Below are 205,557 nucleotides of genomic sequence, written 5' to 3'. Positions count from 1 at the left end.
TGTGGTCTACTTCGTTCTTTTTTATTATTTGAGATGCTTTGCTTTCATCCTTACTTCTCCAGCTTGCATATTTTCTCTTCAAGTTCCCAAACTGTTTTCCAGATTTTGGAGGAGAGTTATGCCTGTGGCTTTTTTTTGCTTTTTGCTAAGTCAGCTTCCAAGACAGCGGTCCTAGCCTCAACCCCATCCCCAGCACTGGCTACACTGTTCTTGCAACAGCTGCATTACCTGTTGCTACGGTGTCCCTAGCCCTTGCGCTCCTGTCCATTGACTGCATTCTCCCCAGATTGTAGGACTAGCTCCAGATTTCTGAGCCATGGGGCCTTTAGACCTGCAAGTAGGCCTCCCCTTTCTGCCAAACCCAGTCAACAAACTGCTTCTTTTCTTCTCCATCACTGTCCATGAGAGGCTGAGCAGGTGTCAGCTGCTCCTGTTCCTCCTTATTGCCAATGATTGTTCGCTCATCTGCTCACATGGTCTGACTCAGTATATTGCCTACTGTGACCAGAAGCCCCTCTCTAGGGTCCCAGGCAGAGGTCTTACATATCACCTAGTATCTAATCCTTTTTAACTGGACATGTCAGGTATTGAACCTGGGACCTTGTGCGTGCCAGGCAGATGCTTTACCACAGAGCCACAGCCCCTCCCCTCCCCCTCTGATCTCATTCCTTGATGGTTATGGCAGTGAAGAGGGGGAGCTGCAGCTGCCATCGCCACCTGGTACTATCCTTTGATAGGGATTGGGCAGATGACAGAAGCACAGCATCATTATCACCACCATTGGGGGGGTGCCCCATCAGATTCCAACTCTACCAGCCCCTCATATTGAGTCTGCTGGAAGGTCATTGGGAGAGCATTAGTTTTCCCCTGTACCAGTTCTTGAGGAAGCTGTGGGAGGGAGAAACAGAGCAGATTGCTTGCTGGAATTGTATGTTTGGGGCTGTGTATATATCTAATGTTTGAACTGCAGACATTGGCTTTTGACAAATAAAATCATGCTTGTTGTTTTTACATGACAATTATATACAATTATATAAAATATCCTACCACACACAAAATAATACATTCTTCTGAGGATCTTTACAAGGATTGTTCCAGTACTGTATACCAAAAAAGGGACCTACCCATACAGGTATTAACCAATTTCTGGTTCTGTTCCAGAGTAATACCTGTACCATTAGTTGGTCTCTTTCTGCTGCTGAGAGTGCTTTCTTCAGTAACTTGATGAATGGACCATTAGTTTTGAATGTCTTGCAACTACAGCCTTTGCAGTCAGTAACGTTTTTTTATGAGCGGTTCATGGCCAGCGCCTGTCCTGTCCTTGGCCGAGGCTCCTGTGGCAAAGTCAGGGACTTCCCCAACTCTGCAGGAGCCAGAAAGGACCCACACACCTTCATACCTTGGGCAGCCGCCATTGACTCAGCTAGAGCTCCCAGGATAAGTCCCTGGGTGGCAGATAGCCACAGCTATTGGATATGGCCTCGCCACCATCCTCCTGGGCCCCAGAGCTTTGGGTGCAGGTTGATTATGTCATCTCTTGGCACCGGGACAACAAAGATGATGCTGGTGCAGAGCGAGCCTCAAAGGCCATTGGGCCAGTAAGCAAGCATGGAGACAGCCAGCAGAAGCCCAGCTGTTATGGCCTGGGTGGAGCACAGCCATGAGGGTCTGGCTGGAGGCCTCCTGGGAATTAGCCAATGAGAGGAAGGGGGAGGGCCAGGAAGGATGGAGCAGGAGACTGAGAGAGTGGTCTTCCAACCCCTGGTCCAGATAATGGCTCATGCTATAGGGCAGGGCTGGGTAGGTGGGGCTGGGGCTGATTTGTAAGGAAGAAGCAGAAATGGTGGCTCCACAACAATGAGATTTTTTTTTAAGTAACTTAAGCCTGACACTGATAATAAATGTATGGGTGGGGAGCAGAGTATTCCTTCCACATAAGTATAAAACCAACTTCTTTCATGTTATACTATCAACATTTCAATCAATTGTTTTTATAGATTCTGTTAAGTCCTTGGGATACAAAACCTCTTGAATTTCATACTGTGCTTCTCTCAGATTCAACAACAGAAGTAAATAATTATACACTCCCAATATTCTTCCATATTTCTAATGCTTAAATTAGATAACCACTTTTGACACGTATCTTTCCTTAGAACAACATCAAACTATATATTGTTAACAGTAATCTTTTGTTCTTGTTCCAGTTTTAATAGCAGTCAAATCTTTAATTGACATTACCAGGAAATCAAATCTGCAAATATTGATGGGGAAATACTGACAGCCTACCAAGCTTTTGCTTTGGCTTATTTTGTACTGGTCCAAGAACTTCACCTGCAGCATTTGGCACTGGAACCTTGTCTTCATTTGATCCTCAGGGCCACTGTACATGTTTCATTAAAGCAGGGTGCATCATCTGATCACTCATCTGGCAAAATAAGTAGCACTTTTTGTGGATATGTGCAGGTGTTCTAACCTGCAACATGCATATAGCTAGCTTAGCAGTGCCCTGTGTTAAATACAGGGCAGTGCTTAGCCAAATGAATGCACTACTGTTCTTGCCCTTGTCAAATTAAAGGAAATATTTTTTTTTGCCATCAAGTCACAACTGATTTATGGCGACCCCACCGGGTTTTCAAAGCAAGAGGTGGTTTACCATTGCCTGCCTCTGCCTCATGGCCCTGAAACTCCTCGGTGATCTCCCATCCAAATACTAACCAGGGCTGACCCTGCTTAGCTTCCATGATTTGATAAGGTCAGCCTATCGTGGGCTATCCAGGTTAGTGAAAATTCAAAACATGGCTTCTATTTTTTAAAAGTTGCTGACCAGCTTAAGGGCTAACTCGAGAAGAACAAATATTGGCATGTCTTGACAACAACACAGCACTTATTACCATTGTTGCCCTCAAATGATGGCAGAGGAAAAGGAGGAAAAGGCCTTTTAGTAAAGAGATGCAAGGCTGAACAGAATTCTTTAAGCCAGGGTAAATTGGGCTATACTTGTAAAAGATCTGGCTCTTCTATACATGAGTATAAAAGTGCAAGTGCTCCAGACATCGCTGATGCACATTACAATTCCTGTGCCTTTACCCAATTTTGTGGCACATTGGTTAGATCAGTGATCTTCAGCCTTTGCAAAAAGGGAAGTTGTCACACTGTATTTACATGTTTCCCATGTATTTAGCATGTTTATAGTCTGCCTTTGTGACTGTGACTCAAAGCAGATTACGCTGTGTGAGTCAATACAATCAACACAAAGACACATCTAATAAGCAGTCAACTAGGACAACAGAAATCTGAATAAGCATAGAATATTAAATATGATAGAGTGCAGATACAGTGCAGCAAAATAGTTTTACATCAGTAGATAATGCAGCAACAAAAGTGCACTACATGCAGTAGTGCATCATCTGATCAACATCTGATCAACATCTACAGTCCCTTTCCCTTATCAAGCGCCATCTGTTATAGCATAGCCCTATTGCCTTTATAGAAAAGCCCTCCTGAACAAGGGGAAGTGGAGGGGATGCCATTCTGATTCACTGTGGAGAGGAATGCGCAACATGCACACAACATTGAAGAACCAACTATAAGAGGGGCAGGCCAAGCCAGAGGAAAAGAGAGCAAGCAATGGAGAGTGTTGGTAGGAGGTGATCCTTTCTAGCATAGGCAAGGAAGAGACCATCTCTACTGTTGAATTACCTTCCCTCACTGCCCTACTGGTTTCAATGTATGTAAGGAGTGGTAGATGGCATGGTACACTTTCTATATGCACTAGCATCAGGTCCTTCCAAAAAGAAGCAGAAAAAAGGGTATCTGTACACATGCAGCTGCCTTATACGGAATCAGACCCTTGGTCCATTTAAGTCAGTATTGTCTACTCAGACCAGCAGCGGCTCTCCAGGGTCTCGGATAGAGGTCTTTGACTTCACCTACTTGCCTAGTCCCTTTAACTGAAGATGCCAGGGATTGAATTTGGGATTTTTTGCATGCCGAGCAGATGCTCTACCACTGAGCTACAGCCCCTCCCCTTAGGCAGCTGCATACCAATGTTGCTTCCCATGAAAAGGCAGGAGAGAAGGCTTGTGAAAAACCTGAAGGGCAGGTGAAAGACTTTGCTGTCTTCAGAGACACTGGGCCTCCAAAGGGAGCGGCAGGAAAATCTGTAGGTGCCTGTGACTCAGACAGGGAGACTCCGCAACCCACCTGAGGGTCCTGAGACTTATGGGTTGAAGAGCATGGAGCTAAACTATCAAATCGTTTTAGTAACGTGTATCCATCTCCCAGTGGGTGCTGTGCTATTATGAATTTTTGAAATGTACACGACTTTTGCAGGTAATAAAGCACGGTGGCCAGAGTTCTCCCCTTGTATACTGTGCCCGCCTGCCATTCAGGTTCTTTATCGGTTCACAGTAACCTGCTCTCTATTCAGAGAGCTTGACATGGCCCATTTTTCTCCTGCCCCCCCCCCCTTTTCCAACAAAGAAAAACAGAGCATTGTACCATCTGAATGAACTTCAAAGTGGCTGGAAGGGGCACCAAGGGTTCCTGGCACTTGTCATTGTCTCCCAGACTGGCCAACATTTCCCTTCAGGTCTAATTACTTCCAAATGCTCCCAACTGCTGTGAAGAAAATCACAGGAGATGTGGGAAGAAAAAGGTAGAGGAAGCTGCTGAATGCGGCAAGCAGAAAGCAGTTAAAACGCCAAGAGAAGAGATCTTTAATGTCACCCAAAAACTAGCAACCAAAGGAGAGTATAAGACAACAGCTGCTGAAGCTGAGATCATTGCACACACAGTGCTGCCATCTGGTAGTGGGACGGGGTGGTTGCTACAAAAACCAAGGTAGAAACTAAATCCTGATTATGCTAGACCATATCCATTCTAATCTTACAATCCTCACCTAGCAGAATGTGATCTGTATAATTCTTTGATGAGTCCATGGGGTCTTACATACAGGTTGTTTGCCCTGGCTTGGATGCTGTTGAGAATCAGTTTCCTGCTTCCCCACAGTATGATGGTGCTCTTCATGCACCACTTTGGTTTTTGTCTGCATTCTTTTTCAAAACCTGCTATACACATCTTTTTTGGAGAGATCACAACAAAGCTGGGGTAACAGCCATTATAATGCTAGGTCAATCTGTTGCATCAATGTACTAGTGCCCAGCTTACATTTCAAAAAATCAGTAAGTCTCTAGCCCTTTTCATTGTGGAGTTAGAATGGGAAATGTACAGCTCGCACTTTTTCTGCCATAACTGCAGAGGGCTTACCTTTTTTAAAAATGAAAGTTGTGAATTAGTATATTGTTGCAATAGATCATTATAATGCTGTAGTGATCTAGCATTAAAAAAGGTAAAGGTCCCCTGTGCAAGCACTGGGTCATTCCTGACCCATGGAGTGATGTCACATCCCGACGTTTACTAGGCAGACTTTGTTTGCGGGGTGGTTTGCCAGTGCCTTCCCCAGTCATCTTCCTTTTACCCCCAGCAAGCTGGGTACTCATTTTACCGACCTCGTAAGGATGGAAGGCTGAGTCAACCTTGAGCCGGCTACCTGAAACCGACTTCCGTCGGGATCGAACTCAGGTCATGAGCAGAGCTTTTGACTGCAGTACTGCAGCTTACCATTCTGCACCATGGGGCCAACCTCTGCAATCCCAAAAAGTCACTCGCTCAGACAGGCAGGTCTAAAGCAGGTAAACATTTATTCAGGAGCCGCAGATACAGCATAAGCAATCCACAGGTTCAAAGCTGCTAATGACAAACCAAACTACAAAGCATAACTTTAAGCACAGAGTCATCCCAGGTGCAAAACCAAGTGGCCTGGGAATTAGGAGATAACGGTGCCTGGTAGGCAGTAGGGAGTGAGCAAGCCATAATACTGAAGTTGCCTGCTAGAGACTCAAGGTCAGAGCAGGGGGGCCGAGCAGGGGGGGAGGAAAGGAGCGGGGACAGCTTGAACGGTTCAGAGAAACGAAACCAAAGGTTAACACTTGAACAGAAATGGGCCTAACTCATGTCAAGAGCCATGGACAGCATGACTCCTGACAGCTTGAACATCTCAGAGAAACAAAACCACTCAATACACTTGAACAGTAAAACCAATAGGTACACTTGAACAGAAATAAGCATGAATAAGCATGACTCTTGACAAGCATGACTCTTGGCATGACTCTTGACAGGGGCTTCTAGCATTACCCATTAAAAAAACTGGGGAGGCATGGCAGCTGTGGTGGGCTGGGGAAGAGAAAATGTGGGGAAACCCACCATTTGGAAGCCCCATTGCCTCTGCGCTGAATTGGCAACTACAGTAGTAATGGGGAAACCACAGGAAATCCTGTGTGGAAAACCTCCATGTCTCTGTCTAGGAGCTTGGCAAATGTCTTCTTACTCCACATTCTGTGCCAGTAGTTTGCAATGGTTTCCTCTGGACCCTTTACCATTGACACTGAAGCTGCTTTTTGGTTTTTCCCTGTGATCTTTTATGTCTTTATATTGTAAAATTAGGCACCATAAGTTGCCACTGAAATGCTGTTCATATGGAACATGCACACTGCTGTTAGGAAGAATCATATACACGAGTCTCTTGTTGAAAGGGATGTGTGTTTAAACAACTTAGAATTTTGTTTTATGGCTTTATTTTTATTTCAAGTGGTGGAGGGAAGCAGGATGGAGTGGGTTCCCATGGTCTTCGTGGCAGCATGGGCCCCACACTAAAAATTCCAAACTCTGTCTGGGTTTTGAACATAGCATTTCAAAGACAGAGGAATGGCTTTTATTTTAAGCACAACTTATATTTGTTAGAAGCTATTCCTTTAAAAATGAAAACAAATCTTTGCACTTCTACAATTTGCGCACCATAGGCACACCTACCCTATTTCCAATTTTGAATGATCACTTAATTATTTAGTCATGTTTTCCTAGAGGCAGCTGTTCTGATGTATTAACATACATGTATTAACAGATGCTGGACTTGCATTGAGTTGCTTGGCTTCACCTGGGGTTTCTCTCAAGTTACATGTCAACCTTGGTTCAAGAGCTTTTCTACTCCTCTTTCTTATCAAACTGATTCATACTCATGTACAGTCAGTAAATTATTCTTCTTTTTTAAAGCTGCAGATGACAGTAGCCTGCCTTCTTCCTGACCAACAGTTGCTTCAGCGCCTTTACACTTGCATTTGCAATGCCTCCTGTTGGTTCTTCCAGGGAAAAAGGTGAATTACACTTTAGATAGACTACTTTGAATTTCTGGCCTAGTAGAGAATAATGGGACCTGTGTGCCAATGCGGAAGCTCAACTCTGCCTTTCTTCCAGACTGGGGATATTAATAGATCTTGTAACAGTTTCTGTTTAACCACAGATGGGGGTAAAGAGGAAGCCTGCTGAGTTTAGTGAGACTGTGGTAGACTCACAGGATCACTGCTTAGATTCCCAGAATGAGAATCCTAATTGTTTTCAAATGAAGGTTTAGCTTGACTAACTTGTATGCAGTATGGCTAGAATGCTATGCTGGAGGAGATTGCTGATAAGCAGGTGGCAATCTACCTCTCAGCAACCTGCCTTCAAGCTTCCAATTACCTCATTCATTGTGTTCTTATCCGACCAAGCTCATTTCCTCCAAGCTTATCTGACTCCAAGCTCATGGAGTACATGCACCAGAACTCAGTGTGGCTTGTTCACTCACAGCCAAATTATGAAATATGACTTCTAACAAGGTGGCCCTGGGTTCCTGACTTGCGAGGATGATATTTTAAAAGTCTGCAGGAGCCTGATTCAACTTGGAACTGTGGTGCTAAGGGAGGAGGGGCTGCTGCCCCCTGGTGCCATTTCCCGTGCCTTCGTCCCAAGCCAAATCAACCCCCCACAGACCCTTAAAAATGTTTCCCAAAGCTGCTATGGGGGAAGTGAGTCAGATCTGGGGAATCTGGACCCAACTTAGAAATCATATTGTGTAGTTTAGAGGACAAGACTGCTACTAGGTGAACCAGATGTGCACACTCCTCTGCCATTCAGGGAACTCAGAACATTTAGGTCTGTTCAACTTTGAAAGATAGCAATACCCCAATGTCTCTCTCTTTCTCAACACCAAGCTTGGACAGCCATTTGGATTTGCCCAAGAAAAACTTAAATCAAAACACAGAAACCTCATTTAAAAATCAAGGGTGCAAGTATATTAAAACAGAAGCCCCGTATGTTTTTAATTCAACTTTGTTATGAATGCCTGGGTGCCTATATCTGTATTCACTGTTCCATAGTACATTCCTAGTACCTGTTTAACAGGGATCAAGTTAACTGTGTGCATGTGTGCAAATATGTAGCCAGAGCTCTTTAATGCTGGTAGCTTTTAGCCTATTTTATACGAAGCACCTGCCTGATCAATATGCTGTTCTAACTGGAAGCTCAAGGAGACCACATTGTTTTTTTACACCTATGGATTAGGAGGAGACACTTGGATGTGTCAGTATAACAGGCAAAGCGTCTAGGGCTACTATATGTACTTCTGTAGGTCAAACATCTTTTAAATAGAAGCAAGCTTTTAGTGCAGTAGTTGTGAAGGGCTGTCAGTAACTAGTTCTGTACCTATGCTGAGGAAGACAGCCTTAACAGAGGGCTGTTAAAACTTTTCAATTACACTTTTTGTTTACTGCTATCGTAATTCTAACCTAGGTCCTGCAAATCTAATTATTACATGTGGTTTTAAGGTTCCAATCCTTATCCTGCGCAACCCATACTTTGAGCTGCATCCTATTAAATGCAGCAGGAATTCCCAGTAAGTGTGCATAGGGTTGGGCTGTGTGTTAGTGGTATGCAGCATTGTTTTCAGGATGCTTTGTCTTCCATGGGGGGGGGGGGAAGGACTCCTGCTGATGACACACTTGTCCATTGCAGATGTAATAAGGAGCCCATGGTTTGCAAGTAAGGATGCAGCCTCAGGAACATGTTTCCTACCTTTTCAGTGCCAACTCCCTCCATCTGCCCTTCTTTACAATAATTTACCATTAATCTGCAGCAATGCTAACCAAGATTTGCAACCCCCTCCCCAGCCTCTAGTTTCATATCTTGGTTTGTAGCAATATAGATATGACATCTCTGTGTTGGAGAACAGACGCTTGCAAGGCGATATGATCGCCACCTTCTGATACCTAAAGGGATGCCATGCGAAGGATGGGATGGATATGTTTTCAGTTGTGTTGTGGATAACAGGACTCGGACTAATGGATATAGACAGTAAAGAATTTCCTGATGGTGAGGTGTGTTTGACACTGGAACAATCTCTCTCATGAGGTGATAGACTCTTCACCATTGGAGGTTTGTAAGTATTGGGGATAGCTGGATGGTCCGGGCTAGCCTGATCTCATCAGATCTGAGATGCTAAGCAGGGTTAGCTCTGGTTACTACTTGGATGGGAGGCTACCAAGGAAGTCCATGGTCCCTATGCAGAGGCAGGCAATGGCAAGCCACCTCTGAACGTCTCTTGCCTTGAAAACCTCATGAGGGGTTGCTATAAGTTGGCTGCGACTTGACGGCACTTTATACACACACACAGTTTCTGCGTTGGCAGGGGGTTCGACTAGATGACCCTGGTGGTCCCTTCCAACTCTGTGATTAAATAAAACATTAAGCCAGCGTTGACTATCCATCCTAAGCTGAGTTACACCCTTCTAAGTCTGTTGGAGTCAATGAGCTCAGAAGAATGTAGCTCTGCCTAGGATGGCGCTCTGGGGCTGTCAAAGGAGCAGATGAAACCCACTACACAAGAGGAGGAAACCGGCCTTTCTGAGGGTGGATATCCCAGTTTGCGGGCAACCAGAACCGCGTCTGCACTGAAAAACAGCATCCCAGCCTCTACTGGATGTATCGGGGATCCTTTGTCCCTGCTCACTGCAACCATGCAGGAGCTAGCCTCTTAAAGAGACTTAATTGGCAAGCTCATATCAACCACCACCCGAGGGTATTGTTGCTTTCTTGGATTTGATGTGACATCCAGTAGTGCCACAGGCAGCTGCTTCTCCCTCACTGGGCCTCGGTTTTATTTCTCAGTGGAACCAGACTCATTAGGCTACGCCCTGCCCTCCATGTGTAAGGTTTACTATTTCACAGCTCTCTCCCCACCCCACTCCCCTGCTGACAGAGGGGCTGGGCCTTGCGTGATGTGGGATCCTCACACATGCTGTTTGTTATTCTGCCCCTTTTTTTGAAAGTTTTTCTTTCGCCCTACAAAGAGGGGGTGGGGAGAGGCCAAACAAGTCTTTGAAGCTACTTGACTTTCTATGATTAATTGCAACAAGAAGCCCGCACGAGGGAGGGAGACTATTTTTGATTTATTGAAGTTTCTTTGTGAGAACAAATTTATAGCAGAGGGAAGCAGCTTCTGAGAGGAATATCAAATGGTTAAAAGGTTCCAAGCACTCTTTGATGTCATGGCCTCAGTGGAATGCTGGAAAGGATTGAGGGACAGGCACTGTTTATTTATAAAATAAAGATCAGGTACCTGCTGTTGGCATAGACCTGGGGCTAGCTCCTGTTTAAGAGCTCAGACAGCAGAGAGGCCCGGAGTTGGCCTTTAAACGCCTGCTGAGGTGATGAGAGCCCACGGTGTGGGGAAGTCTTCCAGGCGTACTCACTCTTTCCACACACCCCTACAGAAAGGCACCTGTTTTTCCCATCGGAAAAGAAAGTATAGACTCTGCCTGGCTGTGAATAGGAAGCGGCAGGATGGGCCAGGTGCCCTCTGCTGCCGACCTCCTGTTGTGAAAAGACAGATGGACTTTAAGCCCTTTCAAGCACCGCTCTAAAATTACTGGGCACCTAGGAAAAATGATGGAAAGAGAGCATCAGCTTCAAAACAGGGAAGAAGAGCTGCCAAAACTCTACCGGCCAGCAACTAAAGTCTCTTTACAACAGATGCCATGTTTTTTTTAAAAAAACACCTCTGTGATCCACTCCATCCTGAATTCAGGCGATATTTCGGTGCTAACAAGAATGCTTGTGCTGCGTTGTTCACTCTCTAGAAGTCCAGAAGCTGTGGAAATGGAGTATGATTTTTAGTTCAATGGGGCACTCTCTCCAAATTGCGTAATATATTTTCTTGACTTCCACTTGCCCGATAGGGATATTACTAACCAACCAACCATCCCCTAGAAGGAAGGGGATTAAGATGGCTTTGCCCACATCCTTATCCTGTTAATTGAGAAATCTGAACTGTGCTTTACATACCAGCTGGGGCAGCACTTTTTCCACGTGTTCAATATCCACTCTGGCCAGGTCCTCTGCCTGAGCCTGGCGTACTCCTCGTGCTGCGGCCTCTAAAAGACAGAGACAGACATGGGTGGGAAATGCAACCGGTAAGGGACAGGAAGGAAAAATGGCCTTTAGGAAACACTGATAACTTTCGACTAACAGGAAGGACAGTTATTTCTATAGAGATTTTTGCTTGCCTGTTGAGAGAGAGAGAGAGAGAGAGAAAGAGAGAAAGAAAGAGAGAAAGAAAGAAAGAGAGAAAGAAAGAAAGAGAGAAAGAAAGAGAGAGAGAAAGAAAGAGAGAAAGAAAGAGAGAAAGAAAGAGAGAAAGAAAGAAAGAAAGAAAGAAATATTACTTTCTGCAAAATACTGAAAAAAAGCAATTACTTTCTGCAAAATATTGGAGCTTCACTTTGGTAAGGATTGCTGGATTCTCACCAGATTGATGGATTCTCACCAGTTACTACTCCTCACATAAAATGATGATAATTTACATCATGATAAAATGATGAGTGAGTAGTAGTAACTGGTGAGAATCTAGCTATCTATCAGAAGAAGAAGAATGCCAAACTAAGTACAATGCCCCTTTATAAAGTGCAATCCTACCCAAGTCAATTGAAGTCAATAAGCTTACAAGAGTGTAACTCAATTTAGGATTGCACTGGTGACCATCTAGCACTAAAAGCCCCAGAGATTTCATAGTGATTCTATGACCTTAGGCAGATCATGAGAGGGAGGGCATCTTGGCCATCTTCTGGGCATGGATTAGGGGTCACTGGAGGTTTGGGGGGGAGGTAGTTGTGAATTTCCTGCATTGTGCAGGGGGTTGGACTAGATGACCCTGGTGGTACCTTCCAGCTCTATGATTCTATGAAAGTGGGTGTAAAAAACATAAAAACATAAAAAGTATAATTAAAAACCCACTTCCTGCATTTCACTTAAACTGTGCAAATTCTGCACCAAGAACAGAAAGCAAATTCTGCAATCAGAATATAATGGTAGTACAAACATACTGTTTTATTACTGATAATATCTGAACCTAATGTTATTTCTTCAGAGTCTGGGATGGGAAGGTCTATGTAAGCCAAAGGATGCATGGCAAAGGAACAGAAAAGAAAAATAGTTTTGGAAGGCTTGGAAGCTATGACTAGTCCTCTCCGATTTCAACATTTAGCTGGTATGGCCTTTTAGATGACTGAGCAGGCTACAAAATATAAAAGAAAAATCCCATAGAACACCAAGTTCTGCACTAAAGTCCACGCTTCTGTGGGCTACAGATCATCCATCTAATGAAGGCCAGTCTACAGAACAACAACAACAAAATGTTCTCTTAACAACTCACCTCGAACAAACACTTTGAGAAATTCTGCCATCAGCCACAGAGCATCATCACTGACTGGAAGAGGAAAACACAGAGTCACCAGGAGACACGCACCCACGAGCACCTCTCACCGCAGCACGGTTGTCTGCCCCACCTGAGGAATCGGCAGGCGGCTGCCATGGATCTTGATTACCTCTGATATTCCAGAGAGCGCGATCTCTCTCTGCTGAGGAGTCTGGCAAGACCTCTAGCAGGAATTGGCCTCTTTATTGAGACAGAAGGGAAAGCCATTACCTTGTGTTTTGTCATCTTTGAAGTGGCGCTGGAGCAGCTTGTTCACAGTCTCCTGCACAGAAAAGGGAACCGAGTCAAGGGGTGTTAATGGATAAAAAGTGAATCTCCCTGTCCTCCCATTTCAAAGAGATATAAAATAGGTAAAGCGATCTCTTTTATGAGATCAACTTCTGCTGGGGTAGGAATGCATCAAAAGAAACGGACCTAATAAAACATATTGCCTTACGCATTTTGCGCCTCGTTTGCTAGGAGCGACGAGGACAACTCATGCCAGCCGTCCTTCCATTCCCACAGAGAGACCACATCACTGCCCTGGTTCTCCACCCCTCCTTTTCCTGTTTCTGAGATCTGAAAGCTTGTGAATCAGCGGCACTTCCTCCTCCCCACCAACAGTCTTGTCTGCTGAAGGCCATGCTGGGAAATTCCAGAGGGGTAACCATGGTTTTGGGGAAGGCAGTGGCAAACCACCCCGTAAGCATAGTCTGCCTAGTAAACGTCGGGATGTGACGTCACCCCATGGGTCAGGAATGACCCGGTGCTTGCATCTTTACCCTAACCATGGTTTAGTCTGCTGCAGCCGAAGAGTCTCGTGGCACCTTGGAGACTGGCAGATTTATTGTGGCATCAGCTTTTGTGAGACAGTGTTCCCCCATCTCACCCCACACTCTTCTTACAGTTTGTGTGTGCGTCTATACATACAGAGAGAACCATCTGAATGTAGGATTACATGAATCTAAAAAAAGTGGGTGCTGGCTCATGAAAGTTAGGGCGAAGCCCTCTTTAATACTCTGTTTTTTAAAAACTCCCTGTTATAACAGTGAACCAGGACCAAAATACCCACAAAAATTAAAGCATGCCCTTAGTTCACCTCCCCACTAATTAGAATTGGCACCCTTCAATTAATCAACTATTTCTAGGTTCCCATTTCTCATGAAGGCACCGCCTACACCCTTATGAAGCTACCTGACTGCTACATTTCCCGAGACCCTGCTGTGGCTGCCCTGCTTTCTGAGATTAGGCAGGCGGCAACCTGGGAGAGGGCCATCTTGGTTGTGGCACCAAAATTCTGGAACTCTCTCCTCTAGCCTGCCCCTTCTGTTCCCATCTTCTGCCCATGGGTAAAGACTTGTTGTTTCATCTGGAGTTCCTTCAGTGATCCAGCCTTCCTGCTCTGTTTTGTTATTTTTGTATGGGGAATTTAGCTTGGTTTTAATTATGTGCTTTTTTAAAATGGCTTTTAAGACGTGTTTTTATTATGTATGTTTTTAATTCATTAGCTGCCTTTGTGGTCCTGATGAGGGCAGAAAGGCAGGGATAAATTTTGTAAATAAATAAGTGAATATGAATTCCCTTATTACAAATTTGGACAATCCTAAGTGATGCTAGTTATAGATGCTTTGGAGAGAAGAGAATCCAGTGAAGTGAGATGTAGAAATTCTAGCACAAGCTTTGTAGATAGGTATAAAACTAAAAGTATTACATACTTGAGAGAAGCAAAATGTATTTAAAAAAATTAAAGACTGGAGGGGAAAAACCAGAAGTCCTCACAAATGACCACTTACGTATTAGCAAATGTCAATTCGAAAAGGATCAGAATGCATGTAATAAGCTGCATCTCCTAAGCCTAAATCACTGAAGGTGGGGGAACTTCCACTTATATTATTGAATACATGAGCCAGAACGCTGCAGTATCAAACTAACAATCTAACAGTTGGCCAAAGAAGGCAGGACGCGCATTGTGTACTGTATAAATAATGGCCAGTATCCTACCATTCCACTCAACCAAGTCTGATGCCTTCTTCAAGCTTAAGAAAACTTTCTCCAATTTCAGTGGCTCTTCCTCTAGAAGAAGAACCACTGAAGTTGAAGGAAGGATCCTTAAATTAGATGAAGGCTTCGGACTTTGTTAAGTGGAATGGTAGGATACAGGCCAATGCATTTGAAAGGAAAATGCAGCTTTGTGTTGTGTTACCATAAATGCTATATGCAAGAAAAAAGCAAGAACAGCATCACTTCATTTAGTACTCACTAGCCTTCAGCCAGTGTGGTGTAGTGGTTAAGAGTGTCAGACTAGTATCTGGAAGACCCAGGTTCGAGTCCCCGCTCATGCCACTGAAGCTTGCTGGGTGACCTTGGGCCAGTCACCCCTCTTTGGAGAGACAGACGGGCAGCTATCGGATATCTAAGGGATTGTCACAAGAGTGATCTAGACAACCCACAACATGTTCCAAGTTCCAGAAAAATAGGTTAACTCTTAGGAAAAAGCTTCCTAAGAACAGCTGCCTAATAGAACAAGTTACTCAGTAAATCTTTGGAGGCTTTAAAAAAATGATGTGCGTCAAGGGAGTCGTGCTTCTGGGAGAGATTGAACTGGATGGCCTGAATGATCCTTTCCAACTCAAATCATTAAACTGTACTTTAAATGTCATAAACCATCTCTCTTTTTCCCAACAGGTGTTTGAGCTCTATCCAGATGGAATATATTAGCTTGGGTAGATCAACTGACCCAACAGTATCGAAAGAAATTAGCTGCAGGGGGTCTTGGCAGTACATAAATTGCTGTAATCAGCATGTTTGGTAGGAACCAAAGAGTAATTATGCAAAACAAAAGGTTTTCATGGAGGATCTCTAACTGTACTAAGCTCATAGGATTATTTTATTTAAAAGATGACTACAGGCAGTTTGAACCCAACCCAGTGCACAGTAAAATGTGTGCCTTCAAAATCAATGGCCATAGGAGACATGCCTTATTTTACTCAAGATCAGGCTAGCTTGAAATGCATTCCCCCGTGATTCAGAAAATATCACTTTTAAAAATACAGTCTTTGCGCAGGAAGGCAGTTGTGTGGCTTTTATCCGGTGTACTTGCTGGCAAGAGATAAATACAAGATTAATTAGGCACTAGCGCTACCTACTGCATATTTCTAGAAGTGCTCTGAAGAATTTTGCTACTTTGGCAGCTAAATTTCACTTGAAGGGTTTGCTTCTGAAGAGTGCAAAGTTCAGTTTTATACAAAGGGATCATGAAGTGGGCAATCTTATTCTTATTCTCGAGTCCCCTTCCAGTGCGCCTTTCACCATATACAGGGCTGTCTGTCATTTTAACTCCTTTGCTATATAATTGTCCAGACTGCCTCCTTCGTCAGTATCTTGCTTCTAATGAATTTAAATGTAGTAAATTTTCTAGCAGTATTCTTCTCAGGTTTTGCTTGGTGGTTTGCTGAGGTTTTTTCTTTAGCTTGCTTTATCATTAATTTGCCCTAATTTTGCCCTAGTGCTTCTTTTTATTTCCTTCATTTGAGCAAAACTTCAGTTTTTTAGGAAAGCCTTCCTGCATTTTATAGCTGCCTTGATTTAACCATGCTGACATATTCTTGGCCCTGCTTATACCTTTCCAAATCTGTGATGTACATTCATCAGAGCTTCTATTATCATTCTTGAGCTCTCCTGAGGAATTTCAATTTTCTGATTCTTCCTTTTAACTAATCCCCTCACTTAATTTTTTAAAAAAAGGATGTTTGTCTAAAGTGTTAACATGTACAGCCTTCAGTGCAACTTCCTACTTACACATATGTTGAATTTAGTAACCACCTAACTCCAGATCAGCTCTGCAGTACTAACTTCTCACAGGAGGTCCTGGCCACCAGTCAGGATGAACAGTGGCTTCAGTGGGCTTAAACTAGAGTAAGTCTGCATAGGGTTGCACTGAAAGTCTAGGACTACCTCCCCCTCATCAGTCCCATGACCAGCTGTTCCACAGCATAATCATATACCATATCTACATTTGTCTTTCCATCTGGACCAGAGGATACATTTACCCAGTCAATATGAGGGCAACTGAATTCATTCATTACATGCAGTTTATTACAAGTTCACAGAAATTACTGGCCTTCAAATTTCTATAGCAAATAAAAAACCTCTGATTGCAAATAAAGTTGTATTAGATAAGCAATGCTAGCAGAGGACAGACAAAACAGTCCCAAAAGCAGGGGATTGAGCTGAGGGAGCCTAACAAGTCAGATCTCTCTCCACAGATTCTATTAGGACCCTTTGATTCATTCCCTACTCCACAGTTCCACAGCCCCATAAGGAACTACTCCTCTATCCCAACTACTCTCCATAAGGAACTACTCCTCTATCCCTAAGTACCTTTATCTCTTGCTGGGGCATGTGTTGGGGGAGCCACTTCTCCAGAGTCTTCTGCCCCAGTACATCTGTGAGCTTTAGCTCACAAAAAATCTGCTGGAAAAAATGTTTGTTAGCCTTTAAGGTGCCATTGGACTCCTGTTTTATTTTGCTTCTACAGGCTAACATAGCTACACATCTGGAATTCTGTCCCCAAAACTCTCCTATTGCATAACTGTCATAACCGATTCATGGGTTACTGGAGCACACAAGAGAATTTCAGAAGAAAATCAGCTTGTGTTTCACAGAAAACAGCAAAGATTTGACTGTGTGGATCATGAAAAGCTATGGTGGTTTCTTCTTAAAAAAAAAAGTGTGCCCCAGCATTTGGTTGTTTTGATGTGCTACAATTAGGACAGAATATGGAAAAACAGAATTGTTTTCAACTAGCAAACGTTTCAGACAAGAATGCATTTTATCTCCCTATCTCTTCAATCAATATGCAGATCATAAGGAAAGATGGATTAGAATTAGATGGATGCGGAGTGAAAATTAGTGGAAGGAATATTACCGTAACAATTTGAGATATACAGATGACAGCACATTACTGGCAGAAAATAGCGAAGACTTGAAACTACTCCTGATGAAGGTTAAAGCAGAAAGTGCCAAAGAAGGATTACAGCTGAACATCAAGAAGACAAAAGTAATGACTACAGGGGAATTACATAACTTTAAAGTTAATGATGAGGAAATTGAAATTGTTCAAGATGTTCTGTTCCTTGGCTCCATCATTAACCAAAAGGGAGACTGCAACCAAGAAATCAGGAGATTGAAACTGGGAAGGGCAGCCATGAAGAAGCTAGAAAACACACTTAAGTGTAAGGATGTGTCACTGGTGGTCAAGATCAAGTTAATTCATGCCATAATTTCCCCCATTACTATGTATGGGTGTGAAAGTTGGACAACGAAGAAAGCTGACAGGAAGAAAGTAAATTCCTTTGAAATGTGGTGTTGGAGGAGAGTTTTACAGGTACCGTGGACTGCCAAAAAGACAGGTGTGGGTTCTGGAGGAAATCAAGCCTGAACTGTCCCTAGAAACTAAAATGACTAAACTGGGGCAATTGTACTTTGGTCACATTATAAGAAGACAAGAGTCGCTGGAAAAGATAATGATAGGAAAAGTTGAAGGTGGTAGGAAAAGAGGAAGACCCAGCATGAGCTGGATTGACTCTATAAAGGAAGCCATGTCCTCCAGTCTGCAGGACATGAGCAAGGCCGTTAACGAAAGGATGTTTTGGAGGTCATTAATTCATATGGTTGCCATAGGTCGGAAGTGACTTGACGGCACTTAACACACACCCACATCTAATGAAGGGAGCTTTGACTCTGGAAAGCTTACATCCTAAAAATCTTGTTGGTCTCTAAGGTGCTACTGGACTCGATTCTAGCTCTCAAAACCTGTTATGGCCATTGTCATAACATATTCTGGCACATTAAAGGGAATGACATAAATATAGACAGCCTAAGGCAGGAACCTCATGGGATTGAATCAAGCACCCTGTTAGCAACATTTACATAACCTGATACGCTAATGAAATATCTTCATTCAAGCCAGGTCCCTCTTTGCTACTGGCGGGTGGCTTTAGGGGTGGAGCCTGAGGGGGGAGGGGTTTGGGGAGGGGAGGGACTTCAATGCCATAGAGTCCAGTTGCCAAAGTGGCCATTTTCTCCAGGTGATCTGATCTCTATCGACTGGAGATCCGTTGCAATAGCAGGAGATCTCCAGCTAGTACCTGGAGGTTGGCAGCCCTATTCAAGCAGATTCTAACGGTTGCCTACCAGAACCTTTCCAAAGTTTTTAGTTGGACTGAAGACCATCAAAACTGCGAACTTCTAGGAAGGCCGCCTCTTCCCACCTTTCCTCCCTCGCCCATAATTCCTTTCCCGGGTCTCCCTTTCCCCCGACCTTTTTGAAGCCGCAGCTGTTTCCATCCCGCTTCTCCATTTCACAACGGCGCCTCCCCCTGTCTGCCTTCCAATCCCCGACCGGCTCAGGGGCTTGAACCGCCAAAGCCCAGTGCATGCTGGGAGTTGTAGTCTCCCTCGTTTGCCCGCCCACCATCTGCTTCTATTTCCGGTCGGGGGCGAAGACGTCCTCTTCACCAGGTATTCTGGGAGTTGTGGTTCCTTTGCCTCCCAGTGTAAAATTTCCTCAGGCGGTCTGCCTCAGTCAATCATCGAGGGCGGGGCGGCTGGTCAGGGTAGGAACTCGGAAGGCTAAAAAAAAGGACAGTCAGAGTCTGGGAACAGAGCATGCCGGCGGGCTCGGAGCCACGTGGGGACAGAATAAAAGGAGAGAGTCGCTGAGGGGCCTTGCAGCTTCTTTGCTGGTTTGCCGGCAGTGTTTTTGCATTTCTTCATTACCGGTGTACCTGCGAGTTGTGTTGGTGATACTAAGCGCCAGTTCGGTTGTTATCAGCATTTTCCAGTTCCTTCTATGACGTGAGAAGCTTACAACGCTTCTGCAGAAGCCCCATTGATTTAAACGGGAATCCTACTGCTTGGGCTGCTACTATGTTTTTCATCATTCCCAATTAATCATGGTCTGAAAGCTCTTAATTTTCCCATTCATACGTTATATTTCTATTACTGGGACCTGCTTCTAAGAAAATGTGCCTAACTGCGCAGTCCTATGTTTCTTTATTCAGGAATAATCCTATTTAAGTTTAATGCCACTTACTCCAGTGTAAGTGTGCATAGAATTGTAGCTGAAGGTTGCAGTCCCAAACCTAGGCGCATGCACTTCGGAGTTAGTCATACCGAACTCACTGGAACTTTTTTCCACCATCAAGTTATTAAGCTTGGAAGTAGACAAACCTCCCGTAGATGTCAGAACTTTTTTGCGGGCTGACTCATATATGTGTGCAAGGCTGGGTTTCGGGGCAGGTGACCCGGTTAACTGCCTAGGGTGCCAAGGTGTGTGTGTGTGGGGGTGAATTTAGGGGTGGACCTCACAGGCTATCTACTATCCACTCAGCTTTAGAAACAATTACAGCAATAATTAATGAGGCCATTGTTGCATTTTTAAAATTAGTATGTATTATTAACAGGAAAAAAGTACAAGTGCCCATTCAACAAATGGTGTACATCTGAGTGATTGAAGTAGCATTGTAAAAGTAACTAAGTATCATAGGGTTAGTAAATAGCCATCCCAAGCAAATGTATTTTGACTTGCTCATAAATGGTATGAAGAAATACAGATTTACTGATCTTAGTGTGCAAATTGATCATCTCGCATGACAAGGTTAAATTGGGCATTGAAGTAATGAAATACACTACAGATGACAAAGGGTTTGAAAAGTTGAACAAATGGATATCATTCATCTAGTTTAGGGATGGCTAAACAGGAATGGAATGCATGTGCTTCACTTTGTCTCTTCAGCTGATGACTTGTCACAGTATGATTTGTAGACGAAAGCATGACTCGCCTCCGTTAAAGAGAATGGTATTTGGTGGTTTGAGATGGGGAAAAATTTTAATTTTTGATCTGTAATGACTGTTTCACACATCCTGAAATCACTGAATGATGAACGTATTTAGGTGAACTGACCCTAAAAGCGAATTGTTAGTCTGAACTGACTAACAGGAGGTAGATTGCATTTCTGGCATACAGAAAGTCTTGAGTGTCTCGTTCTATTCCTTGATAGCATATTGAGGCATTATAGTGATTTCATGGACAGCAGTATGATTCCAGAACAAACAGCAAGGCAGAATCACAGCAACGAGGTGTTAATGACTGGCTTCCCCCCTCCAGCTTAAATCAATAATGTATTGAATTGCACACAAGTAGAGAATGGAGAAAGTTCTAGATATCTATATTTTATAGAATGTACAAGCAGCAACATTCATTTAAAGGGCTGTCTTGTTATTCTGCCAGAGCATGTCTGAACATCATGGTCTCATAAAAACAGAAATCAATTGTAACCATGACATCCCATAGTTTCAACACTTTTGATATGGCTACTCTTAAATCCCTTTCTTGTGCTCTTTTTAGAAATAAAACAGGTAAATGTTAAGTAAAACTAGCTTAGTCTCTTGTTGGAGAGATAAATCTGTAGTTCTAGTTCATTGTATATCCATATACTTCAGGAAGACTTCTATTTCCTTACAACATAATATTTTAATACACCTGTGTATGGGTGTGTGTCACATGTACAGAGCTGAAGAAAGGAATGTCTTAAGAGATGTCAAATGCACCCTGAACTACAACTCCCAGCGTGCCTTCCTTTCCCGGTAATAGGGTTTGGGAGGGGAAGAGTGTAACTACAACTCCCATCATACACAGTTTTTCCTTAGTTACATAGGCTGGAGTTGGCAGTTGAAGGGTGAGGCTGTATTTCTAGCAATGTTCAATGGCTGTTTGGAAATGGGTCTTACTGTTGCTTTGGTGTTCCTGCAAGGGTGAAGTTGGGGAAACTGGCATTTCTGGGGCCCTTATTTGGGGTTTAGAATCTTGAAGCGTAGTGGCTGGAGAGAGAGAACTTTGCGTTGTGTGCCAGGGAGATAACCTATAACAATTGCTGTCTGCCCAGGCTACCCCCACTGCCTTTCCCTGGCAAGAGCTACCCTCACCCCTCATCTGCACCGTGGGGCAGGGGGATGAGTTACACCAATGCCTGCTGCAGAGATGGATGACTTCCGAAGGTCCTTCACTCGGCTGTGCAAGGAGAGCGGGGCTGAGCCACAGGAGAGCGTCCTGCAGCTCTTACAGGAGGCGAAAGGGAGAAGCCGCTTGGATTTTGCTGCACAGAGCCTTTCTGTGGACACGTGTGGGGCCTTGGGCAAGCTCTTGCAGGATGAGCTCCAGTTCACCGACATTGTGCTGAGTGACTGCATGCTGAGTGAAGAAGGTGGGGCTCTCGTCCGCAAGGCGGTCCTTGGTTTTTGTTCTGTCCTGGAAGCAGCGAGCCAAAGTCTGTGGCCATTTATCCCCTGGTTTGCTTTCTCAATTTAACTTCACTCGGTTGTCATGCTTAGTATAAATAAATGGGCTGCCTGAGTGGATTTCTCTGCACCTCTGAACTTGCAGATTTTGACTGTATTGGGCCAATCACCATGAAGCATATTAGGAATAAAGGTATAATCCATCATGGATAAAAAGTGGCTTCCTAACATTCCCTTTCCCTAAAAATGTGGCTCTACACCAGGCACAGTTCTGCACTGTGAGATATTAAAAGGATTCATAAAGCAGCCACATTGATAAATGAAGTAATTTTATTTACTTCATTTATATCTCGCCTTTCTTCCCACGGGGACCAAAAGCAGTTTACATCCTTCTCCTCTCCCCTGTGAGGTAGGTTAGGCTGAGAGTGTGCGACTAGCCCAAGGTCACCCAGTGAGCTTCCGTGGCAGAGTGGGGATTTGAACCTGGGTCTCCCAGATCCGAGTCTGACATTGTACCACACTGGTGTGTAGAAGTGAGGCAGAAGAAGAAGAATCCTTAACCCTGGTATAGTTCTTGTAATGTTCAAATCACTTTGCATATATTGTCACAGTAATCCTCCCCACTCCTACACATGAAGCAAGCTGGGTGACCTTGGGCTAGTCACAGCTCTCTTAGAGCTCTCTCAGCCACACCTACCTCTCAGGGTGTCTGTTGTGGGGAGGGAAAAGGAAGGTGATTGTAAGCTGATTTGATCCTTAAGTAGTAGAGAAAGTTGGCATATAAAAACCTACTCTTTTTCTAATCCTTACAACAGCCTTGCAAGGTAGGCCAAAATCATTATCCCCATATTGCAAATGGGATGATGGGATGAGAGTATGTGTTTGTGACTGAAAATAAATTTGAACCTCAGCTCCCCAGATCACAACTCATTCTCTTCAGTGTTCTGCAGGCATTTGGGGTAAAGACTGTTCATAGGGAAAGAACAATTAACTTCTTGTTCTGAGACCAGTAGCAGAATTTTGTAAGGGTAAGGGCTGATTATAATGGGACTTTTCTTTTGCTGTGGAAAGGGATGAACCGAAGTATGATGAGGTGCAATGTAAGACCTAGGAAAAATGGCTAGGAATTCTTGCAGATGGGAATGACAACAAAGGGACAAAGTGAAAGGACATGGACATTCAGAATGATGATAGATGTGTGAGTGGCATTTGAAATCCTGTTAACTCCATCCTGACATTTAGACTAAGCCCCAGAGAAAATTAGATGGGAACCCTCCCATTGGTCCAAACATGTGCTGTCCAGTTTCTTAAGCAGGGCTGAGCAGACTCCGCAACTCTTTGACTGTACTATGTGAATGGGAAATTTAGCACTGGGTGTGAGAACCAGCTTTTAACATGAGTTTCTAGCCTCAGGGTCTGCAAGGATGATGTCTAGTGAAATCTCAGATGCTGGAGTGGTAGGCTGAGGAGGCCAGTCATTCCCTTAAGAGGAGGTGGGGCAATGGCGACCCCCCCACTCCCTGCAGTTCTAAGCAGAGTGATACCCTTCTAAGTGATACCTATGGACTTCAGTGGCCTGTAAATGAGCTATGCAGAGCCCAGGCTTCTCGAGGGTCAGGGCGATAGGTGGCCAATCAATCCCTTAAGGCTGACATCGCCATGCTGCCATTCTGAATTGGTGCCTTCTATCAGTGCGGGGAGACGAGAGGCCAGAGTTGGAATGAACTTACCCTTCCTTCTCCTTTTCAGGGGCTAAGCTACTACTTCATGGACTTTGCACTAACTCAGTTGTGAAATCCTTGGACCTGAAGGTGAGTCTGTTCAGCCTCAAGCATTAGGGCCTGGCCCTCTCTAAGGTCAAACCTTGATCTTTGGCAACAGCTAGTAGAGAGAAGAGAGGGCTACCAAGCAGAAAACACCTCTTGAGTTCCTTTCCCATCTGTTGTATGGTTCCAGGGGAAAATAATTTCCCACAGTCACAGCTGCTGTGCAACTTTTAGGCCAAGTAAGACTTGAAACTCTTTATGCACCCTTTTCATTCCTGTTAGAATTTGGATAATCTCACTTGTGGTTTTTTTTGGTAGGTTTCTGGTTCTTGTTGTCCCAGGGATGTTTTAAAATACAAAAAGTAGCAGAACCAGGGGACAAGAACAAATAATCCCAAATGAATTGCTTTTCAGTTCTTCCCATTTCTGTGTATATGACTTGCACCCTGACTCTGAATACATAATGCGGAACTGTCCACCATTAAGAAGGGCTCAACTGTTCACTACCCCACCTGGGTTGGGAGAGGCATATATTTGTGTTAGTAGAAGTGTATTAGTAGTACGGACCCCACAAGCTCAGTCTTATGTAGTTTGTGTCTGTGTTACAGTTTTTTGCCATTTTAAAGGCCATGACTTCCTTCCCAGAGGAATCCTGGGGATTCATTTTGTTACTTTCTATCCTACATTTCTGTTCAGAGAGTATGCAAAGCAGTATAGAACTGAGCAGCTCAAAACCATTTAAAACACATTAATAGGGTTGCCAGCTCTGGGTTGGGAAATACCTGGAGATTTTTGGGGCAGAGTGTGAGGAGGGTGGGATTTGGGGAGAGGAGGGACTTAAATGTCATAGAGTCTAATTGCTAAAGCCGCCATTTTCTCCAGGTGAACTGATCTGTATTTGGCTGGAGATCAGTTGTAATAGCAGGAGATCTCCAGCTACGACCTGGAGGTTTATTCAAAAAATCGCAGCTACTATGGCTATATAAATTTCAATATTAAGATTTTGAACTTATGTATGTATGCCTGGATGGCAATCTAATGTTGTTTTTGCGGCAATAGTGCAAAATTATATATTTTTGTTAGCATATCAGAATATGTTTGCAGCCTTGTAATGAATTATATAAATTAGGAAATCAACCAAAAGCGTTTTGTTTTGTGAACTGATGTATATGACTTCGGAGTAGGTTAGACAACGTGAAAATTATATAGCCATAGTAGCTGCAATTTTATGAATAAGCTTGCTTTAAGCAGCTCAGTAATATTTCTTTTACATTGACTACCTGGAGATTAGCAACCCTACACATTAAGCTGAACATAAACTGTAGTTCCATGGAGGTGTAGGAAAAAATCGGCAGTTCCCCCAAAAGCTATGAAGCTGTGAAATCCTGACTTGTTTAAGACAGGCATTTGTAGAGTAGGTGATCTTCCTGGCTAAGTGGGCATGCAGTGGGTCACTGACAAGAATCTGTTTGTTTCAGGGCAATAACCTGCGAGCTGTGGGAGCTGAAGCCCTGGGGAAACTGCTCAGGCAAAACAAGTCTATCAGGAGGTGAGCAGGATGGGGAATGGACAGAAGAGCTGAGACTCTTTGGGGGGGGGGGGGCTGGCAGTGATGGGAGAAGTTAAGCTAAACAAGAATGGCATCCTTTGTTGCTGTTTGCCGGGGCAGAGAAGGATTCTTCATGTTTTGTGTGCTGAGAAGGGAAAGTCAGGGTTCTATTCTTGATTATGTATTCATTGTGTTTTTATCCTACTTTGGATCAGCAGCCTCTCACCTGGTGACTTGCTGGGAGATTCCAGCAAGGAGAAATTGTGTCTGTATTGAAGAGTATAACAAAGGGGTGGGGGTGCCACTGGGGCCTTGAGTTCAGTTTGCCAGAGACGGAGCCACGGAAGGGAACGGTGCTGGTGATGACGAAACTACCCTGTGGAGGTTCTGTTGTCCATTCAGTATCTGTGAACCGGCATGGTGCTGCTGGTGCCACTATGTTGCCTCCGTCGCCACCTCCTGGTGCCCTTCAGTAAGGGCACCACATCTCCATTCAGTGGTGGGAGCGGCAGTCTTCCAAGCAACCCACCTCATGAGCTGCTGCTTTTCAGATGCAAATTGGCTCCCAAAATGGCTCAGGAATCAAAATGTGATACACATGGTAATTAAAGTTCAATACAACATGTATCTTGGGGCAGGGTTTCTCAGGCAAGCTGAGTGTAAGCAAGATGGAGAGGTGCCTTACTGCTCCCTGTCCTCCCTCTGATGGAATGGCAGTTTGAAGCCGGAGTGAGGGGGTTCTCAGCTGGGGCTGGATCCAGGCAGGATCCCCGGTTGCTTCCTGGCCTCCCTCTGACAGTCCATTTAACTGTAGTTGGAAACTGGAGAGAAGGGGCTCTTATCTGAATGTGTGTCCAGGCGTGACAGAGGGGTGGTTCAGGCCCTCCTTGATTATAGCTTGGGGCTGGCTGTGTTCTGAGACCTGAAGTCTCTTTCTGATTTGCCTTTGATTCTGACTTTCCCCTTGCAGCCTCACTTTAGAATGGAACAACTTGGGTATCTGGGAGGAAAGTTTTGCTTTGTTCTGCGAAGGGCTTGGAGCAAACGGTACTCTGCAACGCCTGGATCTGCGCAATAATCAGATCAACCACCAGGGGGCAGGAGAGCTCTCCATGGCGCTGAAAAACAATTCCACTCTGCAGGAAATTGGTAAGGGCTTGAGTAGATTCTCTCTCTCTTCCCCCCCCCCCCCCCGTTCATGCTCTGCATCCACCAGGTGCCATAGAGCAGCAGTGTAGGACTGAGCAGGGTGATGGGGCAGTCGTGGTTTCTTTGCAGGTAATCATGTGTCACACTGGAGTGATTCCAAAGGATACAAACTGACCCACCGTCAGTTGCACCAAGTAAGCGCAAGTGAAGCACAGGAACATGCAACTATATACCAAGCCTAAGCGGCCAGCTTTTTTGGCCCAAGTCCTTTATTTTATTTAGACTATTTATCAGCTACCTTTCCACCCAAAAATCTTCAACGCAGTTTGCAATATATTTAAGCGTAGAGCAATTGCACTCTAAAATTTACATAAAACCATCTGAAAACAAGTTCAGGGGGCAAACAACAGGCACCATCTCTCCTCTAACTACTTCAAACACTGCTTGACTCAATGGAGGTCATCCCAGGTAAGACTGTTAGGATTGCTTTAGCATCCTGCCTCCTCTCTAAAACGAAGAACCTCCATGAAATGCACTTACATTTAACCTCTCCAGAAAGGATCCAGTTTCATTTCCAGTGTCCAGAAATCTAGAAAAGAGATATCAAATGTATGACTGATGGCTGTATGTGGTACTTTGCTTCTTGTCTAGATCTTCGTTGGAATAACGTTGGGCTTCTAGGGGGGCGTGCGCTCTTGAATTGCCTGCATAGCAACCGGGTGCTACGACAGCTTGAGTTGGCCGGGAACAATGTGCCCAGTGACATCCTGAAGGCTGTGGGTGAGCAACCATGCAACTCCCCCTTAAATGCTTAGAGTTCTAGATTCCAGGCTGTCCCATACCCACTTGGGACCCAGCATGGTGTAGTGGTTAAGAGCGGTGGTTTGGAGCAGTGGACTCTGATCTGGAGAACCGGGTTTGATTCCCCACTCCTCCACATAAGCGGCAGAGGCTAATCTGGTGAACTGGATTTGTTTCCCCACTCCTACACATGAAGCCAGCTGGGTGACGTTGGGCTAGTCACAGCTCTCTCAGCCCCACCTACCTCACGGGGTGTCTGTTGTGGGGAGGGGAAGGTGATTATAAGCCAGTTTGATTCTTCCTTAAGTGATAGAGAAAGTCGGCATATCAAAACTGACTCTTGTCGTCTTCATCTGAGGTCATTAGTAAGTGTGTGGGCAAGAGGTTGCCATCCAGTGTTGAGACAAAGTAGAATGCAAAGCTGGGATCCTGTCCCAAAGTTCTCTCTCTTTTTGGTTCCTGGGGACCATGGTAATGTTAACTGTTAAGTTTCCCCCTGCATGACTCTGGGCCACCCATTTGTCACTGCCGCCTCATGAAGCTTAGGAAACTTATTGGAAAGGATTTCACTTTTTGCTTCTTTCTGGCCAAGATCAAGCTATGGAGCACAACCAAGAGCGTCAGAACATTCTCTGCAAGAGTCATAACATGAAACGTGTGCTCAGTAAAGAGGTGCTGTGCTTGAAGGAGGAGAAAGCAAAACAGGTTAGTTAGTCTGACAGCACTCGGGCTGGCAAGACTTGTAGAGTATATACCAATAAAAGCACTGGGGAGTGGTGGAGCTGCCCTGTCTTCTTCATCCAGGCAGACTTTGGGAGTGGCACCAGGAGACAACTTTCATCACTCAGGTGTTCCTGGTAGTAGGATTTATATACCATTGTGCTTGAGGGAATGCTGCATCCCTTGCCCCTTACTCAGTGCACCGTCATGAGCTGCCAGAGAAAGCCATCCTGACATACAGGGTTGCGGGGTGTTTATATCTCCTTTAAACTAGAAACTGGAGAAAGGCTGAACTACTTACAGAAACATAGAGTCATAGAATCATAGGGTTGGATGGGACCACCTGGGTCATCTATCCAACCCCTTGCACAATGCAGGAAATTCACAACTACCCCCCACCCCCAGTGACCCCCCCAATCCATGCCCAGAAGATGGCCCAGATGCCCTCCCTCTCATGATCTGCCTAAGGTTATAGAATCAGCATTGCTGACAGATGGCCATCTAGCCTCTGCTTAAAAACCTCCAGGGAAGGAGAGCTTGCCACCTCCCGAGGAAGCCTGTTCCACAGAGGAACCGCTCTAACTGTTAGAAAATTCTTCCTAATTTCTAGACAGACACTTTTTAAATTTAATTTCAACCCAATGGTTCTGGTCCGACGCTCTGGGGCAACAGAAAACAACTCAGCACCATCCTCTACATGACAGCCCTTCAAGTACTTGAAGATGGTTATCATATCACCTCTCAGTCATCTCCTCTTCAGGCTGAAAGAGGAAGAGACCACTTTGTTCTGGACTGAGCCGGTTCCTTAAACACTCCTCTCCCCAGCCTATTTAATTGAAAGACTCCTGTGTCTTTCCACACAGGACAAGATGCTTTTGGAGCATACAGGTTGCTGTGCAGCGTCTTGGAGTTCACCCTTGTCTTTTCTGACTGATAAAACGTTTCCTTTACAAACAAAGTAGTGCATTGTAGTGGAAAGTGTATGAGACTTGGACCGTGGGGACCCAAGTTGAAATCTCTGCTCAGCCATGAGGCACACTGGATAACCTTGGTCCAGTCACTTTGTCTCCACCAAGCCTTCCTCAAAGGGTTGTTGTGAATTAAAAATGTAGAAGAGAGCCATGTAACCTTTGCCAGAAGAAGGGCAAGAGAAAAACTTAACAGCTTTGTAAACAAATATCCTTATTTACTGACTGAAAAATGGAGCAGGGTATAAATTGAATTTTAAAAGTTCTGGGAGGAAGGGTAGGTTATGGTCTTCCCTGCTGTGGCTTGGAGAATTACTTCTCACCTGTGTAGAAATTGCCCTGGTGCACTGCTGGAGTAGATTTGACTGCTGGTGGCACCCATCTCAAACTCTTGGTGTTCATTTTATGCCTGTGCTTCTCAGTTCCTGGATCTGATGGACACTATTGACAGACAGAGAGAGGAGATAACCCGCAGCAACAGGTGAGTGAGGTATAGACAACATGCTCCCCCCCCCCATCTAGTTTGTGCTGTCCAGAGGCTGCCTTTGAATGCCTCTAGCCACTGCTGTGGGCAGTAAAGGAAAAGCACAATGGGAAGTAACTCAAAAAATAACTCCTGTTGCAAGGGTTTAAAGCTTTTTGGTATGACATATGGTTGCCTTTTGGTATGACATATGCCTGCCATTGGTACAGATCCTGCTTGGTCTTCTGGACCAGTAGCAATCCTGAACCCTGATCACCTGCGAACTGCTATGTCTGGAAGTGCCTCTTGTCTCAGAGGGACTGCCTCTAATGTGTGTCATGCTTTTTTGAGGCCTTTCTAAGCCCCCTCTCTGTCCCGTTTTAACCAGGTCTCAAACTTGCTTCTCCCTCTCCTGCTCTTGATGTGAGATATACTTTCTGGGTGGTCCCATCTCTGCATATTGCCTCTGTTCTCCATGCAGGGTCTCAGCGGCACGAGTCGGGCAGCTGCAGGAAGCCCTGACTGAACGTCATTCTGTGCTGAACTCACTAAAAGCAAAGTAAGGAGGAACAAGTCTCTGTGAGACAGGCTGAGCAGGCATTGGAGAGTCATGGGAGTGAGCAGGGGGGAACTTGTAGACAGGGTGGAGATGGCACATAGATGCAAGCACTCAAACACACCTCGATATGGAATAAAACGTTCACAAGTGAGGTTGCAATAATGTAAACTAGCTTCAGAAGAGCAGGGAGAGGTTTGTCCCTTTGCCATTGTTTATCACTCTGATCATGCAAACAAGATGCTTTGACAACTTGCATTAAGGCATGGGTGCCACAAGCAGCGGAGGCGGCAGGGCTGTCCTGGACAGGATCTGTTTGTGGGTCTTGCTTTGGCGTAGGATCAGATCTGTGCTCCTGCCAGCTGCTCCTGTGTTACATTGCTGCCTGCTCAGCTTAGTTGGCCACAGGCAAAACCACACCAAGGCATTGGAGGATTTATGTACTGTTGTACTCACCATCTTGCATACTTGGGGTTTGAAGTGGGCCACACTTACTGAAAAGGGCAAGCGCTTGCAGTAAGTGATTTTGAAACGGGAAGGGCCATGGCTCAGTGGTAGGGCATCTGCTTGGCATGCTGAAGGTCCCAGGTTCAATCCTCAGCATCTCCAGGTAACGGGACTAGGCAAGTAGGTGATGTGAAAGACCTCAGCCTGAGACCCTGGAGAGCCACTGCCGGTCTGAGTAGACAATACAGACTTTGATGGACCAAGATTAAGTAGAAAGCAGCTTCATGTGTTCACCCACATATATACAATGGTGCTGCAGCTGCAGGCTCGGGGTTCTTAATACCAACGTTTGGATTGGCCAGAGTGACTCATGCAACACTTTGTGCTTTGCAGGCTCCAGATGATGGAGGCCGCCCTGGCCCTGTCAGAGCAGAAGGTGCACAGTCTTGGGGAGCTGCTGAGTACGGCGAAGGAGGAGGAGGCAAGACTGGAGGAGAGCCAGGCCAAGCAGTTGCAGCAGCTCAAGAAGGTAGGTTTGGTGGCTCTGGTTGGGCAGAAAAGTGGGGTGTACATTTTGTAAATAAATAGCTTGGGGTAACCTGGGGTGGGAGGAGCTTTGTGGCGCAGAGTGATAAGCTGCAGTACTGCAGTCAAAAGCTCTGCTCATGACCTGAGTTTGATCCCAACAGAAGTCGGTTTCAGGTAGCCGGCTCAAGGTTGGCACAACTTCATCCTGGAGAGGAGTGACCAGTGGGGTGCCACGGGTCTGTCGTGGGACTGGTACTATTTAATATTTTTATAAATGACTTGGATGATGGAATAGAGGATATGCTAATCAAATTTGCAGATGACACCAAGTTGGGAGGGGTAGTTAATACCCCAGAGGACAGGGTCAGAGTTCAGAATGACCTTGATAGACTGGAGAGCTGAGCCATAAGCAATAAAATAGATTTCAATAGGGAGAAGTGTAAAGTACTTCCCCTAGGCAGGAACAACATAAGGCACAGGTACAGGATGGGAGAGAGTTGGCTTGACAACAGTACATGTAAAAGAGATCTGGGAGTCTTAGGGGACCACAAATTGAACATGAGTCAACAGTGTGATATGGCAGCTAAGAAGGCCAATGCAATTCTGGGCTGCATCAATAGGAGTATTGTGTCTAGATCAAAGGAAGTAATACTACCACTGTATTCTGCATTGGTCAGACCTCACTTGGAATACTATGTCCAGTTTTGGGCTCCACATTTTAAGAAGAATGTTGACATTCTGGAGCGTGTCCAGAGGAGGGCGACCAGAATGGTCAAAGGTCTGGAATCCATGCCCTATGAGGAGAGACTTAAGGAGCTGGGTTTGTTTAGTCTGGAAAATAGAAGGTTAAGGGGTGACATGATAGCCATGTTTAAATATTTGAAGGGATGTCATGTTGATGAGGGAGCTAGCTTGTTCTCTGTTGCTACAGAGACTAGGACACGGAGTACTGGATTTAAACTAAGAGAAAAGGGATTCCACCTAAACATTAGGAAGAACTTTCTGACGGTGAGGGCTGTTCGACGGTGGAATGCACTGCCTCGGAGGGTGGTGGAGTCCCCGTCTTTGGAGGTCTTTAAGCAGAGGCTGGATGGCCATCTGTCGGGAGTGCTTTGATTGTGGGATCCTGCATGGCTGGGGGTTGGACTAGATGGCCCTTGTGGTCTCTTCCAACCTTGTGAACTTGTGTGAGTCACACACACTTGTGTGTAACTCAGCCTTCCATCCTTATGAGGTCGGTAAAATGAGTACCCAGCTTAATGAGTACCCAGCTTGCTGGGGGTCAAGTGTAGATGACTGCGGAAGGCACTGGCAAACCACCCTGTAAACATAGTCGGCCTAGTAAAAGTCGAGATGTGACGTCACCCCATGGGTCAGTAATGAACCGGTGCGTGCACAGGGGACGTGCTCACCTAACCTGGGGTGACATTGCCATTGAGTAGATCTGTGGCAATGCATGAAGTCCAGGAATGGAAGCTTTTGGTTGGGAAAGGTGTTGGTTGAGTGGCAGCATGGAAAGTGATGCCTGACCAACACCCAAGACGTGGAGGAAGGCTGGGGGAGCTACAGGAAGGAAACTGATGAACTGATTTCTTCTACTGGCTGGGTTGGTAGGATGCTGCAGATCGAGAAGCAAAGCTTCAGCGTGACCTTTCAGCTGCCAACGACAAAAATCTCCTGCTCAGGAATGAGGTATGGAAGTAGCCTTGAGTATCCTCCTGTGGTGCTTTTCCATGAGACTCCCTTCTAGGGACTTCCCAGGCCTGGTCCCAACCAACTTGTGCCATGTCCCAGCAGCCCACTGTCCTGTACGGATGTTGGGCTTGCCCTCATTTCATGGGAGCGGCTTGCACCTAGGTGGATGAACTGGAAAGGAAGTGCCAAGGGCAGAAGGAGCAGCTGTTTCATGTGAAGGAGACCCTGACCCACACGACGGCAGAGCTGAAGCTGCGGGCTGCACAGGCTGAAGGTGAGCATGGTTTTGGTGCATGAGTTGTCAAAGGCAGGCCAGAGCCTGGATTGCCTGGGGAAAGGACGGGATGCGCAAGCAGCCGGAGCTGTATAGGTAGTCTTCCCTGTTTATCCCCAGAGCGCTTGGAGATGGAGAAGAGGAGGTTCAAGCAGGGCCTTGAGGATGCAGAATCCCTTCGGCTGAAAGAGGTGAGGAGGGGACTGGTGGGACATCAAACAGATCAGGGGTGGAAAGGACCATACTAGGAAGCTGCAATTCTGTTCTGTTTTCATGGGCATAGAAGAAGCTGGTAGAAGCAGAGCTGCCTCAGTCTATTCTGATGACCCTCTCCCTCCACCATCTTGTGATGTGCAATGACCGTGTTTCCTCTGCCTTCTTAGCTGCAGCCTTTTTTCTCTGTTATGGAGTGGAGGAAGTGGTTGTTCCAAGGAAGCTCCTTGGGACAGCAGGATGCTTGAAGGGGGGTACCTTTGGCGATTTCCCCAATTACAGCCCTCATTTTCCTGCTCCATTGATACTTTCACAATTGTACCCACATGGAGACCCTACTGCTGTGTCTCCTGCTTGAGGGATTCCCTCATTAGTCTGGAGTCCCTGGAACACTGATGCCCGAGGCAGCTGCTTGCCCATCTTTCAAATCCAAGCCCTTCTCTTGCATTAGAAAATCAACTGTTTTATTGGTCTTGTTCTGCTAAATCTTGGACCTCTTTCCCCCCCTCCTTTTCTCTGCCCCAAGACTGGTGTTTGCTCTAAGCAGACCCATATCCTGCCTTCAAGCATCTTTGGTTTGAGCTGAGGTGGCTCCCATTTACTGAAGAGAGAGGCAGATTATAGCAGGTTGTGTGTGGGTGATGCTGGGTACTCTCCTGATCCAAGCTGTTTGAATGCAGGTAGATCAAATGACGCGTCACCTGGAGGCAACCGAGCGTTCCCTGCAGGAGCGAACCCAGAAGCTGGCAAATATCCGCATAGGGCTGGAGGAGGTGAGCGGAGGAGAAATATGTGATTATGTCTTTTGCAGAAGCCTGCTAAGCATCCAGTACATGAGATGTCTGGGGCTTCTACAGGTGGCTGCTTAATTCCCCATCTGATCCAGTCACAAAGCTGTGCCAAGATAAGCAAATGATCCTGCATTTTCTGTGGCCCCACAGAAGCAAATGGCAGGAGAGCCTGCCAAGGTTTCCTGTTAGCTCCTTCCAGAGTTATGGGTAGCACCAATGGCTGAAGGCTAACACTCCACATGGGGTGAATTGTCGTGCTCTTGGACTTCAAAACCCCACGGCTTATTTTTGTTCTGCCGTCAACAAGCGGTCCTGCCTTAGCTTACCAGACATGAACTGCTTCCTGTCACGGCCAAACACAACGTTAAATTCCCATCCTCTTTTGCCTTGACATCCTCTAGAATGCTGCATCCAGATGCAGCCTGTTGTGTGAGAAATCTCTTACTCCCTTCTCTGGCGCCTTCCCTTTTCTAAGGCCTGAAGTTGCCATGAGATGGTCTTCTTGTGTTGTAAGCAGGAGCTGAGCCAAGTGAAGGCTGCTGCAGTTGTGGAACGGGGCCATATTGAGCAGGAGCTCATCAAAGCCAGAAACCAAGCCAGGTTGGAAGAGGTGAGTGTGGCTGGGCATCTCAAAGGGACTGGCCGCCTTGGACAGAATGACATGTAAGAAACAGCGAGGCCCCCCCAGAAATGCATGGCATTCTCTCCTGTCCCTCCCCAGCTTACCACATGGCATCCTGACTGCACGGCATGTAGTACATTTCTGTCGCACCCTTCTACCCTTCTATCTATCCTTCTACACACATCGTGGTGTACATGGTTCTCCTGTCCTTCATTTCATTCTCATAACAACCCTTTGGGCTAAAAGGGAGTGACTGGCCTCACTGATCAGGCTTCATGGCAGAGCAAGGATTTGAACCCAGGTCTCCCCTGTCCTCATTTGACCCTGTAACCGCTGCACCCCACTGGCTCTCCCTATCCAGACTATTAGCAAGTAAGGATTTGGAGGAGGGACAAGAAAACACAAAATGTAATGGCAGTGGGATGTGTGGTTGGACATACTACACATTATCAGAAAAAAGAGGATAGCTCCAGCACGGAACTGACATTTTACTTTTCTCTGCCCTCCTCCACATTTAACATAGCAGACCTATTAAAAATGCAAGACTAAATATTGTTCAGCTTAAGAAAACAGCATAAGGCTTCCACTGTGCTTTCTGTAGTGTGTAGTCCTGCCCTTGGAGTTCAGCAGTATTTCTGTTGCAGAATCGCAGACCTGTACAGTTGGAAGGGAACTGTTATGTTAGCTGTCTATCACATTTTTGTCATGTCCTTCCTCCAAGAAGCTCCAGGTATTTCTCCCATCCCCCATTTTGCCATCATTATTAATTCTGTTGGGTAGGTTAGGCTGAGAGAGTGAGTGGGGCTGACTCAAACGGGCTGCAGGGTCAAGTGGGGCTTGGAGCCTCTGGCTTTCCCAGGTTCTAATCTGACACATTAGCAGTCATACCTCGCTGGTCCTGTTAGCGTGGGAAGACTATAACTGCACCCCCTCAGCCTCTTTTCTGTTTTAGTGAAACATGGATAGCTGTTTCAGCTTGTTCTCTTAAGTCAGTCACTTCATTCCTATAGATTAGTGAAGCATGTTGTTTTCAAGTCCTTGTTTCAGGTATTATGTTGCGGTGTATTTTGCCTTTTCTCCCCTTTCCCCTCCCATAAAAGTGGGTTTGAGAATCGAGCTGTGGTTTGAATGGAAAATGGAAAATTATACCATCATTCTCAAATTTCTTGGCATTCAAGGGAGATATTGCATTACAGGGCATCTTGTGCTTTCCTTGGCTTTTTTGACCATGGATATGCAGTTTGAGCTGTGGTTCAACCTTCAAGTAGAGAATTGTGTCATAAGGATATGCTCCAGATTTCACTATTGTATCTCAGTGCTCAAGGGAGATATTGCATAACAATGTTTCTAGACCCCTTTGGGGGATCAAGCTCTAATTGGAACATGAAGTGTTCAGAATGCACACGAGCACTTTCTAGATTTCCATCTTCAAGGCAGACTTTGCACTATCCTCCTCCTTTTGAAACTGGATGCACAGGTTGAACTGGTAGTTGAACCTGAAACACAGAACTGTGTCTTGAGTATGTGCCAGATTTCACTCCAGTATCTCAATGTTCAGGGGAGATTTATTCATCTTCAAATCCCACCTTTCCAGTAAGGCTGAAGGCAGCTATCGTAAAAAATTAAAATACACACCAATGAGACTTTTTAAAAGCAGGATACACATCTCTAAATAAACTCAGTCTTTTCATACAATAATACTGAGTAGTTAGATATGCACACTATCAGTCATGAAAATTGATGTCACCTGCAGAATTTGTACCAAATGTCTTCTGAAACAACAAAGGTATAAAGGCTCTTCTAAGAGTGAACAGGGGAGAGGTTTTGGCACACAGGCTCTGGAATGGCTGTCCCAGGAGTGGCTGCCCCAGACTGATAGTGAAGCTACTGATCCCTCCTAACAGAGGCCTTTTGTGCCAGCCACAAAGATGAGACAGTTTGCGGTGATTTGGGGGCAGATCTAAGAGGATGCACAGATTCACACTGGGAGAGGCGCTCATGAGTTTCGTGGGCCTCATCTTGTTAAGGGCTTTAAAGGTAATAACCAGCTCTTTAAATTGAAGTCTGCAGCAAATCTGTAGCCGGTATCCTGGTTTCAACACGGGTATAATATGGTCATGTCAGCTTGCCCCTGGCCTAGAAATTCTGGTTTGTGTAGGGAAAATTAACTTGCATTAGCTCACACCATCTACATCTGTATGGCACAGGTAACCACACTTCGCATTTAAATGCAATTCTGTTTACTGTACTGTGTTCTGAAAATACAGCCATTATGGAGCATGCTGCATTTCTAAAGCCAAATGCTGAGAACATTCCCCAAATCTTCACTGGTGGCTCAGGGTCAGGAAAGGTGCTGTAACACAGGGGAAACAAAATCTCCCAAAATGAAATTGAAGCATGGCCTGAAAGGTGCCCTTCTTCCCCTTCCTATCACAAATGTCCATGATGCCCATGTTTGTTTGAGAAAAGTTGAAGCGTTGTGGGTTTGGGTTTTGTTTTTCCTCTTTGTAAATCACAGCAACAGCGGTTGGAGCACCTGGAGGACAAGCTGCGTCTGATGGCGCAGTCCCGTGATGAGGCACAGAATTACTGCCTGCAGCAAAAACAAGCGGTGGCTGAGGCACTCGGAAAGGAGAGCCAGCTGAGCATGCAGGTGGAAGGACTCAAGAGGCGTGTGGAAGAACTTCAGCAGGTGAGTGGAGAGCATGGCTTGAATGTGTATGTGTGTGCATGCATATGGGCAATGCGCATATTCCATAGCCAGCAAACTCAACTTGGATGACAACTTTTCAAATGCATACAATTTCTGCTCATTATAGTATTTTAGAAAAAAAGATTTTTGGGAGGGTTTTTGTTGTTGCAAGAACAGTGTAGAGAAATTAAAAAGCTCAGGACAAGAAAGGCAGCTTCTCTGACTGTTATCCTGGACCATGCCTCAAATTCCCTATATAATCATAAGAGCCAGCAACTTTTTAAACACTTTTAAATGTGGCATGTTTGTTTATTTGTTATATATCTTCAAAATGTTTAACCTTCCTCCAAGAAACTCCGGTCAATGCCTCCCTCTCACCCCTTTTATCCTCAGAGCACCCATATAATGTAGGTTAGACTGGGAAGTAGTAATTGATTTTATCTGGTTATCCCCAGTCTGAGTCCCACACTCTAATCCCCACTTCATAACAACAACAGTTGGTACAGGGTCCCAGATTTTGTGGCATACAATACACATCCAAATACATTCCACCTCAGTAATGCCAATGTGCACATGGACTTCAGCATGGACCAGTGTTATGGCTACACAAATAGTTTCTGTTCATCAACTTCCCATCATAACTATCATACTTATATTTCATTGGGTTGTGCATAGCATATACCAATAAAGCTGAAGGAAGTGCAATAGAAATTAGGAGAATAAGGATTCCATCCTTGGTGACTGGGTAGTGTCTATGGCAGATGTTGTGGCCTTGCCCGGGAGAAGAAGAAGAGTTGGTTTTTAAATGCCAACTTTCTCTACCACTTAAGGGAGAACCAAACTGGCTTACAATTACCTTCCCTTCCCCTCCCCACAACAGACACCCTGTGAGGTAGGTGGGGCTGAGAGAGTGTGACTAGCCCAAGGCACCCTGTGAGGTAGGTGGGGCTGAGAGAGTGTGACTAGCCCAAGGTCACCCAGCTGGCTTCATGTGGAGGAGTGGGGTGAATCAAACCCAGTTCTCCAGATCAGAGTCCACTGCTCCAAACCACCACTCTTAACCACTACACCACACTGGCTCCGCACGTTCAGACTGTAGGCTTCTCTGACTGCTTTGCCCCATGTACTTGGATGGCAGGAACTGAGTGGCAAGGAACAGGAGAAGGTGGCCGAGATCAACAAAGTGCGAGTGGAGCTGCAGGAGCAGATTGGACACCTGGAAGCCGAGAGGACGGCGCAGGAAGGGCTGCGGGAGAAAATTGCAGCCCTGGAGCGGCAACTGAAAGGTACTTGGTTAGGAAGGATATGCTTCTGCTTCCCAGAGAGGACAGGAAACAGAGACACACAGTCAAGCAGGACCTTGGAGCCCATAGTTTTTTGCTGCTCACTTTTCGAAGTGCTGTTTACTTTATAGCCCACCTTTCTCACTGAGACTCAAGGTGGATTACATAGTGTAAGCTCATTTCCTTTTTGACCGTCTCAGAGGACGAACAGTTAGCCATAACCAAAAGGCTGGAATGCTTAGGGCAGGGGTCGCAAAAGTGCGGCTCCCGAGCCGCATGCGGCTCTTTGAGCCCTTGAGTGCGGCTCTTTCCATGTCTGGGCCCGGCTGAGTAGCGAAAGGGGCGGGGGGCAGGAGAGAGTCTGCGCAGGAGGCGCTTGGGTTACGTAGGAGTGACCACGTGCCGCTGCTGCTGGCGGGCCTGCTGTGGGGAGAAGTCTGCGCAGGAGGCACTCGAATTACAAAGGAGCGACCACGTGCTGCTGCTGCTGGCTGGCCTGCTGTGGGGATTGGGGGTTTCTTAAGCAGCAGAGGGAGCAGCTGCCGTTTCGATATTTGCATGGTAAGCCCACCCAATGCCTCTTGGCTTCTGCTGTTGGCTCCTCAAGTCCCTCTTCAGAAAGGCTCGAGAGAAATTCTCATTGCTTTGGATGCGCTTCGCCCGGACGAGGAAGCCCCGCGCAGCGCCTTTCTCGCTTGAGGCCGCCCGCAGCCCGGAGAGGAGGGGGAGGCAGAGAGCGAGCTGCCCCGGCGGCCGCCACCTCCCCCTCCCTGCCGCGTGGGCCTCTCTTTCGGTACGGCCGCTCTCGCTCCCAGGGCTGCAGAGCGGGGCCAAGGCCGTGCTCAGGCCGCCCCTGGGAGGGGGGAGGGGGCTGGCACCGTGGCCTCGAGGGAGGGAGGGAGGAAGGGGCAGTTGGGGGACTCCTTTCTCCCCCCGTGGAAGCCACCTGGGCGCGCAGCCCTGCCTGCCTTCCCCCCAGCTGGGGCGGGAGCTCCTCCAGCCAAGCCACCTTGCCCGGGCACCTGCCTGCCTGCCCGCCCTGAATCTGGAGCCCGTCGGTCCCAGAATGGTGTGGGGGGGTGAGCACCTGCCCCTCCCTCTGGGAACTGGCATGTCCGTGGCGGGGGGAAGGAAGGATGGACTGTGCATCTCCCCCTTGTTTGTTTGCATGGAACACACACAGACCGAGGACCTGCTGGCCTCTTCCTCTGTGCCTGGGATCCCTGGACATCTGGACCCTCGCTGGGTGATGGTGGGGGGGGGGGAGAAAACAGTGGGCCTTTTTGTCTGGCAATTGTTAGCCCTCCCCTGGCCTATTACTACAGGTTTCCCCTCTTCCTGCTACTTTGTGCCTCTTTCAAAAGGAACCGGGGGGGGGGGGTGGTTTACACTCTCCCCACAGCCATTCACCACCCCACTGTGCAGTAGGTGCTCTACTGGTTTCCACTTCTGCTAAATTTTAATTAAAGTTTATTAATAAACAGTGTACCTACCTATATAGTTTGAGTTTAAAAAATTTGGCTCTCAAAAGAAATCTCAATCGTTGTACTGTTGATATTTGGCTCTCTTGACTAACGAGTTTGCCGACCCCTGGCTTAGGGCATAAACTCTTGGCGATCAAGGAAACTCCAACAATGTAGACCCTGCCCATACTTTTGAAACAGGACACTAAAGCAACGAATCCATCTGATCCAGCTATAAATTCATTCCTTGGCTCAGCTCTAATTAAATTTAGGTCCCATAAGGAGTTACCTAACGGTTATTCGATGGAGCATAAGCTGGGCACACACCCTTCTGAACCAGCTCATCTTGTTCACGCAAACTCCACTAGGAACGGTTGTGTTTATCACGATCCAAGAGGAGAATAAAATCTCGGAAGACTGACTATTAAAGAAGTTACCTTGGAATCTAGGAGGGTGGCACATAGTGTAAGGCAACGCAGTCAGGTGGCATGAGGCATCCAACAAACAATGCAATAGGGTGAAGATGTCAAAAATTAGAAACAGTGTAAAAAGAAAAACAGGTGTGATGAGTCATAATATAAAAATTGGAATTACTAAAGTAGAAAAATGCAGTGATAGTAAGGTAAATGCATACAATCAACAGTGGAATAGACTAAAATCCTGTTCCCTATAAAAGCACCCTCCATTCCATTATGCCACAGCCGTATTCCTTTTATAGAAATGTCCTCATGAACAATTCTGTTTAAAGTTCATGGAATGACAGAAGTGTGTGTGGGGGGAGGCATCCTGAGCTCTTTGGGCAGGCCATTCCACAATGTGGGGAAAGCATGTGTACTGGCAGCTGTTAGTCTTACCCATTTGTAGAATGGCCCCCTCAGAAGGCTTTGCTCAGATGAGTGAAGCTGTCATGGTGGAGCATAGCAGGAGAGGCGGTCCTGTAGTTACGTGGGCCGAAGACCATTAAAGTCTTTGTAGGAAATAAGCAATACCTGAATTGAACTCAGTAACTGATAGCGGAAGGACCTGCTTCAGTTGATGGCCAAAGCATGACTGACTCTCTGTTCTGTAGGAGGGGCCAGCAGCATCTTGCAGGGATAGGAGGGATTTGTCACAGTTGGGATCAAATCCTGACTTTTTCACTATGCCATTCACAGCTTTAGGCTGTGGTATCATCTCTGCAAATCAACCTTGTTTTCTGCACAGCCGTATGAGCAAGTGGTTGTCTGTTGCTGCTCCGTAGAACTTACTTTGTCTCAAGAGCATTTTCCCTGGGTGAACCAGAAAGCCTGTGTATGCTAATACTTCATTCCTCCTCATGCAGTGCTGTCCAGTAATCACCGGGAGGCGCTGTTGGACAAAGACGGTGAAATCGCAAGCCTAATGGAGAAGCTGAGAGTTCGAGAGGCCGAGATCTCCAGGATGAGGGAAGAGGAAGCTCAACGAGCCAGTTTTCTTCAGAACGCCATAATGACCTATGTTCAGGGTTCCCCCCTGAGTTCTTTCATCCCCAAGAAATGAGCAATAAGTCTTAAAGGATCTTGTCCCAACTTTCAAAAATTAGGAGTCCCAGAATGAGAATTGTGGTCAATTTATGAGGCATGTGGGATATCCCAGATTTTGACTTCCTGTTTCATGAATACCTTGCAACATTGCATTGGAGATTACCTGGACTTGGGCTGTCATTCAGGGACTTGCAGTTGCCTTAGAAACCATTTTCATGGCCTAGCCTTGTTCAAACCTACAAGCCATGTTTTAAGGCCCAAGCCACAGCCGTTCATTCCAGGATCTAATCTGTAGCCCATTAGGAAAGGCAAGTTTGCATGAAGTAGGGGCAAAAATGCCTTCCTCTGCATACTGGGAAGAGCTTACACATTATCCTAGTGCTAGGATTGTGCCTGGAAAAACTACATTGGAGTAGCAAGTGAAATCTCCACTGTCACAAATCACCGCTACCATGAAGGACTTTTTGGGCCCCTGTTTCACTTCCATGGCAGTCATGTATGTCGACATCAGGAAAAACCCTGATCCATACAACCTGCATGATCATGAGTTTGAGGCAGGAGTTGCTCGATATAAATCACTGTCCTGTTTCACCGCCGTTTTTAGGTGCATATATCATTTATACTCTGTGCCTGGGCATATCACTATTGCCAAATCTTTCTGAAGTATAAGTACAGAGATCAAGATACTGGCACCAGTGTGTGATTTCTTTGGCCTTCGTACGACAGATCGAGTACCCCAATAGGTATATAAGACTACTTGGCTTATTGTTATTGAGAAGAATCACTCCTCTTCCCCTTTACACACGACAGGATTTTAATAAGTAGAATGGGGGTTTAAGGGACTGTTTTGACTCCTACAGTTTGCTGTGTTCCTTCCATTCTGGAGGAGATGAGCTCAGGGATGGGCAACCTTTCTGTTAAATTCTAACTCCAACTTTTAAATCAGGAAGACAAAGAAATGCTTATTTCTGCCTAACTTCGAGGGCCAGTTTGTATATGTGTGTGTGTGTGTGTATATATGTATTATGCCCTTTGTATATTTTATCATGTATACAAAGCTCCCTTATATTTCCATGCGATGATACATTTTTATCGTCAGTTGGCAATAGTGATCACAATGGCATCAAATTTAATTTATATGCAAGTGGGAAAGTGACTGGGAACTCTCACACAATTACCTTTGACTTTAGAAGAGGGAACTTCTCTAAAATGAGAAAACTGGTAAAGAGGAAGTTGAAAGGAACAGTTAGGAGGGTTAAATCTCTTGAAAAGGCTTGGGGGTTACTCAAGTCCACATTACTAGAGGCTCAGCTAGCTTGTACACCACAGGTCAGGAAAGGTAGTAATAAGTCCAAGAGGTCACCACCGTGGCTAACGGGTAAGGTGAAGGAAGCAATTAGAGGAAAAAAGTCTTCCTTCAGAGACTGGAAGGTTTGCCCAAACGAGGCGAACAGAAGCAAACACAAACTTGCACAAACGAAATGCAAGCAGATAATTAGAGATGCAAAAAAAGATTTTGAGGGGCATATTGCTAAACACATCAAAACAAACAATAAGAAATTCTTTAAGTATATTAGGAGTAGGAAACCAGCTAGGGAAGCTGTTGGACCATTGGATGACAATGGGAGTAAAGGAACTCTTAAGGGAGGATAAAGCGATTGCTGAAAAACTAAATGAATTCTTCTCATCTGTCTTCACTGTTGAAGATACAGGGCAGATTCCTTCTCCTGAACAGAGATTTTGGAGAGGGGAGAATGAGGAACTGAGGCAAATAGTGGTAACAAGGCAGGAAGTCCTAGACCGTCTAGACAAACTGCAAACTAACAAGTCACAGGGACCAGACAGTATTCATCCTAGAGTTCTTCAAGAACTCAAATGGGAAATTGCTGGACTTCTAACAAAGATATGTAATATGTCCCTTCGATCAGCCTCTGTACCAGAGGACTGGAGAATGGCCAATGTAACACCCATTTATAAAAAAGGTTCCGGGGGGGGGGGACCCAGGAAATTACAGGCCAGTTAGCTTAACGTCTGTTTCGGGTAAATTAGTGGAAAGCATTATTAAAGATAAAATTGTCAAGCATATAGAAGGGCAAGGTCTGCTGGGCAAAACCCAACATCGCTTCTGTAAGGGTAGGTCCTGTCTCACTAACCTATTAGTTTTTTGAAAGCGTCAATAAGCATGGGGGCAGGAATGAGCCTGTGGATATTGTGTATTTGGATTTCCAAAAAGCTTCTGACAAAGTCCCCCACCAAAGACTGCTAAGCAAACTTCATAGTCACAGGATAAGAGGACAAGTCCTCTTATGGATTGAGAGCTGGCTGAAAAATAGGAAGCAGAGAGTAGGAATCAATGGTCAGTTCTCTCAATGGCGGGATGTGAGCAGTGGGGTGCCTCAGGGATCTGTGTTGGGACTGGTGCTTTTCAACCTGTTCATCAATGACCTGGAGTTGGGGTTAAACAGTGAAGTAGCCAAGTTTGCAGATGACACCAAATTATTTAGGGTGGTTAAAACAAAATCGGACTGTGAAGAGCTCCAGAAGGATCTCTGCGTACTGGAAGAATGGGCATTAAAATGGCAAATGAGATTCAATGTGAGCAAGTGTAAAGTGATGCATATTGGGGCAAAAAATCCCAACTTCACACATACACTGATGTGATCTGTGCTGGCAGCGACAGACCAAGAAAGGGATCTTGGGGTTGTAGTGGATAGCTCAATGAATATGTCAACCCAGTGTGCGGCTGCTGTAAAAAAGGCAAATTCCATGCTGGCCATAATTAGACGAGGAATAGAGAATAAAACTACTGATATCATACTGCCCTTGTACAAATCTATGGTGAGACCACACTTGGAATACTGTGTACAGTTCTGGTCACCACATCTAAAAAAGGATAGTGCAGAGCTTGAGAAGGTGCAGAAAAGAGCAACCAAAATGATTAGGGGACTAGAGCAACTGTCCTATGGAGAGCGGTTAAGACACTTAGGGCTGTTTAGCTTGGAAAGAAGGTGGCTGAGGGGAGACCTGATAGAGGTCTATAAAATGATTCATGGTTTGGAGAGAGTGGACAGGGAGAAGTTTTCCCCCCTCTCCCATAATACTAGAACCACGGGGTCATCTGCTAAAGCTGGAGGGTGAGAGATTCAAAACAGATAAAAGAAAGTATTTTTTCACACAACGCGTAGTTAAATTGTGGAACTCCCTGCCCCAGGATGTGGTGATGGCTGCCAGCTTGGAGGGCTTTAAGAGGGGAGTGGACATATTCATGGAGGAGGGGGGTATTCATGGCTGTTAGTTAGAATGGATACTAGTCATGCTGCATAACTATTCTCTCTAGTGTCAGAGGAGCATGCCTATTATTTTGGGTGCTGTGAAACACAGGCAGGAGGGTGCTGCTGCACTTGTGTTGTTTGTGGCTTCCTAGAGGCACCTGCTTGGCCACTCTGTGAACAGACAGCTGGACTTGATGGGCCTTGGTCTGATCCAGCAGGGCCTTTCTTATGTTCTTATATGAATTAGAAACATACATTGGCAAATTCACATTTTTGTTTGCAGATATTAATGGAAAATATCTAAAACCCTTTAGCTTTTTCTCCTAAGTGCATTTCGATTTCAAGGAACGTGAATCTAAAAGAGTGTGGAATTTTAATGTTTTTTAAATACGTTGCCCTTGCCCCTCAGATTTCGGGAAATGATTTCTTCACAAATTTTTCATGGTAGAGCAATGCATCATCAGTTTTTCAGACATTTGGACTATTTTGCGCAAAGCAATTCTAACTCGCTTTCCAACAGAAGACAGAAGGGTTAAAAAAAAATCTCTAAAGCAAGTAAGGGTAGTGGAACCAGAGACCTGTGACTGGAATGACACACATGTAATTTGGCCATAAAAGCAGCCACAAGGGAGGGGCTGGTCGGGGTCATGGTACTGGAGAAGGGGCAGGGACTTTAACTCTTCTCCAGTCGGAAGTGTAGTGGTAAGATTAGGATCTGGGAGACAGCTTGAAATCTCTATTTCGGCATGAAGATTGCTTGGTGGCCTGGGACCAGTCCCACTCATTTTCTTTCAGCCTCAACTTACTTCACAGGGTTGTTGGGAGGATAAAATGGGAAGGACCCTGCACTCCTTGGAGGAAAGGCGAGGTAAAACTAATATTTGAAGTAAAACTCCAAATCTTTGCCATCTTCAGTAATGTGGGGGTCCTGCCCATAAAGAGCAGTAGCAGAGCCTGTGGTAGAAACCAGACAGCAGAGTTGAGGGCTGAGCAGGATTGTTTGCAAAGGCAGTGCAGTGAGGAAAAGGGTGACGCTAGGCCCTGGTTCCCTTTGCTCTTTTCAGAGCTTGCTTTAAGTGGTTCTGGAAGGAATGGGAGTGGGGATCATTCACGCCTGTCTGGAACAATCAGCACCTAGCAGCCCACTGGCCAGTGGCAAAGACATTTCCTCTTGCATGTGTATTCAGACAGTGCCCCCGAGGCCCTCATTTTATCAGAGTGTTAAAAAAATCCCACTTGGTTGTTTAATGAGATTTGACTGCTTCTGTAGGAAGGCAGAAATTTGTTCCCTCTTGGGCTTGTCCTGCATTTTAGGGAGTTGATATGAAAGGGCAGCAAATCAGCATCTGTCAGCAAATCAGCAGATTTGAGGTTTCTGTAATGTGTGTTAGGGAAGTGGGGAATTTTCACGCATGACACTTTGAGCCGCTGATGCGCTTTGCACTTGTGTGTGGTGGTACTGCACGATGAAGGGTGGGGGAGCCATTTTTAATGTAAGATAACCTCCTAGCCAATGTGTGCCTTTTGAGCTATTGATGTGGGAAATGCAAAACCTGGATCTATGAATCACATGGAAATTCCCTCAATGTTGGTATGCTGGAAACGGAACTGTTTTGAAGCGGGTCTGCCGCAGGTGGCAAGGCAAGCTTGTCCCTTACAACAATGTGATCAGATCAATTATTCCCTGGAGAAAGGAGCAAAATTTCAGATTTCACCACAGAAAGATTCTCAGCCAGTTGTAAAGGCTCAGTCTTTGCTATATTCAAGGTTAAACTGCAAACAGCTATCGCTAAATGTATGCCGGTACTTTGAAGAAAATATTTTATGACAACTGCACCAATGATACCACAGGTCAGAATCACTGTTCCTTTTTTCTTCTTTTTTGAAAGCAAAGCTCGTTTAATTGTTCAGAATAGGTAGTTGGTACATAGGACCAGTGAATTCACTAGAAATACAATTACAGGGATGCAGAGGGTTGATGAACCTGTGAAGTTTGAGTTCAGTGACTGGAATTCTGGACATATTGTCTGGACTTATTTCTGGCAGTTCTCCAGCCAGATTGGTAAGGCTGACAAATTCATCCTTGAGAGATGGCAGTTCTGTGGCTCCTATGTCCCTTCTTGCCAAGATGGGGAGATGGAAATTTGGGTTCAGTTTGTGAGGATGAATTGGCGGTCTGACACCTGCCTCAACCACAGAATTGCTTATGGTTCAGATTTCTGTATTGGCTTGTAAACAGCATCCTGTATGGGTGGAAATTGTACATAGGGTGGAAATTGTAACCTCATAGGTTAAGAGCAACCACCGGAGGCTTCAGACGCAAATCTGGCCCCGCTAGCTGCTAGCCAAGCACAAGGGGTGTGTGGACAGAGTGGTGGTGGCCCTGGCAATTGGGTTTGCTGACAGTCTACTTCAGAGGGAAGAGATGGGGGCTGACCTATCAGCTTCAAGTCCTCTTTACAGAAGATTTCCTCCACTGTGTAAAACTAATTGTCATGCACAGGGTTAGTCGAGCAGTGGGTAGTGTTGCCACCCCCCACCACCACCACTCCCACCAGCAGGGCTCCTGCACTAAGGGCAGAAACTCAATGGATGAAGCATCCTCCTGCCAAGAAAAGGTGCACTCTGTAGGCAGAAGAGTCGTCACTGTGGATATAGATAAAACATGGGGTTTAAACCTACTGGGAAGAGGAAGCTCCTCATGCCCGGGTCCTAAAAAGAAGCTGAGGCCTCGTGCCGCAACCCTGCCCAGCGTAAAGATGCTTCTGGGGGCCTGAATGTCTCCTTGCTGCCCCTTGACCGTTGGCAGCAGCTCTGCAAGGTGCCGGGGCGCAAGTTAGTTGCTAAGATACGGGGGGCTGCTCCAAACTCCAACGCACCCTGTCGGGTCCTTTTTTTTTTTTTAATGGTTTTTTTATTATTTTTCAAACTAGTTCACATTCTATTATATCATTCCATTCATATAGTATATACTATAAACAATTTCTATCTTATCACTAAACAAATATATAAAGTTGACTTCCCCTCTCCCCCCCTGTCCATTTGATATTATTTCTCTCTTTGTATTTAATGTCTAATTCATTATAATAAACCACGTTTATCATTATCTTAAAATCTACTCTTTAACTTTGGTATCTTAATTACTTCAAAAAATTTGAATTAGATCAAAACATATCCCTTAATATTGTCGAAGGCTTTCAAGGTCAGAGTTCATTGGTTCTTGTAGGTTATCCGGGCTGTGTAACCGTGGTCCTGGTATTTTCTTTCCTGACGTTTCACCAGCAGCTGTGGCAGGCATCTTCAGAGGAGTAACACTGAAGGACAGTGTCTCTCAGTGTCAAGTGTGTAGGAAGAGTAATATATAGTCAGAAAGGGGTTGGGTTGAGCTGAATTAATAATTGATTAACCAGATTTTTCCAGAAGATAGAACAGCCTTATTTCACCATTGTTTGACAACAAGTTATTTCCTATGGGATAAAGAATTTTATGAACAGATTGATGGAGTAGCTATGGGAAGTCCACTCAGTCCAGTAATAGCAAACTTTTACATGGAATATTTTGAAAAGACAGCATTAGAATCGGCACCTTACAAACCTACAGTCTGGTTCAGGTTCGTAGATGATACATTTACTATTTGGAGCCATGGTGAAGAAAAAGTAATGGACTTTCTAAACCATCCTAATAATATCCATCCAAACATTCAGTTTATCATGGAAAAGGAAATTGAGGGTAAACTCCCATTTCTTGATACCTTTGTCATCCGTAAAACAAACTTTCAGTTAGGTCACAAGGTCTACCGGAAACCAACTCACACAGATCGCTACTTAACAAAAACTCCAACCACCACCCCCGACAGAAAAGAGGAATAATCAAAACATTAATGGACCGTGCAAGACGGATCTGTGAACCACAGTTTCTCAAGGAAGAAACTAATCATCTAAATCACGCACTGCTAGCAAACGGCTATTCCAGAAATGAAATCAGCAGGGCCATTAAACCAAACAAAAATCAGAAAACTCAGGAAAAACAGTCTCCCATAGGAAAGGTATTCTTGCCATTTATTAAAGGAGTCACTGATAGGATGGAGAAACTTTTGAAAAAACATAACCTACAAACTGTTTAAACCCACCAAGAAAATACAACAGATGCTACAATCAGCAAAAGACAAAAGAGACCCCCTCACCTCTGCAGGAGTATATCGTATACCTTGCAGCTGTGGAGAAGTTTACATCGGGACCACAAAACGCAGCATACAAACAAGGATAAAAGAACATGAAAGATACTGCAGACTTGGCCAACCTGAGAAATCAGCAGTGGCTGAACATGGACTGACACAAACAGGACACAGGGTCTTATTCCAAGACACTGAAAGACTGGGCAATTCTACCAACTATTTTGTCAGATTGCACAGAGAAGCCATTGAAATTCATAAACATCAGCACAACTTTAACAGAAAAGAAGAGAGTTTAAGAATGAATAAGGCTTGGCTTCCTGCCCTGAAAACCTCCAGACTAACAAAGACTACGGTCCACAATAGCCATGCGGATTAGCTTTGGATTTCACACATTAACAGATCACTTCAGGATACAATGGTTCCATATTAACACACCACACCCTCATTAGCACATTATCTTGATACTTACCGGACAAAGATTAGCACATTACCTTGTATACTTTTTGCAGGACAATGATTCCGCTCAAACCCAACCCCCTTCTGACTATATATTATTCTTCCTACACACTTGACACTGAGAGACACTGTCCTTCAGCGTGAATTATCCTCTGAAGATGCCTGCCACAGCTGCGGGCGAAACGTCAAGAAAGAAAAGACCAAGACCCCGGTCACACAGCCCGGATAACCTACAAGAACCAATATCCCTTGATGTCCCCCAAATTAATTTTATTTACACAGTACGTTGTCCACGCCTCCCACTCTCCCACAAATCCAGTATTTTCTTCTCGATTGATTCGCGCGGGTAAGTTTTGCCATTTCAGCCCGCTCCATCATTTGACCGATGCAAGCGGCCTCATCCGGTCCTTGGGATGTTTCCCATTTCACTGCACGGACCAGTCTTGCAGCAATAGCGGCGTGTGTCAAAAAACGACCTCTGAGTCACTACCGAGCCGGGCATCATACCGCACAACATCATGTCAGGGGTTTTAGGGACATTGCACCCTGTCGGGTCCTAAACCGCGGGGCGCTCCACGATCGTGCCGGCTGCCCGGGAGATGCCCCCCGCCCCCTTTGCTGGGCTTCCTTTCGCGCGAGGGTGGAGGGCTGGCGGGGAGGGGCCGCCGGGCTCCCTCCCTCCCTCCTCCCCCCCTCCTCTCCCGGCTGCGGGCGTGTGCCTCCGCGCGTCTGGCTCTGTGTCTCCGGCGCGCTCACTGCGGCTGCGGGCTGCATCCCTCGCGCAGCGAGCCCAGCAAGGCCGGCCCGCGCCGCCATCCAGCCCAGCGCAGCGCAGCGCAGCGCAGCGCAGCCCGCCGCGGGGGCAGATGCAGGCCATCAAGTGTGTGGTCGTGGGGGACGGGTGAGCGCCGGGCGAGGGCCGCGGGGCGGGGGGGGGGCGAGGCTGGCGCTCGGCCAGGCGGACCATGTGCCGTCGGGGCCGGGGCAGGGCGGGGTCGGCGGGGAAGGAGACGGCGCGTCCCTGCTCTCCCTCCCTCCCTCCCTCCCTCCCTCCGACCCACCCACCCGTCTCCCTCCCTGGGACCCCCGAGGGCCCTTCCGCGCGGACGATCCGGTGCAGAACGCGCGCCCACCTGGCTCGCGGCAGGCGTCGGGGTGCCTTCCCCTCCAACCCCCCCCCCCGCACACACCCCCTATTGTTGCCCCGGCAAATCTCTGCCGCCCCGCCCACTCCCATTTCAGCCCCGGTAGTAGCTGCCTCCCCCCCCTCCCCGCTGTCATCCCCCCCACCTCTGTTCCCCCACCCTCCCGTCTGCTGCAGTCTCCGGGGGGGGGGGCTTTCATCCCCCTGGCGCTGGATCTGCCCCTCTGGAGCCTTGTAGCTTCGCCATATGTGTGGGGTGGGGGGAGGCCAGGGCAGGAGCCGCGCCTTTTATGCAACGGGTCGGCGTCTCAGACAGGGCGGGGCTCTTCCCTCCCCCCCCCCGCGGTCCCCTTTTGGGATCCGATTCCATCACAGCCGGCACGAGAGCCGGCGGGCTTGTGTTGTGCGGCGGGCTTTGGGGAAACCTGCGCCGCCCAGGTCCACGGCCATTGTCCTCGGAGGCTTCCTCCTTGGAGCGTGAAGGTTGTGCCTCCTCCTTTCTTCCAGAGGAGCAGGGAAGAAAACCAGGCTGGCAGAGTTGGCCAGCGCTGGGAACCCGCGGAGACCCATGCTGGTCTCTAGCAGCTGGATGAAACAGGAGTCTAGTGGCACCTTACAGGCTAACACAATTGATTCCACAGTGGGACGCCGTGTTAGTCTGTCTGCAGCAGTAGAAAAGAGCAAGAGTCCAGGAGCACCTTAAAGACTAACACAAATATTTTCTGGCAGGGTGTAGGAGCTTTCGTGAGCCGTGGCTCACGAAAGCTCCTCCCCTGCCAGAAAATATTTGTGTTAGTCTTTAAGGTGCTCCTGGACTCTGGCCCTTTTCTAAAATTGATTCCACTATGAGCTTCCTTGAACCAGCGCACATTTACACTCCCTGACCATTTATGCACGGGAGGTTTTGCCTTGGATTTTGCTGTTCTCTAGATGCACGTTTCCCCCCCCCCATCTGAATTAGCAAAACTCTGCAAGGGGGCTTATTGTTGAGTTTTGAGAATATGGCTAGGGAAAACGTGCATCTAGAGAGCGGCAAATCCAAGGCAAAACCTCACGTGCATAAATGGCCACTGATTAAGCCCTCCCAAAAACGTACGCCTGAATAAATGTTGTTGGCACTGGACTCTTGTTTTAAATCCTGATCAAGTGTCCTGCTGACTGGCCCACGGCAGAGATCTGGTTCTACCAAGAAGGCAAATGTTGTAAGAACATGTTGAGGTGCTCACAGCAGTGGGCATTGAGGGACAGAGGATACAAGATTAAACCAGGGAGTGACCACTTTCCAATCAGAAATTGTAAGACCAGAAAATGAATCCTGTTGATGGATGAACTTGATGAAGGGACCTGCTGGAGTGTCCCCAGAGAGAGGTGCAGCAGAAGAGCCCATAGACATGGAGAGGACAGAGTGTTGTTCTGGGACCAGATTCCATCCTTGTGAAACTCTCTGGGTGACACTGACTTTAGGCCTAACCTGCTTCACAGAGCTTCTGTGAGGTTAGAAACAGACAAGCATCATACAGGTAGGTGGTGAATCCCTGGTTCAAATGTCATGTTAGCTATGTGACTTTAGGCTGGAAGAACATTTTCCCTATTTTTACACCTTCCCCAATAACACTGACCTTCCTTACAGGAGTCGTAAGAATTATTGAACTAGTTTCAGTACTCAGTACTGAAATACACACCTCCCCAAAAAGTGCTAATCTGGATGGCCCAAGGTAGCCTGATCTTGTGATCCCAGGGCTAGGGTCGGCCCTGATTACTACTTGGATGGGAGACCACCAAGGGAGTCCAGGGTTGCTACACAGAGGCAGGCAATACAAAGGATCTCTGTCTCTTACCTTGAAAACCCTACAGGGTCACCACAGGTCAGCTGCGACTCAATGCCGCAGCCACCACGGCATATAAAAAATACATATAAATGACAGCTGGCCATTTGGGCCTCTCCCAGTGCTCGGTTGTTTTGGATATTCATTTCCAAGTTTCTGGAAACCATTTGCTCCATTGTGTGTTATGAAAGAACCCCCTTCCTATCCACTTACGAAGAAGCCTTGAGACTTTCTATTACAGTATACAGAATTCTAAAAAGATGAGACTTGACCTGTTGTCACAGAAGGGAAAAAATTACAGAAGCCTTATCTACAGAAGTGGTAAAACAGAGTGAGGAATGGACAATGAATGCATACCATTAAATATTCCAGCATTTAGCAAGGAAATGCTATGAGGAAGTTTCATAGTTACACCCCATCTAGATAAGTAGCAAGGGTGATCCAGCTCTTTGTAATTTACCTCGGTGATAAGATGCTGGTTCTGATCTAGAGAGCTCCATCTGTGAAGGATCCTCTGGCTATATGCCACATTGGAAGTGCAGCAGAGACGTATATTTGCCACTTACTCAACAGTAGTCTCAAGTGTTTTAATCTAGAGCATCACTACATCTAATTCCAAAGAGTGGTAGCCAGATCTTTGTATTGAGGCCAACCAGTGGGAATTCTGCAAACCCATGGAAAATCTAATTATTTTAAAGGGCAGATGACCCTTAGAACCCTATTTGTAATACCTGTGCACATGCAGACATCACAAAGGTCTCCACAAGAAATTCTGGCTATGAATAAAGTTAATAAATATGAAGCAAAATGCCAGCATTCAAGTGGCATCTAGGGTTAAATCCAAAACAATATGTGAAAACTACTACTGGCCAGGAAGTGATGGCATAGAGGACGGGATGGAAATCAGCAAGCAGCTGGTGGCAGGGGAAAGTAAAGCCAGAGTAAGTGGTGGAAGGAGGGATAGGGGGAGATGAGATTTCAAGTTCTCACAATCTCCCCTTGTTTAAGCACACATGATCCTGCTGGATCAGACCAAAGGTATAACTAGTCCAGTATCCTTTTGCCTACAGTGACCATCAGATGCCCCCAGGAAGCCCATAAGGCAGGGTAAAATATGCAAATAGCCCCTTTGTTGCCTTCTCTTGACATTGGTATCCAGGGGCATATGGCCTCTAAACATGTCTAATGGCTAATTTGCCTAACTCCCTTTTTAAAACCATCTAAGCAATTGCTTGGGGAAGGCACTGGCAAACCACCCCGTAAACAAAGTCTGCCTATGAAACATCTGGATGTGACATCACCCCATGGGTCAGGAATGACTCGGTGCTTGCACAGGGGAACTTTACCTTTTAAGCAATTGCTACTTCTTATGGCACCAGATTCTACACAATAATTATATGTTGGGTAAAGAAATACTTTCTTTTACATTAATATTCTGCCTATCAACTTTATTGGGTGATCTCAAGTTCTTGTATAATGAAAGAGAGAGAAAAAATTCTATCCACTGACTCAATACCAAACAAAATTTTGTGAACCTCTATCATATTCCCTTAGTCCTCTTCTTTCTAAACTAAAATGTTCCAACTTCTTTGTGTGTGTAAAGTGCCATCAAGTAGCAGCTGAGTTATGGCAACCCAAGCAAAGGTGTTTTCAAGGCAAGTGAGAAACAGAGGTGGTTTGCTATTGCCTTCCTCTGTAGTCTTCATTGGTGGTCTCCCTTCCAAGTACCAACCTTGCTTATCTTCCAAGATCTGACAAGATTGGACTATACCATGTCACCTTTCCTCAAAAAGAAGAAGCTCATACCCTTTGATCATTTTGCTTGTCCAGCTCTGTGATACCCTTTTTGAGATGGGCAATGAGAAATATGCATGTATGATTCTCAACATGATCCAAGAGTGCAGCTCAATCTGCATGATGGAGCCATGGACCAATAGGGTCGTTTTTTTCAACAATCCTGATGGAACCCTTTAGGTTTTCAGAAAAATCCCAAAAGTTAGAAAGAGGCTTTTGTTCATTCCAAACTCACAATGTAAAGGGGGAAAATATCTGAGATCTTGGGGTGCAACATCACTACCTCAGTCATCATTTTGTGGGTTCCTTAGCAATCCTGTAAACCACGTTGAAGGGGGACATAGCTGCTCTGCTGGGAGAAGGGTACTTAAGGCAGTGGTGACTAAGGGAGGCCAAGGGGGAGAAATACAGTGGAAATATTGAAGGAAGGAGGAAGTGATGGGGAGTGAGGTGGGGAGGCAGAAAAAAAAACTGGAGAAAGAAATGGGGCCAGCCTGGATGGGTAGAATTTCCCCTACTTGCCCGTTCTCACATTCCCCTGCCTGTGGTATAGTAAAAGTGACTACACCATAGATTTATATAAAGTCATTATGATGTTGGCTGTTTTATTATCAATCCCTCTGTTAACAATCCCTGATGGGGAATTTGCCTTTTTCACAGCCACCATGCACTGAGTTGACAATTAAGTTGATAGACACCAAGAGCTCAGACCTTGTTAATATCTTTGCCCTGAAGTGCATCATTTTACATTTACTTACACTGAGCTTAATTTACCATTCTGCTGCCCACTCCCAAATTTAGAAAGATCCTTTTGGAATGCTTCACAATCTGCTTGGATTTCCACCATCCTGAATAATGTGGTGTTATGTGCAAAGTTGGCCATTTCATTGCTCATCCCTAATTCAAGATCATTTATGATCATGTAGTAAGCATAACACTCAATCACTTTTCTGCCCTGGTGATGTCAGTCCCAAAAAACACCTTTCATAGAGGTGAAAAGGCCGCTAACAGAGCCACTGGCACATGCTGGGCATACTGAAAGGACACCTGCACACAACAGAAAGGCACAAAGCAATGCAATGAATGCAAATATGTTTGCATGACAAGTAATCAGACACTGAATCAATACCACTTGATTATTCCTCAATTCACACTTTCACAATCTGGATTATTAACCTAGGTCTGGTTTTGGTAGCTTCACTAATACATTTTTACTTACTTTCCACTTGCATTATAAGGCTGAATTAAGATTTGTGGAAACCATACATTTGCACAGTGTCTGTTCCCCTTGCAACAGAACAGCAGAACAATTTATAAACTAAGCAAACTATTTTAGGGCCTCAGATTATGAAGGGCCTCTAAATACAATTCCCCCCAAACCACTAATTTACCATTTATTTTATTTATTTATTTTTGGTAATGCTATGGAGCCTCTTAAAATTGACATGGATAAAGGCCCCAGCCCTAAATGTATGATATTTGGCTACACTAGGCACCTAACATGTACACAGAAATTTAGGCTTGAATCAGTGACTTGAAATTTGGAGCAACATAGCATGTCCAAGCCCCTCATCCCAGTCCCACAATCTCTGATTTTATGACTCTGCTTTCCTTTTCCTAGGGCTGTGGGGAAGACCTGTCTGCTAATCAGCTACACGACCAATGCCTTCCCCGGAGAGTATATCCCCACTGTGTGAGTATTTGGAAACTAAGCCATAGGTTCCACTACATACTTGTGGTATAAGATGCATTCTAAGCTGTGGTTTGTAAGTCTCACATTCTCGGATTTTTAATTTTCTGGATGTTGGAAATGTTGGACTCCTTAGGACCACTTCAAGCATGACAAAGATAGCACTTGTAAGAAACTGGGTGTTTGCCCATGTGAAAATCATAAATTATGACACGTACATGGTTGTACACACAGCAAAAATAAGCACTTACATGACCATCACGCAAGATCATGTACTTGGGAACTGCATGAATTAACGCTGACATATGAAAAAGTCCCAGTTGTGTTATAGATATTATATAACCATCGTAGATTGTATTCTAGGCCAACCACAATTTTACTGTGAATACAATATCAGTTAACTCTCTCCAGTTACTTCTTAAAATGTGCTTTAACTGTCCTTCCTGCTCACACAATTAGAATGGCAAATGTGTAGGGAAAGAGTGAGTTTTGAATTTCATGTGTTTGTGTCTACCCATGTGCATGCTGTTGTGTAATTTAGTGAAATGGAATTCACAGATTAAAAAATATGGTGTGCACATTTTGAATGAATGTGGAAGGAGGAGGTCCATTTTACTATTCTTCAGCCTGTCCATACAACAAAAGTGGTTCGTGTTAGGGATTAAATCAGAAAAATGATCAAGAACTTTCAAGGCAGCACTTACTGACTAAGAGAACAGAACTGGAGGGTGGGAATTATTCAGGAATAGTCAAATCTAGAATGAAGTGACCCTGAGAATACAGCATGGAGGTGGGATGGAATGTCTGTTTCTGACAGGAGCAATTTCCCACCAGGTTTGATAATTATTCTGCCAACGTCATGGTGGATGGAAAGCCAGTAAATCTGGGGCTGTGGGACACAGCGGGACAAGAAGACTATGACAGACTGCGCCCTCTTTCCTACCCACAGACAGTAAGTGCTGATACTGTCCCCTTTGTATCCCCTTTCAGACAAGGTCCCCCAAGCTCCTGTCTACTGAAACAGACAGCGGCTCTGTATATTCTGCTCTGTGTATTTTTCATTTCTGCAAAGAGGATGCCTGAATAAGAAATGTAAGAGAGGTTTGTTACATCTAAGTCCATCTAGTCTAGCATCCTGTGGCAAGCATTATTCCCCTGAACACACACACACGCACGCACACTACTGCTCCAAAAATAACTGGTACTCATGGCCTTTAAACATTCCCCTTTAAAGCCATCCATCTAAAGGCCATCACATTTTATGAGCAAATTATGAGTTGCATGAAGAAGTACTTTCTTCTCTGTTCTGAATTTACGACCAGTTGATTTCACTGACCCTAAGATCATGGAAGAGAGATGTGGCCATGTTGCAATCTAAGCCTATATCATATGTTTTTTTGTGTGGAATCTGGTATTTATGGCAGGGCTGGGGTGGAGGTAAATGTTGGGGTATAAAAGGGAGAGACTGGTGGGTGGGATGATTCTAGGGGGAGCAGTGGTCAGCAACAGCATAAGATGGTTCCCTATACTATTACATGCAGAGGTATATACCGCCCCACCTTACCCTTCCCATGTAATGAATATTATTATCTCCACAGGATGTTTTCCTGATCTGCTTCTCACTAGTGAGCCCAGCCTCTTTTGAAAATGTCCGAGCCAAGGTAACACATTTTCTCATTAGCATAAGAAAAATATCATGGCTACTACACATTGGCAGAGTGGCTGTTCTGGTAGCCAGCATTATGCCTTCTGTGGTCACTAAAGCATACCTGTAATGCTTCTAGTACAAGATGAAAATCAGTGGGGAGCATGCACTGTAGCCGAATTAGGGCCTCTCTGAAGCCTTCTCTTAACTTGGGTTAGGCTAAGGGCTAGAAATGGCCCCTGACCCAGATACCTTTTTCTTCCATTGTGCTCAGTGTCACCATACAAGAAAGTTCACTTTCCTCTCCCATTTTAGTGGTACCCAGAAGTTCGGCATCACTGCCCCAACACCCCAATCATCTTGGTGGGCACCAAGCTGGACCTGAGGGATGACAAGGACACCATCGAGAGACTGCGTGACAAGAAATTGGCTCCCATCACCTACCCTCAAGGCTTAGCTATGGCCCGGGAGATTGGTGAGTTTTGGAAATAGGGCTGCAGGAAGGGGTGGGGCGATATAAAGGGCACGACATTTCCTCCTGTGTTTTAAATCACTCCCTTGTTTTCTCTATGAGGATCAGAAACTGGCTTTGGGGGGGGGGGGAGAAACAGTGCTCCTGGTTCTGATGGTAGCTGAGGGTGAAGAATTGTGGAACTCCCTGGCCCAGGATGTGGTGATGGCTGCCAACTTGGAAGGCTTTAAGAGGGGAGTGGACATGTTCATGGAAGAGAGGGCTATTCATGGCTACTAGTCATGATGCATACCTATTCTCTCCAGGATCAGAGGAGCATGCCTGTTATATTAGGTGCTGTGGAACACAGGCAGGATAATGCTGCTGCAGCCGTCCTGTTTGTGGGCTTCCTAGAGGCACCTGATTGGCCACTGTGTGAACAGACTGTTGGACTTGATAGACCTTGGTCTGATCCAGCATGGCCTTTCTTATCTCTCCACGATCAGCTATGCTCTCCACTCCTTCTGTAGGTTCAGTGAAATACCTTGAATGCTCAGCCCTTACACAGCGAGGCCTCAAGACGGTCTTTGACGAAGCCATCCGCGCTGTTCTGTGCCCCCCACCCGTGAAGAAGCCTGGCAAGAAGTGCACCGTGTTTTAAGGGCACCTGAGTTCAGCATGTTACGAGTGTCTTCTCCTCGTGCGCTCGAGGAGGGAGCGTTCTCTGGGTGTTCCCGCAGCAGGAGAGGCGGGGCCCTTCATCATGTACGAAGTCAGTGTTTTTTTAAATGTCTCTTTGATTTAACGTCTGTGTCGATGTAAAAAGGGCCGCATGGGAGGAAGAGGAGCTCGACGCTGTCCCAACCCCAGGGCGGAGGAGTGGGACGAGCGTGCTTTCCATGACTCCATGCCAGGGGGTAGTGCGTGAATAGAAAGAGCAGCCCTTTATACTACTTCAATTGGTGCTACAGTGCTGTGGTGGGAGCAGGTAACCACCCCAGTGAGGGGTGGAAAGACAAACGAGACACAGGTAGAAGAAACAGCCATTAGTGCTTTATTATTATGTGAGACACTTGCTAAGCAGCTCTGTGCCATCTAACGCTGTCTTTGCCTTCCTGGGCGTCAGCCTGTGTGCTGCTCTGGAGCTGGTTTACTGACCATCAGCCCTCCTGAAGATGGGGAGGAGGAAGAAGGTCGCTTTACCTTGTACAGTCTGGGCAGGGCTGTGCTGTGTGGCAGGAGCCTAAGATGAAAAAGGATGCAGGTGGGAGGGTGATGGCCGACCCCTTCCTTTGGTCGGTTGTGATGGATTGGGGATGGAGCAGGGAGAGCTTTGGAGGGGTTGGGATGGAGACAGGTCCAGTTTTTAATCATCGTGTAGAGTGATGAGCTGAACACCTCTTATTTTATACAATAAACATTTCTCCATAAGTAAGGAGTCGTGATTTGTTCAGGTCCGGTAGGGGAAGAAGGGGTGTCTGTATTCTATACTCATTTCACACGTCCTAGTAGTTGATCATTCTCTTCAGCCCCTTCAGGTTCATGAACTGAGGTTCATGTCCATAGGGAATGGAGCACACGCTGTGCTTTAACTGACAAGGAATCCCCCATCAACTGGCAGTACGACACCTGTTGACATGTTGCTTTGGTCACTCAGCAGGAAGAGGACGCTGTTCACCACATCAGCCACCTCTGTAAAGACAGATGCACCAATGGCAACTCAAAGGGAGCCTGAAGACAATCATGGTAGCTTAATTCTCTTGACCTTGGAAGAAAGTCCTCCTCTCTTTAACAGGACAGCATTTCCCCATGCTCACTTGCCCTGGCCCATCACCTCTCCCACATCAGTTTGTGCTTTCTTTGGTAGCCAGCGGGCGCTTTCACACATGCCAAATAATGCACTTTCAATCCACTTTCAATGCACTTCGAAGTTGGATTTTACTGTGAAATGGCAAAATCCACTTGAAAACTATTGTTGAAGTGGATTGAAAGTGGATTATTCGGCATGTGTGAAAGCACAAGTCTCCAGGCTAATTCAAACATGTAAATGAAAAAATAGTAGTACCTAGAATAAAATATGTATGTGTATATATTCAAAACATAAATAACGGTTTACACAGTATATATATTTTTAATGTTTAACACAATTTCCACTAGTATCCACTGTTCAAAAAAAAAAATAACAGTTGATTTTTACAGTATATTTTATTATAGGTACTACTATTTTGTCATTTTCCTTCAGTGTATTTGGTACCTATACTCCCTATTATTACACTTGTTCATTCAGACATGTAACCCGAAGGTAATGCAGCCCTAACATAACAAATCACCCCTATGTGATATTTTTTCCATGTCAAAGATTTGTTTGTTTTTCACACAAAAAGTGATTTTCACGGGAGAGAGCTCTCACAAAAACTACTTGCTGTGCAGAGATGGTGCTGCCCTCCAGTGTGAGAACTGCACCTCCTGACTAGTGCATATGCACACAGGGACACACACAGGAAGAAAAAGGTCCCTTTCCATTTCAGAGATGTATATTAGAGTTCTTCAGCCTCTGTCATCCCAGGCAAAAAATATGTCTGGGAAAGCACAGCTTTGGTGTGAGAGTCCCACACATTCCTGGTGCCACAGACACCAAGCACAGCAACAATCTTGCACCTCCCCCAGCTCTGCAGCACATTATTTAAAGAGGACTGCTGTGCAGCAGGCAAGTCCTTTCTTTTTACCAGGCCTTTCTTTTACAACTACACAGGCCCACCTCACTCATTCACAAACAGGAGCTAGCTGGCGCTCCAACTGACCTGCGAACTTCCCCAATGGGATACGGCTTGTCATAGTTGCAGCCTTCTGGGGATCACTCCAATTGCGGCGTCCCATCTCAGTCAGGACGACAGTGGGGTTCACACTGTTAACCCGGATCTTGAAGCGAGCACAAGGCAAGGGACAGTGAATGCAGATTTAGCCCATGCATGCAATCTGATCGTATGTTTTGGAGATTTCACTCTGTTCTTCCCATGCTTGGGCCACAAATGGGATCTTAGTCCGACACTAATCTCTCCAGTGTCAGGGTTTTACCCTCCAATTGGCCCATGAGGCTATGTGTGGCTCTGAATTTCATTATGCTGTCTCCAGAGACAGATTCCTACTCAGTTTGCCCCTTCAGTCTAGACACAGATATATATCTTGTTTCAACCATGACCCTATTCTGACTGCCCTCATCACTGACCAGCCATTGCTGGCTCTGCATATCTACCTTGTCCTGTTTATTAGGATTAAGATCTTACCTTGTGAGGCCCCAGCTCCAGCGCCATTGTTTTGGTCAGCATGTCCAAAGCACTCTTGGTGGAACCTTCAATAAAGAGGAGATTTTAGTGCATCAGGCCTCTGCGGGCTCCTTCCTTCCCCTTCCCATATACTCTGCTTGCAAATCTGGGATTGTCTTGAATAAGCATAGCTTGAGTCCAGGTTCTCATTGCAGTTGATCTGAAAACCGCTCGCAGTTTCTACCTGTGTTTCAGTGGGAAGGACAACGCAGGACATCTTGGGAGTTATACTCACAGTATACTGTGTGATCCAGCACAGCCCGCTGCGAGGCCTGGCTCGAGACATTCACTATTGCACCCGGAGCTCCTCGAGCAATCAGCTTCTGAGCAACAATCTGAAATTGCAAAATGGGAGGGAGCATGGTAGCTTGTAAGTTTGGGCTAGGCTGGCAGCACTATGTCAGAGTATATTCTAGCCCACAGAGGAACAGTGAAATGGAAGACTTCCAATTAACCCCAGCCCTGAGTACGCAAGGAACAGGTTGGTCTAAACTACACACACACTTTATCACATCCATAAGTCTTTCATAGAGGCCAGAATACCACACAAACCACTTGACAAAATCACCCTTGCTCGGTTGCCTACATGCTCCTTAGGGATTAGCATTGCCCTCCCAATACCACTTCTCACCTGGGAGATCTGCAGCGCAGCTCGAAGGTTGACATTGAAAGACCTGTATAAAATCCAAGTCAGATTAAATAGGCAAAGTAAAGAATGCCCAGAGAGCAACAGTTCACCAGTGGCTGCCAAGGTCCAAAGACTTCCTGCACAACAGCGATAATCTATAAATTCACCTCCCCCACCCCCATATATCAGGCGTATCTGATGTGGTAATAATCAAGCAGATAAAACAAAATGAGTTTGCCCCTTCTATTCTCATGAGAGAGGATGGTTTATGCCTCAGTGAGCCCGTTTTCCTTTGGCAGGCTCAGAGAGACCAAAGTTTAAACATCAATCTAGGACAAAGGTTTTATTACACTTCTCTTTCAAGACAAGATGCAAAAGGTTTCAGGGGCTGAGAGTTAAAATCAACAAGCTATATTAGAGTCTACCTGCCTTCAGTGAAGAACTGGTCACGTGCTGCCACCACCACCCCACAACTGGAAAGGGATTCCACACTTCATGACTGCTTCCGCATAAATGATTCTCTGTCTAGCAGTTGTTGCTGCTGTGAATGCAGAGACATTTGCAGTGGCAACAAAGCATCACACACCAGTATTCCCTGCACTTTCCCTGCCTCAGCCCCCAATGACCACCATTTCCCCTCCTCTACCAGAGGGCTTTTTAAAAAGTTGGGAATTACTAGATTGCTATTATAATCTATTGCCACAATCTACTAGTTTCCGGCTTTCATTTTTTTAAAAAAGGTATTACTCCTTTTCATTGCAGAGTTGTATAGTGAAATGTGCAGCCTGTGCTTTTAAAAATGAAAATTAGGAACCAGCAGATTATGGCAATAGATTGTTCTCATGTTCTAGGAATTCCCAACTTGTTTAAAAAAACAAAAACTCTCCCAAGGCCTCTCCTATGTGTGTAGGAGAAACGGCAGCCATGGGGACTCAGGCAAGAAAAATTGCACCAATATGTTTGGGATCCCAAAAATGCATACCATCTTGTCCACATAGCATCCAAAGGGCCACAGTCTTTCCCAAAAGTTTGTACCAAACCAGGTTTGAGAAACATCACAGCAAAAGGAAGGGAAACACTGAAGCATGATGAGTAGAGGACTATGTCTTGTATGTGGTCCCCAAACCAGCGCGGCTTCAAGGCAGCCAAGGAGTAGTGAACTACTGGTGCAGTGGAAACAGCCTGACTCAGGGATTACCTGTCAAAGGCCTCCTTGGTCACGTCAAGAAATGGCTGCAGCAATGCTATCCCAGCATTATTCACCAGTAGATCGATATCATCCACTCTGTTCAGTGCTGCCTCTGTGGCCTCCCAATCTCCTACATCAACACACAGTGTCTGGATTCCAGGGCACTGGGGGCAGAACAGAGAAATCCTAAGAACAGTGGCAGAAAAACGGGTTGGTTGGTGCCGAGGTGGCTGTCCAAACCACGCAGGATCAGGTTGGAGACACCTGGTTCCTACAGACTGGGGACTGAGGAGTATAGGCTAGCGTTATGGGACTTTGACCTTTGCCCTGACCTGGATGGCCCAGGCTAGCCTGATCTTGTCAGACCTCAGAAGCTAAGCAGGGTCAGCCCTGGTTAGTATTTGGATGGGAGACCCCCAAGGAACACCAGGGTTGCTGTGCAGAGGAAGGCACTCGCAAACCACCTGTTAGTCTCTTGCCTTGGAAACCCCAAAAACGGGTTGCCATAAGTCGGCTGTGACTTGATGGCACTACACACACACACACACACACACGTGTGTGCTTTGCAACTGTAATGAGAACATACCAGGAATGTACACTTCTAATGGTGTGCGAGGAAGTGGTTCCCAACCTTTTTTTGACCAGGGACCTCTAGGAATTTTTTGTTCGGTGCAGGGACCCCAAGGTTCAAAATAAAAATTCCGAGAATTTGAAAATAAACTTTAATCAGAACTGTTAGTTAAACATTAAACTTAGAATAACATTTGAACATATTTTTTTATTAGAGAACTTTTAATTGAAAATCAATGCGATTTTTGAGCTTGCATCCTTTTGACACGCCGCCTGCATAAATATTAATTTATTACGGGTTTATAACTTTAGTTCTCGGGGTCCGCGGACCACCAGTTGGGAACCAGTGATAAGAAACAACTGCCCAGCATCCAGCTTCTCTTGTCGTGGCAATTGCTGTGATAAGAGCCACATTAAAGGTTGCCAGCTGTGTCCCCCCCCCCTGCCCCGGGGAAAAAGCTTGCTGAGTTTTGCCCTTGCCGAGCTCCGTGGGACCTGGCAAGTGACGTAGGCCTAGAGGCGGGGGTGCTTTGGAGGGCCCAAGACAGGGGCGGGGGGGAAGGGCTGCCTGTAGGCCCGAGGCCGCGTCTGGGTCCCGAGGGGCCAGTCGGAAGGGGAGAGGCGGCGGGGCGATACCTCCTTCCGCAGGCACTCGAGGTCCGCCTGGGTCCGGCTCAGCGCCACCACCTGGGCCCCGGCCCGACTCAAGGCCACGGCCACCGCTCGGCCGATCCCTGCAAAGGAGGGAGGGAGGGAGGAAGCGGCTGGAAGGGGCCCCAAAACGGGCACCCCTGGCCTTCACCCCCCACACACACACACACACGCACGCATCCCTCCCCCTCCCCCGATACCTTTGCCCGCCCCCGTCACCAGAGCCCGACGGCCCGCAAAACGCTCCATCCCGGAGGAGGGCCGGCCCCACTCCCAGCGACCCCTGGGGTTCCGGGGGCGGAAGTGAGCGCGCGGCCAATGAGGCCGCCCGCCGGAAACGCCCCCGTCTGGCCCCTCCCCAAACGGCCGCTCAGCCCGCCTCGCGGTGCGAGGGGAGCCGCCCCAGGCGGAGGGGCTTGCCCTGCTGTCGCCGCCGCCATCGCCCCCCGGGAAAGCGTTGGGATCCGGCCCTCGGAAAGAGGCAGGCCCCACCAGAGATGGATCGACTCTTGTCAAGGAAGCCGCGGGGGCCCCCCTCCGTTTGCAGGAGCTGAGCAAGGCGGCCCAAGATGGGACGCTGGGGAGGACTATTGAAACGGCTGACTTACAGTTGATATTCCAACTAAAGTCAGTGCCTTTACCTGGGCTGAATGAAGCCCTTGCGTTCATGGCTCATGACCAGCGCTGATTTCGCCACCCCCATCTCTCCCCCGGACATCACAGACTCTTCTGCAGACCACACCTCATCCCAGCACGCCGGCTAGTCACATTGACACACTGTTAGCATTTACATACTAATGCTGGTCTGAATTCCCTCTCCTCTACTGAAAGACAGATGGATTCACATCCTAGCTGTATCTGAAGAAGTGAGCTGTGGCTCACGAAAGCTCACACACCCTGCCAGAAAATACATTTTTGTTAGTCTTTAAGGTGCTCCGGGACTCTTGCCCTTTTCTACTACTGCAGACAGACTAACATGGCTACCCACTGTGAATTATATTGATTCATAGGGTCGCCATGAGTCGGAAGGGACATTTTGGAGGACTATTGATTCATAGGGTCGCCATGAGTCGGAAGTGACTTGACGGCACTTCACGCACACACGGATCTTGCACCCAAAGAGCCTTCCTCGTTCTACCCTGTCCCCTGTTGCTATTGGACATCCCCCCTCCCCGCTGACCTAATTTCAGAATATATCCCTTCTATCCCTACGGAATCGCCATAAATCGGCTGTCACCTGACGGCACACACACACACTGGGTCAGATCCCATCAACTCATCATTTATCATGTCCCTGGATAGATGGGCAGCACAGCGTTGCCAACTCCAGCTTGTGAAATTCCCAGAGAATTGGGGACGATGCCTGGGGAGGGTAGAGTTTGGGGAAGGGAGAGAACTAAATGGTGAGGTGGTGCCCCACAGGCAGAGCTCGCCCTCCGAAGCTGTTATTTCCTTCAGGGGAACTGAGCTCTGTAGCCTGGAGATAACAGGTGAGTTGTAACTGGGAGTACTAAAGGCCCCACCTGGAGGCCGGTGTTAATCCTATGCAGTGTCCTAATGATTGGACACCGTTTTGGGTCCCTGTTGGGGAGACAGGTGATGTATGCATGAAATAAATCACAGGTGAAGTCTACTGCCAGGGATGAAACTAACTTAAATATCTGACGTGTACTGCTTGCCTGCCCTGCTCCACCTCCCTCTCTCCCCCTTTCACCCCTTGCCACTTGGTCCACTTTCCTACCAATATGCAATGTCAGCTCATAACAGCTTATGTATTTGGTCACCCCATATACATAGTTCTCTTAACCCACTGTGGATGGGATGCCCCAATGTTGTTTTTTTAATCTGGTTTGGTATTTTTTTTTACTGCCATGTATATTTTACATGTATATTTCATAGCTATTTCGCCACTTTAAAACTTGGGGGCGGGGAAGGGGGCAGTAGGTTATAAATCTCTACATATCAGTAAGTGTGGGTCACTTGTTCAATTTTTAAATAAGTTGTGGCCTCACCTTGCATCTTTTGTAGAGGTACCAACTAATGATTTGGGGTGTTGTGGCTTCTTATACTGTCATTGCATAGTATCTGCAGCATTGTGGGAATTCTGTCATCTGTTGTGTCCAGCTATATCACATCTCGCTAATCCACATTTCCATGTGATTGCCCTAACCAGCATGGTGTAGTGGTTAAGAGTGGTGGTTTGGAGCGGTAAACTCTGGAGAACTGGGTTTGGTTCCCCACTCCTCCACATGAGCAGCAGAGGCTAATCTGTTGAACTGGGTTGGTTTCCCCACTCCTCCACATGAAGCCAGCTGGGTGACCTTGGGCTAGTCACACTCTGTCAGCTCCACCTACCCCACAGGGTGTCTGTTGTGGGGAGGGGAAGGGAAGGTCATTGTAAGCAGGTTTGAATCTCCCTTAAGTGGTAGAGAAAGCATATAAAAACTCTTCTTCTAACACTCACCTCCCCTGTTCAGGTTCTACAGATGGCATCTGCCCTAGAAGATGGCTAAGTCATTCATTTAGCAGAATTTCGTAAATTCAGCATGACAAGAAGAGTACGCCACATGGCTTGTGTGGAATAGGTTGGCTGTTCCAGAACTTTCCTGTCCCTATGACAACATTTGTTACCTATACTATTCAGTACAACCCATCCCCTGGTCCATACAGGCCACTCTGAAACCTTCAGTCTCTCCCTGTCAATGTTGAGTCGCAAGCAGCTGGTGCAGGCAGCACAGCTAGCAGAACAATGTGGCAGATACACAGATATGGCTGCTGCCATGAAGCAGCTTGTGATGGAAGGGAAGGATCCATTAACCCATGAGGAAAGGACCTTGCTTTCTGAGGCCTATACATTCCTAATACGAGAACGCTGCTCCTCTTGGCGTCAGCTAAGGTACCCTGTGGAGCAGGGTGTTGGAAAGCAGAAAGAGCAAGCTGAAGCCTATCGTGAGACCATCAGGAAGGAGCTGGAAGCTCAGTGCTGGGAGAGTCTTAGCCTGTTAGATAATGTCCTATTGAAACATTGCAGTGAGACAGATTATGAAAGCCGAGCCTTTTACCTGAAAATGAAAGGAGACAACTATCGCTACTTAGCTGAGGTAGCCTCGCCTGATGCCAAAGAGACTTTAGTGAAGTCTGCAGAGACAGCCTACGGGGAGGCTCAGGAAATCACTCAATGGTGCATGGAACCTACTCATCCCTTGGCCTTGGCCCTGGCCCTGAATTACTCTACCTTTTATTATGAGGTTGTCAACAACCCTCAACAGGCAACTAGACTCGCACGGTCGGCCTTCGATATGGCCATCGCTGGCTTGGAGACCCTCAGTCTAGAGTACTACAAGGAATCCACCGTTATCATGCAGCACCTAAGGGACAACATTCTGCAGTGGACCGGTGACCTACAACCACAGCAGGAGGACAGTGATGAGGAAGAGTTTGAAGGCTAATAGAGTCCTGAACCAGCAATTAACCACAGTGAACGGAACCATGGGAGCCAATGATGGGTAGCTGTATGACAGATTCCTGGTACTTGTATTCATCCAGGTACCACATCCATCCCCTAAGTGACTAAGATAGGTGCAGGTATATTCCGTTATTTAATGCCCTACTAGAAATAAAAGTCCATTCCTCACGCCCTTTGCCTCAACTCCTGTCAAGGTTTAGATCTTTCAAATCATTACCGGATACTGGGGACTAACAAGGCATGAACATTGCCATCATGCCCTACCTGTTAACTGTCAAGTGCCATGCATCTAGACAGATCACTGTCAAAACACAGAATGCAATTAAACCATAAGAATTCCCATGCTGGATGGCCAGAGTCAGCATGACAATTTAAATAGGGATTTAGCAGGGGCGGGAGTTACTAGAAGGAGCCTCGTGGCACAGAGCGGTAAGCTGCAGTACTGCAGTCCAAAGTTCTGCTCGTGACCTGAGTTCGATCCCGACGGAAGTCGGTTTCAGGTAGCCTGCTCAAGGTTGACTTAGCCTTCCATCCTTCTGAGGTCGGTTAAATGAGTACCCAGCTTGCTGGGGGTAAAGGGAAGATGACTGGGGAAGGTACTGGCAAACCACCCTGCAAACAAAGTCTGCCTAGAAAATGTTGGGATGTGACATCACCCCATGGGTCAAGAATGACCCGGTGCTTGCACAGGGGACCTTTACCTTTTTTTTTTTTACTAGAAGATGTTACTGGGAGAAAGATAGGAATTAATATTCTACAGCCCAATCCCATGGGTGTCTGTCAAGGACTGCTGCTGCACCAGTACTTCCAACAGTCCACAGTAGGTGCCATTCTATTCCCAGGTTGGCATTAGGTTTCCTGCAAGGCTTGGGCCTGGAGTTAATACTCATGCATTGGTACAGAAAGACTGTATGGGTCACTGGTTCTGTTCATGAATAGGATGCCACGTACATAACTCATGAGATTGCTCTGGTCCTTACATCAAATGCTATCTGTTTTTTTTTTTTAACTTGCATAGCAGACCACAGGATCATACTGTAATGTGTCCAGTTGACTGTTAGGTGGGGCTGTTTCTGTGACTGTACTCACCAGTACTACCAGCACCTTTTTTGGGAGCTCTCCCAAGTCCTGAGGGGGAAAATTGGTGGAAATCGGCATAACCTCATGTATCAGCACTGGCACCTTTAAAAAAGAGAGAAAGAATACTGCTCTTGGGGGAGTGGGAATTGGTAAAATATCACAGCTGTGTGTAGCTTGAGATCTGGAAAGGCACTATAGCTGAGAAGCCAGCAACATGTCTCCCAGTGCACACATGGTACATACAGTGACAGCGTTACTTGGGGGTGGGGGAGAGAAATCTCACCTGAACATACCATGGTTCAGCAGAATGCACCACAGATCTCTCTGATCCTAACAATTCATCTATGGACACTGCACCACCCCCAATAACGAGCAGACTTGTTCTGTTATGTTTCTATCATGTGTAGAACAATTTTAGTGCAGAAAATGTTTACAATCCTTACTTGCTCTCACACCAGTGTTGTGAGACAGAATATTATAATTCCCAATTAAAGCTGAGATTTATCCAAGACCTCCACTGTATGTTTAGGTTCTTCTCTTTCTACTTCTGAATAGGGGGAAAAAAGATGTGCTTCAGCTAAGCTTCAGACAATAACTGGAAGTAGCAGAAGCTTGCAGTTTATGTATGTTCTAACATAGTATGTACAACAATGCCCCTAGTAGTGTTCAAACTTGACACTGGTAAACTAAATATTGGTTCAATTTACTTAGTGAATGCTTTGAGGATCCATGGTAACAAGGTACTTAATGCAAAATGCTTGAGTGGATCCTAAGAGTTTAATGATCTTTCTGAGAAAATTTGGAAACAAATTTCCTCTGTGACATGACAATGCTATTAACACGTTGTCAGGGTGGATGACTCACGGCTAAAAGCTGTTGTTTGTTTCCAAATGACACATCTCCCATTAAAGATTAAGCACTAGAAAGTTAATTTTCATATATATTAAAGAGTGTTATTTGAAATACAATATATTTGATTATCAACATTTAGGATATATTCTAGTGAACAGCTTTTAATAAGGAATTTGGGAAGGTTATTAGCAAAGGCCCAAATTAATTGGGACTCTTGTACCTTAGTCAGGCGTTTGAAAGCACTAGGTCAGGTCAGCGGATGAGGAGAGTAGGCAAAACAGACTCCCTTCTAGAAAAGCTTAATTAACATTCTCTAGGGGAGAACTGAGATAGTTGTTAAGATATAAACTATAAACAGATAAGAGGCAATTTAGTTAACATAAAAATAGATGCAGGAACAGACTGAAGGTTGCTTTGTTGACAAATTGGGGTATGCGAACAATGTAATAGTTTCAGTGCCCTTATCGCATAGGAAAAGCTGTCAATCATCCATTACTGACTGTAGGACATATCAGTTTATTTTTTCTGTGCCATAAAATCATTCTCAGTCTTCTACTGATACCAATCAAACATCACAATCTGTTAAAGGCTCAGTTCTTTATTGTATTCTGCTAGGGCTTTAAAGGCCATTATGTTTTTTAAAAAGCTTGTATTTAAGAAATTATACCCTGATATTATTGCTAGACTCATAAAATACTACTGCAGTGTTGGGTATATACAGCTGGCTTTCTCAAATATAATAAGAAAAATTATGTACTTCTTCAAAATATTTATTTGCAGAAAGGAGGATGGGTAACTTTCATGGGGAATACTCCTGTATTCCATTAGGGCAGCTAAGGCTGCAACAGTCTCATCAGATACAAATGAACATAATTCAGCAGTCCAAAATCACTTGCTTTAGGTCAGTGCTCTGCACTAACAAAATGCAGGTATATGGCACAGCCTACAATACAGAAATATGTGCCAAGGAAACCAGATTCTGCATTCAGAATTAATCATGCAAATATGCCAAATTTGAGAATTTATAGAACTTCCATTTTTGGACTTCAGATGAAATAGTAGTGGAAAAGGAAGACACATAATGGAAAAGGCAGAAAACATAGTACAATACAGAGAACACTGCACAGCAGAAGCCCTCCTGCACCCCCAAGCCACATCCTGCCACCTTTACATGTTTTGAACAGATGCACACTAACATACATTTCTCTGCAATTGTGGAGGTTTAAATTTGATATCAAAATCCACTTTCATACCCACATGTATTATAAAAGGCCCACAGCAAATATCCTGTTCTAAGTTTTGTCTCTTAAGTGCCAGTTGTGACAACGGAAGAGATGCATCAGCTGTGGCAGCAGCGCCTGACATGCAGATTGTGCTACATGCTAATGCCACCACAGGGACCAAAAGGAGTTGTACTGTCAAACATCAGCAGGCGAGCAAACATAATCATAACCATTCCCTTGGAGCCTGCAACATGTGGCCACATCTGGCACTCATGCTCCCCAGAGGTGCATTATGTGCATAAGGCACAAAAGCTGCAAACAAAACAAACATTTAAGGCAATTATTCTAAGAAGTTTAATTCCTTCTCCTTTGTCCAGAAGTTTGTGTGTGTGTGTTGCTTCTTCAGAAAGGAGAATGGTCAAAGTAAATACTCTTCCAGAAGCTTACCTCTACCAGCTTTGCATACTTAGCACTTTTTGAAAACAGATTTTCAGCACATTTACCCTGACAGCTGGCATATCTCATACAAATATATCATATATACGCATGTATGATTAACTGCAGAGAAGAGTTTTAGAAGCTTGGAATATTTTTTGTTAGCAGACTGATACACTCACTTCTTCTGCAGAAACATCTTAAATTTGGTGGATTAGATGTTATGTCTTCAAACATTATTTATAGATTCAGACTATGCCCCTCTTGACTTCAATGTTTATGCGTAGAAAGCCAAGGAAGGTTCTATGAAAGGCCTGTTCAGCAACTATGTATTTCACCTCCGGACTATGCACTGCATTCTTTCACCTTGTTCCAGAGTACAGCCCCCCTTTGGCTTTTGTGTTAGTGCTGCCATAATACTGGCAAGGAGAAGTAACACTACTTCTGTATGATCACTCTCAGGTTCAGCACTCAGAAATGTCTTTTATGGAGTGGATCTCACCAATCATGGAAGAGACAAAAATCCCTCAAATGCTATCTTATTTCCCCCCCTCCCCCAGAACAAAAGTCAAACAACATTATCTTGTCATACATCCAGCATATCGATTGTGGCATATATCAAACGAGTCCAGCTGCAATACAAAAAAAAACAAACAAAAAAAAACAACAAGGATTGTATGGTGGTCCAGCCAACATAACATGGATTTTGACAGTCTTGAAATAGTGGTTAGCACACAGAATGTTCAAGGCAAAAATGCTCTGGGTGAAGAGGTTACAGCAGAAGACTCGTATATGGCATAGTTTGTCAAACAGACAACAAGCCAAGAGTGATGTATACAGTGGCATCCTTAAGCAGTTCTCCTCAGAATCAACGGGGCTTGTTTCCAAGAAAGCATTCCTAGGATTGCATTCTTAATTTGCATGTAAGCCCACTTTTTAAAGAACCATAAAGACAAGAGGTTCCTGCCTTCGCTTAGAACACAAGAGCAAGATGTTTCTGGGAGAATGCCTTCTGCATTTGCTAATCTTTTATTTGCTTAGAGGGAAACCATATCTAGCACTTCCAAGGTGATCCTACAGTGATTTAGATGAGGTTAAAATAGATGTGGTTAAAACAGAAATAAACAAACAGGCAAAACCTTTGTAATTATGTTTCTGCCCCAAACAGGAACTCTTTGTTTTTATACCTGCAGTCTCAAAATGAAGTTTTGTACTTTGCACATATCTATGACTGTTAGCCCTCAACCATATTGCTACAGTACCAGACTGTTGCATTCCTGAGGTTGTACAAATGCAGCACAGAAGAGATTCAGCTTTAACAAACAAGACATCCGTGAGACTGGGAGAAGAGGCTGTTGAATATGGGTTATTACACCCTGGAAGACCAGATCTTCCAAACAGCCCAAGGACTTGCTTTGACCTCATGTTTGTTCTCTCCTGCAAAGACAGCCTTGGTTGCTCATTCAAAGAAAGGGCTGACAGGAGACAAATGTTGACGGTTAGGTCAGGCGTCCCTTCGCTGTTACGGTGGGGCACCATGCGGTGTTGGGATAGAGAAGACAGTGCACAGATTTGAATCTGCAAAGAGAAAGATAAGACGACACAGGATTCAAAATACCACGGCTTGAAAGAATTACCATTCTACCAGTGAAAGTACACTGGTTATAATCTGCTAGTATATCTGACAGAGAAATGCCATTTCTTGCCCATTTTTTTTGATTTATCATCAGTAGGCAAACAAGCAGGGCAAGAGATTTCATTTAGAAAGAAATTATGTACTCACCGAGTTGGGTCTTGCTGTACACTGAACATTTCTCCCACACTCACAACATTATGCTTGTTCTCAGGACCCCCATAGCTCAAGGTAACCTGGACAAAGCACACACAGAGAGAAGCTCAGAGACTGCACTTGCTGGAGCATAGCAACCAATACAGGACATCAGTTTTGCGGGGGGGGGGGGGGGCAGATGCCTTGCGGTCTTTCCACGATGAGTAGCAGCTGCCACGTGAAAAGAAATAAGTAATGTAATACTGCAGTTGAGGCATTTTGCTGACCTCTCACAGGAATAGGCTTAGACATTAGAGCAGCCATGGAGCAAGCTCAGCCAAGGGGCCTCTGAAGAACATGCAGCACTGGAGGGGTCACATGGATTCGGCCTGGGCAAAGCGCCACCCACTGGCATTGTTGCCATGGCCTGAGTCACAGCACTGCAAGCCCCACGGGGACCACTTGGCCCAGCTTGCTCCTGGCCGCCAGAGTCCCTCAGGACACTGGCCCACTGGGAAGTTTCTCTGTAAATTAAATGGCAAGCATGTCCCAAGCCACTCAGGAGAATGTAAATGCAGCTCAGGCCCAAATCAGAAGTTCTCAAGGAAACATGTGTGCCCATATTGTATGGTAACAAATTGAATACCACCACAACAAAACAGGCCAACAGAGTTCCAGCCCCTCATTTTTAAGGGGCTGCTCTTACCACACACTGTACAGATAATGACATTTGTCACAGATTAGTTAGTGCAAACCCATTAATTTACCTAGATTTCTGATGCAGGAAATTTCTCCATAATTTCTTATCTCCACTCAAGAGCTGCATTTAGGGCTTTGTAGTCATATCAGAAGTCCAGCCTTTAAGAGGCCCCAAGTCGATTTTTAGGTCATCCCAACACTTTCAATAGACCTTTTAATTTGAACCCATCAGGCTGACCACAACCATGTCTAACTTAACCATCATGCCTTTTTTATGGAAATCTATGGAGAAGAGACCTTTGGCTGACCCATTCAGATCAGACAAAGTTTGCCCATACCTGTTTGAGCACCGCTTCACCATGTAGGCGCTGCAGGTTTTCCAGATGTGAGTGGAACAAGGGGCTGTGCTGCAGCTTCACTTCCAACAAACCCTCAATGATGTAGCCAATGGTGCAGTCATCAGGGAGGCGAATCCTCTCAGCAGTGCTGATGAAGCTCCCCAAGCTGGTACAAGACAGGAATTGGAGAGTAAAATCTCCCTAGGTTCTTGGGACAGGAGAGCGTTTTCTAAGCTGTACATACCTAGCCCAGGGGCTCATCTTGAGGGCAAGACCTCTGCTGATACAGAACCCTGCTCCACCTGTGGCAAACCAGAACTTCACAGTGGTCTAGCAAGATAAATAAAGAGCTGTTAGAAAAACGGAGTGGACAGTTTTAACTCAGGAGGACATGTCACATCCTATCCCAATAATATAAGGCTTGGAATGCTTAGCTTCTGTAACTCAACACTCCTATCAGATTTGCCCACATGGTCCAAATTTGCATCAAAATCCAACAAAAGGAGCAACTGAGCTGTTTATAGTGAACTTTTATTAGGTGTCCTCAGAGGATGATCTGATCTTCAAGATACACAAGGTCATTAAAACAACTGTCATTCAAATCCAATTATACAATGGTTGCTGGTCTCTGTTCCAGACTCTTAATACAACTTGCAGCTATGCATATTTGCTTAGAAATAATGCCCATCAAGTTCAACAGGACTTCCTCTCATGTAAGCGGGCATGGGACTGCAGCCATACCAATCCACATTATTGCAGGATGGAATAGTCAGTGAAGTCACTTTTGCCTGCAGACTCACAGAACAACAGAGGATTAAAAACAAAGTAAAAATAACTGGTTTCATAAAATGATCTGTTACCCAAACTAGCTTGTTCTCTGTTCCATATTCCAGAACTTAATCCTTTCCCCCTTTTGTCAGCTTATTAAAAATAATTTCCTAAGACTGCTGCCATGCTATGCATCTACAAACTGTGCGTAAGTTACAAAGTGTACACATTTTCTAATCAAGATGGGCATCTGTAAAAAAAAAACCCACCACACATAAATAGTTCTTGAAAGCACACGATGCCACATGAATCAGAAGAAAGAGAAGACTAGCCTTGGCCCGTGCTCCTGGCAACTGTTTGCCTGAAGGTTTGCATCAGACAAAACTTCTGCTTATTCCCATATCCTGTAGCAGAAATAGGATGCAGTGCAGCACCCAAGTAGATCTGAAGGACAGAATCTGCATGGTGAGGAAGGGAATTAATTTCTAAAGCCACCTCTATTGTGTGCTTTCCTAGCCCAGAACTGCAATGGGAGCTGTCAGAGATTTCTTTGGGCAGTTGTGCCATTAACAGATATCTCTGCTGGCTTGACTATGAGAAACATATGGGGGGGTGGGTAGTAACTCTGTTCCTTGCTCCTGAAGGGAACAATACTCCTGGCATCATTTATGAATAGGTCACATTTACACTACAAAGACACAGCAGTGATGACTTAAAATCAGGACGTGTCTGTTTCCAGCTGAGTCATAATTAACACAGCACCCCTGTCAACTGCCATCTCTGGCAGTGGTGGATGAAATGATGATGCCTGGAAAAGGATGCAACTAATTTGGAGTAGAAGTAGTTGCAGAAATCCATTTTGAGCCTGATGTTTGAAGTATTTCCTAGTTCTCTGCTGGTGTGAGGCAGGGAAACCTGCCCCCAAATTCCAAAAAAGGAAGAAGGAACTCCATACACTACGATTAGCAGGATATAGGGACAATGGAAGAATCTATTCAAATTTTAAGAAAGCTATGACCCAAGCAAAGAACATGCTCACTGATCCATCATTGCGGACATGATCTGCTGCTTCAATGGGGTGATCTAGACTTGGTCTCCCAACGTAGACATCTTGGCTGTGTGAAAAGGCAGACAGGAGATGCAGGAGATTTTGCAGATTCACATAGTTGTCATCATCCACATGACAAAACCATCTGCAGGAAAAGTAGAAATAAAGCACACACACAAAGTCACAAGCTCCCTCTTATTAAGCTAACTTGAAAAAGGATCTTCACTACTCAGAATCAGTGAAAAAGGGCATAGGTGGTTATTGGGCTGAGAGAAGACAACTGGAGAAGCTCTTCTCAACTCAAGAAAATGAAATCACAAGTCAATATCTCTTCGCTATTCGGTCTATCAGCCAAATTTGGTCTTTTCCCCCTTTATGCTCATCAACAGGGATTAAGAGAGTGCCTGCTAATTCTGGCTCATACTGGAGTCAGAGAAGGCAATTTAAAGACAAGTACCAGCTGGAATATGACTCTCACTTACTTTTGCCCAGATTCAAGGAATTTATCATATTCCACAGACATCTTGCAGCAGAGAGCTTGGCGGGTGTGAACAGCTGAGCAGTTGGTGTTGATCATGTGATCCCCTACAAAAGAAAGATGGGTTCAGTGGGGAGCCTGCATGATTTGTGCAAGAAACAGCAAATATAGGCGGAAACTCAGGTGAAGAAAATTGGATTTATTCATTAGAGAATATAAGGATACCAGATGCCAACAAAGTAGGATCCACACCTAGCAACTATAGCATTAGGCAATGCAAACTGGAAACAGGGAACATGTAGGTGTAATATGATAATGGCCTGGATTCTGCAGTAATTTTCTCCTAACAGAAGGGGGGGGGCAATTTTGGTCAATTTCCCCCTACTGATGCAACTCTCCAATTCCTCCTCATGCTGTTTCTGGAGGTCCCCTGGAGCAACATTTTAGAGGGTATTTTGGGCTGCAGTGTATGTGTGTGTGTGAGAGGAGACAAGGGAGCCAAGTCTACCTATGCCTACTGCTTTATGTGGAAGTCATGTTGAACACAGTGGAACTAACTTATACATATGTCTCTGCAATTTCCATCAGGAATGCAAGGAATTTATTAATTATAATAATTAATACATTCTTTCATTCTCTCAACCCCATCCTTTCTTGAGGATAGATTCCCAGAACACTATAATGCCAAATCACACCTCCAAACATAGAAGGGGAAATATAAATATTCAGATCTTCATAGTTTCATTGAAGTGGTGAAAAATGAAAATGAGAGTAACACAAGCATAACTAAAAAAGAGGATTGTTGCATTTTATAGACTGACAGTGCATCCTAAACAGCGTTATTCCAGGCTAAACCAAATGGGCTTAGACTGGAGTAACTTCCTTTAGGATTGCACTGTTAGTGAATGATTGAAGGATACACTTTTGTGGGTTACAGCCAACTTTGGTGTGAGAGGACATGTGAAATTCTGCTGTACATATAATTCTGCCAACAGGCTTCACCATACATCTGAGGAAGTGTTCTCTAGGCCACAAAAGTTAATATGTCTGTTAGTCTTTATGATGACATAAAACTCCTTTCTGGATACAACAGACTAATTAAACTACCCTAATGGAATCTGTAACCAAGTTTAACTTAGTCCCTTATGATTAAAAAAAACAAACCCATTTTTAACATCAGTTTTCGAAAAACTGAAAAAGAACATTAGTATCAAGGCCTAATAAAGGAGTAATTTTCCAAAATGAAGAGAAAATATAATTGTATCTTCAATGGGGGATAAGTAAGGATTTGAAGCAGAGATAGCTGGAATGGTTGCATTGCAAAATCATTTCTCATGGAAAGGGGGACACGGCATCTTACAATCCAGGCACCCCTTACAAAAAATAACCTGCTCAGTACAAAACAAATGCTGTTAAAGCAGATAAAACCTATTGAAAGATTTGTGTGTGTGTACAGTGCCGTCAAGTCGCAGCTAACTTATGGCAACCCCTTAAGGGGTTTTCAAGACAACAGATTAACAGAGGTGGTTTGCCATTGCCTTCCTCTGCATAGCAACCCTGGTATTCCTTGGAGGTGGCCCGTCCAAGTACTACCCAGGGCTGATCCTGCTTAGCTTCCGAGATCTGACGAGATCAGGCTATATCATGCCGCCTTTCCTGGGATTGAAAGAGTTACAACTAAGAAAATTAAGAACAGCCCTGCTGGATCAAACCAAAGGTTCACATAGACCAGCATGTGTCTTTATATTTGGAAGTGACCACAAGAGTAATCCATTTCAACTAAAGAAGTAATACAGAATTTGTATAGCATGTCCATATTAAAGTATTTCTTAAAAGAAAGAAATGCCAAGTGGCAGAACAAGTACTTTAAACTCCAGCACTCCACTTAGAGGCTGTCATCTAATGGGGCTGGGAAAAGCCCCTGCCCAAGGCTTTGACTTAGTAGTCAGGGCAGATAATAGAAGGGAGAGTAGATAGTTGGTCTGATTCAGCCTAAGTCAATTCCTTGTGTTTTGGACTCTAATATTATTATTAGAGCAAACTGGGCTCAGGGTGGCTGACATCATGTAAAAACCTGCTATGGCTGTCAGAAATTTGGAAAGAAGCTCACCTGCTCTGTGACGCAGTTCCTGATCCTCCCAGTCTGTAAATATAAAGGTCTGCAGGAGACAAGAAAAACAAACATTTAATTTCTGGAAGATTTCTGAGTGACACTAGCGGGCCAGTGGCACAAGAGAGAGGTGGGGGGAAATCTTGCCCAATCTTCCTCCTTGCTACAGACCCATCCCATATGGCATCTTATCCCACACACAACCCACAAGTCTCGTCTTGGCCCTTTGGGGAGTCAGCAGAGCCCCTCTTCCTTCTTGCACCACTGAAAAAGCAAGGTGAATCCTACCCAATATTACATTCAATTAGAATAACCATGGAAGAGGATATACTTGGTTTCCTGCAGTATTAAGAGATAGAGAGATGGACCTCTTTCCTATACACAGACTCACTTATTTGGTACTGAGGCCCATTCCACATATAATAAAGGCCTTGTGTCCCTTGTGGGTCTGGTTGATCAGATCTGTGCCCAGAGTTCAGTGCCTGGGAACATCCTTCAGACTACGACTGCATGCTTGGGGTCAGGTGGTGTAAACCTTCCCCCATGTGTTATTTTCATAACTTGAAATAGCTCTGGGGAGCTGCTATTTTCCCCAGTGGGAAACCTTATCTGTAGCTATCAATATATGTAAGTTTCCCTATCAGGGCGAATAACAATTTACCAGGGCCTTTTCAGGTCAGGAAAAATGATGGGTGGGGGGAATTAAGCCCCCTCTCTTTGTGACCACAGTCTCTGTCCAAATCAGTAGTGTTGCCTGGTCCCTCTTCACCACTGGTGGAAAGTTTTTGGGGTGGAGTCTGAGGAGGGCGGGGTTTGGGGAGGGACTTCAATGCCATAGAGTCCAATTGCTGAAGTGGTCATTTTCTCCAGGTGAACCGATCTCTATGGCTGGAGATCAGTTGCAATAGCAGGAGATCTCCAGCTAGTACCTGGAGGTTGGTAATCCTACAAATCAGGCCTGTGTGCCCCTAGGAACTAAACTTTGAAAATGGAACTTTAGGACCCCTGCCAGCCATGTGGGGGATACAAGGACTTTATACTGTGTAAATTGGCCATACTAGCCTAGAGAGAGCCAAATGTGGTGTAGTACTATAAAAAATAGCAGAAGCTCATCTCTTCTCAACCTAGAAAATCACCCACAAAGACAAAGGTCAGCGATTTACTTTATTTTTGTTTGGTTTCTGTCTTATGCCACCAAAAAATAAGTCTGCTTTGTATCAGAGAAAACCGTTCAGCTGATGGGCAGTAGGAAAGCCTACCAGCAGCTGGTGCCAGTATCTGGTTTGAGAACCACATGGCCACCAAAGCCATGGATCTTTTAAAGTCTGCCTGAATCCATAAAGTCATGGAGACTGCTGCCATTTTCCCCATGTCTGCAAGGTGAAGCTTTGGCCCCTGGGGTATTGATGTAAGCGTTCTGGGTCTGGCAACCTGGGAAACTTAATGCAGGACTAAATGGACTGTTGGTATGATCCAGCAGGGCTCTTCTGCTTATTCTGGAGAAATGGCAATCCTATACCTACTGCTTTGTGCGGAAGTCACATTGAACACAGTGGAACTAACGTATACATAGGGTTGGATAGTAAGAGCCTTAAAAAGATACTGTAGCTGATACAAAAAATATAACTTTGTTGAATGTTAATATTTTAACTGCCTGAGAAAAGTGCTTCCAAAATATAGATCGAATGGAGATGTTACCTGTTTTATTAGAATGTAATAGTAGACCAATCACTCTTTCAGTTGTGAAACATTATGCCCATGTGATTGATTTGCACAACTGTTCAGATGTGGTCTAGTTTTTTTAAATATTTTAGTGAACTGCTTAAAACTAATGTTAAGAAGCAGCATTAGGTAGAGGCACAGAGAGAGAGAGAAGTGCTCTTACCTGTCCCTGAGCCTGGGAAATCCATGTTTGGAAGAGCAAGTTCAACCTTGTTTTATGGTATTTTCGTGTTGTTTTCACAGCAATAAAGATATCCTTCAACTCTAATTTTTCCTTAGCAGAGACTTCTTCAGATCCCACATGATTCACCCCATTGTACCATGGATTAATTGGGTTCTCATTCATCTTGCCGTTAGCTTTCAGGCTGGATCTCCCAGTGTCTATGACTGGAGGGCTCCATTCTTGTATCAGTTCCTCTTTCACAAAGGGTACAATATTGTTAGTCTCATCATTCAAATTACCCACTGAGCTTGACTCTGCCTGCTGCAACTGGACCTCACTCTTGTTCGAAGCATTGAAAAAGGAAGGAGGACGTGGCTGTGGATAAGTTCTAGGTCTCCAATTAGCCTGGAACTTGGGGATCAGCAAGAGGAGGACTGCACAAAAGATAACCGAGAGCAGGAAGCAGATCTTACTGAACCGAATGCAGGAACAGCTCATTCTTCAGGCCAAAGGGCCTCTGCCATGTTGTAAAAGTGGGACATGTTCATAAGTGAAGTGGAGGCCTCTGAGAAAAATAGAGACTGATAACAAATTTGCACAGTTGTGTGTGGATCAGACAAATCCAACAAATTTCCAGCCATGCATCATCATCTTTATGGCACTTCAACACCACACAGGCTCACTGAACATTCAGTTTCTTTCCCTTCCCTGGCTAATAATAGCGCAAGGAGACTGCCAGCACCTTTTCAGGGTGGGGTCACACACGCAACCCTCAAGCTGAATAATAAATGCATTAATTAAAACAAATGCACGCTTGAAAGTATACATTGACTTGTAGAGAGATTAAAGAGGCTGGCTTAAAACTAGGCAGGTGGCAGCCTTGGGCACCCATATCTTCACTCCTTGTAAATTTGCATCAACACCGCATTAGCCTCCCTATTCAGTTCACAGGTAGCTCAGGCTCAACTAGCTGAGCCTGTTTAAAAAATTGGTCAGTTCACCTGATTGAAAAGAGAGCCATCTATAAAGATTTTGATGAGACACTGAGAAACAAGGGAATAAAATACAGCTGGTTGCTACCACAAGGACTTACCTTCATCTATAAACAAGTTAAACATGCCGTCAATTCATTGGAAGATATAAAAAACTTTTTGATAAGAAACAATGAGCTGTCAGACCAATCAACAGCCCAAGGAGCAATAGGTAAAGATTATCACAGACAGGAGACCACTTCAAGAAAGCATGCAGCTGGCAACAGAAACTCCAGACAAAAGAAAAAGTTTAAAAAGAAGGGTTAAGAAAGTTGGAAGAATACCAATTTGGGGGTATATAAAGTTTTTAAAGATCTAATCCATTTTATATGACAGAGATGAGTGACTGGAGAAAATTATGTTAATGTGTTTTGTCTCTTTTTATTTTTTAAATGATTTTTTCCTTTTTTCTCTTATTAATATAATATTATTATTGCTCATCAAAATATATTAAATAAGGGGAAAGTATAACATTAAAATAATGACTTATAAGGATTAAAAATATTAATACAAAGGAGACACCAGATATTTGTAGGGAGGGAGGAAGTCGATGGGGAAGTCAATTATAATTAATTATATTTAATACTGAAGACAAACACCTAATAATTCTTTAATTTTTTTATCGAGTCAAAGATTGGTATATAGGATGTATTGTCAAATGAGATGTATAGCAATTATTGAAAAATAATAAAAAATATAAAAAATAAATTAAAAATTGGTCAGTATTCTAATATTATAAAGTTGAACACACTCTGGAATTTTATGTACATCATAAGTGAGAATGCATTTTTGTAACACATCTTTAACCATGCTAAAACAGGAGGGGATGCAACTAAAACAGAGCCCCCTCATTCAATTTCAAGTTGAGATCAAAAATTGTCCCCCCCTCTTTAAAAGATGCCTGTTGTTCAAACCCCCTAGCAAACAAGCAAGCCTTGCAGCACTTCCTGAAGTTCTTCAAAGACTGGGCTTCCCCTTGTCTCTTCAGGGTGGCCATTCTACAGAGCAGGAGCCACAAGAGAAAAGGCCCAGGCTCTGGTTGATGCCAGATGGGCTACAAGGGGTGGAATAGCGAACAAATGGCTGCCCGAAGACTGGAGTTGTCACACAGGGACATATGGAAGAAAATGGTCCTCCAGATTGTGAAGGGCTTTAAAGGTCATTACCAGCACCTTGAATTGAACTTGGAAACAGACTGGCAACCAGTGTAGCTGATTCAAAACAGGCAGCATGTTCCCAGCAGGCAGCCCCTCGGGACCAGTTATAGTTTCCGGGTTGTCTTCAAAGGCAACTCCACATACAGTAATCCAACTGTGAGGTTACAGATCAGCCTGGCCAGATTGGCTGCGTCCAGATCACAAGAGAGTTAGCAAACCGGATGGGGTTGATAGAAGGTGTTCCTGGCCATCATGCCAACTTGTTTTTCAAACAGCAAGGCAGGGTTAATGAGCACCCCCAAGTTCTTAACCTGCTTGGAAAAGGCCAACTTTACTCCATCTAGGACAGGTGGATTCAATCCCCCTAGAACAGAGGTCCCCAACTTTTTTTGGCTTTGCACACACTTTTGGAATGCTGACACAGTGTGGTGAGTGCACCCACAAAACGGCTACCACAACTTACTTTCAATTGCACAGTGAAGACCCTTGTCTTGTGGTAGCAGCTGCTACCAAAGCAACATTTTAAAAAATCTGCACAGCCAATCAAATCTCTGTATGGTTCAAGCCTCCTTCAGGGGGGCCTTGACCAATCTACTTAAGGCCAGTAGCTTTCCTGGCACCCAGGCTTTGCTACCTAAACCTTAGGGTTTGTTTCTGGCGGGAGAACCACTCACAAACCCATCCCACACTTCTGTTTAGATAAATCAATTATGTTTATTGACTTGCAAGAGTAAAAAGAAAACTCTCATACAATAACAGGCACATAAAAAGAAACTTTAAAAACTTAGAGCTACTAAATGGCTGTCCTAGCTACTTACAATTAGAGCCGATCCCCTTTACAACTGGTCCATTACAACTGTTACAACCGGTCCGTAAACAAACAAAAGAAAAGTTTCCCCTTGGTGAAACCTCTCCCCTTTTCACCTGATGGGGAGGACTTTGGCAACCTAAAATCCTTATTAGTTTCAGCTGTTACCTAAAACATCCCAGCTGTGATTCCCTAGGGCATGAAACTCCCAAGGCCAAATTGCCCTTTTGAGCTGGCCCAGCTGTTGAGATAGCTTCTTTCTTACAATTTCCAATGGCCAATCAGAAGCCTTGCTGGGCAAGAGCCCCACCTGCTTTCTTAAAATACTTGGTGGGCACCAGGAAACATGTTGGTGGGCGCTATAGTGCCCATGGGCACCATGTTGGGGATCTCAGCTCTAGAATATCAGTCTTCCCAATGAGCATTACCTCTGTGTTTCCTTGTAGGAGAATGGATGAAAAGACATCACAGGAAATCACATGATGCTTCGTTTAACATAAGGGCCACATCATCACAGCTGCCTGGAACATACCAGATGTTCACATCCTAAGTTATGCAGATGTAGGGGTGTCTAAACTCATTAATTTTGACGGGCTTAGGCGTGCCTAATTCTGTACAAGATTGGACTATTAGTTTCACGGACCAGCCTTCTTAATGCCTGGATGGACGTCTGCCCTGGAACTCTAATGAAGTTGTTCTGAGTTTCCAAACAGAACAGTGGGCCATAAATAAGAGTAATAGAACGAACGGCAAAGCTCCACAATATGCACCTCAAGTAATCCCAATAAACTCCAAGGGCAACTTTCCCACAAACAGGAGGGAGACCAGCAGGAGGGAGACCAACAGCCTGCCCCAAATCTTCGGGCCAACATACCGCCAGGCAATAGAAACGCTGAACATTTACAGAAGCGACCGTACCAATTTAATAAAACGACGACAACAACAGTATTTGTTTTTCTTGTTTATTTCTTGGGACACTTTAACGCCCCCCCCCCACAAGGCCAGTCTAGGGATACGAGACCAAGAGCAAAAGTCCGCGACTTTCCCCAACTTTTCAAAGCTTCCCAGACCGGTTGGCATGGTAACGCCTGCCACAACCCCGGGTGGTCACCATGGCAACAGGACACGACACACTCACACACCTTAGCACCCCCCTTCCTCCGCTGGGCGAACGCTGCGGGGATTCTGGCCGCGACGTACCTGCTCCGTCTCCAAGGAAACCTGCTCTTTCGAGAAAGAAACCGGAGCAGCCGCTGCTCGCCTTGGTCGTCAGCTACTCCGTTTAGGATCCGGAGCCATCCTCATACCCTGCCGCAAACCGCAGCAACAAGCGACGAAACGGGAGAAAGTGAGGGTGGGGGGAGAAAGAAGAGGATGCTGCGGCCCCTTTAAGGGCTTCACCTGTAGGACGGACGTTACCCAATGAGTTGCGGCGAGCGACCTGGAAGTGGAAGTCGGAGCGGAGGGTTAGGGACCCGGAAGTGTAAGGTGCGGGGGTCAATATGCCGCTACCCGTTCAAGTCTTTAATTTACAGGTATCGGGGAAGTTTTGGGGGGTGGGCTGGGTTTTTTTTTTAATGGAGGCATGTGTGTGAGGCCCGTTAGGTGGAGGCCTGAGGGGGAGGATTCTGGCGGGCCCGCCCTGGTGACGCCGAGGCTCGCGCTCCTTGAGCGGGCGGGCGCGCGCGCGCGTGTGTCAGTCAGGCAGGCAGGCAGGCTGGCTGGCTAAATCTTTAGGCATAGGGTAGGAAAAGACAGGGGAACAAGCGGGCTCGAACGCCAGCCAAGCCCGTTGCTTGGGTCAGGGCAAAGATGCTTGGCTGCAGCTGCAGTTAGGAAGAGCTCCTTTTTCCTTTGGAAACGAAGAGGCCCCTCAGCCTGTCCCTGCAGTCTCACGCCTTTGGCTCCGAGTCTCCTGCCGCTGACTCTTGGATTCAGAGGCCTCTTATTCGGTGGACATTGTTACGGTGGTTCCTGGGGATGGTTGGCATCAGTGTTTTAATCGTTGGTAGCCAACATCGCCGCTGTGCGTTTTGTATGGTGCAAGTGAAGAAAACCCCACTGTACTACTAGTGCTGACACTCAAATATGTAACTTAAGTGTTGTATGATATATTTTTGTGTAGAATTCTGAGGTGAATCTTTTATCAGAAATTTTGTAATATAGCATAAGCTGAAGAAGGTAGGGGGTTTTCTGCTTTTTAAAAAAGTAATTACTTGCCTGCCAACATGCACCGTAATAGGACCTCACATGATGCCAGAATATTATTTGTAACATGGGGAATTGTCTAATCACTTGACCAGGAGATGCTGCTCCTTTGTACTTGCCATTAGGTCAACATAATGAAAAAAATAGGTGCTGTGTTTGAAAGGTTGAAGTAATTGAAGAATATTCTGTTTTTCTTAGCAAACTTGCTGTTTTGTGGTCCAGCTGAATATCTGCCTCAAGAGAGTAGTCAGATCAAAATCAACAGAGACATGGTATCTGAATATGGGACAGTCCTTCAATATTACCCTTATAGTAGTTGTGACGCATTATCTTCATGGAAAAATAAATGAATAACAGTGCTATCCTAAACAGAGTTGCACCCTTCTAGCCCATTGACTTCAGTGGGCTTAGAAGGGTGTATCTTTGCACCCTAAAGCACCGTTTCCCAAGTTTTACTCCTTGCCTTTTCTGACTCAGAAATATTTGGGTCTTTGGCTATGACGGTGTTGTAATGGTACAATGTGCTTGATCTCATATGGTGTTTAAACAAAATATTTATAGTATAGCTTGGGAAGAAATGTGTGTCTTTCCTCTAGCATGTGCTGTGGTCTCCAGTGAGACTTGCGATTTCAGACTGTATTTGGCAGATTGACATTTAGCCTGTATTTCCATATAATTCTATCTTTTTCATTGCAAAACTCTGTGATGGCATGACATCCCTGACGATATAAAACATCTGGCATTATCAGTGTGAGCGGTTGTCAGTCAAGGCTAACATAAAGTGTAGAGTACTGTTCAGCTAAGCTTTTCAGTTTCCTAGCTTTCACTTTTGTAAAGGTCAATCCACAAATTTTGTGCCATGTTCCATCTCCTAGAGATGCTCAGTACTTACCTTTAGCACCATGAGAGTAACTGACTGCAGATGCTACCTAATAGAGAATTTATTGGAATTTATCTAATCTGCTTGTTATAATTTATCTGGTCTATTGATTGTAATTAGTGGGTGTTAAATACAAGCCTGTGATATCTTGGAATTGTTGGCTTTCTTCGACTGACAGTTTCAGAAGTATGGAAGAAAAGAAGGCCTACAATGCAAGAATAAGATAGCAAGGGCATGTTATTCTAGCCCCAGCATGAGTGAGATTGTCTATGACTGCCAAGGTATTAACTGCCTTTCTTTCCTTTAGCAGCCGGCGAGCTCTGTGTCAGGGCAAGGGGGTGCAGAGAGTCAGGACAGGATGAGGGATAGTTCAGTTCCAAGCTCAGCTTCATCGTCAGTGACAGATCTATTCTGCACCCCCCGCAGCAGTAGGTCAGACCTCTTCCTCCCAGGTACATCTGGAGACTTCAGCCTGAGTGCCAGCTTATCAGCCTGTACCCTGCTCTATGAGGTATCTCCAAGGAGAAAGCACTCTGGGGTGACTGAGTGAGAATGGCTTATCAGCCTTGAGGCATATTTCTTAAAAGCAGTTCCTTTCTCAGAAATTGATTCATCTGTTTCAAACAATAATGGATTTTGCATGGTATGGCTGAACGCCATGTTTAAATGTTTGTGCTGCCCTAAGAGTGGACAGTGGGATGGCAGACCAGGTTGGGGTGAGGGGGAAGGAAAGGGTTATAATACAGGTTATAATATAAGATTAAAATGGCCCCTGTGCTGCTCTAAGCTAGTACTGTAGGGCCACTCACCTCAACCGGGCCTCCAATAGGTATTAGCTCATACATTGCCTCCTCCCACAAACCGGCGAGAGTGTGAGAAGAGCCAACAGGTGAGCTGACACTGGTCATCATTATCATGAAAGGGCCCAAACCAACTGTTCCCTGAGGTACTGGCAGAGTTTTCAGGACTTGCTCCAGGGCAATGACCTACCAGGAAATTACCTTATAAATTAAATGACCTGTCTGCCCCTGCAGTAATTTTTTGCAGAAGCTGAAGATGAATAATTCTGTGTTCTAACACCAGACTTGTTCATTAATAAGAAGCAAACTAAAACTGCATCTGAAAACCTTCTGAAATACTGTGTCCAGAAATCTTACATTTTAGGGAGGGGTGATAGGCCAGTGGTTTGAATACAGAGAGTTCCAAGCTGGCTCTGCTGGCTTAAATGGATCTCAGGCAGCAGAGTTTGACTGAGACCTTAGAGAGCAGCCGCCAGTCAAAGTCACCAATAGTCTCATTCGGTATAATGTGGTTTCAACCACATGCAAAATCAGAAAAACTAGCTGAACTTTATTTTGCATAAGTCTCTCTCTCTAAAAGACAGAAGGGTCTGGGCTCGGTGGCTATGGGAAGAACAGTAATGCATGAAACATTCAGACACTCTTTTCATCTTTATTAAATCCCTAACCTTCCTTCTTGTAAACTAGAAAGGTACACCAAAAATTAAGTTCAGACTAGGAAACCTAAAAGCACCATTACTGCACATGTGTCTAATTTTTCATGGTTTGTTGCTACTTTAACTTATAGGATAAAATTAAAAAGTTCTGAGCAGTTTTCTTATATTTCTGTCCTTCAGGAAACCCTTTTGACATCCAAGCAAGTGCTGTTTAACTCCTATGTGTAGTGGAGGATTTTGCCTGATGTTTTAGGATTTTAATATGGCTCAAACTGCATATTTACCTTTGATGGTTTCTTTTTTAAAAAACATGAACAGCCTTAGGAGTATCTAGTTTTAAATGGAAGTATGTGGAGAAGTGCTTAATCACTTTTCTTTGTTGTTCCTCTCAAATTTGCTTGCCAAACATCATCGTCTGCTACAGAATTTCAGGTGCCTAACACACACTGTAGACATGCATCTAAAGCAGTGAGGGGAGGGAATGCTTTTGAGTAGGAAAACAGCAGGCAGGTAAAGAGTTAAACGTCCCTCCCACTCTTCAATTTAAAATGACAACCTTCCAACACTACTTTTAATTTAATTTAAAAGAAAAGAACTGTCAGAATTCATTACACACACTTAATGCAGTGTATAGTTTGTGCAGGAAACTGGCCAAGCCTGCTGGGTCTTAGTGATGCCCTGCGTCAGGGTTTTGCAGGAGAAGATGTACCCTTTCCTGCTTACTTGTATCATGACTCATTTATAAACTATCCCAATATTTACTTGAATTCGTCAGCCTGCCAGTTGCAGTAAAGTTGGGACTGGACGTTTACTTGGGTTTTATCCATGCTTTCCCAAGTAGCTTTGCTCTTTAAAGTTGCTTTTGTGTACCATGGTTGGCATGCAAGAGCATACAGAGTTGTGTTTTGCGGAATTATGAGACACCTTCTTCTGGTCACATGACAAACCAAAGCATCCTTCTCTCTTAGACTGGCTTTTGGGAACAGCATTAAGCTTGTGCGCGTGTGTGTGGATGGGGTAGGGATTTTAATGATGTTTTCAGCTAACTGCATTTTGCCAAATGTGAATATTTTTAACATACTGATTTTTGCAATGAACACAAGATTGAGTAGGCTTGGGTAAAAGAACTGTGAAAGAAAAGGGGAGCTATTTTTTGTTTCCTCATTCTACATTTTCTTTACATTCTACATTTTCTCTTCCAAACATAAAATGTTTTCCATGCGTACTTGATTCTTGGGCTCAAACATGTAATTACATCATGACCATGAAAACTGATGATCCCGGGTCTTATTGGTAAAGATGTTTTCAGGTGTTCATGCCTGAAATCTTGGAGAGCTGCAGCCTGTCAGGAGACATTAGTAACTTACATGGGCTGTGGCTCAGGGGTAGAGTATCTACTTGGCATGCAGAAAGTTCAATCCTTGGCATCTCCAGTTAAAGGATTAAGTAATAGTTGATGAGAAATACCTCTACCTAACATCCTGGAGAGCCGCTCCCTGTCTGCCTAGACAATACTGACCTTGATGGACAAATGGTCTGATTCAGTATAAGGCAGCTTCGTGTGTTCCTGGGCCAATGGTCTAGCTTAGAAAAAGACAGCCTGGCAAGTTGTCATAAAAGCTCCCCTTCTTCACCTTTAAAAGCCACGAAGAACACTGCTAGAAAGACATGAAAGCGCAAATGCTTGAGATGGCGGCCAAGTCATATCTGCTGATGCAGGAAGATCTTTCTCATATGGTTGGGAAGGAGCCTCTTAGGTCCTGTTTCACACACACATATTGCTGTTGCAGGGTGCGGTAGAGCCCATGCAGATTGATGTAGACCCACAAGAAGATCAGCAAAATGCACCTGATATCAACTACGTGGTGGAGAACCCAACTCTGGTATGTACTAGAAGGTAAAAACAGCAGACAAGTCATAGGTAAGCTGTATAGAATTGACTGGTCAAAACTGACATTCATTCTGTGTCTAGCATAGATGCTGTTTTCATTGAAAGCATTTGCCAAACATTCCCTTTTGACTTGTGTGTTACAGTTTGCAGATATTGCTTGTATTTGCTTGCATTGACTCAGGGCTGTGAAAATGTTTGTCAAGGATTGATGTATTACAGTATGGGGGGCAAACATGGTATATTGCCAAAGAAATGGGTCTTATGGGTATGGAACCAAATGAAAACATCATGTTCCCAACCAGAAATTTGCCTTAGATCGCTTCTAGCTTTAGAGTTTCTTTTATCTGTTTATTACATTTTATTGTACCTTTACCCTAAGGAGCTCAGATTATCTTCCTCCATTTTATCCTCACAACAACCCTTTCATCTAGTCCAGTGGTTGACCATTTTTCAGCAGAAGCAGTACACAGTTTTTCTCTCCTTTCCTTGGGTCAGTAATGACCCAGTGCTTGCACAGGGGACTACCTTTACCTTTTTTCCTTTTTGACTAGGGATGGTGTTTGTACATTAACTAATCAAAAACCAAACAGAAAATAACATGCTATTTCATATTGCTATTATAACTATTCTGAATTTAAAAAATTAACAGAATGGAAGACAAATTTGAAAACATTCTGATCTGGCTATTGTTCTGCACTGTCTTTAACAGTAAACATACACAGACCCTCTACCCAAGCTTTAAATATACATGGGATATACTGTCTCCTTCCTTGGATTGCCAAATGTCTCCCTGTGCCTACTCTACAAGCAGGATTTTAATTGCCTATAAAAGTGGAGACCTATTCTCCTACTTGCTTGAGGTCAGGAAAGAATCCTCAAGTTGAGGGTTCCTGCGGACTTTGTCCCATTTGGATAAGAAGGAAAAGTTATAGCTGAAAAGATGTTTCCTATTCAAATCTACGGAAATGAATAACAAATATAATAAAGAAAACAAGAACTTGAAAAAATGATTTTTATACAACCGTATTCATAGACAACAGTGTTTCAATCATATCTTAAAAAAATACTACTGTTTATCATTTATATAGTACTGTTGAGTATTCAGAGTGCTTCATGTTATCCTGTAAACTTTATAAAAAGCCTGTGATGTTTATGTTTTTCTCTATCCCCCATATTGCAGAAAGGGGGCAGCGAGGTGATGGCTTGTCTAAGGTCAGTTAGTGATTTTATAGCAGAGGTAAGGTTTGAACTGGGGAGAACCTGGGTCATAGGCTAGTCTCTTAGCCTCTGCCAGTCTGGAAAAGCCATTGTGCCTGTGCTTAGAATGGATATGTGGTGGGACTGCAGGCTTCCAGTTTTCTAACCCCATCCCTGTCTTGTATCCTGCTCTGAGAGAGGTGGGATGGTGCTCTCATTTTTCCTTAGTGGTTCTTAAAACATGACAGCTCTGTAGTGTTGCCTGCTGAGAACGGCTAGGGAAGTGAGAGTAACTGACCATGTCCTAGTTGGTTTTCCAACTTGGTTCTTTTTAGCATCTTCAGGACTTGGTTAACTAGCAATGTCCATATAATGAGCTCCTTGCCCCACACTCCCTATTCTGAAATGAAAACATCCTCACACTGCCTGTACTCGGGGTAGAGGATGGCTCCTATGACAGGCCCTTTCTTGAAACCGAGAGGACCCACACTGCCTCTTTGATGAATCTGGAGAACCTGCTTGGTTTTGTGATATAAGCCTTCACCCCAGTTACAAGATGATCTTAGGGTAGCAAGTGTAAAGGCTTCGGGTCACTGCTGTGAGGTAAGTTTTGTATTAAGCCTGAAGAGTACAGAGATCAATGAAGCAGGAGTTTTAATAAAACAACAAAGATGATTATGTGGTATGTGGTGAATTCTCTTTAAAACTTGTAGTTACCAGGTCTGCTCATCACCAGAGACAGGCCTCCCAACTCTGTCCTCCCCCAGAGGTAGAGTTAAACCACTGTGCCACACTATGAGGCCAGATACACACACAAAATTGTCTGCTCCCTTGCTGAGACAAGTCCCTTCTTCTGTCTGCCCTCTCCTTCAGGCAGGCCTCATTCCCCCCCGGCTCCAGAAGGAGACTGGCTGCTGGAGCAGCATTTCCATAGGCTCAGGTGTTGAAAAAGTTGAGTGGCCATTTTCCTCCTGTCCATCTCAAGTGCACTCTGCTCTTACCCCTTTGACAGGCTGTCCTTCCTCTGAACTGTCCACTGTCTTTGAGGATATGGTTCTGTGACCAAGGCCAAGATTGCTGTAAATTCCTAATGCTGACGACTACTTAAAAAAATTTTTTGAACTTGTATTTATTTTAAAAAACCCAAATAAAATATAAGAGTCTAAAACAGAAATTACTAAATACATCAACAACAAAATACGCAAGCACAAACTGTACATTCTAGACAAAAATTATTCCATTTTACAAACTTTTTGGACTTTTGGCCGTGTACTAGACAATTTGGTTTCTCAGACAAATACATTGGGACAGCTTCTCTAGCCACTCCTCCTTCTTTGGGATAGTGCTTTTCTTCCAATTTTGGGCAAGAATTGACCTTGCCGGTGTTACTGCATGAAGCACAAATTCATTGACTTCTTTTGGAGGAAAATCCATGCAATTCAACAAGAAAACCTTAGGGGATAATACTGCCAGTGCTGAAGACTTCTATTCTGCACTTGCTTGTAGGAGCAAAACCACTACAACCTAAATTGTAAATTGGACTGAATTCTTTTTAATTTATTTATTTATTTAGAATATTTTCATGCCACCTCTTCAGAGTCCTGCTTGAGGCGGCTTACAGTTAAAACCAGTAGTATAAAACACAAGACATTAGACATACACAGCATAAAAACTGTCCATAATGACTGGTCTGCTCTATTGTATCTTTTTTGTTGTATTGGTTAACACAACAGTACTTCATCAAAAGTGCTGTTTAACAAAGAGCTGGGGTTGGAGCACAGATTGCTACTGCATGAACAGAGAGAACAAGCCAAAAGATGAGAGAGTTAGAAACCTTAAATTTGAGTCATACAGGGGCAGAATTTTGTACACTGGAAGTGATGACTTCTGCTGGTCCCAGGGACACAAAAGATGGGGGCAGGCATCTCCCCCTCTCCATCACTGTTCCTAGAATCCTGTGGCTCCTCCATTTGGCCCATGGAAAATGTGACCAAGTTGATATTTGAGCTACCAATGTCAATTCTTTCTCTTCTTTCTGCTGGGGCCTGCAGGATCTGGAACAGTATGCAGCGAGTTACAGCGGCCTGATGAGAATTGAGCGGCTGCAGTTCATTGCTGACCACTGCCCGCAGCTGCGCGTGGAAGCCCTCAAGATGGCTCTCTCATTTGTCCAAAGAACATTCAATGTTGACGTTTATGAAGAAATTCATCGGAAACTGACTGAAGCCACAAGGTACTAATATGAAGAAGAAGCTCAAAAGGCCTTGTTTGAGATTCATGACTCTGAAAGGAAATCTCTAGTTAGTGAGAATATCCATAATGTCCAGAACAAAAGGAGTCTTGTGACATGTTTAAAGGCTAACATTTACTGAAGCAACACTTGTGTGGGCTAGAGCCCGTGTTGTCTGATGCATGAAGTGAAATCTCAGCAGAGCAATATATATAGCAGAGGGAATTATGAGCAATGGTTAGAAGGCTGTGAAATGGAGGTGGTACAGGTTGCAGTATTTCTGTGTAATCTATAAAAGTATACAGGGTAAGCACAGTAGCACAAACTTCTTAGTATTAAGCCATTTGACTCTTAGGCTAAGATGTTAAGATCTGCCCAACCCTTAGTTAATGTTTCAAAGGGAGATTCCAGTGAGAAATGATTGAATTAGAATTTAGAATTTTTTTAATTGGAGTCTCCATTTGAAGTTCCTTTGAAGAATGGTGACACTCCGGTCTGCTGAAGCGTATCCTGGTATACTGAAACATTCTGCCATGTTTTTTTTTAAGTGTTTTGACCTTGAATTTGTGTCCTTTTTTCGTTTTGCATAGAAGAATGACCATTTGTCAAATGTAGACAGCAGATGGATGTTGACAGATGATAGCACGTATCACACTGGAGGAAGTGCAGTTCCGCTGCAAGTGACATTATTAGGTCCTGAAATAGTGTTGCCTGAGGGAAATGGAGACAGAGTTAGTATCTGGGCTTGTTGGAGGGTGTCACTCCTGGGTTCATGGCTTTGGCAGGTAGTCCATTGTTACAGATAAGTAATTTTTAGATTAGGGGGTGGCTGTAAGCAATTAAAGCTCTGCTGCCCGAGGCCTGTGCAATGAGCTCTATGCACAGTGCTACTTATTCTGAAACGAAAACATCCTCACAATGCCTTTATTTGGGCTAGGGGAACTAACAAAGATAAAGCTATAGTACACAAACTAAAAATCTGAATAAAGTAACAGGAAACACCCTAATTCCTTACCACTCTTGCTGTTTATTATAGTACGTAGATGATAGCTGGCTGTGTTGTCCATACACACTTACTACCTCTTTTTTACAGAGAGCTCCAGAACACACCTGATGCTGTACCGGATGGAGGGATAGAGCCTCCTCCTCTAGACACAGCCTGGGTTGAGGCAACACGCAAAAAAGCTCTTCTCAAGTTGGAAAAGCTGGATACAGATTTAAAGAACTATAAGGGGAATTCAATCAAGGAAAGCATCAGGTGACATGCACCGAGATCAGCTCAAACAAACAAGCAAAATATCCCAATTTGGCAATAAGGAATTTCACATTGGTTCCAGAATATTTTTTCATCCAAGAAGTGCCTCTGGGAGTCGTTTTGTGGGTGTACAGTTGGGATGCATCGTTCAAACGATTGCTGGTATCTAATCCAATGAAGTAGATAGGTCCAGGAATCTGGCTTGAGTTCGTCAGGTCATCTGTGTGTAAATGCTGCATGGATGACCCATTCAGGCGGAAGGCCTTTCATGTGTTTGTTGTCTCAGAATCATTCCCAGAGTTGCCTTGTAGATGTGAAATGCCTACCTGAATGTCTTCCCACTCACCCTCACCCCAGATTCTACAGCCAGAATATATTGTGTTAATTAAGTTATGTTAACTTCCCCTGTTTTCATAATTTTCACAGAAGTAGTATTATTTCATTGTGATGGGCTTCTGAATATTTTGACAGGAAGTGAATGTGTAGAAGGAAAAGTAGAGACTTTGTAGAACAAAAACACCGAGGAACAGTTCCTAAATATCTTTAGTGATTGATATGTCTCTAGAGACAGTCACTGGGTCCTAATATAGAGTTGCAGAATGTCAAGCATATTTTCTGTAACTTGTCAAAATCTGTGAAAACATTTATGATGTTATAATCCATAAAACTGAAGAAAAGTGTTATATCCCTATAGCATGTTATTTGGCAGCTAGACTTTCATCAGGGTTAAGCAAAGGCTTTTTAAAAAAAGCTTATTGTTTGTTTTTTGCTGCTTTGCCATGTCCCTTCTTTGTAGGAGAGGCCATGATGACTTGGGTGATCATTACCTTGATTGTGGAGACCTCAGCAATGCCCTCAAATGTTACTCTCGAGCCCGTGATTATTGCACCAGTGCAAAGCATGTTATTAACATGTGCCTCAATGTTATCAAGGTACAGCATGTCAGTGGGTCTTTACATGGGGGGGGACGACACCAAGGAATTCTGTCTTTGTTCATGACTCGCATATAACCCATAAAATAAATATCTTTTCTTTCCTTTCTCTCCTTTGAAACATATTCACGGTTAACCTTTCCCAAGCATATGGTTTGGTAATTGCTGCCCCCTACCCCCCGCCCAGAAGTCTCTCTGTTTACAGCTGCCCATGTTACAGGACCACAGAATGACCAGTAACTGCTACTCTTTGTTCTTAGCCTGAGCTCCTCTAGTGGTATTTTTGAATGTTCACTTGCAGGTCAGTGTTTACCTTCAGAATTGGTCCCATGTCCTGAGCTACGTGAGCAAGGCAGAATCTACGCCAGAAATTGCAGAGGTATTTTGCTTTTTCAACATGAATATAACCAGAAACCCTATTTGACAATGGCAGGCCCATGCTTTTATTTCATCTGATTCCCTGGATTAATATGCTGAGGCTGCCACTGTCTCCTTGTCTGGATTTGGTTAAGTTTATTTGGTCTTGTCTCAGGGTCCCTTTAAATAGCTCTGCTCTTTAGTGGATAGTGAGGAAGATTGTCAAGATAAACTAGTGACTGAATTTTGAGGTAGTGATCAGGTTTAGAGGTACCCCTCATGAAGTAGAACAGCGTCCCAGTTTTCTTTTTGCCCTCCTTGGCAATGTGTTGTGTATATGTCCCTTTCCAGATACACTGACTTAGGCCTTGCTGAAGGCCAAAGTGGTTGCACAATAGAAGGGCCTCTTCAGGCAGGCTTAATGGAAACAATTAGCTAAAAGCCTGCTCCTCATTTGCTGATTCTCTTCCTTCCCCCTCCCCCCCAGCAACGAGGAGAACGTGACAGCCAGACACAGGCAATCCTCACCAAATTGAAGTGTGCTGCAGGTGAGTGAGTGAGAGGTGCACTTTGTGGGCAGGTTGTGTTTGCCCCCCAGCATTGACTTGTTTTTCCCTTGCTGAAGATGAGAAGAGTTTTTGACTGAATTGGGAGTGCCTGGCGTTGATTTCCTTGAAGTCTGTATTAGGCAGACTTTCTGTATGTACATAGTGCTACTTGCAGGCACAATTACACTTTTTTCCCTGCCTGACCACTTTCCTATATAAAGAGACCCAAGAACAGCCTCTGTATTTTAATTTCTTCTTCCATAAACTGTAAATATGTAATGGAAGGGCTCCATAGTGTAATGCAACTCATGTCCCTTAGTCCTCATGAACAAAAGATTTAACTGGGTTTGCTTCCTAGGCTTGGCTGAGCTAGCTGCCCGGAAATACAAGCAGGCAGCAAAGTGCTTCCTCTTGGCCTCGTTTGATCACTGTGACTTCCCCGAGGTAAGGAGTAGGAGGAGCTTTGAATAGGGGGTTGGTTTGGAGGAGATCTCTGGGTGAGATCCCAGTTGTGGCCTGTTTCAAGTTGGGTGTGACTTATGCAAAAGCTGTATTCTCCCTTGATGACTAGCACTTCCTTGGGTTTAGGATCTCAAAGTAGGGGTCAGACTGTTTAGCTCTCTCTTGCTTACAGCTGAAGCTCTCCATCAAAGTATTGTTCCTCAGAATCCTTCTCCCTTTCTCTAGCTGCTGTCTCCTAGCAACGTAGCTGTGTATGGTGGCCTGTGTGCACTAGCTACCTTTGACCGTCAGGAACTGCAACGCAATGTCATCTCCAGTAGGTGAGTGGTTCCTCCACAAACCAGCTGAAGCAGAGTCCTTTGGAGCTTGAGTTGCTGTTAGCCTTTTGCAGGCACTTGGCTCTCTGGAAGTCACGGATTCAACTGCGACCGTAGTTTAGTAATAAGTCATGAGCGAGCTGCTACATCTGGACCTTAATTTTCCTAAGAACAATATGCCTCTACAGTGAAATTGCCTGAAGATGAATGAGAACAAGTTGGTCCTTCTAAATTAAAATTATAGAGAATAGGGTAGTTGTGCTTGGTGTCTGTTCCCTTTTCCACATGTCTATCTGTCGCCCTCAAAAATGCCATTGTTTCATTGCGATTGTAGCCTGCTCAGCAGCTATGGAAGGGCAAGTGTGATTTTGATCAGACAAACAGCAGGAAGAGGGAAGATTAAGTAGCTCCTGTCAGTCCTGTACTTCTGATTTCAACCTGGGCAGAGGTCGTGATTCAGTGGTAGAGAGCAGCTGCTTTGCCTGCAGAAGGCCCCAGGTTCAATGCCAGGCCATCTGCTCTTTAAAGGATCCTGAGTGGCAGATGTTTAAAAAGTCCTTTTCCTGCATTATACTGAGCTTAATTCCTTCCCTCCACCAGGCGCACATAGCAAGGATTCAGCAGGTTTTACTGGCTCTTTGTATCCAGTCCCCATGGAGAGTGCCCATTTTCTGGCACTCCCACAGTAGGGAGTAGTCCTGGCCAGAAGAAGGAGGGTGTATGGGAGATGGATGACTCTGGCCTCTAACCACTGTTGTCTCTGCAGTTCGTTTAAACTGTTCTTGGAGCTGGAACCGCAGGTGCGTGACATCATCTTCAAGTTCTATGAATCCAAATATGCCTCATGTCTCAAGATGCTGGATGAGATGAAGGTGTGTTCTAGAAGGCCTGGTTCTTGTTTATTATTTGCTTTTTTTTATGAGTACTCTATAGAGTTTTAGCAGAGTGCATTTGTGCCCTAACCCGAAATGATTGCTGGCAGTTTTATTGGTCTAGTGTTCAGTCTGCACGAGGGTTTTGTATTTATCTGCTGTCTGCAAGATTTTTTTTATGGCTGCTGTTTCATAATTGAAGTACTTTTTATGCTTTGGTCTGCTAATGATTTTATTGTTTTAGAGTGTTGGTTTCTTTCTGTTTTAATGGACGGTGTTGTACGATGCCTTGTATTTGTTTACATAAAAAAGCAGGGTATGACGTTTTAAATTAGTTTTCTGTAGCTTCTGCTGGGAGATGAAATGTTGCTGTAGCAACTGCAGAAGCCATGAGGTAAGCTTTTATTTTTGCCTAATGGAAACCAAGCAGTGCCACTGTAATCCTTACTATGCTAGATCTGATGGCTATTTTTTTTTAACATTTGCCTGATCTTACAGATAGCTATCTCTTGGAAGCTGTGTACACATAGTGTACACACATCCTTACTGTGTGTACAAAAAAGCCAGCCCACATTCATTTTAAAAATGAGGAGGATCAATATCTGGATACACGTGCGTTTTGAATCAGGCATTCAGTTGTACATCTGTGGAGTGACTTTGCGGGCATACAGTACATGGATTATACTCTTGTTCACTGTAACATGTACAGGGCTACTGTGTCATGGGGTATGGTTGGTGGGTTGAGGAAAGCTTCCTGAGTGAAGTCTTTCCAGTAGCATTATTCAGTACAGTTCTCATTTTGTACAGGATAACCTGCTACTGGATATGTACCTGGCACCTCATGTGAGAACACTGTACACGCAGATCCGGAACCGGGCCCTCATCCAGGTAAACTTCTCTCTGTCATTCCAGGGGATGGCACTCTCTGCCTTTCACTCGAGTGCAGTGCTGACAGCAACTGATGGACACTTCTTCCCCCTCCCCTTTTCCCCCTGCATTCCTAGTATTTCAGCCCGTATGTGTCGGCAGACATGCGCAAGATGGCCACTGCATTCAACACCACAGTGGCAGCTCTGGAAGATGAGCTCACTCAGCTGATCCTGGAAGGGCTGATTAACGCCAGAATAGACTCTCACAGCAAGGTGAGTGCCCATATCCCTGACTCATGTTGAAAGTTTATGGCTCCAGCACTGAATGCTGTATTGAGTATGCACTGTGCTATATAAAAATAAAGCCGGCATCACATGCCAAAGAAGCCTCGAACTGCTGGACCATTTCCACAGACTGCAGGATTTCTGCTTTTGGAGGGTGACTGACTCACCTTCTCCCAGAGCCAGTGTGGTGTAGTGGTTAGGAGTAGTGGACTCTAATCTGGAGAACCGGGTTTGATTCCCCACTCCTCCACATGAGAGGCAGACTCTAATCTGGTGAACCGGGTTGGTTTCTGCAATCCTACATATGAAGACTGCTGGGTGACCTTGGGCTAGTCACAGTTCTCTTCAAACTCTCTTAGCCTCACCTACCTCAAAAGGTGTATGTTGTGGGGAGAGGAAGGGAAGGAGATTGTAAGACGGTTTGATTCTTCTTAAAAGGGAGAGAAAATTGGCATATAAAAACCAACTCTTCTCCTTCCCTTCTGCTGCTGCCTAAAACATTCCTTCCAAATGCTGCAGAAATGCTCTGGTGAGTCCATCCCACACTACTGAAAACCCAGTTGTTGCACAGAAATGTAAAATATTTTGACAAGGGTTGATGCAGTGTAAAAGGTTAGAGTGGAATTTATAAGCAATGGGAAAGGAAGTTATGCTGGAGGCATAAACTGAAGACCTGCTGAAGTAATTTTTTGGTTTCTGAACTTTCAGCTGCCCCATGCCCTAGTATTGCATTCCCTCCTGTTCCATTGGAAACATTTTTTCTCTTGCCAGAGGGCCCCCACAGTGCCCCTTTCCTCCCTTTGCGCCCTGTCTTCTAGCAATCTGTTAGTACCTGAGCAGCACTTCTTAATGTGGCCGCTTTTTCCAAATGGCACTAGGAATGCATTCAGAAGCTCAGCCTTTGGAAGCTCAGCAATTCTTACTTTTAATTTTTTTGGCGGGTAGATTTTGTACGCACGAGATGTTGATCAGCGCAGCACCACCTTTGAAAAGTCTTTGCTGATGGGGAAGGAATTTCAGCGCCGCGCCAAAGCTATGATCCTGCGAGCAGCTGTCCTACGTAACCAGATCCATGTGAAGGTCAGCAAAGAGTCCTGGCCTGTGAATTTGGAACATGAGCTGGCTACTTTCTAGATAAGCTGTTAAATAGTTGTTGCTAAGGGAAGTTGGTTTGTAGTGAATGTAAGTAAGACCATTATGGGTAAGTTGGTAGGTGCCATCAGAGTAAGCCACACCTCCCCCATGTTCTGAATTGCATTATCTAATAGATATTTACCTCAAAGATAATTCAACAAAATTATATTAATACTTCTTTCGTTAAAAAAATCCCTGTAGTCAGTTCAATACAGCTTTATTTTAGACCACTTTGGGAATCTTTTTGGAGATCCATTGAGGTACATTGATTAAAATGTTGGAATGTGACTAAGGAGACCCGGATTCAAATCTCTACTCAGTCATGCAGCTTACTGGGCAATCCTGGGCCAGCCTCACCTACCTCACAGGATGTTTGTAAAGATAACCTAAAAGATGAGAGCATTGTATGTTGTCTTGAGCCCGGTTAATGTACTGATAGTGTGATGTGTGATAGTTTAAAAGGCAGTGTTACCAGTGCTGCAAATAACCAAAGATCACATAAATAAAATAGTACCCTCCACAAGAGCAGCGTGACCAGGTGCTTGCAGACTGCTAAAGAAGGAGTTACCTGTGCTGCCTCTTCTGGGCTGAACGATCTTTCAGATTTACAGTAGTTCACAGAAAACGTTCTCCCTCATCCCTGATTATTTTTATGTGGTTGGGTGAACATAGTTGCACGGCTGCTCCTCTGGCCTGGGTTCTCTAGGGGTTTCTTCCCTTTGCCTGCTGCCATGGCAACTTGGGGGGCTGTCAGAGAGGGTGTCATTCTAGCATGTGGCTCACTGGGCCTCTGGTCTGTTTCTTTTGTTGCAGTCTCCTCCTAGAGAAGGAAGCCAAGGAGAACTCACTCCAGCGAACAGCCAGTCCCGAATGAGCACCAATATGTAAAGCTCTAGGAATCATCAAAAGACTCTCCCCCTCCCCCCACTGCACCTGGGAACATGCGCATCCAGCATCCGAGCCACCAACGATCCCTGGGTGCCTTTTCTGTCTCTCTGGGTGTGGGAGGGGCAGGACTATTTGGGGGGGCATGCCTTAGGAGTCCGGTAATTCCTTTTAGAATTGAAACTTCCATTAGATGCTGCACTGCGAGAATACATGAGCATGTGAATGCTGGGTGCATCTTGTCCTTCCCCAGGGTATTTCACAAACAGAGGCTTATCTTGGGTTCTTGCACTTGCCAATAGACCTCTGTAGTTTCCATTCAGTAAACCATAGCGAGAATATGGAAGGATAGGTGTGTTCCTAAAGAACATCTTGCACACACCGTTGTTGTCTCCTACCCTGATTCTGGCCCAAACAGAGCGCCTCTCAGGTAGCACCCACTGGAAATCTGGCATCCTTTCCATCTGAGGCTTGTGTTTGCATTTGCCCTGGGTCAACTCCATTTCAGTCTGCTCTTCCCTTTGGAAAAAAAAAAGAAAGCCCGTGTTCTGGTTTGTTCTTGCACCCCCAGCCCCATCCAGGCTATAATTTTTAATGTTTCCTCATCCAGATTTACTGCTGTAGTGTGTGGTGGCTTTCTAGCCTCTCTGGACAACACGAGGGGGGGGGGTAAATGGCACAAAAGTGCCTCCACCTGTATCCAGGCAGGGTGCTGCCTGGCTGTCTGCACTCCCAATACCACTTCTTGTTTACCTTTTAAAGAGGAGGGTGGTGGTCACAGGTCGGACGTGGATTGTGTGATGTTAATGAAAATAGTTAAATGTTCAATATTCTTCAATTTATTCCCTAGTCCAGGGACAAAGTTACAGATTTGGATCTAGCCCTTGACAAAGCAAAACACTGTTAATGATATTCAGTTTAAAAACAAAGTTCTCTCCTATGCATTAAAAAGCATAATTGTAAAGATAACTGCAGTACTGAATTGCTCGGGTGGCTTCCCCGCCCCAACTTGGAAACAAGGTGAAACTGTAGCACAGGAAACTGAGGAACCTACAGCTGTATGAAATGCCCAGTGTCCGAAATGGTTATGAACTGAGGAATGGCTGCGTTGCAGTCTTTCTGAATGGTCGTGGCCTTATCGGGTTGGAGCAGGAAGCAATTACCACAGTCCTTTTGGGCAGTCTTTGAGCAGACAACACGAAAGTTCAGTATACTTGTAAAAAAGTGTCACTTTCTAAAAATAAGGAAGAGAACCAAAGCCACCGAACTGGTCCACTTGCTTCACTCAGGTTTTTTGAGACGTTAGTACTGTAGGATTGAAGAGGGAAAAGGAGGCATTCTTCCCTGCCCCCAATAAATAATCCCTCCCAGACAATGATAAGGGGTGGGAACTTGGTTTTGTTTGCTTAAGTGAAAACTGACCTTCTTAGAATCCAAGCGCTCCTTAACACACGAAGCCCTGAAGGCTGTCCAAAGTTCAGAGAAATAGGCTGCCTCGGTTGAATTATAGTAAACCCAACCTTGCTATTCATTGGAGTTTTGGCTAGTAGGCTGAAGTTTAAAGTCCTGTTGTGTTCGGCAGACTGTTGCCATATTAGTAACTTACTCTCTGGAATCTCAGTGAAGGCAAGGAAACAAAAATGCTTGCATCTTTCTGTAGTCACCTGCTTTTCTCTCTCTTACCATATGAACTTGGAGCAGGTTTATTCCTGTTTGCATGGGTGTGAAGGAACATGAACATGCTCAGTATGTAAACTCATGGAGTGCCACAAATCCAGGGTGGGGAGTGTGTTGGTGGTCCATGATGCATTTGTGTGGCTTACAGTGCAGTCCTAAGCAGAGTTACATCTTTTAAGCCTGTGGATTTAAATTGATTTAGAAAGGTACAACTGATTAAGAGTGCACTGCTACAAGCACATCGTCCCTTCAGCTGCCTGGGCTCATGAGTGAGCAGTGCATGAGGAGGGCAAAAGTAAAATGAAGGCGCTCCACACAATGAGTACTTTTCAATAGCATGCAACCTATTTGGGAAATATTTATGGAAACAGGGTTTTAGCAAGCAGTATTAACTTTCTGAAACAGGGAGAGATAAATGGGTTCAGGGACTGACCTTATTTCTACAGGATGCTGTATTGTGGTTGATAGGGCTTTAGATATTTATCCTTTTCATCCCTAAGTGGACCCTTTAGCAACAAATATGTTAGCTTGTTTGGAAGGAAATGCACATTCTCTTGTATAAAATAAAACATGGTCTACTACAGGCCTCAGCCTAATAGGCTTCTTATCAGGCCCATACTAGATGTGACTGCATTCTCCTGGCTGCCATGAGGACATGGCTAATTTAGTCATTTAAAAATGCCCTGAGGGCCTGATCCTGACCTCTTGCGGCCCCCCATGCCTTTTCATGTGCCAAAACAGCCACCAGGGGGTGCAACTATTTTCACTTGATAAAGTGTGGAGCGGGGGGAAGGGTGCCTCAGCCCTCCATGCTGTGGGTCTGATCAGAATCAGGCCCTCCTGGCATGTTTAAATTTAAGGTGGCAGCATCCTTGTGGCAGCCACAAAGACATCTAGTTTGGCACTCAGTTGACGAAAACAGTATGGGCGGGGAGGGTTGCTGCTGCTAACACAATGCTCGTTTTGGCAACCCCAGCAAAAAGTGACCCTTTTGATTGGACTCTTCATCATCTCTCAGGCACCTGCCACTTTCTCCAGTTGACCTTGGAGACAGTTATTTCTCTCTAATGTTTTGTCCCCCGTGTACGCAAACATCTCTGTCATTTTCAAGTGGAGGCATTTTGACTTTGGTTAGCTGGTTGTCGGATTTCTGCTTGTGGGGCTTTTGCTAGTGAAAGCTCAGTCTGTACAAAGGCACCAAACAGCTACTCAGGGCCAACAGGTCTCCATTAACAATGAATGTAAGAGGACAGTAAAGAAGCTCCTAATTCTAGTTCCAAGAACCTGGAATTCTTACTGTGTGAGGAGGAGGCACATAGTAGCAACAGCTATTGCATAAAAACTTTTGGTAGTCCTTGGACAAAGCAAATGCTTATGAAACTGAACCAAGCCCATGAAATCCAGAGCTTTTAGAACTGAAGCTCATGTTGAAAATATTTTTTTTCCAATTAGGACAAAGCTGTTCTGCCTATTTGAAGTGCGTTTGCATACTCACTAGGGGCATGCCAAATGTCAGATTCGATGATGGCTGTGTTTAATTTTTTCTACTGTACCTACTCTGAAGTTGTTGCCCTCTGTGGAGAAATTGAATCCTTTCTTTGGAAAGAAAATATTGATAGATGAGCTCTCTATATGCTGAAAAAGGAAATGAGTGTGTGCTACTTCTTGTTGACCCATAAGCAATTTTTTTTTTGCCATCTCCTCATGTCCCTGCAATTATCATAGGTTAAAAAAAGCCTCTCTGCATTGTGTTTCAAATCAGAGCCAGGTTCCTCTGAAGAACACCAGCCGCGTGTCAGAGCCTGCCTGTTTTCTGTCTGTATTCTACAACATTGTGGTGTGTGGCGCCACCTGAAGGTGAAAGATGTGAATTCTTGCCCGACTTGCTACTGCCCTCTAATGGGCAATAACAGTTTAGAGCAGGGGTGTCAATGTGGCCCTTTGAGAGCTCTTATCCTGCCCGCAAGCCAGCCGAGGCAGCCACCCCCTACTCTCGATCTGGGCTGGCGTGGCATGGCCCAGCCCAACCAAGTGGCATTTATCTCCCTACCGGCCCTCGTAACGATTCAGTTCTACACCCCTGGTTTAGAGGGATGTGACTGCATCTTGGAGTGACAGTTTCCATAGCTCCTTCTGGAAAAGACTCCCAAGAAGTAACTGGCCCCCAGCCACATGGGTGGAAAGGTCCTGCACCTCTGGCTCCATGCTCATACCTGCATTGGAAAGTTTTGAGCTTCTGGGACAGCTACGGTTTCTAGTGTGTTACTTTAACCTCCTGGCTCGGCACCACCTCAAAGAAGAGTAATTAGAAAATTTTAGGAGAGTTTAGGTTTAAGATGTCAGACCTTCCCAAAGTTGTCATGTTTTTGACTTATTTATTTGCTCCCCTGGCATTCAGCCACTAAGCCCTCTTTTCCCCAGCAGCTTCCAATCAAATCATAAAGCAACAATAAATGTCCAGCTCCGCCATTGTATTGAGACAATGGAAAGCGCATATGGGCTTTGTATTACATTGGTGTTGCACTGATGGCATGAATGTGTACATTTGTGAATTTGTATTGTTTGTTACACTGCCAATTTTCCTTTTTCTAAATGATTGAGGAGAAACGATCAGGGTTTGTTTACTGGGCTTTTGACCTGTGAACACAGTGGGGACTTAATCCCAAGTCAGTGTGCATAAGACTGTAGCCTGAAACGAATAACTGCATCCAATTGCTTTTCTCGGTGTTCCAGGGAATAATAAGCCATTGTAATACGAGTTGTGTCACCTAGCAGATTTGTGAGGGGGCTGTGACATCTTTGTGGTGAATGACCACACAATTGTTGCTGTAACATAAAAGTTATCTACGCATCTGTGAATAAATGGATAACATCACTGAAACCACCACAGGGGTGACTTTACCGGTGTTGTCACGAAGCTCTGTACTTGAAAGCCACCTGAAGTAGTCATGGTAGCTGGGGAAGGAGTTCCCTTAAACCACAACGGCTGGCCTACTGCTTACGTTTTCTGCTAGCAGAAAGTAATTCCACCAGCAGGGGAAGGGGCAGCTCTTTTGCTTATTCTCCCTCCCTTTCAGTCTGCCATGTCCCATGAAATTGTTCCTTCCGAGGTCAATGGAGCTTCAGGAGCAGTGTGGGAGTGAAGGGGGAGTCCACAATGTGAGGAGGAACTGAGCATGACACCCCTCCCATGCAAGTAGAAAATTTAGGTAGGATTCTAGTCAATTTCTTTATGCGCTGCATGGAGCATACTTTGTTACAGCGAAGCTTGATCCTCAGTTTTCCCCTTCAAAACGCCAACGGCTGGGCCAGATCTTTTGTGGTTTGAGAGAGGGCCCCCAATGAGGACATACAACAGGGTCATTTTTCCTTCAATACATTTTTGTTTAAGTTCAATAGAACTGAAAAGAGCTGAGCAATTGTGGTGAAGATTTAATCCATTGTATCCAATGCTGTAAAATAATAATTTGTAAAATAACTGGTTCTTAACCAGTCAACGTTTTAAAACAAGACAACTATATTATGCAGATCTAATTTTCTACACAGACAGTGCAAGCCTAACATTGAGGGGGGGGCTCTACCCAACACGTCTCCAAGCTGCAGGGCATAGGGCAACTAGTTACTTTGGCTGAATGCCTAGTAGACGGGGAGAAGGGAAGGTCCGTGCAGGAAGAGGGCGAGTGTTACCAAACAGCCCAGAGGACAACAGGTATGATCATCAAGATGAACTGAAGCAGCTGAAGGAGGACAACACCTGACCGATGCTTCAAGCTGGGGAGGGAGGGATCCAGACACTGCTGGAAGTTCTAGTGAGGATTTCTCTCAGGGCCAGTCAAGAGCAACCCATGTGCCAGGTTTGCTAAATTGGTGTTTAGGATTGAGGCAGGCAAAAGCCTATCAGGGTGGTATGAATTCCTGAGAGATGTGACTGGGCTTTAAAAAACCTGGTGAGCTTCATGGCATAGTGGGGACTTGAACCAGTCTTCTATATCTCCTACACCATTTTGGCTCTTCTGCAGCAGATTATGGCCTAATCTGTTGTCTTCCTATGCAAGACCAATGGGAAGTAGGATTTTTTAAAATTATCCTCTTTTGTGTCAGAAGTACTCAAGGTAACTCAAGATTAACCAATTATTTTAAAAATCAGAATAAACCCAGCAATAAAACCATACGTAATTCAAAGAAATGGCTACTGTTTGTATGTGATCAAAAGCATAAGCAAAAAGGATGGAGTTCATTTGGCACCAAAAGGATGTTAATGTGCATGCCAAATGAATTTGAGCAAGGAGGGGAGTTTCATCATTGGGTCAACACCCCAGGCATGTCCTTTGGCAGCCCCTAAAGATGGCAGACCTAAAGACGACCCTCTGGCATAGATGTCAACAGGCAAGTTCATATGGGTTTGCCGTCGAAGATGCCCAGGTTCCAGGCCATTTAAGGTCATTCAGACCAATGCCATCACTTTTAATTAAGCTCAAAAGCAAAGCTAACAAAGTTTTTTTCTTTCCAAAATTGGGTTGTGAAAGAAGTGCCTGGTTCTGTATGAGGCAGCAATTTGCACCCTGACCATAAAGATTGCACGAGGCTGCTGGATTGATTACATGACGACTCATCTCAAGATGACTGGGCAAAAGCAGTCACATGTCAGGTTTTCATAATATATCAAATGGCAATAAATATATAATGTTGATGTAATGACATTCTGAAATAAGGGAAATAAATTTTGAGCAGGATTCTATCCAACGAAAGCTTGTGCTTGAATAAAAGCTTGTTAGTTTTGGATTTCACAAATTGGTTTATTTTTGATGCCATATACTGCTAACCCCTGGCGGTGAAATAAGGCTTGTTATTTCAGTATAACACCATCCGGCAGTCCAGAGTTTTACATATTAAACAGTGTGGTGTAGTGGTTAAGAGCATCAGATTAGTACCTGGGAGGCCTGGGTCTGAATCCCCACTCATGCCACGGAAGCTCACTGAGCGGCCTTGGCCCAGTCACACTCTCAGCCTAGCCTGCCTCGCAGGGTTCTTGTGAGGATAAAATGGAGGAGAACGATATAAGCCACTTGAGGTTCCTCACTGAGGAGAAAGGCAGGGTATGAATGAATTAAATAAATAATATTTCCCTTCCCGGCATGCTTATGTCTATGCTTTGGTCCTTTTTGGCATGACTTAGGCCAGCACCAGCTGAAGCAATCTTTCTGACCTCTCCTCTTCTGTTGGAGATGTCTGTCTGTAACCTCTCATTTTCTGCCCCAGGTGATAATGTTTTCCTGGGGATGGCATGATGGAGGAAGTAGGGGGATCTGCATTGGGAGGGGAAATCTGCTGGCAGAAGTGCATCCTGTTGGAGGAGAACATTGTGAGGATCCCAAATGCAAGTGACAGATAACCCTAAATAGTGCAACACCCTGCAGTGAGAGTAACCCTTGCCTCAGATGTCGTACTGTTTCAGCATGTGACGGTATGACAAAGAGACTAATAAACCATCATCCCTAAGGTTGGAAGCAAATCTCAAAATGAATGTAGGTGCAGGTGTGTCTGGTATTTGCCAGCAAGTAGTTGAGCTTGTTTCACTGACACAGCGCTTACTAATTCTTAATCATCCATGGATGGACCTCCTCATCTCTTTCTTGGGACATAACTCGTTGCTCTGATGAAAGCTCTAACTGGCGTTTGCAAAATAGGTCTTGGGAATTCAGCAGCTAAGAATTATTTGCATGCCTTGAAAAGTTTAGCAAATATTTAAAATGTTATGTCCCTATGTTCCCAGCTTCAGCTGGTGGATGGGATGAAGGGGGCTGGGGAAAAGGGGAAATGAGGCAGCTGTATGAGGTTACTGGTTTTTGTGCTACTTGTTATGGGTAGAAAAGTGAGTTTAGGGATGCCAATCTCCAGGTGGGACCTGGGGGTTCACCTGGGATTACAGCTCATCTCCAGATATTAGTTCCTCTGGAGAAAGAGGGTGGGTTCTATGGCATTTCAGCTCACTGAGGTCCCTGTTCTCCCCAGGCTCCATCCCCAAATCTCCAGGAGTTTCCTAGCCTGGATCTGGCAACTCTATCCCCCCCCCATCCCCCACCGGTGGTCAGGGGGGACCTGGCAACCCTACTGGGGTTGCCAACTGGCATGGAGAAAAACTCTTTAATGGAGTCTTGCTGTGTGGAAATAGGCAGCAGACAGCTTTCACAACATGGAGGTAAAGAAGAACAACTGGTAAATAACAGTCTATTAAACAGAACATTTTTCTCCAGGCAATCCTATGGTGAGCATATGTATCTTCCTAGATAGGGTTGCCAAGTCTGGGCTGGGAAATTCCTGGAGATTTGTGAGTATAGCCTGGGGAGGCTGGAGTTTGGGAAGGGGAGGGACCTCAGCAAAAGATAATGCCATAGAGCCCACCCACCAGAACAGGCATTTTCTCCAGGGGAACTGATCTCTGGAGTTTGGAGATCAGTTGTAATTCCAAGAGATCTCTAGGCCCCACCTCAAGGCTGGCAACTCTATATTTTGCCTAGAGTTGCCAGGTCCCTCTTCGCCACCAGTGGTAGGTTTTTGGGGTTGGAGCCTGAGGAGGGCAGAGTTTGGGGAGGGGAGGGACTTCAATGCCATAGAGTCCAATTGCCAAAGCGGCCATTTTCTCCAGGTGAACTGATCTCTGTCGGCTGGAGACCAGTTGTAATAGCAGGAGATCTCCAGCTGGTACCTGGAGGTTGGCAACCCTAGTTTTGCCCACGTTAATAACCAGACATCGAATTGGGGACCTCTTTCCCCCCAAATCTGTGCTGTTCCACTGAGCTACATATCCACACAGGGCCCTCTCACAATTATATGCCCAGTACAATATTGCGGGAAAGTGCTGTGTCACTGTTTTAGGGCCACGAGAGGGGAAATGCTGTAGCTCAGTGAAAGTCCCAAGTTCAGTCCCCACCATTTCCAGTTAAAAAGGACCAGGCATTAGGTGAGATCCTGGACAACCGCTGCCAGTCTGCACAGACAATACTGATCGTGATGGACCCATGGTCCTGAATCAGTATAATGTAGTATAATTGTGAGCTTATTTCTGTGGCTGTGTAGTTTAGAGTATTGCTTTGTGGAGTGAACACATGAGGCTGCCTTATATTGAATCAGACCCTCGGTCCATCAAAGTCAGTATTGTCTACCCAGACCGGCAGCTGCTCTCCAGGGTCTCAGGCTGAGGTCTTTCACATCCTCTACTTGCCTAGTCCCTTTAACTGGAGAGGCCGGAAATTGAACCTGGGACCTTCTGCATGCCAAGCGGATGCCCTACCACTGAGTCACATGTGGGACATGTGGGTTCTCTTCCATCTGTGTCCTTTGGTATCTACAATTATTTATTGTCATAGTTAGACCTCAATCGGTAGGCAGCATTTCCATTTGTCTGAGATGCTAATCCCCTCCCCTCCCACAATTTCCGCACAGAATTGATCCTGTGAACTTACTCTAGTGATGTCCAGTCTTCCTTCCTTCCTTACCCTTACAAAAAGTTTGTTTCACTTGCCATTCACATATTTGTGTATATTGTTAGCACTGTCAGTGTGGAATCATTCGTCTCCCAGCAGGCTACAAATCCTCCTCATTGGGGTCCTGGCGACTCTACATGCAGGTTGTCTCTCGGCTGCTGAACTGGCTGGACTACTCTTGGAATGGCAGAACTGCTCTGGGTGGCCCTGGCAAAACTGTGCGATGACTGGCCAATTGCTGGGAGAAGGATTTAACCCTTCTCTTAGGGTAGGGTTGCCAACCTCCAGGTAGTAGCTGGAGATCTCCCGCTATTACAACTGGTCTCCAACCGGTAGAGATCAGTTCACCAGGAGAAAATGGCCGTGTTGGCAATTGGACTTCATGGCATTGAAGTCCCTCCCCTCCCCAAACCCTCCCCTCCTCAGGCTCCACCCCCAAAATTTCCCAACTCGGAGCTGGCAACCCTATCTTAGGGGGAGCTGTTGGCATGAAGTTGCTGCCCTCTTTGCCCCTGGACTATGGCATTAGCTGTGCTGAAGGAGGTGCTGTGAGCTCTTGGAAGCGAGTTTAAAGTGCAACGTGAGGTTCCTGCTGTTCCTTGGTGCTGAGAGGCACCTTCCATCTACATACATGACTAATGCGGAGGTGTCATTGGAAGTGGTGATGAGATAAGCAAGAGGCAACAGTTGCTGTAGGAAATGTTCTATATTCCCTTGGTCACTGGTTACCTCCTCCTCCAAACAAGTTTCCTGTCATTCAAATAATTAAACACACAGAAAAAAATACATTCTGCACTGTGCTTCCTTGATTGGTTTCCCCACTCCTACACATGAAGCCAGCTGGGTGACCTTGGGCTAGTCACACTCTCTCAGCCCCCCCTACCTCACATGGTGTCTGTTGTGGGGAGGGGAAGGGAAGGTGATTGTAAGCGACCTGGCAACCCTAGCTTCTTCCTGTATCTTGTAGTCTGAATTACATTGCAGATAATCTTCTATGGATTTCACCCACAGATCCTCTACCCCAACTAGGCTGGTATTGTCTTGGCCCTCAATTCCACCTATCTGCTCCTTTCTGTTCTTCCTGACAGTACAGCTGAATTTGTACTAAGCTTTGCAGATGTAAAATACGGAATTGCCTACAAACGTTTATGAATTTCCTATTTCATGAGATGTAGGAATATATAACAAAAAGAAGGGCTGAAAGCTCATTCAATAAAATCGACTTCAGTTCTTCTTAAAGGTGTGACAGGATTCTAATACTCTTTAAAAAGTGTTCTCTAATCCTGTGTGGGCTCTCTAAACATGAGCTTTGGTTAGGAAATGCTGCATGAAGCAAGAAGCACTAGGCTACAGTGTTCTGCCTCGGACAAGTATGACAATCTCTGACACACACAACCCTTGGGCAAGCCATAATGTTCTTCCATAGCTGTCTCAAATGCAGGAAACAGGTGACCTATTGCAATGTAGGTGTGGGTGGGTCACATTGAACAATATGCACTGTTGTTCCAAATTGCCTTTTCCCCAGTATGGGAGCAAGAAACAAACTCCAGTTTGTTCAAGTACCCTACGTTGATGTCATGCTAAACTCTGGTTGGATTGTCACATGGGCAAGGCTTCAATCTGGATAGTACACGAAAGCCCAACGAGTTCAAGCTCATTCACACCATAAACAAATTGTGGTTTGTTCCTGCTTCTGAATACAGCCAACTTTCTCACGTAGAAAATAAGTCATCGGCTTAGCTCTCTCTTTTTTTCTCAGTGTTCAAAGTGTACATCGTTATAAAACTCTGGTAGGCAGAGAGTGGTAAGAAACCTTTTGGGCTCAGAATGAATGAATAACTCATTTAGTCCTTAATTCAATTTTGTTCAAGCAAGGATGGTTCAAGGGGTTTTGTCACACTAAATAAGGTACAATTTTACATCACAAACAAACTGTGGTTTGTTCCTGTTTCTGAACACAGCCAATTTCTGGGCACCACAACATGGGTTAAAGAAAACAACCACTTTTTTGTGTGGGCAGTCAACACTTGACTTGTTATGGTATTTATTTTCTTCATTTATACCCCACTTTTCTCCCTAATGGGGACCCAAATAGGCTTACAACATTCTCCCTTTCGCCCTTATCACAATTTTGTGAGGATGTGTGACTGGCCCAAGGTTGCCCAGCAAGTTTCCATGATGGAGTGAGGATTTGAACCTGGATCTCCCAGATCCTAGTCCAACACTCCAGCCTTTATACCTGGGTGCCCCAACATGGTACCCGCTGGCACCTCTTCTGGTGCCTGTTTAATGTCCATTCTTTAGATCCTTTATAGGCAAATGCTGCTGGGAATATACATTTTATAAAATATCAAACTGAGCCTGAGGAGGGCGGGGTTTGGGGAGGGGAGGGACTTCAATGTCACAGAGTCCAATTGCCAAAGTGGCCATTTTCTCCAGGTGAACTGATCTCTGTCAGCTGGAGATCAGTTGTAATAGCAGGAGGTCTCCAGCTACTACCTGGAGGTTCGTAGCCCTACTAGTTTGGGACTCTTCTGTCCCTATTCAGTGTCCAAGTTATAGTCATAAGAACAAATGGGGGTAGGGTTGCCAGGTCCTTCTTTGCCACTGGCAGGAGGTTATTGAGGCGGAGCCTGGGGAGAGCAGTATTTGGGGAGGGGCTTCAATGCCATAGAGTCCAATTGCCAAAGCTGCCATTTTCTCCAGGTGAACTGATCTCTACCGACTGGAGATCAGTTGTAGTCCCAGGATATCTCCAGCTACTACCTGGAGGTTGGCAACCCTAAATGGGGGTAATATTCAGGGCTGGGTCCAGTTTTTTTTGTTAGGGGGAGCAGGTAGAGAATTCCAGTGCCCCCCTATTCTGCCCACTCTCCCCCTTCCCCACCACCTACCCATCTCTTTCACATCAGCTTCCTCACAAGCCATCTGAATGCCTGCCTTCCCAGTTGCATGCATATACTTCTCCCTGACAGCAATAAACGATACATCCAGAAGGGTGGGTGGGTGCCAGGAGGGTTCACAAACAGGGAAGAGTGTGTGAATGGAAGAGTTCCAGCAGCTGGCCCCATTGGTAGGGCTGCCAACCGCCAGGTGGTGGCTGGAGATCTCCCACTATTACAACTGATCTCCAGGCGATAGAAATCAGTTCCCCTGGAGAAAATGGCTGCTTTGGCAATTGGACTCAATGACATTGAAATCCCTCCCCTCCCCAAACCCTGCCTTCCTCAGGATCCACCCCCAAAATCTCCAGGTATTTCCCAACCCGGAGCTGGCAACTCTACCCACTGGCCACCGTGGGTCACAGCAGCTGCTGCCCTTCATCAGGGTATGCTGATAATGGGTGGGGAAGTAACGTTTTCTATGGCCAAAAGCATTCTTATGGGGAAATCTTGCAGTACTGGAGGATGGTCCAAGCCAGTAACATTTCTCCACAGCTTTTCACACACAAAAGTGTCGTGTCAAGCCAAGACCAGTGATGAAACCTGCTCTAATTTGGGGCTGGCATCCATACTAATACATATAAAACAAAGTTCACAGACATTAGCCTGATTTCAGTGGGAGAGCGCAGCTTACGCTATGGTGTCTTACTGAAATCTGTGGAGTCTAGAAGTGCTTGACAAAGCGCATTTCAGCCAACATTATCTTAGTCTTCATTACACTGAATTGGGCCTTAGGACAGCAGTTATAATAGCTAAATACAGAACTTGTAATGTTTCTTGCTAATAATTTTAACATCTGCATTTGCAGAACATGAAGGGCATTTGAGTAGCAACGGCAGAGTGACACATTGGTAGGGGTTGCATAGTGCCAGATTTGTTTTGTAGTATGCATGTGCATACATGTTATGGAAATCTGCTCAGGGTGGAGTGTTACCTTCTCATATCGGGCTTATTTTTTTCTTGTGGATGCAACTGTCTCTTTGCTTTGCCTATATCAAAACAGTTGACTTACATCAAATACTCTAATCAAATTTTTTACTTAAGTATTACTCACTGTTCACTCTTACTGAAATTACTTGTCCCCTTTTTCTACTGTCTCACAGCATTATTATAATCTACACTACTGAAGTGAGTATACAGCTCTTTATCTCAGCAGTCAAATTTGCTATTCTGGAAACTTAAAAACAGTGAGAGTAGTACCAACCTCTGAAGAAAAAATTATCTCTCCCCCCACCCCCCGGTTGCAATCTGAGTCAATTCTTTTTTTCCTCATGATTATTAAGTCATTCTAAAGCACGGCAAAGAAAAGCATACAATTCAGCTAGAGTCAAGGAAGCTCAAATGGTAATGCGTGGGATCTAAAATGGTTGACAGGTGGGAGTGTACATAGATTCCTTCCAAAATTTACTTTGAATATCTTTCAGCATTCACACAGCACTTGAAGAATGTCTGAAAGCTTCCCGCTGTTTTCTAGTAAGTCAGAGTTCATTCTTGGTTTTTCTGTTAGGACCTAAATTTTCTAGAAGACCATTTTGGATATGTACACTGGTATGCCATAACAGACCCTAAAACTGCAGTTCCTTAGCTTACTTTCTAGGAATTAGCTCCACACAATTTACTTCAGAGAAAAGCAGTTTAGGATTGGATTGTTAATCGCTGATGAAAGCTGTATACCCATGATGAAGATCCTGTTTCTTTGTCACTGCTGCAGCAAAACCAGAGGCATCGACAGAGCATTTCATGTTGTGGTATAGCAGGGATGGGGAACCTCAGGCCCGGGGGCCGTATGCGGCCCCCAAGGACATTTTTTGTGGCCCTCGGGAGCTCCGGGGCCCCGCCGCGGAGGCTCGGCATAGGGCGGCCCTCCCTGAGGGTGTTCCTGGGGCCACAGCTTGCTGTGGTGTCCTTTGGACCTCCTCTCATCGACTGACTGCTGTTGGCTGGCAAGAGGAGGGAGAGGGACGCTTCCCCCAAGGTTGCCCCCTATAGCCGCAGCGTGCAGGAACGCCGGGGCACACTCTTGCTGCCTGTCGGCTGTTGAGCAGCGAGAGGGGGGGGAAGAGGCCCGCGGCTCCCGGCGGCAGAGCATGCACGCAGGAGCCGATTGGGCTTCAGGGGGCCTTTTGTGGACTCTGGGGCGGGGAGGGCATGGAGCCTGGGGCCAGGTCGCGTGCGGCCGGCAGGTGTGTGTGTGTGGGGGGAGGCTTTTCTCTCTCCCTCTCTTTCTCTTTGTCTCCCTCCGTCCTTTTCTTTCTCCCCCTCTTTCCATTTCTTTCTCCCTCTCTCCCTTTTCCTCTTTCTGTTTTCCTTCCTCCCTCCCTTGCCGACTGACCGCGGGCTGGCCTCCCTGGTGCCTCGTTTGCTCGGGCCCACCGCTGGCTGCCCTCCCGCCTGGTGGTGGCCTCCAGGTGGTGGCCGGAGACCTGGCAACCCTAGCCTCCCCCCCCCCACCGGGAGATCCACACCTGGTATGGCCCCCAAATGATGTTATAAATGTGCAAATGGCCCTTGGCAGGAAAAAGGTTCCCCACCCCTGTGGTATAGAGTTAACATTATAAGGGATTTTTTTGTCCCAATCTACTATTTTCTCTGAAGTCCCAGTTTTCATTTTTTTTACAGTTTCTTGTCCTTTTCACAGTAGAGATCTCCACAATGAAAAAGGGTAGAGATGTTTTCTTTAAAAATGAAAGCTTGGAATTCAGAGAAAATAGATTAGCGTCCTCAACTTTTTTGAGCCTGTGGGCACCGTTGGAATTCTAACACTGTACGCACAACCACAATATGGCTGCCTCAGCAGGCAGGGCCAACCGCAAAATGTCAAGGAATGAAGTCATGCATAACTCTGATAGTAACTCTTCAACATGCTGGAAGCCTTTTAAAATGAACTTATTGTTTAAATATATTTTCTTGCATACACACAGCTTACCTTCAGTCATACAGTAAAAGATCTTTGTGCTGTGGTGGCAGCTGCTGCTAAAGCAACTTCTTAAAAGCCAACACAACCAATTAGATCTCCAATGGACAATCAGAAGCCTTGCTGGTCAAAAGGCCCACCTGGCCCTGCACATTTTCTAAAAATATTTGGGCACCTTGGCACACATGGGTACCATGTTGGGGAATCCCGAAGCAGATCATGGCAATAGATTGCATGATAATTTAGCAATTATGGTTTTTTTAAACCCCTCAAAACCCCTCCAGTGTCAGGGATGAAATGATGGCTGAGACAATGAGTACAACACTGTTGTCAGCAGGACTTTAAAAAATGTGCATCTTCCTGCCTACATGGTGTGGAAACATACTTTGACTGTGATTTTTCAGAACAGAGCATATCAAACCAGGTTTGGGAAAGATCAAAACAAAGCAGAGTATGTCAAACTGGAGCAAAGCCTCATGTGGAAGCACCCAAAGTCTTTTAGAACCTTTCTATATACATAATCCAAAAATAGCTAATTAGAACACCCTACAACTCTCTAAAATCAGGGCTTGAAACACGTTTCAAAATTAGTGCATCATGTGTGGGTATTGAATTTTTTTGCCAAACCACTTATGTAACTATCTGCCCTTTCCCAACATACACCACATTCCAGCCACTAAATTATAATCCTGATAAATTACAGTCCAAGCACAGCTTTCATATTAATTGATATGAAGACGTCCCCTGTATGTATAGATTTTGCGCAGCAGTTTTCAGAGTGACCCTTCAATACGGACCTTCCTTTCTATCCTGGCCATCTTAACTGCAATCAAATACTTTTCTACTCTTCCCAGCATTACCACATGTTCCAACGGTTTCCTTATCAATATTCCAGAAAACTGTTCTTATATAAAAATTTTATTTGCCAATTTTAAAAGCACACATAAAGTTTAAAACAGGCAGGTCAAGATTTTAAGAGGCATCTCCAGTAGAGCATTTCAGGCCAGCACTTCTGGCCTGGTCCTTCAAAGTCTTTCAAACACAGCATGAAAAACTTTAATTGCATCTTTTTATTTCTATTGCAGGATATTTCCCTGAGTTAGAAACTTTTCCTTAAATAAGAGCTGTCCGCCATTTAAGAATAGGTCTGTGCAGTCATTTTAGACAACCACTGTATTCTGGAAGAAGATATTTATTTGGCCCAGGGAGTCAGAGGCCTATGAGCAGATCCGGGAGAAGAAATTGCCAAGGCCTCATGCAACACCATCGATAGATTCTTTGAGTAATCTTGTTTCTTCTATTTCTCCTTTCTGGGCTGTCATTTCAATATTTGGCAGATTAGACTGACTGCTTTTCCACAAAAGGGCCTTTTCATGTTTGGTTTTAAAAAGAAGACCATGTCCTAAAGGAGAAAAAAGGGAAACAGGTCTTGGTTAACTACCAGCCAAAGTACAGCCATTTAGAAAAAGCACACTATCTAGGGAGATCGAGGCATCAGGCAAAAATAAATCTCCTGTTCATACATGTGATAGAATTAGCATTCGAAAGAGAGCGTAAAGAGGTACTGAACAGTTACAGTTTAGAATCAGAGTATAATTGTCCCGAATTCATAGTTTTGCAGCTCTACTGAGTTCTGAAGGACATTTCAGAAAATGGAAGAATTTATAATCCTTTCTCCCTAGAATTTCAGGACCCAAGAAGGTAACAGCAATGTAAAACCAACTTGATAAAATACTAAACAAATCCAGAGATTTAGGCTGAGCTGCCACCAATATGTGGATGACATAGTGCCCTGCTGGATCAGACCAAGGCCCATCAAGTCCAGCAGTCTGTTCACACAGTGGCCAACCAGGTGCCTCTAGGAAGCCTCCAAACAAGACAAACTGCAGCAGCACCCTGTGTTCCACAGCACCTAAGATAATAGGCATACTCATCTGATCCTGCTAGAGACTGAACAGGTGCCTGTAGATAGTTTTGGGCTGGTTGACACCTAACAAGCTGAAAGTTAAACCCAACAAGTGCTACTGGTGGTGGTGGTGGTGGGAGGTCTGACACAGGAACAGAGATACCTCCCATTCTGGATGGGGTTGCAATCCCCTTAAAGGAGAGGGTTCTCAGTTTGGAGGTTCTGCAGGAGCCGGGCCTCATGTTGGATAAAGAGACGGCAGTGGTGGCTGGGGCGCCTTTCACAAGCTTCAGCTGGGGAGCCAGCTGTGGCCTTTTCCTGGGCAGGGAAGATCTTGGCGCTGTGGTGCATGCCCTGGCAACATCTAGGTTACATTACTGCAGTGTGTTCTATGTGGGGCTGCCCTTGAAGACTGTCTGGAAGCTACAGTGGATACAGAATGCTGCAGCCAGAACGCTGACTGGAGTGGGTCATAGGAACTGCATCACTCGTCTTTTTTCATCTACACTGGCTCCCAATTGGTTTCCAGGATCAATTCAAAGAGCCGCCCTGACCTCTTCCTTGAGGCACGCCCACAGGCATGTGGGTAGGTGCCGAGAAAGCCTCAGTATGGACCGTTGCAAGCAGGGTACTGACAGCAGATCTTGCTGGGAAGAATAAAATTTTCACATGAAAAGATGACAGGAGAGACGGTGCTTCAAGTACGTGGGCTTTAAAAGTGAGCACCAACACTCTGAATTGGACCTAGAAATGAACTGGCAGCCAGTTAAGAGACCTCAGAGCAGGAGTCAAACAGTCTCGATGGCTAAGCCCCTGATAACAAACTGGCTACAGCATTTTGCACTAACAGCAGCTTCCAGATCATCTTCAAGGGCAGTCCCGTACTGACTGTGTTAACGTAATGTAGCCTCGAGGCATGGCCAGATCAAACAGGCAGCAAGCTTTCTAGCTAGAGGTAGCCAGAGGGGAAAAAATTGTTCTAATGAACAAACAAGTTTTGGGAAAGTTATTCCACAAGTAAATGCATTGTAGCATGACAAATGAGTGTTAATTCATGAATTCCTGGGCTATCAAAAGATTGTGTACACAGTTTTTCAGTCACAGTATAAATTTGAATTTGAGCCTGCATGGTGTAGTGGTGGTTTGGAGCAGTGGTTTGGATTCTGATCTGGACAACTGGGTTTGATTTCCCACTCCTCCACTTGAGAGGCGGATGCTAATCTGGTGAACTGGATTTGTTTCCTCACTCCTACACACGAAGCCAGCTGGGTGACCATGGGCTAGTCACAGTTCTCATAGAGATCTCTCAGCCCCACCTACCTCACAAGGTGTCTGTTGTGGGGAGGGGAAGGTAATTGTAAGTCAGTTTGATTCTTCCTTAAGTGGTAGAAAAAGTCATATAAAAACCAACTCTTCTTCTTCTTGAATTTACATTATTAGCACTTGGCTCTTGTGGCCCTTTCTTACATGCCCAGGGTAATGCTGATTGCCACTTTGGGGTCAGGAAGCAATTTTCCTCCAGGCCAGACTAGCTAGGGATCCTGGAGATCTTTTTGCCATATTCTGAGCATTGAGCAGGGATCACTGGAGGTGTGGGGAGGAGGTAGTTGTGAATTTCTTGCATTGTGCAGGGGGTTGACTAGATGACCCTGGAGGTCCCTTCCAAGTCTATGTTTCTACCAATTAATATAGGAACACTAAAAAGTTGGCAATGGGAGAAACCCCTTTCCCTAAAATATCTTCTGTTACCCCAAAAACATCAATACACCATCAGGTAATGAACTGGACTTATGCCAAAAGCATCAGGATTTTAAATATATACTTTGTATTTCTTGAACAACTAAAGTTTTTAAATATGAAAGTACGCAGCAAGTCTAATCAACTATGCCAGTTTGACATAACAAGGTCTTTCCTTTAAAAGTGTCCAACCCCTCTATAAACACTTATAGAGCAACACTTACCTGGACAATCTGCGGTCTCTCTAAAAGCCCTTTTCTTGCAGCATCCTCGGCACAGGTTAAATACACATTTGATGCCCTGGGAACAAAAACAGTAAACTAATTAGCTAATTTTACATATTAATCCCACATTGCCAATAAATGTGTAGATAATGAAGTCCTTCCTAGATAAAGACTAGGATTTGAAACAAACCTCAAGCACTAGAGGTTTACAGATTTATTTTTAAACAGAAAGTCCCTTTCACAAGGTGAAAAACATCATTCAAAATTCCTCTTACTTAGGGCTACGGCACATTGGAGTTCCCGTACTCCCACCAACAGAAGAGAGCTGGTTTAGGAAAGATCTGTGCCAACCAACATCATGTAGGATGACCAAGAGGTTCAAGATTTTTAAAAAACTGACAGAAGCCTCATTCAGGACAAGAGTTGTCAACTTAATAAAGGGTGCAAGGTGAGCTTCTGGACAAGAGGCCACAGTTAGAACAGAATATGGAAACGGAATGGTTTCCAATTGGCAAAGGTGTCAGACAAGGATGTATTTTATCTCCCTATCTCTTCAATCTATATGCAGAACATATAATTAGGAAAGCTGGATTAGATTTAGATGAAGGTGGAGTGAAAATTGGAGGGAGGAACATTAATAATTTGAGATATGCTGATGACACTACATTAGTGGCAGAAAATAGTGAAGATTTGAAATGACTACTGCTGAAAGTTAAAAGAGAAAGTGCCAAAGCAGAACTACAGCTGAACATCAAGAAAACAAAAGTAATGACTACAGGAGAATTACACAACTTTAAGGTTGACAATGAGGAAACTGAAATTGTTGAAGACTTTCTATTCCTTGGCTCCACCATCAACCAAAAGGGAGACTGCAGCCAAGAAATCAGAAGGAGATTGAGACTGGGAAGGGCAGCCATGAAGGAGCTAGAAAATATTTTGTAGTGTAAGGATGTGTCACTGGCCACCAAGACTAGATTAATTCATGCCATCGAATTCCCTATTACTCTGTATGGGTGTGAAAGTTGGACAGTGAAGAAAGGTGATAGGAAGAAAATAGATTCCTTTGAAATTGGTGTTGGGGGAGAGTGTTACGGATTCCGTGGACTGCCAAAAAAACAAATCAGTGGGTTATAGATCAAATCAAGCCTGAACTGACCCTAGAAGCTAAAATGACTAAACTGAGGCTATCGTATTTTGGTCACGTCATGAGACGACAAGAGTCACTGGAAAAGACAGTCATGCTAGGAAAAGTTGAGGGCAGCAGGAAAAGAGGAAGACCCAACAAGAGATGGATTGACTCAATAAAGGAAGCCACAGCCTTCAATTTGCAAGATCTGAGCAAGGCTGTCAAAGATAGGACATTTTGGAGGACTTTCATTCACAGGGTCGCCATGAGTCGGAAGCGACTTGACGGCACTTAACACACACACACACACAAGGTGAGCTTTGGGGACACTATAATTGGGATGCCAGAAATCCCTGTAAACCTTGCCCCGGTCCTGCTGAGACATTTAAAAGTGAGGTGGGTCCTACAAGTCTAGAGAGCTATGTATTGCATTTTTCAGGCAGCTTCCCTCACATTGCTGTCCCTTTCCAGGGCCCCCCATACCTCTGGAAAGGTGAGCAACGGTATTCATCAACCTTTGAACAGCCCTTGTGCCATGCCAAAGTGATTATGAATGTAAGGACTGTATGTGATGCATCAGAATACATATGAAAAGAAAACATTCCTTGTAGCTAAATATGCAAATGTCCAAAGAAGTATGTGGAGTGTATCGCTGAAAGAGAAATCAGATAAACAGTGAGAGAATATGAGTTTTATAAATAGGTGCAGAGGGTCTAATTGTACATGAAGGAAGGAATATGAGAATGTGGACAAGTCTGTGGTAAGTACGGGATTGTGCACAAGTGGAAGACAGCGATGATCTCAAAGAAGTGTTCATCTGCAGTGGAACACAGCCACTTAGAAGCCCAGCCCACCCGCCTCCAGTGGTGTCACTGCAAGTTACCCCCTTGTTCATACCAATGTACTTTCATGGAGCCGTTTGCAGGAAAAGTGATTTTGGTTTGGGATGCACAACACGTACACCCCTCCCTATGCAAAGCTAAAAGCAATCTAACACCAAAAGGCACAATAAATCTCACTTAAGATTAGCAGCTTCCTTTTCACAATCACGGCCTTTTCAAACACTAAAAATCTGACTTGAAGATTTCTTGTACCAAAAAAAAAAAAAGGTTTAGGAAATGATGTTCCACTCGCTGTACCAGAACAATTATAATTAAAGATGACTTTGCAGGGTTGTTTTGATAATGTTACAGGCAGTGACATCGTGCATATTTTAAAACAGAAATATAAGAAAAACTGGTGCACTGTATCATGAAGTTGCACCAAAAGGAAGATAGCTTTTTAATAAATAACAGATAACACTTTCGCATTAACAAAAAATACACAGTGGCACTCTGTCTTCCAACATTCCAACAACTTGAACATAGAGACAAAGACAACTATTATAAAAACCAGTATAAAGAAATAGAAGAGAACAACAAAAGGAAAACAAGAGATTTGTTCTACAAGATCCAAGAAATCAAAGGAAAATTTAAACCATGATTTGGGATGCTGAAAGATCAACACGGAAATACATTAACTGAACAGGACAGAATAAAGATAAGATGCGAACCATACACTGAAGAGCTATACAGAAGAGATAGAAGGATGACAGATTCCTTCAAGGAATAATCTTTTGAAGAAGAACCTGCAATGTTAGAAAGTGAAGTGAAAGCTGCTCTCAAAGCCATTGTGAGAAACAAATTACCAGGAGTAGAAGGGATATCAATAGAACTATTTCAAAATATAGAAATGGAGTCCATCAAAATCTTAAGATTATGTCAACAAATATGGGAAACAAAACAATGGCCTGCAGACTGGAAATGCTCAATCTACATTCCAATTCCAAAAAAGGAGACACCAAAGACTGTAGCAATTATCGGACTATCACATTAATTTCTCACGCAAGTAAAGTGATGCTCAACATCTACAACAAAGACTGTTACCATATACAAGAAATGCCAGATGTTCAAGCTGGATTCAGAACAGGTGTCAATGGACACCATAGTGCCCATGGGCACCATGTTGGGGGCCCTGCCCTGTCTGTTCAATCTATATACAGAACATATCATAAGCAAAACTAGATTAGATTTAGATGAAGCTGGAGTGAAAACTGGTGAAAGGAACATTAACAATTTGACATGCAGATGACACTACAATTTTGGCAGAAAATAGTGAAGACCTGAAACAAAAGTAATGACTGCGGAGGAAGTCACATCTTTAAGGTTGACAATGAAGAAACTGAAATTGTTAAAAGATTTTCTATTCATTGGTTCCATCATCAACCAAAAGGGAGATTGCAATAAAGAAAGCAGGAGATTTGGCAAAAAAGCCTAATGGAACAGAACCCTTCCCACCACCACCTCCAGCAAAAAACTCACTTAGGCTTCTTGCCCAAAAGCAAAAGGTAATAATTAACCCAGAAGGTTCCTAAACCCAAGTGTCAAGTTAAATACAAAATCGAACAACACAGCAGTATGCTGAAAGGAATCAGTGAAAATATTGAGGTCTGCTGTCCAGAACACTTATTTCAGTGTTCTGGACAACAGATCAGGAAAGTCTTCATTAGATATCTCTAGCAGATAGCAGATCACCATTACCTTTGCCACTGCTGTGCCTTGACCTGGATAGCCCAGGATACCCTGATCTCATCAGAAGCTAAGCAGGATTGGCTTTGGCTAGTATATGGATGGGAGACCTCCAAGGAATAGTAGGGTTGTGACCGACGGCTGGCAATGACAAACAAACTCTGAACATCTCTTGCCTTGAAAACCCCCCATCAGGGGGTCTCCATAAGTCAGATGTGACTTGATGGCAAAAAAAGGTCATTATTAAAGATGATCATGGCACCAAGAAGCTATGCAGCTGAGATCCATTCAATAGTTTTAGCATGGAACAAAAAGAGAAAAGGCCAAGTATCCATTTGGTACGAACAAAGAAAGTTTAATGCAAGTATAATTGATAGTATTACATGTTGCTTCTTCAGTAGTGCACCAGAGCATTGTAAAAAAGTAAAAGGCATCTGACGAAAGGAGCTTTGACTCTCGAAAGCTTATACTCCAAAACGTTGTTGGTCTTTAAGGAGCTATTGGATTCAAACCTAGCTCTTGTAAAAATCACTTAGGGAGCTTCCAGCAGATGGCAGTACATGGCAATTTAACACAGCAGCTGGTCTTTGAGCCTTACCTTGCAGAAATACAAGGGGGGGGGAACATATCTCTGTAAGGAAAGGGGCAAGACTTTTTTTAAATGGAAACTGGCGATTCAGATAACATGATGGACAGATAATTAACATACTGTAATGCTGTAACGATGTGCCAATCGCCGTTTTTAAAAAAGAGCCCTCCAGTGGCAAGGGAAATGGCTGCTGCCAGGGCCCTGGGGCAGGGGAAAACGGTGCCAATGCTGGTGGGACCAGGAAACTCTGGACTGTCCCATCCACATGGGTACCATCCTTTTTTATTCCTTTATTTCTGTTCTTTATGCACCTGGACCAACAGGTCATGAGCACTGGGTACCATCCCATCTCTGCTGTGATCTATCCAAAACATTGCAGCCAAACAGGTTTGGGAAAGACTGCAGGAAAGATGGGGAAACCCCTGAAGGCGCACAGAAGCATCATGATGCTCTGGGGGATGCATAAAAACCCACTTTCCAATAGCTTCCAAGCCAAGGCAAACAACGTGCTTGTAAGTGACCGAGGAGACCCCTACCTTTGGATTTCCACACTGATCACATTTTGCATATTTAGCTGGAAAAGAGAAAAAAAAAAGATTTAGATTCTGGTTATTTTAGAGTGCCACTGATGTACAAACAGGAAAAGCGTTTTCTGTACCCTGAGACTTGGAAGAGAATTTCTGAATCTTGAATTTAAAAAGCTCATTAATGCAAAGGAATTTTGTTGAAGCTTTTAAAAACAAAGAATCCTTCAACTTAAGTGGCTGTTTCTTGGCCGAGGATCCATTTAAATTGGAGGAAGACTTCCACCGTCTCAATGGAACTCTAAGGCAGATTAGGTAGAGAGAAAGAAACTGGTCTAAAGCCTAGTGAGCTTCATGGTTGAGAGTGATTTTGAACCCATGTCTCCTGAGTTATGTTTCAACTGTCTAGCCACTTATACCACACTGGTTCAGGTCAGTGCCACACTGGCTTTGTGGATAATTATGGTTTAATTAAACTAACAATGGTTAGTGAGATTGTCTGAGTGCAGGCAACTGACTAAGATTAAAGTCCATCAAACCAGGATCTGAAGGCAGAATCCAAAGTTGGTTTATTAAATGATCTTCACCACGGTTTTGTACAACATTGATACCCTGGTTTAATTGGGCTTGTTCTCTGGTGAAGCTCTTCCATGCTACAGAGAGAAAGCAATGAAACAAACCAGAATCTGAGTTGCTGTCCATGAACCTTTTACAGCAGAAGTAGTTCAGCAGTGGAATCAGCTGCCTAGGAAGCTGGTGAGCTGCCCCTCACTGGTAGTCTTCAAGCAGCAGCTGGATAAACACTTGTCAGGGATGCTCTAGGCTGATCCTGCATTGAGCAGGGGGTTAGAAAAGATGGCCTGTATGGCCCCTTCCAACTCTACAATTCTAACTTGTTCCTGAATTCCTATATTTAGTTTTTAGATGATACACTCCTGTATGTGACAGCAGGGACAATGTCTGTTTTAAGACGGCATCACCTGCCATCAGCAAATGTTACACATCAATTAAAACCGTTACCTGATTAGTTTGGGGGCACTCACTTATTTCATCAAAAAGAAAATAGTAGAGTAATCTCAACTATTTATTGAATCAGTGTTGCAGCCCTACATCTTACGTTTTAAGGATGGATCGAACGTTTTATTGGGATTTCTCAGTTTTTTCTTTTGTTTGTTCTTTGAGAGAGAATCTGAATTCCCATCGTCCTCATCCTCCAAGGCTCGCTTCCCCCGGTTGCTTCCTTCCATTCCACTAGTGCCATTTTCTTTGCATGTCTCCTTGGGCCTGTGAAGGTTGAACACATTAAAAAAAAAATGCAAGCCAACAGCCTCTTTGCTAACCCCCATACAGACTCCTGTAGATGGCATAAGCACCTTAGAAATAATAAAATAAAAAGTAGTAGTAAAATATGCTTTCTTCTAGCTATACTATGAAAGAAGGCTAAAAGCTCGTCCTGCAGAATGGCTAGCAGTTGGAGGCTGCATGGAATGTGACAAGTTCAGGTGAGGGTTCAAGGATGTTCTCAGAAAGGATTTAAGTACTAGTTGAAGGACTGCCTCTCCCTGTACGAGCCCAAAGGGACCCTAAGAGTCTGCTCACCAGGGCCTGCTTTCATTTCCTTCTCAAAGACGGGATGATGACAGCCTCCACCTAGGCAATTATATTTTGGGGAACAGCTCCATCTCTTGGGAAAGGGCTTCCAAACGATGTGAGGGTCACTCCCTTCCCCTCTGCACTTTAGGAAAAGGGCAAAGCAGAGCTTTTTAGGGTAGCATTTGACAGGTTGTTAGTTTTATAATGGTCTCTTTTAGTACTGGGCAATTTTTAAATTATTTACTGTACACTGCACCAATACATCAGAAAGTGTCCTTCTACAGCCCAAATCTTTTCAGGAAGGAGAGTAAATGAAAAGTTTTGATAAATCCTCTTCAGCTCTCACCCGCATCCCATCTCTTCCACAAAGTCTGATGATGATATGAAGTGTATTCAGCAACCTCTTTGTTGCCCTAGTAAATAAAACGTGGTGAGGAGAGGACAGTCAACCCTTTGCCTCCCAGCCTAAGCACACTATCAAAGCTACCAAGGTACCAGGCCTAAAGCAACATCACTGCTTGCAAGCAGAAACATTCTTACCCCTTGAGACTCAGCTTGGAGAAGAGTGACCCTACAGGGTACAACATGCACAGGTCTCTTAGCCAAGAAGAGCTTATTGCAGGCAACAGGTGCCTATTGAAAGGGCAGGGAATAAAATACCCTTTCCCCTTGCAATTACCCCCACTCACTTTGATACTCTTGCTACAAGGCAGATTGGGAAGGGTGCATCTCTGGCATCCAGACACCCACCTGCTTACCAAGCTGTTAGTCAGAGATGGTGAATAAGCAGTTTAATCCTCAGGGCGAAAGACTCTAGACCACATATATTGCACAAGCTATTTTAAGGTTTAACCCTGAAGGATGGCAGCTCACCCTGGTCTCACGTACGGTTGACAGATCCAGTGGGAGAAAGGCAATCCTCCCTTGGGCTTATCTTCTTCCTTCAAACTGGCAATTTCCTCCTGTGAGCACAATTATAAACAATGAAAAATTCAGCTTTCCTAGAAACCGTATGCTACTGCCTTAAATTCACAGAGGGAGCAAAAATGGTAATTAACACAGCTTGACACATTTGAAACTAAGCTAACACGTTTAACGAATTAGCACATTTGAAACTAAAATAATCTGTTGAATAAATCTGTGAGCGTAGCACGTTCGTTTTTTTTTTTTTTTTAAAGACATCATCCCCCTGTGAAAGTGATGGAAATCTGGTAAGAGCATAAATTGTCAACCTATCTGGGTGGCAAAGTAATAGGTTCCCCTGCCATCCCCAGAGTTGCCCCAACTGCTGTACCTGGCAATGCAACTTCAGTTCTTTGTTGACAGCCACAACACCTTCTAGCGTCTTTACTTTTGCCAGCTCATCACGCAGCTGCTGGTGAATTTGCAACCTGAAGGAAACAAACACACTGCGTATTATTCTAACTCCCCCTAAAAAGACTCAAGGTGCAGAGCAACGCTAAGGAATTTACAGCCAGCCCCTGGAACTTAAACTCTGCAAGAGGGGCATAGATTTCCAGTTCTCACACATGCCATAAAATCCCCCATATCAAGGACAACTAACCACCCATGGCAGCTCATGGCTCTCCCAGCTCTCAATAGCCTACAGGAGTAGGAGGGGGTTTATACACCTCGGGGCGGTCATAAACAGCAGAGTAACTCACGTGTGATGCCACAGCTTGAAGAGATGAGCCCTAACATAGGACAGTGGACAAGGATATTGTTGTACTATTTCCAGGTATTCCTCAGCCATCTCCCAGACTACAGGGTTTCTTCCCTCAAACAGAGCTGGATTGTGAAGATTACCCTCTGGGGGGGGGAAACGAGAGCAGAAAATTTTCAGCTACGGGGGCTTGACTGATAAAGTACATGAGATTCCTAGTGCCATGTTTGTCTCATAATGCCAAAGAAGGGACTGGGAAGCAGAGATCTGCAGAGGAGAAATGGCAGGTAAAAAAGTGGTATTTATCCCCACTCCTATCCATCAGCTCTGCCCCATAACCCCAATCACAGCTGCATTTTACCCTTGTAATAAAAAAAGATAAAGGTCCCCTGTGCAAGCACCGGGTCATTCCTGACCCATGGGGTGATGTCACATCCCGATGTTTCCAAGGCAGACTTTGTTTGCGGGGTGGTTTGCCAGTGCCTTCCCCTGTCATCTTCCCTTTACCCCCAGCAAGCTGGGTCCTCATTTCACCGACCTCGGAAGGATGGAAGGCTGAGTCAACCTTGAGCCGGCTACCTGAAACCATACCACACTGATATTAGTTAGGCTTGTGGTCAGTTGCTGAGCTTCGTACCTGTGCAGGAAATTTGCCCATCCTGAGTCTCAGGTCTAAATAAGATGTAGATTAAGTTCTTTGTTGTGTCTGCAAAACCATCAACTCTTGAATCATTCATTTTGAACCAAGATAGCTCTCTCCAGAACTCAGGTTTAAATTTCTACTACTAATACAAATGTTAAGTTGTGTTGTCCTTTTGACCTGACTTGTGGTTGACCTTTTCATCTCCCTCTCAAGCCACTGCAGGCATATATACCCAGAGATTGGGTTAAAAGTAGTTTATTGCCCTAACTTGCTGGAGGGGAAAAAAGATCAGAAGGAGGTGGGGCGGAAACTGCACCAAAGCCTCAGAAGAAAACTGAACGTTTCATTGAGAACTGAGCTCTCTCTAACTACATGTGCCAAGATGGCAGAGGGTGCATCAGCTTGCTGTTTCCTCTCAAGTACTGGATATATTTGCAAGTTTGCTTGTATAAAACTAAGGCATTTATAACTTTTAAATTCCATGAATATATCAAATATCACAATTTTATAAGTTAAGAAAGTTATAAATGATGCATTTTATGTTGATAAAGCAGTAAAATTAGTTTAGGTTTGATAGGACAGTAAGTACTGCATATCTTCCAGTTTCCCCCAAAATTTCCGTGATGTTGTTTTTCCCCCCTGGGAAAAACTGGTGAAAAATGTATTTTCCCCCCATGGCTTCAAAATTTCTGGAAAGTTTACACTGCTAATACAAGCACATGTGAAAAAAATGGATGACAGGACAACCAGTGTGACAGACAGATGCCGGAGTCAGCCAACTGGATTGCACAGTGTGATGGACAGGAGGTTCTCCTGCCCCTGAAGGGAAAAACAGCCAGTCAGCTGTTTCATCCCTGATCTTATGGGAGTGTTGCTCCAGCACCCAGTCACCTTTCAGAAGGGGGATGGAACATGGGAGAGAAGCACAGCAAGGGAAGTTCAGATCCGCCTCAGGGAGAGGCAGTGATAGTTTGGGTCTGCCTCAGTAAAAGAGCAGACAGTTTGAAGGGTAGCCCTGTTGGGAAGGCACAGGAGAAGCGGTTTAGCTCTACCTTTGAGAAAGGATAGAGTACCCAGTTGTCAGGCCTGTCTCTGGTGATGAGCAGACCATGTACCATTTAGTCTGACTCTTGGGAAAGGGCAGGCTGGTGTGGGCAGAATCTTGTGTGTGTGAAAGGATCCAACCTAGTGGCTAGTCAGTGAACGCCTATTTGTAGGTGCAAGCATTAAAGAGAATTCAAACCACACACTGAAGCCATAGCTAGCTTAAATTGATGTGCCTCAGCCAGGTTTCTCCTGTGACTATCTGGAAACCTGTGCTACTGATCTGTTCTTTAAAATCAACCTGTAAATAAATAAATCCTCTTTGTTATACACATACAGCTCCTGCCTCAGTGATCTCCATGTTGGTCTTACCTCATGGCAGCGAATGCAAAGCCTTTACACTTGCTACCCTAAGAACAGTTTGTAACGGAGGGGAAGGTTTACAGTTCTAAACATACTGGTTCTCCAAAATCATAACAGGCTGTGTGGGTCCCCTCAGTTCTGAGAAAGGGCCTGTCATACCCAGGCTGAAAAGCAGGAAGGGTTGTCAGCGCTGGGTTTCTTGACCCAACCAAGACACAATTCTGGAGTAAATCACATTTCCCTGGGATACCGGACTGCCACCTCTCTAGAGAGGCCAAGTCATATTCCCAGAACACTGGTCTCCTTTCACATTTCTGCCACCTCAGCAAGTTGGATGATACCATATTTGAAATAAGGCCACCTGTCATCCTTGAAACTTGGGCTTTATCATGGATCCACTAAGACTCAAAAATAGCATCTTGGAAATGCTCTCTCCCTACCTGCACTCATGACACCGTGAGCTCCTGTCTTCTGGATGCACCGTTCCACATCACTGAGGTACTGGATGTTTCCATTTGCAAACACAGGGATATTTACTGCCTTTCTATCACAGAAGACAGAACAGTAGCACCAATAAATACATAAAATCAGAAAGCAAGTCCAGAGCTCTTTGAAGGAGAAAGGAGGGAACCTTTTATTGTTATCATAAAAGGCCCATTATGAACCCATTCATACATGCTATGATGGAACAGGCCTGGACTCCCTTGAGCTTGCAGTAAGGCACCAGACTCCATTTCCCTGAGGCGGATCCCATGACAGTGGGTGAACCCCAAAAAAATCAGCCTACCAATCTAGCACTTTGGCCATCTGTCAGTCTCCTGTCAACAGAGGCGTCTTCCCCCCCCCGAAAAACACCAATCTCTTCCCCCGTTAAACACAGCATGCTGTTTGTGCTCTGTACCACTGAGTACAAAGACACTCTAAAATCATGAAGTAAAAGTTTATTGGTTAGATCCTTCTTTGGTGGGAGTTTTAAACTGGTATCTTGATTGGTCCAAAAAGGGAGCTCCCTGATCCTAAGAAAAGCCCAGATACTGAGGTCCAAAAAGGCACAGACCTCGGTTTCATTCTGCCATGTTCAGATGTTTTACTGGGGCGGGGGACCTTGCTACATCTCTCAGGTGGAGAGAGATGTACAGTTACAAGTACGGTTACCAGCAGGCCTAAAGAAAAGTGTTCTGCCCCTTTAATAAAGACTTAATGTGTTGAAATGGGCACTTGAACCTTTTCACAATACTGAGGTAAATCACCTGATAAATAGCGTTCCATTAAGCCTCTATCGAAGAGACAAGACGTTTTTTCTCCAGGCAGCTGGCAAGCCTTGTTGAAAGTGTTTATTTAGCTAGGAACTGTGGTTTATTTTATTTCCTATATTCTGTGTTCTTTCTCCTTTTCTAAGGATTGTTCCACTACCTGTCACATGTGTGCTTAGTAATTAAAATTTGCTAATTTGACTGGAGAGACTTATCCATGTGTTTGCCGCTCTGTCACTCTATCTTCTAAAGGGAGATTGAGACCTGCTTTTTCCTCACATACATGCACACACAAACGAACAGGATTGATCAACAGAATTACTTCAAGCAGTCTGAAAATACTAAAGTTATATCTCTGGGTCCAGAAAAGAGGTGGGGTCAGAGAAACACAGGGTGGGATCCAGTACAGCATGCCAGCATAATATTAATTTGTAAGCATAATCTATGACCAGGTCAAATTCGTGTTTTAGAGCAACAAACAGAACACTGTCCCACAAATGCTGGTATTTACCCTAAATCTTTGGCCTTGGAGAAAAGACTCACCACCAGGCTCCAGCAGCACCTTACCTCACGGCCTGTATGTGCTCCCAGGAGGCCACACCAGCAAGAGGACCCTTCTGCTCTTTAGTTCGACCATGGACAGTCAGGAGCTAGGACAAAGTTGTATTTGCTTTTCAATTTATGTGGGGCAATTGTATCTAGGAAAAAACACGGTTTCTTTCCTCTTGATCTGTTATGAAATTTGGCGAGATTCCTTGCACCAAATGTTTCCCCTATTGTATGGATTCTGAATCAAGAGAAATTTGATTTCAGCTGCTATGGTAAGGACTTGAAACCTGTTGAAGTTATGCTTTGCACCACCAGTACATATTTGTCTAGATTAATCAAGAAATCATACCCAGAACACAAGCAAGTACTTTAAACAAGAATAAACCATAGGTACAGAACTCTCTCTAAATCCCTCTCTTTAAATATACAAACAGAAAAACAAAATTGTGGGGTATTTATCCTGTTCGCCTCCAATACATGTATGGTGGAGTTAAACCCTGAGAATGTTCTATAGGTCCATCAACGACTACTGGCCGAGATGACTATAAGGAACCTCCCATGTCCAGAGGCAGTAAACCTCTGAATACCAGAACTAGGAGGCAGTATCGGGGAAGAGGGCTTGGCTTCCATGTCTTGTTCGTTTGCTGACCAGGACAACTGGTTGGCTGTTGTGTGAAACAGGATGCTAGACTAGATGGACCACTGATGTTTTTCTTTCTCAAATATTACTGGCTCTTTTAATAGGGGAATGCATTTGGTCTCTAGCTTATTTAAAGATGACAACTTCAGCCAGGAGACTGAGTTGCTGATTCAGCCTCTGCCAGGACACTGGCACAGGAAATGCTTATACCTCATTTGTTTTCTTTTCCCCATATACAAAACGAGGTATTAAAACTAGGGCTGTTGATTCGGTTCGGCCCGAACAGAAAAACAGCCGAATTTCTCTCAATTCGGCGGTTTTTTGGTTCGAACGAACCGAACTAAAAAAGGGGGGGGGGAACAGGGGAGCTGAATTGGCCGAGTTCGGGGTGTTCCCGAATAAATCCGGCCGATTCGGGCCCTTTCCCCCACCCCATGCGCCTTCAGGGAGCTTCCCTGGAGACGCGCGGGGTGCCCTTTAAACAGATCTGCGCCTCCGCGCCTCTCCAGGGGAGCCCCCTGAAGGGAGGCGGGGTGCACTTTAAACAGATCTGCGCGTGGGGGGCCCTTTAAACAGATCTGCGCCTCCCAGCTGGGAGGCGCAGATCTGTTTGAAGGGCTGCCGCGCCTTCAGGGAATCCCCCTGAAGGCACGCGGGGGGCCGAATTTTCCCCCGAACTCCGGATCCCCTCGAATTTCCGGGGATCCGAAGCGGGGGAGTTCGGACTTTGGCACGGCCCGAATAAAAACGGGCCGAATTTTGCTGAAGCCGAACTATACCGAATTTTTTTTTCAGCAGCCCTAATTAAAACATCCCTGACTCACTGTACCCTTAAATGTAAGAATATTAAAGCCCTGTGTGTAATGCAACAAAACAGAGAACAGCTGACTCCTTACTTGGCAACCAGCCACCTCCAGCAACTGAGCGTATTTCACAGTCTTGGCAATTTCTGGGAAAACACGGATTTTGCATGTGATGGGAACAGACAGCTTCTCATTAGCCAACATAACTAGAAAACAAGACAGAGATAATTAGTGTGAAACTGGCCTCAGTCCAAAAATCATCTAAGAAAGCTTCAAATAACTAAAAGGATAGCACTTTTGTCCTGAGATGCATTAGCTATACACTGCACTCTCTACTATGCAGTAGAGCAGTAAAGCAAAAACAGAAAATCTAAATGTAAAGGCATAACTACACAATCTTTGCCAAAGGAGGCAATTCTTACTTTGATGTTTTCAAATTTCTTCTTTTTTATTTACTTTGCTTTTTTATTCTTCTCACAGTCTGCCAGCTCCACCATATTTGACAATTTACTGAAAACAGGAATGCCTTCCCTAAACAGACCTCTAAAACATCACCATTGTATTTTCAGGGGAAAATGAAACCACATACACAGCAGCTTCCAGCATGGGCGTGTGTGTGTGTATACTTGAACACATGAAGCTGCCTTATACTGAATCAGACCCTCGGTCCACCAAAGTCAGTACTGTCTACTCAGACCAGCAGCGGCTCAGGCAGAGGTCTTTCACATCACCTACTTTCCTAGTCCCTTTAACTGGAGATGCCAGGGACTGAAATGGGTACCTTCTGCATGCCAAGCAGATGCTCGATCACTGAGCCACAGCCCCTTTGTGTCCTGGTCTTACTCCAAAGAGCTCAGAATGATGTTGAAGACTTACACCACCCCATGAGGCCTTCCAAAGGTCTCCCAGTAAGCATCATAACTGAATGGGATCCCCACATTCAAGCTCAACACTCTTGTCACAGCATACAGGTTAGATAAGATATATGGGTTGATCAACCTGGAATTGCAACAGGGTGCTCTGAAGGATGACTGCCATAGTTCTGATTGCTAAATGTTAACTCCTACAGCGGGATTAGGCACTAGGCTATACCCCTGTATGTGACAACTTTCAAAAATCAATGTGCTGATACAATCTCACTGGCACAAGAACAACAGTTACACTGTAAGCAACAACACAATTATTTCCAGAGCTACTGAACACTCGGAAGCAATTCATGCCTTCCAATGTCTGTGTGCTGCAGCACTGCAACAGGTTTGCCAACAGCTGCAAGGTTGAAAAGGTATGTTGCTGGTGGCAAAATGATTTGCAATGGACCGTGTTATCCTGTAAAGACACAAAAATACTCTCTTCCTATACGCCTTTGCACAAGCACTTCTAAAGTTAATACCGAGCGTTTATTCTGAAAATTTCTTGCCCTTTGTTCACGGGTCTCATGAACTTACTCATTCTCTGAAGAAGGTCCCACTCTTCCTGCAGGAATGCTCCATAGTGACCTACCGAAAAACAGCAAATCAGGGTCTGGCAAAGATGGCGGGAGCCCCATTGAATGCATGTGTACACAAATACAACAAAAATAAGACTCTTAATGCAGGCCCAACAGGTAATATTTCCAAGGGGAAAAAGTATTCTCTCACTGTGCATGCCAAAATTCTGAACAGTTAAAACTGGGCAGAGCCAACCCAGAGCTCTTCTTAAACATCTGTTCCTCTCACACGAGCTGGAGTTTCCAGAGTCCAACCAACACCCAACAAGAGCATCTTCTCTTTTATGTTTCTTTGTTTCTAAATAATAGTGTAAATTAGGACAGTATGCGCAGTTCAAATGTAAGACAGCTTAACAGAGTGTTAACAGGAGAGTGTTTTCGCAGAAAGCTTTTACAGAGAGGTTTCAGAATTATTAAAGTAGGTTTCCTACGCTTGATACTTAAGGAGTGATTCTGAGGCCGCTCTGCAGAAATCGAGGTTACAGTTCTTATTATATTGATCAGGCAACGATTGACATTAAATTCAATAGAACTTACTTGCAAGGAAACATGTAGGTCTGAGGTGAAAAACATCATTTTATTAATTTGGACTGTAACTGCCTGACTTAGGACCAAAGTTGACATGACAGAGCAATCTACATGTATATTTTCACAGATTTCATCTATCCATTGTAGAAGAGGATTAAGCAGGGGCCTATTGCTGGTCACAGGAAATGGAGTGTGCAAGCAAAGGAAGCTAAACCATGCCCCTTCCTTGACACCATTAAGAAATTAATTATTAAGAAAATAACCCCATCCTGCTTTACACATGTGCCTATCACATCTAGTTTGGTTTTCAATGTTTACATTGATACAGATTCCAGTTTGTACTTACCTCTCTTTGCAATCATCTGGGGGCATCCCAAATTCAGATCAATGGCATCACAGTAATCTTGAGCCAACAAGGCAGCCTGGACAAACACTTCTGGGTCATTGGCACAGAACTAAAAAAGATTTATATTAGTTAAAAAAAATCAGCTGGAGAGCACACATCCAAGTACTATACCCTGTGAGTTTATAAAACAATAGGTCACTATGCAACTAAAACCATAATAGATTATGGTTGTCAGTTACTCCAAGATGGGAATACGCTCTAAATGTGTTTCTACCTATTTAAGCACCAGATCTTGGCCAACGGGTCAAGGTTCCACAAACCATTCATAACTTGCATTTTCCTATTCTGTAACTTCAGACCTTCTCTTTTGTGTGCGTAAAGTGCCGTCAAGTCGCAGCCAACTTATGGCGACCTCTTATGGAGTTTTCAAGGCAATAGACTAACAGAGGGGGTTCGCCACTGCCTTCCTCTGAATAGCAACCTTGGTATTCCTTGGTGGTCTCCCATCCAAATACTAACCAGGGCTGTCCCTGCTTAGATTCTAAGATCTGATGAGATCAGGCTTGCCTGGGCCATCCAGGTTAGGGTAGAACTTTTCATAAGGATAAAGAAAACCTAAATATTTGTCTAGAAATCAGAGATGTGTATGCACATGTCTTGGAGAAGGTATGGTTCTCTGAGATTCCATTTGAACCAGCAATTTTGTTTCATTTGTACTGAGACTGGATTATGAACTAGTCAAATTCAGCTTATGCTAAAAGAATGTATCAGAAAAAAACAGTAAAGTAGCTCTGGCAACTGGGTCCAGAGGTGCAAGTTTAGTAACAAAAAAATAAAACTAGTTATGAAACAACAGGATAAACAAAATCCTTCTTTTGTGACAAGACACTTTAGGGTGCTGCTTTAGAGTGCCACTTCAACTTTCCGACATACACTAAGATGCAGAGATCAAACAATGGCTGATCATGGAGTACAGTGCATAATTCTTCTTACATGAACACATGAAGCTGCCTTATACTGAATTAGACCCTTGGTCCATCAAAGTCAGTATTGTCTACTCAGACCGGCAGTGGTTCTCCAGGGTCTCAGGCAGAGGCCTTTCACATCACCTACTTGCCTAGTCCCTTTAACTGGAGATGCCGGGGATTGACCCTGGGACCTCCTGCATGCCAAGCAAGTACTCTGCAAATTATGCACCCTGCATATATACATTGTTGCTGAGGTACACAATCCATATATGTGTCCTTTCAGCAGAGGGTCCTGCAGTGGGTTGTGTTTCCTTCAATCTCACTGGAGCATTTAAAAGGTACCTTTGAGACATTCTTTGTCTCAGATGTTCCTCACAAACAGTCCTGCTTCCTTTACAAATTTCAATGTGACCATGTCATATTTTGTAGTGTTCAGTGGATGGCTGCCCAAACCAGGCTGCACCATTAACAATGCTCCTGCCATTTTGCAATGACTGCTGGTGGTACAAGTAACTCAAAAAGAAGTTTGGAGGATGACGTTAAGGACGTATACAACAATTTGCACCCATGAACATACACTACAGCAGCACTGCTATTCACATTTGAGAGGGGGAAACCTGACACAAGGACAGTAGGAAGAGAGCCAGCGTGGTGTAGTGGTTAAGAGCGGTGGTTTGGATAAACCAAGATAAGACTCAGACTTTACTTAAAAATCTTTCAAAGGAAGAACAAAAAGTTTGTGTGGACACTACTAGATGGAAGAAAACTAACAAAGTAAAGTACCTAGGTGTTTGGATTACAAGTAAAAATAAATACTTAATGGTGAATAACTATGTGAAATTATGGGAATTAGTTAAAAAAGATATCATGGTCTAATAAAAATATTTCACTTCTGGGTCGTATTTCAGTAACACAAATGAACATTTTACCAAGGCTACTATTTTTATTTCAGAATTTACCAATAGTGGAGCAAACAAAAGATTTTGATATATGGAGGAAGGACTTGTTGAATTTTATATGGCAAGGGAAAAAAACTAGAATTGCCTACAAATATTTGGTTGATGCTAAAGAAAGAGGAGGATTTGCCCTTCCAAATTTTAGACTATATGCGGAAGCATCAGCCTTAGTATGGCTAAAAGACTGGATACAACTAAAGAATAACAGGCTACTGGACTTAGAAGGTTTTGATAGCAGATATGGGTGGCATCGTTATTTATGGTATGACAAACTAAAAAACCACAAAGCTTTTCAACATCATATTGTAAAATCTTCATTAATAAAAACTTGGTTAAAATATAAACATCTTTTAGAACCTAGAACACCTTTATGGATCTCTGCACAAGAGATGTTAACATTGCGACCATTGAGACCATCTCAATTTGTTACGTATCAAGACCTTTTGGTATGGGAAGATAATAAATGTGCCCTAAAGGAACATGGAGAACTGAAGGAATATATGACTTGGTTTCAATATCATCAGATACAATCAGTATATTTACAAGACATGAAGACCGGCTTTACTAAAGATAAATCAACCTTTCAACAAATGTTACTAGAAAATAATGAACATTTAATTTCAAAAATGTATAAGATGTTATTGATACTATATACGGAACAAGATCAAATCAAACCAACGATGATAACTTGGGCACGGACATTGGGTCATGATATTTCTTTGAATAAATGGGAAAGACTTTGGTCGAAAGATATGAAACTTATACTTTCTCAATCACTGAGAGAGAATATTTATAAAATGATTTATAGATGGTATTTGACACCAAAGAAACTAGCCAAAATGTATGGAGTAATGTCACCAAAATGTTGGAAATGTCAAGAAGAAGTTGGTTCTTTTCACCACGTTTGGTGGCTGTGTGAAAAGGCAAAAAACTTTTGGGATATGATTTACAACGAATTAAGGTTGATAGTACAATACAATATCCCTAAAACACTGGAAATGATGTTGCTAAGTATAATACCAGACTCTATAGTGACTCAGAGAACATTTTTGATACATGCCACTACGGCCGCAAGACTGGTCTATGGAATGAAATGGAAAACGTCTGAGATACCAGATAAGACTGCCTGGATAGATAAAATGATGGAACTGGTTGAAATGGCAAAACTTACTGCATTAATAAATCAAAAGGAAAACACAGAATTTGTGGGAGAATGGGAGGAATGGACAACATACTGTGTAAATGAACTTTACTTGGGAAATATTAAGGGATATGCTTTGATCTAATTCAAATTGTTTGAAGTAATTAAGATACCAAAGTTAAAGATTAGATTTTAAGATAATGATAAATGTGGGTTATTATAATGAATTAGATTTTAATCACAAAGAGAGAAATAAAGATATTAAATGGATAGACGAGGGGAGAGGGGAAGTTAATTAAAAAAATTTTTTAGTGATAAGATAGAAATTGTTCATACTATATATTATGACTGGAATAATACAATTAAATGTGAATAAGTTTGAAAAATAATTAATTTTTTATTTTTTTAAAAAAAGAGCGGTGGTTTGGAGTGGTGGACTCTAATCTGGAGAACCAGGTTTGATTCCCCACTCCTCCACATGAGCGGTGTATGCTAATCTGGTGAACTGGGTTGGTTTCCCCACTCCTACACATGAAGCCAGCTGGGTGACCCTGGGCTAGTCACAGCTCTCTTAGAGCTCTCTCAGTCCCACCTACCTCACAGGATGTCTGTTGTGGGAAGAGAATGTGACTGTCAGCCGGTTTGATTCTTCCTTAAGTGGTAGAGAAATTCGGCATATAAAAACCAACTCTTCTTCATACAAACATACCTTAAGGCCTCTACCATTCCTATCACTCTCTAAATGCTCTAGCTGCGAAATCCTGACTGAGTCAGGAACAGAGAGGTGTCTGGCTCACTTGAATTAGCCGATATGTGGAATTATGTTGTACATACCACTGGCTTCAAAAACAATGAATTCATGATATATATTATACCAGTATTATTATTGTGAAATAACCTCCACCTAAACACAATCATAATATTACCAGATATTGATATACTACCTATTTTATCATGATGTTATTATATCCCCTTGCATAAAGAAGAATCCTTCACTCTGAAGAAAATATACATGCAAAGAGGAAACATCATGCTATTGGCATTACCTGCACAATCAAAGGTCTATCTTCAGGGCACACTTCACAATACAGATTTTCCTTACGGTAATTGGCATCTCTGACAAAGACCTGAGCATGCAGCATAGGGGTGTAACACAGCTGAGCTCCATGACGGCGGCTTAGCAGTCTCCAAGCGAGTTCACTTTGATCCACCATGGGAGCAACCACGTAGCAGGCACCTCTCAATGTGTTTCTCCAAAACTCAAAGCCCTTAAGTTTAGGCATCTTCATCTTACTGGAAGGGAACAGAAACAGTATCAAACACTCTATCAAACGAGACCCTGGCCCTGCAGGATTTAGTTCAATTTCACAGGGCCTGTAAAACAGAGATGTTCTGCCAGGCCTACAGTTGAGGGCAATGACGGCTCCATCATAGCTGGCCCCCTGCTCCATTCTTACTCAGCCTGCCTCGCCTTCTTCCCTGTTTCACTATCAGCCCTAGTATGAAGAGTGTTGTCTTGACCCTTTGGTTTTAAATTGTTAACGTTCTGGATATTATAGGGTTTAATCTTCAATTTATTTATCATTATTTCTCTTGATGTATTATATTTTAACTGGAATGTATGGATGATATTATTGATGTGAGCCGCCCTGAGCCTATCCACAGTAGGGAAAGGACAGGACAAAAATCTAACTAACTAACTAAATAAATGTTGTAATTGATTCCAGTATTTGGCCACTATTTAAAAAGACACATTGATGCCAACAATTACTTTTTTCCATATAAGAACTGTTTGGTACAAATAGCAACTCTTGTAATTGCCATTTATGTATTTTTTTTTTTTTAGTTTTGCTCCTTACAATACTAAAAACATTTACGGCTCCCTCTCCTCTAAAGAAAATGCTATGAGAAAAAAAAAATCTTCTTAGCACCTGTTTTAGGACATATTTTTGATAACTATATTTAAAAGCTATGGAATGCAATGCAGATAACATATGTACAGGTCTCTATTAGGCTCCTCTAGGAAATTATTATATGGACATTTCTACAGTACTGTTGTGTGTGTAAAGTGCCGTCAAGTTCAAGCTGACTTATGGCAACTCCGTAAGGTTTTCAAGGCAACAGAGGTGGCTTGCCTTTGCCCTCCTTTGCACAAAGACCCTGGAATTCCTTTGTGGTTTCCCATCCCAACACTTACAAAGGCTGACCCTGCTTAACTTCTGAGATCGGACAAGATCAGGCTACCCTGGGCCATTCAGGTCAAGGCACAGTATTATTAGGTATCTACTATCCTTCCATACATCAGAAATCACAATGTTGCAGAAGTGAGGCCTCACAATATCATACCAGCCCTCATTTGGTAATTCTGAGCTGATATAAGAAGAAAACTCAGATTTACTTTGTTGTTCATACAGTACTTCATGATTCTGTTGTCATGGCATTACGGTGCCACAGCAAAGTCTTGTTCAGATGCAAGACCTTAAAAAAAAACACCAAAGTGCTACACAAACAGCAGTTAAAGAGCACTTCCATTTCGTTGCTTGAATAATTTCCACAAGGACAACATGCTGAAATGTGGAATGCGACGGGGAAGATCACAGAATTACAGAAGCATATATTTGGAGCTCCAGAAAACATGCCAGTTGCTCGAAGCTCTTCTATGGGGCTGGTCCGATTGGATTAGAGCAAGCGGGCTGTTTGGTTTATTTACTTTGGTGTTTTTTGTTTTTTTTAAATGAACTAGTCTGTGTAAGGCACTGGTTCCCAACCGGGGGTCCGTGGACCCCCAGGGGTCCGCGAGAACTAAATTAAGGTCCGCGAAACAAAGTTATAAACCCATAATAAATTAATATTTTCAATTAAAAGTTCTCTATTATAAAAATATATATTCAAATATTATCCTAAGTTTAATGTTTAACTAACAGTTATGCTTAAAGTTTATTTTCAAATTCTCCGAATTTTTATTTTGAACCTTGGGGTCCCTGCACCGAACAAAAAAAATCCTAGTGGACCCTGGTCAAAAAAAAGTGGGGAACCACTGGTGTAAGGGAACTGGAGCGGGTTCCTAACCGGAGCTACTCCATTGTCCTTGTTCTTAAAACCAGATGACGAGGAAAGAGTGCTCAGCTGCACAAAGCTGGCAAAATGTGCTTTCTAGTTAGCAAAACTAGTGTTAAGCCGGTCAAAGGCGAGGGGGGGGGGGACTCGGCCATGGCTGGCTACGGGGCTGGGTTTATTTTGCGACAAAAGGCGCCGCGGCTTGGCTCGTAAGGCGAGACCTGAGCCCGCTCTCTTCTCTCAAAGCCCAGCGCTCGCTAAGCACGCCCATATGCTGTTGCAACAGGGCTCCTCGACGCCAGTGACAGTCCTGCCGCCACTAGGCCAGGAGCCGGGCGCGCCCCGCAAAGCAGGCGCCCCGACCCCTCGGCCCAAGTCCCCCTCGAGTTCCTCTCCCCGGTGTGTGTACCTGAGTCTCAGGCTCTGACCGCGGGCCGTCCGGAGGGGCGCTGAGGCGGAGCCCCAGGCAGGGCACTCGGACAGCCCGGCGGCGCTTCCGCCATCACAGCCCGACCGGCAAGGGGAGAGGTGTCACGCCGAACTCGGCCCCGTCAGGAAACCGCGGCGCGGCTGGACAGGGCCGCGCGGAAACCGCTCCTCCCAGCTCCCGCGCCCAGTCTCGCGGGTTTTCTCTGCCGCGAGAAATGGGCAGTGATGAGAACACAAGTTGTCATGGCGACCCTATGAATGAAAGTCCTCCAAAATGTCCTATCTATGACCGCCTTGCTCAGATCTTGCAAACTGAAGTGTTGTAGCCAGGTTTTAGGGGTTGGGTTTCAAACACAAAAGACTCGAAGCCAGTTTCTGGAAGAACATTTCTTTTATTCCAAACAGCTGTTTGAGCCTCCAAACTTTGCCCTTTGAGGCTTTTCGAAATGGAGCTTGGAGCACCGGACATAAGGGTGTTTAGACTTTTATAACCTTTTAATTAGCTCATTATAATATTTTTAACTACGCATATTACATCATAACTTGTCGTTGGCTCAGAGTTCTAGGGGATGATTTCATTGGTTTATAATACAAATCAGAATAATCTTTTTGGGTTACAATATAAGGAAAAATCATAGGTTTACAGAAATACAGCAATATTTTCATTGGTCCAGATAATACTTGTTTAGAGTTATTGTTAGTGCACCTGGTATTTCTACCTAGTTACAATTAATCTTTCACTCCTTTTGACATACCAGCCACCCTGGCGCCCCCTTGTTCATTCTAACTCTGGTCAACCTTGAGCCCAACAAACAACACTGTCTGGCTTGGACTGTAATCTCTTTTTGGCTTCTTTTACTGTCTGTTTCTTCATTCTAAATATATCTTTCCAGGGGCCCTTCTGGATTTGGACTTTTAATAATAATTTTCAATTTTTAACTCTTACAGGTCTGCTGCCCCAGAAGGCTGTGGCCTCCTTCACTGAGTCCATCCATCTCTTGTTGGGTCTTCCTCTTTTCCTGCTGCCCTCAACTTTGCCTAGCATGACTGTCTTTTCCAGTGACTCTTGTCGTCTCATGACAACAAATCAAAAGTTAGCGAGGATCAAATAAGCCATTGACGTTACCGGGGGAGGGGACCCCTTCGCTATCGCGCCCCACTCCTCCCCCTACCGTGGAGACGGCTAGAAGTGCGGGTGCCTGGCACAGACCAAAGCAGGGTCTCACTGTGCCCATGGCTCCTCTTCACTAGGCTGGGAGAGGAGGCGCAGCATGAACACTGGAAGCTTCCTTATACTGAACCAGACCCTTGGTCCATCGAAGTCAGTATTGCCTACTCAGACTGGCAGTGGCTCTCCAGGGTTTCCAGCAGAGGTCTTTCACATCCCCTACTGCCTGGTCCTTTCAACTCAAGATGCCAGAGATTGAACCTGGAATCTTCTGTATGCCAAGCAGATGCGCTACCACTGCATTACAGCCTTGCCCCCAGATAAGGTCAATATTGTCTACTCAGACTGGCAGCAGCTTCCAGAGTCATGCAGAGGTCTTTCACATCAACTCCTACCTGCTCCTTTTAACTTCTGGGGATTGAACCTGGGACTTTCTAACGCTGAGCCACAGCTCCTCCCAGGTCAGCAAAGACGGGCATGAGCATAGTGGAGCACAGCTTTGCCCGATGCTAGTGGGCCCCATGTACAATCTCAATTGGACCCCAGCTTTGTAGGGTTGCCAACTCCAGGTTGGGAAATTCCTGGAGATTGGAGCCTGGGGGAAAGGGTTCAGAGGGGTTTCAGCAGGGATGTGATGCCATAAGAGTACACCCTCAAAAGCAGCCGTTTTTCTCCAGGGAAACTGATCTCTGTAGTCTGGAGATCAGTTTTAATTCTGGGAGATCTCCAGGCCCCACCTGGAGATTGGCAGTCCCACAGGAAGGGCATGGTGGGGCCAGCAAGGAAGAGCGTGGGGATAGCGGCAGCTGACTTCGCTTTGGGCTGGCCAAGGTGTAGTAGAGCTGGCGAGGAGCAGCATGGACTCATGGCTTCAGCATGTGAACAGGAGCCCTGGCACAGCGGTGCGTGGTGTCACCCTGCTGGCCTGGGTGTGGTGCAGCTGGCAGGGAGGAGCACAGGCACAGAAGTTCCTGTAACATATTTTTCCAGTATCTCAAATAACAACGTTCTGGTATAATTCCTCCTCCATTATAAACCTCCTTCACATAACACTCCATTTCTGTCTTTATTGCCAAACCATCTTTGCCACATTTTGTCCCCAGAGAAAGCCAGGATGTAAATACTTTAATAAATGAAAATATTGTTTTCATGAACATTACAACCTGTATTAAACTTAGTTGTATCAGTATTTGTTAAACCGTACAATGTAAAAACGCTTTTGGAAAGATGGATCTTTTTTCTGTTTGCTGGTAGTCCACATCAGTTTGCACATATACATATACAAATTGAAATTATTATGAGGTGGTAAACAGTTTAATGGAGTCTATATTGCATACTGGCTCTTACCGGTGCATGAAACAGCTATTTAAGAAGACTCTATTTAGCAGTTGGTAATAATATAAATTGGACAATGTAAAATTACTCCTAGACTAATAACTTCTGTTTAGGAATAAATAATGCAAAAACATCACCCGCATTTTACACAAACACCTAACCATCAATGCCCTTTTCATATTCTGTTGCTAAACCAGAAGCCTGAATATTTATTTAAAAATTGTCACCAGGACTGTTCTCCAAATAAAAAAGTATTACATCTTCCACGGGATTTCTGCAAAAAGTCTCCTCTAAAAATGACCAATGGAGATGCAAGGTTATATTGGCCATTACTGGATTTCCAGATTCAGGAGCCAGCTGTGGGGTTGAGCATGCTCCCAGCCTTTCCCTTCTGGTGCAGATTCCTACCATCTCAACTACAGCTAGGTCTCACTGCTGTTAGTCATGATTACACCACCAAGCTGGGGACACTGTGAACTAGCTTGTGAAAGCTACTGGAAGGTTTCTGCATGAACCCCAATTCAGAGATGTGTGTTCTGATTGTGTTGGTAAGAGCTCTTCCTTTCAGAAATGAGATGCTAGGTCAAAGGTATCATCGAATTCCAAGCTTAACAGTAATTGTTGCTGAATGGGCTGATCAGGAAGACAGTATTCTATCCTGTGCGAACAACCAAACATGATGTAAGTGGAGTGTGAGAACTCACTGACAGTTCATTACATTATTCTGTACAGTTTGGAGTATGTTGCTCTTAACCTTCCAATCCAATTTTCTTTGCATTGCATTATTTACTTCATTTATACCCCACCTTTATATTGTCTTTATTCACATTGTTTAATTGTATAACTGCATTGTGTAATAGTGTAGTGCATTGTTTTAAATTGTGTAATCCATTGTCAGTCTCAGTGAGAAAGGGGGACTATAAGTAACTAAAATATATTACCAATTTTTTTATGGTCTGCAACAACAATTTCCACAATTGCCTTTTGTGGTGGACAGTGTTTCCCCATTAAGCAGAAAGGGAAGAGAAAGCAGATAAATCAGTGAACTCTCAAAGAAGAAGAGTTGGTTTTTATATGCCGACTTTCTCTAACACTTAAGGAAGAATCAAACCGGCTTACAATCACCTTCCCTTCCTCTCCCAATAGAGACCCTGTGAGGTAGGTAGGGCTGAAAGAGTGACTAGCCCAAGGTCACCCAGCTGGCTTCATGTGCAGGAGTGGGGAAACCAACCCAGTTCACCAGATTAGCGTCTGCCGCTCATGTGGAGGAGTGGGGAATCAAACCCGGTTCTCTAGATTAGAGTCCACCACTCCAAACCACTGCTCTTAACCACTACACCATACTGGCTCTCTTAAAAAAGCAAAGGAAGCCAGAACATAGAGGAAGATTTACATAGTGCCATCCTAAACAGAGTGACAGCTTCTAAGTCCATTGAAGTCAGTGAGTTTAAAAGTGTGTCACTGTTTCAGATTGCACTGCCAGTCATAGTTTAAGAACTGATTATACCAGCTAGAGACACTGAAGCAGGAGGAAGCCACAACCCAAAGTACCCTCAAAACAGCTGTTTGCAGCCTCTTAACCATAGCATCTAGTAGAAGTTTGAATGGCCTCCTTGTTTCCTCCACAAAGAGAAAGAAAATGCAAACAATAAAATATATAGAAGCAAGGAACATAGAAATAATAGACAAAAGCCAGCACAGAGTTTTAAGTTGCATTTAATTAATCTCGGAGAGCCGCAGAAGAAAGGACACTCCAGAGTTTCCCCCCCAAAGAAATGTAAAAATGAAAAACAGAAGAGAACTAATCTGGAAATGTTTTAATTTTACATTGCAAAATTTCACAACACATTCCTTAAAATTAAAAAAAACTAACACCAGTCATCCGGCTGCTTGTCCACAGAGGGCGGCCCAGCCAACCAGCTCCCAGCAAGTATGGGATGTGTTTGCTGTCTCTATAACCCAGTATTGGCAACATCAGCAGGGAAGCCGGATTGTAAAGCCCTTTGGGGAGTAACAGCAACCCTCATACTTGATACTGGTTTCTCCATATGTTTCCTCTGTATCATTGGCGCAGCGAAGATGCCCTGATTCCCCTACAAGCATATCCAACAGAGAAGAGGCAAGAAGAGGCTTATTGGACTCTAGGTTGTTGTTTTTCTTTACACGTTTAGGGGCTTGAGGCATACTGATAAACCAGGGCTTGTGGGGGGGAGGGGAGAAGTTCAGCTGGGAGGATTAAATCAGGTTCTTGTCAACAAGAAGCCACACGGAATCCAAATCACAGTGAATCTTTCAAGTTGCAAATGTGGGCAAGAAGAAGCTATATTGAAAGCCGTTAAAAGGGGGCAAGGCAGAAACTTGCACAAGCCGTGCCCTGTCTACTCCCCACATGGATGTGGGAAATATGTAACATTTCGACCCCATTCTTCGCTAAGAATATTGCATGATGTGCGTCGCACAACTACCAGCCCTTTCTATCAGCATCTGGCAGGCAACACAGCAGAAGCAATCTCTCTGCAGAGAAAAAGTGATATTTGTATTGGAATCTTCTTGCCACCCTATGTGAGAACATGGCTCTAAAGATAAATTTTGGTTTAAATTAAAAAAAAAAAAAAAAGAGGCAACTTCATCTGGCAGAAAAAAATACCCCACAATGGAATATTTTCCTATTTTTAAAATCAAAGCTAAATTAACATTGTGAGTCTCTACTGAAGTAACAAAGCAATAAATATCTAGTATATTTCAAATTAAAAATTATAGTTACAAAAAAGCCTCATTGGAATTAACCTTCCGATATTGCTACAGACTGACTCTTCACAGACAGAACAGTGTCTCCAAAATCAGTTGCAGCCTCCCTCCTTGCTCCCTGGGCTTGGTTAGTTTAATTTATCCTTTGGAATACTGCTAGACAAAAATACAGTACAATACAACACACAGCACATGTAAAGGAAAAAAAGAGTCTGCTCCTAAAAGGGTGTTTTTTTCATGTAAATTGTTGACATCAATGCAGGTCCGTGCAACAGCGCAATAGTAATGTCAACGAACTGGAGAGTAGGAGAGACAGAGAGGTGCATTGGTCAGTAGGACATCCAAGACTTGATTGCAGAGCAGATGGTATGGTGGATTACAGGAAGAGTTCCTTAAGAGCATCGGAAGGGTTAGCTTTGAATTCTCTCTGCCAATGACAGTAGAGTTTCTGAAGTGTCTAGCCCTCTCGAACACTGTCCCGGGGCTCTGCTAGTGAACTGTGGATGATCCCAATAATTGACTTAACGCCCTCTCCCTCCAGGCAGGTGCGGTGGTCCCCTTCAACAACATGGACAAATACCTTTCCATCACAGACCTGCAGAAGGCAGAGACACACAGAAGATTAATATTACATACAAAATTTAGTTTCATATCCTTTCTGTTTTTCTAGCCAGGAGTCCATGGTCACCAGAGAAAGAGATCTTAAAGTCCTTTCGGCTTCTGCTTCCTACATTTCTTTCTAATACCTCTCTAAATCAACTGCAACTGAAAACAACATGTCAAAACTAGGCCTGTAACCCCTCTCCTCTCCTTACTCCAAACTGACAGAATCTGGCATATTCAAAGATCAAAGGTATTTATTACGGTCCACGACCAACATATACAGTAAAAATATAAAAAATGGGAACAATTTAAAACATTCCTGGTACACATCACCCACGAAGAATCTGGCATATTAAATCTTATACTGCTGCTGTTGCTGAAGAGTTTTGCTGGGCAAAACACTTGTAGCGTTGTCAGTGGTATGCAGCCTGTGCTACTTCAAGGGGACGACTGGTAGTGGGTGAAGAGCTACATAAAAGCCACATTCATAAGAAGAACACTGGACTTTCTTCTGTTAATAAGAGTTGCTTCTTGGACTAACCTCTGAAAGCTTGTAGTCTCCCCCAAGGCCTTCTCCATACTCGCTGTGGGTCTTTGCTTTCAGTAGTACCACATTGCCATGATACTTGCACTCTGGTACATACTCGTCTCCTGCCTTCAGTTTGTAGTAAAAAGAAGTAGCAGCAAAGGTGAGTGCCTCATGGCTGATGTCTTTATAGCTCTGAGTTATCAGCTCCACAGCAGCATTTACACGAGCTTCCAGATCAGGCAGGGGCAGAAGAACCTCCAGCAACTGCAAGCAATTCAAAGATAAAAGCGTCATTACAAGGTCTGATGCAGTTTCTAGAGGAAAACACGTGAGCAAAATGCATTTTTTTTTGCAACTATGAACTGTATGGTATAATGTTACCTTGTTGTATTCCATGCCTGTGAACTGCTGGACAAAGGCACACAATGCTTCGGTCTCTGTTTCAGCCTCATTTCCTGGGGTTAGTTTGGCTCTGTAGCTCTGGGGGAGAAGATGGACCATAAGATTACTCTCATTGACTGAATTTTAGACATAGGACAGAAGCCTTAGCTCCACATCTGGGAGTCCAAAACAAACAAAAAACCAGGAAGGCAGAGAAAATTACTCATCCACATATGGAAGATTTGGAAAAATGAGACAATTGCCTTGACTTGGCACAGAACACAAATGTGTATATCAGGCATACTGCTGTTTGAATGAAAAAGGATGCTACAAAGTTTTGGTAAATTAGGCTTCAACCATACATTTCAGAAATTGTTTGTACAGAAAAAAGCATGCAACTCACAAGATTGTCATTTGTACAAGCAGCAAAACATGTGTGTGCGCAACTGTCAATCTAGCAGGCTGCAGGCTGTTCTTATATGGAAAAGTTGGCTTTTTTGACATAGTTGGGTTCACCTAAAATCTCTTACCTGAGTGTGTGCGGCTACATAGGAGTGAGAACCATCAAACAGGAAGAGGCTGTTGAGTGACTGGGAAGGATTCTGTTGGGCTTGGAGCTGACAACATATTTCAAAGGCTACACAGGCACCAAAGGAGTATCCAGAAATCCGATAGGGGCCTTCTGGCTGCACCTGCTTTATGCAGTCAATATAGTAGGAAGCCAGGCTTTGAATACTGTCCAGAGGAGCAGCTAGAGGGAGAAAGCAAAGACGGTAAGTAAGGGGAAATGGCTAACTATGGATGATCATGACCAACAATTCTGTGCTAATATTCAAGTTCTGCTACCAGAACTTCCAAAATCTAGAATGGAAATAAATTAAACAAGTATCCATAAATCTATATTTGCACAATAGTTTATATTTTCAAAAATCTATAATTTGGATCTTTTGTCAAGATTAACAGAGATGATGGACAAGGGAGGATATTGCATTAATGCATATCTTGGAATACAGGAACAGGTACAAGACTGTTATATAGGAAGAAGGGGAATGTATGTGTGAATTCAGTTCAGACCTTGTATATGTCTGAATCATTGGCAACAGCTTTCCACACAAATTAACAATGTTTTATAAAGTGATAAATATTTGTGTTTTTATAATAAAAAACCCCTCAGGATTTAAAACACAATCTACACTTAATTTTTTCTAAGAATCAGAAATCTCAGCTCTATAAATAATAAATAAAAGTAGCTGCCATGAGAATTTCTGAAGATTCTGTCTACAGAGTTCAAAGCAAGGTAGAAAGAACTTTTGTTGCGATGGGCCTCTGCTTGTAATAAAGTTCAGGATGATTATTAGATAACATTGCTTAAGAGTAAGGGACAATTTGGAAACTATTTATTTTGTAAGTATTTCAAGACTTCTAGCAGTAACAGGTTTTCAAAAATAGCAAGCAAGAATTCAAATACCACTCTGACAGAAAGGTTCATAACCAGCTATCATGGCTAGCTCCAGCCTCTCTTTTATTTCTTATGTCTGTGCCTATCACCATGTTGTTGTTGTTCTGTCCTGAACTAATGCTTAGGTTTTTTGTCCTAAAGGCATTTTTGTACTCCAGCAGTGAATTACTACCATATACCTGTCCTTCAGGTTTGGATTCTTCTTCATGTATGTATTCATTTACATGGCTAAAATCTGCTCACCTCTAGAAACATGGAACACAGTGAAAGACTTAACTGGTTCAGGCTACACTGACAGTAACACACTGTGGAATAGACTAATACAATAAACACAGAGAGCGCTACCTTTCGTGCACTGAATTCCGTAGCTGGGTATGCTGAGCTTGGAAGCAAGCGTGTTGAAAACGGCAAGAGATCCTTCTATGGGGTGGATGAGGAAGAGAGGAGACTCTGTGCTCTGCACCTCATTGAGTCTCACAACAGTCGGTCCTTCCGGATTAACCAACAGGGTGTTCAAGTCCAATTGTGGATACTCAGCCTGACTACCTTTTGTTTCATGTGTCAACGCTAAAAAACAAAAACAAACATAAGACAGAACCAGTTAATGCCTTTTTCCGGGTAGTAGAGCAAGCCAGCCCTGACCTGGATAGTCCAGGCTAGCCTGATCTTGTTAGTATTTGGATAAGAGACTGCCAAGAAAGTCCAGGTTACTATGCAGAGGCAGGGTATGGCAAACCATCTCTGAATGTCTCTTGCCTTGAAAACCCTTCGGGGTCTCCATAAGTCAGCTGTAACTTGATGGCAGAGAGAAAGAGAGAGAAAGAGAGAGAGAGAGAAAGAGAGAGAGAGAGAGAAAGAGAGAAAGAAAGAGAGAGAGAAAGAGAGAAAGAAAGAAAGGAAGAAAGAAAGGAAGAAAGGAAGAAAGGAAGAAAGGAAGAAAGAGAAGTACAAGCTAGCTTAGGGCTAGTCTTACTAAACTATATCTCAAAGCAGTGACTTCTGGGCAAATAATCTTTGGACTCTGAGAGAAAATATACTTCACAGCCATGGGCATAGGGTGATTGCTTAAGCTGGTGGTGCACCAGAACTGAAAGAAAAACTTTCTGGTGGATTGTGGTGCAAAAAGCAAAAGAAAAGACAGGACATGTGGTTCCTTAGGAAAAGGAGGCAGTGTCCACGCCCACTGACTTGGCTACCACAAAGGAGATTCACGGTGCGATTTGGATGCAGAGTGTGGGAATGACCATACAGACAGATCTATTGCCGTAACACTTATCCCCTTGATTTCCAGTTTGATTTGGGACATCCAGCAATCCTTGCCTGATGTCCCTGCTGGGTGGGGCTGGCTCCACTGCCAACAGCAATAAATGAATAAATTTATATAGTGACTGGTGATACATGCTGTATCATGCACGTTACACACTATTGACACTACACCTATTCCCACAGTCTCTGTAAGAACAGGCCCCCATGAAGCCCTGTACACAACCCAATATCATGTTTTGCTCCACCAGCTTCTCATCTATAGCAAGGACCTAGGACGCCTGCACATTTCAGCCCCTATTACCTATGACAGATTTGCTTCCCTACCCACAGAATTTTCTGTGTGCCAGAAGCAAACTGCTCTCGCCCACAACAGAACCAAGCCAGTCAAGGAAGTTGGCTTCAGTTCTGTCAGCCCTTGGCGTCACCCATTCTTCTGTCACAAACACAGAATCCAAGTGGCTAGGCACACTTACCATCTGTGGACCCAGGCTTGGAAGAAAGTTCCCGCAATTTGTTAATGGTAAGCAATCTAACATCTCTCATTGCCATGACAATATCATAGTCCCTTTCCAGAGTTTGGCGTACTTCCACTCCCATTAGGGAATCCAAACCCAGATCAGCCAGTGAGGTGTCAGCATTCAGGCTACTCACATCACGAACACCTGAGGAAAAGAAATAGAAACTTAACAAAACCTTTTAGGCAGGTTTTAAAAAACACACAAGTTTCCTTCCTTTAGTGTCAAGATATCTTTTAGGGTGGGGTTCATTTTCACACATTTGGTTTAATCATCTTTAGTACAATACAGCAGACCACAGAAATACTTTTTTTGCTTTTTTTTGGCCAGATTTCAATACCTCCTAAATTCTTCGTTTATTTTGCATACACGCATTTGTTTAATTGTTACAGTATGAACGTGAGAAGACCCCAGTTTAAAATAATGTATTAAGGCTTGGTGACAGAGTCATAATTAAGATCGACACAGGTCCATACCACCTGAAGAGTGAAGAGAAAGTGGGAGAAGATACAGATTACGCCTTATAGCCTATTTTCCTGTGCAACTAATGCATGCTATGACAGGGATAGCGCACAGGCACTTGCTCTACAAAGCTTATTTCTAACAAAAGAGAACCAGCTGTCCCCAAGCTGTGACTAGACAAGAATGAGAAGGGGCAAAAAGGGGTAAAGGACAGATTGGAAGCACGTGAGACGGTTCGTTAGGTAAAAGAAGTCAAATGAGAATATTTGATCAATTAAAAGCGTGCACTTCTTGCACTATTGCAACAACTGTTCTCATTCCTTTTCCACATCCAGATCCTTGCTAAGCCTTTCCTTCTCTGATCCCCACCCTGGGAGCTCCAAGCCTATTCTTATCCTCTGGTGGTAATCTTTAAAGGCATAGTTCTCCTTCTCCCCACCCTGATACTGCCTCGATCTGGACATTATCCCTCTTCTTCTGTTTTAAAGGTGGAAAAGGCTCACTCCTTTAAACCCCCTCAAGACTCTTCTATGCACACCTATGACCTCATGTCCTCCCACATCTAATCCTGCTTGTTGTATCGCACCCAGATTTCTCCACTTGCAATTTGGTACCATCTTCCATAGTAACTCCTATGATTGGTAGTTTCTCAAAAGCTTTGCAGTTCTGGGGCGTGATCTCCAGTGAGTAAGAGATCTCCATGTCTACATGTATTATTAGTGCAGGAGACATAACTATGTCAGGACACACGATTCACCGCAAACAGTACAATGTAATTATGGAGTAACAGCAACAAGTGGATTAAACATAGGAAGAGAGTTTCAGGATTAGATCAGTGGTCCCTCTAGTCCAGCATCCCATTTTCCACAGTAGCAACCAGGAGGCCCTCAAGCAGTGTATAGAGGTCAAAGCCTCCTCCACTGTTATCCCCTGACAACCGGTATTCAGACATATACTGCATCAGGACATGGAAGTTGCAAATAGCTATCTCAGCTAATGCCCACAGATGGACTAATTCTCTATGTTTACATTTCTTTTAAAGCCATCTAAGCTAGATGCTGTAACCATATCCTGTAGCAGCAAGTTCCACAAATTAACTATGCATTGTGTGAAGAAGTACTTTATTTTATCTGAAGAATTGTAGTACAAATGCACCCAAAGGCTACTTTATTACGTTTAAAGTAACTTAAAACAAGACAAGACTGACTGACTAAGATAGCCTGCTACCTGTTTCTCGTTTAAAAAATAATAATTTCTGTTTTCAAAGAATGGGCACAAATCTGCACAGTTCAACAAAACATATACAGATTATCAATAGTTTCTCTCTTTGGGATGGAGAGCATCCTTGCTAGTATTCTAGAGGCTTTACGAGTGAAGTTGCCACAGCAGAATGCTCTGTATTTTATGTATATGTATGTGAGATTTAGACACAGAAGGCATTTCAGGTCACCATCAAACAGTCACTATGTAGTTTAATAAACATATAACATGTCGTATAATATAAATATGTAGTATAATAATGGATCTCTGATCTGCATACAGTAGCAGCCATTCTGAACAGTGCAACCCCACAGGGTAGCTGAGACTCTTTATTCACGTTGACTCAAAATACTACAGATTCTTAATAAAGACTTAACATCACATCTTTAATATATCTAGTTATCCATCCAGATACTTACCAAGAATGTGTGCAACAGCTTCCACAAGGTCCCTCTGGCTACCCCCATCACTTCTTGACAACACTTTCTCTGCCAGGACGAAACTAGACATGACAGGGTGAGGCTGGTTGAGGAAGTGGTCCAGAACTTCCAAACATGAGCTCATCCTTTGGGGCAGAGTTCCACCAACCACAGTATCATTGCTGCCCATTGTCTCCAAGACAATGCCCACGTCACCAATAGCGCCCCACTGTACAGCCAAGCCTAGGAAAGAAGAGAGAATGCACGGAGGATGTTAATTCAGTATATGGCAGTAGAAAGAGGGTTTCGTTGGAAAGCAATAAAACAGTACGGATACATGGCTGCTTATGAACCCAAAGATTTGGTGGTGCACATAAGGTGCCAGGAAGCGTGTGATTAATCTTATGTAAATTTGTTTTCATTCATTTCTTTGGAAAACAGATTCCCTAGGGCTGGAAGGACTGCACCCTTACCTGGAAGCCCATCATGTCGTCGCTGTTCACAGATGCGCTCCATGGTAGAGTTGGCAAAACCATAGTTGGACTGCCCAGCGTTTCCTCTTCCACAGCTTACTGAAGAGAAGGCTACAAAGTAGTCCAGGTCTGGGCACTTTTGACGGGTCACCCTAGAGCAGAACAACACAGGGGAAGATAATTTGTTAACTTGCTTTGCTTGATGCTGATGAAGGAAGCCATCATTTTGAAACAGCTTATATTCATGCTTCACGTTGTACTTACTGGTCCAAATTAAGTGTGCCGATGTACTTGGGTTTGTTAACTTCCTGGAAAAGTTCTGGAGTCTGATTATCCAACATGGCATCCTTCAAGACCTGTAGGAAACAATTTTTTTCCATAATTCCCCACCTACTCAGATCAGAATATGTATCTTGTTTCCATTTTAAAACAATGTGGGGAAAGATTTCAATTAAACTATGGACTGAACAGTACAATCCTAAACATAGTTATACCCTCTAAGTTCACTAAAGTCAATGAGATTTAGACAGTGTCACTGATTTGGACTGCACTGTAAGAAGTGTAGCCATGATACCGTTTAAATATGAACTAGTATTTCTACATGCTGAGAAGTATACAGGCTCCTCTCATTCACTGCTGTTTTATAAATGTACAGCATGAAATTAATAAAATGAATGGTCTGTTGTGGGCTCTGGGGAGACTACTTCCCTCCATCCTTCAGATTGTCTGTTGACCACAAGATATAAGGTAGAACTTCATTTGATGGCTACCATTTCGCTGTGCTTGATACAGGGATAAAATAACAACCTGTTCCCCCCTCCCCTTTTAAAAATGCTGCTCCCCAAGGATCACTAAAGAACTGGGCTGACGGCAACAGCTTCCACTTTCTAGGCCTGCCCCAAACAAAGTGCTGAAGAAAGCTGATTCAGCAACCACCAGTCAACATGACCGAAGCTGGCAGTGGAGAAAACCATCACAGCCACCTTTGGTCACTCACCATAGCCAAGTTGAAGATGCCCCCGACTGGCCCAAGCTGAGAAGCTTCTTGTATTAAGGCCTGTGCCCCCTTAAGAGTCACAACATCGGTGGTTGACACCAGAACTTGGACTCCAAACTGCTTCCATTCTTGGACTCGTTTCGCCTGGTAACCTGCAAAGAAAGGGAGTCTAAAATTAGACTCTGGATATACTTGTAAAGCTGAACTTTCTGCTCCCCCCTTCTTTTCTTTTCTTTTGTGATGATAAGAAACATTGAAAGAGACTTCACTTGTCCACTATCTGGAAATGAAAACAGCATTTAAACAAATGTAGCAGGGATCTGCTCTGCAGCTACCAAATTTGAAGCTACAAGAGGATGCTACCAACTCCTTCCCTCAGCAGAACTGTGCCTGTGGAAGAGAAGCAATTTTAAATTCCTTGTCTTTCCTCACACCAGCCCCCCCCAACCCACACAGCTGGTGATCTGCAGGGATCCCAAGACCCTAGGACTGATCTTTCCAGGGATCAGGAAAAACTGAAGCCATGCAGAGGAATAAGGGAAAGTTATACCTTCTGCACATGGAGTGGTAAGACAATGCCTAGCCAGTGTCTTATCCCCCACTTTCCTTAACAATCCAGTCCTTTAAACCCGATGCTACAATTTTGGACATCACAAAGGGGCACAGTCTCATTGTAGCTACTCACAGGACCAAACCAGACAAGATGCTGGGAGATCTGTAAAAGCGTCTGTCCAGTGATTTTTAAAAGTAAGTTTCACCCACAAGGGCTGCACTTCCAAGTTGCAATGAGGGAGAAGATTTAAAGGTTTAATAATCCTCTCTGTACAATTTTGCCAACTGAAACCCCCACACCCAGGCTACTATTAGCCCTGGGGCAGGGGGAAGATTGGGACTGAAGGAGGTTGACTTTGATGAATGAAACTGCATGTGTGTGTGTGTGTGTGTGTTGGGGGGGGGAGTAGACTTAAACCCCTATGCGCTACCCAATATAAATTAGGGGCTCCCAGGACTGTGATTTATCTTTAAAGTGTGCTAAGCAAATTTGTTCACAGATCCTTCCAAGTCCCTTCCAGTTTGGCCCCCATTGTATTCTCAGCTTACCAGTTCGGATGCCAGAACGAGACGTCAGCACGAGCTTTTTTGTTCCTCTTTCAACCAGCCACTGCGCCAGTTCCAGCCCAAACCCCCCAAGGCCTCCTGTGATGATATATGATTTATTCGGTGGGCAAGATGTTCGAGAGATGGCTGGGAGCTGGGGTAACTTAGCATCCTTTGCAGGAGATTTCTTTTCTTCTTCATTGACCTAAAAAATAATAGTACAGATAACTCGTCAAGTAAGGTAGCACTTAAAATTAAATTTAATACAATTCCTGCTATGTTTATACAGCAGTGGGTTATGCTGTGCCAAAAAACGCTGTTTGGGGCCTTGTGGGCATGTTTCTTTTCCCCTTTCTGTGCTACTCCCTCAGGCACACGTGCTGCTTACCTATAATTCTCTGTGTTCATATTTTCTGAAATAAAGCTTTAATATCAAAAAAGAAATGTATGTATGGTGGTCAAGTGTCCCACTTTAGGGGGCAGCCTCCCACCCTTTGCCTTGGTTCCCTGCCACTCCACGATGGGGGGAGGCTTCATGTCACCATGTGACACCACTTCTGGCTGAGTTTACGCAACCGGAAGTCATGTCATGGGGTTGTAGGAGGTGGCTTTGGTAAGTCTTAAAGTAACACACCCCAGTCTTCCAGACAAGGATTGGCAATCGTCAATGCACAATTACACATCCTAGCCTTACTGAAGTAGGACCAATTTAACAAATTCAAGTTGCAGCTTTATGCAAGAAGCAAAAGGAGTCAAAGAAACTGGAATCAGGAAGTAAAGGGCTCGTTTGGGTCCACAATCACCCTTTTTTGTGCCAGACAAGTGATAAAAGCAGGTTTTTTATTTACTTCATGTATATCCCTCTTTCATTTATATCAATTTCTCCTCAACGGGGACCCAAAGTGCTTTTGATTCTTGCACAAAGCTGCAACTTGAATTTGTGAAATTGTCCCCTACTTCAGTAAAGGCTCGGATCATTCTCCTCTCTTCTATTTAATCCTAACAACAACCCTGTGAGGTAGGTTAGGCTGAGAATTATGAATGGCCCTAAGGTCACCCAGCAAGCTTCCATGGCAAAGTGGGGATTCAAACCTGGTTCGCCCAGATACTAGTCTGATACTCTAACCACTATGCCACACTAGGAAAAGGTGACGCCAGGCATAAGAGCTTGGCCTACAGACAGCAGCAATGGTTTCAAACAATACAGGGATGTCTTTAAATTTCTATCCATATACATTTTGGGATTATATTAAATTTAAGTAATGACGCTCATCCCTCTTGAAACAACTGGGTCTTGAAATGCTCAAACAGCTTCTGGTGGTTTTGCCTCTGATTTCCAGTTATTTTCAGTGAAAACACTGCTGCACATTAGCTCTGGGCATCCAGGACCATAGCTGGGGAGGGGAAGGAGGGCAGCCGCCGCCCCTGTGGCATGCAGAGAGAGGGGCAGAACTGCCTCTTCTACAGGAGGAGCAGGCCGAGTAGGAGAGACAGTTCTGCCGCCCTCTCTGCATGACACAGGGGTGGTAGCTGCCCTCCTCGCTCCCCCGCCCCAGTTACGGCCCTGTGGGCATCAGTAGATCAAGCTCGACACTAGTAGCTGTAAATTAAATCTCCAGGAGAAAAATGTCCCATCCCTTTAACAGAGTATTAATGGGATATTATTTACCAGGTGATGTTATCTACTTCCATGTCATGAAAAGCTTCAACTGACTGTTTCTACACATCAAACTTCTATAAAAAGGACATTTTTCTCCAGGACTGCTGGCAACCCTAGCCATAATTGTTCCATGCAATCCATACACATAGCATATTTGAATCATAAATCCACTCTAAAGATCAGCCAGTCATACCTTAATCATGACTTTTCCAATGTGTTTTCCTTGTGCCATATATCTGAAGGCAGCTTCTACCTCTTCTCTGCTGAACACGGTAGTATGCAGAGGTTTTACCACACCATCTTTTATGCCCTTTGTTAGCAAGTCTGACACAATTTCCCAGTCTTTGTTTCCCTCTTCAAAAATGGCATCTAAAAGGATCCCATGGAAAGCCACGTTCTTCAGGAAAAGGGACATTCCTAGAAAATGCAAAACAGTTAGGAGAAAAGGGCCATTCTTAGAAAATGCAAATCAGTTAGGAGAATCCTATGTTCACTTTTGGTCTTGCTTCAGGATTGCCTGGAAAAAAACCTGTCCTGTCACTTTAATACTTAATGTGTACAAATGCGCAGGTGAGGCTTTCCATGGCATGGAAGTAAATAAGATCACCTGGTAAATAACATACCATTAAGCCTCTATTAAAAGGGTAGGACACTTTCCCCCCAGGCCATTGGCAACCCTATCTTTCTTTTGTACTTTAAAAGAAATTCAAATATCTGACAATTAGCAATAGTGAAACTGTGGTCCAATTGTGAAGAGTAAAAGGGAAACTTAAAGAAGCAGGTATTTTTAAGGGAGATGGTAAGAACATAAAAACCATGCTGGTTCAGACCTAGGCCCATCAAGTCCAGCAGTCTATTCACACAGTGGCCAACCAGGTGCCTCTAAGAAGTCCACAAACAGGAAGCAGCATTATCCTGCCTGTGCTCCACAGCACCTAATATAATAGGCATGCTCCTCTGATACTGGAGAGAATAGGTATGCATCATGACTAGTAGCCACAGATAGCCCTATCCTCCATGAACATGTCCACTCCCCTCTTAAAGGCTTCCAATTTGGCAGCCATCACCACATCCTGGGGCAAGGAGTTCCACAATTTAACTATGCGTTGTGTGAGAAATACTTCCTTTAGTCTGTTTTGAATCTCTCACTCTTCATCAGATGATCCCGCATTCTAGTATTATGATGGAGAAAAGCTTCTCCCTGTCCACTCTCCCCACACTATGCATAATTTTATAGACCTCTATCATAGACCCTTACCTGAGTTTTTCCTAAGCTAAATAGCCCTAAGAGTTTTAACTGCTCCTCATAGGGTCGTTGCTCTAGCCCCCTGATCATTTTGGTTGCTCTTTTCTGCACCTTCTCAAGCTCTGCAATATACTTTTTAGATGTGGTGACCAGAACTGTACACAGTATTCCAAGTTTGGTCTCACCATAGATTTGTGTAAGGGCAGTGTTAGCAGCAGTTTTATTTTCTATTCCTTGTCTAATTATGGCCAGCATAGAATTTGCCTTTTTCATAGCAGCTGCATACTGACAATTTCATCGAGCTATCCACTACCACCTCAAGATCCCTTTCTTGGTCTGTCACTGCCAGCACAGATCCCCTCAGTGTATATGTGAAGCTGGGATTTTTTGCCCCAGTATGCATCACTTTGCATTTGCTCACAGTGAATCTCATTTGCCACTTTAATGCCTATTCCTCCAGTTTGGAGATCCTTTTGGAGCTCTTCACAGTCCATTTTTGTTTTCATCACCCTAAAAATTTGGTGTCATCTGCAAACTTGGCCACCTCACTGTTAACCCCCACCTCCAGGTTTCTGCTGAACAGGTTGAAAAGCACCCGTCCCAACACAGATTCCTGAGGGATCCCAATGCTCACATCCCTCCATTGTGAGAACTAACAATTGTGCCAGCTCTCAATTCGTAGGAGGACTTGTCCTCTTATTCCATGACTATGAAGTTTGCTTAGCAGTCATTAGTGGGGGACTTTGTCAAAAGCCTTTTGGAAATCCAAATACACAATGTCCACAGGTTCATTCCTGTCCACATCCACTGGTCTTAACTGAATTGAGCTAGGCTGTTCTTTAAGGAGAGACCAGTTCTACAGAAACTCCACCCACACAAATTTCCTGCCAAAAGGTATTGGAAACAGGATACTTAGGGAGAGAGTTGAATCTGGAACTGGTTCTGTGACCACTTGTACTGATGCAGTACTGTGTACTTCAGAGAGACTATACCAGGTTAAGTGGTCACTGGGAAAGTATTCTGGTAGCTACTGGGAGACACGAAGGGATCAGGCAATGGAACTGTTGTGAACATAAGAAAAGCCACGCTGGATCAGACCAAGGTCCATCAAGTCCAGCAGTCTGTTCACACAGTGGCCAACCAGGTGCCTGTAGGAAGCCCACAAAAGATGACTGCAGCAGCATCCTGCTTGTGTTTCACAGCACCTAATATAATGGGCATGTTTCTCTGACACTGTAGAGAATAGGTATGCAACATGACTAGTATTCATTTTGACCAGTACCCATGGATAGCCCTATCCTCCATGAACATGTCCACTGCCCTCTTAAAGCCTTTCAGGTTGGCAGCCATTACCACATCTTGCGGCAGGGAGTTCCACAATTTGTGCTCCAAGTTGCAAGCAGTAGGGGACTTTACTTAGTAATAGAGGAACACAGGGCTGGCTCACAGGTTTTGGGGGGCATTTGCAGGTCCTTCTAGCTCAGAGTTTGAATGCTAGCAGCAGAGTCAGACTTCATTTGTTCCCCACAGCTAGAAATGGTCAGAGAAGTGCTTATGGAAACAGCTATGCAAAAGCTGGAACCATTTCCACATAAGATTTGCCTTGGGTTCAATATTGTTGGGAAGCAGGTTTTTCTTTTCTTTTTCTTGCTTTGCTGCAAAGTTTTGGCAATGACTGCAGTAAAGTCTGGATGGCTGCTATGTGGGTGGGAATGTTCATGCATATACAATATTCACACATTGATCTTTGGGTAGGAGCCATAATGTCTGCCTTTTGAAGTTATACTGCATTACATATTATGAATTTGCTTTTGATTATCTGGCTTCCAAATTAATAAGTCGGTCAGGACTGAGGAAAATTCACACATTGAAACAGTAATTTAGCCGGCATCCTGTCTGTCTTTTGTTGTGTGCCCTTCTGTAGCTTGTCATATACAACTTCAAAATGACAATTTTACATCTGTATTGAAAACTGTCATTTGCTATATTTGGCTTGTAAAAAAATGTCACTTGGTCAGGCCAGGTCATGTGCGCATAAATAAATAAATACATACATACAAAAGAAAGAAAGAAAGACTGGGAAACAGCCTCCCCCTTCACCCCCAGCCGCACCAGCAGCCCGGCGCGACTGGCAAAGGGCCTACCCCCTACCCCCGGCCGCACCAGCGACCTCGTGGTCTGGCGTGACTAGGAAACGGTCTCTGCAACTTATCTGCAAATCCTGTATTTGCTGGAGGCAGGGCATTTCCCCCCTCCTAGACAACATTAAACCAAAATGTAGAGCCCAATGGCAATTAATCCCTCAGCTGGGAGCTATGGTTGGTAGTGCAACAAATCTCTTTATCCCAGCTCATGGAAGAACAGAAAACTGCTGCTGTTCTACAGAGATTTTTGACTCAGGGCAACCAGTTAATGAATGTGACCCTGCTTGCCCTTTACTCAGTCCCAAACTACACATTACATTTCACACTACACATTTACATTGCCAGAGGAACTTGCAGCTGCAAGTCCCCTATGGCAACTCAAATAAGAAGCACCAAGAAGGCCCAATTCAGATCAAGACTACAACAATGCTAATTTCCTGACCTGAAATTGTCCTGGGGGTAGGGTTGCCAGGTCCCTTTTCACCACCGGCGGGAGGTTTTTGGGGCAGAGCCTGAGGAGGGCGGAGTTTGGGGAGGGATTTCAATGCCATAGAGTCCAATTGCCAAAGTGGCCATTTTCTCCAGGTGAACTGATGTCTTTCAGCTGGAGATCAGTTGTAATAGCAGGAGATCTCCAGCTAGTACCTGGAGGTTAGCAACCCTACCCGGGGATATTATTTGTTCTGTCAGGATGCTGTTTTGAATCAGGCAAATGGTGTAGGGGAGAGACAGGAGCCACTCCTCCCCCTGTGTGATGGTCCTGACAAGAATCAGACCCCTGAGGCGCTTCTAAATTGAGTTGCTATGGGGAAGTTGTACCTGCCATGTTAAAAGTAACATGTAGTTTAGTCCTCAGACCGTTCACTCCTGTACTCTCTCTCTCTCCTTCTGTTTTGGAAAGCTCTGTTCAAGCTAGTTCTGAATGAAACAAGTGACGGCACTGCCAGAGACCTCCCCAAGCAAGCATTTTATAGCTTAAGAAATCTAATCTTCAGAAAGAGCTACTGCAACGTAGCGGCCAAGAGTGCAATGATAAATGGAGTTATACCCTTCTAAATCCATTAAAGTCAATGGGCTTAGAAGGGTACAACTCTGCTTTGAACTGCACTGTAAAAGATGGAGAATTAGGAAGTCCCCTGAATAAATTGAGCTGCTGCAATAAAATCACCAAGTGCCTTTAAGAAATTAACTGTCTTCTCTGCCTGAGGCCACGCCGCTTCACCCCAAATGGGGATTAAAAATATTGACTTGCTATATAGATAAATCAGACTGATATAATAAATGCTGAGGCTCTTTGAAAACTCTAAAGCATTATGTGTGTGTGTAAAGTGCCTTCAAGTTGCAGCCGACTTATGGCAACCCCTTTTTGGGGTTTTCATGGCAAGAGACTAACAGAGGTGGTTTGCCAGTGCCTTCCTCTGCACAGCAACCCTGGTATTACTTGGTGGTCTCCTATCCAAATACAAACCAGGGCTGACCCTGCTTAGCTTCCGAGATCTGATGAGATCAGGCTAGCCTGGGCCATCAAGGTCAGGGCTCATACACAAGTGTTATTGTTACTATTATTATTATTGATGGGTATGTTCTCTCTTGGCTCTATCAAAGCATCACCTTTTCAGCCACCCATTCTTGTCATGCACACTATGATCTGTGCTACTGTCTACACCTCAGTCGATTAGCTCATCATCACAAAATCATTTGAAAGCTTATTCAGCACAGAGGCACCCATAAGCTAGAGGGCCAAAGCACTTCAATACTTCATACAACTTTTAGCTGGGATCCAAGCCACTGCCATCCTGTTTAGCTGGGAAAGAACAGGGGTTCTCATAACTCCAAAAACGTGTTATGGTGGCCATGTGTCACCTACAAAATATGTTGCACCACTTATTAAACATACAGATTAAGGCTTTAGCTCGCTCTTCCTAAAGCGTTTTCCTCAACAGCTTTTCTAAACCCATCACATAATTTGACATTTTGAATCTTTTATAAGGACAAATCTGTATGCTAGCAACTATGAAATTAAGCTAGAGAATTTAATTAGCAGTAAAGCTCTGAATGATCATGCACATTACTGCTCCCCCTAAAAAAGTAAAGTTAAATCTTACCAAGAGGTGTATTGTTGGACAGGTCATATTTGCCAATTTCCAAGAAGCGCCCATGTCGAGCAAGGCAACGCAGACTTGCCTGGAGCTTCTCTTCTGACAGGGAGTTTAACACCAAATCGACTCCTACAAGGAGGACCAACAACCATCATTCAGCAGGAGATTAGAATCATGTATGCTGCCCTGAGCTCAATGGAGGAGGGGCAGGATAAAAATACAAACAGACACCGTCATTCTGATGCAGGACTTACGCTGCCCCTCAATAATTACACACCCCTAACTCTAACCTTTAATTCAGCTTAACTTCTGGGGCCACTTTGCCCTTGCTAGACTCTGCCCATTACACTCACCTGTACCATTGGTGACTCTCAGTACATGTTGCTCAAAGGAGGTACTTCTAGAACTGGCAAAGCTATTTGCATCAAGCTGGGGGAATCTGGCTTGGAGATATTCACGTTTCTCCTTAGAGCCTGAAAAGAGAAAAGAAGCATTAGATGTCTGCAAAATTATTGGTTCCTCAGAATTATATACTGAACAGGAATAACTGATTTCTCACTGAAGTAAAGCTCCAGTGAATGGGATCTGAAAACGACCCATAGTAAAAGCGCTGGAAAGAGAGATCCATTCTTAGGCAACCTATAGCTGTACCTCTAAACAGTAGCAAGCATAGGATTTTGGCTGCAAAAGGAGTTTTGCTTCTTCCTGTATTTGTGTCGGCATTTTCCAATTTGCACTTTCCATCTTGGATCCTAAATGCCTCTTCTCATTCCTCCCCACACCCAATGTCTCAGAAGACTGTTTATTTTCCCCGAACAGTCTATGGTTATATGATCAAATGTACACTGTTTTTAAACACTTTTTAAAATAACGACACAGAATTAGTTAGTGGATATTTTGTGACTGACCCAAGCGTCAACCATTCACTGCTGTGCACAGAAAGACAGCTTTCTGATTGACAAAAGGACAGGTAACTTTGTGTTCAACCAAAGGGCCAGCTGATCACCATTGTGCATTGCTATGCTGAGAGGGAAGATAGCTTGATAGAAGAACTGGCCAGTCAGTACAATGCAAATGGGGGTTTCCAGTCCAACTGGCTATACAGCACACACACACACACACATTTGAAACTGGCGATCTGTGTAACAAACACAGTGGATACCTTTTTACAATGGGTTCAATGTAGAAATTATTAATATTTGTGCACATCACCTGTTACCTCCATTTTTATTTCTCCAAAATAAAACATTTATGCTCAAGATACACATAAGGCTACTAGATCTGGGCAGGTCTGGCAGAACTGCCCCAAAGCAGTGGCACTGCTTGGCCCCTGGAGGTTTTGAAGGGGCAAACATGGGCGGGTGAAGGAAGCCCACATGGGTTTGGCTCATTCCAATAAAGAGACAAGAGCACCATTGTCTCTGGTGAGTCTCTGCTCCCCATGGAAGACACTTATGATATCCTGCTGCCCCCTGGTGGGAGCCACACTGTTTCGAAACACAAAGGTCGTTTATGCATGGGAGTTTTACCTGAGGTTCGTTGCTTGCTGGACCCACACTTTCCTGTTGGGAATCTATGCACCAGCAGTCTCCAAAGCTCAAATCAAGTCCCCGCCCCTTTAAATGATGCTTTGTAATTGGCTTACTTTGTAGAACTTATTGTGAGAGAAAATTCCCATCCCCAAACCCAATTGCTGCATAAGAAATCATTTTAAGAACAAAAAACAGAGCAATCTGAAAGTGGGGGGGGGGAATTCAAGCCTCAGTTTTAAAAAGCCTTTCCTCTGCTCAGAAAGAGCTCCAAGGAAGCAGGAAGCATTTGAATCACTGTCTCTTTACATGATGCTTTGTAATTGGCTGTGAGAGAAACCAAGCTTCTGCATCCGGCACTTTGCCTTGTGCATGGAGATTTCACATGGGCTAAGCTCAGGGGAGAGTGAAGAATCAGGTTAACAGAGGAACGGGAAGTTCCGGGATTTCTGAGGGCTGGCCGCAAGGTCATCTCTAATGGACGGAAAACTCATGCATAACTCCAAGGGACAACCGAGACAGACAGGGGGCAAACAAGAGTGAAAGTACCCATGCATAAATGATCAAAGTGTCTTGTTTTGCTTTTACATTTTGAATATTAGTGCTAGGATTATACATACTGACACAAAACAAAGTTAAAAATTCTTAGCGCAGAAGCCTTTGGTCTAAGACAGCTGGAAAAAGCTGTTACTACTTACCAACAGTAGCGAAGACACGGCAGCCCATGCTAAGGGCAATAGAAATGGCTGCTTGGCCGACACCACCTGAGCCTGAATGAATGAGTACACTTTCACCTTTCTTCATGCCACCTCGAACCACCAAGGCATAGTAAGCAGTGGCATATACGACAGGTACAGAAGCTGCTTCTTCTAGAGTCCTGAGCAAAGGCAAAAAGGCTTTCTTAAGGCAACTGTGGTTCTTTATTCTGCTAAATCATATTCTCAACCACGTTCTATTCCATTTTAGATAACTGCTTATTGTGCCACAACAGTAACAAGTAGTTTTACATGTTCTCCTCACAGAGTAAGGGACATAACTGCTTCATTCAGAATGTTAGGTAACACAAGTAGAAAAGGTCATTGTTTGAAAAAAGATTAAGAAATCAATGCTAAAGAAAAAGCATGACAGTTTAATATACCAAGAGAATACTCCTCTATGTTTCATATAATGGCTGCCACCAGAAAATTGGGCACAACTTTCACCTTGGCTGTTGAATAAATACCCGGTGAAACACCTCTGGGGCAACACATGCAATGGCTCTGAATAGCACAGTGAAGTGTCCTTCACTGAGAGAACTTACTTTAGACAAGAACATACCCCTAATATATGGTAGATTGTTTAGAGTAAATGTAAAGTCTTAACATCAAACTCAAAGGGTAGACAGATATTCTAAACTGCTCAGACAATTGGAATCAGAGGACAATGGAAAAGAAAAGAACCAATTCTATTATTATCCTTTCTCAAAGCTGTTCAGCAAAGTATCAACTGATGTGTTCCCACAGAGAGGTTATTCCAATCAAATAATGACTACCAACTATAGAAAATAAAAATAAAACCACAAGATTTCAGGGTGTGTATGTAAAGTACCATCAACCTGCAGCCAACGCATGGCAATTACTACGATTTTCAAGGCAAGAGACCCAGAAGTGGTTTGCCATTGTCTGCCTCTGTGTGGCAGCCCTGGACTTTCATTGGTGGTCTCCCATCTAAGAATTAACCAGGGCTAACCCTGATCTGACAAAACTGGGCTAGTGTGGGTCACCCACGTCAGGATCTGACACCCAGGTCAGGACAATCTCAGAGTACTTGCTGATTAAACACAATAGTTCTGCTTCAGAAAATCGCTTTGCCACTACTGATGCATGATATTAAATTCCATTCCAAAGGTGCTTATACCTGGAGATTGGGAGATACCTGGAGATTTTGTGGGCGGAGCCTGAGGAGGGTGGTGTTTGGAGAGGGGAGGGACTTCAATGCCATAGAGTCCAATTGCCAAAGCGGCCATTTTCTCCTGGTGATCTGATCTCTATCGGCTGGAGATCAGTTGTAATAGCAGGAGATCTTCTGCTAGTACCTGGAGGTTGGCAACCCTACCCAGGGGGGGGAGAGAGAGAGAGACAATGCAAATTGGCATACCAGTTTCGTGGCACATCCCACAGGAACCTCTTGTCAGAGTCCACGACGGTAGCCAGTCCTTTAGCAGGTAACAGTCCCATCACTCTCCTTCCTTTAGGGTCCAGTCCTGAGAATTCCATTCCCAACATGCATTGTTGTAACGTCCAGTTTCCTGAAAAAGAATTGCACGGCCCTGTGAAGCTGCTCCCAAAAAGTGACGTTGACTATACATTTTATTTAAACACACACGCGCACACACCGCTCAGATTACTTTCCCCATCTAGGCCTTTTCATGCTGCATGCCTGATCACAAATAAGATTAGGCATCCTCAGTCACAGAGGAGATCAAATCTAATTTCTAAAAACTTGAAATTTGGCTGCAGTAGGCTCTTAACATAGTAACAAGACAAGGAAATAATTTATAGCAATGATCTTACTTTAGGGATGGGCATTTGACCAGTAAAGAAACATCTGATCAACTGATCGCTCAAATATGATTAAATATTTGTCAATTATTTTTCAAGTTATTAGTACAACACTTTAATCATAAATGGGGTTGATACTTAACTAATCTGATTTTAATTAGCATAAGTGATATTATGGAACAATAAATTAAATGTTAGCTTTAAAACATTATTACGGCTTTTAACAATGTCAGGTAGGACATCAGTAAATGTGAAAGGTTCACTGATCAGTGTTTCTCTTTGGCTTTTACCCCTGAAACACTAGGGTCATCCAAGGGTTTCTACACTAAAAAAATAGAAAGAAATAAAAACAGAAATAAAGTAACAGCAACTCCTAAAACCAAAAGTCAAATTTCAAAAGTTGTCTGCTAAGTAGGCCCAGGCAGGGCTAACCTTGTTCGTAGATGCCTGCAGTTACTGTAGATGGCCAGTAGGAGAGGTTTTGCTAAAAGTGTTGCTAAATATGCCCGATTATTGTAGTACCAGAAACGACCAGGTAATGGAATTTTGTAAAAGGTGAGCTGCCACTTACACAGTGATATTATTGGCTTCAGAGACTGTCATCAAAGAAGCAATCACTTGACTGGCATGCCAACCCAACTTATTGGACATTAACCTAAAGTGAAGTTTCCCAGTAACATGACCTTTATCAACAAGCATCCATAGGATTGCACTATGCTAACACTGTATGGAGCAAGACTGTGTTAATCCTGTTCTCTGAAAGAAGAACTCATAACCAAGGTAAAGTGATTAGCCGTAAGGTATAGAAGGAGTATAATCGCAGGAAGGGAGGAGGAACTCCCTCATTTTAATCCTATGCAAGGCTCTTCGCCCTTAAAATAGATGGTATATTTACCTCATTTCAAGGAAGGGACTTGTGTAACACGTAAATGCTCAAATGGAAATCAGTCTCAGGAATATTGGTCATATGGAAACATTATGTTGCCTGATCCAAATTCAGGCCTTTAGTCACATAGCCCAATATTGCTCACTCAGTCTAGCGGTTTCTCTCCGAGGTCTCAGACAGAAGAGATTAGAAGAAGAAGAGTTGGTTTTTATATGCCGACTTTCTCTACCACTTAAGGGAGACTCAAACCGGCTTACAATCACCTTCCCTTCCCCACCCCACAACAGACACCCTGTGAGGTAGGTGGGGGTGAGAGAGCTCTAACAGAGCTGTGACTGGCCCAAGGTCACCCAGCTGGCTTTGTGTGTAGGAGTTGGGAAACAAATCCAGTTCACCAGATTAGCCTCCGCCACTCATGTGGAGGAGTGGGGAATCGAACCCGGTTCTCCAGATCAGACTCCACTGCTCCAAACCACCACACTTAACCACTACACCATGCTGGCCTACTACCAAGACCCTTTAATTGATCATGGCGGAGATTAATTCTGGAAAGGTTATCATGAAAAATATATAATGATGGACAGCGGTAAGGAAACATTCCACAACATTCCCGGTTTTTAAACAAAGTACCTCTCGATCAACAAAAAGATAGATTACCAATAGTGTGTTATTCACACTATAAAATATATTGTGAATGCTTTATTTAAAAGAAACCTTTTTCAACTCACCTGGAATGGCATCTGGAGAGAGTTTTCCTGTGGCCAACATAATGTCACGGAAATTGAGGGATGCATAATAGACTCTGCAGAGCTGGACATCAGGATTGGTTGTGTAGAAATGGCGAAGTGGAGAAGCAATCCAGCGAAGTGAGGAAAGATCACCACGTGTCAGCACATTTACAAATGCATATTCAGTGAGCTCTTGAGATTTAGCTGCAAAAAAGCAGGAGACAGAGAAGTCACCATTCTGTCATTTTAGAAGTACATGTTTTATATCAAAAAATACCTCTTAGACACTAGGAATGAGAAAAATAATTGAGGGGTTTCCCTTAGAGTCACCCTGCCATCAAGTCATAGCTTACTTATGGCGACCCCATAGGGTTTTCAAGGCAAGAGATGTTTGGAGATGGTTTTGCCATTGCCCACCTCTGCATCATGACCCTGGTATTCCTTGGAGGTCTCCCATCCACATACTAACCAGGGTTAGGGTGGAGAGTGTGTAACTGGCCCAAGGTCACCCAGCAAGCTTCCATGGTGCAAGTGGGGATTTGAACCTGGGTTTTCCAGAACCTAGCCCAACACTTTAACCAGTACACCATGCTGGCTCGCCACCCTTCTTCTTGAACACTGTCATTCATGACATTCTGCCTACAATTCCAATTCATGCTGTTTGGCTATGTTGGAAAGGAAATTTGCTGTTTCACAGTAACAGGACAACAGGATCCCAATACTGAAAGATTATTTCCTTTGATCATTACTGGGAAGAGGGTCTGCGTTATACAGCATAAAATCTCTTATAACATCTTTGTAGTCCCCACGGAAAGAAACGCTGCCACAAATTGGTCTTACTCATGATAGTCACCTTGCTTTAACGGGATGTGTCTGAAAGAGCCCCATTTTCCATCTCGATAAATATTCATCACTAGGTCATTCTGCAGAATCTTCTGCATCTTCTTGGCAGAAGAACTGGTAGGAGGTTTAGGAGATGAAGCATCCAAGTTTGAAATTAAAAGGCACCTAGGGAGTAAAATACAGCATTTACATTGACTCCTTATTTAACTTACATTTTTGTCAGTTCAGAAAAAGTGACAAAATAATGGTCTTGTCACTGGATGCTGAAGTTTTGTACCTGATCCTGTGGCCCCCAGGTTCTTGACGAAGACAATTCACCATGCCAACCACTCCTGAAGTCCCACAGCTAGTAGCAGTTAGCCACACAGGCTGATCTGAAGGTTCTGCTAGCATTTCCTGCAAGAAAAATCCCAGCCTATTAATTAACACAGTAGCTTTTTTAAAAAGTGATTTTCAGAATGTATAATAGGACAGAAGGTTTTCTTAATAGACTAAAATGTTTCTTCTACCTGGAAACCCAGGAACAAGAATGGCAAACACCTTGTACTCAAATTTAAAGTCCTTACCTTCAACGGTTCCACCCATTTGTAATCAGACTCGTCCACAGGCAAGAAAATAGGCTTCTTGGCAGAAGCTGGCCGGTGACATAAGAAGACGGCTGCACCAAAGGAGGACGTTTTGATAGCCACTAAATTCAAACCAACCTTGGTAAATAGATCCTCCCATTCTATCTGTCAAGCCAAACAAAATGAGGATTATAAAAGGTCCAAGTGATTCCTGAACATGCATACACTCAGTTTTTGGTTCAAAAGGTTCTGAAGCAGTTAGTTATTAGTTAAATATATTATGACTATTCCTTGCCAGAACAGTAAAACAATTTCTAGTTTAATCAGAGATAGAACCCACTGCTGATTAATTCTGTTTTCTACTCCATGAGAGGAAAATATTATTCAAAAACCCTAAATATGCCAATACTAGTCTACACCATGCCCTGCAAATAGTTAAAAACTCATTAAAAGATCATCAGTAATCTGAAGAAAAAAAAGATTGGAAGAGGATTAGAAGAGGAGTTCCGAACATATTAATTTGCTTACAAAGGAATGCTTGCTATGAAAAAAACGAACACCACAAATACTCTCTGATCAAAACATGACCTGTTTTAGATCTAACTAGAGAAAAACAAGAGGATTTGTAGTTTTACCTGAGTCAGGAGACTCGGTTTCTTCCGAAGATCTGGATTTTTGAGGAAACGGACTATTTCTCCCAGAGTTTCTCCTTTCAGAAGAGTGTGCAGTAACACAAACCCGCCTTCCTTCACTGTGGCTGACATGTTGGAGAGCACCTCTTTTGGATTCTTGAAAGTGTTCAGTGCGCAGTTGCACACCAGGAGATCAGCACTGATCAGACTTGCGGAAGGAGGGTTAACAGGGTCCCACTGGTCAATGGAAACACCAATCTCCTGCAGGTGGCTGTCATGTGACGTGAGGACTTCTGCTGCTTCATCGGTGGCAATGTAGTCTAGTTGTAGCATGGGCTGAGTATTTAAAATACTCGTAACTCTTGAGAATAAGTGTCCGTCTCCTGCCAGAGCCTGCAAACACAGAATACTGATGAATAAAACAGGTTATTCATGAATGGGGGGGGGGGAAATAAAAGGCTCTACAAAGTTGCCATCCACAGCTAACCTCTACTATCTTCATCTTGCGACTGGTAATGTTCTCCAGTGCTATGTCAACACAAGTCTTCAGCTGAGGAAAATCCAGCAAGCCATTTAGAAGGGGATCTTCTTGAAGATGCAGCTTCTCTCGAGTTACAACCTGTTCTAGCTCTGAGTAGAGGTTTCCATTCAGTTCTAGGCGGCAGATTTCAGCAAGTATGTGTAGGAGACCCTTTGATTCGGGTTCTTTTTGTATAGGCGTCTTTATACTCTCCAGCCCTGGAATAGCCAACTTGACCCCATGCTTTGCTATCTTCTTCTGCAAGTTCTGGATCAAAACTGCAGGACAGAAAACAAAACATGCACAAATATATGAGAGACCCTTTAAAGTGAAGAAGAGATTGTGATAGTAATACTTGAGTGTAGAACATCCTTGCTAGAAAAACTTCATAAGGGCCAAAGTCAATCCAAAATATGCTTTGACTGAAATCAGATCCCAGACCAAAAGATCTTGATATCATCCAAGGACCAGTGATTTAATCTGTAGATATGAATGCCTCCGCCCCAGCCTATTACCTGGTTTTTCCCCCTCTAGCATAAAAGGATTTTAATGACCTTCTAAGCATGGAGATAATGGCTTCCCTAGGTACATAACAAGCAAGGGGGACAAAATTGTTTCCCCCCCCTTGCACACAATTATTTGCCTTGTGCCACGTCTGAGAAACAGGGGGTATTGACTTCCTGGGGCTTCCTACAAACCACTTTGGGCTTTGGAAATAACAAGATTTGAGTCATAACAGAGGATGCTGTTCTAATCCATATAAAGCTTTTACAGGTTACTTTTCTGGGATGTATGTGTCAAGTCAGGCCAAGAGCAACAAACTCCAAGTATCTAGTTTCACTCCGTATCTTTCCTGATAACATCACTGGCTTAAGATAATAAAGCTGAATCAATCTGTGTTTTTGTTTCTGAAGGCCACTAACCTTTATTTACATCAAACAGAAGAGCAGGCAGTTCTCTCACTTTGTGGTCCCAATGCCAACTTTATACAGGGCGTGTCATTTTCAGAAAATAGAGGGAAATAAAAAATCTCTTTACCTTTGCAGTGTTCAAAGGTGGAGACAAGCTGGACATCAGAGGACAAGCAGTCACCCTCAACATAGGGCACAAAGCAAAATTTCTCAAGCGTGGGTGGGGTCTGTTCCTGCTGTCGTCGAGGGGCAGCACTAGCATGAAGGCCAGAAATCTGAACAGCCCCTGCTGTGATGGTATTAAGGCAACGGTCAACAACAGCATCAAAAGCTACAAGGCAAGGAAAAGAGTGAGGAGAAATCGTTGGTAAACTCACAAAAACAAAAAACAGTTATTATTACGTTCATTTTATAGCCTGCCTTTCTCACTGAGACTGAAGGTGGATTACAAAATATGAAAGCAATTATATCAGGCAGCAAAGACTGCCAATAAGCAGTGCAATAGGACAAGGATTAGAGAGACTGGGAAACAATGCAAACCTGCTAAGAGCCATATGGCTCCTACAAATCCTGCACAATGCTTCAAAACTGGGCACAGCAGTTTCAGATCTCGGCTTCACTTTAGGAGCTGGAGTGTCTCTGAAAAAGCAATGGCGCCCATTACCTTCAACATCATCGCTGTATTTGCGTACGCGTTCTTCATGTAGCGTTGGGTCGATGCAAACAGAGCGGATTCTGGTTGGCAACCGCAGACTTCTTCCTGTTTCCCCCAAGATTATCAAATGTAGCAGGGTGTCAAGGAATGTCACCCAGTTCCCATTCCACAGCACCTTCCCTGAATTTCCTGGGGGGTGAAAAAGCAAACTGATTAGCATAGGCTCTCTCAATAGCCACCAGGGTGGCTGTTAGGGCAAAAAGTAAACAAGAAAATACAATTTGCTGTGCAGTAATCATGGCACTGGCTATGGGCTAGTTCAGAAAATAATGTTTCCCCTATTTTTTCTAAATCTTCTCTCAAGTGGTCAGGCGCTCAGACATCTACATCCCTACATCCCAAACTGTATGTCACAGATGAGCTTCCATTTTACAACCAACCACTTTCACAAGTAGGTCTCAAAGATGAACAGGAATAATTGATATTTTAAATTAAATACCATCACTACTGGATTCTAGAAGTCCCTGGAATGTCGGCCCATAGTCATAACCACGCAGGCGAAGCTCTTTGTAAATGTCTCCCTTAGATAAGGTGATTTCTGAGCAGGTATCTTTCTGGTCAATTTGCTGGTTACGGAAGTTATTCAGAGCAGTTTCTTCCAAAAGGCAAATTTTTCCTGGTAGATAACAATACACATAGAACAAGAGTAGTCAATGGCCAGGGACTTTCACAGCACTGAGTTATTCAGAACATATCTACAGGAAGCAGCAACTTACCACTGACAGCCAGATTTCCATTGCTGGATACTTCAAAACACTGAGAAGCAGGCATGAGTCTCACCTCTAGCTGTGCTGAACCTGCAAAGTAAGCCAGAGATTAGGGGGATGGTAAAAGAATCTCAACCTCAGGTTTCACTTGTTTTCACACCTGTGAAAATATCCCAGGAGGCATAAAATAAGCTGCAGAGATTTTTTTTACCTGTCATTCACACAGCAAACTTTCTTTGCTATCTTAGGCTTGCTTATGTGTCGTTCTTTTGTTTAACAGTTCTCTCTAACACCTTATAGCAAGGTGGAGGTTATAAACCTGCTGATCTGGCTTCTCATTGGGGTATTTTGACAGAAGCTCCCAGCTGAGGCTATTCAGGCTCAAGGAAATATCCTGTTATGAATAACACAGACACATAGGGTTGGATTGTAACTACCACCAGCCAATCTTTGCTGTGTTCCCCTCACCCCAGCAGTACCCTTCCAATCCGCAGAAACTAGATTTCTGGGAATTAGAATTGGGTTACTATGGGGAGAGGAATGTGGCAGTGATGCTCACCTTCCACTGGTTATAGTTAGGATTCAAACAATAATTCTGCTTAATTGGAATTCACATGCAGATTTGGACTGGATAGGAATTGGAATGGTTAGCTCAGGGATCCTCAGCATGGTGCCCTTGTTCATTTTAAAAGGGCTCCTGTAGCTTCTACCTGAAATGTTAGGGTGTTACTATCGGAGTTATGCATAACCTCACTCTCTGAACTTTTGTGGTTGGCTCTGCCTCATGTGGCAGCCATTTTGTTGTTGTGCCCACCACCCGGTGTCAGAATCCCAAAGGTGCCTGCAGGCTGAAAAAGGTTGGGGACCCCTGGGTTAGTTCACCACACAAAATAGATTTCCAGCCTTGTAGATTTATGGACACTTCTCATTCATCTCATGTACTCCTTGGCAAAATAATGTGGTTAACTAGGTTGATTAAGCCTTCCTAGATCTGAAGAAATCCAACCATGGGCCAATCACACCCAGGGGGAGAAACCTCTGCAAGCCTCACCTTTCTTAGGAAGTATTGTTGCTTGGTGGATTGCAACATCTTCAAACACCACGGGCATTTGTTCAATACAGGTCCCCAAAGATCGAGCTAGAGTGCGCCAGGCTAGTACTAGGTATCCTGTGGCTGGATACAGAACTCTGCCATCAATGCAGTGACCCACCAAGTAATGATCAGCCGATTCAGGATTCACATCTGTCAACAATTATAGAAGGGGGGAACCACAAAAAAGTTTTTCAGAACTCTCACATAAATCTCAGATTTAATAAGACTAAAAAGCAATTTCCAAGACTTTCCAAAATCCAGGCATGAAGTTTCACCCTATTCCTCTGCCCACACAGGTTTTAGTGTGGCAAATCTACCAAAGATAGTACTGCTGTACTTCCCCCTCCCTTACTAGCTTTGTTCTGTCTAGAGCGGCACAAAGTATATGAAGATTTATATTTTATCTCCAAAAATGAACTCAAAATATAAATTTCAGATATGTTTGTGGGTAGGTTGCCAGCTCCAGGTTGGGAAATACCTGGAGATTTTTGGGGTGGAGCCTGAGGAGGCCAGGGTTTGGGGAGGGACTTCAATGCCAAAGTGGCCATTTTCTCTAGGTGAACAGATCTCTATCGGCTGGCGATCAGTTGTAATAGTGGGAGATCGCCAGCTAGTACCTGGAGGTTGGCAACCGTATTTGTGGGGGGGGGGGGAAGCATGAAAGCTCCAGTACACACCAATGTTGTAGACCGTTGCTGCTCCAGATCCCCCAGTGCTTGTTGGGAAGTCATCAGCTTTTGGGACATCCCATGTCTGACTGTGGTCCCACAGAATGTAAGGAGAGATAAGTGGAGTTCCCACAGGGGCAGGATATTCAACCGGTGGATACAGATTGTTTGCAAGGACATTTATTCTGAAGACAGGAAAAAAGCAAATAATTGGTGATCGTATCAAATAATCAACAGCATGAATAGGTAACAGGCTGCAGCACTATAGTCAAGAGCCAGCAAGGGCCTGGGGACACTCCCAACATTTTGAAGTCTTAAACTCTATCAAAAACACATAATATTGGCTTCTTTATCCTTTCTATTCAAATTTCAGAGGGGGCCCTTCGAGGCACCACAAAAATCTTCAGCATCAATCAGAGTTTTTGCTCATACAATATAAATTGTAGAGCTGGATATCATATTATGCCACTGAAGCAAACACAGTCTTTTTTTAAAGATGTGAATGGAAATAACCCATTTTTCTATTATATATCCAACGGTGTATAGAATACTATGGTTCTCCTACTCCTGACCAACAGTGTCTCTACACAGTTGTGACACAGGTGAAGTAAAAATCGATTAAAGGTATGATTCAGTCTGTTCAATGAAAAATGAAAGGTGGGCCATTTTGTTTCACCATTATGCTTCACTAGTCCCCTTACCCTGTCAAATGGATTTTTCCAGCATTCGTTAGGAAGAACTCAAGGTTGTTTTTATGGTCCCGCTTCATCAAGGGTAGAATGGTGCAAGTTGGTTTCAAAGCTCTCCTCAGGATTGCCTAGTCAGGTGGAATTCAAAAAGTTATCAGAACAAGTCAGCAAATTTCTTTGTATCGACTGGACTCTCAGCAAGGGCTTCCTGCTGCTTTTCTGGTTGAATGGCAGAGGTTTTAACGACATTACATGCAAAAATTCATACTAGGAAGAGTTTTCAGTGTCACACACCACTGAAGGCACAAGAGCTCTACCCTTGCCATGCAACAAGGACAAATTCATGAGAACTAACATACATCCCCAGCATAAGAAGGTGATTCTCCAAGAGAAGAATTAGATTTTCCCTACATCTTTCATTGCTCTTCCACTAAAATCACAAGCAAATCTAACCCTAACGATACCATTTCCTTGACCCTTATCCCTCTGTTTGATAATGTCACTTCTCCTGGCACCTGACCCATTTGCTTGAAAGAGGTTGGTGGGAACTTTTTCCTAGAGGCTCCACTAGCTAAAATCTCCCTTCGTCGTATCCCACTGGGCAGCAGGGCCAACCTGATGGTGGCACCCACCATCCTCTCTCACAATTCCAAAGGTGACCACAGGGTCAAAAAGGTTGGGGATGCCTGACTTAGGTAATAGACTCTAAATACGAAACCTGAGGAGACAGCCTTCTTAACTGAAGTTAAAGCTGTTTCTTGTTAAACGTATTATGAGAAACAGATTTTTTGTCGTTATTTCCCGCTCCCTCCCCTGACAATCCCTGGCATGATTCTAAACAAAGCTACCTAATCCTATGAAAGTGTTACAAGAGCCCATCCTCCTTCCCCATAAAGAGCTGTCTCTTAGGTTTCTGTGCAACACTTGCCAAGCTCCCAAACCCCAGAACTCCTGTAAAAGAAGCCAAAAAATCCCAACAAGAACCTTTGATTTTGGAAGAAAAAAGGTTCTCTGATTCTCAAGAAATTACAGCAAGACAAACAGCAAATAGCTCCAGAATAAATGGTGTTTCTGGATATGCCACTTCATTCCACTGATACACCATAAACAAAAATCAATGTCACCACTGTTACACATTCCCTTGACAATGGAGAACCTGCAGTGTTAGTACTTGCCTCTAAAGTACTACAGTACTTAAATGAAGCTACTCATTCGACTGAATGACCTTGAGCAGTATCATACTAATAAAAACAATGCTAATAGACTGACTTCTAACTCAGACTAATTTATATATTCATATTATTAAATCTTGCAATAACTTGGGGAAAAAACTTTAAGCAGCCAAAGCGACCTTGTGTTCAATGCCTGCTAGGAGCACTCTCAGTTTCTCTCCAATAGATATATTTGCCCTTCCTTGAAGAAGTGGCAAAATCCATAATTCTCTTATATCCAAGTGAAACACACACTCCAAAAGACAGTGCTCCAATGTACCAATTTATCCTGTTTGTCACAAACAACCTATTTGAGTAAGGAAGCTTCTTATAGTGACCATCCATTACCTGAAAAGGTATTATGTTTAATCTGGCTAAAGTAAACAATCTTCTACACCGTGGAAAAGAGAGCCTGCGTGGTGCAGTTGTTAAGAGAGGTGGACTCTAATCTGGTGAACTGGGTTGGTTTCCCCACTCCTAGACATGAAGCCTGCTGGGTGACCTTGGGCTAGTCACAGTTCTCTGAATTCTCTCAGCCCCACCCACCTCACAAGGTGTCTGTTGTGGGGAGAGGAAGGGAAGACGACTGTAAGCCGCTTTGAGACTCCTTAACGGTAGAGAAAAGCGGGGTATAAAAACCAACTCTTCTTCTTCTTCTTAAATATTTTAAATATTCAGGAGAGACCCTTGGATAGGACAAGCCTCTAAAGTACTACGGATGGCCCAGAAGGGGAAGGAAGAAAGAAAGAAGAGGGACTCCAAGGGAACAACCCACAGGTGTGTAGATTCCAAAATACCAGAAGGATACCTATGGGCATCTTCTTCATCTCAGTCAGCTAGTCTGAGGCCCGTGAGGCTGGTGTGCAAAAAGAACATACCCGTGTGAGGTCTACATATCCCAAGTACCTCCTTTAAACTGGGCCCTCAACTGCAACACGTGCAATATTTGCACGCTATAGACCGGGTGAGGGTTGTGCAAGTATGATAACATTGCACATGTAGTGGCACTGCCTGTACAGCAGCGTAGCTTATATGAGATGCTAGGTATGTGCAACACTATACAGGTTTTTCATGCCCACTGATGTCACATTTAAACTGTGTCTGAGAGTTTAAGGAACAAACTAAAAGTTAACACAAAAGGGAGTCCCTTTTTAAAATGAGAAGCGATTTTGGGATGGCCATATTAAGAGCACAGGAGCCATGAACAGAAGAGGAGGATACTTAACCCTTCCCTGCTGTTTTTCCACTCTGCCCTCAGGGTCCCAGATGCATGTTTACCATGTCTAGGCTACTAGGTAGTGCCTAGGATACTAATGCTGCCCTTCCCACTAGGGGTTTCTGCCTTCAACAAAGACAAATGATAAGCATAAGTTAGAAGAGAAATGCTATAGCAGGAAGCACATTGTTTATGCTATTTTGGCCCTAGTATTGGGCATCATTGTATTTCCATCTCCCAAGTGTCCAAAAAGAATATTTCTCTGGCTCCTGGACTAACAACAATTCCTACAGCAGAAAATGTGATTTGAAGAACAGATAGATGTAGGTAGGTAGATGGATCTGAAGTATCCATTCTCAGTGTCACAGTTTAAGATTTTATTATTCTATATTTGCTCTCTGTGCAATGGAAATTGCTTTGGGAATGAAAGTAAGATTGAACTCAACAGACTTCAAATGTGAGCAAGCATCACTGAAACGGCTGATTTGACCATACATATGGCACACACGAATAGAGTTACTGCCAACATTAAACAGAATCAAAAAACATTAAATCATATTTGGCTAATGGGTTGCTTAGGAAGCAATTTTGTCTCAATTTGAAAACTGCATAAGCCAAAAGATCACCAATCCATGTGGGCATTCGACATTTTTTTTCACCCAGTATGTATTTTGATAGACCTTGGTTTGATCCAGCATGGCTTTTCTTATGTTCTTATTCACTCTCACTGTTAAATATGTCTTACTTCTAAGAAAGTTGCACTTCTAAGCTTCTAGTGATTGGTTCTGGATACACCTTCTTTTGCTAGCCTCAGTAAACAAGACCTTGATTAGCGCAAAGTCTTCATGGAGGTTGTTTACTGGAATCAAGTCACTTCTTTAGCTTCTTCCTAAGAGCTAATGTCGGGCAATTTTTTGTTTTTCACTTTCCAGACCACACTGAATTTTACTTCACTTCTTGAGGCCACAACAGACTTCAAGCCTACCCAGTCTATGCGAGGTGATGCAACATACATTCTTGTCTCTAACCAACTGAACAGTGACTTAAGTTTCAAGATATTTCTAATGGCTGCTTGCAAAGGTTGTAATTAATCTCTTTGCCAAAATTCAGACATCATGATAAAGCGTAATTAAACTTGGACACAACTTGCGATTTAGTTCCCAGAATGGCAGCGCTGGACACAAACCCAAGTTGCTGCTGGGCTTATGCACTCCATCACTACATTTGTCTTACTCCTCATCACTTTCACAGCATTTGAATCAACACAGTTTGATCCAACTCCAGTTTACAGTTTGGGGCAACTTGGCACACTAGAAACTGTCCACTCTACACAGGTCAGGATTCAAAACCCCAGTTTAATTCCAGTTTAGTTCATCACAGCTTGTGCTAGTAAAAACAACAACCTCCAATTCACAATACATTTGCATTCAGACATTATGGTAAACAGGAGCCAGGTCACACAGAGAAGTTTTGAATCAATCTCCAGGCACAAAGGGAGGAGTACTCGCAAAAAGCAGTATCCATGCCCAGCTGGAGTTTAATTGTAGCCTGAATGCAGCCATTTTGAGAGAAGACTTCAGGAGATTAATTTGAAACAATAAAGAGACCAGATTTTATCTCATAGCCCTACATTACTTCCATTTTTATAGAATGGATGCGAAGAACCCAGAATATTCTGCATTGTTTTCAATTACTGAGCCATGATGAGCAGGTCTCTGGAGAGGAAGCATATAATTTCTAAATAAATTAGCCCATAGACACGTATATTTAGCAGTGAAGTAGCTAATTAAGTGTTAGTGTTGTCACTCCTTAAAGTATGGATCCACCAACCCACTACTTCCTGCCAAACCACAGGAAATCTCCTAGACTGACCCAGTGTCATTTGATGACACCAGATAAGATCAAGACCTAAGGTGTCACTGCTTCAGTTTCTCCTCCCTGACACTCTCTTCCCACATATTATGTTTATTTGTTCACCTGATTGTTGTTTCTCCATCACTAGTCCTGCCCCAACTTACAAAAGCTCTGGGACATGGTCTATTCACAGCAATGGATGTGTTTCGATTATTAAGTGTGTGAAAGGAAGTTGCAGGGAGCACAGGGGCTGCCCAGCCATCTGGCTTTGGAGGCAGGCCTCCTTCCACCAGCCTGACAGCCCATTCCTGGGGGGGGGATGAAGCTCCTTAGGAGCCGGCCTGACCCCGTGCTGGCACAAGTGCCCACTTATCCTGTGATAAGGGGCACTTATGTCGGCACGGAGGGCATTTTTAGCGGTAGCTAAAAAGGCAAATGCAGTCTTGGGCTGCATCAACAGAAGTATAGTGTCCAGATCACGCGAAGTGAAGGTATCGCTTTACTCCGCTCTGGTTAGACCTCACCTAGAGTATTGTGTTCAGTTTTGGGCACCACAATTTAAAAAAGATGTAGACAAGATGGAACGTGTCCAGAGGAGGGCAATAAAGATGGTGAGGGGTCTGGAGACCAAGTCCTATGAGGAAAGGTTGAAGGAGCTGGGTATGTTTAGCCTGAAGAGGAGAAGACTGAGAGGGGATATGATAACTATGTTCAAGTACTTGAGGGGCTGTCATATTGAGGATGGTGCCGAGTTGTTTTCTGTTGCCCAAGAAGGTCGGACCAGAACCAACGGGTGGAAATTAAATCAAAAGAGTTTCCGTCTAGACATTAGGAAGAATTTTCTAACAGTTAGAGCGGTTCCTCAGTGGAACAGGCTTCCTCGGGAGGTGGTAAGCGCTCCTTCCCTGAAGGTTTTTAAGAAGAGGTTAGAAGGCCATCTGTCAGCAATGCTGATTCTGTGACCTTAGGCAGATGATGAGAGGGAGGGCATCTTGGCCATCTTCTGGGCACTAGGTGTGGGGGGGAGGTAGTTGTGAATTTCCTGCATTGTGCAGGGGGTTGAACTTGATGACCCTGGTGGTCCCTTCCAACTCTATGATTCTATGATTTACGCTGGTATCTGGGCAGCGTGGAACTGCGCCAGCCTCCCCTGCCATTCCAGGAACTAAATCCCAGAAGAGGCAGAACATGCCGGCATGGAGGGGGACATTCCCAGGGGTGGAGCTGCCTTTAGGCAGCTTCCTTACCCCTTTCAGCCCGGAAACACCCCTCGACACAGCGGCGTGGCTATGCCATCTTTTTTATTGGTATAGCCCTTCTAATGTCAACGGGGCTTGTTTGCCCTTTTTCTATTTTAATTTTTTTAATATAATTTTTATTAGTTTTTGAAATTAACAAATTATGCAATTACATAACAAATTATAAATCATATAAACAAATAACAAAAAGAAAAATACAAAAATACAAAAAGAGCACTTATTCTACAGTTTTCTACCTTCTATTATAATATTATGGAATAAACAGTGCCCATACCCACCACCCACCTTTAATGTGTCTCCCACCACCACTGGACTTCCGGAGAAGTATTCTGACTATTAAAAATCACCTTATACTAATATTATATAAACTAAATTACATTTTATCTATAATTCATTAACTATACTTGTAAAATTCATTTTTGCCATTTCATCCCAAAATGCGATGGCCTTTAACCAAGTTTTTTTAAACTCTTCCATATCTTTACCTGTAAAGAATCTGTAAGCTTGGCCATCTGCATATACAACCACATTTTCTCTCTCCAGTCCTTAATTGAAAGTTTATTTACTTGTTTCCATTTTTTTGCTATTGTAATTCTTGCTGCTGCAAAACTATATTGGCATATAACTCTTATCATATTTATCCATATTCTTCTTATAGATTCCCAATAAACAAAATGCAGGATCTTTTTTTACATTTGTACTGATCAAATTATTAATTTCCTTTATTATTAATCTCCAAAATCTCCTAATTTTCTTACAGTACCACCATGCATGCATAAATGTGCGCTTTTCAATTCCACACTTCCAGTATAAACCCATATCATCCTTCTTCATTTTACTTAACAATATCAGAGTTATGTACCATCTATAGAACATCTTATACAAGTTCTCTCTTATTTCATTAGTGATTGTAAATTTGTATTCTTTCTTCCACAAGTTTTCCCATATTTCTAAATCTATATTATATCCTAACTCCTTCATCCATTTTACCATAACTGGTTTTATTCTTTCTTGTTCCAAATTCACTTCTATTAATAGCTTATAAATTCTTCCTATCAATCCTTTATTTCCCTTAGTTAATATAATTTCAAATTTTGATTTGTTTTGATTAAATCCCCCTCGCATTATCTTGATTAAATATATCCTTTAATTTATAATACATAAACCAGTCTTTAATTTTAAGTTCTTCTCTAGTTTTTAATATCCAAACCCCTTCCTTATATTCTATAATCTCTTTATAAATATCAATATCCAAATTTAATTGTACCCCTCTCTTCATAAAAGCCTCTACTGGATTAATCCAGCCCGGGGTTTTACATTCCAAAAACCCTTTATATTTCTTCCAAATTTGGAGTAAACCACCTCTAATAATATGAGAATTAAATTCTTTATTTGCTTTCTCTTTTTCATACCATAAATATGCATGCCACCCAAAACATAAATTGAATCCCTCTAATTCTAATATTTTAGGATTCTCTAATAGAATCCAATTTTTTAACCAGGTGAAACAAGCTGCTTGATAGTACATTTTCAAATCTGGTAATCCGAGGCCTCCTGTGTCTTTTAATTCGATTAAATTATTGTACGCTATCCTATGCCTTTCCTTACCCCATAAAAACTTTAAAATATCTTTCTTCCAATTTGTAAATATCTGTGATCCTTTCAAAATTGGTAAGTTTTGAAACAAAAAAAGCATCTTTGGTAGTACCATCATTTTAATAACAGCTATTCTACCCCATAATGACAATGGAATTATTTCCCAATTGTTGAGATCCATTATTATCTGTTGCCATTGTTTAATGTAGTTATTCTGAAATAAACCTTTTTTATTGGAACACCCTTCAACACAGCGGCGTGGCTATGCCACCTTTTTTATTGGAATAGCCCTTCTAATGTCAACGGGGCTTGTTTGCCCTTTTTCTATTTTAATTTTTTTAATAGGGTTTTTTTCTCTGAGGCAGCCAGGGAGCCTCTTTGGTGGCTGCGTGGCTGAGCCATTCCCGGCCACCATTCCCGGCCCCTTCCCTCAGGAATGGGTTGCCTGTTGCCAGGCACTGCCTGACAACCCTAACAGAGCATGGTATTTAGGAGCACCAATGAAGGAAAGTGATAAGTAGGGGAGGGAAAAGGGTGATGGTTGCGGCTAGAAGCAGTGGCGGCAGCATCCTGAGGCTTTGCACGCTAGTAATCAACAGGGACCATACCTGTAGTAGGGCGTGAGGTGCAATCTCCACAACGACGGCGTTGTCTGGGATGTGCTTCAGGCCTTCTTGGAACAAGACGGGGCTCACAAGGTTATTGACGTGGTACTCAGCAGAGGAGTTCTGAGCCAGTGCGCTGGGCCACTGAGATTCAGGGATGGAAGTGCTAATCCAGCGGGGTGAACGGAGTTTTGGATTCAGAATAACCTAAAAGAAAGGAGGGGGAGGGGGAAGAGAGAGAATCAGGAAACTGTCCGTTGGGAAACTTCAGAGGAGCTTCTTTCCTTTGTTATCTTGACAGCTCACAATCTCCAGCTAATGGCTATTTTAGGAGTAGGGGCCTACTCCTGCGTCAGACAGCAGGCCCTTTTGGACTTCAACCTGAAACACATGCACTTGGCAAATGTTAGTATTCTGAACACTATTAGGCTGGTTGACTGCAGCTGCTTACAGAAAAGAGGTTTGTCTTGCGCCCTTTCCACTGCCAGCTTAAGGGATGCTGGACCCAGTTTCCTCCGACTTTGGTCAGAAAAATGAAACAAAAGTTTCTGCCATGAACTTTTGCCAGGAGCATTACCTTCTTCAGGGCACTAAGCAGCACTGGTGCGATGGATGCCATGTAGTACGAGTGGAAAGCAACTCCAGCACTGAGAACCTCTTTAGCGAACACGCCTTCTGCCTTCAATTGGGATACAAATTTAGACACGGCTTCCTAACAAAAATGAGAAAAATGAGCATATATTGGTGTTGTGACGGCATGGTGCATTTCAGTGATCTGCTCTGACTGAGTCTGAGCTGTGCTGCTTATGAAATTACCATAATTCCTCATACTTTTATCACATGGGGATGGTCCTACATTCCTGTGTGTGACCAATAACATCAATTATATAAAGCTCATTGGCCAACACAGACGTTTCTTGTATCACTAGACTTTGCTTGGATGTCCACTCAAACTACATTGTATTGTGCTGTGGTGGTCAAGCCTCATCATGAACAGCACATGCAGGAAGACAGTGAGGGGGGCTGGAGCTCTTTGGTGTGCAGACCCTCAGCATACACTAGCCCCTCACCCCAGCGGTACTGCAAGGAGAAAGGAACGCGATGTTTAGTAACTCCAGCTTGCCTGGAACTCGGACTTCAGCAAGACCAGGCAGTAATGCTTCCTCTAGAGGCAGGAGCATTGAGATGGGAACATAAGAAGAGCCCTGCTGGATCAGACCAGTGGTCCATCTAGTCCAGCATCCTGTCTCACACAGTGGCCAATGAGTTAATCTGGAGGACTAATAACAGGGAATAGAGGCTGAGGCCTTCCCCTGATGTTATCTCCTGACACCGGTATTCAGAGGTTTATTGCCGGAATGTGAAAGTTACCTTTAGTCACCATGACTAATAGCCGCTAATAGACCTATCTTGGATCTGTCTAATCCTCTTTTAAAGCTGTCTATGCTTGTGGCCATCACTTCATCCTCTGGCAGTAAATTTCACATTTTAATCACTCACAGCGTAAAGAAGCATTTCCTTTTGTTCATCCTGAATTTACTGCCCATCAGCTTACTTCAATGCCCTCGAGTTTTAGTATTTTGGGAGAGGCAGAAAGAGTTCTCTCCTGTCTATTCTTTCTACCCTGTGCAAAATTTTATAAACCTCTATCATATCTCCCCCTTAGTTGTCTCTTTTCTAAAGTGACAAGTCCCAGACTCTTCAGCTTTTCCTCATAAGAAAGGTGCTCCAACCCCTAACTCTTCCCAAGCAAGTGTGTGCGCACACAAACATACAATCTCTATTCTTTCTGCTCTCTTTTCAGACAAGGGCAAGGGAGGGACAGAGGTCATTAATTGGTAGCCAGTAAGAAAGCAGGGTTGAATATTTCACATCTAGGCAAGGGACAAGAGAACCTCTTCCTGTGCCTCATCCAGTTCTGTTGGAGCCCAATGGACAACGGAAATTAGAGAAGTGGGGACTGTCATTCAGGGAGCCTCCCAAAAAGTGGGCTGCAGCTGGAGGAGGCTGAATTTCATACCATGCCTGGAATTTACCAGCTGCGAGATGCCCATGCTACTTTTAGCCTTCATTTCTTCAGCAGATATCCATATTCAGATAGGTTTCCTTCCATGAGTTAGATTAGAATCTCAATATGACATCCTTTAGTCAGGCAACCTTTCTTAAGCTACTGAGATTTGACCCATATTAAATTCCGATGATGAGGACACACCAATATGTAACAGTAGAAGGAATGCTTCCCACTGTGCTCTCACCTGAGGCCCTGAAACAGTCACGGTGTCTTCAGAGTTATGACAAGCAGGCACCACTCCTGCAGGGCACTTACGCTTGCATTCCTCCCATGTCAGACCTGCAGGAAAGAGAGGTGCAGGCTGTGGTTTGGTTTCAAAGACAGACAAAGCCTGTTTGGCCAGAGGCCAAAAGAAGTGTATGTAGACGTCATGACAAGTGATGCCTCTTTCAAATCACTCTCAACTACTGCCCATCTGCAATCTAATTATTAAAAGTGATGGTCATTGTTTCTGCTTCCTCCTTCTTGCTGAAGGCCCCTGTCCCCTCCCCCACCAAAAACAAAAAACTTACTCAAGAATCTAGAGGGCCCCATTATTCATGTGGGGGGTGGTGGCAGAGGGAGCTGCAGTGAGAAATTGCTCCTCTCGGACAAGCAGAAGTACCTTTCCATTCATGGAAGAGGTGTGCGTGCTGGAAACAATATCTCATTACTAATATTTGGAACGAGCAAAGTGCTTTATATCTCAACCATTCTCATAATATTCTGGCCATGTTTATTCGTATCTCGATGGAGAACCAATTTGCACAAAGGCCAGAAAGAAAATTGATGGCCAAGTTAGCTTTCAAAGTCTGACACTCTAGGCCCAGGTCTGTAACTTGTACCAATCAATGCCTCATAAAAGCAGTAACTCATTAAAGTGCACTGCCACCCATCTTCTCCACCTCCCAAATGCATTCAACAGTTTGTGTTCTTCAAAGGTCTCCAGTAAGCTTCTGAGAGAACCTACACAACCACTCTTCAATGATAATGGCTAGAACTAGAGAGCCATATAATCTGTTTGTATAACATGTTAAGATTTGCTATAATTTGAGTAGCAAAAAAAGGACAAGTTACTACTAGGCAGTATTTCTGTCTTTACACAGCAGTCAATGGCTCTGTGATCTGCTGGCTTTATTATGTCTAACAGTACCAGCAGCAGGCAAAACATAAACATACTATGCAACTAGGTGTGGGTGGGTGTCAGGCCTGTGTCTCAGTTTCGCTTTTCCACCAACTTGCTCCCAAGGATTGTTTTGCATTCTTGGACTCTTTGAAGTAGACAGTACTCCGTGAGAACGGAGGCATCTCTAGACTGTTTTGAAATAGTAATCTCTTGAGCCTGTCCTGGGCTGCTGAATGCTGAATGCTTTTTTCTATGCTTTTATATAGTCAAGTGTATCCCAGTGCCCTCGATTGCTGTCTTAATGTGAGCCCTTGCCCTAGTCAGAACCAATAACCACGACAGCAGACACACTGGTCCAAGGAAGATGGTTTACTGGCAGCATAGGTAAACAGAGCATACAGGATCTAAGACAGCAATGGAGGGCACTGGGATACACTTGACTATATAAAAGCATAGAAAAAAGCATTCAGCATTCAGCAGCCCAGGACAGGCTCAAGAGATTACTATTTCAAAACAGTCTAGAGATGCCTCTGTTCTCACGGAGTACTGTCTACTTCAAAGAGTCCAAGAATGCAAAACAATCCTTGGGAGCGAGTTGGTGGAAAAGCGAAACTGAGACACAGGCCTGACAGTGGGTACAAGTATCATCTTCTCAGGGCTAGGATACGTGACCCACATGTAATTTGGTCACAATGGCCTTTTGACTGCATTCAAGCATCACATAATTGGGATAACACAAAAAAGATCTTTCTTTGAGGGCTGATTACCCATTATCCCAACCTTATTGGCAGAACTTGGATTTCCCCCTTGAATTTTCACAAAGTTTTAAAACTAAGTTAGTCACTTTATACTTGTTCCATACCACATCAGAGGAAGGGATCTGGACACTTTTGAGTAAACATTTACTAATACAGTAGGAAACAGGGACAAACTGAGCGGAGAGAAGGGCTCCTTGCTACTTACCAACAGCAGCCATGCCACCTGGCGGTAGTTTGGCCTCTTTGATGCACCGCCCTCTCCAGTAGGCTGCAAGAATAGCCTCTTCATGACTTAAGGAGTTATCTGCATACCCACAAGCAAGTTCTCCAACTGAGTGGCCAACAATTCCATCAGGCTGCAAACCCATGGCCTTTAATAGGTCGATCTGGGCTATCTGGAAAGCAGAAAATGTGTTGCTGAGTTTACATTATGTGAAGCAGCATCTTGCACTATCTTATTTTGGCTGGTATCTTCACAATGTGAAGCCCTGTGGCGCAGAGTGGTAAGCTGCAGTACTGCAGTCAAAAGCTCTGCTCACAACCTGAGTTCAATCCCGACAGAAGTTGGTTTCAGGTAGCCGGCTCAAGGTTGACTCAGCCTTCCATCCTTCCAAGGTCAGTAAAGTGAGTACCCAGCTTGCTGGGGGTAAAGTGTAGATGACTGGGGAAGGCACTGGCAAACCATCCCGTAAAAATCGGGATGTGACTTCACCCCCATAGGTCAGGAATGACCTGGTGCTTGCACAGGGGACTACCTTTACTTTCACAATACGATTGTTAGAATAACAGATGTTTCCAGAAGGAATATGAAACTTAATAGCGGGGCTTCCTAATAACATAAACCTATCTCACTCTAACTATATTTTTTTCTAATATTTTATCACTTAAACATACTTCTCCTCCCCATCAACTTCTTGTTGAATGCCTGCTGTTGAAATGGGAAAGTTCTCTATTATTACTCTTCCCAGCTCTGTAGGTGGCTTGCAGTGGCAGAACTATGTGAAGCTACACAAAAGGCCCATAATATACACTCACAAAAACATTCCCTATTTTTGTTCTGAAGTAACATCATACTTTACTCTCCGTGCCAACCTGCAGAACCATGGGGCAAAAGAATGGGCATCCTAGCAAGTAATGTGCAAGTATTTTTTTTAAAAATGCCTCTCTTGCCAGCCTCCTCACTAACTCAGTAAAACAAAACCTTTCAAACAGAGACTGAAGCCAGTTTCCAGTGACTCTTAGGAATGGAAATCATCACAGAGTTCGAAACACAATCTGTATACCGTGAGCCATGATTTAGATGATTATGAATCAAAAGAGACATCGCTCCACAAACATCTTCACAAGAGTCAAAACAGGGGGAAAGGTGTTTCATTCTTACCTGAATAGCCGCAAGCCCAACAAACGCATTAACAGTGTCATGAAAGGTGTTCTCATTGGCATTCAGGAGTAGGTCAGACACCTTCAGACCTATGTCTTTCAGGGCCTTATCTGAACGCAAGATGGACTGGCGGAAGAGATCGTGCTTCATCAGGCTAAGGCCCATTCCTTTCCACTGTGTGCCCATACCTGTGGTATTCAGCAAGCAGAGAAAACCTGTTAGCGGTACTATCATGCATAGAAGACGGAGACGAGTATCTGACTGAATTTAGAGTGGCATTCAAAATTCAGATCTCAAAGATGTGGAACTCCTCCAGCTACTGAGAATTATTACTCCACATTCTTAGTGGGGTATGCGTGTTGTATCAAAGTGACTATAATCACATTTATCTTACACAGACTCAAAACTGCATTAAACAAAAAGACTTCTGAGACTATTTAACATGTCATAAAACCTAGCAAAACTGAGAGATGTCTGAACTCAGATGTCAAGTCTCATACAGGAAACCAAGACCCTGTTTACAATTTGGATGTAATTACCTGAGCAGATATACCACAGAGGTCTCCCCGTGTTCTGAGCCTGCTGAACCTCCTTCACGTCACTCTCACTGCCAATCAAAGTGTAGCCCCTGTAAGGCATGGATGACGCAGGTATTCCAGAGATATCATTGAGCATGCTCAGAAATGTGGTGTGTTCCTGTTGTTTCATGGTCTGCTCTATTAATCTTTCCACTGCTTCTTCAGTCCTTCCACAAAACTGTATCAATCGTGGCATATTACACGTCTCCAGAGGGAGAGATTTCTTCTTGTTGGGACTCAAGATGATATGGGCATTTGAGCCACCAAAACCAAAAGAATTGATTCCAACATAGTGACCTTTTACTGGGGTTGGCTTAGTAACTACTTCAATGCGACCATCTTGTAAGGCAGGAATATCTGGATTTGGGTTGTTATAGTGAATGTTTGGTGCCCACAGTCCATGTTCTAAAGAGAGAACAACCTTAAGGGAAAAAGAACATAACATTTAAGTTGAGAGTATTTTATTGACTGATGTCTTTTACATGATTTCTTGCAGCAACCACAAGCACTAAAAAATGGCTCCCTTTTGAATAATAGCAAATAATCAGGAATCTGATGAGCAGGAGTCCCCAGCCTTTTTGAGCCTGTGGACCCCTTTGGAAGTCTGACATGGGCGGGCTCAATCATCAAATGGCTGCCAAAGGAGGCAGAGTCAACCACAAAATGGCTGCCAAAGGAGGCAGAGTCAACCACAAAATGTCAGGGAACAAGGTTACATATAACGCTAACAGTAACTCTTTGACATTTCAAGCAGAAGCTCTGTTTAACAGGCTGTGTTAAAAATCTGCACAGTCAATCAAAAGCCCTGCTGGGCATCTAGCCCCTCCTACCCTCTAAAAGCACTTGGTGAGCACCAGGAAAGGTGATGGCGGGTGCCATGGCACCCATGGGCACCAAACTGGAGACCACCGGCCAAGCTTTACAATTTGTTATATATATATATATATATATATATATTGTGGAATATGTTTCCTAACTATTCTGCTCTTCTTGTGTAACGTGTTTCGTCACTCAAAATTAAATTACTTCACAAGCAATAAGTAGGTAAATATTATCTACAGAGTATCTACAGTTAAGTAACTCAATTGGGGATATGGTATACGAATTCTCATCCTGTCCCCATTACTAAAATCGTGACTCTGACAAAGCTTGCTGCATCACCTGTTGCAACAACTGTTATGACATAGGATAGTTCAGGAGCGAAAGGAGGACATGCAGTGATCCCGTCTGTTATAAATATCCTCATCCCTTCTACTTACTACCTCACTATTCTTCCTGTTCTTGTAATTTCTGCTCCTTTTCTTTTTTAAAAACCTTGTGCTCTGCTCACACATTGTATGTTGGAAAGAGCAAGTGTTTTAACTGGAGCGAGACCAGCGTCACGAGTTAGCAACCACCTAGGCCCTTTGAGAAACCCTGACTTGTCCTTGTTCAGTAGCCACTCCCTGCTTGCTTTCTTTCTCTCTGGGCAACAGGGATTGGGCTGCCCCCTGTGGGAATACCTGGCCCCTTCTCTTCCTTGGCATCACGCCAAAACCTTTGGAGGCCCCTTGGCTTTTCCCTTCTCCCTCATCCAGGCAGAAGGAAGGTGGAAGTTGCTACTATACTTGCCTGAGCAGTAAAGACTCCCGGGAGCAGTAGGAACTACCATAGCTGGGGGATGGGATATGTGACCACTACTGTTTTCTACTCCTGACTGCTTGCTCACCTGTGCGAGCAGGCAAGGAAAAGGCAATGCTGGTGGAGGTATCAAAGGTACAACAGCCTACCCTCTCTTTTGCAGTAGAGGTGGTGGCAGCAGTGGGCTCTGCCCCTGGGAGTTGGATCCCCTACCCTCCTCAGTGTTGCAATACTGGCTCTGGCGGCAGCCAGCTCTTCCTTAGCCTCTCCCTCCACCGAATACAATCAGAGGGTAGGTAGAAGCCTAGGTTCCTGTTTACCACCTGCCAGCCAGCAGTCATTCGCTTGCCTCCTGTTTGCACAACAAAGGCAGTTCAGCCACAGGTGCCACTGCTCAGAGGAAGAGGGCACGTGAAGGAGCAGTGGCAGCAATACTGGACCCTGCCGCTGCCAGTCACTCATTTGCCCGGACGGGCGGTGGAGGGGTGTTTTGATTGGCAGCTGTGGCAACTAGGAATAGCAGAAGCATTTGCTGCTTATTCATCCACTCTTACCATCTACAGAATGCGGAGATGGGAATATCAAGTCTCTTGAGCATATCTTTTTTGATCGTATGATCTATAGTCAGTCATATTAGGGAAACTCTGATTACCCCCCGTTTCCCACCATCCCGGCTTTTTAGCCATAATTTTTATAATTCTGTGAATTTATAATTTACAAAATACAAATACCTTTATTGGCATAATGTGTTTAGAGGAATACACAAAAGCTGAAATTGAATTTATTATTTTAAAATGTTTCTTTTCTCAAAAGTTATTTGATACTGGAAGTCTGAATTATTATATGGATTTTTATTTTATTGGTCTTTGACTGTATTAATTAATTTATTTATTCATCTGCTCTTCCTTGATTATGGTGGTGACTCCAGCCCCAAGCTGTCTTCAGCACTCAGGCAGGAGGGTAAGTGAGCAGACAATGGCTTGTGGCCTTCAGAGGCAGCTAATATCACTGCACTCTGCTTCTGTCAGGTAGAAAGAAGATATTCCATTGTGTCCAGTGCAGGGGGGGGGACGGGACTCTGGACACCATCTTGCAAACTCTGACTCTCTCTTAAGTCCTGCATCAGAGATCCTGGCAGGAGTGGCAGTGTAGTGGCAACATGAAAGAAAAGAGAAGGTGGGCTTAAAAGGGGGTTAGATGCACTCATGATGTAGGATAAATCCATTGACAGCAGCTGGCCATAGTGACTAAAGGGAACCTCCACATCTAGAGGCAGTCAACCTCCAAATACCAGTGCTAGGAGGCAACACTAGGAGAGCCCTGGTCCCTATGCCTGTTTGCTGATCTTCTAGGACAACTGGTTGGTCAGCGTGTGAAACAGCATGATGCAATAGATGAAGCACAGTTCTTACCCAACAGGGCACCGCTTATGTTCTTAAGCTGCCATAAAACAAGAGGAGTTACCTCTGTGAAACAGAAGCCACTGTTATTTTGCATTGCAACAAGTGGAAGCAATACTGTAGGACTTCAATGTCACCGCCGTGCTGGCATAGAGTTTATCCAGAATACACTGGCAATCTCGATTTTAAAAAATCACAGAACTTGGAAAGGTGCAGAGGCTGCAGCTTCAGGAACAACTTTCTCTGCCTCTGCTGCTTCCTGCATCTGGCCCAGCCCCACAGCTGCACTTAAACCCTTAGGCTCCAACATGCTGCTTGCTGGTATGGAATTACTGCTGCTTGTCTTACCATGCAGGAACTACAAAGCTAAGGAAAGACTGGGTTGATAAATATATTTCTGCTCTTCAGGACAACTGGCCTTTCAGTTACGTTGGCTTCCTTCCCCCATTCTTGGTTGTCTCTCTCTCTCACTCACTCCTTTCCTCTCTAGAGAGCAAGGACCCCATATCTGACTTTATGTATTTATTTAGCTATAATGCTGGAGTCATTATTGCTTCCTAGTCTCTCTCTCATACCCACAGCAGGGTCATGGATGATATAAGGGGCATCTGCTCCTTCTTTACCTTTGCTAAAGCAGCAAGACCAGAGGCAGGTTCTGGATGACCCATGTTAGATTTAGTTGACCCAATCAACAGTGGATCTCTTTCCAACTGGCAAAACACACCGACAATGCCGTTGACTTCTTGAGGATCCCCAACCTAGTAGAGGAGACAGGAAGACATTAAAAGTTACTGGCTAGCTTTCAGTCACCTACAGCAAGTTCATACTGTCGAATTCCTTCACAGTTGCATAGGCAGGTACATGACTACGCAAACACATGAAGCTGCCTTATAATGAATCAGACCATCAGTCAATCAAAGTCAGTATTGTCTACTTAGACTGGCAGTGACTGTCTTGTGTCTCAGGCAGAGGTCTTTCACATTACCTACTGCCATATCCATTAGCTGGAGAAGCCAGGGACTGAACCTGGGGCCTTCTGCATGCCAAGCAGATGTTCTACCACTGAGCCATGGCCCCTCCCAAGGAAAATGGAAGTGTGAAGCAGGTGGGGGTCCAGCTGCTATCTCTAGAATCATGACTGCAAGAAAAGTGCTGCTGCAATCAGCAAAATGGCTGAGAACTCCATGAACATACAACCCACCTTTCCCCCACCTATACACAATCACATGGAGGAAGTTGATGCAGTGAACTAAGATGCAGTCCCAAGTTTCTCACACCTGTTCAAGAGAATCATAGGGTAGGGTATGAGGTTAGACTGAAGCAACCCGGCCTCCAACAAAAGAAATGAATGGGAAATCCAGTCTCCAAACTTAGCTGGATAGACTGAAAAATGTGGACCCTCCAAGATAGGAAAAGAGAGCCCCAAAACACAGAACAAATGGAGAGAACAAACCTTTGTGCCTGTTCCATGAGCTTCGATATATTCGACTTCCTCATAAGTAATCCCAGATTCTCGGTATAGAGAACTGACCAACTGCTGCTGCATCCATCCAGAAGGGAATGTTACACCTGAGACAAGGAAAAAAACATCAGGTCTTTTTTGCATACCGACTTGTTGCAACAAACTTTGCCTCTAAGTGCAGGTATTGGATGATGTTCCTCTATAGATGAAGCACTTCTATAGAGAATGCTTGTGCATGTTATCCAGCATTGTAAACATCCAGCATTGTAAACATACAAAAACTACTTGCAGAAGAACTTTGATTGATCCACACTGTCTCATGTGCTCTTTGGACAGCACCAGGCATTAAAAAAAAAATCACAAATGCTCTTCTATGCTTCATAAAGAAGGATCTGCATTCTTTAAAGTCAGAGCATCTGAAGCAATCATTGATTGCAGCTTAACCAGAAGCACTTGCACGATATGAAGGAAGATGTAACATTAAGAAAAGAGCTGACCAGTATCCTTCACCTGCAGGGAGAGTCTGGTTTTTGCCTGTGAAATAATAGATGTGGACGCCAGCAAATTAAATACTGCCTCAGCTGCCAGTCTTGCTCCTCCCTCTGTGCTCCAGGCAAGCTGTCTATCCATTTTTTTTAAGTTTCAAAAACACTGCATGAATATCCATGAGTCCACCTTGCATAAGGGAAACTGTCAAAGTGCAAAACTGTTCCAGGTATTTTGTGTGTGTGTGTGTGGGGGTAGTTTTGAGGAGGTTTACTGGTGATATTATATACCAGGGGCTGAAGCCAATCAGAACTATGCCCAGTCAGGTTAAGATGCCTATTTACAGTGCCAGTTTGTTCTGGGAGCTTGACCCTGGAAAATAGCAGGGTATAACTTAAGTGAAAGCAGGCCAAGTCCACCCTGGCCAAACTGCTCTATGTTATACTGTATCTACCTTCACCCATGAGAAACCTCATAATTTCAGAAATACCAGAGAGTAAAAAATTTCACCTTGCTCCTTAAATCCATCAGTGTTACACCCTGAATTGACTATGGTAGAATAAATCCGTTTGGCCATTGACTTCTTGGTCAGGAAAATGGCTACAACAGCTTCCGAGCGGCAATATCCATTCCCTGTGGAAATTCAGAACCATAAAAAAAACAGATGGCGATCTTATTTAGATGGCTGGCTTTCTAGCCATCCCTTCCCAAGGATGACAAGCAGACAGCAATACAAACACCAAAATTAAACCAACTAATAAAATATATACTAAAATAAAACTTTAAGCTGGTGGAGAGAACCTGTTTTATATAACTCCAAAATTCAAATGGGTACAGAAAACTAATGGTAGGTGGTTGTAAAAGCACTGACTTAAAAAGAAAAATAGGGATGAGTCTTCCTTATGTTTATTTGCAGACCTGCTTGGTAATTTTTTGTTTAAAATTTCATGCCTTTTTGCCATACAAGCCATGTGATATGAACTTCTAAATTCAGAGAATCATATAAACACATTTTAATGTCTTCTTAGCTTCCTTACCAAGAAGAAGCAGAAGAGTTGTTTTTTATATGCTGAATTTCTCTACCTTTTAAGAAGAATCAAAACGGCTTACAGACCCCTTCCTTTCCCCACAACAGACACCTTGTGAGGTAGGTGGGACTAAGAGAGTTCTGAGAGAACTGACCAGCCCAAGGTCTCCCAGCTGGCTTCATGTGGAGGATGGGAAACCAACCCGGTTCACCAGGTTAGAGTCCGCCACTCATGTGGAGAAGTGGAGAATCAAACCCGGTTCTCCAGATTAGAGTCCACTGCTCTTAACCACTACATCCCCCTACCCCACCAATGGCCAAGTTTGTAAACTTATAGAAAAGGAAACAGAAGGTTATAACAAAAAAAACACAATTCATCCATGAACTCCAGCCCAGTTTTATCAAAATTTGCTTTGTAAGTAAATACTTCCAGACAAGCAATGCAATTCAAACTAACTAATTGCTTCTGAAGAACCTTGAAAGAATAGCAATGTCTTCTCTGTCTTTTACAAAGATAAGTTATGAATAAAAGGCTGGCTCCTAATCATGCTTTCTATAGGCAGAAGACATTTCTGCAGGTGGAAAAGGAGAGGAGGTAATATTTACCCATTTCCCCCTCCTGCTGCAGACCTCCCACTTCCTTTCCCCCATGCTTGTCTCAAGAGTTCACAGTCCCTAAGGATGTGATGGGGTGGGGTAGGTTGCAGCACGTCTAGGCAGGCGGGAAAATGAACTTCGGTGAGTGTCACTCCACTATTACTGAAGTATGGAGAGTTGCTTGCTTCCCCCCCCCCCCCAAGCATCAAAAGTTCCTTACCTGAAACATCAAAAGACTTGCAAGCCCCTTCAGGACTGAGCATGCCGAGCTTCATGAACTGCACTGAAGTGCTGGGCTTCAGTAAGAGGTTGACTCCACCAACGAGGGCCGAATCGCACTGTCCGCTGCAAATGGCTTTGTAAGCATTGTCCAGAGCAACGAGGCCAGAGGAACATGCCGTGTCAATGGCCATACTTGGACCTTTGGGGACAACGACACCCATCAGTGAAAAAGCCTTAAACTGCTCTGTCTTACTTGCTTTCTTAATGTTACCAGCAGAATATGCCCCAAGTTTGTTGTCCAGTGTACTGCGTTTAAGAAATGGGAGCACAAGGCTACCGCATGATTAAGCAGGGGTCCAGTAGGATCATAAAGACAAACTGAATCCTTCAGTGAGCTCTGACTTGCAAAAGCTTATGCTGGAATACACTCTGTTAAGTCTTTAAGGTGCTACTGGATTCCTGTTTAATTTTGCCGCAGCATACTAACACAAGACTATACAGGATGTTCCCACTCTTTTGTCAAATGCTATGGTTCCCAAATCCCAACATACTACCCACTTTTGCTAGCAATCCAAAGTCAATGAAGAATGTTCACTCTACATGCTTAGTGCTCCCATATTTTTTACATTACTTTCCACCAGTCCCTATTTACTGATGTTAAAATCTTATCTGTGGAAGAACTGTATTAGTGTATCATAGAAAGCTTCCTTATACTGAGTTGGACCATTGGTCCATCTAGTCCTGTCCAGCAGCAGTTTTCCAGGGTCTCAGGCAGAGTAATATTTTTCCCAATACTTATTATCTGAAATCCTTTAACTAGAGATGCCACAGACTGAACATAGGGTCTTCTGCATGGAAAGCAGGAGCTATAAACCCAAGCCTCAGCCCTACCTGAGAGACTAAAGCTTGCCCTAACAGTATTAAACTGTTTAATTATTAAACAGGTATTTGCAAGAATTGGGCTATAGATTCTGAACTTACCAGTGAAGTCAAAGAAGTAGGAAATTCTGTTGGCAAGCATAGCACGTTGACAGCCGGTCATACTATACCCTAGCAACTGTTCAGGGTCTAAGCTAAATGCTTCACCAGCTTCTGACCCACTCACACCAATCCACACACCTGTGCTGGTGCCCCTAAGGGCAGTTGGATTAAATCCTAAAAAGGGGAGAAGAGGAATATTTCACAATATGAACTAGAATATGAAGAACTAGCCACTGTTATGCTACAAGTGCTTGGCTCCAAAACAATGCAAAATAAAATAATTCAATGATACAATACAAAAAAAATAAGGCCCAGAAAATCTGGCCATGGATTAAAAATGAAAAGCAGTATATGAAGGTCCTTAACTAATGTTGCTTATAAGGAAATACATGTATGCTCACATGACCCTACCCCCACACCAGAGCACGCAGGACAGCAAATACTGAACGTTAAGGGAGGAAGCTTGTTAATATCATCAAGCTGTGTCATCTCCAAAAGAACAAGAATCATTTTGTGTTTTGGTGTTCATCTTCTCCTCTGCCATCAAAGACCATACACACACACACAACCCTAACTCAACCATTTGGGGAGTACGTAAGATATTATCGAAGTGCATTACTCAAGTGCTGTCACAACTGTATTGAAAGGAACATTTTAGCCAGAGAGCACAGGACAATACCAACACTCCTGCCGGTGGGTGGGATACCCCTTTCTTCTAAACAAGCAGAGTGACTCCTTTCCACATGCTGGAAAGAAACTGAGCAAATTAACACTAGTCCTTAAGATAAAAGAACATGTTTCTTTTTAGGGAACCCTGGCACTTGCAAATAAGGGTGCACATAAAATGTGCCAACATTTTTTTTTACTCCTGTGGGATGAGCCCAGATTTCTTCCACCTTGACTCTTCAGATGACACACGTACCCTTCCCTGCATAGAATACTGATTTTGTCACTGTTTTTGGTCCCACCTCTATACTTTCAATAGGGTTGATCATCCTCTTAAAAGTGCTGTTTATACCCCTATACATTTAAACCAGCATATGGCGTCTGGTTTTTTAAAGCAATTTTTCATTTTTAAAAGTACTGACAAAGTACTCTGGAGAGAGTAGGGAGGGTGTTTTGTAATGACACAAAACAACTGCCTCGGTTGCAAAAATTTTGGTAATGTTACTGAGACGGGGATCTTTGAAGCCTGCCTAATATTTCAAGTTGCTGCTGTGATGTGGTTTATCTAGAGACTGGTCAATGATCATGATTATCATTGTTTATTATATCACAGTCTGGCTGGATGGTTAGATTATTTTAATCCTTTATTTTAACCTTTTGTTTAATCCCAAAATATGGTACATTTTATATATTTCATACTTAATTGTACTGTATACTCTGTAGGAGCCCTGGTTTGTTCATCAGGGATTTGTGTGATCTGTTTTCGATCGTGAGAATCTGTATGAGCTGTCTTTTGTACTATGCCTATTAAAGGTTATTGAATTGAATTAATGACACATCACGTAACCAATCAGTGGTATGCATAGGCCCTCTTGCTTAAAACGGGCTTTAAACATGAGAGTGCATTTGTGACAACAGCACAGCAAGAGTGCTTTCCACAGTGCAGGGATTCCTGTTTTGTGTACATCTAGACCTGAGTCCTCTCCATGTTCCTTACACACATGTTGCATTTCATCCCCCAATCTCCTTCCTAATCCTTACAAAATAGTCCAGAATGTTAGACTTTGCAAAATGAAACTGTAATATGTAAAGCAAACTGTTTGATTGTTGATGAATGCAGTATACAGAGAACTAGAGGCAACATTCTGGACTGTTTGCTTACCACCATCCAAAATGGCTTCATAAGAGACCTCTAATAGCATCCGAAGTTGTGGGTCCATTGTGTGAGCTTGTTTTGGATGAACTCCAAAAAAAGAGGCATCAAATCTGCTGATGTCCTTGAGCTTCCCATTTCTCTTGGGTAATCCATAAACTCCTGAAATTTAAAAGAAGAAAATTGTCACATCTTCAACATGTTATATAATTAGGAACTGCATGGTGGTTGTATGTGTTCTATGTGTCAGTGCGAATTGACTTCTGGGCTGCCCAGGTGATTGTGAGAAAACAATGATGGACAGGAACAAACTCTGTATGACAGTTGTCTACACCAAGTTACAAAAGGAAAGTAACCATTTTTGGAGTAACCATTTCTGGAGCATCAAATGGCCAAAGCTAGAACGTCCCCATTTTCCAATAAAGGCAGCATAATGTAGCTTATTCTCTGAGACATTTCTGTTAATAACATACATAAGAAATGACATAACATTTAGGGATCCAAAAGCTTTACCAATCATTGGCAGGATTAGTTTGCTCATAAAAATAGGATTTTATTCTACCACTCAAGGAACATAGATAAGGTTGCCAAACTCCAGGTGGGGCCCGGAGATCTCCTGGAAATACAACTGATCTCCAGACTACATACATCAGTTCCTCTGGATAAAATGGCTGCTGGGTTGGGAAATTCCTGGAGATTTGGGGGTGCATCATGGGAAAGGATGGGGAGAAGAGGGACTTCAGCACAGTATAATGTCATAGAGAGCACCATCCAAAGCAGCCATTTTCTTGAAAGGAACTGACCTCTGCAGTCTGGAGATCAACTGTAAATTCCAGACGATTTCCTGGCTCCACCTGTAAGATGGCAATGCTAGTGGGTACTTGATAAAGATGGTGATCAATTGTTCTCCTTACCAACCCTGGACAAAACAAGAAACTACTAAAACTGCAACTGAAGATTTAGGTTGGGGTAAAGTCACCTATATTCTATCACTGGAGGCCTCTAAAAGCATGCAAGTATTTGATTGGATTAATTTTGGTGGTTGCAGTCCCTGAAGTAGAGAGATTGCATGGAGACAGTGTTCATGACACTGCTCCTATTGTATATACAAAAATATCCATCATAAAAGATGAAAGAGCATAGTTCTTTGACAAGAACAGCATTGGGCACAATCTTCTCTTCCGGCACATCATTTGATTAGATATTATTATTATTATTAGTAGTAGTAGTAGTAATAATAATAATAATAACAATAATAATAGTAACAACAACAACAACAACAACAATAATTTCAGTTTATATCTCGCCCTGCCCAGCCAAAGCCAGGCTCAGGGCAAGTCACAACATTAAAACAGCCAATAGGCACCATGCATCCATTAAAAACTCTAAAACAATCATTAAAGCAATCTCAACTAATCAGTTCCAAACAACAGATGACGCCAAAGAGAACGTTGCTAATTGTAGCAGCCAGATACCCCCGAGGTTATATGTTCCTAGCAGTCTCTTCCAGTTTTTTTTTTAATGACTGAAACAATTCAGAATCACTCAGTCTACCTGGTTTCCATCTCCGGTCATCTTCGGTCACCATGTCTACTCCATTGATCAAATTCTCCCAAAACTCCTGCAGGTTTTCTGATTCTGGCAGCTTCCCTGCTATGCCTGCAATCACCACGTCTTCCATGTCTCAACTACTCTCTAAATGGAAAGTGAAAGAAAAGTTAAATACAGATAACAAAAGAAAGTGATGCAAAAAAATTATGTTCCAACATATTAAAAAGAAATCAGGCATCACTAAGCATAGATTGGGGATTTAATTACATATATTTGTATGTAGCAATTCAGATACTTTTAGGAAGACCACACTATCAATGTTTTATGAGAACATCACAACATCAAAGTGTTATGAGAGCTCGTAATCATTCATACACCATAGGGTTTGCAGATCCCAGATTTCAGTGCTCAAAGGTAATGTTTGAGAAGATAAAATAAGCAAGGAATCAAAGTTTCTGAAGAACTATGATTACAACAACATTGTGCTGCATTCATGCATCATGGTAAACTGTGGTTTGTTTAAACAACATTTTTTGAAATCAGTTCCGTTTTTTCTATAAATATCATAACAATCCTGGCTTGTGCGTAAACCCGTTTGTTTTTCCTCCCTGCCAGGAGATAGAGAGGGAGCAAAGAGCCATTCTCCCTATACTGCTGTCTCTGTAGCCAGGTAACGGTGTGGGGTGGTACTACTTAACAAAATTTGAGATGTCACAACAAACTACAGTTAATGCACACTTTCAAACCAGCTACAAACTGAAATCCCAGTTCAATGCCAACCAGCCATTCAGATGTCATGACTAACTAGGGTTTGACCACGGTTTAAAAACAATCGTTTATTTTAACATCTGAATGCAGCACAAGGAAGATACGATTGATGGCCTTGATTCCACATCATAATCTTTGAAAGAAGAATGCTGTTTAAGAAAAGCTTCAATGAGCAGTTTCATACTAAGCGAAAGAAATGGTGTGCCATCACTTCCAATGGCGTAGTAGTTCAGAGTGTTTGACTAGGACCAGAGAAACAGAGGGTCAAATCCCTATTCTGTCATAAAGTTCACTGGGAGCCCTTGGACAATTCACTTTCTCTCAGCCTAATGTATCTCACAGGGTTTCTGTGAGGATAGAATGAGGGAGAAAGAGTACAACATACACCTCTCTAAACTCCTTGGATGGCATAAAAACAGAATGAATAAGCAAACGGCTCAGTTATATGGGAAAGCCAGCATATAAATCATGTACAGGTTCACAGACAATGCTGCACAAGGCAACACTTAAGAAACCGAACAGTCATTATTGCAACAGAGACATGCCTATATAGTTAACAGCTTCTTCAAAACTTCCTGTCTATGCTACCGGTCCCAGTCACCTTACTAAAGGTAAAGGTCCCCTGTGCAAGCACCAGGTCATTCCTGACCCATGGGGTGACATCATATCCCGACGTTACTACTGCTCAATTTCCATTTCTCCACCCTAGATTCCAAATCAATTCATGCCAGAAATATTAAAGTGCTTTACAGTCATATATAATTATGCCAAGAAAGCATATTGCAAAGTCATGTATTTTGCAATATTTGCCGGTCGTGAGAACCTGAACTTCCTTCATGCAGATTCTGGATTTAAAACATTATAAATAAAACTGAACTTTTGAAATGAGCAACATACACACATAGTTTGATGCTTGATTTAGGGAAGAAATATACCCGTACTTGCTAGGATCCCTCTTCTATTAGATCTTCAATGGATGCTTATATACACTGACTGCACATTGGATTTCAAAAATGAATAAATACCATACTGTCAAGAACTGGAAATTTTTAGCAGTGGATGGGGAGAAGAGGGAGGATCAGCTTGTTCTTTCAGGAGAAAGAAAGTTTCCATGTTCTTCGAGTGAGATGGCAATAATAATTAAAATGAGAATGGTATGCATTTTGAGATAAGTGATATTGAGCAGCAAACACAGCATCCTCATAAAGAGACCTCTACCCTGAGGAATCAGCCCAATCCGGCACAGCGGGTGAGTTTTGGCTTATATCTATATATCTAATTCCCATGTCTGCCCCTCCCTGAGGATACTTAAATCCATAGAGAGGGGGCAGAATGACCCCAACAGGTTGTTCTGTAAACTCAGGGGACCCTCTGAGTCTGCAGAAAAATCTGAAACTTAAAATAAACAGGGGTTTAAATCCCCCCAAAATGAAAGAAAGCATTCTCTGCACATGTGCAGAGGCTACACCTACCATTGGCAACTGCCAGCGTCCCCCCACCCCCGGGCCAGAGGCAGCTGCTCTGGACCGGGGGTGGGGATGCTGACATCTGAGATGGGGACTGGGGAGGGCGGCCTTGGCAGGCTCAGCAATGGAGGGGAGCCCCCCCCAAGCGAGTTTTATGGGCCCCCACTTGTGTTCAGCTAATTCTGTATAGGATTGTTCTGTATATTTCTAAGGCAATGCAAGTCTTCTGCCCTTGATCAACAGAAAAACTCCCATGGATTTTAAAGGACCAAGACAAAAATTCAGGGCAAGCAACAGGAAGTATTTCTGCATTTAAATAATTATTTTATGAAACTAACTGAGACAGATGCAGTGATGACCACTAATTAAGTTGGCTTGGCTCCTGGCCATTGGTGGCTCAGGAAGCAATGGGCATTGGCTCTTAGACCAGCGCCACCACAGATGCTTAGCTCAAACAGGGCATGTAAGGAGGTAATATGTGTACCTTCAAGGGACAAAATACCTTGAACCAGCTATGGAAGTAACCTTCTGAATATCAGTGCTGGAGCAAGCAGAGGGGGGCGACAATTGGCAGAAGCTTTGGCCTTCATGCCACGCTTGTGGGCATTCTCAGGGAATCTGATTGGCCCCGATGTGAAGTAGAATACTGGACTGGATGGATCCAGAACAGCCGCTTTAATGTCATCTTTGTTTTAATAATGATCAGTCACAATTAAATGCTTACTTTATCAAGAATTTTTTCTCTCTCTTGTCAAGCTACATATGGGGGAATCTTAAACAGCATACAACGGCATCGAATTAATCTAGTGGCAATGTTGTTAATTTGAATCCTGGCTAGAAATATTGTTTGGCAGCTTCAAGCATCCCTTCCAAGATCCTTCGGTCTAAGATATGATCAGTTCAGACATCTCAGTTACATACTCTGAGGGAAGAAGTACATGTAATTATTTCCCCCTACAATTTTAACAGAAAGCAGACACAGGCTGTGCCGTTTAAAGGAGACCAAACACTGGGAAGAGGTACAGGGGGAGCAAGAAGACAGAGACCAATCAACTCTTTGCCTGTATGCTAGTTTCCCACCAAAAACAACCATGCCAAAGCTGCTGTTACCTCCACTGGCAAAAATTTACATTAAATTTTTCCAGGGGAGAAGATACCAGCTTGGGAAAAGTGAATTTCAGTGAGAAACAGGACAAGGGAGGTGGTTAAACAGTGCCTCCCCATTCCACATGTTGTAACTGCATTTTGTTAAAATAAAAAAAGAACCCATATTGAGCAAATATATGTTAAAGTTCCATTAGACATCTGGATTTGGTTCAAAAAATTGAGAGGCAGAAATTTT

At 44.0% G+C, this 205,557-nt stretch overlaps 9 protein-coding genes across 11 annotated transcripts; 4 read left to right on the top strand and 5 right to left on the bottom strand.

Moving 5' to 3' along the window:
• Window positions 1-10,962: 10,962 nt before the first annotated feature.
• Window positions 10,963-19,014, bottom strand: CENPX (centromere protein X). Its single transcript, XM_056866669.1, has 5 exons — window positions 18,945-19,014; window positions 12,854-12,905; window positions 12,581-12,634; window positions 11,215-11,303; window positions 10,963-11,020 (listed from the first exon to the last, which is right to left on the bottom strand). The coding sequence occupies exons 1-5, from the start codon at window positions 18,981-18,983 to the stop codon at window positions 11,006-11,008; spliced, it is 249 nt and encodes an 82-aa protein (XP_056722647.1). The 5' UTR covers window positions 18,984-19,014; the 3' UTR covers window positions 10,963-11,005.
• Window positions 19,015-21,650: 2,636 nt separating this feature from the next.
• Window positions 21,651-41,442, top strand: LRRC45 (leucine rich repeat containing 45). Its single transcript, XM_056859453.1, has 17 exons — window positions 21,651-21,888; window positions 23,672-23,733; window positions 25,167-25,237; window positions 26,208-26,386; window positions 27,038-27,166; window positions 27,780-27,892; window positions 29,298-29,356; window positions 29,820-29,897; window positions 30,735-30,870; window positions 32,484-32,561; window positions 32,727-32,838; window positions 32,959-33,029; window positions 33,732-33,824; window positions 34,360-34,452; window positions 36,983-37,156; window positions 38,295-38,442; window positions 41,224-41,442. Exons 1-17 carry the CDS (start codon window positions 21,651-21,653, stop codon window positions 41,418-41,420), a joined length of 2,031 nt encoding a protein of 676 aa, XP_056715431.1. The 3' UTR covers window positions 41,421-41,442.
• An 8,707-nt stretch (window positions 41,443-50,149) lies between these two features.
• On the top strand, window positions 50,150-59,287 carry RAC3 (Rac family small GTPase 3). Its single transcript, XM_056851252.1, has 6 exons — window positions 50,150-50,207; window positions 55,692-55,763; window positions 56,595-56,712; window positions 57,359-57,421; window positions 57,721-57,880; window positions 58,387-59,287. Exons 1-6 carry the CDS (start codon window positions 50,173-50,175, stop codon window positions 58,515-58,517), a joined length of 579 nt encoding a protein of 192 aa, XP_056707230.1. The 5' UTR covers window positions 50,150-50,172; the 3' UTR covers window positions 58,518-59,287.
• A 138-nt stretch (window positions 59,288-59,425) lies between these two features.
• DCXR (dicarbonyl and L-xylulose reductase) lies at window positions 59,426-64,475 on the bottom strand. The gene is made up of 8 exons (XM_056851241.1): window positions 64,418-64,475; window positions 64,203-64,300; window positions 63,006-63,160; window positions 61,811-61,853; window positions 61,415-61,514; window positions 61,141-61,205; window positions 60,658-60,775; window positions 59,426-59,548 (listed from the first exon to the last, which is right to left on the bottom strand). The coding sequence occupies exons 1-8, from the start codon at window positions 64,464-64,466 to the stop codon at window positions 59,445-59,447; spliced, it is 732 nt and encodes a 243-aa protein (XP_056707219.1). The 5' UTR covers window positions 64,467-64,475; the 3' UTR covers window positions 59,426-59,444.
• A 2,444-nt stretch (window positions 64,476-66,919) lies between these two features.
• Window positions 66,920-67,666, top strand: LOC130476589 (14-3-3 protein gamma-like). Its single transcript, XM_056848545.1, has one exon. It carries the CDS (start codon window positions 66,920-66,922, stop codon window positions 67,664-67,666), a length of 747 nt encoding a protein of 248 aa, XP_056704523.1.
• Window positions 67,667-73,052: 5,386 nt separating this feature from the next.
• On the bottom strand, window positions 73,053-84,583 carry RFNG (RFNG O-fucosylpeptide 3-beta-N-acetylglucosaminyltransferase). The gene is made up of 8 exons (XM_056856433.1): window positions 84,564-84,583; window positions 80,368-80,932; window positions 78,483-78,531; window positions 76,377-76,479; window positions 75,886-76,039; window positions 74,323-74,408; window positions 74,079-74,244; window positions 73,053-73,142 (listed from the first exon to the last, which is right to left on the bottom strand). The coding sequence occupies exons 2-8, from the start codon at window positions 80,863-80,865 to the stop codon at window positions 73,053-73,055; spliced, it is 1,146 nt and encodes a 381-aa protein (XP_056712411.1). The 5' UTR covers window positions 80,866-80,932; window positions 84,564-84,583.
• A 237-nt stretch (window positions 84,584-84,820) lies between these two features.
• GPS1 (G protein pathway suppressor 1) lies at window positions 84,821-101,487 on the top strand. Of its 2 annotated transcripts, none has more exons than XM_056860463.1 (14): window positions 84,821-84,898; window positions 89,698-89,790; window positions 93,047-93,228; window positions 94,319-94,483; window positions 95,277-95,412; window positions 95,714-95,791; window positions 96,257-96,317; window positions 96,676-96,761; window positions 97,005-97,099; window positions 97,863-97,968; window positions 98,776-98,856; window positions 98,973-99,110; window positions 100,068-100,202; window positions 101,070-101,487. In XM_056860463.1, exons 1-14 carry the CDS (start codon window positions 84,866-84,868, stop codon window positions 101,142-101,144), a joined length of 1,464 nt encoding a protein of 487 aa, XP_056716441.1. In that variant the 5' UTR covers window positions 84,821-84,865; the 3' UTR covers window positions 101,145-101,487. The 2 variants fall into 2 exon arrangements, with proteins under 2 accessions (XP_056716441.1, XP_056716432.1); XM_056860454.1 differs by lacking the exon at window positions 84,821-84,898 and adding an exon at window positions 86,682-86,962.
• Window positions 101,488-117,075: 15,588 nt separating this feature from the next.
• DUS1L (dihydrouridine synthase 1 like) lies at window positions 117,076-140,097 on the bottom strand. 2 transcript variants are annotated; one of them, XM_056854797.1, is made up of 13 exons: window positions 139,854-140,097; window positions 135,743-135,851; window positions 134,828-134,878; window positions 133,476-133,588; window positions 131,958-132,040; window positions 130,578-130,681; window positions 128,089-128,233; window positions 127,719-127,815; window positions 127,298-127,386; window positions 125,949-126,115; window positions 124,844-124,881; window positions 120,026-120,101; window positions 117,076-117,560 (listed from the first exon to the last, which is right to left on the bottom strand). In XM_056854797.1, exons 1-13 carry the CDS (start codon window positions 140,094-140,096, stop codon window positions 117,412-117,414), a joined length of 1,464 nt encoding a protein of 487 aa, XP_056710775.1. In that variant the 5' UTR covers window position 140,097; the 3' UTR covers window positions 117,076-117,411. The 2 variants fall into 2 exon arrangements, 1 of the variants encoding a protein (XP_056710775.1); XR_008933487.1 differs by lacking the exon at window positions 124,844-124,881 and having other exon boundaries at window positions 117,420-117,560.
• A 7,750-nt stretch (window positions 140,098-147,847) lies between these two features.
• Window positions 147,848-202,119, bottom strand: FASN (fatty acid synthase). Its single transcript, XM_056851164.1, has 42 exons — window positions 201,985-202,119; window positions 200,440-200,592; window positions 198,612-198,785; window positions 197,629-197,829; window positions 196,295-196,417; window positions 195,290-195,405; window positions 194,460-194,594; window positions 190,778-191,237; window positions 190,239-190,426; window positions 189,063-189,252; window positions 187,179-187,273; window positions 185,501-185,635; window positions 184,927-185,130; window positions 177,195-177,310; window positions 176,503-176,678; window positions 175,784-175,975; window positions 174,742-174,822; window positions 174,465-174,641; window positions 173,975-174,154; window positions 173,438-173,641; window positions 172,367-172,677; window positions 171,883-172,272; window positions 171,248-171,412; window positions 170,959-171,077; window positions 170,692-170,846; window positions 169,839-170,042; window positions 167,821-167,971; window positions 166,383-166,561; window positions 164,509-164,628; window positions 164,162-164,284; window positions 158,860-159,083; window positions 157,010-157,211; window positions 155,909-156,060; window positions 155,176-155,267; window positions 154,912-155,063; window positions 154,439-154,681; window positions 152,256-152,444; window positions 150,862-151,083; window positions 149,588-149,808; window positions 149,058-149,156; window positions 148,689-148,940; window positions 147,848-148,139 (listed from the first exon to the last, which is right to left on the bottom strand). The coding sequence occupies exons 1-42, from the start codon at window positions 202,109-202,111 to the stop codon at window positions 148,002-148,004; spliced, it is 7,530 nt and encodes a 2,509-aa protein (XP_056707142.1). The 5' UTR covers window positions 202,112-202,119; the 3' UTR covers window positions 147,848-148,001.
• Between the last annotated feature and the right edge of the window lie 3,438 nt (window positions 202,120-205,557).

The sequence above is a fragment of the Euleptes europaea genome, chromosome 1 (assembly GCF_029931775.1).
Source record: "Euleptes europaea isolate rEulEur1 chromosome 1, rEulEur1.hap1, whole genome shotgun sequence".
In the NCBI taxonomy this organism is placed as follows: Eukaryota; Metazoa; Chordata; class Lepidosauria; order Squamata; family Sphaerodactylidae; genus Euleptes; species Euleptes europaea.
The sequence above is the reverse complement of the archived record's forward strand: the minus strand, read 5'-3'. Positions and strand labels throughout refer to the sequence as shown.

Coding starts and splice junctions, on each gene's coding strand:
- CENPX (XM_056866669.1), bottom strand. CDS start 18,983: ATGGAGAAGCGGGATGGAAACAGCTGCGGCTTCAAAAAG. Junction 12,635..12,853: donor CAAAGATGACAAAACACAAG/GTAATGGCTTTC, acceptor TTCCTCTTCCAG/TCAGTGATGATGCTCTGTGG. Junction 11,304..12,580: donor TCTCAAAGTGTTTGTTCGAG/GTGAGTTGTTAA, acceptor TCTGTCTTTTAG/AGGCCGCAGCACGAGGAGTA.
- LRRC45 (XM_056859453.1), top strand. CDS start 21,651: ATGCCTGCTGCAGAGATGGATGACTTCCGAAGGTCCTTCACTCGGCTG. Junction 27,893..29,297: donor AGGAGGAGAAAGCAAAACAG/GTTAGTTAGTCT, acceptor TGTGCTTCTCAG/TTCCTGGATCTGATGGACAC. Junction 32,562..32,726: donor ATCTCCTGCTCAGGAATGAG/GTATGGAAGTAG, acceptor GCTTGCACCTAG/GTGGATGAACTGGAAAGGAA.
- RAC3 (XM_056851252.1), top strand. CDS start 50,173: ATGCAGGCCATCAAGTGTGTGGTCGTGGGGGACGG. Junction 55,764..56,594: donor GGAGAGTATATCCCCACTGT/GTGAGTATTTGG, acceptor ATTTCCCACCAG/GTTTGATAATTATTCTGCCA. Junction 56,713..57,358: donor CTCTTTCCTACCCACAGACA/GTAAGTGCTGAT, acceptor TTATCTCCACAG/GATGTTTTCCTGATCTGCTT.
- DCXR (XM_056851241.1), bottom strand. CDS start 64,466: ATGGAGCGTTTTGCGGGCCGTCGGGCTCTGGTGACGGGGGCGGGCAAA. Junction 63,161..64,202: donor TCGAGTGCCTGCGGAAGGAG/GTATCGCCCCGC, acceptor TTCTGCCCCCAG/TGCCCTGGAATCCAGACACT. Junction 59,549..60,657: donor CCCATTGGGGAAGTTCGCAG/GTCAGTTGGAGC, acceptor CTGTCTTTACAG/AGGTGGCTGATGTGGTGAAC.
- LOC130476589 (XM_056848545.1), top strand. CDS start 66,920: ATGTTGAGTCGCAAGCAGCTGGTGCAGGCAGCACAGCTAGCAGAACAA.
- RFNG (XM_056856433.1), bottom strand. CDS start 80,865: ATGAGCTGTTCCTGCATTCGGTTCAGTAAGATCTGCTTCCTGCTCTCG. Junction 76,480..78,482: donor GGAACTGCGTCACAGAGCAG/GTGAGCTTCTTT, acceptor TTTCTTTTGTAG/GGGATCACATGATCAACACC. Junction 76,040..76,376: donor TTCCTTGAATCTGGGCAAAA/GTAAGTGAGAGT, acceptor CTTTTCCTGCAG/ATGGTTTTGTCATGTGGATG.
- GPS1 (XM_056860454.1), top strand. CDS start 86,810: ATGAGGGATAGTTCAGTTCCAAGCTCAGCTTCATCGTCAGTGACAGAT. Junction 96,318..96,675: donor CAAATTGAAGTGTGCTGCAG/GTGAGTGAGTGA, acceptor TTTGCTTCCTAG/GCTTGGCTGAGCTAGCTGCC. Junction 96,762..97,004: donor ATCACTGTGACTTCCCCGAG/GTAAGGAGTAGG, acceptor CCCTTTCTCTAG/CTGCTGTCTCCTAGCAACGT.
- DUS1L (XM_056854797.1), bottom strand. CDS start 140,096: ATGAAGATGCCTAAACTTAAGGGCTTTGAGTTTTGGAGAAACACATTG. Junction 130,682..131,957: donor GAGCACATACAGGCCGTGAG/GTAAGGTGCTGC, acceptor CTTCTGTGATAG/AAAGGCAGTAAATATCCCTG. Junction 127,816..128,088: donor TTCAAGCTGTGGCATCACAC/GTGAGTTACTCT, acceptor TGTTTCCTTCAG/GTTGCAAATTCACCAGCAGC.
- FASN (XM_056851164.1), bottom strand. CDS start 202,111: ATGGAAGACGTGGTGATTGCAGGCATAGCAGGGAAGCTGCCAGAATCA. Junction 195,406..196,294: donor TGATGGATTTAAGGAGCAAG/GTGAAATTTTTT, acceptor TCCTTGTCTCAG/GTGTAACATTCCCTTCTGGA. Junction 176,679..177,194: donor GGAAAAATCCATTTGACAGG/GTAAGGGGACTA, acceptor TCCTGTCTTCAG/AATAAATGTCCTTGCAAACA.